Source organism: Schistocerca serialis, chromosome 2 (assembly GCF_023864345.2).
Source record: "Schistocerca serialis cubense isolate TAMUIC-IGC-003099 chromosome 2, iqSchSeri2.2, whole genome shotgun sequence".
Classification (NCBI taxonomy): domain Eukaryota; kingdom Metazoa; phylum Arthropoda; class Insecta; order Orthoptera; family Acrididae; genus Schistocerca; species Schistocerca serialis.
Window position 1 is genome coordinate 815507199 of NC_064639.1, and position 280486 is coordinate 815787684.

At 40.7% G+C, this 280486-nt stretch overlaps 1 protein-coding gene across 1 annotated transcript; it reads left to right on the top strand.

The window, feature by feature from the left end:
• Window positions 1-69105: 69105 nt before the first annotated feature.
• On the top strand, window positions 69106-243441 carry LOC126458055 (klaroid protein-like). Its single transcript, XM_050094852.1, has 15 exons — window positions 69106-69564; window positions 69662-69809; window positions 69961-70184; window positions 150670-150899; window positions 176556-176810; window positions 178421-178636; window positions 212006-212121; window positions 213539-213739; window positions 213949-214140; window positions 216776-217022; window positions 229673-229912; window positions 230016-230134; window positions 230224-230391; window positions 232560-232652; window positions 239628-243441. The coding sequence occupies exons 1-15, from the start codon at window positions 69449-69451 to the stop codon at window positions 239757-239759; spliced, it is 2697 nt and encodes an 898-aa protein (XP_049950809.1). The 5' UTR covers window positions 69106-69448; the 3' UTR covers window positions 239760-243441.
• The last annotated feature ends 37045 nt before the right edge of the window (window positions 243442-280486 follow it).

The window sequence follows — 280486 nt, forward strand, 5'->3', positions numbered from 1 at the left end:
TTGTCCTTTTTCTCCTTTGTTTTAGGAATCAGGTTTTGTCTGTGACTCTGGAAGAGTTCTTTAAAATTGCTATCAACAGCATTAGTGGATTCTTCAAGATTGTTCTTATCCTGGGTTTCATTTACTGGTATGCTAGTACCAGTACCTGGGAGCATTAACAACAGTTTATTGCTCTATGAAGGGACAATCTCAGAATTCCTAAAACCTGCAATAACATTTTTTTCCTTCAAGGAGTCACACAACTTTTTCAAAAACAGAGGAAATTTATCCTTAGGAACTGTTGCCTCATTTCTTCCTGGGTCTTTCTTCCATTCTTCTAATATTTGGTAACAAGTAGTTTTAAGAGGCCGAGAGAATGCCACATCCACTGGTTGTGTCAGGTGTGTTGAGTTTGCTGGTAGGAATATAAATCTTATGTCATTGTCCTGATACAGCTTAACCGATTCTATGGACAGATGCAAAGATATATTTTTTCCAATGAGAAATTTCTTACCTTCCAGCTTTTTCAGGTGTGGGATAGCAACTGTAAGGACCCAATCATCGAAGTAGAATGAATCGAACCAGTCAGGTTTTGTCCAGTTGTATCTTGCATATTTTGGCCCACATTCAGTCTAGCTTAAAAATAAATGCAAAGCCTTATACACAACATAAGGGGGTAGTATAGTGGCATCTGCAGCAGCTGCAAACATTATGGAGATTGATGCCTTTGAAGAGTTCATGACGCTTTTGGGATATTTGGTTCCCCTCTGTGTGAATACCTTTCGTTTTCCTGGATCATCTGTAAGGTTTGTCTCACCATAATTTTTTATATTAGCCAGCAGCACATTCTCCAATTTCTTCATTGAGGTAACTGTTTGTAGTTTCTGGTGTAACACCAGCTCTTGAGCATTTTATGTTTTGGCACATTCGCACTGCTAATTGATCTTTGTGTTGCCTCATAAATGATTCCACAAAATCATGACCAGGGAGATTATTCATAAACCTTCTCACTTCCTTCCCCCTCCTGGCCAGAGAATCCTTTACTAGAAGCCTTAAGGTTGTAAAGTCAACAGGATAGCCCCATTTGCTGCATATTTTCGGTCTGTCTACAAACAGCTTCTCTTCTTCAAAAGACAAGGCAGTTTGTCCACCCTGAGGTTTAATGTTGGCGCCTTGCTTTAGGTGTCCGTCTAGTATGCTAAAATGAATCCCATGTTTTTCAGCTGCTTTCCGCGAGCTAACCCCCAATTTGATGTCAGAGAGGGCATTGTTTATACGGTTAGGTCTGTGTTTTTTGTAACCACCTCCTATGATGGGTTTGTATTTCCGTCGCATATTCGAACAGCAACTCTGAAACAAGGAAGATATGTTAGCTGTGCATGTACCATAACTAGAGAATTATATAGTATTAATGTGGCACACTAATTGATTTTTTTTTTTTTAGATTTTGTTATTGTGGGGTGAACAGAAACACCAGAGTTCATATGTTTCTATTCACCCAACAAAGTTTATAAACATAACCTAAAAAAATTGAAAATTCACAGAGCTGCTTTCAGTGAAACAAAAACCAGCCCTTACTGTTTTACATATTTGTTATACCTAGTACTTACAATGTCATTAACTGTCATATGTAGAATACATGTCTACTTACCAGAGAAGTAGATAGGAAAACAACATAAAAACCATCGACACAGACACGAGGATAAACATCAGCTTACAATGCTGCCAACCCAACAAAACATAATTTCCTTGTTAGTCTGAAGTGTTGCTAACCTAAAAACAATAACAGTTAAAATTAATGTCCAGTGCAACCTTATAGTATTCAAAGAAATTGTGTATATGAAGTTTTGTCTCTACTCACTCTGCTGTTTCAATTCACCCTGCTTTACGGTAGCAATGAAGTGAGGATATTCCTGTATGACCATTTCACGAGTACAGGAATCTGGAAAATATCAAATCTCTGACATTGCTGCAACTGGAAAAACGTCCTGCAAGAACAGGACAAAAGACAACTGAAGAGATTCGTTCAACGTGACAGAAGTGCAACCCTTCTGCAATTTTGCTGCAGATTTCAATGCTGGGCCATCAACAAGTGTCAGTGTGCAATCAGTTCAACGAAACATAATCAATATGGGCCTTTAGAGCCGAAGGCCCACTCGTGTACCCTCGATTACTGCGTGACACAAAGCTTTACGCCTCACCTGGGGCCGTCAACATGGACATTGGACTGCTGGTGACTGGAAACATGTTGTCTGGTCAGACGAGTCTCGTTTCAAATTGTATGGAGCTGATGGACGTGTACAGGTATGGAGACAACATCATGAATCCATGGACTCTGCATGACAGCTGCAGACTGTTGAAGCAGGCTGAGACTTGGTATTGGTGTGGGGTGTGTGCAGTCGTAATGGCATGGGACCCTCTGATACGTCTAGATATGAGTCTGACAGGTGATGCTGAGTCTCAAATAGGCACAACAAAACAACAAAAAGTCTTTCACAATTAGCCATTGGCCTTAGTCAGCAACAAACAAACACACACACACACACACACACACACACACACACACACAGTGTTAGCGTGTGTGCGTGTCTGTGTGTGTGTGTGTGTGTGTGTGTGTGTGTGCGCACCGGTATCTATTGTTGACAAAGACCAATGGCCGAAAGCTTTAATTGTGAAAGTCTTTTTGTTGTGCCTATCTGCGACTCAGTATCTCTGCTATGGTGAGTAGCAACTTTCCTTCTCATAAAGTTGTTACATTCAATCCTGGATTTCCCATTCTTTGACTCTAACACATAACACGTGACATGTGACCAGACTGTATCTGATCATTTCTTGTGGCGCTTTATAAAAGACTCTATGTGCCTCCGTTGCCAACAATAACGAGTGAACTGAGACATCTCATAAAGGCAGCTGTAGAAGCTGTAACTCAAGACATGCTCGCTGCAGTGTGAGACCAATTTCAATACCGCATTGACATATGCCATGCATCTCAAGGGGGGGATACTGAACACCTATGAAAAGGTATAAAAAACAATTGAGTTCCCGTTCGTCAAAAAAAAAAAAAAATCATTGTAGATATAGATGTTCCATATAGGATAACTCCTCTTGATTACATCCTGTACTACCTCCTACACATCGCTTCTATAAGAATCTTGAAGAAGATTAGATTAATTACAGCACCCATACGTGAATGGAAGGGGGAGTAAGTCCAATTACTGGTACAACGCAATGCACTTTACATAGGTTTGCAGAGTACAGATGTAGCGGGGCAGTCTTTCTCGTGGGCCTCGTCATGTAGATGCTTACCGTTACACACTGCCATGTTGCACGCTACAATTCAGAACCCACTCGCGGCAAACGGCGGCAAAAAAGTAGACATGAAGAATGAAGTTGTACAATGTCAATAACGTTTGTTTCATTTAAAAAGTTTCGTAGGTGTTCACATAAAAAATCGTAGGCAATACTTTTCAGTAGGCCCTCGTGTGTAGATGTAACTTCCACTGATGGTAATGAAAATATGTAAAATGTGTGGAATGTCTGGTTACATGTTAAAGAGGACCTAATGACCCTAATCTTGCCAGGTTAAATACGTCAAAATCCTGTACACTGACTCGTTCCATATCATGTCGATTAAAAAAAAAAAAAAAAAAAAACAACAAAGGTTCAAATGACATACCGAACATGCTAACTATGAGCAGTATATACATATAATAACATGACGCATTCGCTCCTCATTATTTGTGAGAGTATTCACAGGCGTATTGCACATGGACAACTAGGTAGAAATAAACCAAGAGCAGGTCGAGATATAATCTTGTACCCGTAACGAATCATAGTAACATGCTTTCGCGTATTCTGCTTCTGTAAATATTCTAAATGTCAGCACTACTACGTATTTGGTCGTCTTTTATGCATTGTTGAATATGAACATCCCAAATTTAGAAAATAACTGCCGAAAGATGTTTCATCGAAAAAAGCAGTTTCTCAGAAATAGTTTTCAGTACATAATGGCTGCAACAGACTAACTTCGTCACAGTTATATATTGTATTTGGGATCATGGAATCACAGTGATGTCACTGCTATGCTTGACCTGGATGTGCAAATAACCAGGACGAGCCATTTATGAAGCTGACGAGAAAGATTAACAATTTCCTTTTATCTTTCATTTGTCGGAGAAAATGGCATTAACAAATAGAGTGCATATTCAAGAGCGATCACACAGGCGTCTTTTTTTCTGCAGAGGACGCAGGACAGTACCATACACGGAATTCAGCGATCACTGATACAATGGCAGTAATCCAGAGACTTTCTAGTAGTGCGTTATTGAGTTTTCGTTGTTTTAACTCGCCTGTTGCTAATCTGACCTTGTATACTTTGTAACGAACTCGAAACGCAGTTACGTAGCGGGGCAATGGGAGAGCTTGGTTTGAACTGATTCTGCAGTGCTACTGAGGAAGGTAAGGCTTGTTACATCATGATATTTGTATTTCTGATGAGCTTTTGGAGCTTCAAATCCATGTGGGAAACAGTGGACGCAAAATGTTGCTTGAAGACATAATGCCTTCATTGTGGAGAGTGCCAAACAACAAAATAACGACCACTAAGACAGCCATCAGGTTTTATCGCTAGGAAAAACGAAAATAGAAGTAAATATTTAGGTACTGACGGTCAACTATGAGGCCCTACAATCGCACACATACATCTGGACTCAATGAGGGCGCAACTCTCTCATCAGTGACAGTTACATTTCTGTCCAATGTTGAACAGGGAAAAGTAGTCAGACTTCTTACATTCAAATAAACGCGGCATTGCAAGCAATTCAGCAAACAGCGGAGCAGAATAAAGCAAAATTGTCAATCCAAAATTAGCCACACGCCTGTGTGATATTTGGGTCTATAGTGCGTTTAAAACAAGTTGCGACTTTTGACAGTTCAGTACGTATCGAGTGGAGGGAAGCGCAGTTGCCAGCGCTTGCTGGGCCAGCACCCCCTAAATTTAGGGGGTGCTGGCTGGGCACATCAGCAGATGCCCACAGTATGTGGAGTGCACATGTGGGTTTTTTAGGTTCGAGAATTCCCTCCCTAGGCCTGACAAGACGCCTCCTGAGACGCGTCAAGGTAGGAATAGGCAAAATGCAACAGGGAATAACAATATTAATGTGCTAATAGTAAACTACAGGAGCGTCTATAGAAAGGTCTCAGAACTGCTCTCATCAATAAAGGTCACAATGCCCACATATTACTAGGGACAGAAAGTTGGCTGAAACCAGAGGTAAACAGTAATGAAATTCTAAACTCAGATTGGAATGTATACCGCAGAGACAGACTGAACAGTGAAGGGGGAGGCGTGTTTATAGCGATAAGAAGTGCAGTAGTATCGAAGGAAATTGACGGAGATCCGAAATGTGAAAAAATTTGGGTGAAGGTCACGGTTAAAGCAGGGTCAGACATGGTAATTGGATGTCTCTATAGGCACCATGGCTCAGCAGCTGTTGTGGCTGAGCACCTGAAGGATAATTTGTAAAATATTTCGAGTAGATTTCCCCACCATGTTATAGTTCTGGGTGGAGAGTTTAATTTGCCGGATGTAGACTGAGAGACTCAAACGTTGATAACGGGTGGGAGGGACAAAGCATCCAGTGAAATTTTTTTAAGTGCTTTATCTGAAAACTACCTTGAGCAGTTAAACAGAGAACCGACTCGTGGCGATAACATATTAGACCTTCTGGTGACAAACAGACCCGAACTATTTGAAACAGTTAACGCAGGACAGGGAATCAGCGATCATAAAGCGGTTACTGCATCGATGATTTCAGCCGTAAATAGAAATATCAAAAAAGGTAGGAAGATTTTTCTGTTTAGCAAAGGTGACAAAAAGCAGATTTCAGAGTACCTGACGGCTCAACACAAAAATTTATCCCAAGTGCAGATAGTGTTGAGGATCAGTGGACAAAGTCCAAAACCAACGTAAATTATGCGTTAGATGAGTATGTGCCAAGCAAGATCGTAAGAGATGGAAAAGAGCCACCGTGGTACAACCACCGAGTTAGAAAACTGCTGCGGAAGCAAAGGGAACTTCACAGTAAACATAAACATAGCCAAAGCCTTGCAGACAAACAAAAATTATGCGAAGGGAAATGTAGTGTGAGGAGGGCTATGCGAGAGGCGTTCAATGAATTCGAAAGTAAAGTTCTATGTACTGACTTGGAAGAAAATCCTAAGAAATTTTGGTCTTATGTCAAAGCGGTAGGTGGATCAAAACAAAATGTCCAGACACTCTGTGACCAAAATGGTACTGAAACAGAGGATGACAGACTAAAGGCCAAAATACTAAATGTCTTTTTCCAAAGCTGTTTCATGGAGGAAGACTGCACTGTAGTTCCTTCTCTAGATTGTCGCACAGATGACAAAATGGTAGATATCGAAATAGACGACAGAGGGATAGAGAAACAATTAAAACCGCTCAAAAGAGGAAAGGCCGCTGGACCTGATGGGATACCAGTTCGATTTTACACAGAGTACGCGAAGGAACTTGCCCCCCTTCTTGCAGCGGTGGACCGTAGGTCTCTAGAAGAGCGTAGCGTTTCAAAGGATTGAAAAAGGGCACAGATCATCCCCGTTTTCAAGAAGAGACGTCGAATAGATGCGCAGGACTGTAGACCTACATCTCTAACGTCGATCAGTTGTAGAATTTTGGAACACGTATTATATTCGAGTATAATGACTTTTCTGGAGACTAGAAATCCACTCTGTAGGAATCAGCATGTGTTTCGAAAAACACGATCGTGTGAAACCCAGCTCGCGCTATTCGTCCACGAGACTCAGAGGGCCATAGACATGGGTTCCCAGGTAGATGCCGTGTTTCTTGACTTCCGCAAGGCGTTCGATACAGTACCCCAAAGTCGTTTTAATGAACAAAGTAAGAGCACATGGACTACCAGACCAATTGTGTGATTGGATTGAAGAGTTCCTAGGTAACAGAACGCGGCATGTCATTCTCAATGGAGAGAAGTCTTCCGAAGTAAGAGTGATTTCAGGTGTGCCGCAGGGGAGTGTCGTAGGACCGTTGCTATTCACAATATACATAAATGACCTTGGGGATGACATCGGAAGTTCACTGAGGCTTTTTGCGGATGATGCTGTGGTGTATCGAGAGGTTGCAACAATGGAAAATTGTATTGAAATGCAGGAGGATCTGCAGCGAATTGACGCATGGTGCAGGGAGTGGCAATTGAATCTCAATGTAGACAAGTGTAATGTGCTGCAAATACACAGAAAGAAAGCTCCCTTATCATTTAGCTACAATATAGCAGGTCAGCAACTGGAAGCAGTTAATTCCATAAATTATCTGGGAGTACGCATTAGGAGTGATTTAAAATGGAATGATCATATAAAGTTGATCGTCGGTAAAGTAGATTCCAGACTGAGATTCATTGGAAGAATCCTAAGGAAACGCAATCTGTAAACAAATGAAGTAGGTTACAGTACGCTTGTTCGCCCACTACTTGAATACTGCTCAGCAGTGTGGGACCTGTACCAGATAGGGTTGATAGAAGAGATAGAGAAGACCCAACAGAGAGCAGCACGCTTCGTTACAGGATCATTTAGTAATCACGAAAGCGTTACGGAGATTATAGATGAACTCCAGTGGAAGACTCTGCAGGAGAGGCGCTCAGTAACTCGGTACGGGCTTTTGTTGAAGTTTCGAGAACATACCTTCATCGAGGAGTCAAGCAGTATATTGCTCCCTCCTATGTATATCTCGCGAAGATACCATGAGGATAAAATCAGAGAGATTAGAGCCCACACCAAAGACCTTGTAAAAAATAACTAGACTCACTGATGGCGCTGCAGTCGCGGGATAATTTGAACCTTCGGCTGGACGCCATTATAGTGGTTGTAATCTGATGTGTTGTGTAGTACTGTTGTTTATGAAGACCCTGATTCAACGTTGTATATTTGTTGGGACGTACATACAGTATTTGTTACTCGTAATTCTGCTGTCTGTACGTTCCAATCAAAAGAAGTACAATGGTGAAGAGTCGTGCAGCGATTAATTGTACCATTAAATTCGAGAAAGGAACGAATATTACATTTCACAGGTAAGTGAATATTTTAAGTTGTTTTGTATGTCAGTGCACTTGGTTAATAAATGTTTTTGTAACACGGTATTAGTATAATGTCTGTGCATCTATTTGCAGGTTTCCTTTCTCAAAACCATAGCTGTTACAAAAATGGTTACACGCTGTCAGGAGGCAACATTTCCGACCGACAGAATACCATTTTATATGTTCTGATCATTTTGAAGAAAGTTGGCCGATCTGTAGTGTTTTCATGGTCTAGGTTAGGTTGAAACTTGATAATTTGGTCGTGAGTTGCCAAAGCACTACGCCATATATAACGCACTTCTCGTCATAAAATCTAAAGCAAGGTAGAGTCAGAAAATATCTATTAATATAGTGGGCAAATCTTCGAGTATTTTGATGCATTTTGCGTACATCTATCGTAAATGAACTACGAAAAATGCTAGAGGTCCAGTACGTAACTTTTAGCTACGGCAGATTCCATGTAGTACGTAAGATAAATTCATAAACAGTGACTAGTTGCTGTTTGTTCATAAATTAAAAAGTATACTGTAGTAACGTATTTAAATGAGGCATTATGTTTGTGACCTAACTCAAGGGAAGGCATTTTATAACCAAAAGCGATGTATAAACATTTGAGCTCCGCGCGTCAGTTTACCACTCTAATGGCCGCCGCCCAGCTATTCAATTTGTCCGCTCTTCACAGTCGACCACTCGTGCGGTTGTGGGGGCCTGGCCCACACAGAGGCATATCGACAATCCTTCTTTCCACGAACAGTACGAGGCTGGAATAGAAGGGAGAACCAATAGAGGTATTCGAGGTTCCCTCCGCCACACACTGTCAGGTGGCTTGCGGAGTATGGATGTAGATGAAGATGTAGATGTATGCGAGGTCTTTACTAAGTGACGAGCAAGTCGGCCGATCTGCGATATTTCTCAAACGATTTTAATGAAACTATTCGGTAATAAACTCTCATTCTCATACATCTTATAGTCTAATTCGTCAGCTTCATAATTCACCGCCTATCATTTCCTTTTATGGTCATAGTTATTGTGATATTTCGATAGTAGGCAAACTAGTGCAAGAAATTCTTAGTTTGCAGTGAAAAATAGGTACCGCTAAGAAATTAAAATGTATGTAAAGCGCTCCGTAATGAATTCGTGTATCAGTGAAAACTACAATGAAATATTCATAAATTCGTCGTATCTCATAAGTAGTTTGAGATATCGAAACACGATTTTGGAAAATGACAGCGCGCAAAGACGAGAGTGTTTTGCGAAATGATTAATAAGCAAAACTTCTATATCTACTGTTTTTTTCTTCAGTGAAATAATGTAATTATTGAGGGCCATCGATAGCTGGTCAAACGAGAACTGCTGTGGGTTTTGTAAGAACATAAGTGAAGAAGTTACAAGTTTGTTTTTATACTGACAATGGACTGTTTCATAAACTACTGACCTGACTTGAACTCAGTTGTTAGTTTAATAGTACACTGTTTCGGGATTCGGTCGCAGTTTTAACTGAATTAGAACGTTAGGGAGAATAACATTTCTAAATTCTGTTGTGTTTTGAGAAAAAAAGCAGATTTTAACATGGCAACAAGAGAAGTAGTGTACGCCTCAAAACTCGTCACAGCCCTTCATGAATCAATGTCTCCTTAACTACCTTCTTGATATGGCTGACAACTCAAGACCAGTCCTGTCGTGTAACATTTACAGTGGCTTCTTCTGTCGGAGGAAGCCTGATTAAACTATTTCCTTTACCGTTAGACAGTTCGTCGACCAGGTAACGTGAAGTTTTGGCTCGTACACCACTTTAGGTTCCATTAACTTCGCCTTATACAGGTTCACCTTTATCTCGTGGTACATTTATTTGTACCCAGAGCAATATATCCGCTTTCCTCTACTGCATTATTGGAGCTTTATGCATCACAACAGAGTGGTATGGCGTTTTGTCCTTTACTATTGTCGAATTCCGAGGAATGTTTTGCAGCAGAACGTTACTTTCGCAGCCGTTAACGTGCTCTTGGACGACATATTTGCTGCATATCTCGTATTCGGAAGTGCTGCACTGTTGTTATTAATGCGGCGCCAACACAAAACACTTGTTCACAGTACCTGACGGAAAAAAAAGAGTTTACGAGGGCTGACGAAGTTGATGCATGACACTGCGTGACACTGCGGTGTACTGTTTATTCATGGTTTGGCAACAGGGGCGCTTTACCAGCGGAACTGCTGACGATGTGGTAGGGAAAACCTGATCTCTATTGGTGTTACCTACGCAATGGCGTCATGTCCCACTCCAGTCAGCCAAATGTCAAGCTTCGCAACTAATTTTAAACACACTATAGTAGGCATAATTATTTAGAGGCAAAATTTCACTGTTGGGGCCTATAGAGGCAATGTCAACACAGATTTGCAGCTTCTGCTGACAAACTAGCCACTTTCTTAATGTAAGTCTACTTCTACATCTCTGTTCTGCAAGTAAAAGTGTGGTGAGTGGTGAAGGAATCAGTGTTGTAGCTTCTTCCCTTCGAGCTTGGGTATTTCTGTGTGGCTGTTGTGAGAGGAAACGGACCATTCACTAACTGCACAGCTTCGTTTGACATGGAACTGATACTGACAAATGTGATGACCAAGCATTTTGTTAGATGCAATTGTCTAGACGTGTTACTCGTCTGGCATAATTTTAACGTCGTACAGTGAAAGTGTGGGTATTTTTTATGTAATACAAAAAGTTGCTTCTGAAAAAAATAAATCATAAAATGAGATATGAACAGCAGAAAGAATGGGGACTGTCGGCACATTCCCATTTCAAATCAGTATTGGCACTGGGGGATATAAGTGAAAATATCACAGACTTGTAATACATACTCAATGTTATATGCGTTTGTAAGTTTTTTTAGTAAGGTCTTTAAAACGTAATTTTGTCGCTAGAGCACATTGCTGTGTTGCTAGAATGTCCTTTTTATTAGAAATATCTGACAATGTTGGTGTTTTAGTAACATTCTTCGTTGTCACTGTTTTAGTAAATTCTTCATTGCCATTTTCAAGGCCTGATTGTATTATAACCATTCTGTTGGGAGTAACAACGTTTTTTCGTTGCCGAACCCTTGAAGTGGTTAATCGTTTTCATCTTTGATTTCCTTTGTATTTATCATGGAGTAAATAGTTTTGATAATCTGTGATCCTGACAATGTGGTGTAGGCTATGTGAATTTCATTTATTACTAAGTTAACTTTATAAGCCCTTAAAGGACTCATTGCAGGCAATATCCAATAGGTTACAGAGTCTAGAAGAGATTAGTGAAGTATCACCATCTACAAAGTATCACCTGTTGAGAAACTTGTAATTCAGGATCGCTGGTATCCACATGACAGAAATTGTCGTCACTTTTGTTTGTTAGTTATTAATTGGCCTCACTATTATTGCATCTGGGAGAGATGGCGCTTCTGTCTACTTATTGTGAGCCAGTGCATGATCCAGGTCGATAGTATATGCAAAACTGACCTGAGACTATTGACACTGCGATTCATTTTCCTTAGTCACTACTGTACTTGTTTACTGTAATCTCACCGCATTTTTCTGATAACAGCAAAAAAAATGGTTCAAATGGCTCTGAGCACTATGGGACTCAACTGCTGAGGTCATTAGTCCCCTAGAACTTAGAAGTAGTTAAACCTAACTAACCTAAGGACATCTCAAGCATCCATGCCCGAGGCAGGAGTCGAACCTGCGACCGTAGCGGTCTTGCGGTTCCAGACTGCAGTGCCTTTAACCGCACGGCCACTTCGGCCGGCTGATAACAGCAAAGTGCAATAATATCGTGGCTGAGTAATTTCGTGTTTCACATATGTTCAATGTGGTGTATCGGAGTTTTGCTAAGAAAAATTCAAGATTTATCTAAGATGGCTCTGAATGGACAATCACTGTGTAATTTTGAAGAGTTGACTCGTATGGCTCAAGGGCATCCATACAATGCTTTCTAAGGGGCACAGGGTGGATGTGGATGTATGGAGTATTTTTAATATTTTGGAGGATGAATAGTGACCAGAGAGTACCCATAAAAGAGCTCTAATTCTGACCCTGTTAGAAACCTGCATAATACCGACTTCCAAATCGTTTTCTTGAAAGAAAAACACCTGGCTGCACTATATGTTTTTCTTTCTTCAGTGAAGAAGCCTTGTGTGGAAACAGCTTTATTACTTGTCATTTTACAGTAAGGATTGTCTTCTCTGACGTGGCAGAAGGTATGCTCAATCGCACACTCAAATGCTACAAGTAATGTGAACGCAGTGCTTCATTGGCTGCAGCTGTTTTGCAACTCAGGACCCAGCTGCAATGTTGTGTAGACCGCTGGAAAAGAAGAGCATAGTTGCAAGCCTTCTGTGGCTTACCTGTACCTAGAGTGGCCCACTCCAACGCTCTTGAAGATGGACATGCACTTATATCGTTGTCAGCAACGTATCACCAACAGCGAGTTTTGTGAAGGTGGAGGCCCAGGGCCCAAATGAGCAACACAGCATACAGCCGGGGAGGTGGTACTCTGGGCAGCTAGAAAGGCGCTGCTCAGGCATCTCGCCCAACAGAGCTTCTCTGCCAGGCTACAAAGTTTTCGTGTTCATGTGTTAGCCGTAAAAATACGGAATGCGTGCATGTAGTTGGAGAAAGGAGAGTGAAATTAATGTGTAATTCGTGTGGCTATGAATTTTCATGTTCCTCCTCCAAAAAGCTGACACTGGTACCTATGAAAGCAATTTTAGGTCAGCATACGCTCTGAGATGCCTTGGACAGGACAGGGAAGGAGGTAATTCATTGTGTGGTTTTGTGATCATGCCTCCGTCTTGTGTAAAGTTTGAAAAAATGAATAAAGAAATGTCTGATGCTGTATGCGATACTGTCAGAGTTTCTATGAAGAAAGCAGTAGAGGAATTGGTGGAAATAAACCAAAAAGAAATAGATCCAGGGGTAGATATTCATGATAGTGAATCTCCTACAAATGTTACTGACCTGTGTGCTTCTGTAGATGGGACCTGGGTGAATAGGGGTCACGCGTCTCTGTATGGATTTGCGTCTGTTATTGGTATTGACGCAGGTCTGCAACAAGAAAAATGTCCAACATTGAAGACAATGAGAAACTGTGGCAAGAAAAGCTTGCAGTAGTATGCTCTAAAAATTGTAGTGGCTCAAATGGGGGCATGGAGACTGCTGCAGTTGTGAGGATGTTCTCCAGATCTGAGAATCAATATGGTGTTAGATATGCTAAATACCTTGGTAATGGGGACTCATCTTCCTTCAAAGCTGTAACAGATAAAAATCCATACAATACAACATTAGAAGAGTTGAATGAGTTGGCCACATCCAAAAGAGGCTTGATGATAGGCTTCGTCGCTTGCTGAAAGAGAAGAAAGGTGAAGTACTTGAGGACAGAAAACCACTAGGAGGAAAAGGCAGGCTTCCTCTGAAAGAAATTGATTTTCTTCAGTTATTTTATGGGAGAGCTATCAGGAAAAACACACATTATTTAAAGGCAATGAGGCGTGCTGTATGGGAAATTTTTTTCCACAAACTATCCACTGACAAACACCAATGCACAATCTGTGTCCGAAAGACGACTGGCGTAAGTTCAGCAACAGAAATGAGACATATTCACATAAATGCTCATTACCAGAAACTGTTATGAATGCAATTAAGCCCACATTCAGGTTTCTTGTAAACCCTGATTTCTTGTGGAAGTGTCTTCATGGAAAGACACAAAATGCAAATGAAAGGCTCAATAATGTAATTTGGATTAGATGCTCAAAAAGGGCATTCTGTGGACTTGAAGTACTCAAAATAGAGACCTATTTTGTGTACTTCAAGTCCACAGAATGTCGTTTTTTAGCAGTTTTATGTTACAATGACGGAAATAATGGTAGAATTGAAGTACTGAAGAGGGTTGGTATAGATCCTGGTGTGTTTGCAACAAAAGCATTTTACACCATCGACGAGAGCAGGGTCAAGAAAGCTAACAGATCAGTGTCTTACCTGCAAATACAGGCCAGACAGATTCGAAGACGAGAGAAGAGAAACCTGGAGAATGAGGAGTATCGGTATGGGGGATTTTAAAATTGAGGTAAGCTTATTACATGTATAAGTATGAGAAGAAAATCTTAACTTCATTTTCTCTGTGTTAACTGTTTGCAACGTGTTGCTGTCTCCTTGGAACCAAAAAATACGAGATCCTGCAATTACATTCTAATTTTTAGATGATGGGATGCAGAAAAATGTTAATGTTGGATGTGCAAAATTAAAGTCTCTGTTAATGAAACAGTTTGTCCCATAAATTAATAACTGTATTTCAGTGGTCTTATAACCTTCACATGACACTACAAGAAAAATTTACAGATTAATCGCATGATTAGAATTTATGTTATGGCTTTTTATAAAAAAGAGAAAAAAATTAAAATGCAGATTTCGGGCAAAATATTAATCCTGCACATTTTTTTATATTTTTTCCCTTAAAACACAGCTCTTTTGCTTTAAGCATGCAAAAATTTATATTTGTACATTAATAAATATGGCTGTAATGATTTTTTAAATAAATGTTTACATTTTCCGTTACATTCCCCCTTCAGTGTTTCGTTATTTGAAGTGTTGAAAATACAGGGACCACTAAAACTAAATGGGGACTGGTTCATAACACTCTTCACTAATAACATTAGACATGCAAGTCACCGAAGTGGCGTAAAATCGTAAGACTTGCACCTGGCGAACGGTCTACCCAACGGGAGGCCCTAGTCACACGACATTTACATTTTACTAATAACATTACTTGAGCTGATGTAAAATTACATTTTTCAATACTTAATGTAAGATTTGCTGGCTATAATCTATTGAATACTTCCCCCATCGTGTTCATTTGTACTGTCCAAAGAAACTATAATATCCTTGAGATATACCACACGTTTTCTAGTTTTTAAGCCGCACAATACCCAGTCTAACAATCTGGAACATGGCTGGTGCATTTGTAAGCATCCTGTGATATTGAAAATGCCCCCATGGGACTGTAAAGGTGTTTTCATCTGTCCTCTGGCACTACCTCTGTCTGCTGGCAACCGCTTCGCAGATCCATTGTGGAGAAATATTTGCATCTCTATAAGTTATGAAGTGCCTTCATGATATTGAGTGTTAGACAGGCATCAGTGTTGGTTCGAGCATTCAAGTATCTATAATCACAAAAAAGCGATATTTTTTAGTGCCATCTGTCGATGTTTACGGGATCAAGGCTCTGATTGCCCCCCACGAGCTAGAGTTGGGTTCTGTGATACCAGCTGTTGGTTGATGAACTCTTCCATGAGTGGTTGCAATTGCTTTGGTATACGATGTTGTTTCTTATGAACCAGAGCATTGTGTCCTGTTGGTGTGTGGTGTCAGGTTACCAGAATCATATGCAATGGACTGCACATTAAACAATTGTGCTTCCAGTAGTGCTTCTATAGCCAGTCACCGCCCTGCAGATGACCCATTTTGTTATATGACGCAGAATCATTTATGATATACTGTACTTGTGGCTGCGGTGATCACATGACCTATCTGTATCCTCTTCATCCAAACCATCCAATGTGGAATCGTTAAGTCCTTTTGAGGGCTCACTTCATCCATACCGAAATTATCTAGGCTAACCAGAACCGTACATTCACCATTCACATTACTTAAGCATGCTAAACTTCTGCATATAAAATAGTGCATTATACCGAATAAACGTTATTTTCAAATGCCTCAACCACATATAACATCTTCTGGGGTAAGTCTGTACCCACAGAGACACAAACTAATTTCCCTTTGCCTTACAGCACATTAACATAAGAACCATCTTTAGTGAGCATGCATGTAGTGCAGTTGGTAACATCTTCATAGTTTGTGTGCTGTGCAACATTGTCTTGCTTGTGGCAGTATCACCATGCAGAAACAAAGACTATTCAAGCTGAACTGTGCGCTGCAAAAGATCGATTTTAGCATCATGTTTAGTAAGGAAATCAATCCTGAGACTTGCATAACATCCTTCACCAACTTGTGGCAACACCTTCATATGCACAGGAAAAGTCTTAACCCCAGTGCTTAACTTGAGCAGTGCTCTCTTCAATGAATTTATATCATTAATACCAATTCCACTTCACTTGTTATGCAGCGACTCTAGTCTCTTTTTACCCACGAGATCTAATACGACGACCCGTACATGTACCCCTGAATCTACTAAAAACCTATGTTACTTGCCGCCAATGAAACTCCACAAGCAGCACTCCATCTCTGCATCAACTCAAACAGTATTACACTTTACTGGGGACCTTTTCTGAATGCTGAAACATTCCCATTCGCATTTAACAAACGCTTTTGCTGATACCGATTTTCCTTTTCCTATTCCTGCATTCCCATGTTTTGTGACCCACTCGTCCCCACTCATAACATTCCAGCTGATGACAATGTTGCTGGACATGCCTCTCACATTCGCACAAGTGACATTTTATTATGGAGACAAATACACCATGCTCACCACACCACCTAGCTTCTAACTCTATCTCTTCCAGTTGCTTGGCGATCCTAATAGCTGCAGCCAGATCAGACACATTCTCCATCCCAATACTATACAGTATTTCAGCGGGAATGCCGTGCAAAAATACGTCGGGAGCACTATTCTCAGCTTCTCGGCATAGCAATTATTAACTTCCTCATTCTGTGTTAGTTAACACGTTTGGCCACTGATCTTTTGGATCCTATCTGAGAATTATTCAGTGAACTTTGCTTACAATACCCCTGTGATAAACCATCAGCTGATTGTTCGAAAGTTTGTCCACGTCAGAAGGTCTCAGTGTAAGTAACGTATTACGTAGCTTCTCCTCTTTTTCTTTTTTTGAGTCATTAGTCTTCTGACTGGTTTGATGTAGCCCACCACGAATTCCTCTCTTGTGCCAAACTCTTCATCTCAGAGTAGCACTTGCAACCTACGTCCTCAATTATTTGCTGCATGTATTCCAATCTCTGTCTTCCTCCACAGGTTTTGCCCTCTAGAGTTCTCTCAAGTACCATGGAAGCTATTCTGTGATGCTTTAACAGATGTCCTATCACCCTGTCCCTTCTCCTTGCCAGCGTTTTACACATATTCCTTTCCGATTCTGTGCAGAACCTCATTATCCCTTACCTTATCAGTCCACCAAATTTTCGACATTTGTCTGTAGCACCACATCTCAAATGCCTCGATTCTCTTCTGTTTCGATTTTTCACGGTGCATGTTTCACTACCATGCAATGCTGTGATCCAAACGTACAGTCTCAGAAATTTCTTCCTCAAATTGAGGCCTATGTTTGATTCTAGTAGGCTTCTCTTGGCCAGGAATGTCCAGTTTGCCAGTGCTAATCTGCTTTTGATGTCCTCCTTGCTCTGCCCATCATTGGTTATTTTGCTACCTAGGTAGAAAAATTCCTTAGCTTCATCTACGTTGTGACCATCAATCCTTATGTTAAGTTTCTCGCTGTTCTCATTTCTGCTACTTGTCATTACTTTCGTATTTCTTTGATTTACTCTCAGTCCATATTCAGTACTCATTAGACTGTTCATTTCATTCGGCGGATCATGGAAATCTTCTTCAGTTCCACTCAGGATAGCGAGGTCACCAGCGCATTTTAACTTTGGTATCCTTTCACCTGGAATTTTAATTCCACTCTGGAACCTTTCTTTTATTTCCATCATTGCTTCTTCGATGTACAGATTGAACAGTAGGGGCGAAAGACTACATCGCTACCTTACATCCTTTTTAATCCGAGCAGTTCGTTCTTGGTCGTCCACTCTTCTTATTCGCTTTTGGTTCTTGTACATATTGTATACTACCCATCTCTCACTATAGGTTACCCCTATTTTCCTCAGAATTTCGAACATTTTGCATCATTTTACTTTGTTGAACGCTTTTTCCTGATGACTAATCTATGAGCGTGTCTTGATTTTTCTTTAGTCTTGCTTCCATTGTCAACCGCAACATCAGAATTGCGTCTCTCGTGTCTTTGCCTTTCTGTAAGTCAAACTGATCGTCATTTAACACATCCTCAGTTTTCTTTTCCATTCTTCTGTATATTATTCTTGCCAGCAACTTGGATGCATGAGCTGATAAGCTGATTGTGCGATAATTCTCGCACTTGTCAGCTATTGCAGTCTTCGGAACTGTGTGAATGATGTTTCTCCGTATCAGATGGTGTGTAGCCAGACTCACACATTCTACACATCAACGTGAGTAGTCGTTTTGTAACCGCTTTTCCCAATCATTTTAGAAATTCTGATGGAATGCTATCTATCCCTAATGCCTTATCTGATCTTAAGTCCTTCAAAGCTCTCTTAAATTTTGATTCTAGTACTGGATCCCCTATGTCTTTTAAATGGACTCTTGCTTCTTCTTCTGGGACATCAGACAAATCTTCCCCCTCATAGAGGCCTTCAGTGTACTCTTTCCATCTATCTGCTGTCTCCTCTGCATTTAACAGTGGAATTTCCATTACACTCTTTATGTTACCACTTTTGCTTTCAGTTTTACCAAGGTTGTTTTGACTTTCTTATATTCTGAGTCAGTTCTTCTGACAATCATTTCTTTTTTGATTTCTTCACATTTCACGTGTAGCCATTTCGTCTTAGCTTGCCTGCACTTCCTGTTTATTGCATTCTTCAGCGACTTGGATTTCTGTATTCCTGAATTTCCCTGAACATTTTTGTACTTCCTTCTTTCATCGATAGACTGAAGTACGAGGTCTATTCGGAAAGTAAGATCCGATCGGTTGCAAAATGGAATCCGCTGTGAAAATCAAAAATGTTTTATTTGCAACAGTTAGCTACACCTTCCAGCTACTTCTTTACATAGTCACCGCTCCGATTTAGACATTTGTCGTAGGGTTGTACCAACTTTCCAATATCTCGTAGTAGAAGCAAGCCGCCTGTACTTCCTGCCAGTTCTCTACGTTGGTCTACAGCTCATTTTCTGTTCCAGAACTTTGTTTTCATAGCTAGCGGTTCATGTGAGCAGAGATGAAACTCAGGGAGAATCAATTACAGGCTCTATTGTGGGTGATCAAACACTTCCCATCGAAAACGCTTCAGGAGCATCTTCATTACCCCTTCAGAGCGCAGCTGAGAAGTGTCATGCAGAAGGAGACTTATGACAGTTATGTTATGTGGGCTGCATGACATCAGGCGAAATTTCTCACCAGGCCCTCGTACTTGGGGGAGACAGTATTGTTCTAAGCATCTCTATGTGCTCTCTGTGCTCTCAGAATTGGGAAGAGCGACGTGACCTGATCAAAGGGCGTACTAGAGACACTACCCAACGTACCTGTGCAAAGCTTTATCAGATTTTCACTGTGACTTCCATTTCGCACCCCATCGGACCTTACTTTCCGAATAGCCCTCGTATTTCTTCTGTTACGTATGGTTTCTTCACTGTTACCTTCTTTCTTCCTCTGTTTTTTATTCCAACTTCTGCGAGTGTCATTTTTAGTGATGTCCATTCCTCTTCAACTGCAATGTCTACTGAGCTATTTCTTATTGCTATGTATATAGCCTTAGAGAATTTCAAGCATATCTCATCATTCTTTACTATTTCCGTATCCCACTTCTTCGCGTATCGATTATTCTTCCTGGCTACTCTTCATCACTACTACATTGTGATCTGAGTCTGTATCTGTTCCTGGGTATGCCTTACAAACCAGTACCTTATTTTGGATTCTCTGTCTGACCATGATCTAATCTAACTGAAATCTTCCTGTATCACCCAGCCTTTTCCAAGTACACTTCTTTTTGTGATTCTTGAACAGAGTATTCGCCATTACTAGCTGAAATTTATCACAGAACTCAATTAATCTTTCTCCTCTCTGATTCCTTGTCGCAAGCCCACATTCTTCTGTAATCTTTTCTTTCACTCATTCCTCTAAAACTGCATTCCAGTCCCACATGACTGTTAGATTTTCATCTCTCTTTACCTACTGTATTACCCTTTCAATATCCTCATATACTTTCTCTATCGTTTCATTTTCAGCTTGTAAAGTCAGCATATATACCTGAACTATCGTTGTCGGTGTTGGTTTGCTGTCGCTTCTGATAAGAACAACCCTATCACTGAACTGTTCACAGTAACACACTTTCTTCTCTACCTTCCTATTTATAACGAATCCTACCCCTGTTATACCATTTTATGCTGCTGTTAGTATTACCCTATACTCATCTGAGCACAAATCGTTATCTACTTTCGATTTCAGTTCACTGACCCCCTGCTATATCTAGATTGAGATTTTTCATTTCCCTTTTCAGATTTTCTAGCTTCCCTACCGTGTTCAAGCTTATGACATTCCGTGCCCTGACTCATAGAACATCATCCTTTCGTTGTTTATTGAAGTTTTTTCTCATTGTCACCTCTCCCTTGGCAGTCCACCCCCGTCCCCCTCTAGTCAATCACAAATCAGTCAAATAAAGGCAAATTTCGTTAGATAAACCATCTAGTTTGGCTGTAGCTAAGAGTTCATCGAGAAATGCGCTTATGTCCCCTGTCGCCTTGCCAGAAAAAGGGATCTTCAAATTTATTATTTCAGGATCGACAAAAGGAGAGGCTACATACAGTATAGTCTAACTTCCTCAAGTAGTCCTAGTACTTGTTGCTTCTCGGCACACACTGCCTCTTCCTGGTCCCTGCAATGTCTTAATTCCCCACCTTTCTGTTCAAGGGCTATTTGTAATCTAATGGTCTGCTCTATCATAGCAGCAAAGAGTCACCTATATTAGTGGTGCATGTTTCTACCAGCTTCTTGTGTACTCTGCTACTGTCAAAACAATAAAGGTATGTACAGTACAAAAGGAAATGACTCCAGATTCACCTATAGAGTACACAATATACAGCAAGTTACTCTAGTTCTTACAGCGTACTGTAGCCCATTCGTGTTCACTACAGTCTCATGCCAGATGTTTCCATTATCGACAAGTAAAGCATATGGCTGGCAGCACCATTGTGCATGGCAATTAGTACCCAACAATATTGCAAAATGTGCAACCTGACAGGAGTTAAATATGACTGACGACACTTAACCTTCAAACCAGGCAAGCCACAAGGTTGACCCATCCCTACGACCCACCACGGTCAATGAATTATACAAAACGGCCAGTTGCAAGGTAAACAACATGCTTCCCACTCACCACCCTGCATTGTGCAAAGCACTGACTGCAAGGTGAGTGAAAATGCTGTGGCGATCACAGCAACATCAGAGACTGGCACTGGTCATGGCTGTGTCACATGTAGCAGTGGCTGTGTGAGGCTCACTTCTGACCAACAGCTGTAGTAATGATCAGCAATTTTGGACTCCAGCTGTAGCTGCTTCAACAACATCATGAGGCCCCCTTCTAGACACCAGTTGTAGTGGTCACCCCTGGGGTCACGAATTTTAGTGGGCATGGGGTTAAGCACGTAAGGTGGTTATACTACAAGTGCAGGAGGCCGTGCTTGCGAGCTGTGTGGGTGGCTGCCATATTCCCTAAGTGTCAATTAAATGGTATTGTCTGGAAACATGTTTATTATTTGTGTTTTTACAGTACAGATTACCTTCTCTGGAGCGGTGAAAGGTATGCTGAATCGCTCACTCGAATGTGACAAGGCATGCTGATACAGCGTTTTATTGGCTACAGGTCTTGTGCAGGTCAGAACTCAACCGCGATGTCATGCAGGTTTCTAGAACAGGAGTCTGTAGGCGTGGGCCTTCTGTGCCTCGCCAGTAACTCATGTGGCCAACCTCTGCGCTCTCAAAGACGGACATGTGCTCAAGCTGATGCCAATAACGTACAACAGGCGGTGATTGTCATAGAGGCACAGAGGTGGAAGCCTGAGACCAAAATCGGCAACACAGCATACAGCTAGGAAGACGATACTACATACAGCCAGGGAGTTGGTACTTAGTTGTCTCACCCAACATTTTGTAGGCAGTAGTTTACAGTCACTAGGTATGGCCCTTCACCAGGCTTTCGTGAACACCTTCTATTAGTCATGGAGGTGCCCAAACAGCAGTGGCAGCGACCAAGTTCCACTACAGTTGGCTGCTGTGGGGTTGGAGGTAAAGTCTTCTCTTCGCAGCAGGCAGCACATGACGATTCCCCAACCAAGTTGTCCTGTAACTAGCGAGACTGTCATTCCCTTGGAATCACAGATGCAGACACTGATACTGAGTCTTCTGAAAGAGGGTCATTGTGACTGGCGATGTGCTCGTTGGCCATCATTATCCTGAAGTGACAGGGGACTTATCCCCATTGTGGTATCTGAATTATGGTCAGTTCCCCTTACCTTCACACTTTTTGTCATTGCTAGGACGCCATGGAAGAGGTGAGGTCGGACGACACATGTTATGGCTCAGTACTGCAAGGCTTGCTGAAGTGATATATCGGGTGTTGTCATACCGCACCATTGCACTCCTTGACTACAGCTTGGCTTGGTGTGGAACTATATTATGAGTAGCAGCTTCCCTTCTGCTACACTGGCGCACTTTGTGACTCCAGATACTAATTTTGTGACACAGAGTATGATCTGGATCTGATTCGTCGTCATGTACTCAAAGTAATAGTTTTAAAACTTTATGCATGCACCCAGGAACTGGATCTGGTGTGCAACTTTAGAAAGGACTTTTGAGGGTATTAGGAAGAACTACGTTCTTTTTTCCTCATCTTGTAGTAGTTGGTTGTCTCCTTCTTTAATTTCTCTTGTATTTATCACTGAATAAGCAACTTTGACAATCCATTTTCCTGACAACATGGTGCATGCGAATTTCATATATTACTAAGTCAACTTTATAATCTCTTTAAAGACTGTTTGGAATCAGTAAACAATACATTCCAGATTTTTGCTCTGTGAAAGCATTAGGACACCATTATTCCTGATAAGTATGCACACATATTTTATTTAGTCCAGTCTTCTGCAGTGACTTACTTAATGGAGTATTGAACTGAACCCTTCCAAGTTTCCAATGAAAGGTTGATATTTTTTGTTTACATTCTGAATCACTTTGAATGGATTTTGGTTGCAGTGGTAGCATTACAAAGCAGAAAAATTCTCATCATTTCAGATTCTGTCCATAGAGTAACAGGCTTAGGTTTATTAGCACAAACAATTTCAGTATATAGCAACACCTTCCTTTTTCTGTTTATAAAACTTGAGTGTGTTATATACCTCTGCCGCATGCTATAAGATTTGTTTATTTATTTATTGTGTCATGTAAGACGTAACACACCTTTTATTATGTGAACAATTTAAAACATTGGAACATGGTCTTCTGCAAGTGATAGTATTTGGGGAGATGTAATTTTGTTGTATGTATATTCCCCTTAACTCTTGTATGAAGTAATATTTGGGAACAATTATAGCTCTCGTTTTAAATTGAACAACATGCTAAATTTTAAACCACTGTGAAGGTCTTCAAAAGATGAGAGGAGTCTGATATACCTCCTACTTGCAGATAAAAATCACGCTGAAAATTGTAATTAATTACATACAATTATTGTAGCATATAATTTCACATCATCATACTTGCTTGGGTAGAGTTCCAAGTACAATTACCACTTAAACAATGAAATATCAGCTTTCTTGTCATGCAATCTTGTATTGTCACATTATAAAATGTAGTGTAGACTGCATTAAACAGCTGGCTCTGACTGGAACCATCATATAAACAGCATTATTTCTTACACACTTTAGTAAAAATCACAGATAAATCATTCATTATTACCGTTCTTACAGTCATAGCTTTACAATGAATTATTAAATATTCGCAAAGTTTTAAGTGTGAGAACATGTTCCACATAAACAAAGAAACCACCTAAAAAGTTACTAGAATTCTCGGATGTCCACTGGGGTCATGTCGTATATTCTCCATGATATTTTGACAAACAGATTTGTAGTCTCCTTCAGGTGATTCCTGGTGACTGCTTCCATGTTCAGATCGTCTTCCTACGTACATTGGCCATTAACCTTTCCGTCATACCGCTCTTGAAACTATCCATGCAGCTGCCTCAGTCTGTGATGGAGGTGGCGACATCTGGCTGTGAACTGCGTCCCCAGCCTCCGCGCTGTATTCATGTTATTTCTCGTGTAACAGTTGGTATGTTCATGCATCTAGATAACAGACTACAAAAAAACAGCAAATAAATAGATAAATAATACGAAACACTTTCCTTTTTCTCAATTCATTACAACAGTAAGGGAGCTCCAGAAGCAAGAAATCGCAGGGCTAGCTGGAATTCAAAACCACAAATCATTGATGCAAATGCCCAAAACAGGTTAATATGGTGCTGAGGCCTTAAAACCTGTATGTTGGACAGTGGTGCATTAACGAAATTTGGAGGGTGGAGGCTATTGCCTAGAAGAGAAAGAAGATCAAGGGGTCCTCCCCTTTAACATTAAGGAAAAATTCTTCATAAACTGTTATTTTAAGCTGTTTTGATACTTAAAAATATCAATGAAGTTCAAAAATTTGCTTTATTTTATACAAAAAGTTTTAAATTTCTAGAAATGTGTAGTATTTACTGCATTCTTCTAAGTAGCTTCATTTATGTAACTGTTAACATGAAGACCCATCTCTGTAGGTCTCTTGTCAACAAAGAGCTGCAAAACAAATGAAAAGCTAATAAACAGAGATCAGAATGAAACACTTTTAAAACTGTAGTTTTTATTTTGTTGGCATTTAAATTTTTTTCAGTTTACATCATAAATATATTATAGACTTATATTTTTAAAATAGTATTTGTAAAGTCTTGAACAGGTACTTAAAATTTTTATCTAACTTTTACTTTCAATACAGTTAATTTACAATGATACTCATTTTGAAATAAATAGAGTTAGAATAAAACAGCAATATCTGTATTAATTATATTAGTAAAACAATGAATTTGAGACTAATACCTCCAAAGAAATACAATTTAAACGGTGAGAACGATATTACACCATGCCCACACTAGTATTGCTGCAGAGCACAGCACTGCTCCATGTACGAACATGCAACACAGAGCAGCACAAAAAGCCACAGAGCAGGGAAAACTGTGCAGAAAGGAGCAGAGTATTTGTAGGTGTGTAGCAATGTTCCAGTGTGTGTGTTTGCACGTGCGTCAGTAAAAGTGGAAAATTAGAAAGACCTTCGAAAGCAAGCATGAAGGAGCCATTTCTTTTGATGCACCAACATAGCACAAAACCTGTTAGTTATTACAGAGTTGCGCAGTTTGACATCCACACCAGATGTGCCACACTGCGCAAAATCACTTCCTAGGTTTTGCACAGCACTCCTGTTGCACTGTCACTTTAAGAAATTGAAGATAAATTTTCGTTTACTTTACATTTGAGGTAAAATTTAAGAGTTTACTATCAAATATTTTTTCTGGCTCCCACAGAGTGACCAAAGCTGTGAAAACTCCTCTGATTATACCTTGGTAAACATATCTTAGCACAATGGTCATCTGAGTTTTCTGACTGATATCAATGATTCCTTCAAACCCAATACCGGTACTGTTTTTTGAACTCCGTGCAACATTTGCGAAATAATTTCATTGCCACAGCATTCACATAAGTCATATGTACAGTTTTACTAAGAAATGAATGTTTTTTTACTGTTGGAGCTGTACTCTGCAGTTAATTTAGTGTCTCTGCATTCTTTGAGCCGAAATTTCATCAGTTCCTTAAAGTTAATTTTATTTGACATGCTGGGTTCTTTTGAGAAAACAGAACCATTATCATCACACTCTCGTAAAGGCACACATGTTCGGTCTCTCAAGAAACATAACGTTTTTCAAAGTAAATGACAGCTTTTTGCGGTTTCCTTTTACTCATTTCATTCTACATCTGTGCACTTGACTTCCAATGGATTTCATTGCGTTTTGTAAGAAACCAGAAAGTACTTAGCATGTACTAAAGCCTGCTGATGATGCACTGTTTTACTGTCACATTCCCAGTGGCTGCTCATGCAAACCTCTTCCAGTGTGCTACAATGTGGTGACCTATAACCTTCCGACGTACAATGGTAGTGATCATAATTAAATTGAATAAATTAATTTTATGTATGTATATTGATCTGTTTAAATATGGTTAAATTTTGCAATTAATTGTTAATTTTGCGAAGAATAAAATAAAATGAAAAATTGTTAGTTGCAATGGGAATTGAACCCCAGCCGACAAATTGACAGTCAATGCACTTGACTATTCTATTGGAGATTTGTATCAAAGACCCTTCCATTACCAGGCTTTATTGCTATCAGTTTTTTGCATCTATCCTTTTTTTCGTCATTTGGTCTGTGCAGATGTCACATGACGCCTCCATAAGTTCATTGCTGAAAATTTCACTCATTTTCTTTTATTAAAGAGGGCAGCCATCCTCTAGGCAGAGCACACTGAGCTAAACTGCAGGCACTGATAGGCTACCACGCCATAACATCAGCTACTGCCCAATAAGCCCACACACTCTAGCATAGATCTTTAGAGGGCATTTTACCTCATCCTACAGTCCACTCAGACGAAATATTCTAGGAACCTGAAAAGAGCATCTACCTGCTTCTAAACACATAGTTTGAACCACATCGGCGAGCCTCGTCCCACACCCTCCTGTTATATTTACATTTGGTGTAGGTAGACCTAATTCTTTAAATCTCACTTTTCCCTCAAAAAATTCTACTGGAAAAGGGCCTCTTTGGCAGATAACCTATAGAAAAAGTTTGCGCTAGATTTGTTACTACACCTGTTTATTTTAGCATCATCCACAGTCTCTTGATTTACAGGGGTAGTAATTTTAATCCAAACTACAATATTTTAATTTGACATACATGAATTGAACTGCTGAAATATGTTTAAATTTTCTAATCAGTAGCTTAATGTTGCGAGCAATAAAATAAAATGAAAAAAAATTTGGTAGGAGCAGGAATTGAACATTCCTTTTTTCTTTTTTTAACATTCATAACACCTTATTCAATTTAGTACATAAATACAAAAATTATTAAGAAATGTTATGTTATTTTTCACTTTAGTTTTTCCTTTTAAAGTGTGCTCTTGTATTGCATTGTCATTGAATATCTTGTCAGTATTTAGAGCTCATTTTGCTTTTGGTTTTAGGATACTTTTCCTTGCTTATGTTTTTGAAAGGCTTTCAGTCTTTTTCTAAAGGTCATGTTTATTGACTTCTTTCCTGAGAGTGTATGAGTTTTTTTATGGTTAATGTCACCAAATAAATGATCTTATGTTACTAGAATACAGTTTTTCTGGAACACAAATGTATGGGAGTAGGTCAATAATCTACACTGTTGGTAGTTTGCGGTGGAATCTTTGATTTTTGGAGAACTTCACTCCGTAAGTTCTGAGGTCCATATTTGACGTGGAAAATGTGACACAGACATTTATCCTAGGGGAAATGCAAGTAAATAACAATTTAAGATTGTAATATGGCTTACAGTTTTAACTTTATTAAGAATTTGATAGAGAGACTGTGATACATAATGAGACATAAATAAAACAAATATAGGGAAACATATGTTGAAGTGTAATTTAATAGCCACCTCATGTTTAGAGTGACTAGACATCATATTTCAGAGTAGAATTTAGCTTTCTCTATGGATGCGTTTTAGCTTAGTAATATTTTTAACACAGGTATAATGTAACCATGTGGAAATTAATAAAGCACCAGATTTTTCGTTGAAAATGTAATGGAACCTGTCACAGTTTTTTGGAAGAGATGGAACACTAATTTTTCCTTTTGCTTTGTCCTTTCTCTGCTATTCACTGTTAACTAGCAATGGTGATGACATTCTAATTGCACTATCACAAAACAAAACTCAGATGACATTAAATCACTGCACTCTTGACGTTTCACAGGGGAGGGGACTGTGCAAGTGGGGCACGGCCAGGCTGCGGCCTTCCCTCGGCTGGGCTCCTATGTGCTAGGGGTGGGGGTATGTGGTGATGTCACACATGTTGTGTGGCTTTCTTGAAGGCCACCTGGAGGGATATTTGTAAGAAGTTCTTGAGTTCTGAGCTGTATCTTTTGGATACTATGGCTTTTTTATTTTCCTTCTCTAAATATGAACTCAAGATGACAAATTGCCAATCTGTGTGCTTGACCATTCACCTATAGCGCCGTTGCAACAACTGCTTCTCTAAAATCTCCCTCACACTTTATGCTTGCACAGTACTTTATGCACAGTTTCAAAGAAAAATTCTGACCTGATGCTGTGAACAACATATAACTCGTAGCACTGGAAAGGATGATATTAGAGCACGTACGATCAAAAACAGACAGTAGCGTCTCTTCTCTGATTTGACTGTTGCGTGACTGACCATTATTTCAGAACTCGACACTAACTTCCAGTTATCACAGAGAGAGTGCTACAAACCCTGCTTTTGTCTACTTCATCTGCATACCATCACGCATTCGAAGAGAAATGGCGTACTTTTAGTGGATTTCCGGCTCATATTTAAGTAGAAATGGTATATCTTTAGTGCGATATTTACAGTGTGCTGCAGCTCTTTAGCACATGATAACAGACTGCCACTATGCATTTCAAGTCATCATCTTTTCTTAACACTTAGAGAATTTTTTAGGCGTATGAACACTACTTGTTTAGCTTCATTCCTCCATGATAATTACCCTTAAAATCAGGCACATAAAGAGGACATACTTCGCAAAATAGGCCTTGTTTCAGTTGTGACAAAACTAATCATGATTTATATTCATCTAAATACTTTTTTTCGAAAATCGTTTTGAAATATTAGAACACAGATATTTGTTTTCAGCAGGAGGTTCCCAGTGGCAGGTACTCTGTCTGAAGGCCTAGTCGCAGTATGTAGACCAGTGCCACTTGCATAACTAATATTTCAAGATGAAGTATAATCTATAGGTAATGAAGCAGAAGAGCAGCTGATGTGACCAACTTAGACCTGTGATGTGATGTGTGTTGAACCTGTTCGCCACACAGGCATACATGTACACATGTCGTTTATGTGAGATATATCAACCTACAGTGTTCATCTTTGGCACACTAGTATAAAAAGGGGTACAAAGTGACGTAATTTGCAAAATCTGAGTAATTCACACGTTTATTTAGTTGTGCATGTAAACCAGTAGCATATATTGTGGGCTATGAAACCTATCACCGAAGCCCATATCTAAAGTAAATTAGAAATTAATAAGTAATATCAATAATAAATGCAATACCAGGCAGTTTTCCTCATGAAGAATTAGAATATAGGGTGGAACACGTCTCATTCTGTACCATTGTACAGAGGGGACAACTGTGCTTTGGATTCTTATTGCAACAGATGCAGAGAAGGAGAGGTAAGGCAAAGGAATGAAGGAATAACATACCGACTTCAGAGTCCCATGTCGCCACACACACATGAGCATCTCCAAAATGTGCTGAACGGACACTACATGCTTTTGGAATTCTGCATAAAACATGTAGGTAAAAGCAACAAAGAGCATGTTTGTGCCGTCGTCCTCAGCAAATTTATTAGTATTAGTATTATTAATTTCATAGGGTGCAGTGTATCAAGACAGTCACTAGCGCTAATTCTTCGAAATGGATTAACAATGTGTAAAAAATCCGATTAGTTAAAGGACGTTTCTCACAGTTGGTATATGAGAATAAGTTAGTGATTGTGAAACATGGAAGCTCTACTCAAGCTCTTTTGCACTTGCAGTGTGAGCAAAGGATAAGAATAATAACCCTTACAAAAGGAATTATAATAATACAAACAAATATGATAAGTATATATGTCCATCTATTTCATGTGAACTAAATAAACTTTATTGCCGGTCATTCTCGTTGTTTGTAACTGATAAAACGCCATGGAATAAGATTTGTTTCATAAATTTACCATTGCTACACCCTGAAAAAGTTTGGCACACGAAATGGAAATTTTTAAAGTTTTATTCTAGCTGCAGTCAGGCATAAGATGCCAGCTCATCAGCGTGCTAATCAAGTAAGCTACTGGGCAGTACTGTTGACATTATGTGAAAACACTCGGGCTGGCTGGGATCTATAACATCAGTCACACATAGAACAGCTAATGCCACAACACAATATGACCAAGAATGAAGTAACATTTCGTAACTCGGAACACTTGCGAGGTATTGAGAAACAGATGTTACAAATTTGACAGGGACTAACAAACGATGATTGGTATGGGGCGAGCTAGGAAGAGCTGACAGGACGAGTAATATTAAGCAACCCCCACCCCTCCTCCCCTCCAGCAGGACTTCATCAGAAGTGCAGCTATAAGGGTATAAATAATCGATTAGGGGCTCAGGAGAATGATGCGCTTTTGAGTTTCAGAGAAACCACGATGAACCCTTGATGAAGAAGACCTGAGGATGCCTGCCTGCTGATTAGCTCATTAAATTCAGGCATGGCACCTGTGATGTGGTGGCTGCAGGACTTGCTAAACTTTACCAAAGTGGAGAACCAGTGTGTGGCGTGCTTTTGTCCTTTGAGGAACTTCGATCGACAGACTGCAAGTGGTCTACGATCTGGCTAGGAGAGGCACACTCTCACAGCCTCCTTTACACCTGCACATCATCGGTTCCTTATCCCAGTCTACGCCTGGCGTGTGACTGGGGCATTACTTCTTGGCATTAAACGTCTAGTGTCAGCAATTACACCCAAGTTCATGATGGGGGGACCATAAGTACATGCAGTGGTGCGTAGCTGGCAAAACTCCGGAGTGCCTGGGTGGGCTGTACTATTTCTCCACCCACTGACAGTGCACTCACCACCATGGTAGCAATCGCCCATGACTCAGGACAGCAGACATCGTAGGCGCCAATGAGGCATCGGCAAATTCAGCAAATGGCTTGATTTGCATATACACTGATCAGTCCCCAGGGACAGTCACTGTCCTTTGCAAGGCTGTTGGAAATAAACACCTGTCAATGCTATCACCGTTTTGTTATACACCCTGGCGTAAATCTACCCTCCCCCTCACCCATTATGAAGGGTAATGGGCCAAACTAGGATTGATCGTTACAGATGCCACCAGTAAGTGGTTGTTACACTTCATAACATAATGTATTGTGTTGTGAAGTGTTTGTCCAACTTGCAAACACTACAGTCGGGTCAGAGAAGTGTTTGCTGGGTAATTCTCGACACTCAAACTCAATGGCTTAGTACTGAATAGTAAGATTGGGTACTTTCGTAATTATGTATGAGCTGTGATGTTGGACATATCTCTTGTCCAGCAGTATTAGCTCAGCATAATAGTGTACGGTGAGTCTCACTTTGTTTATTCTGTGTCTATTCTCAGTTGCTAGATCTAATTTATGCAGGTACTGGATAGATTATGTTTGAGGTCATGTTTGCGAAGCCACATGGACCTCTGGACTTATGACTGTTTTAGGGTAATAGTAGGCCTGATAGTCTGATATCAGTGGCTGTCAGTTTTGCAGTCTTGCGGGGAATGGATTGCAGTGCACTATGGCTGCAGCAGCCACATGATTTATATTTAGGCATATTGGTCATTTAGATAGTCATTGTACAGAGTGTAGATGAAGGATGAAATGCCAGAAAAAGTAATTTATAAGGTTTTTTGAGCATTGAATGCGTTAGTTAGATATTTGCGTTTCTTGAATTAATTACACTAGGAGTAAACTTCACAAAGTGGTAGACACACGTCTCTATACTACTACAGAGACTTTTGCTAGTCTAACAGAGTAAGTGTCGGTATTAACAGAGGAAAATTCTTGCTAGAAGCGGTAGCATGAGAAACTCTCCATAGATTTGAGGCTTTGGAAGCTGTTCGGGTTCAGTCCCAGTCCCAGTTAGAGGAAAATAAGGTGAAGTTAGGGGCAGCTTTTTTTTCTTTTGATCCAGCAGTAGCGGCACTTGTTGTACCTTTTCGGGTAAAATAACAGAAGATGTGTCTATATTCATCAGTGATGCTAAAGATAGTGGTGCAATGAGCAGTAGGCCAGACGAAGTAACCATTATGTGGCTAACTTGCATTTAACAGAGGGAGCCAAGTCGTTCAGCAGTTGGTCACTGGACTACACCAGCATTACCAAAAACAAAATAGCACACAGATTTTTCGTAAGGAGCTCACTACTTTGTGTTTGAAACGTAGTAAGTTGGTGGAAGCATTTTCAGAAAGCATTCGTAAAGCGAATGCACAGGCGTATGTGCCTACCCAGAATGCAGAAGCTACTAAGGTGTTACTGCTGGAAGCAGAAAACAGCGCAGTAGACGTTTTCTTGCACAGACTACCCATATAAATGCCATGAAGAGTTCACATTGAGAATGCCAGTGATCTAACAACAGCTGTTAGAATGGCAGCACAGTTGGAGGAAATAGATTTTGCCATGAAGCAACTGATACACCACCATGTATTCATATTGGAGGTTAAATGTTACAGGTGCTGACTTGAGGACCCATATGCAGAAACAGTGTAGGCAACCAGAGTGTTACTCATGTGGGGAAGTGGGCCACAGAGCATTGGATTGTTGGAAGTGGAGGAAAGAGAAATACTGTCAGGAGAAGCAGCTGTTAAATTCAAAGGGAATGCTTCAACCATCGAGAGCAGTCCTGATAGACCCTAACACTGTAAAAGTTAGTGCATAGGTGGACTATTGAATAGTGGGTTGAGTGAGTAATATGGCAGAGAAGTATCTTGTCCGTTATCATTATGGACCTGATAAGTAGCAGGAGACTTGAGCCACCACGATATAAGTTATGTGAGATTGGTCATAACAGTGTGGAGTCACTGAGGTTGACAGTACTTGATTTTACCAGTGATAAAACTAAGTTTACAGAGCATATGGGAATTTTGGCATACGTTGGTGGAGGCTATTCAGTAAATATTAGGTTAGATTCTCTTGACAAACATCATGCTGGGATTGATCTTCAGCAATTCATGGTTGAGCTCAGTGAAAATATATTTCAGTTGGGTGACACAATTGCAAAAGAATCGATATCACAAGGCTCACTTGTCATAAAGGTGATGCCAACCAAACTGCAGACGAAATCGTTAAACATTGATCAACAGCATAAAATACCAGTAAGTACAGGAAAATTAATTTGGATTTCAGTGAGTATCGATTTGCCTTGTGGGGCTTTGTATGTGGTTGAGCTGCTATCTAGAAAAGTTGAATGGTTCACATTGTTCTGTGCACAGAAGCACAGCACATGCAAATAATGTTGATGGGGATATGTGGTTCCAGTTTGTATAAACTACTTGGGCAGAGGTGAAGTTAACCATCAAAACCTATAGTGATAGCCACACTGGAAGTATTACAGGAAGAAGACTTCGATAGGTGGGGTCTGGATAGAAGCCATAAGCAAACTGTTAATGCAGCAGGATTACACAAGAAGGCGGGTCACTTGGAGGTCAGTGATCACATAGTTGTAGAAGAAATATTGTTGTAGCGACTTGTATTCTACAGGTGGGATATTACCAGTAACTCTGATAACTCAACACCATATATCTACAGGGAACAGTGCACTGATTTATAGGAAGCTGTATCACACAGCAAGACATTTACGGCCATTAATGGGGAAGTTCATTGAACAGCAACTACGATATGGGATCACAGAATCTAGTAACAGCTCCTGGAACACAAAAGTAGTTATTGTGGCTAAGAAATCATTAGATAGCATGCAGACATACAGGTTTTGTTTTGATTATAGGTTTCTGAATGTTCAGAATGTTGGGGATGCTTATCCAATCCTGAATATTGCTGAGACCTTGCATAATTTGGGTCAGTGCCATTACTTTACTACAGTGGGTCTCAAAAGTGGTGACCATCAGTTAGAGGTAGCACCTGAGATTAGGGCAAAGACAGTGTTTATGGCACCATGTGGACATCACCACCATAGCCATTCGGTCTAAAGAATGTACCTGCTACTTTTCAACAGCTACTGGATAGTGTTTTACAACCTGTATTGTTTATCTAGATGACATAATAATTTTTTCAAAAAACATACCACAGCATGTGGGATAATTGGAGGCTGTTTTTAGTGGGTTGTGGACAAAACAGTGCCATTTTGCTCAAACTCAAGTTAACTGTCTGGGACGTGTAATTAGTGAAGTTGGTATGAGACTGATCCTCGTCTTATGGAGGCAATTCAGAATTTTCCAACGCCACGAACAACCAAACAGAACCAGTAATTCATTTGTTTGTATAATTAGTACCATAAATTCATAAAGAATTTTGAAAATACAGCCAAACCTTCGAACAGATTACTCAAGAAGGGTATAAAGTTTCAGTGAACAAAGGGGTGGCAGTTGTCGTTCGAGAAATTGAAAGAGGCATTGTTTTTGGATCCGGTACTGGTCTTCCCGACTTTGAAAAAGAGTTCGTCCTCTCGTGCGAAGCTTCTAACAAAGCAGTCAGCTGTATTTTGGGTCAGATGGTTAATGGACAACAGCATCCAGTAGAGTATGATATGCTTCAAGGCAGTTGAATAAAGCGGAACATAACTACTTGATGACTGAAAAGGAAATATTAGCGCTGATATACAGTATCACACATTTCCACTGTTACTTGTTTGGTAGAAGATTTAAGGTTGTGACTAATCAAATGGGATCGAAATGGTTGCCTGGTCTGAAAGACCCATCTAGTCGTCTAACACACTGGGCTTTCAAGCTTAGTGAGTTTGAATCAGAGGTCATCCATAGCCGATGTAGAAAACACAAGAACACAGACATATTGAGTCGCAAGTAACCATGTTACGTACATTGGCAACAGTATGTTGGATTGACAACAAGCACAGCCAGAGGTTAAAGATCACCATTCTTTTAAGTCACAGCCACACATTATCGTACATGAGGATTTGTTTTACAGTCACCAAATATGGGCTACATGTCTTGGTCCTGGCAGATTTTCAAAAGGATGTGTTACAAAAAGCTCATAACCATGTGTTATCAGGTCACGTTGGCCAACGAGCAAAGATAGGCGTGTTTCAGAACGGTTTTGATGGAGAATTAAGAATCACAACGTGGAGCAGTATGTCAGAGGCCATGTAATGTACACACAGAGAGCAGATACTTTGTATTATAAAATCCATTTACAGATGGCACCAAAGGCATTGAAGCCATTTCAAAAGATTGGGCTTGACGTTTGCAGACCATTCAAGAAAACACCTGCAGGGAGTACGTATGTATTTATGATCATCATTTTTCAGGGTTTCTAGTAATGATAGCAATTCCAGACCAACAGCTCAGTACTGTGGCACAGACATTTGTTAACAGTTGGGTACTGAAGTCTGTAATGCCTGATATCTTAGTCACAGATCCGGATACAGACTATGCTTCAGAAATTATGAAAGAGCTATACTATGTGTTATGCATTCGGGAGTTGTGAACGAACCCATTGCATCCTCAAACCAGTGGTATGGCAGAGTATGATCGTAAGACCATTTTGAAAATGCTAAGCTTCTACGTGAATGCTAGACATGATGATTGGGACATCTATCTTCCATATGTGGTTATGGGTACAACTCAAACGTTCATATAGGAAAAGGCATGTCATCGTTTGAAGTGGTGCACAGAAGGAAGATACCAACCCCTTCAACGTTTTAAATCTTAAGTTGGAACCGGATTGCGAATCAGTAAAGACGTTTGAGAGAAGAATACGGGAGGTATGAAGAAGCAAGCAAAAGGAAAACATAGAGGCTGTGGAATGCCAGAAAAAAACCGAATAGGTGCATGAACAAGCTGCCACAATATCGTGTAGGGCAGTGGGTACTGGTTACTAATCTCTGTACACTGAAGGAAAAGGTGAAGAAGTTCTTGACCAAATATCATAGACCATATCGGATCGTGGAGAGGACCTTATTGACTACTGTAAAGGTATAATTTCCTACTAAAACGTCTATCGTTTGGGTCAGTCGGGTAAATGCATTTAAAGGTATGATGGATGTTATCACAATTTTCTGTGACCGACCCTGTACGCAAAGGTACAGCAGGCAGAAAGAGAGAATGTCTAGTGGTTAGACAGTGCAAGGTACCTGACATGCCTTATATTTTAAGGACAAGTAATTAGGTATGTTGTTAGATTATTTGCAATGTTCGGTTGGGTTAGATTTATTCTTTATACTTGTATTATGGATATGTCTTACATTGTGTTGTGTTCAGATGCATCTAGTCTTTTCATACATCATTGCCACGTGGATTTTCCTTTTTTTTTTCTTGTGGTGTTGTTTCTTGTTTTCTACGTGGCGTTGGTTACTCGATTCAAACGGAAGGAGGGGATGATGGATGGCTCCTTCCCCTGTGTGACGAGTTCAGGGGGACATCCTAGATGATAAGGAAATGGCTACATATAAGGATGCAGGAGGTGTTGCTGATTTCAGATACTAGAGACGCTAATGTAGTTATGTCGTTAGCGGATTCTGAGAAGTGCACTCAAGGGGCTATTGTTGTCTATCCAGGCAGACTGGCACAGCCTAATATGTGGACATCTGATGTATCTTTTCAGGGAAAACGAATGAGACAAGTTGCGAAAAGGAAATCTTGCCCACACAGTCGTACCTCCAAAGATAGGAATTCATTGACTGTACTCAGTCTTCTCGCCAGAAACTGTGTTGACAAATTGCTGTGTAAAAGGGAAACCTGAGGGGTTGAGAAAATTAGAGTTACATGGAAGCAGTGTAAACATTAATGGTATGACATGTGAGTTGGGAAGCATTTCTGTCTTCTGACTATACTCACTGGCGCACTGTCATGACCTTCATGCAGAATCCCTTGTATTGTCCAGAAGGAACATGGAGGGTACTACTTAACCAAAATTTAACTTGCCTTAATGCCACCCTCATTGCCACCTTCATTGGACAAACTTATCAAATTACAGCAGTGAAAAATTTCAGTGGAACAGACAATTTAAAAAGTTCAAATTTATCAAGAAAATCGTCAGCGCAAAATTCTATCGATAAGCCTTTTAGTTACTAGTTGTGTAATATTTGTACTGTGTATTTTTGCATATTTTACTTTGTAATAAATGCAAATGTGCACAGTCTACCAGATCCACTAATACATCCGTTGGCAGTTGAGTGGTTAGCAAACATGCACCAAAGGTACAGTTGATAGAAGTAAAACTAATATAAGCATTGGGTGAAGGATTGTATTGTAAAGAGATTCTAGAGACCGCACTTTAAGAGTAAGCTCGCGCTTTAAGAGTAAGCTCATGTTAGTAGTGGATAAAGAAAACCTATGTGGGTCACCTCATGAGTTCAGCACGTGAATTGTAAATTTTAAATATTTTATTCAGCAATAGCCCAGCAGGGGAGGCCAGCTTGGTGGTGTGCTAATTGAGCAAGCCACTGGCCAGTATTGCTGGCATTATGTCAAAACACTCTGACCATATGGGGTTTGTGACTCTGGTCATGACCAAACTGTGTAGAACAGCTAACGCTGCAAAACAGTGTGACCAGGAATGAAGTAATATTTTGTAACTTGGAGCATTTGCATGCTACTAAGAAACTCACACCTTGCAAATTTAACTTAGCCTAGCAACCCATGTGGAGTGAGCTAGAAAAGCTGACAGGACGAGTAATATGAAGCAAACCAAACCATCCTCCCCTCTGTAGGACTATGTCAGAAGTGTAGCTATGGAATCATGATGTAGATCTGCTGTCTGCCTGCCCGCTGATTAACTCGTTAAGTTATAGCTTAAAATACGCCATATCTGTGGCATGGCAGCTGCCGAACATGGGAAACTTCACCGATATGGTGAGGTGGTGTCTGGCGACCAGGCTCCACCCTCTGATTAACTTGGAAACTTCCTAGTCACTTACACATCATCAGCCACCATTCTGTTCTGTCTCTGGTGAGTGACCAGGGCATTGCTGCACGCCATTGTGATCACAAGTATGCATGGGGGTGCATAGTGAGCAAAACACTGGAGAGCGTGGACAGTCCACACTCGTTCTCTGCCCATTGGTGGCTCACACAATGCTGTGTTAACAGCCACCTCAGACCCAGGACAAAGGACGTCATAGGTGCATATAAGGCTGTTGGAAATAAACATCTTTCAAAGCTATCACTGTTTTGCTATATGATCTGTCGTAAATGTTTCTTCTCCCTCACCATTTCTGTCAGCCATCATGAGGGGCAGTGGCTGCTTGGATTAACATAAGAAATCAACAGTGCATATAATATATTTTTCAGCTTTAAAACTTTCGGTACTCAACAGGTTGGCTGTTTGTTGAGTTTTCAGGAAAAATTGCTGGCGTTTTGCGCATATAATAGGATAAAGAAATGTTTTTAAACGACTGATTGCCACAGTGGTACTTTTTGCAAAACAAGAATGTTCTACCAGAGGGCACAGTGAAAGTCAGGAGTCATTAAATAAAAGCAGTAACATACAACTGATACATTTTCTGGCTGTTTTTGAAGTGGCGCTGTCTCATCATTTGAAGACAGCTACCGTTTCAGATTGACCTCCACTCTTACGCAAAATGACCTAAGTGATGCTGTGGCCATTACTACTAGAGATAAGATTAAATCAAATACTGATAACAAAACGTTCATTGGAGTCATGTTCAACGAGACAACCAATGTCACCAATAAAAGTCAAATATCTACCATTCTACGCTATGTTGACGATGAAGGCAATTGCAAAGAACAATTTCTACACTTCACTGGTGTAAATTCTGACTAAACAGCCAGTGCTCCATTTGAATATGAAAAAAAGAGTGTAAATGACTTACAGTGTTCCAAAAAGTGCTCAAACATATGATGCTACCACAGTAATGGTCAGAATTTTTCTGGATTTAAAACTGTAATTAAAATCGAATATCCTGCTGCTACCTCTGTCCACTGTTGTAATCACATACTTAATCTCATACTTTCCCAGTCTGTGCAATAAGTTTTTTTTGTTTTTATTAACCGTTTACCCTCTTTCTTCTCACATTCTCGTGTACAGATGCTCTTGAAGCCTTTACTGGAAAGAAAATGCTAAGTGTCAGAGCTAAACGGTGGAATTTTGCTTCCAGGCTTGTAAGCGCTGTTCATCACTACGTAAGTCATCTTATCAGTTTCTTTACTTCTATTTAAGTGGAACCTGTGGACTGTCCTAGCTTTCTACAACTTCCCTCAAGGACTCGAACCAACTTCTTGATTCTCTTCAATAAAGCTTTTGCATTTTCAGATTTTATTTTTGAAATTGTACAAAACAAGAGTATGGACATGTGTTACTACACAGAAAAGGTAAATGAATTTTTTACTACACTGCAAAATATCAGAAACACAGGATTTGAAGAAATACTGTCAAAAACTTGAGCATTGCTGATGAAGAGAATGAAGAAAGGCCTAGAAAGAGTAACTGTCATGAAGACGAAACCCATTATTTGTACTTAAGGGTTTTCTGTGAAGTCCTGGACACATTAATAACTAAATTTAGATTTGAATCAAAGAAAGAGTTGAAATTTCTGACATCATTCCATTTACAAAAAATTGTCCAACAAACATATTTTGTGAACTGAGAGAACCATATGTTTCCTATTTCGATCCACTGTTTTTGAAAAATTAACTGAGTGTGTTATATTCACTTAAGAACTTTCTAAAACATCCATTCAAACCATTGCAAATTATATGACATCAAATGGACTTGATGTTGTGTAGAGTGAAGTTTATAAATATGTGAACTGATTTTAACATTTTCTTCTGTTTCTGCAAATGAAGAAAGGAGTTTCTGAGCCTTGAAACGAATAAACGCTTACTTACAGGCAACACAAGAAAAAATTCGTCTGAGCAACTTTGTTCTTCTGTCGGTGGAGAAAGACATATTTGTTTTGTTGAGGAGACACAATAGGGAATTGTTTTTTGATAGTATGGCAATGCAGTTTACCCACAAAGGAAATGTGCCAGGATTGATGTATTCAGGTATGGCAAAATTGTTTATTTTTCTTTTATATTTGTTCTTTAAGTTATATTTTATTGCAGCTTCTGTCGAGAAAAATTGATTAAATCGCACTGATCGATAAGTTAAAATTTAATCAACAATCCCAAATCTGCTAGGCCTAGTGACAGGACAAATGACCTCAGATGTTAAGTCCCCTAGTACTCGGAGCCATTTGAACCTAGTGATAGCCCAAGTCACAATCCTACCATACACCACTCATGTAAGCTGGCTCCCAGCATTTCCTATGTCTTTGAGTAAAATCACAATTCACCATTTAAATTCCTTTGGAATACTAAGGTATCATACAAAAATTTGATATAAAATTTAAACGTGTTTTGCTTGTTGATTTGATCAAAAATCGTGCGCATGCTGTGATACGTTGTGTAGTATTAAAGTGACAGTTGTGGACTTAAGCTGTGCTTTTCAGGACTGTGATACACTGTGTAGTAGTATATCGTCAACTGTAGACTTAAGTGTGCTCCTCAGAAACTTTGGCCACAGTGTCCTCATTCACAACTGACTGTTCCCAAATTTTGCTATCTATTTACGTGAAAAAGATAAATTTTTGAGAAGTTTCGAACGGCTGCAACGATTTTTGTAAATTACGAATGTTTTGTATAACCTATTTTGTAGTAATAGTTACTGTAAAGAAGTAATATATCGAGCCACATTAGTTCTCTCTTTTAATAAGACTTTTTATTGTCTGCATTTATCGTGAATTAATCCTAGTGTCGAGTTTTCTTAGTGATCATATTCTGAAAAACGTTTCAGAGGAACAGTAAATCTTATACCAAGTTTTCAATCGTTGTAATAGATACCTCATTTTTTGTCGTAAATCACTTTAGTTCCAAAACGCTGCTGGTAATACTTGTAGTATATCAGACTCATAAACTAAAAGAGAATCGGCAAACTTAGTATAAAGTTATTTGCTTATTATTCCCTAAATACTGCACCAGGTGTAAGTTATTTGTTCACTACTCTGTAAAATGTTGCACCAGGCATAAAGCAGCCCGCCTGAGAACAGCCGCTGTTCTCAGGTGGGGGACGAGTTGGTTGCTATTCATAAGCACTCGTAAATAGGTGTTGCAAATGGGTGAGTAGCCAGGGCTACCAAGAGTTGCATGTCAGGGATCTCAAGTACTATCCTCTGCTGTGGATATTGGCTCTCTTGCAGAAAATACAAGACTCATCACTACTCGTCCATTTCTTCGAGGTGCTGTCTTCCACTCAAACCGAAACTGAGCCAGTAAGATTTGCACAACATGTGGGAAACATGCTGTGTCCTGTGTCAGAGGGCAGCGAGCACAAAGGGGTAGGGATCTGCTAATCAGCGGATATTCAAATACGCGGTGAATAATGGCACCCCTTAGAGATTAGACAGCATGAAATGGGCAGGAACACTAGGTGCACTCAATCTGCGTGCCTGGAAGCCTCATTCAGCATGCTGAAAAGGCTGTTCTGGCAGCCATTTAGAGAACAAGGCACAATCAGTTGCAGATTGTGATGCACAGGGGAACAAATGATGCCTGTTATCTGCGCTCCAATATCATACTTGGATCACTCCACCGACAAGCACAGAAGGCTCAGAATACCAGCCTTGCTCACAGAGTTTCAACGAAGCTCAGAATCCGCAGAATTGTCCTGAGAACAGATCATGGCCCCCTGGTTCTTAGTTGGAGTAGAAGGCTTGAACCAGAGACTCCAAAGGATCTGTGATGAGTTAGGCTGAGACTTCCTAAGACTTGCGGCATAGGGTTGAGAGTTGTAGCGTCCCCCTAAATGGGTCACATGTGCTCTCCATATCAGAGGCAGCTACACAGGTAGCTGACTGTGTGTAGTGTACAGACAAGAGTTTTTTAGGACTAAGTGACTCTCCGTCCAATCTAAATGACGATAGCTGTAGGAAACCTAGAAGCATCAATGAAAGATCAAAAAGAAAAAAAAGCCTCCTTCAGATGAGAGTATTAAAATCCTATTGATTAACTACCAAAGCACTCGCAACGAAGTGCCAGCTGATACTAGCGCTAAAAAAAAAAGAAAAGAAAAAAAAAACACTGAAGCTCACATAATACTATGCATAGAAAGTTAGTTAAAACCTGACAGTAATGAGATCTTTGGGGAAAACTTAGACATATACTGAAAGGATAGAGAAGTGGGAAATGGAGGTGCTCTATTTGTTGCAATAGGCAAGAAACTCAAATCCACCGAGACGTGTAACGCAGAGGCTGAACATCCTTTGTGCTTTTACAAGTGCTTGTTTCTGCTTCTTGCGAAGGGTAAAGATTTTGTATATAATGTTTGTCATAACAGAGATACAAAAATTACTGCAAAGGTTGCGCTAATATCAAACCTCCATCAAATCTTCTGAAAGCAGCATCAGAGCACAATGTGACTGTGGGAGCTCAGCTGTGTAAAATCTGTTTCCAGGAAAAATGGAGTACTGTTCCTTCCATGCAGACGTATTGCTGCTTCGGTTAAATGTGGACCTACCTTTCGTCATTTTCTTTGTGTCAGAGACTTGTTTTAGCTACAATAAGATCATTTTTGTCGAAGGCAAAGATGTTGTAAGAGACACGATTATTTTATGATGTATTTTTTATATTTTGTTAATACATATTGTGAAGAATGAAGTGTTATCGTTAAAATGCATCCTTTTATTCTTTTTTTCCTACATCAGTCACACTTAGGTCTGCTCTTAATATGTTAGTTGTGATTACACTATGATCTGCGTTGAAGAATCGTAATTTTTTTAGTGTCGAAGCATGGAACTGACATAAAACACCACCATTCTGTCAGTGTATGCAGTCTTGCATGTGGTTAAAAAACATCATTTCGTCACCTTTTAGATCACTACTATGAAGATCTGTGCTACACAGTTCCATATGATCCAGTAAAAAGTTAATTGTGACGTGCACATCCCACTAAGCTAGTAGCTACTAGGTTCTGTATTGGGGTGTACTTCACGGAGATAAATGAATTCTGAGTGCTGCCTGCAGCCAAGTGTCACATTACTTTAATATAAAGCATTACACAGCACATGTAATCCGAATTGAAGGTTGAAGGTGCTTGGTATCTTAATGTATGCGCTACATGTTGGCTGGAAGGATGATGTCATATATCACTACTTTAATAGGGGAACGCCTATGAACTCTAGAAACATCGTGCCACTTTCCATAGTCAAGAGCAAGGCGTATATTAGGAGCAATTGGTATGGATGAAGTGGGAATATAAATACTGTATCTAAAGCAGAACAGTTTGATGTTGAATGGCCCATCAGCTGCCCCTATTGCCAATGGCCTTCTGTATAATACTACTAGCTTTCAGATTCGCATTAAAGGCTAGATTTTTTTTATCAGAATGGATATGTGCGACTACATAACGTTTGGAAGAAACTTTACATCTTCTTCCGCTAAAAAGAACTTGGTTTTTAACCTTTGATTTATAACTATGGAGATGAGCCATTTCACACAAAACACTATGCAGTCAACGAAGATTCTGAATTCTGATAACGTTATACCATCGTATATCTAGCTTAGCGATCACTGGTATATGATAAAGGAGATTATGCCACGCGGAGGGACATGCTTATAGACAATCGTTCCATGTCGATGAACTGCAGATGTATTAGATTTTCTTCACACAGTCCTCATACACTAAAGGTGCAGCAGAATTCTTCCTTCGCCATCAAAATACCTATTCCTGATGTAGCGGTCGTAGAGGAGATTAAGGTATCTACAGAGGCATAAAAACATTCATTTTTATTCGATCATTATGTATGTGACTGGAAAAGGAAAGAAGCAGTCGATAATTAATGCTATGACATAGTCCGCATTGTGCAGTGTTTTGCAGAGTACATATTTAGTTGTAGGCTTCTGTCTATAGTGAGGTTGCAACACCAGTAAGCTATACGCTATTTGGTGAGGATTAAGGATTGATGGGCGTTGGAGCTGAACGTAGATAAATGTAACTATTAAACCTAAAATAGCCAAAGAGACAAGCAATTGTTCTATTACATCACTGACTACAAATCATTAGAAGCAGTACCAATAGTAAGAAATATCTGGATGCGAACGTCGTGCAGGAGGTGAATTCCTCCTTTTGCTGATCTGCATAACCACAGCTAGAAATACCCAAGCGGACTTGCGCTAGTATCAGCTTGCTTTGTTGCTGACTGGCAGCTCTGGGAAGCCTATACACTTACGTGCTGCTGGCCGCTTAAAATACTGGCAAAGAGAGACGCGCTTCCAGTCTCTCTCACAAAGGTGAGGAAGCATATTTCCCAGCGTGAAACAGGTGACCTCTGGCTTGTAGAGACTTGTAGCGGTTGGCTCAAAGATATTACTCAGCTTGTCTAGCAACCTATCCTTCTCAGACGGACTGGGCGATTAAATGTCACTTAAGGAAATACAGGGGCGTTGAACAATATGCATCCTGTCTTCCCAACACAAACCGAAAGCTTCTGATATGTGCTTTCGAGATATGCTGGAAGACCAACCTTGTGAATAATAGCAAAATATCTATCTGCAGGCCACCCCATCACAAACGTGCCTGAGGTTGCAGAGCTGGGTTTTCCCAGGTGCTGCGGAATAGAAGCTCACAATGCCCTCTTAAGTGCCAACTGAAATACTAACAAAGAACGAAGGGATTCCTGGACCACCTGAACACTTGAAAAACACCGCAAAGAGTGAAGGGGTCCATGAATGTTAGTGAGCTATTTCATTACATTTACATGTACGCATCTGTCGGATAAACTATGTGATCAAAGTATTCGGACACCTCGAAAAACATACGTTTATCTTATTAGGTACATTGTGCTGCCACCTACTGCCATGTACTCCATATCAGTGACCTCAGCAGTCGTTAGACATCGTGAGAGAGCAGAATAAGGTGCTGCATGGAACTCACGTACTTCGAACGTGGTCTGGTGATTGGGTGTCTCTTGTGTTACACGTCTGTACGCTAGAGTTCCACACTCCTAAACATCCCTAGGTCCACCGTTTGCGATGTGATAGTGAAGTGGAGACGTGAAGGGACATGTACAGCACAAAAGCGTACAGGCTGACCTCGTCTGTTGACTGACAGAGACCACCGACAATTGAAGACGGTCATTATGTGTAAAAGGCAGACATCTATCCAGACCATCATACAGGAATTCCAAACTGCGTCAGGATACACTGCAAGTACTGTGACAGTTAGGCGGTAGGTGGAAATACTTGGCTTTTGTGGTCGAGCGGCTGCTCATAAGCCACACGTCACACCGATAAATGCCAAACGATGCCACGCTTGGTCTAAGGAGCGTAGACATTGGACGATTGAACAGTGGAAAAACGTTGTGACAAATCACGGTACACAATGTGGCGATCCGATGTCACAGTGTGGGTATGGCGAATGCCTGGTGAACGTCATCTGCCAGAATGTGTAATGCCAACAGTAAAATTCGGTGGTGGTGGTGTTATGGTGTGGACGTGTTTTTCATCCAGGAGACTTGTACCCATTGTTGTTTTGCGTGACACTACCACAGCACAGGCCTAAATTGATGTTTTGGGCACCTTCTTGTTTCCCACTGTTGAAGAGCAATTTGGGGATGGCGATTGCGTCTTTCAACACGATTGAGCATCTGTTCATAATGCACGGCCTATGGCGGAGTGGCTGCACGACAATGACATTCCTGTAATGGACTGGTCTCCACAAAGTCCCGACCTAAATCCTATAGAACACCTTTGGGGTGTTTTGGAACGCCAACTTCGTGCCTGGCCTCACCGACCTACATCGATATCTCTTCTCAGTGCAGCACTCCATTAAGAATGGGCTGCCATTCCCAAGGAAAACCTTCCAGCACATGAATGAACGTATGCCTGCGAGAGTGGAAGCTGTCATCAAGGCTAAGGGTGGGCCAACACCATACTGAATTCCAGCATTACCGATGGAGGGCGCCACGAACTTGTAAGTCATTTTCAGCCAGGTGTCCAGATACTTTTGATCACATAGTGTACTAGAAAATTCTGCTTCACTGAAGGCTGCTGATGATTCATTAAAAACTACAGCACAGGAGATATACACTTCAAAATCAGGATGACATAAGTGGGAGACATATATGTAGTAAGTCATATTAATATCCACTAGTAGGTTTCCATATACTTTTGATAGGATAGTATTATGAGTGCATATGTCGATTTCATCAGCATATTGGAGTTTTATCTACTTGGACGTATGTGTACTCAAGCTCCATACACTAATTTGGTGGAAGCTGGTAGAAGTGCTTCCACAGGGCGGTAACATGGGGAAAGCTCAGTCTGCAGGCTCAGATGCGTTTTGGGGGATGCAGAAGAACATCCCTTGACCTTCCTGGAAATGCATGTTTAGAAGTCCATTCAGGCTATTTTTTCTCAGTGTGATTGCTCTCTTCATAGCCAAGCATGGGTAGATGGCTAGACAGTCTTCTAACTAATGGAGTAGTGCTGTCACAATGTGATGGGATTTTCAGAGAACGAACAGAGGTCTCTGACTTTGTTGGGGATATATATTGCTATAAATTGAAGACTGGAGGTTTTGTGCGAATATGGTTGGTAAGCCATACTCTGTCAAAAGAGAGGCTGAAAGGTGATCTCTTTACCGGTTCTTCTGATTGTTGTAAGCAAACATATTACTCCCTCTCATATACAGCTCGTGAACTGACTGCAATGAGAAAAATAGTGGCTATACCTCAACTGGTCAATCAACTGATCGAGGAAGTATAAAAATGTTCACTATATGGCTATATAAATACCTTAGCAACGAAATAAAAGGAAGTATAGGTAGACAAGGCAATACAGATGCAGAACTAAAATGTGAAGAAATTTTTAAAAAAATGATCACCAAAAGGACTGACTCAGCTTCTAGAAAAGTCAAACAACCCTTCTGTGAAATTTAAAAACGAGAGTAGTAACATCAAGAGTGCAATGGGAATTCCACTGTCAGACACGTAGGAAAGAGCGAATAAGCGGAAAGAGTACAGTGAGGGCCTCGATGAGGGGGAGGAAATGTCTGAGGACATGACAGAAGAAAAAGAATCTGGGATCGAAAAGGGGATCCAGTATTGGAGTCGGAATTTAAACATTCTCTGGAAAACTTGAGATATAAATAAAGCAGGATGGATAGATGGCACTCCAACGGAATTTCTAAAATCATTAATTGGAAAAGACGGCCAAACAACTATTCAGGTTGGTGTGTAGAATACATGAGACTGGCAGAGTACTATCAGACTTTCGGAAAAATATCGACAACACTATTACAATTACAGCAAGGGCAGGCAGGTGCGAAAACTATCCACAATCGAGTTAACATTTCATGCAACTAAACTGCCCACAAGATTAATATAGAGATGAATGGAAAGAGGAAATTGGTGACCTGTGGTGATATGCTTTCGATATCTAGGACAATAAAAGAGTAAGGTACATGGCCTGCTATCAGAGATGGTCCCACCAAAGTGCAAGGACTGCAGAGACAAACACATCGCTAGCTACCATGGCTGTGAGAAGTTTAAGGCCATGGTAGCTTACAAGTGCAGCATGCCAAAAACGAAGACGGCCAACCGCTGTCCCTGATGTCCATGCCCAGGCAAAGGAATAATGGAGTGGCCAACCATCATCAACTGGCTAACATTGTCTCCAACTGCAGAGGCTTTTTGGGCCAAAAAGTGTGCTATAGATGGTGCACCAGAGGAGCAGAAGAGACCAACATAGTGGCAGCCAGCAGGAGACTTTTTGGGCTAAAAAGCGTGCTAGAGATGGCGCACCAGAGAAGCAGAAGAGACCAACACAGTGGCAGGCAGCAGGAATGGAAATGCTCCAACCGCCATCTGCACCAGTGCTCCACCCAGCTTCCCTGAAGGAGCTGCTGTGACCTGTCTGCACTAGTCACCTCATTATCTGCAGTCACTGACAAGATGTCACACCTTGCCAAGATGCTGCAGGAGGTCTCAGATGCAGTGATGTCGTCTGCATCACAGTTAGTGTGATAAACCCACTCCCAGTGCTAACCTCAAGCAGAGTTCTGATGTTAGCCCAACCACTGTCCACCAACAAGCTAGCAGCACAGCTGCTTGCGTGAAGTAGCGACGACATGGATAAGATGTCACAATAAGAAGTGAAGTAGTGAAGAACAATTTGCAGATAAGTCTTTTTGGGGTTTTAAAGCTTTGCCTTCGGCAAATCACAATGTATTCCTTCTTCTATTTATCCAAACATATTTCGATACCTATGTGTCGCTGTTATTCGTGGTTTATTTTTTTGATGCCACAAATTTGCAAATACTGGAGTAAAGCTCAACCATGTTGGTACCTCACACACCATAGAGAGTGAATTGGTCCATCCCTGAAGAAGTCCCGTCTATCTGTCTGTCAGAGCAACAGTCATCAGAAATCACCTGTAGATTGCAATGAGTCTGTTTGTCGAAATATTGCGAAGTGTTTAAATGTAACATGTGTGGACACCAAAAAATTCTTTAAGTTAAAAATAATGCTGAGAAACCATCAATTTGCATATCTGACAGAATACTCTTTGTTGAACATTAACTTATTCTATACATGAATTCACGAAAGCTAGTTTCCAAAAAGTTACTTTTGAAATATTCAGACAGCAAAACAAAAACAAAAACATTTAATTGTACCAGATACCTTCGTTTACACAGTTCTGAATGATGACATACTGTTAATTCACACACAGAGATTTCTTCAGACCATGTTAAAAGTTGTTAATGTTTGTAATGTTTACAATTTGAATGATCAGGCATCTTATTTCACAATGCGTTCTATAAATTCCTGTAGGATAAATCTGTGTAATTTCTGCCAAAATTATGTTATATAAATGAATTTATATCTTCCAGGATTTGTAGATACTAAAATGACTGGACTACGACATACATATACAAACTTTTATCTGAAGAACGTCGTAACCCACATTTGAGTGAAGATGAGAAACTTCGCAATATTCATGTCGTTCAAATATTTTAAATAGTCTATGAGGACAATTAATACATGTGACTGTAAGAAAGATAATCGAAAATTCAGGCTAACACAATGAAAATGAAATGTATTGAATACTAATTTATCTCTGGTATTATGCAGTACATATAAAAATTATCTTGCCTAGTGATACATGAATCCAGCATTGGGTATTTCATTATGTAGCTATCTGAAGTTGACAGTTTCATCTCAAGTGACATGACACTGTTAATATTGGCGGTGATATTTTGCGGAAAAATATCCAAGGGATGTTCTAAAACTGAAAGGTAAGGTGATTGGAATCAGTTCTTCTGTTGTAAATACCGCCGAGTGGGGCTCCCTTAACTGGCTCAGTCGTTCTATCAAGCCTTCTTGTGGTTTACTTTTTCCTGCAAAATGTGTTCTCTTAAACATGAGTACATATGCATCTACCTACATAACCTGCAAACCATTGCAAAGTGCATGATGAAAGGTACAACTGTGTACCTATTATCAGGCCTTTCCCTGTCAAATTCGTGTATATAATGCATGAAGAATGACTGCTTAAATGCCACTGTATGCAGTGTAATTGATCTAATCTTGTCCTCAATATCCCTAATGGGACTGATACGTGGGAGGATGTGGTATATTCCTAGATTCATCATTTAAATCTACTTCCTGAAACTTTGTAAGTAAGCATTTTTGGGATGGTTTGTGTCTATCTTACCTTCAAGTGTCTGCTAGTTCAGTTTATTCAGTACCTCTGTGACACCCACACGTTACACAAATATGTGAGCAATTAAACTGACCTTCTCTGTGTGCCTTTGGGTCACCCGTTTCTCTTATGAGGTATGGGTCCCACCTGATATAGCAACATTCTATGGTGGGTTGCACAAGTGTTTTGTAAGGTATCTCCTTTGTTACCTGACTGCATAACCCTAGCATTCTACTAATGAACCAAAGTCTACCACCTGCTGGGCCTTTGTGATCACTGTATTTCATATCTGTATGAATTGCGGGACCCAGGTATTTGTATGAGTTGACCAATTCCAACTGTAACTCATCAGTAGTGCAGTCATGGGACATTATGTTCTTTCTTTGTGTGAAATACACAATTTCGCATTTCTGAACGCTTAAATCAAGTTGTCAATCTTTGCACCATTTTGAAGTATTATCATGTTCCAGCTGACTATTTGTACAGCTTCTTCAATGCCTTACTTCATAACAGATTACTGCAAAATGTCTGAGGTTACTATTAATATTGTCTGCAAGGTCATCAATATACATTAACAGCAGGTTCCCAAGGGATCACCTTACATTTCTTCTACATCTGTCGATAATATGCCATCCAGAATAGCATTCTGCATTCTTCTTACCAAGAAATCCACAGTCAACTCACAGTTTTCACTTGATACCTCATACAAATGTATATTTGATAATTAACATAGGTCTGGAACTAAGTATGTTAGGAGTGAAATACCTTACAAATATAAAGCTTAAACAAAGATTTACTCAGTCTTCTAGATACACACACTACTCATGGCAGCATAAAGACAACAGCTAACTTAAGAACCTCAAAGAAACATAAACTTACACAGAAACATAACAGTCTTTGCATGAATAATAAATAAACACATTCTACATTGATCTTCTTCTCTCTGGTAACACTGATAATATGTTTAGAATATACACAGAATCCTGTACATTTTATGTATGTAATAGCACTTTGATTATAAACACATAATGTAGGAACTGAATTGTCCTTCAATAAATGGTCCAGTTTACCTTATTTGCGACAGCAAATTCAGTTTCCACTGATGATTTTGCAACACACGTTTGAAGTTTCATTTTCCACATTATGGTCCACCACAATACTTTGTTAAAACGCCAGCTGTTCAATATCTAGCCCGTTTTACACGTTCATAATACGTATCTTTCTCCTAAACTGACTTCCATCTTCACTGTACCTTTCAGATATCAAAGAATTTGTTTAACCAGTTTCAGGTAGGCTCCAATAGGTGAATCTTGGCTCTTGAAGCAATATTTACAGTGTAAGCTAGAGAGGGATGTGTTCCCAATGTTAAATACACTCAGTATCAATAGCTGACGGTGAATCACCATGAATCCATTTGAGTTTAATTGGTAATGATATTACATTTGCATCAATCATACCATACCTTGCCAATAATCTTTGTTTATGATTATTCTTCAAACAATAATCAAATCCTTAGATCTGGAGACCAAAGTAGCAACCCACTTTACTTACCATTATGTCAAAGTCTTCTTGTAATTGTTTTGTGCAACCATGAACCATTTTGTCAGATCCCATTATCCATGTGTATGGATCAGCACTCATCTCCTATGAATTAAATTTCTTAAATTATTTTTCTCAAACACTCATTCCAGTATTTTGCTGTTTGTTTTAGTCTGTACAAACATTGTAGCAATTTGACCTGTACTATCATTGTAACCTTGTGGTTGCCACATGTAAATGTTTTCCTCCAATATACCGTTCAGGAATGCCACTTTAACAGTAAACAGGTTAATATTCTATTTTTGATGAACAGCAATGCACAATATTACTCTCATTATTTGAAACCTTACAAGAGGCCTAATGTTTTGGAAAAATCAGATCCAAGTATATGGCAAAACCCTTTTGCAACTAATCTTCACTTGTAACTGATGATGTCATTGTTATTATTCAGTTTTCTTTCAGACACCTTTACCTTTCGTTCCAACTTGTAAATGAACTAGCTTCCAGGTACAAAATTTTTGATGTGAGTAAATTTCTTTGTCCATTGAAGCTTCCCAGTTTTTTGCATCTGAAGACCTCAATGCTTCATCATTATCCTTCATAACTTCTCTTAGCATCACCACCATAGGTTGCTCTGGTTTTCCTTTTAACATATTGGCCTTCTAATCATTTCCCTGTTCCTCAAAACTCGATGTCTATTTGTGTTTTCTGCAGCATTTAAAAAGATATTACTCACATTTTCCACCACTTCAACATGATCATGATGTTGTTGCATATATAAAATCATCCACAGTCATGACATCACCTAACTTGGTAACATCATTCTTCAGTGGTTGTTGCAGAAAGAACAGAGATAGTGTTTATATAGCATACAATCCTCGCAAAATTCGCCACTGACATTTACATTGGTACTATAAACTGACAAGAAAGTTTGTACATAGCGTTTGCTCTGGTGCCCAAATCTCTGATCTCACATTTGAGGAGCATCAGCAGCTTCCCTTATAACAAAAGACTTTTCTTGTTGAATCACTTTCACTGCCAAATTATAAAGTTCATTATTGCTTTTAGATAAAGTAACAGTAAAGTAAAATAATGATATTTTAGCGTAATTTTTTATACTTGGGTCATTTTTTACAGCCTTTCTACCAGAAAATAGATTACAAGCACTATCTGAACAGTACCACGTATCTTCAAAATATCGTCTGTTCCACCATCTTCCATTAAACTGTTTCAACATCAATACAACCCCTTCCAAATGCTTTGATATGCACTTTGTACTTAGTGCTGTCCCTCTTCTTTGGTTTATGAAAAGGAATGCATGAAATATACCAATCTCTATGCTTTGTTACATGACGTATAGCACTTCTAGCACCATGCCATTCATCATACTCTACCTGTCCAACATTTGCAGATAATCAGAACTCTCAAACAAAGTTATCTGTGGAATTACCTCTGACAATATTTTCATAGTTGAAAAAATTACAGAACCACCAAGGATTTTACAGTTCCTGGGTAGATGACCTTCACCTTTGCATTTAAAACACAAGAAACCTGTTTTGCAAACTTTTCAAAGATTGCTTAAATTGCAGAAAAGATGTCTGAATTACGAGTTGCAAATGCAAAGAAGAGGTGAAACAAAGTAGCAACTGCAGTGTTTTCGGAATCGAAAGGAATTATATGAACACAGCAGTGGACCAAAAAATAAAATGTTTAGTTAGCAAAATGGGCGAAATTCATGCAACCATAATACGAAAAGGGGATACTTGTGTTAAAAATCAGTGCTTTTCGGCAGCCATGATGTTTCTTCTTGTCAACGAGTGTCAACTGAATTACTTTTCTTCTTCTGTGCCATTCTTTTAATTCAAAAACACTTCGAATCTCTTCATAAGAATGTACACAGAAACATGGTATCACGTCACAAGCCATATCTTTAATTCGTCATTTCTTAGAAAATTTTATTGAATTACATTTCTCAACTGCCCTTCTCATCAATGACTAGCAAAAACCTGCCCTGATATCACATCACGAATTAAATACCTATCAAAAATAGCGCTTAAATAATGACTTATTTAGTGTTCTAAATACACACATTACTCATGGCAACACAATGACAACAACTAACCTAAGGACTATAATGAAAGACAAACTTACTCAGTAATTCAGATATCGTTACAATTATAATAAAAATAAGAAATTGTAACTTCCTGGCAGATTAAAACTGTGTGCCGGACCAAGACTCGAACTCAGGACCTTTGCCTTTCGCAGGCAAGTGCTCTACCAACTGAGCTACCCAAGCACGACTCACAGTCTGTCATCACAGCTTTACTTCTGCCAATAATACAGCATCTATCTGCCTTTCTTTATCTATGGCTTTCAGGAGTCCATATGAAAAAAGTGCGAGTTTTCACTTGATTGATATCTTCGGAATTAGTCCTGATTAGCACAGTGGAGGTCAATATGTTATACTTTCTAAGATCCTACGACCAATAGTTGGAAAAGGTAGTGGATAGTAATTTTGTGGATTACTTCAGCTCTTCATCTTGTACACATGTGTCTATGCTTTCCACTGGACAAAGTTTTTCTTTTTTTTTTCTTTTTTTGTTCGAGGGATCTGTGGTAGATTATGGTTAGAAGAGAGGCTAACTTATCTGTAAATTCGGTTAAAGTTTGGTAGGATTCCATTAGGCCCTGGAGCTTTGTTCAACTCTAGCCATTTCAGCTGTTTTTCAATTCCTATATCACTTATCTTTGCAATGGCGCGAGAATTAAATTGTGAGACTACCCCGGATTTTCCTTTATAAAGAAACTTTTGAAAATGGATTTAAGTATTTCTGCTTTTGCTCTGCTGTCCACAGTTTCAGTTCCTTTCTTGTCCTAGAATGTCTGGACACTAACTTTGATGCCGCTGACAGTTATTATGTATGACCAGAATTTCCTTGGGTTTTGTGACACATACTTCGACAGTATTGTGCTATGGTAGTCACTGAAAGCTTCATGCATTCTCTCTTGACAGCTAAATGCATTTCACTTAGTATCTCCTATTCCAAAACCCTGTGCTTAAGTTTCTTCACAGTAACTACATATACAATTTTCCACTTGTTTTAGTTACTATCAGTACTTTGTTTCAATATGGACTGGGTGTAAAGAAGATCAAGTCTGTTTTTTGCTGCTAGATCCAGTATATATCTGCATCATGACTTGGCTTCCAAACAATCCGCTCTAGATAGTTCTCAGAGGAGGTACACCCAAGCAGAATGGGTTGCACTAGTGTTCTGTACGCAGTAATCTTTACAAATGGACCACACTTTCGTAAAATTCGCCTAATAAACTGAAGTCGACTATTCGCCGTCCGTAATATCGTTCATATGTGTCCCATTTCACATCGCCTTGCAATGTTACAACTAGGTACTGTACCGATGTAACTGTGTCAAGTAGCACACTACTAATGCAGTGCTGAAACATGTGGGATTGCTTTTCCTACTAATCTGCATTAACTTACATTTTTCTACATTTAGAGCAAGCTACAATTTATCATACCAACTATAAGTTTTGTCTATGTCATCTAATATCCTCCTACAGTCACTCAACATCGACACCCTCCTGTACAACACAGCATCATCAGCAACAAAACGCATTGCTCCTCACCCTGTAGTTCAGATCATTTATGTCTATGGAAAATAAGAACAGTTCCATCACAGTTCCCTGGGGCATTCCTGTCTCTGATGAACACTCGCTGCCAGGGCAAACATACTGGGTTCTATTTCTTAAGAAGTCTTATAGCCACTCACATATCTGGGAGCCTGAGAATATGCTTACACATTTTTTAACAGTCTGCAGTAGGGAACCATGTCAAATGCTCTCCGGAAATCTAAGAATATCGAATCTGCATGTTGTTCTTCGCCTACAGTTTCAGAATATCATGTGAGAGAAGGGCAAGCTGAGTTTCATATGAGCGATATTTTCTAAATCCTTGCTGGTTTGTGAACAGAATCTTTTCTGTCTCAAGGAACTCAAGATATGTTCAAAATGACTTTGAGCACTATGGGACTCAACTTCTGATGTCATCAGTCCCCTAGAACTTAGAACGACTTAAACCTAACTAACCTAAGGACATCACGCACATCCATGCCCGAGGCAGGATTCCAACCTGCGACCATAGCGGTCGCGCGATTGCAGACTGTACCGCCTAGAACCGCTCGGCCACTCCGGCCGGCAAAGATTCAAGAATTCTGCGGTAACTGATGTCAAGGAGATTGGTTTGTAAATTTGCAGGACTTTTTTTTTTTACACTTCTTACATACAGGAGGCAACTCCATTTTTTTCCAGTCACTTTGAACTTGCGCTGGCTCAGAGATTCGCGATAAATGCAAGCTAAGCAAGGTGCCAATGCCGTAGTGTACTCTCTGCAAAAGTGAATTCGGATTCCATCTGGACCTGCCAATTTATTTGTTTTTATCTTCTTCAGTTGCTTCTCTAAGTTGGAAAGCGTATTACTATGACTTCCATATGAGAGTCTGCGCGTTTGTCAAACTGCGGTATGTTTGTACAGTCGTCCTAAGTGAATGAGTTCTTAAAAGCGAAATTTAAAACTTCAGCTTTACATTTGCAGTCTTCTATTGCCACGCCAGACTGGTCAACGAGTGACTAGATAGCTGCCTTCTAACAGCTTGGCGATTTTATGTATTACCAGTATTTTCCAGGGCTCTCAGCAAAATCTCTTGCTAAAGTATGACGTTGATTGTTGCTGTATACTTCGCTCATCGATCTTTTTACATACTCACGGATTTCTATTGACATTTGTTTGTTGTTGTCTGTAAATTCTTTTTTGAACCGAGAGTGCAACAGTTTCTGTGCCCTCAGCGTTCTCCGAATTTTGATGTTAAACCATGTTAGGTCTTGCTCGTCCTTACTTGGCACATACTTCTCTGGAGCGGCATTTACAATCCGTTTAAATTTTGCTCATTATTACTCAACACGCACTGTATTGTTACTAAATAATAACCATCCATTGTCTAAATGTAACCTGACCCATCATGTCATGTTCTACGGCCTTTTGTAAAACATTACTCACAGTTGCACTGCCTAAACACTTCATCCCACATGAGCAACAATTTTCTGCATAGATACAGCACATTATCTCATGCCAATAATGATCCCACTTTCCAATTCACTGATTTGATAGTTGGTACATTCGTCTGTGACGCATCCTGCACATCTCCTCAAGTAGCACTGATATATTACCTTCGGTTTATAGCGACAACTAGAGCCGCAGGCACATTTTATCAGTAGGTGGTGTTGTGCCACAATATCGATGTTGACCTGAAGCACACAGGGCAATGTGGTTCAAATTCTAATCATTTCAGCAGAACATACTAATGTACATATCCTGTGAAATGCACGTTCTATGTCTAGTCTTTCATGGTGTTCGGTTTTTTCTGAACATGAGTGTATTTCAGAGCTTTCTACTTAGGGTTTCAGACAGCTCTCAGTTATTTGAACAATTTGAACCTGATAACGCTCCTGGAGAGTAGTAAATTCAGGAACTTTTCTCGAATGCTTCCCAATTTACTGTTGAAATTTTGACCATCACAGCGTCTTTACTTTGTATGCAGTCTGGTTTTGCTCTTTATGTATCGACTGGTGAGCATTCATCAGAGGATGCCAAATTCGTTTAGCCTAAAAAACTCCATGTGCACTCTGCAAGTACTCTGCTGCCTAAGAAGCTGCTTCCTTTGTGTAGTGCACCCTGTCCTATCAAGGGGAATCCTACAGTTCTCCACTCCATAATACAGTCCCAGAATTCTGCACCCTGTACCATAACAGAATCGATGGAGCTTCTGGAGTCATTCAGCATCCAACCAATGGACCCTTATCAGTTTTGGAAACAATGCTGCAAATCGAGGGCTTGCAAGAGGCTAGCAGTTAGTCTTCAGGCTACATTATGAATGAGCTCTGAGTGAGAGGTAATTGTAAAATTCCGTGGTGTATAGAAACTGACAGGTAACTAATTACATTATGAAAACGTTACTGGTACTTGTGCATTTGCACTCAGGCACTACCTGCAATGAGGACATACTGTATGGAGGTGCCATACCTATCTGAAAAGATTTTACTGTTCACTTGTTCTCCATATGTTGTGATGTATTTCTTTAAGTTCATGTTGGCGTTTATGTAAGTGTTAATAAATTTATAGTTAGTACTTGCAGTTTATTTTAGTCACAGTTCTTTGTTAATATTGATCTATAATATAATCCACACATCTGAACTATTAGTAGAGATGTCAATGTGCAATGCAGACATTGTCGAGGTATGGCATTTTTCTAATGCTTGTAATTTTTCCCAACATTAATTTCATTTAAGGTTCTCCAAAAATCCTAAGACCAGTCACAAATCATGTTATAAATACTATAATCACATATTTTCATGTAGACAACTCAGATGTCAAGTAGTTCACTTGCGAAGTTAGTGAGAGTCTTGAGTCAAGAGTCTGTTATACACAACTTTGACTAAATACATCAAACTAGTGTAAGAATACAATTATTCATATTAATTTCTGAATTTGTGTGGCCAATTGCTACACTTTCATCCCATTCAATATAATGGCAAGTATCTGGATACCTCACACAATTCAGAATAATTAGGGATCCTCTTTGTTCAAACACTGCTCATAGCACATTATGTCTGGAAGATTGGGGCTGCTTCATGTTAGGACAAGCTCTCTGTATATTTTTTAATTTTAATTTTGATTATTTTCGAGTTCCATGGATCCTTGATCTTAGTCAATCGCTAGGATGTAGAATGTGTCCGATTATTACAGTAATAGCCACATGCAAATGATCATGAGGCTTACAATCTAAATTGTATGTAAACAGATACATAAAAAGTGCAGCCCAAGTTTTCAAACAATAAGAAAGATTATAGTAGAAATAATGGTTATACAAGCATGTTAAATGCTTGCATTATCATTTATATATAAAGCATTCTGCCAACAAGTGATACACCAGTACTAAATAGTCAGTTCTTCTAGTAATGCTTAAAATGAAAGCCATTTCATGAAGTATTACACATTGTTAAAAAATCCTGTTAAGAATAGAGAAAGATATCCAAAAGATACAGTTTTATCTTATTTTGAATTTAGTTATATCCTCAGTGTTTGATCTGTCATGAACTGGAAATTTATTGTATACTTTTATATTTGAATAATGTACTCCTTTCTGCTATGATTTTATATTTTTATGAAGATCATGATTACTTCTCATATAATTACCATGACATGCATTGCTGGTTTTATAAATTGTATGATTGTTGTTCACTAAGCACATTAGTGACAAATGACGCGATATGGCATGGTGAGTACCTCCACTGTTTGAATAAACGTCTACAAGAGCACCTAGGGTACACTCATAGTTTCAGTGGCACTCTTTGTGCAATAAAGACTTTATTTATTTGTGAGTGATTTCACACAGACTATGATGTCATACTTCATAAATAAATGGATATATCTCAGATATGCAAAAGTGCTTGTTTTCAAGTCAACAGGTGCAACTGACCAAATTCAAATGCTCCTGAATTCATACTTTTGTATAGGTCGATGATGTCAACTGACCAGTTTATGTTGTCATTAATACGTTTTTCTAGGAATTTGGAAGACTCAACCCTCAGTCTTTCTTTGCCACTACATTTTAGTTTAAAATTTTCTTGTTGTTTGTTTTTTATTTGAAATTGAATGGACTGAGTCTTTTTGTAACTTTGAGGGACGCACCATTTAAGCCGGACAATCTAGAGCATGTTTCAACATAGTGGTCTCAGTATTCCTAGACTGCAGTTTCGTACTGTGTCAGTCATAACGATTGTGTCGTCTGCAAATAAGATGAAGTTTTTTTGGGTCATTAATCATGGCAGGTCACTGATAAAGACTGATAAAAGTAGGAGACCAAGACTCCATATTTCATCGTTCCCCACTCAGATCAGGCAGATACCACTGCAGGGTTATTCAGTACTACCTTCTGCTTTCTACCATCTACACGTTAATCGAGCCACATCCCTACTATACCATTTAAGCCTTAGTGTTTAGTCTTCTTAATAGAATTTTGTAATCTGCACAGTCAAATGCTTTAGACAGATCACAAAAGATTCTAACAGGTGACATATGATCACTTGTGGATTCAAGGGGTTGGATGACAAATGGGAATATGACCCATTTGGTTGTAATACCAATCTGGAATCCAAAGTGATTTTCATTAAGGATGTTATGTTTATGATTATGATCTGTAATTCACTTGAACAGATGTTTCTCTAGGATTTTAGGAAGACCAGTTAGTAATGAAATCGGCTGATTGCTGAAAATCTCAGCTGTGTCACCTCTTGTGATCAGTGGTCTAATAATTGCACATTTGAGTCTATTAGGGACATTAACTTGATTTGGAACCTCATTAATATGCATTACAAAGAACTTTCAGAACAAATGTTCAGCAGTGCTACGTTACTTTGATATATGTGTAGCCCATACAGGTGGAAATTTTATTTTCCACTTGGTTTATTTATTACCTGTTGTGATAATAGACTTTTGTAGGTTCATAGCCTCAAAACAGACTATTAGCAACCATGTCAAAGTATGTTTCGTGGCTATATTGGCAAGTATTTCACTTCCATCTACCATGTTTCCATTACAACACACTTAGATACAGTCGATAACCTCTGAAACTTTTCCTGTCTCCACTTTTACCATCTTCCACAATCAAAATCAAAATTTTATTACCTCATTATATACACACATAAATCATTGAGCAAAAGAGAGGAGACTTATCAATATGAATAACCTCACTGAGATATGGACAGTGAGCCCAAAAATCAAAACTTAATCTTAATTTGCAAAAAACATTGCAAATTTATTTCATTACTGTACAGAGAAATATTTATCACCATTTAAGTTTTCACACTCATCTATTGAGATGTCTGGGGGGAAAGGTTTAGTCTATAAGATGGTAACATACATATATTGAGAACGGTATTTTATGACGATATTCCAGATTGGTACAGGTAAAGATAAACCATTTGTAAGTGTGAAATGTTTAGATTCCTAATAAAGGTTGGCATGAATCCTTAGATTTAATATAACACATATTTGTAAATATTACACATATTTGTAATAATAGTTTTTTGAAGTAATAATACGCTATTTGCACTACTTGCATTCCACAAAATATTATTCCAAATCTTACAGTAGATAGAAAATGGCTGTTTAGCCTGTTTGTCAAGTGACTTATTTGAGAGCAGGATAATTTTTTTAGAAATATCCCCAAAATTTGTCAGCATCTGCTTCCCTAACTTCCTTATTCTAATGAGTTATTTAAAAGTTGCATGAGTTTCATTGTTTATTTTTAAACTGTGTTACTTTCGTTATTTCCATGTTTAATTTTAACCCATTTACATGAAACCAATGTTCCAAGGTATTTAGGATATCAATGACTCTTTGAGAAATTTGTTTTGTCATCTCACATTCAATCAGTACAGAAGTGTCATCTGCAAATAAAATGGAGTGGGATGTTATATTTAGAGGCAATTCATTTATAGGAAATCAAAATAGCATTTGGACTAAAATGGAATATTGAGGGATTTCTTGTGAAATAATTTTCGATGCTGAGAAACAGTTTACTGCCCCTGATGTTGCAACTACCCTTCGCTCTCTATCTGTTAAATATGATTGAAACTGCTGTTTATTCCATATTTTTCTAGTTTTGGTAGAAGAAGACATTGGTTTACACAGTCAAAAGCTTTCATAATGTTACGTTCACACACACAACTAATGTGATGCCACAGCCTGTATTGATACCATGAGCTAATGTTCACACAAGATGTAACAAATTCCAAGTAGTCGCATAGCTTTCAACACAATGTCAGGAAATCATATGGGCTGATATTAATGTTATAGTCCAGTTTATGGTATTAAATCTGTGACAGGAGTTAAATAAAAGGAAGATGAGTCCCAAATGTCACATCCAAAAATAGATTTCGTGCGGGGCTAAATCACAGGCCATAACTGCATTTACCAAAGAAATCATAGTCAAAGACGAAAATGCAGTCTGCTGTGGCACACTATCCAGTAGATGGTATGTATAAATATTCATTTGCAACCACGCCACTCTTCCAAGATTTTAGAATCTTTTACATTTTTTAATCTAGGAATTTCGACTAATTAATCTGTAATTTAACAGCTACCACATCACACTAAGGGGCTATTTCCCACATATAACTCACAATTTATACTGCGCTTGTTCTCACAACTTACAAAGTCTATGTGACTCGCTTTTTTGGTTACATATTAAGTTTATTTATTCAATTATCAAAAAATCTTTTGACATTGTTTGAAAGGCCTACATCATTAGTTTGCAAATATATTACACACACACACACACACACACACACACACACACACACACACACACACACACAAAATCACACACACTGCTACAAAATATTAAACATATGTAGGTTGTTGTTTCTTGTAGTTCCAGAAGCTGCAAAAGTTTACCTGCCTACCACTTTTTTCAGTACTAACATGAAAACACATTGAAATCGAATGGAATACAGCAGAAATTACTCCACAACTATGACAGAATGCTCATGTTTTGAAATAAAGCCTCCAGGGATCAGTGGTGAGAGTAAAATGGCGTAAGTAAGTAAAACCAAGCTGAAGTTTTTGTGGCATGACAAAAGTTGCACAGCTTAAGTTGAATCACTGAAAACTGGCCGTTCACACATGCAACTTCATTGCAGCTGCAATATGCCCCTCGCTGTGGCGATACTGTCGTTTTGTGTGATACCCAGCTTATGCCACAGAAAATTCCTGTGACTTTTTGTGATTTGTGCAGAGATACGAGCCCTTCAACAACAAATTTTTTGATGCTGCCTATTGTACCATTCTCTTCCTGGAAACCAAACTGAATTAATGTGATTGTATTAGATTTTGCTGGAAAATTTTGGATCTGGATTCCAACAGCTTTTTGGAACACTTTTGAAAATAATATGAGAAGTTTAATGGTCACTACTTTCTTACATTTTCTTTTGACCGTTTCTTGAAAATGGCTTTACTATTGTACACTTCAGAGCATCTTAGGGGCATCCTTCTTCAGATGACTGGTTTATTATTTCAGAAAGGGGTCCCGTATTATACTATAAACTGTTCTAATTACTGTACTGGATATTTCGTCTCATACAGTCAAATTTTTATTTTTAGGGGATAATAATACTTTTTCTACATCTTTATCTGTAATTTACTCAAATTTAGTTAGAACTTGTGTGTTATCCTGATTGAAATCGAAGGGTTGGACGTTATCTAGGTAACCACTTACATCAGCATTTTTTTGAATCATTGAACTATTCTCTTATTTTGAAGGATTTACAAAGATTTGTCACCTATCTTAATTTTGGAGATCTGTGGACTGCCATCTATGACACTTAGTGCAGATTTTATGACTGAACATACTAAATTTGACATTTTTGTATGGTTTAGAATGAATTTTTTTGTGTGCCAGTTCTTTTCTTGCCTTTACCAGCATTATAAATACAATCTCTATAAAATCTAAATTTTTTATTCTTTTTCATTATATTATGTAACTACCTTTTTCCTGTCACTTGACACTTTTATACCAGCAGTTACCCATTTCAGTTTCCTTGTATTTATTTCATGACAGACTGAAGGGGGGAATATTTCATTGAAAATATGCAAAAAACTTTCAAGAATTCTGTCGTAGTCTTAGAATTTGCAGTACACTGATCTACTGCCCAGATTATACTTTGCTTATTGATGCATTGCTTGATGCACGTTTTTCGAATGGCTGGTTCATTTATTTTGGTAGCTCTAAATACAGTGCAGAATGCTCAGAAATCCAAATTATTTTTATATTATTATTTGATGCATCAGTTTTAGAGTTAACGAACATGCTCTTGAATGTTTGCAATCACTTTCTTAAGGATGCTACAGTATAATTTGTAGTGCTCCCTATCCTGTGGTTCATTAGAATTTCTGAATATTTATTTATTTATTTATTTCATGTTCCGTAGATCTCATATTGTGGCTCTGAGCACTATGGGACTCAACTTCTGAGGTCATCAGTTCTCGTATTGTGAGCACGTCACATGAGATGTGGAACGAGTCAAACATACAAAAAGATACAAAGCAGTCTTCATTAAGTATATAAAAAATGTTCTACATAACTGCATATAGTTAATACAAAGTTTAGAGGAAAAACAGATATTGTACATATAACAGCAGATTTCTTTGAGTGTTAATACAAAATTTCATGTCTTAATTTGGAGAAAAATTGCAAGCACATTTCATTGTTAACAAGATGGATTATTATATCTACATGCTATTTCCATTTTTGCATCATAAAACTCTTCTAATGGATAAACAGACATATTTAACAAATATTCCTTTAGTTTTGCTTTAAAAAGAGATTCATTTTCTCTTAAACATTTTATCTGGTCAAGGAGATGGTTAAAAATCTTTTGTTCCTGACCATTTGATACCTCTCTGAACAACTGTCAGGTTCTTAAGTTCACAATGAGGATTTTCTTTCTCTCTTGTATTATATTTGTGATAGTTCTTATTTGATGGAAATTGTGCAGGGTTCTTAATTACAAAACACATCTGCGAATATATGTACTGGGATACAGTGGTCATTATTTGCAGCTTTTTGAAAAGGTTACAGCATGATGTCCTAGGGGGTACTCTGCGCATAATTCTAATAGTCCTTTTGTTTGCCACAAAAATTGTCTTTACCAAAGCAAAATTTCCCCAGAAGATAATTCTGTAAGACATAACAGAGTGAAAATACCCATAGTATGCGGACTTCATAGAATGAAGCATAAAGCATTCTATTTTTTTGCTTGATATTTTTATGCCGTGAGAGGATCATTGTCTAGTGCAGTTACTCAAGTTGGTGCATTTTGATATTCTCTTAGGAAATACAGCTACAAAAAGGTTAACAGACTGAGTCAATTTGTCATTGACATTTTTAAGCTGATATACTGTGTCACATTTTAACTGGTGCAAGCACCTACTGAGGGATTCTGGATTCTTGCTGTTGATTCATCTAAAATACCTGCTGATGAATCCAAAAATAGTTAGGAGAGCTAACATCATGCAGCTGCCCCTCAAGGTCAGAAACACCATTTAAGATTTGTGTTACATGTATGTTATCAATTCTACTATTGTCTACAAAACTAGATCACTCAGACCTGTGCAGTTCTTTGTCACTTTTCTTGGGGAGAGCCAACAACTGTCCTTACTTTAAAAGAACTCATTACATTCTCAAAATCTGTTTACCATTATTAGAGGTTAGAAAATTTACGTTAAAATCACCAAGCATGATTATTATGATGTTCAGTGACAGAGTAGGAAATCGGCTGTGTTCTTTTCCAAGGAACCAACAAACAATTGGCTTGAATGATTACCAAAATCATATTAAAATTAGACTGCTGGGTTGGGATTTGATGTTCACTATTTGCAAACAGAAGTCTTGTGCTTTATCTACTATGGCATTTCACTTGTTACATAAATGAACACTACATTCTAGAAAATCTACAAGCCATGCAGATCGTTTGAAAAGTTGGGTTGTGCGTGGTGATAACTGAAACATGCTTGTTTAAGAAATGTGTTCGAGATTGCACTGGACATAAATGCTGTTTTTTGTCATGTAGCAAGGATAGATAAATTAGAGTCTAGTGTATTATTTAATTCCAGACCTATCTGTTGGTCTTATTAACAATATGATATTGTCAAAGGTCCATGTAGTATCCACATAAATTAGGAGTACTTATATAGCCAACGCCGAGAAAAATTTTACAGTTGAACTTGAATGCAGTTTCATGTATCACAGATCTTCTTTAATTTTGACAGTTATTAATTAATTGATTATAATACCCTATTCCTTCCCACAAGACAATAGTTTGTTCCTGTGTCCATTGGACATAAAACAGGAACCATACGTTGCTTGTGTGTTTATAGATGACAAAACGGGCCAGATTTGAAAGACATCACTGTAATCTGAGCATCTCTGTTGAAATTTTTGAGAGAACAGTATAATTTGTAAGTACTGAACTCTATATTTAAATATAGTTTTGCCAAGGCACATCATAATATGAAAACAAGAAACAATTACTCCAACACACTTTTAGAAAGACATAGCATAATATGAAAAATAAGGAACAAATACCCATGGTGGCTGTGGCGCCCACAAATAAAACACTAATATTTTATATACACTTGCACAAATATTGTATAAAGTTACAATAACACATAATAATGAAAATATTATTTAAATTTGGTTAAACTTTGCTTTAAACACGTCCAGTAATGACATACATGTAATGAAAAAGTAATCAATGTCATAATGGAAGAAAACAGTATCTTTAATAACAATGAATGTATCTGTGAGGACAAAAATCTTATGAGCGTTATGTTTCGTGACCTCTGTCGTACCAATAACATACATAAACAGCCACAAATGCTTTAATAAACAATAACCTGACCTCAGCACAGAAAATAACAGTTAATCTTGTGTGGATTCATTATTGGATCAAGTTACTAAATGGAGTAACATAAACATTAATTTTGCCTTTTTTAATTACTTGCTTAGCTGGATGCTTTTTATAACAACTTTTTACTTAAGTGGCAGTGTTCCTGAACTGGCAGAAAATTAAATAGGTCCACAATTGCAACAGAATGAGAGCCACACAGAGCAGTCGACAACTACATGACATTCATTCAGATGCCTACACCAGAACAGTGAAGACAGAGGATAAAACATCTATAAACCAAATTAAAACATTAGATGATCAAAACTGAAGCTGTGATAAGGCTCTCTCATCTTTGAACTTCAGAGATACTTTATGAGTGAAAATTATATTAATATTTCGTAAAAAAATATTGATAGTAAAGGTTCCTTACGTTACATGGTACGCTAAAGAATAACAGCTTCAAAACAAAAAAACGTAATTACTATATAAAGGCATTTACAAACATAAAGGCCAAATTTGATAAGACTATGACAGGTTGCTGATCATGGCTTTATAATGGGAATCATCCTAACGAATCAGGCATTTCATTGATATGAACCTAAATAAACTAGGTTATTTATGGCAAACCACAAAGTACTAAATTAGGCTTTATGCGAGTTTGAGCTGTACCCTCTTTATTGTCAAACTTCCTACATTATTACACAAAATGAACTTAAAGTAATATCAAATGGTATTTGCGTCAGTAATAAACTACCTCAGTTTGTGAACAACATCTTATTTTGTCCTTACGCAACAAGCATATCGAAATTTTGTACAAACATATTTGTAAAGCACAAAGTAAACAAAATTAGAAACAAAACTTCCAATGGACCACTGACACTTGCAAGAATCATATCTCTCTTTTTCTTAAATATAACGTCTACTTAAACGAATTCGAGACTAACAGTGACTTTCAGCTGCTTGGGTATAATTTCCTTCACATGAATTTTATTCTGATGTCCAAATTTTACAGGACATAACTGAAATAAATTGCCTCAATTTAATGTATTTGATTTAAAGAGAAAATTCTGTCTAACACTTCTCATGGCTAATATAAATAAGCGTCCAAGGCAGTTTGGTACCTCCACTATATTCAAAATGGCGTAAGAAGTTCCCTGAGAGCTCCCATCTTTTAACTGCAAAGCGCTAACGGCTGTAGGCAAAAACGGTTGCTGGTTATAGATCTGTGACAACATTGAGGCGTTGACATAGAGACAGTTATAAAATCATATTATGTTTCAGGTGGAGGTAGGCCCACAAAGCTGCCAGGTCTATCCCACAGCAACTGTCAGGGATCAGCTTACTCTGACTTAGCTAAAGTACAGTATTTGAAACAATTTCACAAAAGAAAATATATTCTGAAAATGTAGATTAATTAAGTGGATTTTTATCCTGTGAAATGAAAACAGAAAATAAGTTTCCCTAAATTTTTGGTTGATATTAAATATCTGCCAATGTTAATTTCAGGAAATTTCCACTTATTGCCCCTTCCATATACAAAATATTTTATATATGGCTTCAAGAAAAGTTCCATCTGTAGTTGTAACAGTATATTCTGACAAAAATAGTTCAAATGTATTAAAGTTTCTTTTGACGTTGGTAATGTGGCTTGTTGCCCCATTCTCCATTTAATTTATTGGAGTCAGAAATCGTGAAAGTCGATGTAACAGAAAGCAACTCCATACTCCATTTCTTACCTGACACATCATCAACTCCAGAACTATAGTTTTTCATTATTTACGTTGGCGTTCGATTTGTTATCTACTTTCAAAATTGTTTGATAACATGTTCTGGTTTTTTGCAGAATTCTGTACGTAATGTAAGTGCCTTTTGAAATGTATAACATTTTTCGCTATTTTACTGAAGCTTTTTGTAAATACAGTTATGTCAGATTACCAATTGTTCTGTCACTTGTAGACAAGAGCATCCAGTTAGATTAGAACGAAACAAATTGTTCTTATATAGTTCACAGAATCTTACAAATTAAAAATAAATTAAGTAATTCACAATAATTCATAGGATCTTTCTTCATTCCTGGTTTTGTACAATTCTACAAAGTCTTCAGTTTAGATATATGGGTAACAATATTATCATGTTTTTTTAAACAAATTTGATGTAAGTAGTATTGAGAAATACCAAAAGACTTACGTGTAAGCTCTCTCAAACTTTTTGAGTGGAAGCAAACTGGTTTGCCTTTTTAAAGGTTCTTTCAGTCATAATTATCGTACAAATATGCAGTGCATTGCTGTAAAGTTTGACAAATAGTTATAAAGCATTGTTATATGTCGAATTCCGCGCTACACTTGCATCTTCTGTAACTGGGTTTTGTTTCTCTAAGCAACATTCAATACTTAATTTATCCATGTTAATAGCGGTTGAGCTTCGTGGGTGTGTAATGAATAACTTGTAGAAGTATATCATCCAGCCACTTTTTCTAAAGCCTGGTTTTATGCTATGACGCATTGCAAGCATTTCTATATCTTCAACTGGACTAAATCATTATTATGTACGTCAGTGTAACTTTTTCCTACTAAATTTTGAATACTGTACCTCCTTTTTCCGCCATTACACGCATAGTATGAACAAATTTTAAGTTAAATGATGTTGCACTTCGTTCACCAAACGGGTTTGTTCATATACAGTATTTTCACTTTACAAGTCAAGAATACTGATCAGAATCCATTACGGATATGGGCCCATATCCTGTTGAGGTGTAAGCACAGAGAACACAAGATTTTGTGAATACATAACATTTTATTCAAACATACTTTTATCAAGGGGCAGCAGAGCATGACATGAAAAATTAAGACAAGGAAAAATAATCGTAGTTTTTTTATTGGATTTCATTAGGAGATTTGTTCAAAACGACCACACAACAGTTATTGCAAACAAAGGAAATTCAAGCATTGGTCGTACAAAATTTGAAACCGTTTTTTATTATTGCACTTCGATTTCATCACAGAGTGATCTTTAGTGCAAGACTCATGCACCATATACAACTTCAAACATAGTTATATGAGTCCACTGGACTCCAGTCTTTCGCTGAAGGTGACTATTCTGTGATTGAAATCAGTATACTATTACAAAAAACGGTTTCAACTTTATGCGACCTTTCTTTGCAGTAATCGTTGTTTAGCACTGAATATGAATTTGTAATAGCGTTATTAAGTAGCTTTGTTGAGTGGCCTTTATAGTTCCACAGTTATCGTATTCAACTTCGATTATACAATCGAGGCTAAGTCGTTCAATCGATTCCGAGTTGTGACTAGTTCTTTTAGTTATTGAGTTCACCGCCTATGGCGCTGCATCTCGCGTTTTATCTTTGCCTTGCAGTGTATAACTCTGGTCAAGTTGCGTTGGGGTAATTACGACATCAGTTTGTAAATAGCTCTGTTAAAGGGTGGTCCGTTCGTTACTGTGGATGCGTCATACAGCGCTAAATCTAACATCAGATACAAAATTTGTAACGTTGTGCAACAACAGAGGAATCGTAATCATTGTTTGACGAGTGTTGCCAATTAACGTTATTGGAGAAAAAGTTTTGTTTATCAGTGATTGTGTGAAGGGGGCGTGTGTGAGCCTTTTACTTAACAGTGCCGCACATTCGACGTGCGTTAAGACGTTTACTCATGCCGCTGTGGAAGTAAATTGGTGTTTAGTAGCAAATAAATGTTAATTGGACATTGACCAATTTTGTAGGACTCTCAAAATGGATGTTGACAATGACATAAATGAACTGATAGAGAGCGGCCAGCTGCGGTCAGGCACGCCGCTGAGGAGATCTGGTGTTGACACTCCAACTCGCAGGAGGAGCTTGCGAACCAGGTTAGTAGTTTGTTTTTATGTTTTATACTTACAGAAATCTTTATTTATGTTGTCCGATGAAACGTTCGCTACAGATTGTTATTTCCCTACGTTGTAGAACTCGAGCTTCAGCTGAAAGAAGTGAACAATCCAGCACTGTTACACGCGTCACTCAAACGCAAACCACAGAGATTCGTTATTCACAAGCTGGCAAAACTTCTAATGACAGCGACGCGTCTGCCGATTACTCTGATACTGATAGGAAGGTAAGTGCAATGTTTGCTGTAAACATTGTTTGGATTTGCTGTTTTTGTTTACTTAAAACTGGGGTCAGATGCATTATACCATGTTGATAAAGCAGGAAATTAAGCTTACTGTTTTAATCTTAGTTCAGTAACATAATTATTTTACATTTAGAAAGAAACATCTTCACGGAAGTCTTATAGCCGAAGAACGGTTGTGAATGGAGCCTCAGTCAGTGAAGAAGATACTGATGTAGTTACTGTGGAAGAGGTGGAGCCACGAAATGTAGTGACTAGCACAGAAACTCCTATTCAAGATGCTGGATATTCAAGTGATGAAGGCGGTAAATCACGTCTGACTGCATACGACATATATAAATCAGTCGAAGATTACTGGGAGTGAGTATTATGTGAAATATCAGTTCTTCAGATATTTGTTATTGGTAGTTTCAGGTTTATCTTGGATGTGAATCTAGTCACTAATTGTTAGCTGCTATTTGTCACTTGGTGGTATCGCCTTGGTGTGTAACTGTTAACAAACAGTGTAAATAGTAATTGTCATTTAGTGAAATGGGTTTTCACCTATTGTTGCTGTTATATAACAACGTCTATTGCTCTAAGTTGAGTGGTGACTGTGTCAGATTTTGGTGTTGACAGCTAAAGTCGATGTATCTTATCCCACTCATTTAAATTTCTACCTGAATGAAATTTGAAGTTTTGCTTTGCTTGACCATCTGTTTTGCATCATATTATTGGTAGTCGTTGACACTGTCCCAATTTTGCTCTAGTGTGTGTTGATATCAGCAGAGTATCGTTATTTTAATTAGGAGAGAGTGGTAGCTTCGTATCAAATGTAATTCCAAATACGATTTGATTTTTCCATGCCCAATTGGGGCATTTACTTCATCTCACTATAATAGACCATAATTCAGTGACAGGAACCATCATCACGATTATTTTTTAATATGTTATTTTGTCTGAGTTAAGTAAATGAGGAGGAACTTGTTAGTGTTGTTTTGTAACATAACTCCCTTAATTTTTAAATGGTAAATTCTGTTTGTATTATGCCTAATCTGTAGAAGAGAATTTATATATATATTGAAATATGCATCCATGTAACTTTCTGGTTTGCTCCCAGTTCTTAGCTAGAGTGCACTGTCAAGTTGTTTTCTTGGAGGTTTCATGATAAAGCCATCCTTCTTTGATCAGAGGTGTCATCATCGGCATTGTTTTTGGCGTTTTTTTGTGTAGGTTGTTGTGACAGACTTAACTACGATCTACGTCAGATCAAGTGGTGATTTTTGGTTGTCAAGGGACACACCCAGTAAATGCCTCATAAAAGCTATATATTTGCTTAAATGAATGTTTCGGCAACAGAATGATGAGTAATATACCTTAAGATCTAGGTTGAGAGTTGGGAAAGCCAACCAAATTTTTGTGCTATGTATATAAAAATCATTTTTGGGGGGGGGGGGTCTCGGCAGTTTTATTTAGCTTTATAATGGTTTATTTATATTATTTCATTTGTTGACATCTTAGAAAGATCCATCCTAATACCTCAGGAGCCTTTTCAGATAGTACTTAATTGTAGGTAGGCCTAAGTGCATCATTTGCGAAAGGTGTAAAGTTTCTGTTAATATTGTCTTTCGGCTCATCACTTTACAACTTGAACAGCAAAGGTTCTTGTTAAGTTCCTTTTGCTTCTTTTCATGACAATCCTTTCGAGGTGACACACTAGATCAGGACCAGTGGTTGTCATGAAGGTGTTTCTATGCTGCTCATAGGTTGGCAATGTGCCAGTTTGGGTAGAGGATGGAATGGCACTTACATGTAAGCAGTGAAAGGTGAGAAAAGAGGCAGTGAATTTGTAGCACAAAATTGAAACCACTCGCTTATTCGCTGGCTGGGTTGGGAACTAGTAGTGCAGCTTGAACTGTTGTGAATTGTAAATGTTTTATAGTTTTTCCAATATCATGAGTTTAGAGGTTTTGGTTAGGTTGTCAAAACACTTGCTCATGTCTTCCAGATGTGCTCGGATTTCAGATATTGTGGACTATTGAGGTGAGAATGTGACAGTATTCCTTTGTCTCTTGTTTTGCAAAACATTGTGTGTCCACTTGTCTCTCATTGGCTGTGTAGGACCATCAGCTGCCAAACCCCATTGCATTCCCATCATAACTTTGGGTGAGTTCTGACAACATCGCTGCCCGAAACATGTTAAGTACGCTATTGGTCCTGATATAGACTTTTACCCATGCTGTATTGTCTTGGTCAAGTAATCTTTAATTCTGTCACATTTATTTGAACCCCTATATGATCATATTATTTTTTAATAAATGTTACTATGATAGTGAATCAAATGCTTTTTGGAAGTCAAAAAATGGCATTCAGGATGTTGTGTGAGAAAAGTGCAAGCTAGGCTTCACATGACCAATGAATTGATGCTGGTTGTCTTGAAGGAGGTTCCTGGTAGCTCAATGTGTTTGAGCTCCAATAACATTGTGCTTGAGATGCTGAATGTACATTACATTTCCTGTCATTTCATAGCTGCTCGCTGAACTAAACTTTAACTTATTCCTAATCATATTCATTTCTACTCTGTTCCCGTAGATTATGCTTTAATGAAAAATTCTCTGTGACGACCCCCCAGTTGCCAGCCTATATAACCAGTAGAAAGAGGACATCAATAAGTGTCCATTCTTTATCATACTTTTGAGCCTTACTCAGACAGGAAGTGTGTCCACAATGATTTCATCAATGGTGCATGGAACTGAAATGGTTTCTAATAGAGCTTTACGTGTGAAGGATATTTGTATGTGTTAAACAGTGAAAATTACAGTACCTGAGGTATTCAGTATGGATAGCCATAATAAGTACTTGGTTCTGCTTGCCTTGTTACATTGATTTTGTCAATTTCTCTGCTGCAGGAAGGAAAAGGTTAGTTGTTGAAGACAGAATTAATACCAAATCTCAATCTGTCATCTACTATACCTTCTGTTCCAAACATATGGTTCTGGCTTAGACCTTTTAAGGCATCCACTCATGCATATAATATCATATTCTGTTATCGCTGTATATGGCTTCTGTTGTGAGAACATTTCTGTAGGTAACTCATCAGAAGCAAAACATAATTTCAATCTCACAATTTTAAACATGGCTGACAGCAGCTACTGTATATGTATTTTCAATAAATAAAATATTCATTTGACCGGTTGCATAAGTTCATTGTAAAAACCTTGACCAGGCTTCAATACCATTAACGGTATCTTCTTCAGAAGGGAAGTCCCATAAATTACATTAGGCCTATGTCAAAACTGTAAATGTACAGGATGAGCTAAGAAGCTGAAGCAAGGCAGCAGAAAATATGGAACATAAAGTGTTCCATTGGGAACAGTAAAAACTGGTACACGGGTGCGGCTTATTAAATGTCTCTACCTTGTAACAGTTTTTACTGCTTCCATGGACGATTTTATTCCCAGTTGGCAGTGTGTTTGCCATAGCTTCTTAGATCAACATGCATGTTTGTGGTGTTAATGTCATGTAATTTATGTGGCTTTCCTTCTAAAGAAGATACTCTTAGATGTATTGAAACCTGGTCAAGGGTTTAACAATAAACGTGTGCAACCTGTTTTGTGTATGCTTTGTTTATTGAAAACGCAATTTTTGTATTTGATATTGTTCTCACATTTTTAGCTTCTTCCTGCATACATAGAGTTACGGCAAGAATCTGTACTCAGACGATGGTAATACTTTCTTCAAACACTCCACAGTGTCTTTGTTGCAAAGCCAAATAACTTAGTGATCATGTTGATAAGGTCAGTAAATGACATGGTGACTCTGCTCCCGTTGTTTGGATACTTCGTGGTATCATTTTTTCAAATTCAGTTCTCTAGGATGGAATTGCAGTGATGCCAATTTTGAGTACCAGTTAAAAGGAGTTTTCGGATGCAGCATTTGGTGCTGAGCAGGGAGCGTTGCTGCAATCTGGTTGGGTCGCTGGGCGGTCCCCAGCCAACCGCGACGTGTCGAATGCTGCCCGAGCCTGTGAAACCGTTGGATCACATCTTGCGTGACCTTGAGATGGTCGTGGGAATCTGCAGCTACACACCGCACAACAATCACGCGTGGAAATATAACCCGTATTTTTGGCCAATGCTATTGACTCACGATGACATGCGGATTATCCGTACATAGTTCGGCGATTTTCGAAGGAAAAAAGTATTCTCAAGTATTGTTTTATAGTTGGAACGAATGTTTTTGTTTATAATAAACTAATACGGATGTGACTCATGTTTTGCCGCGGAAGACGATGTTTACCGCAGTCCCCCGTCGGATGTCCATGAGATATATGTAGGTTTTTCCAGGTTCATCTTCAGGTAAGTGCCCTTGTGACATGTCCAAGAGTGACTTCCTGTCTCTGTTTGTCTAGCTCTTTGTCTAGGAGTTGCTGCTCGTTAATTTCAGACCCGCTGTTTCAGGGAAGTTATGCATAATTGATGCAGTGGGCTCCAGTGTAGCACTGATGGTTGTATGTCAAGACTCCAGAATTATGCCCAAGTTTTCGTGGAACAAATGTTGCTGTAGTAAGTTCGATTTCAGTGAAAATCTCGTTCTGGAAACATCCCCTAGGCTGTGGCTAAGCCATGTCTCCGCAACATCCTTTCTTCCGGGAGTGCTTGTTCTGCAAGGTTCGTAGGAGAGCTTCTGCGAAGTTTGGAAGGTAGGAGATGAGATGCTGGCAGAAGTAAAGCCGTGAGGATGGGGCGTGAGTCGTGCTTGGGTAGCTCAGGTGGTAGAGCACTTGTCCGCGAAAGGCAAAGGTCCCGAGTTCGAGTCTCGGTCCGGCACTCAGTTTTAATCTGTCAAGTAGTTTCAGTTAGAAAGTTGTCTGTATGCTCACTAACTGTTCATTTGCACGTAGTTACACGTATATGTTTCATATCTTGTCATAATTGTTATATTTCGGGGAAATAACCATTTTGCTCCCGCGATGATTTGAAAATGGGTCCCGACCCGAAACTAGTCATCAAGTAAATAAAACTGAAATTTGCAGCTTTGGCTGTTTTACGTTGTATTGATTACAAGTTGCTGCCCTGCAATTACTCCAGCATGTTGGAAGTTCGCAAAAAGCACATAATCAACATACCGAGAAATCTGCTAAAATGAGCTGTATGCTAAATTGAAGTGTTTCGTGCAGCATCACTTGAACACGTGCAAAATTTACCCATAAAAATGCTAATTGGTGTCACTGTCCGTGTGTTGTTAAACCACTGATGAAATGAAATGTCGTGTGGCTAGGGCCTCCCGTCGGGTAGACCGTTCGCCTGACGCCACTTCGGCGATCTGCGCGTCGATGGGGATGAAATGATGATGATTAGGACAACACAGCACCCAGTCCCTGAGCGGAGAAAATCTCCGACCCAGCCGGGAATCGAACCCGGGCCCTTTGGATTGACAGTCTGTCACGCTGACCACTCAGCTACCGGGGCGAACGACGCCTCTCTATTGCAGCGTAAGGGAAGTCCCAACGATGATGAGTCCCGTGTTGAGTGATTGATAGTCTGTGGTACTACAGACATCGCCGCCTTGCCGTTTTGAATATTTGCCTTGGTGCAAACAAGTTAATTTCGCGACTCGAGGCCTGTGACGAATTTACGGTTGTGTGCGGCCGAGTGAACATGTCTCATTTCGTTTCCATATGTAATGGATTGGGAATGTGGTGTGGGCACTAAAGGTCAAACAATTGAGAATCGCATAATGTTGATTTTTGTTATTAACTGCCACTTACACAAGTTTTTCAGTATGAGCACCAGAGACGTCGACGAGATGCTGCACAGCTCCACATATGCACCTGGTGGTCAAAATTGGAACAAATTTTTTCCAGTGTAAGTCTGTTTCGCATTAGCGTATCTACGGAGTTTCGCTGCCGTATGATTAATACAGCCCACACGGGACCTACAAGAGTAGCTGCACATTTAATTGTCTTTACATTATTTTCAGCTCTGGCGCCAATGTTGATTTCAAGAGTTCTATTTTACAACTTCTACATACTCTCATAATTAAGTTAAATTTCTAGATGAAGTCGCTGACTCCAGATGAACTCTCATGACCAAGGAACTGATGACCTCGCTGTTTGGTCCCTTAACCCGCAACCACTTCATAGTACTGCACTTTTAATGTTCAGGAGTGTAGGTGAGCAGCATCCGAGCCACAGTGCTGTGATACGCGGTTAGGTGGGGGGAGATCGATTTCACATTTGGGAGCAGTATCGATGCGTCTTTTGTGAAACGAATACAACTAAAAAACTTAAGTTTCGGAAATGACCTCATTTGTATTTTATGTTAATCCTTGTGCAGTCGAAAGTGATGATTGGTCTGGAGACTACAAAATATCTGCGTCGCTATCGGCAAGGGTATCAGAGGTGATAAGCGCGTGAGAGAGAGTGAGTATATACATACTTTTCTGCGAGTCGCAGAAGGGTATAGATAACAGAGACTTGATAAATTTGACGATTTTTGAGATTGGGGAGGTTTTTGATACGATTCTGCTCATCATTCAGTAAATAAGATACGAGCCAACGAACTATCTGATCAGATATGAGGCTATATCGCGGGTTACTTGTTCGGTACTATGCTGTTATGAAATAGCCTAAGAGACTAGTATACTGTATGATTGCCTTACACAGATAAATGTGTAAATGTACATGTATACTCGACAAGCCAACTTACAATGCAGCAATGAAGTTACATAACATCGGATATCCCCCTGCATAATGAAAGATAGTATTGCATGATATTCTAATTGGCGACTACATATTCTGTAATCTAGATTGCTGAGTGTATCGTCAACGTATAACACGACATCGTCAACTGACACTAGACGGGTCGTTCGTGAGTAGCGGATCAGTTGGAAAGCGTTGGCGAGATGCGGAGTCAGGTTGCGGCCACACCCTCTGGCGACTGCATTCCAGTCTTCGACCGCGTCCCTCCGCCTCTAGCTGCCGGGGACACGCTCAGTTACGCCAACCAGTTATCCATGCAAATCGTGTTCATACTTCAGGTTACGAGATTACGACGCGAACTGGAAGTAAAGAACTTGGCTCTGCGGCTGCGAGTGGGATTTTCCGCCGCCGCCCAAAGCGATGCTCCTGCGCACGCACGCGAGTAGGGCCCGCGCCGCATGTATGTTTGAGTACAGTGTACACCCGTGACTGCTGCGGCTGCGTGGGCGGCTACCGTGTCAGCCAGCGCGCCTTTTCAACGGCCGCGCTTACGTCACCCCTGCAGGGCGGCGTCATAGGGACGCAGTCGGTTGTGTGCGCTGCCCTGGCCCACTGTAGGCGGCGGTGATCCATCGCGATTGCTTTTGCAGTCAGGGACACGGATTCATGCTAGGCGCGTACTGCCTCTCCGATTCCTCTATAGATGAGCTGCAGCCAAGGGGATGGCAACACAACGGAACACGCTGCAGTCTTCGAAAGATTGAAATAGTTCGCAAGCGCTTGTTAGCGACAGGACAACGTTCAGCGGGACTGCGCATGCGCAGTTGCGAATCACGGCGCGGCGACAAGTTCAGAACGATCTGATTTACACAAGCAAGAAGACAAGGAAAATACCGACATAAGGATCTTCTGAGGAATATTCAGAAGGCTTTTATCCTGACAAAGCATATATACTGTTTGAATCTTGATGGAGACATCGTTAGCTCTTTGTTTATTTTGCAGGGGACATTGTTCTTTCAAGCAAATTTCATGGTCATGTGACCAAACTCTTTAAGTACAGCAGTTCCTATCACCGCAATGGATAAGCGGTCGTCACTAATGAAGGTTACTTCAAACAAAGTACCTAAAGTGCAGCTGTATACCCGGCGATTTTCGGCGGACGGTTTTGTTTTGTTTTTTTTTTTTCTTAAAAGGATAATAATAATAATCTTCGTGTTACTCGCGTACATGCGACTTCTTTGGTGACATGTAGGTGTCTTCCTGGCGACGAAGGTAATTCGTTAGCATGTGTAGTTGCGTTGCTCTAAAGCATTGGTAGTCAACCTTTTGGTCCTTACAATCTTCTAATGGGCGTTGCAGCTTTTACGGTGGGTGGTAGGCGCTGTAGAAACATTTGCATTAGGCTTACTCAAAATTATGACAAAATGTTTCGTAAGTAATTACTATTATATGCTTGAACTTGCTGTAACCAGAATGTACCGCTGATAACCTCGGCGTTGAGCGCCCGTAAGCACCAACCAACGATGATTTACAAATTTAGTAAAGTAAAATTACCTCCCTACGTTATAAATTACCATTACTGTGGAACAGTAGGAGGTTAGAAAATTTTATTAATAAAATAGATGAAAAATGGGCGATATGTTAAAAGATTGAGTACCCTAATGTTGAGCGAGTTACCAATCTAAAAGAGAACTGCAGACTGCTCCGCAGAAAATCTTTCTCCTCCTGCGAGCCTCCCTCCCACCATTGTACACAGTAAGCATGCTTTAACGCTGTCTTCGGCGCATCGTTTTCGTCATTCATGACGTGCCCTGTACCATGTACTGCAAGCGGCCGATGCCCTTGAGAGCCCGGGCAGACACGCTAGGACGAAAGCGCTCACCAGTCCCCATTGTTCTGCGGTCATCGGCGAGTTATGACGTAACGTCTTCTGCGTCTCACGTGTCATGTGCAGGTGTGCACTCGGTATGGCCTCTCACACGTGCAGTCGCAAAATCGCTGTCAAAATACACGGGTTGGAGACAAATTCTTCAACGCCTTTAGCTGGTAGGAGAAAAGCCCGTTCGTGTTCTACCCGTATTTCGCATTTGTTTTCCTAGTGTGACTCGTTGTGACGTTTGCTTTTCGAGTCTTACTCATTCTTAACTCATAGCATAGTAGTCAACAGAAAGCATATTGCATGGTACAAGGAACGCCAACCGAAGTACTTTATCGGAACTACCACCGGTTTCGAAGTCGCAAGGCGTTTATATCAGTATCTTAACCTAGTTTAGCGTCCGCTGCATCGCCCGCGCAGACTGTATGGTTTGCACAGTTTGTTTTGTTTTTATTTAATGGAAATATTGTTTACAAATTTCAAAAGCTTGTAAATTTGCACGTTAATTAAGGTCTTGGAAGCATGGTCTTTTCGAATCTAGTTCAGACCAACAAGCGATTCTGGTTGCCAGAGTCCGAGGTCTTTGTTAATCCTGCCTTTCGAGTTCTTGTGATGATGTTTCCATAGAAACTTTCATCCCCCAACATATTTCTTTAGAATTCAAATACCAGTTTTCATAGATTTAACTTTAGATATCTTTTAATGTAACGAAATACTTACATAAAAATTCCGACCCCTATTTCACCCCTTCAGGAGTTTAATTTCCAAAAAACACAGACACATGTATTGTTTTCTTTCTAACGGAGAAGCCCAATACGAATTTTCAGAGTTTTCGTTGCGATGACAGCTCTCTCTGAACCACGGCACACTTCTTAGCATATCGAGTGATTTCTTCAGCGCTGTCTGGTTACTTATTTATCCTAGACTGTAGTGTTCAATATAAATTATTTTATTTACATATTACTAGAATTTTTCCACTCCTGTTGTTGAAATTTTCTACATTCGAACCAGCCGTTGGCCCAATAATTTAAACAATTGAATAATGAAAAAAGACTCATGAGAAAAGCAACGTACGGCTCAGAACGTCATATCTCTTATTTAACTCTCTTTGTGATGTATTGTTCGATAGAAAGAAGGGATATTCACGCCGCCTCCTGTTGGACTGTGCATGGTGAAGCCCTTTGCTGTTCAGTACAGTGAAGCCCTTTGGGTATTTTTCGAATCTTCGTGTTAGCCCCAGCTGCGGCTACAGCATTGGGGGTCGTGAAGCACCCATGTTCTACGACCGGCAGTATTGAATTTCCTGCACACCTGCTAGCTAGTTCCGCTTACGAATTGCCAGCTGCTGTTTTCAGACAGTGCTGTAAAATCCACCAGGCTTCCGGCCCCGTTTTGGAAGTATCTGCTTAGGCAATTTCCAATGCGTTACTAAACATTGTTGAAACTTTTATGGTTCCGACTCACAAGGGGAGGCCGCCAATTGTGAAATTCAGATTCGATTCATACTGCGCATAATAAAAGCTCATGGCCAGAGGTGTAATGTGGCAAAGCACCAAGATGCACTTCTCAGCCGTTGTCGAGAAAATCGACAGTTAAAATAAACCGTTGCGGTGAAATGCCCTCTACGGTTAATAGTTTTTATACAGCGTCGTGGCGCAGCGGTAAGCGCTCGGGTTTGTAATCGGAAGGTCGCCGGATCGAATCTCACGCCATGCAACATTTTTTTGTTATTATTAGTTTTTCGTAATTCAAATATATATATATATATATATATATATATATATATATATATATATATATATATAGTACCGCCTCCATTTTTCCGTTTGTTTAACAGGGTGTACCAAAGCTCTCACGTCCGCACTGATTTTCGACGATGTTATAAGTTGCGCTAGGGACCGCATCTACCTTCTTTCGAAGTTAGCACGCAACTACGTTTTTATGCGGCGGCTCGTTTCGGCCCATTCAACATCTGTCCTTCAAGTGTAACGAGCGAGTAACGGAGCTTATATTTCATACCTGCCACAGCAAATTTGTGTTCGTGGGGTTTCTATTCTAATACGAACGTTTGACTTACGCTATACGTATTCGTTTCGGAATATCGTTTCTACGTCTTCCGTTAACTATACGCGGTTAACATTATGAAGACAATAACATTTGTGAAATACAACTTTGTCTGCGGAAAAGATAATGATGTTCGAAGTCGCCAGTTTTTCCACGACAAAACAACCTTCAACAACTTATTATATGCATAATTGTTGCAACTGATTGCCGGGAATTATATATATATATATATATATATATATATATATATATATATATATGTGTGTGTGTGTGTGTGTGTGTGTGTGTGTAGACACATTTGAATAACAAAAAACAAATACTAAAAAAAAATTGCATGGCGCGAGATTCGACCCGGCGACCTTCGGATTACGAACCCGAGCGCTTACCGCTGCGCCACGACGCTGTCGATAATTATTAATCGTTGAGAGTATTTCACCGCAACGGTTTATTTTAACTGTCGATTTTCTCGACAACGGCTGAGAAGTGCATCTTGGTGCTTTGCCACATTACACCTCTGGCCATGAGCTTTTATCATGCGCAGTATGAATTGAATCTGAATTTCACAATTGGCGGCCTCCCCTTGTCAGATTAATAACTCCCTCGACATTTATTAATACTGCTTCCGTATGGGAGGTTTAATAAAGTGGTAGCTCGCATTCTAAATTTGATTAGAATATGTGTCACATAAAATAGACGATAGAAGAATTTCCCATGTGCGGCTGGCTTTAAAATAGCAAGTGAAAGGTAAATGGTGTAGCTCGTTTCAGAGTTTGTTTCTTACTGTAAAATGGAGCTTTGGAAGTGAAGATGCTTTAACTGTAGATGTCGACAGTTCTGGTTTCATGGTGTAAATTGATGGGTGGCAGCCAGCCTATTCACTGTGTCGTGCGTTAACGGTTTCCCACCGCAACGCGGGTGCGTGGACTGTGATGCCGTTGGTACCAGACCACGCCCTGTCACGTCCAGTCTCCCCCAGCACAGAAAAAATCGATAAAGGTGCGTGTAATCTACCTGATGCGCTTCCTAGGGTGTAAAGCCGTAGACAAAGCTCCTCACCAAATATACTCTTGTGTTGTACGGGTTTCGCTCTTCATAACAAGACTGCGGACGATCCCATGCCGTTGACCAGTGGTTGTAAAATGATGATTGTTCTAAATTTATCACAATAGATGCGTGGCGCGAAAGACAAATGAGCGTTGGTCAAAATTGTGTCGTAATTGAAGTAACAATTTATTTGACCCCACTTTAAATTTTTGAGGAAAAATGTTAATTCCGCGTGTTTTTTTTTTAGTAAATAGTGCGTCGTATTCTTTTTTATTATAAGAACGAACTGTCAACGCTTGCGTGAAAGTCTTCCCTCATATGCAGCCAAAGTAACTGAATGCAAGTCACTGCTGCAGGCACATGTACTCGCTTGATGTGTATCATCTGGTAACAAAATACTGAGCTACAGTAATAGGCTCTGACAACTCTACGAAGCCAGTGGATGACAAAGAGAAATGCTGCCAGTTAAATTGCGTTGGGACTTACAATGTGTATTGGGAACTACTGTTGCTGGAGAGCAACATTGACAGTTACTGAGTTAAAAACGATTTTCTGGACGTAAGCTCTTTTCACGATAACTAATTTATAATTTAGTGAAGGAATTTTCATTAAAAATATTGTTTTGTAGCAGTTTGTGTGCGTCCTGCAAAAGGACCATGGAAAAAAGTATTACATCAATTGTAAGATATGGCGAATCTAGTCAGAACTTCCGGATAATAGAGTGTTCAAGGTTTGCTAGTACCTGTCATACTGTACAATGGATATACGTCGGATATTTACGAAGAGCCGATGCAGATATCCGCTTTGTGAAGAACACACCGTACAGAACGTTACCTGACTTTTCAAAGCTAATTGGAAGGTCAGATGTCAGTCATTGGTAATGCAGAAAGTAAAGGTGGGAACACATGCTTTGAGACTTTGACATGGCAGACACACCAGGCGACAATTTACAGATTTCAGATTACCTGAGCAGCCAACACCAGACTTTAATCACCAGGAGATAACATCCAAAATTATTACACTGCGTTTTTGACGTGTCTGTACTACGTAAGGTTGTGAGGGATTAGAAAGCTCATTCCCCATCCAATAGCTGTGTCAGAAAATTTACACAAAAACTGAGAGAGCTTCATGACAGAAAAGATGGAATAACGAATTTCGTCTGTAGAGATTTGTTTATTTAGAAAGATATTCTTTTCCACCTTCTTCACGAATTCCGATGTGACTGATATTGCGATAAGCGATCACGAAAAGAATAACTAAAATCGTTCAGCAGAAGAAAGGCGACTGAACCAGATGAGATAAATAATGATTCTTTAAAGACTATGCAAAGGTACTTGCTTTCCTTCTGTCTATAGTCTATCGTAAACAGCCGGAGCAGTGAAGTGTTCAAAGCTATTGTAAAAAGTGCATGTAATCCTCGTTTCCAAGGAGGGTCGTAGGGTTCATGTGCCTAACTGTAGACCCATATCGCAGACGTCAATCTGTTGTAGAATTTAGTCATTTTATATCATTTTTGATATTAGAAATCTCTGTAGGAATCAACGTGGATTGAGCAAAAGCTGATTTTCTATAATCCAGTTCATGGTCCTCGTCTGAGAAGACAACAGGATTTAAGGCTCTCTTGCAGATAGAATTCACATGGTAGCTCTTAACGGGAGTACGTTCCATGTCATACAAAGTTGTCCGAAATGAAGCGTTTTTCAAAAATTTCTTTCTTTGCAAAGTGCTGAAGTCCAGAGTACTTGGACGGAGTAGGAACAGCTTTCAAGGTTCAAATGGTTGTACATTCAACGTGGACACCAAGTGTTACACGACAAGCATAAAAAATAATGCTCATATTTTTGTCACATACTAGCCAGCTAGTCTCTTATTATCGAATACACAGCTTCGACATTGTGATGTGATAGATCGTGAATAGTACCAAGCGTAGGTGAGACAAAAATACGATCTTTTATGTACATCCATCAATAAAAACCGGGGAGGTCACCGACGATGAAATTGATTCTTCTGCTCCTCGTCTTTCAGTCCAACATCCTGGAATGATGTCTGTCTAGTAACGTCAGGCACGGTTGGAAAAGTGAGGCTGAGTGACTTCATGCACGAAGTCGTGAGTTACTTCGAAGTTAGGGAAACAGCCAGTTTTCTAGCATACTTGATTCCCGTGACAGTGTTAGCAATAAGAAGAACGCTCCATAAACTTTTACAGCAATGTCGCAGGAGGTTTTAACTCACGGCGAGTCTCTTCCGCGTTGAATAACGAGCATAGGATTTTCAGTCGCTCAAAATTTACATTATGGTGATTAAATTTAGCAGAAATGTGAAAAAAGCCTTCAACTGAAAAATTAATCGTTAAGAAAAATTGTTCGCTTCCTTGTCTAAAATTGCCTATAATGCTGATGTTGTTTCAGAACTCGTCGTAGCGTTGGTTGAGGGAATTTTTAAATTCATTGCTTGCTCATTTTGGGCTCCATTTTCGTACAAAAAATCAACGACGCCATTACGGCCTTGAATTGAACTTTGAAATGCGACCATTCAAAACTTCCATCTTTTCTATGTGTAGAAGCGTTGGAGTTGTGTTTCTGTCTTTTGTGGTTTGTGAGACGCAAATTCTTGAAATTTGCTCCATCATTTGGAGTAACCCTGTAAATCGTGATTGGAACACTGACTCTGCGGGCGTTCTGTCATAGATGGCTCCTGTATAACCACCAGATACGGCGGGGGTGCCACCACATCATTCACGTCTGCGGAATTCTGTCACCTGTTTGACATCAGACGAATATATTGTGTGTATTGTCGAAAGCTCGGAATTTTTTACTGGTTTAACGCCACAAATTTATCGAAGTATTATACAACGAATCCGTCCAAAGCTCGTGGTTACATTTGGCAACCACGTCGTAATTAATTAGCATCGTGTGAAGTGACCATTTTCTGCTTAGGATGATCCAGAGAAATGAAGTGGGGTCTGCTAATTAGAAGTTGGCTGTTATGCTCCTGTACACAAGAGGGCCTCAGACGGGACTGTAAAAGCGGCGGCATTCGTCATCGGTTGGGACAGTGCCTTTTGAAATGGTTTCGCAGTTTCCTACGCGGAAGTATCAGCCATTGTACCTGCGGAGCCACGATATCCTATTGGAATGGGGCAACCAGCCACAGTTGTCCTCTGGGCAGAAAAATCATCCACTTTACGCCTTGTTTACATCCCTATGACTCCACAAACAAGTTTCCCGCAAAAGCTAGTACATAATCTATAACTACCTCAAAATCGACACGGTGTTAATTCTGATCAAGAAAACGAGCATATGCACGTCTTTCTAGAATGTTATGGCCCGGCATCACGGATAATGGAACTGTGCTGCTCTTCAAACTGCCGAATTCGTAATTTGTTTTCATTTGGGAACAGGTTTTGATTATACAACCACGCTTTGACCAATTTAATGTCCTAATCGAGTTTGTATTTTTCCATACTGCACTACGACACTCTGGGAGGCAACAGTGCCGGCCGGTTTTCATGTCAGTACGGGCGAAACATTCTCCTCATACACATGAGTTAGAAATTTTGTGGATGCTGTTATCTGCCGATTATATAAACTTCCGAGATCTTTGCGACTGATGTCCAGATCACGACATGGGGAACCAATTTTGCTAGAGACAGCATGTTCGCTGACGCTTTCCAGTGACGCCGGACGTCCTTTATATTCGCCGGGCCCTGGGACGATGTGATTTCACATATATTTTTTATTTTACTTCATTTTTATCAATATTTTCTATTTCCGGATCATTTTAATAATAATTTTCCAGTATTTTAGATCATAAAAACCCGGAGCTTGTGGTTGTAGGGCCTTTTTTTGTATTCATAAATTGAATGAATTCTCACCAGGGCTAACTGCTCTCATAGCCTTCCGCACAACCCCCTTTGCGGGTGCCCCTGCTAGGAGGTGATACTTTGTCTGTGCTGTTGCTTCAGTGTGAATATTAAATTGGTGTGACAACGGCTGTGCAGCCGGAACAGGTCACCAAATGCAAATAAATCAGTTTTCATTGTTGCTGCTCCTTGGACATCGTGGCTGAATTTGTAGTAGAGCTACAGTTTGTTGCGGCAAATTGTGCTGCCTCGTGCGTACCACACCCTTCCCCAATTTTAAAGAATTTGAGATCTCGCCGTGGTCAAGATTCTGCATTCGAATTCCGGAGAGACTGGGTTCAAATTACAGTCTGACCATCGTGGTAGTCGCTTGGGACGAATGCTGTCAAGTTTCCTTAAATACGTGTGCGGCGGAATCTTCCCCAATCCGAGCCCAATCCCTAGATGTTGGACGTTACACTGTAGCCTTCCTTCCTTAATTTTTCATCAAACAATTATATCACTGTACACATTTCGTCAATTTCAAAAATTAAAAACGAAAAATTATTGTGATCATCGCGTAAGTTTTTGGGTGAGTTGCTTCTTAGCTTTCTAGTCCAACCGCTGGCAGATCGATGTCTGTTTGGTTTAGCAGATATCAGTTACTTTAAAGTCTAGCAAAATGATACGAGGGCGTGGAACTTCGCAGATAACACACTAAAGTGTAGATTTTTAAAATGTTTTAATTATCTTATGGACTGGTCGCACGGAGGAGGAATAAACAGGGCCACAAACGATCCTCAAAAGATATGTGTTCGTAGTTGAGCCCTGCGGTGTTCAAAGTTGTCTCTCGCCCGTAACTACTTCGGTTTCTTATTAGTTGCTTTTTACAGGTCATAGACTCTTGATTGATGTGTGTGGTGTGTGTGTATTCATTCTATGCAGTACTTAATTTTTGTCTCAGCATACTTCCTAAGGAACTTAAACTACGTAGTAGAATGTCGCATAGTAAATTGAGTATTCATTGTTCGTTGGGTTACCTAGTTATGGAAACTATACAGCGTATGTTAATTCGGCACCAACCTGTTCACTCATCTGGTAAATGTTCCTATTAAACCATACGGCGAAAGGAGGCTGTAACGTTTCATCGACCTCGTGGTGCCGTACTCGTTAATCATACTGTAGTTGTATTGGAGTGATTTAATAAAAAATGGGGAAAACGTAAGCTAGGGTAGTCAGTCAGAGTTCAATTCTGGTCTTTCCAAGTAGACAACTGGTCATAGACGTCAGTTATTCGTAATCACTTTTTGTCAAATACCTTCTTACACTCTGCAGAATTCCGGCAATGAGCTCACAGTTCTATTCTGAGATTGGCGAACACAAGACCATAGTCTTTCCAGTAATGCTTCACTTTCTAGGCTGCACTTATTGCTCTCTGAGCGTCAGCTGGCCACCTCAGGGGTCGCTCCTGCACCTCAGTTGTAAGAGCCTTACACAGGCAAGCGGGGCTCTTGCCTGGAATGACGTATATTTCCCGAACAAAATGGTTCTTACTGATCAAGTTCAAACTTCCGACGGAAAGGGTGAACTGTCGGGAGGTACTCACACTGGAGCAACAAGGAAAGTTCGAGTGGAAATTCCTCCTGGGAGTGTTTAGTTGGTTAGTTACATGTTCCAATATATCATTTGAACGATTCTTTTATCGAAATAACAGGTAACGAGTCAGTTTACAGGATATGCATACGTGTAACTGTTACAATTAACAACACATTTGTGTAGTCCTATTCATGCAACTACACTTTAAAACAGGTGTTTTTTCCCTACAGGCTACCAGCTTTTAAATAGAAATTCGTCCGTATAATACGAGGAGTCGTCCAGAAGAAATGATTTAACGTTAAGACTTAAATCTTGATGCGCGGGGTAGCCGAGCGGTCTCAGGCGCCTAGTCACGGTCCGCGCCGTTTGCCCCCGTCAGAGGTTCGAATCCTCCCTCGGGCATGGGTGTGTGTGCTGTCCTTAGTAAGTTCGTTTGTTAGCTTAAGTAGTGTGTAAGCTTAGGGACCGATGACCTAAGCAGTTTGGTCGCATAAGACCTTACCACAAATTTTTAGTTAAATCTTACTTTCCTACTCGTAAGACGTTTTATGTTCCAGGGCAAATGATCAAACATTTTTGTTGCTGCATATTGAACGCCTTTCTGAGACACTGAAAGCTTTAATAATGGATAATAAAGGTCATTTTTTTGCTTCAGTGTTGCAGGTGTGTACACCACTGATTTTCTCAAGTTGTGATACATTGTTTATGACGAATTTAATTCGCGAATATACGGGAAGAGGACAAAAAACATTACCATGCTTAATACGGTGTATGAAATCCGTTGGCATCAAAAACAACTTCCAGTCGTCTCAGAAATGATTAATACGGGTCGTGCATGGTTTCAAAGGGAATTTTGTGCCCCTCTTCCTGTAAAACAGTGGCAAGTTTAGGTAACGGTGATGGAGGTGGATAGCGATCATGCACCCTCCCCCCAAAGTAGATCACAAACGTTCAGTAATATTGAGATCTGGGAGGTGGCGATAGTTCATCCTCGTACTCAAAAAAAGCAGTACGGGCCGATGCGAGCGCCCTGTCTTCTTGGAATAAAGCATCATCACTGGGGAACAAATATGGTATCGTAGGGTCAGTCATGCAACCTTGTAGAGTAACCACGAGGCGCTTGGAATACCCCGGTATGGCTGCCGAAATCATCACCGAAAGTGCAAAGTTCTACTCTGAAGGAAGCTGGTCTCTAGTCACGTTATTAATAAAGATACATTCAAACATAGTGTCTGTAACTTACAGAATACGTGCAGAATAGTTATGTATCTGTTTAATAGGAGTTAATTTCCGGGAAGAGTTTCAAGTGGAATTTTATTTTTTCCCTAGAGCGACAGTGAAGGAGAGGAGTAAAAGCAATTACAGTTTTAACTTCTCGTTAAACCTGATAGGCAGGGAGGATGAATAGGGATGGCAAAGGAAAGTGGCAGTGGGTTTCGGAATTCTCACAGTGATGAAGAGCTGTAGCAGACCAGACTTCGGACTGAAGACAACAACAACATATATGATCTACTAGGTTTATGTTGTAGATAACTATTCCAGTTGCAACCATTCCAGATTACATCTGATCCTCTTAGATAACTAAGTATAACAAGAGCAGAACAGATTCTTACAGGGTGACTACTAAAACATGAAAAAATACCCTAATAAATGAAAAGTGAGTGGTGGGGGCGAGTACGGGTGGGGGAGGGGGAACTCATAACAAGAACTTTTCTTTTCTCTCAGTTTTCAAACATCGATAACATATGGAACAATATTCATATGATTAAGACACTTTCAAATAATAAGTACATTAAACTTTGCGATTTATAAAGCTCAGTAAAATTCCAGCGCGCCTTGCAGTTCTCTGTGTAGGGAATTCCCTTCGCATTGCTTTTCTGCTGACGAGGTTCGCGAATGCGACATTCAGTTCCTCTTATTATTCGTCACGATCCTCTTCAATAACCTCCGTCACGATCAATCTACACACACCAAACACTTTGGCTCGCTCGAATTCACTGAGCTCCGACGTTATGCACATACAACTACAAGTAACGGTTTTGACCACGACCACGGCTGACACTTGCAACGTATTGAGGGCATTGCACAGGTGTCGTTGGTGTCAAATAAACAATGCAACCTGCAGGCTTGGCTAGCATCTGTATTTATATTGAAGCATGCACTTCTCGCGGTGTTTCCATATTTTCTTCCAACCCCTGTATGTATTGTAATGAGCAGTTAAAATGCGTTAACTCCTTGATGGGTTACGTACGTTTGTGCAATCAGTATTTTCTTTACCCCAGATTATAGAGTGGAAATATGCAAAATATGTAAGAAGATAGATTGTTTGTGTTCCAAGACTAGCAACTTTACGAAGAGCAAAAGTAGCTGAACTTTGCTGTTTGACGAGCTCGGTCATATGTTTCTTCCAGTTCAGGTTTTCATCAGTATGTGCACTCAAACATTTCGAGCAATGTGCCTTATTTGTTAACTCCTCTTCATGTGCTACATCAGTTGCTGATGTGAGAACAAATCGAAAGACTTTAGATAAACAGAGTAACAGGGCAGAAGTTTGCCATAATTTATTTGTGGTTCGTAGTTAAGAGAGAGGAGGGATCCTTTGGAAGTTCTCCCATATCTGTATTTCCAGTTGCTGCGTCTTTCAGGGTCAAGTCAAACGAATTCGAAACATGCTTTGCTGGTCAATAAAGTTACTTCATAACAAGTGTCTGAGCTTTCACGTGCAAGAAACTTAGTGACTACTTTATAATCACTGAAATGAAAGGCTTGGCTTGCTTAAATGGAATCACCTACCACGATGTAATGAAAATTGACCCCAAAGGCTTGGAGGAAGACCGGTGAAATATGGGAGTCAGAGAGTTGATGTACATAAAGAAAAAAGTAAACGAGTCACTAGAAAAGCCTGTGTAATTCATTTTAAGGGTATATGGAATGAGTTTTTCGATGAAAAAATCGATTTTTGGGTAAATGCATTTTCGAAAAATTTAGACTCTCCCATTTAATACCATGTATAAAATATTTGTATGACGTGAATAGAACTATTTCAAATAATTTTTTAAAATAATTTCGACACACGATGTTCCGCACCTTGTATATGAGACGCGAAATATACCTGATATAGGCAGCCTTGCCAGAGATATAATTGAGCACAAGAGTGTTAGCTTTTCTGTTGGCTACACTGCTAGACAGTTGACAATAGATTCTGCACCATTTGTATTGTTTCCTTTGTGAGTACATCCATGTCATTGTTGTGAAAGTCGTATGTGGAGAAGTCATTGAGTTTTCTTTCCTTCATCGTGCCAAGACCTAGTCTGAAGGTATTTAGAAAGCGTGTACATTGGCGCAAGAAAGCGAAGTGCACTAAAAATTCGTCTGATTCATCTTCATCAGTATCTGATGTCCCAGTAGCGACTAACCTCAACACTGGTAGTGATACATTGAGTGATGCTGCTGCCACTACACCGAAATGTGCCTCAAGAAGAAAACTAGCTGGAATTGAAGAAGAATACAAGAAACTAAATGCCGGGACTACAGAATATGAGGTAATTAACGTCTCTTTATTATCAGACGTTTTGGAGAACAATGTGTGCTGCAAACAATCTGGAAGATGTGGTGTTTCATTGAAAACAAACTTACATGTAGGACTTGCTCGTGAGTTAGAGTTGATGTGCAGTTATTGCAAACACGGTGTTACTTTCTTCAGTTCCTCACATGTTACTGCAGATACAGGTAAACTATACGATATAAACATTAGACTGGTTTATGGATTACGGTGTATAGGAAAGGGCAGGGCTGCAGGTGCCATGTTGTGTGGTGTGATGAACCTCCCTCCTCCACCTTCACACTTTAACACACACATAATTGCAATAGGCTCTGCTGTAGAAGATGTGGCACAGGAAAACATGAAAGATGGTGTTGAGGAAGCAGTTGTTGAAAACAATAATAGCAGAGACTTGTCCGTAGCTTTTGATGGAAGCTGGCAGAAGAGAGGCCAAACATCTCTGAATGGTGCAGTAACAGCTACAAGTGTGGACACTGGTAAGGTAGTTGACGTGGCAATACTTTCCAAGCATCGCAGATGCAAGGAGAAAATGAAAACTAAACATGAAGAGGAGTGCATGGCAAATTACTTTAGGTTAGGTTAGGTTAGGTTAGTGCATGGCAAATTACTATGGGTCAAGTGGTGACATGGAAGTTGCTGGTGTAAGAAGTATTTATCAACGCTCAGTAAAATGGTACAACGTTAGATACATAAATTATCTTGGAGATGGTGACTCAAAGGCTTTCAAAGAAATTGAGGAACTGAGACCCTATGGTAACTATGTGAAAATTTCCAAACTGGAGTGTGTTGGCCATGTTCAGAAAAGGATGGGATCAAGACTTCGACGGCTCAAGGCTAGCATGAAAGGCAAAAAATTGAGCGATGGAAAAACTTTAGATGGGAAAAATAGACTGACAGATGCTACAATAGATCATATTCACAAGTGCTATGGTCTAGCAATAAGACAGAATACAGCAGATGCAGAATTAATGGGAAGAGCAGTCTGGGTTCTGTTTTTTCATACAGCTTCAAACAATGAGAATCCCCAACATGGGCTATGTCCAAAAGGAGACAATAGTTGGTGCAAGTACAACAGAGGCAAGGTAACTAAGAAACAATACAATCACCCTCATCACCTGCCACCTGCCATATTGGATGAAATAAAACCGATATTCCGAGACCTCGCAGATATTAGTCTATTAAAGAAATGTCTTCATGGCCGGACTCAAAATCCAAATGAGTGTGTGAACCATGTGATATGGAATAGACTACCTAAAACTGTGTTTGTGGGTATAAACACACTTCACTTTGGCGTTTATGATGCTGTTTCATCATTCAATCAGGGCAATTTAACAAAGTGCAAAGTTCTGCAGAAGTTGGGGCTCTGTGTAGGACTACGAACTGCCGCAGCTATGCTTTGTTTGGACAAGGAACGGCTCAGATCTTCAGATAATGCCATAAAAGTATATTCAAAGATGGCTAGACAGCATAGCAGAGCCATCAAGAGGAAGCTGTTGGACTATTCTGATGATACAAGCTATGGAGCAGGCTTGTACTGAAGTAAAAACTTTGAAGCTAATTTCCCGTAACTTTAGTTTCTTTGTGTATAAGGTACATTTTCTTAGGGCCTATTTATAGTAGAAAGATGAAATTTTCTTTAGTTGTTCCTTAAGACCCAATATATCTGAATTAAAAGATGTGTGGAATTATTTTGTATTAATGGATGTAAATTTTAAAATACTTGTTAAAATGTATAACTCTTTTTATCATTTACAAAAAATAAAATATCTGAAAAACTATACATTATTTTTTCAAAATTAATAATTCGGCATAAAAGCAGAACATATCTCTGCGTTCTGTGAAAAAATCAAGAGTATCGTCCAAATAACAAATGAGAAAATGTTCCTAACTTTTAGCTCAATTTAACATTGTAGCCGGCCGTGGTGGTGTAGTGGTTCTAGGCGCGCAGTCCGGGACTTCGGGACTGCTACGGTCGCAGGTTCGAATCCTGCCTCGGGCATGAATGTGTGTGATGTCCTTAGGTTAGTTAGGTTTAAGTAGTTCTAAGTACTAGGGGACTGATGACCACAGAAGTTAAGTTCCATAGTGCTCAGAGCCATTTGAACCATTTTTTTAACATTGTAAGCATAGGGCGTTCCGTATACCCTTAAGCATTAAACTCCCTTAATCTACCGGAATACGACACCTGCGATTATCTGTCTTAAAAGTTCGAACTTGTATACCCAGTCCTGTTCGATATCTTTACTTGACAGTAGTACGGACATGTAATTATTGCTTGTGAAGATGAAAATGTGTGGCAGATGCTGATCAAACCCATATGAAACAGTGACTTAATCAGTAAACTGGCGTACAGGGCAAACATCGATGTTGTTACTTTGTGATAAGATTCAAGCCGGGCTCTCAGTTCTAGGTCTATATGGCCCTAGAGTTCCTAATAAAATACGTCGTACCACTTACAATACTATTTGCGATCCCAGCGTTTAAAAGAAGATGCTGTTGCTCGCAATAAAATGGAGATGACGTACCACTCTGGTGTACAGAGCTGGCTCTGACGTTACTGTTGGGATTTGTATTTATAACTGATGACGAAGCACAAAACAGTGTAAGTTTCGCACACTGACTCTTCGAGACGTCAGCGTTTACTCAGCAGTTTCCTGTCGCGGTTTGAGGAGTGGTTGTTTAAAGTCTCGTGTGGTGTCATTACGCAACAGTCGTGCCACTCAGCCCTGACCGCCTCAAGCGCGTAGACTAGTCCTCCGCAGCTCGTAGCCTTTACGTAAGCGCCATTTTACTAGCCACAGAAGTCATTGACTTTGAAACACGACGTTGCTGGTTCCATCACAAAACCTACAATTAAATTAACTGCAAGAGGACCAGTGAGCGGGCGGTGTACGGGGGTGAATTTATAAATTGGACAAAAACTTGTGTCTGAGTTTTTCGCTAAGGCACCGACGAATAAAATTTAATCGTCGTTCTGTCTTCGTCATGCTTGAGCTAAAACTCGAACTTTGTTGACAACCACCATATTCACCGTGAGGATCTGCTTGCTGGGACCGATGTCTCTCTCTTTGCCACTTACACACGAGCAACTTTCTTACCTCAAGGACTGCTTCCTGGATACCTGTGGTGGGACTCGTCAGCCAAGCAGGGTCGTTATTGCTTGCGCACTGGGGGCGCTGATTGGCACATGAACGATGAAAGTGATTATAAAGGATCACCTTTCGTACAAGAGGTCGAAATGTAACAACAGAATTAGGGAACTAGCAATTATAACAGTCTTTTAACGGCCAAAAATAAATTCCAAAATGCTTAACTGAAAGAATGCGAAAACTGGCATCCCAACATTTCAGAACATCACTGTTTTGCTGGCGAAATTATATAACTACAAACAAAACAAACAATATTAATGCAGCTTCCATAGTACCTTTTTAATTTTGTCCTTTCTGTCAGTCTCTCTGCTTCACTAGAGCTGAATTTACCACTGTAGAGACGTTTTCAGTACCAGTGTATGCTTTTCCTTTGTCCAGGTATTATAAAACCTAAATATTTTGTTGCATTCAGATATCTGGCATCTCTTACGGGAAAGCACTCTGAATAAGTCTAGTCCTCGTGCAACTTTTGCAGTGTATTACGAAAACACACAATAAAATAAAGATTAAGAAGACGCAAAAGCACAAAATTCCTGACAGTAGTCTAAGGTTGTGAGGCGAGACTAGATTAACTTCCGATGTTAGCGGGCGACACCATCCAGACTTCTGGTGTGGTGACATCTGTGATAGTCAGAGTGGCGATTGTTCTAAAGAACCTGGAATTCTCAGGGAATTACATTTTATCCAGAAAAGTTAGGTTAAATCAGGGAATGTCAGGAATTTAATAAAATCTTGAGGAAATTTTTGTGTTTAACTCAGCATTAGAATTTAATTTTATCGAGCTTTATAAATCGCAAGGCTTAATGTACTTAGTATTTGAAAGTGTCTTAATTATATGAATATTGACGAACTGCCTATTGGCTTCTATCTCGGGTTCTTCGGCCGACGTTCATCTAATGATTTTTCTGACGTTTCGCCAGTACAAGTGGCTGGCATTGTCAAAGCTTCACCCTCCATTGCCGGTACCACCGGCAACTGGAATAGTTATCTATAACATAAAGCTAGTAGATCATATATGTTGTTGTAGTCTTCAGTCCGAAGTCTGGTCTGCTACAGCTCTTCATCACTGTGAGAATTCCTAAACCCACTGCCACTTTTCTTTGCCATCCCTATTCATCCTCCCTGTCTATCAGGTTTAACGAGAAGTTAAAACTGTAATCGCTTTTACTCCTCTCCTTCACTGTCTCTCTAGGGAAAAAAATAAAATTCCACTTGAAACACTCTGCGGTTCGTGCAAAGTTCTACTCTGAAGGAAGCTGGTCTCTAGAGTCACGTTATTAATAAAGATGCATTCAAACATTGTGTCTGTAAATTACAGAATACGTGCCGAATAGTTATATATCTGTTGAATAGGAGTTAATTTCCGGGAAGTTACAGTTCGCTTGCTTGAGAAACAGAAGTTTTAAAAATTGTATTTTGTTTCCCGAGTTCTGCAGAATGAAATAGACACAGTAGTTCATTGTGACTTTCCTAATTACTGAATTTCTTACCAACCGATTGATGTACTAACGACACCCGCTGAACGCCGGAATAGAATACGGACCATCAGTGGGAAGAGAGAACCCGAGTTTGTAGCGTGACACATATTGCCCTATTTTGCGCAGGACGAGGCAGCTAACCCCTACTGGACATCCCGTCCTCGCGAGACAACACGGTCGCCACACGGGACAAACTAGTTAACGTGACTTGCGCTCTCGAACGGCAGGTGTCGTCGGTATTTGGCTCTCACATCACACAGTCGGTTTAAGCGTTAGCACCATTAAGACGTGCATTTCCTCCGATGTCCATATGCTAGTCGTGTTGTTCCGTCTGTAGTATATAGGCCTATAAATAAAAACTTCAATTGTCAGGAACATTTTATAAGACAAAGAGAAAAATTCCATGTCCAGCCAAGAACGACATGAGCTAATAAAGCTTTAGAAAATGGAACAAACTTACTCCTGAGAGACAGCGCACTTACATTTACATAGCATTGAGCATTACAGAAATTATTTCTATTAATTTAATAGTAAAGTCCGACAACCTTTTTAGGAAAGGCGAAAGTGAAAAAAAGTCTGAATGTAATGGGACGCGAACCCACTTCGCATTGTTTTGTATCTCGGCGCTTCTACCAATTAAAATGTTCAAATGTGTGTGAAATATTATGGGACTTAACTGCTAAGGTCATCAGTCCCTAAGCTTACGCACTACTTAACCTAAATTACCCTAAGGACAAACACACACATCCATGCCCGAGGGAGGACTCAAACCTCCGCCGGGACCAGCCGCACAGTCCATGACTGCAGCGCCTGAGACCGCTCGGCTAATCCCGCGCGGCTCTACCAACTAAGCTAGCTGAAGTTCTGCAATGAACGACGTATTTTATGTTATGTCTTCCGAAGGTTTTAGTTGCCGATATGTTATTAGTTGGCACCTAATTAAAACAAATGTTACCAAGAAACTCAAGTTTTTGACGAATCTTCAGTATGCCTTTACTTTAAAACGGCGTACTTTCATAACACGCAAGTTATAACACTAAATTGACTACATACGAAAATTCCTTAACCACTAATATGACGTCTCCCGTCACTGTCACAACAAATCGTACCATTAACCATGCGTCTTCGAGATATCTGAGCGTACTGGTGCTTAGAAACAGCATATTGTTTGTAGGGTGAAAATTGTATAACCCCCCCCCCCCAAATACAATATGGCGTCTTGCAAGTTCTGCTTGTTACGTGACTTTGGGCAATCTCGTACAGCTTCCCGCGTGATAGCAGCTTTACCCGTTAACGCCGGTCATTGCTAGGAAGCTACTTCGTTGACTGCAAATGTATAATTTTCCAGAGAGACAATGAATCACCAACGCACTTTCACCCACCAGACACGCTAGAATAGAACACGTTTTACTTACGTGGTCATTCATGAAACACAAAAATTGTGCGTTCACGGACGACCACGTGTTCGTATTGAAACCGTTGCTCACTAAACGTCCTTGGCTCTTGTAAGGGGAGTACAGATATACCCTATGTACTATATTGAATTGTTTTTGTCATTTTAACAACCCCCAGTAGTTGTCCCGGCGGAGGACGCCGGAAGGAATGGATCGGTGCGTCGCTGGGTGGCTGCAGTGTTTATAAATACTGGAGGGGCGGTGTGGGATCGAAACTCCGTGGAACGGAAGTGCGCGCGTCGTTCCGGTAAGTGTGTCAGGGCGACGAGGGAAGGGGGTCAGGCGCTGCGCTCCGTGGCGCGACCTCGACCCAGTCCTCGCGTGTGCCGCGAGCTCCTGGAACACACACCTGACCGCAGTGTCGAAATCTGGACACAGCCGCCCGGGAAGCAGGCCACAGCCACAGCTCGTATTTATGTCGTTCGCGGCCGAAAGACGGCTTCCCGATAGTGGATGGCGAATGTTGCTCCACAGAGACGACATTAATAACGGATGTGCCGCAAGGGGTGCGTTATGGGACGTCTAATGCTTTCAGTATGCGTAAACAATTTATGTCTATATCTGTAGTATCGAATTAAGTCGGGTTATGCTGCGGGAATTACACTAGGAAATGAGACACTTACGTAGTAAAGGAGTGTTGCTATTTGGGAAGCAAAATAACTGATGATGGTCGAAGTAGAGAGGATATAAAATGTAGACTGGCAATGGCGAGGAAAACGTTTCTGAAGAAGGGAAATTAGTTAACTTCGAGTATAGATTTAAATGTCAGGAAGTCGTTTATGGAAGTATTTGTATGGAAGTAAAACGTGGACGATAAATAGTTTAGACAAGAAGAGAATAGAAGCTTTCGAAATGTGGTGCTACAGAAAATGCTGAAGATTAGATGGGTAGATCATATAACTAATGAGGAGGTATTGAATAGAATTGGGGAGAAGAGGAGCTTGTGGCACAACTTGACTAGAAGAAGGGATCGGTTGGTAGGACATGTTCTGAGACATCGAGGGATCACCAATTTAGTATTGGAGGGCAGCGTGGAGGGTAAAAATCGTAGAGGGAGACCAAGTGATGAATACACTAAGGAGATTCAGAAGGATGTAGGCTGCAGTAGGTACTGGGAGATGAAGAAGCTTGCACAGGATAGAGTAGCATGAAGAGCTGCATCAAACCAGTCTCAAGACTGAAGACCACAACAACAACAACAACAACAACAATCTGTAATATTATGTTAATGGCTGCAGGATCTTAAGAAAATGCAGACTGATTTGTCCAAAATTTACGCTCGGTCTAAGGAACTCAGCTCCCTTTAAACTGATCACTATCAGATAATACTTAGGACAAAGAAGGTTATCCGTCAGCATCTTCAGTCGGCCATGTAGTGTAGGTGAATGGCGTCCACATGAAACCTAGCTGATGACCAAATGCAGTTAAAAAAAACTGTGATACTTACCGTTAGCGGCATCATGAAAAGCACTCAAACAGTTTCCTACAAAAAATTTTATGTAATTCAACATGGTCCCCATTCGTAACACGTCAGATGTCTAGACGATACTCTATCTCAACCCGTGTGCTCACAAGCACGCATGGGGCTAGTTACGCTGTTGCATTCAGTGTTCTTCTGCGTAGATCGCCAAAATAACCTATCTTTGTACGTGTAACCAACTAATACTAACCGAAACGGCTTATAACCTAAAATAAAGTATAAAATAGTCACTTACACAGTCATTGAGCCTTAGGCGACCACTTGGTGGCGTGTTTGATGTCGACGCTAGTCTCCGGGATAATCGGTCGACGATCGTTTCTTAGTGGTCTTTTTCTGATACCTTTGACAACGCTAGCGACACGTGCTGCCGAAACTTCAGAAAAATAAACCAATAAACTTCTGTCGGCAGTAGATTTCGAGGAGAGCGTCAACAGGCTACACGTCAAAATAGTAACAGTTGTTGCTTACCTGTCATCACGATTATACCTGCATGACATCCTCGATTTTCCTAACGCGAAAAAGAAAAGAAAATGTCAAAAGTTGTAGACCATCTCGACACTCGGCGATGTGAATCAGTGGCCAAGACACTGCACTCGTATTTTTTGAAGAATGAGCTTGAATTCCGGTCGGACCATTCAGACTTGGATTTCTCGTAAAGTCAGGTAAACATTATTCGCCGAACGAGACGATGCAGTAGGAAGATACTGAATTCTCATTCGAGAGGGCGTAATTTGCAGTCTTAGTCCGGCCATACAGATTTACGTTTTCCTTAGCTCATTTAAACTGGTCAAGGCAAATGCCGGAATGGTTCGTAAGGAAAGGTACGACCAAATTCTTTTCCAGCCTTCCACAATCCGAGCTTGCGCTCCGCTGCTGCTCTCACCGTCTTCGCCGTCTGCTTGAGGTTACTGTTGCTGTGATAGTGTTTTATTGTGACCTAACAGAATCGGAAAAAATATCAGTTTTACCGGAGATTAAGTCTATGTAAATAATCCGGGAATTTTGTCCGTAGCCTCACAGTATGGAGCAAGATCCACTGCAGGTGTAACCACTGTCCCGATTGAAGTTCTTGATACGCAGAATTTCAGAGAAGATATTGTACAGCGGTGATTGCCAATGGAAAAGCATGGGTAACGCATATTGTCATTTGAAGTATCCTATATCAAAACAGGGCATTATGATTTAAAAGGGTAATCTTTGTGAGTTGTAGCTTGCGTGACGTTCATCTGTTAGAGCAGTTTAACGTGCCATGCAAACAGAATACCTAAAAGAACTGTCGGGTGAGAAAAAAAAAAGAGTAAAGAAATTATCAGTTTAAAGGCACTGATTGCGTCTCTAAAACTAATAACATAGGTTCGCCAGACTATTCGTATAAAAGATTAGAGCATGTCACAGTTTTTCATGAGAATTCAACAAAAATCGAGGAGCACTGCAAGTCACGAACTTTAAACTCCGCAGCCAGCAACACGGAAAATTTTCATTTCTTGTATTACGTTTCAGACTTACCATTTGCATCCGTTGCAGTAGTGAAAGCCTGAAGATTATGGCTGACGAGGGAGATACTGTATAAAATTCTGTAGCAATTCCAGGACTGTATTCAAACTTCACACATAACTTACATACGTGTGGTGTGATTTCTGTATTCCGATAGCTGTATAATTAGAACTCGAGGGTTGTGGAACGAATGAGATATTGGCGACAAAGCAAAAATCCATTTATCGGTGGAGGTGACTCGCTGCAATGAGAGAGCAAACGAGACTGAATCGCCCGATGCAACTTGAGCAGGATTTGCCAAAGTTATACGAGGCATTCGTTTACACTGAGATAACTTGGAGGAGTCATTGGTATCTATATTAGTTGCACTTACTGTAATGTTTTCCACGAATGAATGCTAGTTGACCGGCCAGTGTGGCCTAGCGGTTCTAGGCGCTTCAGTCTGGAACCGCGTGACCGCTCTGGTCGCAGGTTCGAATCCTGCCTCGGCCACGGATGTCCTTAGGTTAGTTAGGTTTAAGTAGTTCTAAGTTCTCGGGGACTGATGATCTCAGATGTTAAGTCCCATAGTGCTCAGAGGCATTTGAACCATTTGAATGCTAGTTTCAGAAATTCCTTTTACGAACCACGTACAGGTCAGGGACGTTCTTCACTGTGAAGCACGGCCTTATCGGTGATTTGGATTTGTTGATGACGATTACGTCTTTCTGTTTACGTGCAGTCAAGCTTGGCCCTCGCATGTATACCACTGCCCAGTATTTTACTCTGGTCAACTCTTGTGTGATGTCTGTCAGGTTTTTTTTTTTTTTTTTTTTTTTGTTTATGGAACACCGGAGGACACGCATTGATGATAGTTATTACATCAAACCCCTCCCCCCACCTTTCCTTCAAACACTAGGCGTACTAAGGGAACGCATCAGTGATAATGTGCTGAGCTGTTGCTTCATGTTGTCGTCTTCATTCCGAAGACTGGTTTGATGCAACTCTATACTATGCAAGGCTCATCATCTCCGTGTAACTACTGGACCCATATACATCTGAATCCGCTTACCGCAACCGGGCCTCTGTCTCCATATACTATTTTTACGCCTACAGTTCTCACCAGTACCAAATTAAGTATTTCCTTGCGTCGCTCATCGTGAGCTCTTCTTTCAGTCAAGCAATGCCGCAAGTTTCTTTTTTCCCCGGTTCGGTTGGATCAATACTTCCTCGTTAGATGCACGAGGTAGGGTCTAAACTTCGTCACTTATTAGTAGCCGGCCGGAGTGGCCGAGCGGTTCTAGGCGCTACAGTCTGAAACTGCGCGACCGCTACGGTCGCAGGTTCGAATCCTGCCTCGGGCATGGATGTGTGTGACCTTAGGTTAGTTAGTTTAAGTAGTTCTAGGGGACTGATGACCTGAGAAGTTAAGTCCCATAGTGCTCAGAGCCATTTGAACTTATTAGTAGCACTACATTTTAAAAACTTATTATTGCCCAGTTTCAGTGGTTTCTTGCCTTTTCCCTTGCATACACTACTACCCTCCAGACATACAGACCCAGAAAAGACTTCCTAACATTTTACCTTATATTCGATGGTGACAAATTTCTCATCTCCAGAAATGTTTAAATTGAAAACTGCCAGTCTGCATTTTGTTCCATCTCTATTTCGGCTGTCATCAGTTACTTAGTTATCCAGCTAGGAATCGCAACTATTTCTACTGTGTCGTATCCTAAACAATTTCCCTCAGCATCCGCTGATTTAAAAGGCGTTCGATAAGTACGGCAACACATTTTTTTCTCGACCTATTTCGGTTGAAAAAGCGTGGTATTTGTTGTGGGACATCGTGGAATATTCCCGCTTGAGCCCCGATAGGTCCATGAAGCTCCGATAGGTGGCGACGCCATAAGAAGCCTTCAAATTGGCACTTATAACGGAGTTGTGTTCCAAGCAGAGAGCTGTCATTGAGGTTATTTTGCCGGAAAACCAGAGCATCGCAGCTATTCATAGGCGCTTGCGAATATCTCGACGGAGATCTGGCAGTGACAAAAGCACGGGGAGTCGTTGGGTCAGGCTTCCGTTGTCATCGCAACAAGGTCGCGCAAACCTGTTGGATATCCGGCGTGCCGATCGGCGCACACAGCTGTGACTCCTGCAGTGTTGAAACGTGTGGATACTCTCATTCGAGGTGATCGAAACCTAGGTGCAGAACTGGATCTCTCAGTTGGTAGTGCTGACACACTCGTCCTTCAGTTGGGGTACTTAAAGGAGTGTGTGCTTGCTCGGTTCCTCGCCTCCTAACAGAAGACCATAAAGAGCAACGAAGGACCATCTGTGCGGAATTGCTTGCGCGTTACGAGGCCGATGGTGAAAAATTTTTGTCCAACTTGTCACAGGCGACGAAACATGGGTTCATCCCAAACAAAACGGCGATCCAGGTAGTGGAGCCAAACCATCTCTCCTCCGAAGGAAAAGCTCAGAGCCGCAGCCTCGGACGGTAAAGTCATGGCGACGGTCTTCTGGGATTCTGGAGGGGTTATTCTATTGATGTCCTCCCTCATGATGCAACTATCAACTCTGAAATGTATTGCGCTACCCTAGGAAATTGAAGAAACGACTTCACTGTGTTCGTCGCCGCAAAAATGCAACCGAACTTCTTCTCTGTGACAACGTAAGGCCCCACACAAGCGTGCGCACCCGAGAGGACTGACAAAACTTCATTGGAGTGTTGTTCCTCATTCTCCCAATAGCCCGATCTCGCACCTTCCGTCTTCAATCTGTGTTTAGCCCAATCAAGGATGCACTGCGCGGGAAGCAGTACGGGTATAATGGGGAAGTTATTGATGTAGCAAGACGTTGGCTCCGACACCGCTCAGTGGAGTAGTACCATGTGGGCATAAAGCCCCTCCCAGAAGCGAAAGGCCGTCGCAGTGAACGGAGATTATGTTGAAAAGTAGTATTTAGTAGCTGAAAGAGTGGAGAATAACATGGTGTATTGGAATCCTGAATAAAACCAATCTACTTTCACAAAGTTTTGCATTACTTATAGAACGCTTTCGTAATTAGATACAGTCCCATCATCCTTATTTTGATTTGATTGATTTTCACTTTATAATGCCTTTTGAAGATGCTATCCGTTCTGTTAAACTGCTCTTCCAGTTTCTGTGCTATCTCTGAAAGAATTACTATGCTATCGATATACAAGTTTTTTGTATCTTCTCCATGAACTTCAATTCCATTTCCAGTGTTCACATTGGTTTCCTTCATATCTTGCTCGATGTACAGATTGAATAACTTTGGTGTTAGGCTACAACACTGCCTCATTCTCTTCTAAATTCCTACTTCTGTTTCATGTCCTTTGGCTCTTAGACTGTAGTCTGGTGTTTGTACAAATCGCAGAAAACTTCACATTCTCTTTATTTTATTCCTGCCAGCTTCAGAGTCTGAAAGAATGTGTTTCACTTACGACGGTCAAACAATTTCTCTAAATATGTAAGTGCGGTGAAATAAGTTTTCCTTTTCAAAAAATATATTTTCTAAGATAGTCAAAGCGTTAGTATTGCCTCCCGTGTTCCTACATATCTCCGGAACCCAGACTAATCCTACTTGTTTTTCCATTGTTCTGTTCATAAATCGTGTCATAATTTTGCAGCCATGACTGATCGTTAGGTAACGTTCACACCTGTGAACACCTGCGTTCTGTGCAATTAGAATTTTGTTATTGAAGTCTGAGGACATTTCAGGTGTTTCAGAAGTCAGGCATACCCAGTGGAATAGTATCTTCTGGGAAAACGCAAAACTGTATAGGCTTAATTTTGGACCGCTTATCGGCCTTCCAGATTTAGATTCCCCATATTTTTCCCGAATCACTTAAGGCAGGTGCTGGGATAGGTTCATTGGTAAGGAAGCGACCGATTTTCATCCACATCTCTGTTTCAGTGTTTGTGCCCTATTTCTAACGATCCCGTTATCGACGTGTTGATAAACTTTACCTCATTCGTCGACCGCTTGAACGTGTGTCGTGTGAAGACGACTTATTAAACATGTTGTGGCAACTGATAACTTCTATTGTACGTTTCTTTTCGTACATTAATATGAAGTATGTATGAAGTATTTCTGAACAGTAGCGGGTCAGTATGACTGCTTGTATCCTGTTCATAGAAATAATGTGAATTCTTGCAGGATTTTAATTCAAACAAAAATATATATGGAACTTGAAAAAGAAGTCTCCAGCAGATACCAAATGATGTAGCATTGGGCAGCTGTATAAATGCCATGTTAGTGCAAAACTAGGGTGAATATCCGTACTACCACTGTCGATGTGCCGTCATTTGCCATTTCTTTCCGCCGTTGGAGTACATAGCAGTTACTGTTGGATGGAAGAGCGTATCCAGCATATGAGGAAGGAGGGGGCAACTCATATTAAAGGACAGGCGAAGAGATGGCGGAATCAAAGCACAATCTCTTAAAAGATAAACCTCGAAAAACTATATTTCTTAATTTCCAAACATACTAATGGACCATTCTCTAATTGGTACCTGCTACCAACAGTGTGCTCGAGTGACAATAATGTGTGTGAGATTTCTACGTATTTAGTTTGCTGTCAAGAAAGAAAAACATCGCGACTCCAAAGTTCAACGGCATTGGCGTTTCTATTTACAAAAGAATAGTGGCGAAGAGCGAAGTAGTTTTTGAGATTTCCCGACACGTGACTGTATATACTTCTGATACCGAGTTGGGGGCGGCAGCTGTACCTGCTGAGTCTGCCGTTGGTTGGAGGTGGTGCAGTTGAATAGACCAGTTAACTAGGTTGCAATCTAAATGGGCGAGACAAGGAACAGGTTTAAAAGAACTGTTACACAGGAATGGAAGATACTGCCTACCGAATACTCGGCCACACACTTCATATGCGTCCCTTAGAATTTGATGAGATGTCAAACTGATGAGAAGATTCGAACAACACTGCGCATTTTGTTCTGTCAAGCTGATCGAGAAGATTCGAACAACACTTCTTTTTAAACTTAATATTAAAACTATTGTTGTCTTGGACAACTTAAAACTGCAATAAATGCTCGCTGATAGGCACGAACAATTTCTAAAATAAATGCTCTCTCATAGGCACCGCTGTTATGTGCAGAGAGCGGTATCTTTGTAAGTTATTACGAAATGCAGAGGAGAGGCAGATAATCAACGCTGTACGCAAATAGTAGCCGCCGACTTAGCGTTATCGGTGAGAGGCAATGCACATACACAGGCAAAGAAATCAGCCTGTGTTTGGGTACAACCTCGGTAATAAATCACGTCTGTTGCCGGATGTACTTGTGATATTCAAACCAGGCAACGTACGGTGTACTGACCATCGTTTGTAGATCACACACCGGGTTTATTGCAATGATTATGAAAAAATAAATGGGTCACGTATAAGCTTTGCCCTGGGCAGTTTTTATTATTATTGCTCCAAACGAAACATGAATCTAGGGTGGGAAAATCGAGATTGGACGGGGAGTTAATCGGTAACTTTGGTATGCACGAGACGGATGCTCGAGTCGGATTTACTTCGAGACGAACATTTTACATCAGGAAACGGCTTAATCTACAAATATCGGTACTTGCTTTCCAGTACGAATCAATGCAAATGTTACCTGCCCCCTCCCCACTATGTGTCGTCTGTAGACCCCGAGTTATAACTGCGACGTTTGTCTCTGGCAAGAGGTATGGGTGCAAGCTACTGTGGCGTTTAGAATTTCCTGCGGTGGTAGCACGCTTCAGCGAGCCGTCAATTGAGAGTCTTAAACTGCAGTCTGTAACAGAGTGAGGCTGGTTCAGCTAGGATATTGAGAAATAAAAGGGTCTTGCAATAGCTTTGATTGGCTTGTGGCAGAAAGCTTGCAACAAATTTAATTAAACATGTAAAAAAATTATACACTCATAACAAACAGCTAAACCTGACCGTAAGGTGGCCGAAAGCCTTACTGCACCTTGAGTTGCTTGCTCCGATGTGAGATTGCTACATCCGACAGAAGTCATTTTTTGTCACCGTCATCTAATTTGCCGTTATTAATGTTGTATTTTTGTACATGTCGTTAATAATTTTTAATGCACAGTTCTGGTAATCATTTAGCCGCAAAGTTTCCCACTATCCACCATGGAGAAATGCTTCCTCCATGGGATGTTCCCATCCGATGTATTCCATATGTGCGGCCATGCGCAGTTTCGGTTCCGTTCCTGTTGAAAGTTTGCTTGATCGTCTGTAGGGCAGGAGGTCTGTTCATGTTACCCGAGGCTTGCTAAATTTTTATTTATGCAAATTTATATAAACAAAGTTCATTTGTTAAGAAATCTCCGTAGCGACACTGTCGAGCGATGTGAAGCAAATTTATGGCAATTTGCTTTAAAAGTGTTTTAGAGTACACGAAATTCAAACTTCAGAAGCATGAAATCGAAAGCGTACCACGATAAAGGCAAAGAAAGATGTTTCGTCCTTTATTCTTTCACCAAAGTGTAAATCATACGTTTCATTATTAAAAAGATAATTTCTCCCAGAACCAGTTAATGGGGGGGGGGGGGGGGGATGGAAGACCTGTAGTAATTTGGAACAGGAAGAGATGAGATGCAGAAGTAAGGCATTCTTGTATTACAAATATCTGTAAATGCTAAGACAAAAGACAATATTGCTGTATGTGTCTGGTGTAGCATTATAGCTTTATCTTGCTTTTAGTCAGTAATGTTAAGAAAGATAGAGAGGCTCACATTTATTCCTTCATTGATCATGAAATCATCATATCCGGTGGATATTTCTTCAACTGAGAATAACTTAATGCTCGAATAAGTTTCTCATTTCATTAATCCGTCCTTACACATCACGCCACGTTTGTGTTATAAGTTTTTTCCTCGTCATAGCGGCTGATGGGACCAAAACGAGCAAATCGGCCTCGTGCTAGTTCAACATATTTGAAGCACAAACTAAAACGTGTTGCAGAAGCACACTTGTATTGTGTGAGTTAGAAAGGGATATTTGCATGTTTATCAAACTTTCAGTTACGTATTCACCCGCCATTGCACACAGCAGCAGGTGAGATAGCGTATGCTTAGTCCTATCTGCTGCTATAGCCGCACCTGTTACGACAGGTGCGCGCTTACCATCACTTTGTTTACGGTTGCATAGTTGAATCGGTTGTAGCTGTTGATCGCAATCGCAAACTTATTCGTGTGACCGGAGAACACATACCTGAATAAAAAGAAAACACTGTTAACAGGCCCTGTCACAAACGCATGTTCCATCTTTTCATATCACGTTTCCGAAGCGGTGATGGTGTTAGGCGTCCGATATCCTGAGACAAATGGCGGTTTATTTAACACTTTCGTTAATTTCAACAAGAACACGAACTTGTCGGAGTTAACTTTGCGAAAAGGTTGATATTTCAGTCCATGGGTAGTCGAGGTAACATTTTTGTATGTCTTAACATGAGCTCCAAATTAGGGTTTGCAAAATGGTTCAAATGGCACTGAGCACTATGGGACTTAACATCTGTGGTCATCAGTCCCCTAGAACTTAGAACTAATTAAACCTAGCTAACCTAAGGACATCACACACATCCATGCCCGAGGCAGGATTCGAACCTGCGACCGTAGCGGCCACGCGGTTCCAGACTGAAGCGCCTTTAACCGCACGGCCACACCGGCCGGCTAGGGTTTGCAGCTTACATCTCGCTGTCGGCCAGACTTTGGCGCTTACTAGGAGAGTATGTGTCCAACTGGTCAACGAATTGCTTACTTTTGCACGATTCTAGTACATGTTTGTGTGTAACAAATTCTGCTTTTTGTTATGAGAAATGAAGACTGTAACACACAAGGTCTAACCGAAGACAACATAAGACTGCCCTTGAGGATGGGACCTCTACCCGTCACTTGAAAGCCGATTGTGAAGTGCGTCCTGTTTCCTCAGCGCGAATAGTAATCTCTGTTACAGAAAGTACCACAAGTCCTCCCCACCGGACATATGTGAAGAGATCTATGAACTGCAGCATTCCTTTATGATGTTGCGACGTTGTCTGGGAGACCGACGCCCACGGACCGTCTGGGATATACGTTGCTATTTGATGTTTTGATTTCTTGAAGTTTATAACCCAACTTGAAGACCTTACCTTCCGTAAAACATCCATCTGCAAAACTGAGTCGGATTTGCAATTTGAAATGGAAGTTCCACCCTTTCCGAGCCTGAGCACGTTCCTCCTCGTATTTACCACTTTCAGGAAAAGTAATTTACGATTTTCGAATCATGTCGCTTACAGTAATGGAAATTACCGCCTCGCTCTCGCAAGCTTTGTGCCCACTTTAAGGGACGTTACTCTCGAGGCTAGCCGCGGCAGGCGGTGGACGCCTGACGCGGGGTATTCAGGAGAAGGGCCGCAGAGCGTCGTCTCCCCCCTCCCACTCAACGACTCGGCGTCGCACACAAAGCAGCCTGTGTTTAGCGTGAAGGCACGAGCTGTGCGGGCCAGCCTACCAGCCGGGCGCGGGTGCAGCGACGAGCCCCCAACATAACTTGGCAGACAGTGCTGCTACGCTGGGTGCTGGCTGCATGTTACGCCGCAACGTTCATTACTTTCCCTTTCTTTTTCCGTTCACCGGTGATTTATCGGAACATTGCCACTCTCTACTGAAGTGAAGTAGGTACTCACTACGTCACCAAGACGTTGCACTCCACAAACCTTGCTGTGACAGCGTTCCTTTCCGTACTCTTTGTTGTCAGTGTTTAGCTGTTCTGACAGTAATATCAATAAAATGTTGGTGCAGATCGTCAGCCAGTGGAATGTTTTTTATCGTAAAGTTATTTCTTGGTGTGTTAGGTTTTTTATACTAAAAGAAACCACGCGTTAACCGACATAGACTGAGGTGACCATCTAATTTCGAGTCTGATCTCCTTTCGCCCAGCGTAGTGTAGCATGGAAGTTCCCTGAAGAAGTGTTGAGCCATGTTGCGTCTATAGCTGTCCATAATTGCGAAAATGTTGCAGGTGCAGTATTTCCTCCACGAACTGACCTCTTGATAATATCCCATACATGTCCGATGGCATTCATGTCGGGCGATCTGTTCGGCCAAATCATTCGCTCGAATTTTCCGGAATGTTTTCAGACCACTCCCGAACAATTGTGGCCCAGTGAAATGCCGAATTGTCATCCATAAAAATCCATCCTTGTTTGGGAACATGAAGTTGGTGAATGGCTGCTTATGGTCTCAAGAGTCACCGAACATAACCATTTCCAGGCAGTGGTCGGTTCATTTGCATCAGAGGTCCCAGTTCAGACCATGTAAATACAACCACACTTATTATGGAGCTGCCAACAGTTTGCACAGTGCTTTGTTGACAACTTGGGTCCATGACTTCGTAGGGACAGCGTCACACTCTAACGCTACCATCATCTCATATCAACTGAAATAGGGACTCATCTGACCAGGCCACTGTTGTCCAGTCGTCTAGGGTCCAACCGATATGGTCACGAGCCCAGGCTGCAGTAGACAGCTGCAAGTAATCTGTCGACTTAAAAATCAGCGTGTAATATTATTTGCATTTTTTAACATCAGAAACGCTCTGTAGATTGGATAGCTTTCGTCCTATACGTTATAGTTACACGCGGTCCTATAAACAGCTGGAAAATTAAGTTTTATTGGAACCCTTTGCAAGCTAATCACCTTTAATCAGAAGAGAAAGAGGGTATTTCACGCACATCAAAATATCATGATTATGGCATTGTATTGTTTATAATGCACAGAATGCCGATATGAATATTGTAGGGGAAGACAAAGGCTTGACTGCAGTAAGCAGGTTAGGATAAAAGTAGGCTGCAATAATTACGCAGAGATGATGCTTGCACAAGACAGGCTGACATAGAGTGTGACATCAAACTAGTGTTTGCGCTAAAGTGAAGGGCTGCAGCAGCAACAAGATGCATTTTACGCAGCTTCTACACTGATCAGCCAGAACAGTATGACCACGTACCTAATAGCTGGTATGTCCAACTTTGGCACGGATAACAGCGGCGACGCTTCGTGGCATGGAGGCAATAAGACCTTGGTACGTCGTTGGAGGGAGTTGCCACCACATATGTACATACAAGTCACCTAATTTCCGTAAATTCCAGAGAGTGGGCGATGAGTGCAGACGTCTCGTTCAGTTACATCCCAGATGTGTTCAATCGGGTTCAGATCTGGTCGGTTGGGGGACCAACACATCAATTGGAACTCTCCACTGTTTTCCTCAAACCACTCCATCATGCTCGTGGCCTTGTGACTTGGAGCATTACCTTTTTGAAAAAATGCCACTGCCGTTGGGAAACGTGATCATCATGAAAGGGTGTTCGTGGTCTGCAACCAGTGTACGATACTCCTTGGCTGTTATGGTGCCTTGCACGAACTCCAGTGGACCCATGGATACCCCCGTGAATGTTCCCTAGAGCATAATGGAGCCGCCGCCATCCTATCGCCGTCTCACAGTACAGGTGTCAAGGTGATGTTCGCCTGGAAGACGGATTCGCACCCTCCCATCGGCATGATGAAGATGGTATCGGAATTGATCAGACCATGCAATGATGTGCCACTGCACGTACGTCCAGCAGCGATGATCACGTGCCCATGTCGAGGTGTTAACATTGGCACATGCATGGCTTGTCAACTGCAGAAGCGTATCGTTAGGATTGTTCGGTGCACTACGTGTTCAGACACACTTGTACTCTTCCCAGCATTAAAGGACTGCTGTTAGTTCCGCCAAGTTCGCCGCCTGTCTTTTTTTACCAGTATGCCAGGCTACGACGTCCGACATCTGTAATGAAGCGTGGCCTCCGAACCTCATGACGTCTGAACGTGGGTTCACTTTGACGTCTGAACGTGGGTTCACTTTCGTTTCGCCACGTGGTGAAGACATCACAGCGCTCCTCGAACACCCGACAAGTCGTTTAGTTTCCGAAACGCTCGTGCCGAGCCTCCGGACCGTCACAACCTACCCTCGGTCAAACTCAGCTAGATCGCGCGCCTTCCCCATTCTACACTCGGATCGCACACTCACTGATACTAACTGCACCACACTCACTGATACTAGCTAGACCGTGCGTGTGTATTGGGAGTCATTCCTCGCCAGATGACGCTGCTATCGTGTGGGCGGGTATATGTCGATAGTAGGTCGGTGGTCATAATGATCTGGCTGATCACTGTATATGGAACTTACTGCTTATATCATTTTTTGTGTTACCTTTCGTTTGTTTCACAGTATTCGTTTCATTTTTTGAGACGTGTAAGGAAAAAAAATGAACTCTGCCCCAGTGTAAGAGAGTGCCGAAGGTGCTAATGTGATCAGGTTAAATAAATAGTCAACTGACGACATAAAGCCGACCGTTATTTCACTTTGCAGCGGTAAATTCTCGGGGCGTTAAAAATTTTTTGTTAGATATCAGTGACTGGGACTGCAACACAGACGTTCACCTTATGCACACAGTGGCTGTATTCTGAAGTCGAAAGAGGCATTGGCAGCATAAAACTTTTGGATCGAGCCATGAGGTACATTCAACCACTGGTATTGTATGTGTGTGTAAAATTTATCTCGAGTGCCTCAAAAGAGTGCAACTTATCAGAGTCAAAGGGTATTCCGCAGTAATAGACAACGAAACCTCTGACGGTGAGCCATATAAGGCAGTTATCAAACCGGAAGTTTCGCTACTTACGAATGTCAGGAGCCTAATCCACCAACCAGAAATCTGTGTGTACATCGCACTGTATTTTCATCAAAGAGAAAATGGTCTCTAAATTGTTCAAAAATGACTGAGCACTATGGGACTCAACATCTGAGGTCATCAGTCCCCTAGAACTTAGAACTACTTAAACCTAACTAACCTAAGTACATCACACACATCCATGCCCGAGGCAGGATTCGAACCTGCGACCGTGGCGGTCGCGCGGTTCCAGCCTGAAGCATTTCGTGATCGGCTCTGCAGGTGCACACAAGTCAACTGCTGCTATTAGGAGGAGCAGTCTGCACTCATTGATAACTGGTTATTATTTCACAGTGTTAATACCTAGCACTATTAGTTACGTACCTCCAAATATGTACCCAACGCAAGTCTTAAATAACGGTCGACAAGGAAAATATAAGGACAGGCTAGTAAGGAAATTTATCCATTGGTGTTACTTGGAATGAGAATAATAGTCCGATTATGGCAATCGCTGAGTTCTTTCCTTTGATAGTACGACCGTTTTCCTTCTGTATCCTTAGAGCGAGCGAGCGAGAGAGAGAGAGAGAGAGAGAGGGGGGGGGGGGTGGGGGGGGGGTGGAGTTCAGGATTGCCAAACAAGTAAAATCAGGGAAGACCCACAAAGTTGCGACCGTTTAATTGACTCGCTGGCCCTTGGGAGTTGGGTGGCGTCTCGGCGAAGACCTTCATTCACTGCAAAGGCTTGTCCTGCTGCAGGCCGCTCCATCCGTGCTGGGGAAAGTTTCCGCGCATGCCATGATCCGGCACAGCTTTGCGCTTCAGTGGCACTTTCCAATCGTTCGGTCGCTCCAGACTCCGATGCGATGGCTCCACTCACGCTACTGGGTTATATTAAGTGTTTGGGGAGCTCCTTTACTGCTGTCTGTAATTCGTCTAACCGTGACATCCAACTTTTCCAGCATTTCTGGGAAATTTATTAACATTTATTTTCCATTCGCATAAGCGCTCTCACGAAAAATACCATCGCCGGTGATTTAGGATACACAATTTAATGTCGTGCCTTGCTCACTTTGTCTACCTGTTGGATATAATTCATGAATGTGCGAAAATCAAGTTAAATGTGGAAGCTGTCTACGAGCGCCTGCTGAATTGTAATGCCTCCGAAGTTTTTGTGTGAAACCTCGTTAAAGATGTTTGAATAAAACGAACGTTACACCATTGTACATCTTTATTCTTCATTTCTGCATGTTTATTTTATGTCGTAATCCCCCTGGCGAGGAACACATCGTTCCCAAAGAGAGATCTGTCGGTTCATATTTGCAGCGCTCTGCCGCTAGAGGATATCAAATTATAGTGTGTTCTATGGCGGAGTATGACATAACTATGCCGGCGCAAAAAAAATAAATAAAAAAACAGTGCTGTAATCGAGTTACGAATTCGAAGGACTCGTCCACACATGGATAACTCCCTGCTTCAGCATGACAATGCCAGAACACACACGGGCACTGTGGCATCTGCAGCTATCCGACGCCTCGAGTTCCCTGTCATCGATCATCCGCCATACAGTCCCGACTTGGCCCCATCCGTTTCTCATCTGTTTCGAAAACTTAAAGAAAACCTTCGAGGACTTCACTTTGATATGATTCCGTGGTGCAATCAGAGCTGAGGTTGTTGTTCCGTCAACAAACATACTATACTGATGGTGGCAACAAACTGATGTCTCATAGGGAGCAATGTGTTCGTCGCCAGGGTGACTATGTTGAGAAAAATATATATGGGCATGAAGAACAAAGTTGTTGTTGTTGTGGTCTTCAGTCCAGAGACTGGTTTGCTGCAGCTCTCCATGCTACTCTATCCTGTGCAGGCGTCTTCATCTACAAGTAGCTAATGCACCCTACATCCTTCTGAATCCGTTTTGTGTATCCATCTCTTGGTATCCCTCTACGATTTTTACCGTCCACGCTGCCCTCCAGTACTAAATTGGTGATCCCTTGATGCCTCAGAACATGTCCTACCAACCGATCCCTTCTCCTAGTCAAGTTGTGCCACAAACTCCTCTTCTCCCCAATTCTATTCAGTACCTCCTCATTAGTGATCTGCCCTTCTAATCTTCAGCATTCTTCTGTAGCACCACATTTCGAAAGCTACTATTCTTTTCTTGTCCAAACTATTTATCGTCCATGTTTCACTTCCATACATGGCTACACTCCATACAAATACTTTCAGAAACGACTTCCTGACACTTAAATCTATACTCGATGTTAACAAATTTCTCTTCTTCAGAAACGCTTTTTTTGCCATTGCCAGTGTACATTTTATATCCTCTCTACTTCGACCGTCAACAGTTATTTTGCTCCCCAAGTAGCAAAACTCATCTATTACTTTAAGTGTCTCATTTCCTAATCTGATTCCCTCAGCATCACCTGATTTAACTCGGCTACATTCCATTATCCTCGATTTGCTTTTGTTGTTCATTTTATATCCTCCTTTGAAGGCACTGTCCATTCCGTTCAACTGCTTATCCAGGTCCTTTGCTGTCTCTGACAGAATTACAATGTCTGACAGAATTACAATGTCATCGGCAAACCTCAAAGTTTTTATTTCTTCTCCATGGACTTTAATTCCTACTCCAAATTTTTCTTTTGTTTCCTTTACTGCTCCCTCAGTACATTGATTGGATAACATCGGGGATAGGCTAAAACCGTGTCTCACTCCCTTCCCAACCACTGCTTCCCTTTCATGCCCCTCGACTCTTCGAAATGCTATCTGGTTTCTGTACAAATTGTAAATAGCCTTTCGCTCTCACTGTTTCACCCCTGCCACCTTTAGAATTTGAAAGTGTGTGTTCCAGTCAACATTGTCAAAAGCTTTCTCCAAGTCTACAAATGCTAGAAACGTGGGTTTGCCTTTCCTTTATCTTCTAAGATAAGTCGTAGGGTCACGTGTTCCAACATTTCTTCGGGATCCAAACTGATCTTCACCTAGGTTGACTTCTACAAGCTTTTCCATTCGTCTGTAAAGAATTCGTGTCAGTATTTTGCAGCCCTGACTTATTAAACTGATAGTTTGGTAATTTTTACACTTGTCGACATGTGCTTTCTTTAGGATGTAGAATGTTAATTATGCTCGTTTTATTTAAGAAGGTTTGAGAATTTCCACATAAAAAATTCGGAGACTTTACTTTGTAGCATGCCCTCGTAAAATTCACTCTGGCCTGCCGCAGTACCAGTGGAATTGCTGCTCGTTAAACCTTGCTCGAGAAATTCAATCTTTATTTCTCATATTTTGGGTTCTATTTCCTATGGTTAGAGACAGTGTTTCAACGTTTTCTGCGCTGAAACAGGGCATTAACCTAAACGCTGGTTTGAACTGACGTGCTCTTGCCATTTCCTGCCATTTAGAGCTGCTCACTGAGACCTGTGGGAGGATGTAACAGCAGAATGTGGAATTCAGAGATGGTCAGGGTGGCCGAGCGGTTCTAGGCGCTACAGTCTGGAACCGCGCGACCGCTACGGTCGCAGGTTCGAATCCTGCCTCGGACATGGATGTGTGTGATGTCCTTAGGTTAGTTAGGTTTAAGTAGTTCTAAGTTCTAGGGGTCTGATGACCTCATATGTTAAGTGCAATAGTGCTCAGAGCCATTTGAACATTTTTTTTTTTTTTAATTCAGTCCAGTGTGCCACATTTGTTTTCAATGGCTCGTGTTTCTAACTCAGTGGCAAGTCCCATTAAAAACAAAAAAAAAAAAAAAAAAAAAAATTACCAATATCCAGAGACTAATTGGGGAAACATACGCCGTATGGTTTGCAGTGCTGTTGAGACACACATTGTCCAGCGTATGACTAGCGACAACTTCCTCTCATATCGAGAACGTTCTGGCACTGAACACTATGGGACTTAACATCTGAGGGTATCAGTCCCATGGAACTTAGAACTACTTAAACCTAACTAACCTAAGGACACCACACACATCCATGCCCGAGGCAGGATTCGAACCTGCGATCGTAGCGGTCGTGCGGTTCCAGACTGAAGCGCCTAGAACCTCTCGGCCACATCGGCCTGCGAGAACTTTTTGGATGAAGCACAAAGCTGAAGATACCTAATAAGTCAACCATCATTCGCCCGATGTAATAACAGTTGTCTTCTTGCCATCGATATACTACAGCGATAAGCCTGGTAGAAAGAAGCTCCTGGAAATAAAATATACAGTCGCCATTTGGTTTCGTCATCTGTTTACTGTGGTCGAACCTTATTCTCCCCTTGCTGTTTTGATAAATATCTTCAGCAGGTTGGTAGCGAGGGTGTCTTTCGTTGCAAAGAGATGAAACAACACAATCTTGTTACGTTTTTTAATCAATTGCGTATACTAAGTGGTGGTATTGATGTTGGACAAGTGACTTGACAACATATGGAATTTATTTAGAAACTGAGGGAACGTATTCAACAATCCGAAGATTGGTCTGAATACAGCAATGCTTTGGTAGGTATGGCTGTCAAGTTATTGTCGGGTCCAGAGTCGACTCATACAGGCATGTTGATACAGTATTTAGCGGTCCATCTGGCTGCTATTTTCAGCCGAGAATGGCTGCTAAATCTCGCCAGAACCGTCTTCTTCCGTGAACGAAGATCATTTTCTAAGCCACGGAGAACCAAAGCGCGTGCCTTAGTGGGCGGCAGTGACATTTCTCTTGCAGGCGCTCGGACGTGGGAGGAGATTTTCAATGGTTGTTCGATAAATACTCGAAACTGGTAAACGTTTATCGTTTATTTCTAATTGAGAGTCCCCTACGTTCCACTGTCTGCTCGCTTGGTATTTGTTGAAAAAGAACCATGATTCTGTAATGGGCTGGATCTAAAACAGTCCGCTCTACAGATAGAGAAAGAAAAGTGGAAAAAGGGTAGGAATCAGTTAAGACTAGATTTAGCAAACGTTCTCATCTGGCGAAGGCGACCAGATGGGTCACCGAAATATTGGGCCAAGATTATTATAATTCTGTTGCTGCCCCGAAAGAAATATAATCGTTAATGCAAAAGGAAAGCTTAAGCGGTCGCAGTAGGTGTGGTCTCGTAGGAGGCGGTATGTCCTTGCCCTCCTCAGGCATTTGAACTGACTAACCCAGGCAGTTGTAGGAGGACCTCCAGTTTAAGATGGAGTCCGAACCACGGGGGAACTTCGCATTTTCCGTATTAACGAACATTGCCAGTGGTGTAAAATGAGTAAAGCGACACATGAAAATCCTAGAACTAGTCGGCGATCGAAGTGTAGACCATTGGATCCATAGTATCCATAGTCTGGCGCTTCACCACTGAACCACTGAGTCAGAGACTTTAAATTCCATATAGTTGTTCCATTTCGCTTTCATTATTTCATTTTGTACCAAGGAGGTACAATTCCTCCGGTGGGTTGTTTATCCCAGTTGACAGTAATGAAACTTGAAAATCCAGAAAAGTAAAGTACCCATAAGACATGGTCGGATGTGAGTGTAACTTTGTACTCATGCACGCCATCAGGGTGATTAAAGTTGCAGTTGGCTGTAACAGGTAAAACGGCCACCAGAGTGCATTAGTGTTGAACGTGTTAAGTGTTCTTATCACGTCTAGTACTGTATATAAGGGGCGTGAACAGCTTCAGCTATTGAGTGATCTCTGTGAAAGACACGGAGAACCCTTTCACGTCTGCGCCTCCCACCTGAATACAGGCAATGGAATCCCTCCAACATTCTGTGTCAGCCGGACCATTGGTGGGAACTAGCATCAGTTGGACTAAGGGATTACTATCCCATGCGTAGATTGGCGTTAACACCGCAACACAAATGGCCGCGTATGGAATTGTGCCCTGATTGAGGAGCATGGTTTGCTTATGAATGATGTCCCATTGTGCTCAGCGGTGAATCGCTATTTTGGACTATACCGGATGACCATCGTCAGCGAATATTGTGGCGATCTGGGAAGAGGTCACTTGTTTCCAGTGTTCTGGGGAGGCTCAGTGTCGTTACTCTCGGTGTCATGGTGTGGGGAGCCATCGGGTATGTCCTCAGGTCACGGCAGGTAGTGTTTGATGGAACTCTTGACAACATAATGGTGCGACACAGACGACTTGCGCCATGTGTTACCTCTCATGAGAGGGTATCTCGGTGCCATATTTCAACAGGACAGTGATCGTCCATACATGGCATGTGTCTGTTTGAACTGTTCGCGTATGTTGAGGTTCTCCTGTATCCAGCAAGATTTCCATATGTCCCTGATAGAACACGTGTGGGACCAGCTCGGACGTCAACTCTGTCCCAGTGCCAGTATCCAGGATATCAACAACCAGTTACAACAGGAGAGGCATCACGATAGCCTTCCCAGCCGAATCGGTAAATGACTGTCGTGTGACTAGGGCCTCCCGTCGGTAAGACCGTTCGCCGGGTGCAAGTCTTTCGATTTGACGCCACTTTGGCGACTTGAGCGTCGATGGGGATGAAATGATGAGGCTTAGGACAACACTCAGTTCCTGAGCGGAGAAAATCTTCGACCCAGTCGCAAATCGAACTCGGACCCTTAGGACTGACATTCTGTCGCGCTGACCATTCAGCTGCCGGGGGCGGACAGCCGAATCGGTACACGTATCCAACTCTTACATTTATAGGTGGGTTCATACTACTGAGTTCTTTGTAAATTGGACCCGTTTTTGTAAACACTAAAATAACATCACATATCGTATCAACTTGTAAGAGTTTCGTTTCCTCCTCCCCTTATGGGTGCTTAAATTTTTTGACAGTTATTGTAGTTTAATGCATGCTTAAATAATGTGGAAAGGAAGGTTTCATTGGAGCTCTTGCCAGAGTGATTTAAAGCATTGCATGAAAAAATGGCTCAAAATCAGTCGAAAAAATTTTCTGCGGTCTCTGCGTACTTACAGCTTTTTTACTACAATTTTTCTATCTTGGGTTTCTACTTCTTGCAAGACAAGATTGTTTGATGAGTCTCGTAGTGTCTATTCGATTGTGTTTAGAGACATCAGTTATTCTTCCGTTAATACACCTTTCATCAGCAGCTTGCGAGAATGACAGCCATATTCCTAGCCGAAGGGAACGCTGTCACTTGGAACTGTCACTGTGTTGACAACATTTAGAGTTCTATAAAGCGTTGTTTAAACATAGACAGTCTTTGGACTTGGCACCAGTGTTACACATACTTCTGAAGTTCTGGCCTTGATTTACTTGACTTTGAACTTCTGCCCCACGCATGGTTTTGTACACAAGAGACGAAACTGTTGTGAGTCGCCAGCTAATACAAATAACGGTTCCATTCGGAAAGTTAATATTTATCGTCGTCCGTCCATCAGCCCCTGTGCATTTAGCTCAGATGTTGCTGTTGCTCTGCTTTCGTCAGTGCGTCTCTCTGCTGTTCCTTTCTAACCCGGAACGAATAAAAGAAAGGTTTTGTTCAGCCTTTGTTTTTATCGTAGATCAAGTTACATGTAGGCTTTGGAAATGCCAATTCGATTGGAAATACGTAAGCGCACTCTCAGTGCAGGTTATAGCTCCTTACCCGTTAAGGCAGTTTTAGTTCCGATTTTTTTTCTTTGACACATATTCCTGCGAAAACTATTTCCGTACAGTAGGAAACCTAATGTCGGGAGAGACACGGAACTTGTAATGGCAGAGGACTATATACAAGAGGAAGTAGCAGACATTACAGCGTCTTATGGGATACTCGCTGTCTATCGATTGTACCATACCGTTCGAGAATAGTAACACTGTCCCCTCTTACCACCACCGTCACGTTCGAGGAACATTAGATGATCGTTTATTCGAAGTCAGCGGTTGTTGTACCAAATGGTATTCCTTTTACAGTTGTAGTTAGGTAAAGCTAACAATTACCCCAAGCGGGCCATGTTACACCACTGCAATGTTTGACCAGGCGTGGGGTGATGGAGATGGTGTGCTGTGCCTCGGCCTTGTCCGATTAATTATTTTTGAACAAGTATATACGTCTGTTGTAAAAAAATCAGATAACTGAAAGCTATAAGGCAGTCATGTACGTGGGCTGTAACAGGCGCAAAACAAGAGTGGAGGTTTTTTAACTGAAGCATCCGACTTTCTCCTTATGATGTTCCCCATGACGTCTTGATTGATATGACATTTGTGTTGCCAACTTCAGGTGTTTCAGCTTACGGTTTTCGTATTTCACTACTTACTACTTTGGTTAGTCCTGCTGCCATTGCATGTCACATCCCATTCTGCAGTGTTTTTGCTTCGTTCTTGACGGGATTGGCGATGTTTTAATAGCACAGTTGCCGACAAGCCACTAGATCCGGGTTCGAACCCAGCGTAGCAGCTCGGAATTTTTAACAGAGCGAGATGTCGCGGTACTAAAAGATAGTAATAGCATTCCTAAAACAAACACTTGGATGGTTGCTTTGGAAACGACACGACCGATTTCCTTCTCGTATCGAAGCTTGTGCTCCTTCTCTAATGATATCGTTGTCAACAGGGCTTCAGAACCTAATTTTTCATTCGTTCTTGAAAGCGTACTAAATACGATAAGTAGAGTTAATAATATAAAAAGGGTGATAAAGACGGTTGTGTTTTTGAAAACCTTTTGAGTCCAATTTTAGTGACTCTGATACCTTATTTCTCGTTCGCGGGTGATTTATCTGCTCCGAGACCTATTGTGTAAGAGGAAATCTTTATAACAGCACACGTGTGGAACAGCCCAACGTAGCAGGTGTGGATGCCGTTACTAATGGGCGTTACTTTTGGCCGGATGTAGCTCTGGTTAAAGTCCTCGTGGACGGCCACATTTTCACCCCAGGGAACCAGTTAGAGTTAAGCGGAGGCTTACGTCATTGTGTAGTCCACTGTTCAATTCGTCTTCCTCGGCAGCTGCGCGATCAGAGCGGCGGATTGGTGACAGAAGGGGCCAGGCTTCGATTCCCGGCCGTGTTGGAGATATTCTCCGCACTGGGACTAGGTGTTGGGTTGTCCTCTCGTTCGTGTTGTCATAATTAACATTCCACTAGTGAAATGGCTACATGGGCCGTCCGAAAGACAGTAAACTGAAAAAAAGGTTCAATTATTAGCGTAACTACGGGCGGTTCGTTTCGACTGCTTAATATCGCAACAGAATCTCTGTCGCTTCTTTGTACTAAGTCCTTTAAACGTCACTGCATTATACCTTAGAGTTTAAAACTATACTTGCACGATTTCGTTGCTTAATGTGAAAGCATTTCTCATTACTTTGCAACACCGACGACAGCAACTACTGAATTGTGCACACGTACTGCCCAGCAGTGTCCAGACAGCTTTAGTCGCTATGGAGGTGTACGACACCTGGATAGGCTGATCCATGAATTTTTAAAAGTGCTTAACACGATTTGAAATTCGCTGAGATTGAATGACATGCAGGATGATAAACGACCACACTGTGATTTCAGTACATTTCCTCATGCCTGAATTTTGTTGTTGTTCCTGCCCTTGTTGTTTACGCGTGTTCCGAGTGTCATTATTTCCCTGAGAATGATGAAAGAATTTTCTCGTCTGATTTGATTTCGTAAATGGCAGACTATCAGGAAAATCAAGCTGACGAAGGGTCTTCAGTATGGGCATCATATGCTCGAACTGCAGGGGAAGGAAGTATCATTCTGCTGCTTACCGGGACACGTGGGGTTCCATGGAAATGATGCTTGCTGTGAACAAACTGTTACGTGCTGGCCCGTTGTGTGCTGCTGAGAAGCAGGGCAGGGTTTCGGGCTGAGAATAATGGCTTGGGGTGCAAACTGTCATAAATTCCGTGGTTGACAACCACTCACTCGTGTGTCTAACACAATTAAGAACATGTCCTTGCCCTCTCATACATGACAGCTTCCTGTTGCGGGAGGTTTCCCACTATTGTGATTTTTATAGCGTGTCATTTTGGTACGCCATCGTTTATTCATTGTTTTACCTTCTGCTAAGAGAGCAAGCTTAGCTTTAGGTGATACCAGAGAGAGAGAGAGAGAGAGAGAGAGAGAGAGAGAGAGAGAGAGAGAGAGAAGGGGGTGGGGGGGGGGGGGAGGAGGATGACTTCTAGGCCACTTTCACACGTGAATGATGTAGGTTATTAGGATACAGAACGCTTAAACCGAACTGTAGATTACATTGGCGATGTAGCATAGCTGCCATGTGTGGCATGTTTATTATAGGACTGGTTTGCCACAGTCTTATTTTTCATAGAGGGAGGAGCTAGTGTTACCACGTGTGTTGTAATTGTGCAGAAACTCTAATTGCGGAAAAGAGAATCAATGCTACTCAGTACCTGTTTTCAGTTAAGTTCAGGAGCTTCACACTACCGTCATTTCGGGCAGATCCTGAGGCCTTTCTAAATTTCTGTGGCAACTGATTGGCGTCCTCTGGCGAACTCTTTATAATATTGAAACCGTTCTTTCAAGTGGCTGTCACTAGCGAAAAGAAACATGTAACTGCGAAAGTTCTGTCTCTTCAGGGTTTCCAGAAAAGAAATTTGTTGGTAAAAAATGAAAATTTTCCTTTAATAGTGGTTATTATTTATTATTTTTACAAGAATTTGCGCAACAGGTTATGTCAAAACTTTTTCGAATTTTGTAAGAAACTAGTTGTATCTTGTTAAGCACGTAGAAAAATCATAATTTTTGCAAGGGCTTATGAGTTGAAGAATAATGTGGTCCATTGTTGATTTTTGGAATGGGACGAGATGAAGTGTTGCGTCCTGTGCCACTCGTGTTAATTCCTGACTTCCGATTTTTTTTTAAATATAATGCGTCTCTTAATACTACAGTACTGATACAACTACTACATAGTGAAACGACAAACGTTCTGTAAGCAATCTCAGACGAGGTTTACTACTTCTGATCATCCCTGTGCAGAGGATAGAGAAAATAGCTACTGACTACACAGAGTGTACAGAAAGTTCCCACGAAGGGCGATAACAGTGATGCGCACTTGGGGCGGCAAGCAGCTGCCTGCGTTCCTCTGAAGGCTCCCCCTTTGACCCGCTGTAAGAGGGTAGCTCTTATGGCGGCTGCAGTGATCCGATGATGAACATTTGGGCCTCTCATATGGAAGTTCGTTTGAGTTTCAGTGTAAAGCGACATTACTTCAGCCCTGTATACAGGGTGTACATAAAGTTCGGGTACACTTTCAATTATTTATTTCACAAGAACTAAACATTGTACAGATGTTATACATATTGCATTTTGAAGAGAAACTCTGAAAGATTTTTTTTTACAACATTCGACATGCGAACCATGAGTGACCCGGCAGACGTCAGTAAGGTAATCTAGTTCTTGCCATACTCGTCCCAGCGTGGCATCGTCGACTGTGGCAGTCGCTTCTTGTATTCTCTCCCGGAGCGCTGCTACATCACGTGGTAGAGGCCGTACAGACACCAGATCTTTAATGTGTCCCCACAGAAAAAAATCACACGGATTGAAATCAGGTGATCGGGGAGAACTTTTCATGAAACAGGTATCCCGTTCTGTAGCACGCCCGATCCATCGATGCGGTAGCTCCGTGTTCAGGTACCCACAAACTTCACGATGAAAATGCGGTGCAGCCCCATCCTGCTGCAAGATGAACGGAGAGTCCGATTGCATTTGAGGCATCAGTCGTTGCTGCAACATGCCCAAGTAGGAATGTCCAGTGAGTGCTCTCGGCGAAGAAGAATGGCCCGTACAATTTTCGACGTGATCCAATTTGAATGAATTCATAGACAGCGTCTGTCGCAGGACTTTTCCTCACTGTCATAGGAGCTATTTCGAGTTCACGTGATGCACGACGCACTGATTTTTTTGGACTCCTTATGAATGTCTCTCGTACGCGCTCCACATTCCCTTCACTCTCACTAGGACGTCCGCTTCTCTTTGCCGGGCACAAGCAACCCGTCATAACGAATTTGTTGTGCCAGTGGTAAATGGCCTTCCTTGTTGATGGCTTCCTACCGTACTTGGTTCTAAACATCCGTTGAACAGCTGTAGCACACTTGTTTTTCTCGAACTCCAACACACAGAAAGCTCGCTCCGCACCTGAACTCGCCTCCGTGTCAAAAGCGGTGATGCAGCTGTATATGTTAATCCGTAATCGAGTTTGGGTATTATAGCATTCTTTTGTAATATATTGTAGACCATTTATTTTATTATTTAACCACAAAACACGATTGATAATCCGCTTTATGCTTCATTCCGATTTTGCAACAGATTTCCGGTTTCGATTAACTTAATGAAGTCTGTTTCAACTTAATGCACAATGTGCGATGTTACGTACTCCAGGAAATAGAGACGAGGAAATGCGGTAGAAAACTACATTCGTGACTATCTGCCTCGTTTTTTGAATTTTCCTAAGCATGAAATTGACGTACTAAAGCGTTCCTAGTTCGTACATCTCTCTGTTCTGTGGTTTGTTAACTGATTATTGTATGACAGATCCCCCTTGGTTTGCCCGTTATGACCTCTCCTCGACCTGCCTGTCTTGCTTGTAGATATTTAAGAACTGGCTTTAACGTCCCATAGACAAAAAGTCATTCGAGACAGAGTAGAGAGAAGGATAGTGAATGAAGTAGCCGTAGCAATTTCATCGAAACCTTCCCAACATTTGCCTTAAGTTATTTCGAAAACATGATTATCAACAGCAATTGGAAATGAAGTTATAATTCAAGGCGAAGAAATAGAACTTGAAGTTTGTGGATTAGTCTAATTCAGTCAGAGAGAGAACTTGGATGAATGGTTGAACGGAGTGGACAATATCTTGGAAAGAGGTCTTATGATGAATGAATGTCAACAAAAATAAAGAAACGGAAATGGAATGTCGTCCAATTAAATGAGGGGATGTAATGTGAATTAGATTATGAAACGAGACACTGAAAGTAATAGAGCAGTTTTGCTATTAGTGTAGCTCGTAACTAGCAGTGGCTGAAGTGTAGAGGATATAAAATGCAGGGTTGCTATAGCAGGAAAACCTTTCCAGAAAAGGATAAAGGAGTTATATTCTAATGTAAATTTAAGTGTTAGGAAGCCTTTTCTGAAAGTACATATATGTGTGGAGTGTAGCTTTGTGGGCAAGTGAGACTTGTACGATATCCAGAATTGAATGCTTTGGGAATGTGGTACTACAGAAGAATTCTGAAGATCAGATTATTGATCGCATTGGTTAACTAGTGAGAGGTATTCAGTCAAATCGGGGAGAAAAGACTTATCCCACTACGTGACTAAAAGAAGCGATAATTTGAAAGGGTTCGTTCTGAGACTTTTGGTAATGCTGGTAATGGAGTGAAGCGTGCGGGTAGAGGGAGATAAAGGATTGACTATATATAGTAAGTATTTTAGTGGATATATCGTGCACATGAAGGGACTTTCGCACGTTAGACAAGCGCTAAGAGTTGCCTCAAACTAGTTTTTGCACTGAGGGCAACAACAAGAACAAAACAAAAGATAATGGCCCGTTACTCATAAATGCGAGTCCAGTCCGTTAACAGCAGCGCCACATCGCTCGGTACATGCCGAAGTATTCACATTCGTATTTCAGTGATATTCGACAGGAAAGCCATTCCTCGTTAGTAAATGAGAAGCTCCACGAAATTTTCAGCATCCGATGGCAGCAGCCTAATGTCAAAGCCGTCGACTCTTGTCCTCTGCTGAGTTATCAGTATTTGCGTTCGTGGGCAAACACTCGAAACAAATATTTGAGTTTAGTCCTACGGCACTGTTATCAGAAGTGACTAGTCTGTTAGTCGTCGTCACAGAACACTCACCGTATTCCAGAGTATTTCCGTGTGTTAACAGCTGATAGCGAAGCTGCCTTTTTCCTTGCGCTGCCCATTTAGAACCATATTGGCCCTGGCGCTTGCACCACTATCCCCCCGCCGCATGGCTCTAGGTTTTGCCATGGTCTACCATCTTGACTGCTTCTTTCTCTGACCATTTCCGCTGAATCTTCTCTACTTAGAGAAGAGCGGCTAAGCCATCCGTAAAATGACGTTCCCTGCTCTCCCACGAACTTTTTCTCACTTTATCCAATAAGTCATCGAGCATACTCAAAAAAAGGAAGGTGAAAGTGGTAATTTTACGCGACTTCTTTAATTTTTGTTTTTCTTCTACGCTAGATCTTACGACTGTTGCCATTTTTATCTAGACTCCATCCTCTTTCTACTCCATTTAAGCCCTTCAATATCGTTACGTTACCCAGCGATTGCAATGTTATGGCTATTCATTAATCTGCAGCTGGTCAGCATGCAACCGCAGTGAAATACGAATTGAATTAAATAACCTGTCCGCTGACTTGATCCACGTCATTACAGATGTACGATTCAGTAAATTACACAATCGGTAGTTATGCGATTGTTTACGTTTCCGCGCAATGCTCTTAATGACGACAATACACGGGGTGGAGAAGGGTAGATAAATAGAAGCTCTGGTCCGCAGCTCGTGGTCGTGCGGTAGCGTTCTCGCTTCCCGCGCCCGGGTTCCCGGGTTCGATTCCCGGCGGGGTCAGAGATTTTCTCTGCCTCGTGATGACTGGGTGTTGTGTGATGTCCTTAGGTTAGTTAGGTTTAAGTAGTTCTAAGTTCTAGGGGACTGATGACCATAGATGTTAAGTCCCATAGTGCTCAGAGCCATTTGAACCATTTTTGAAATAGAAGCTCTGGGAAGAAAAAAAGTTACAGCTCCTTCAAAGAGCAACGGAAAGGTGTACTCAGTGAACAAACGGACCTGAGTAATAGGTGATTTTAGGATTTTCAGGCATTTTCTCTAATGTGCTACAGTAAGTATTCGCTGTTAGCTTTGTAAACCCTCGTTGTGATGTACATGGTCCACTCAAGATTACACCACATGGAGTGGAGTATCATGATCGATAATTTACTGCTGACTAGTTACTCTTATGTTGTTATCTACGTATCATATTACTCGTGCCACTGATAAAAGCCGTTGCCGATGTTAGCCTAAAGGATGACGCAAGGACGTTGTATATGAAGACTACGGATTCTTGTAAGTGATGGGGTCAATGTTAATGTTGTGCCTGAGCACGACTCGCACTGTTCGACCAGTTGACGTAACAGCTCGAGAAACCTCGATCTTTGCTTTAACTTTTGATCCCCTGACGATCTAGCGACTTGTGCTGGTATTACAACTATGAGGCTTCAAAGCGTTATAATATTTATGTGATACGTAATCATAAAATGACTATGAAACACGGCCTGCAGTACCTTATAGAATGTAGGTGATACGTAAAGACAGCCACTAATAAATTAATAAATAAACCAGGTCACGATTCAGTCTCATTTATCTAGCTTTATCTCGTCCTGCGATCTGCTGAAGTTTAGGCGCTGCAGTCCTGGACTGTGCGGCTGGTCCCGGCGGAGGTTCGAGTCCTCCCTCGGGCATGGGTGTGTGTTTGTCCTTACGATAATTTAGGTTAAGTAGTGTGTAAGCTTAGGGACTGATGACCTTAGCAGTTGAGTCCCATAAGATTTCACACACACACCTGCTGAAGTTTGTTGGTACTGTCTCCACTACAGGTCTCTCCGCTTGTTTATTCTCGTGATCGCAATTTGTCAGTCAGTTTAATGTGGCTTATTTCATCTATTAGGCATTTATTCCCAATTTATTTTCTTTCTTGTTGCATCTGAACGTTACCGTCTTGTTTTAAAGCTGGTTATAAACTAGTAACTTTTTACGTATTTTTCTGATACGTGAACAGGGTTCGAAACGCACTTCTGCAACTCACTTGGCAAATTACAATTTCTAATAACCAAATAAAATATTATGTTTCAAACGAAGAATTGATAGCCAGTGTTGACAACTATTTTGCAGGCCTGGAGGAAACTCATTTTCGAGATGTGTTCAGAATCGAGTGTTACTTAGGTTGACCATACTTTCGACTTTGATTGTTAGTTTTATATAAAAAATCACCACAAAGATTATATACAGTATTGATAAATACTGTACTATAACTCTTACTGTAAATTAGTTAAAATACTACAGAAATTTCTAATGCGGTAGGATTTATTACCATTTCCACCTTTTTTTTTCGGTGAAGAGCCCTACTCCAGCCGCAATCGGGCACCGGAATAATTAGATGGTGAAAGTTGAAAATTTTTGCTGGACCGGGGCTCTAAACCGGACCTCCCGCTTAATGCGAGCGGTTGCCTTAACCACATCAGCCATCCGACACGCTTCCAGTCTGACCCAAATTAGCAGCTTGTCAAACGCTGTAGTAGCGTCCGCTGTCCACTTACTTGCTCGCAGCGTGTCCTGTCTTCGCGCAAAAGGCACGAACCTTATTGTGCATTCGCATTGACGTTACCAAGATAGTAATGCCTTAGATATACTACAGAGTGACTCAAAAGAATGGGAAATGTCGATACGTGTTGTGGCAACGTTGCTAAGTGGCGCCGAATGACACATACGAGGGTGGTTTGAAAAGTTCTCCGAACGGAAAAAAGTTCATATTTTTGAATGTAGTCTCCTTGTAGATCGATGTACTTGGTCCAACGATGTTCCAGTGCCTTGATCCCATGTCGAAAATGAGTTTCCTCCAGGCCTGCAAAATAGTTGTCTACACTGGCTATCAATTCTTCGTTTGAAATGAATCTTCTTCCAGCAAGAAAAATTTTCAGATCTGGGAAGAGATGGCCGTCTGATGGAGCCATATCAGGTGAATGAGGCGGGTGTTGCAACAATTCATACCTTAGTTCGTGTAATTTTGCCATGGCGACGGCACATGTGAGCGGACGCGCATTGTCTTGATCCTTGCTAAACCTGGCCTTTTTTTCGCGTATCTTCTGTTGCAATTTTTCCAGGAGGTTAGCGTAGTATTCTCCAGTAATTGTTTGCCCAGTGGGGAGATAATCTACAAATAGAATCCTATTCGCATCCAAGAACACTGACACCATGACCTTTCCCACCGAAGGAATTGTCTTTGCTTTCTTTGGTGGCGCAGAATCAGCATGTTTCCACTGCTTTGACTGTTGTTTTGTGTCTGGGGTGTAGTAGTGCACCCAAGTTTCATCTTTGGTCACAAACCGGCGCAAAAAGTCTTGTACGTTTCTCCTAAAACGGGCCAAACATTGTTCTGATATGTCCATTCTCAAGTGTTTTTTGATCCAGCGTCAACAGTCGCGGCACCTATCTTGCAGATAATTTTTTCATTTACAATTCTTCAGTTAAAATGTGATATACCCTTCCAGATGACATCTGGCAAGCGTGAGCAGTTTTACGCACTTTCAATCGGCGATCCTCCATGACCATTTTGTGCACTTTTGCAATGATTTCTGGAGCAGTGACACATCTTGGCCGACCACTGCGCGGATCATCTGAGCTCACCCTAACAAATTTAAATTCATTTGTCCACTTGGCAACAATTGAATATGAAGGAGCAGAGTCTCCAGTATATTCTGGAAATCCACTGGACTCGCATTCGGGAGGACGACGGTTCAATCCCGTCTCCAGCCATCCTGATTTAGGTTTTCCGTGATTTCCCTAAATCGTTTCAGGCAAATGCCGGGATGGTTCCTTTGATTAAGGGCACGGTCGATTTCCTTCCCAATCCTTTCCTAACCCGAGCTTGCGCTCCGTCTCTAATGACCTCGTTGTCGACGGGACGTTAAACACTAACCACCACCACCTATTCTGGAAATCGGCATGAATGTCATTTGCTCTCATACCTTCCTTTATGAAGTACTTTATTACTGCTCGGATCTCGATTTTTTTTTTTTTTTTTCCATCTTCGCAAAGCCGGCCGGAGTGGTTCTAGGCGCTTCAGTCTGGAACCGCGCGACCGCTGCGGTCGCAGGTTCGAATCCTGCCTCGGGCATGGATGTGTGTGATGTCCTTAGGTTAGTTAGGTTTAAGTAGTTCTAAGTTCTAGGGGAGTGATGACCTCAGATGTTAAGTCCCGTAGTGCTCAGAGCCATTTGAACCATCTTCGCAAATCACTAAGCGGGAACAACAACAGAGCCACGTCACCGCTGCAGCTCTCTTCCAAGAGCACTGACGTGGCACGTGTTTACAGGCAACAGTCCTCTGAACATCACATGAACAACTCTTTGCGCTAGCGCTGACCTCTCGTAGTGATTCCGAGAACTTGTCAAACCACTCTCTTAGAATACTGCTCGCACTGTCTTGCCATTTAGTAAACAGTAAAAACGGAGTAATGAAACGGTGTGCAGCTGGCCTTTGCGGCAAAAGCCTGCTACTAGAATGGAAATGGGTGGTGAGGGTGGGGGGCGGGGGGGGCGAGCTTCGAGAATTTCGGCATCGGACGGGCATGGTCGTATTCTCTCAGCGCATGCGTTCAGCACCTGGATTTACTATTTTGAAGCAACAGGTTCTCTATTGAAGAAGCAGTCTGCAGGGAGACCCGGAACGGCTCGGATGGGAGACGATATAGACTGTGCGAACTGCTTTCGCAAGAAGCCCACAGCACTCTGTTAGACGTCACGCAGAGTCCTTACAGTTGCAGCGGTCTCAGACGCTGAACACATTTTAGCAAAAGCCAACGACGTCCACAGTTCCATTAACAATCTGTGGATGTCAGACGAAGTCCACTTCCATCTCAGTGGCTTTGTCAAGAGAGAATTTTCGCTACTGGTATGAGTGAAATACATGTCGGCTACATGAGCGACCATTGCACAGCAGTAAAGTTGCAGTATGGTGTGCCAACTTTTTTGAAGACGGTTATGGGTCCGCAGTCACTGTAACGTCTGTTCGTTATGTTGTCATGATGAAAAAGTTATGTAGCAAATTAATTGCCCCATTTTCCTGCCAACAGTTGGTCTCAACATGAGTGAGCATCGGCACATACAGCACAGATATCGATGGGAACTGTGCGACGATTTTTTGGCAGACGTATCATTTCAAAGTACGGTGACATTGCATGGCCCCCTAACATCGCCTGACCTGACAGCGTGTGATATTTTTTCTTGTGGGGGGGGGGGGGGGGGACGTTAAGAGCGTATTCGACCTGCTACTGCTGAAGAACTTAAAAGCAAGAATACGAGATGAAATCTTCACGATACCTACTGAAATGTTAGGTCGAGCCGTGCATCACGTCCGTATCAGGCTGCAGGAATGTGTGCACGGAAAAAGAACTCATCTATCGGATTCGGGTGTGATGCTTAAGAAATAAAAATGCTAGTGACATTGAGTAAAGACGTTCTCTGTATTACACATCGACATAGATATGTGTAAAGTAGTTGTGCTCATTCGTTAATCTCAATTCTAAAATTTTTCTTTTTCCGTGAAACAGTCAAATTTATTTCAAGTTGAGCAATGGCTTGTTCCTGTGGCTGCTTTTTAGCTTCTCGTCATCGGTTGCTTTCGTGCCGCTTTAGTGAAATGTCACTTCGATCGAGTAGCACTCGATACTGCATCGAGCTGTGCGCCGTATCTGGAAATCCCGATCTCGTTCGAACGCGAGTACCGTTTGCCCAGCCCTAGTAAGTAGTTTGAAAAATATGGTCTGAGAAGGCCGTTTAGTAAACATGGTGACCAGTGTTGCGTGTGAGTGACGTTATTGGGCCTCTGTGGGAGGTGGGCAAGTTTGATTGTTGGCGCACGCAGACGGGCCGTTATCGGCGTGGGCCCGCACTTCCGGCGTTTAGTCACGAGGGCCAGGGATTGGCCTAAGTCTCACGCGTCGCGCAGCGTCGTCCCACAGCCGTTATATAAGGCGGCCTATTTATACTGGGCAGGGGACGCAGCCGCAGCCACGGCCACGCGTGCCGCAGCCGGCTGGGCGGCGCGGTGCGTGTCTATTCGCGGTGGACGGCCGCCGGAGAGGGAAGGTCTCGTTCCAGGGGAGCCTCCCCTCTGCGACTCGCCTTTGGGAGTAGGAACAGTTTTACGCGACCCAGGAGGGACCGAAAGAGCGACGCAGCTACAGCGTCGCCTTGTAACAACCGCGCGTCTCAGCTGCCAAATACTGGGCAGTATAGTTGGAATTCTCATCTTATGAGGGATAAGATACAGGGAGCTAATTAGGCTATCTACGACTTGTACGCTAACCAGTCTGTATTTGTACAGTCCTAAGAACATGGAAAAGAAAGCAGCAACTGAGAGGGCAATGAAGTGGGCTTGTAGCCTATCACCATTTTTTTCAGACGTTACATTTAGCAAATGATAAAGGCAACCAAAGAAAACTTTGAAATTAGTTATAAAGTACAGGGAGAAAAAATAAAAAAAAGTATTCGTCGATGGCATTGTAATTCCGTCAGAGATGGCAAAGGAGCTGGAAGTTGTACACCTACAGGCACTGAGGTGACAAAAGTCACGGGATGCGTCTAATATCGTGTCGTGCCTCAGAATATGCCCTACCAACCGATCCCTTCTTCTTGTCAAGTTGCGCCACAAACTTCTTTCCCCAATCTTATTCAATACCTCCTCATTAGTTATATGATCTACCCTTCTAATCTTCAGCATTCTTCTGTAGCACCACATTTCGAAAGCTTCTATTCTCTTCTTGTCTAAACTATTTATCGTCCACGTTTCACTTCCATACATGGCTACACTCCATACAAATACTTTCAGAAACGACTTCCTGACATTTAAATCTATACTCGATGTTAACACATTTTTCTTCTTGAGAAACGCTTTCCATGCCATTGCCAGTCTACATTTTATACCCTCTCTACTTTGACCATCATCAGTTATTTTGCTCCCCAAATAGCAAAACACATCTACTATTTTAAATGTCTCATTTCCTAATCTAATTCCTTGAGCATCACCCGACTTAATTCGACTACATTCCATTATCCTCGTTTTGCTTTTGTTGATGTTCATCTTATATCCTCCTTTCAAGACACTGTCCATTCCGTTCAACTGTTCTTCCAAGTCCTTTGCTGTCTCTGACAGAATTACAATGTCATCGGCGAACCTCGAAGTTTTTTTTTTTTTCTCCATGGATTTTAATACCTACTCCGAATTTTTCTTTTGTTTTCCATAACTGCTTGCTCAATATACAGATTGAATAACATCGGGGAGAGGCTACAACCCTGTCTCACTCCCTTCCCAACTACTGCTTCCCTTTCATGCCCCTCGACTCTTATAACTGCCATCTGGTTTCTGTACAAATTGTAAATAGCCTTTAGCTCCCTGTATTCTACCCCTGCCACCTTCAGAATTTGAAAGAGAGTATTCCAGTCAACATTGTCAAAAGCTTTCTCTAAGTCTACAAATGCTAGAAACGTAGGTTTGCCTTTCCTTAATCTAGCTTCTAAGATAAGTCGTAGGGTCAGTATTGCCTCACGTGTTCCATCATTTCTACGGAATCCAAACTGATCTTCCCCGAGGTCTGCTTCTATTAGTTTTTCCATTCGTCTGTAAAGAATTCGCGTTAGTATTTTGCAGCCGTGACTTATTAAACTGATAGTTCGGTAATTTTCACATCTGTCAACACCTGCTTTCTTTGGAATTGGAATTATTATATTCTTCTTGAAGTCTGAGGGAATTTCGCCTGTCTCATACATCTTGCTCACCAGATGGTAGAGTTTTGTCAGGACTGGCTCTCCCAAGGCTCTCAGTAGTTCTAATGGAATGTTGTCTACTCCGGAGGCCTTGTTTCGACTCAGGTCTTTCAGTGCTCTGTCAAACTCTTCACGCAGTATCGTATCTCCCATTTCATCTTCATCTTCTTCTATTTCCATAATATTGTCCTCAAGTACATCGCCCTTGTATATAACCTCTATATACTCCTTCCACCTTTCTCCTTTCCCTTCTTTGCTTAGAACTGGGTTTCCATCAAAGCTCTTGATATTCAAGCAAGTGGTTCTCCTTTCTCCAAAGGTTTCTTTAATTTTCGTGTACGCAGTATCTGCTTCCTTGGTCGTCTATAATTGCGTAAGCGATGTCGGTGTAGGATGTGCCCAAACTGACCTCTCGACTATGTCCCACAAATGTTCGATGCGATTCACGTAGGGAGATCTGGAGGGTAAAATCATTCGCTCGAATTGTCCACAATGTTCTTCAAACCAACCACGAACAGTTCTGGCCCGGCGACATGTTTGCGAACATGAAGTTCATAAATGGCTGCACATGGTCTCCAAGTAGCCGAACATAACCGTTTCCAGTCAGTGATCGGTTCAGTTGGATCAGAGGACTCAGTCAGTTCCATGTAAACACAGTTCACATCACTATGGACCCACCACCAGCTTGCACAGTACCTTGTTGACAATTTGGGTCATCCTCGGAGCGTGATGGGGCTACACTAATTAGAAAATATGCCTTTGTTCCTTCTAGGCACGTATGGTTTAGATGGTTGAATCATAGAATCGATTCCAAACAAACGAGATCCACATTTATTTACATCAGTTGTCCGTTGTTGTGTGCCTATCTCGATAAATCCAGTGTGTGATTGAAATGCCGGTTAATTCCCGTAGCATTAAGAAAACATCCGGAAGTACAGGCAACATTCTGGTTCAGGAAGAGAAGCGTTTCAGGAAGATAATGTACGCTAATCACTTGGTTAAAGTTTAACGATGGCTGTTTTGGGAAACACTTTTACACACGTGGTGGTATAAACTCTGAGTTGACAGAAGCCATGGGATACCCCCAAATATTGTGTCGGACCTCCTGTCACCCGGCATAATACAGCAACTCAAGTTGGAAGTTTCTTGCAGAAATATTGAGCCATGCTGCCTCCATAGCAGCGGAGGTATTCTCGGTGCAGGATTTTGTGCACGAACTGATATCTCGATTATGTCCCATATATGGTCGATGTGACTCATGTCAGGCGATCTGGGTGGCCAAATCATTCGCTCGAATTGTCTTTTATGTTCTTCAAACTAGTCACGAACAACTGTGCCCCTGTGACATGATGCATTTTCAGCCACAAAAACTCCATCTTTGTTTGGGAACATAAAGTCCATGAATGGCTGCAGATGGTCTCCCAAGTTGCTGAACATAACCGTTTCCCGTCAATGATTGTTCATTTGGACCAGAGGACCCAGTCCGTTCCATGTAAGCACAGCCCACACCATTATGAAGCCACCACCAGCTTGTACAGTGCCTTGTTGACAACTTGGGTCTATGACTTTGTAGGTTCAAAATGGTTCTGAGCACTATGGGACTCAACTGCTGAGGTCATTAGCCCCCTAGAACTTAGAACTAGTTAAACCTAACTAACCTAAGGACATCACATACATCCATGCCCGAGGCAGGATTCGAACCTGCGACCGTAGCGGTCTTGCGGTTCCAGACTGCAGCGCCTTTAACCGCACGGCTACTTCGGCCGGCCATATGACTTTGTAGGCTCTGGGCCACACGCTAACCCCTATCATCAGCTCTTACCAGGCCTCAGTTTTCCAGTCGTCCTAGACCCAACCGATACGGCCACTAGCCCGGGAGAGGCGCGGCAGGCGAAATTGTGCTCTTAACAAAGGCACTCGCGTCAGTCGTCTACTGCTAAACCCCATTAATGCGAAATTTCGCCATACTGCCCTTACGGATACGTTCGTCGTACGTACCACATTGATTTCTGCGGTTATTTCACTCAGCATTGCTAGCCTGTTAGCATTGACAACTCTACGCATATGCTGCTGCTCTCGGTCGTTAAGTGTAGGCCGTCGGCCACTGTTTTGTCCTTGGTCAGAGGTAATGCCTGAATTTGGTATTCTCTGCACAACCTTTACACTGTGGATAGCGGAATATTGAATTCCCTAACGATTTCCGAAATTGATTGTTCCATGCGTCTAGCTCCAACTAGACATCCGCGTCCAATGTCTATTAACTCCCGTCGTGCGGCCATAATCACGCCGGAAACCATCTCACCCGAATCACCTGAGTACAATTGACAGCTACGCTTATGTAATATCCTTTTATACCTTCTGTTCGCGGTACTAACTTCATCTGTGTGTATGCATATCTCTATCCCATGACTTTTCTCATCTCAGTGCAAACCGCCGATTGTGAAAGCGGAGTCATGGAGAACATTAATGACATTGTTGTTAGGCACTCGCGGAAGAAAACAAAGACAAAAAACTGAAACATCTGTACAACTTAGGCCAGTCCATTAACGGTCACCTCTGTTATAACAGCGGAAGATTTAACTGTGCTGTAACTCAACGATGTATCTCAGTGGGTGTGTAACAGGCCAGTTTCATGAGAGACCGTGAGCGGTTAGGCAAACGGACCTCTAAGGAGTCAGTGAACGAATTCCATGTTGACTTTTGGTAGGCTAGAACCCACAACTCCTGAATATGGAACGTGTACAACAAACTGCTTGTAGGTACTCTTGTCTGAATGAGTAGACAGTGGTACCGTGTAGAATATTTATATATCTTAAAATAAGTTTATTCGTGATTTTGAAAACTGACGAGGGAGAAGGAATTCGTATTTGTTGATGGCTATATGGTTAATAAACGGAAGGCTAAATAACTACTTTAAATAAATAGACGAGTTTAATAGACAAATGTTAATAGGACTAGCGAACCGAGAATTGTGTACCCAGATAAAGAAGAGAATCTCTGACACCGTCATGGAAGAGTAGTATGTTCTGTGGACACATTCTTACATTAGAAGGAAAGGGGAGTTTGACACTTCATATAATGCAGTTTCTTTTGAACAAGAGAACGAAACTGTTCTGGAACCAAGAGGCACAAGGGCATCTGGAAAAAACGAGAATACGGGAAACAAGAGGTTTATTGCAGTCTTCCTTTCAAAAAACTCAGGGTGATATAGGTTTCCAGGGACAGAATAAGACCCTGGACGAAACCATCAGGCATAGAAGAGTATAAGAGGGTAGGAGGTTGCAAAGGCATGAGAAAGAAATAATATTAGACAAGAATAGAGGTTAAAAGAAACGTAGTCGATCCGAAGTAACGTGATCCTCAGATGACCTAAACGAAAAGTGCAGGAAATTTTGATATCATTTATTCCGTCATGTACGTAATTGAAATTCAGATAACAAAGCCGAGTGGGTTAATGACATTGCTAGTATTAGTACGGAGCTTATTACACTCAGCTGTCGAAAATGTGTGATTTACTTAACACAACATGTTTCGGGACCACATTATCTCATTATCAAGTTTTAAACAAGGGAACACAAATTTTTACTTCTCTTAACTACACAAACTAAAACAGTGAAAAAAGAATCTTAATTGATTCGCTGCAGTCTGTTCTCTCTACATTTGAAAGCAACGCTTCGAAGGGTCTGCTGTCACAGTGGTTGCCAGTTAATGCATCATTGGTTATAGACGGCGAGTGAAGCACCATGTCTCATAAGAATGCCACTGCAGTATAACCAACATTAGTTTTGTCTCATATCTAGCAAGCGGTGCCGTCACAAGAAAAGGTGCTTATGGCGACTGGATATGTGTGTGTGTGTGTGTGTGTGTGTGTGTGTGTGTGTGTGTGTGTGTGCGCGCGCGTGTATACCTGTCCTTTTTTCCCCCTAAGGTAAGTCTTTCCGCTCTCGGGATTGGAATGACTCTTTACCCTCTCCCTTAAAACCCACATCCTTTCGTCTTTCCCTCACCTTCCCTCTTTCCTGATGAAGCAACCATGGGTTGCGAAAGCTTGAATTTTGTGTGTGTGTTTGTGTGTCTATCAACATACCAACGCTTTCATTTGGTAAGTTACATCATCTTTGTTTTTAGATATATTTTTCCCACGTCGAATGTTTCCCTCTATATGTGTGCTGTACACTACCACTACCTCAGAGCATAATTATGCGCCATAACCTATGCCACTGGTTCTTGCTGCCGGTTCGCAGCCGCATGTGGTGACGTAGTGTGCGATATGCTTAGTCGGACGGTTGGTTAATATGGGTTGCCGTGTCGCGGCATTCCTGTTGCCCTCGAAACGGGTCAGTTATAAATAACGCTTTCTGCCTCTCCATGTGATGCAACGTGCGCTCCTCTGATCTGTAAAGAAACTGTTTTCACTGTTCTTCGGACTTTCAGAACGCTACTGTCCGTACTTAAATGCGAAGTGCTATGAAACCAGCGAAGCGGCGTACCTTTTTTTTCCATTACTACATTACTGACTGAAAGATACAGTTTAACAATTGCACCATAACATTTTCTGGTAACTATGTTTTTATAGATGTCAGATAACCAAATGCAGTGAGATCTGTACTTCTTGCCGTGGCGATTCAGGAAACACAGATCAGCCATGGCCAGTAAATACAACATTAAGAAGTTCGCGTTGTTCTTAGCGTAACGGATGCGTGTATTGCCAACTTCTGTCACAATATATTGAAATAAAAAATGGCCCAAAATAACGCCTGCTCTGTTCACAACGACCTGTATCATTACATGATTTGGGTTATTTTACAAATCTTCATAAAACATCAGTAGTTTCCTCTCACCCAGAAGAATGCGTTCCACGTTCACTCGTTCTTAAAAAACTTTTTTAAGCCGCTATTTATCTGTAAATGAAGAGTGGAAACGACAAGACACTTCTAAGTACCATTTTTTTACAAAATACGTTTTGACTGCTTTTGTGTTCTGTTGCATGTTCTTTGACTTGTTCCAAATGCCAAATCATGGAAAAATTGTTTCAAAAATTAATTGCTGGTTGACGCATGACCTTTTGTGTCAAGCAGTGCTTCCCTCCGAAGTTGGAAGTGCCTTTCGCTAAGTTCTCCTCCATTTAGTTGCTGAACAGTTTGTGTGTTAACAAGAGTGCAAATAAACTTCTGTTAGTATCAATGAGACACATTTGTAATGGATTTACACAAGTGTATTGAGTCAGCTAAAGCTACAGGTATGAACTCATTCCATGTAATTCCAGTGCATGTTACTGGAGCATTGTTGTCGGTGCAGGCGTCTTAAGATCTCCAAATGCAGTACCATCAAAGTGTCTCATACTCATCCATCTCAAATACCTATTAAAAAGTCTTACTCAGAAACAAAAGAATGGAAAAGTGTCAGTGTATTCAATAGAGGACAGGTCATGGCCGATGTACAACATTCTGTGCTTCGTATTAAAACTTGTCGATGATGTTACCGTTTCTACAATGTGACACAGAATAGCGGGAATGTTTGAAATGGGCCATGTGCAGGTGACAGCACTGCGGGTTCGTGACAGTGTGAGTAAACAGTCTGCCATTTCTGCCATTTCAGTAATCATGGATCAGTGGAACGAACAACAGCGTGCATTAGCCATAAAAATGTTTTATAAAACCAATGATAGTTTGCTAGCGGTGCTGAGAGAGTTACGACACATTTTTATAATTTAGGACGTCATGATGCCGTCGAAACAGGCGGTAAAATGTTGCATTAATAGTTTTGAAGAGACTGGATTTGCCCTCAAGAAGAAACCAACAGGACGACCAAGAACTGTGCGTTCTCCAGCGAACATCGATGTTGTACGCGAATCCGTCTTACGAAGCCCACGGCGTTCAATTCGTAAGTAAGGAGAAGTGGTTGGAATGTCGAGAGAGAGTGTTCGCAGAATTCATCTTGATTTCATCCGATCAAACTACAGATGGTACAACAATTGAAGAACGATTACCGATTGCGATTAGGATTCTGTCAGCAAGGGATAACAAAAATAAACAGTGACGATGAATGTTGTGGATGTTGACCATGAAAGTTGTGGATGTCAGATGAGGCACATTTTCATCTCACAGGTTATGTGAATAAACAGAACTACCGTTACTGGACAAACACAAATCCTAATGACGTTCATGAGACCCCATTACGCGCTAGTAAAGTGACAGTATGATATGCTGTTTCATCACATGGGATTATAGGACCGTATTTTCTCGCAAATGAACAGGACAACTCTATAACTGTCAGCGCAGATCGTTATGTGGATATGTTACGAACTTTCTTTACACGTGCATTGAACAACTTTCCAAACGTTCAAGGAGGCTGGTTTCAACAGGCAGTCAGTGGTATATGTGCGAGAATTGTTTGACAACCGTGTGATATGATTCGGTAACATTCCCTGGCCCCCTAGATTGCCAGATTTATCCGTTTGTGATTTTTTTTGTTAGGGTGCTTACCTCAAGAGCAAAGTCTACACGACTCGACCAAGAACCGTGGGTGAGTTAATACCGAGAATTCGGGATGCAGTTCACAGTATCGCACCTGAGATGTTGCAGCCGTCAATGGGGAATCTCAACAGCAGATTTCACGAATGTATTCGTGCAGGACGCCATCTAAAGGACGTAATGTTTAAAAAATGATGAATGCGTATCAGTATTTAGTAAATGGCAAAGTTGTAAGGTTTCAGTTACCATGAGTGCAATTTCTTTCCTTCTTTACTTCTAGTTTTATTGTTTTGTGGAGATGTTCCCGTTTTCAGTGTCACCATGTACGTCAACACTACAGGGAGTTCAACAGTAAACTTAACAATGTCTTATTCCAATAATGCAGTTGTTTAAGAAATAGTCAATGCTGAGAAATTTTTTCGTGAATTTAATTTTGTTGTTCTCTTGTTAAAGAGAAATGGTTTAATGCTCTTGTTAAAGAGAGATGAGAAATGGTTTAGTGTTGACTACAGTTAGAACATTACGGCTAGTTAAAAAATTGCTACAGTATTTCTGTACTTGTATTATGATAAATAAATGCAGTTCATCAATATTAATGGCACTTGAAACAAAAACTTTCTTATTGGCACTTTGAACCAGTCAGTTTCCTGGTGTGGTACCTAGAACGTTTTTAATAAAATATTTATTTTCTATCCAAAATGAATTTTCACTCTGCGGAAGAGTGTGCGACGATTTGAAACTTCCCAGATTGGAGCCCCGGTCCAACATTGTTTTAATCTGCGAGGAAGTTCAGATCAGCGCACACTCCGGCACATGGTAAAAATTCATTCCGAAAAAGTTGACGAGGCTGTGGCTAAACCATATCTCCTCAGTCTCTTAGCTTGTAGAGTGTGCTAGTCGCGTAAGGTAGGCGGGAGACTTCTGTGAAATTTGGATGGTAGAAGATGATGTATTGATGGGAGGACAGCTGAGAGTCGTACTTGCATATTTCAGACGGTAAAGTATTTATTTTATAGTTTCTCACTTTTACAGTGATAAATGTGCACCGTAATTCTATTGTATCAGAATACCGTCTCAGTTTTTTGGACATAAATAAGTTACGTACAAAAAGAGATTAATCCTTTTTGTATCCTCTTGACACATGAAATTTTTCATGCAGAACGTTTGACAATCCACTCTTCAAATACTGTTTCATATTATTCTATATGTTGATCGGGGTTTGTAGCTCCGCTGTGGTGGGCACTGTCATGCCATGTATCGATCTTAACTGTATTCTGGGAAAGGAGTCCTTTTAAACAGCGTCTAGGAATCAGCACAATTCAGTAAACTTCCTAGTTTGGGTTAGGCCTACTCACCCAGCAATTGGAAATGGTGTCTTATCCAAAAATATACGAAGACGTATCAGCCAGTTTATTGATATGAAAATGTTTTCTGAGAACCTGTAGTGCTGCTGTGTGAGGTACGAATAGATAGAAGAAACTCAAGTGACTATTGAGATGGAATTCAAGACACAAAATCAGGCTAGTTTTAACAAACATCACACGAACCAATACCTTATATTCGCTACTGACGGATTCATTTCCGGGAGTACGCTACAGGGCAGTTTAATTTTCCACTGCAGATTGTTGTTGTTAGCTGTAGGTGGCCATTCAGTTTTATTCGGCTGCTGCTTGTAATTAGCCAAGTAGATAAATGTTCACATCTCTTGAGCTGGGTAAAATAACGCAAGTGGCATGACTTAGAATTTTTGCTCATAAGTGCACCGGTTTCCTCTGGTGCCACATCTTTTTGTTCTTTGCCTGCTGCATGTGTAGGAATGATCGCCGTGGATTAATCATTCAGCTGGTAGTACACGCAGTATACATTTCGTTCGAGCCTCCCGATTCCCAAGGATTGATTTTACAGCCTTTTGGCGAGTACAAGTGCACTGTAATTTGAATGTAACCAAAATTTTAAGTAACCCACCGTTGCCATGTCATAACTTAAATTTTAGTGTTTTCTTCACATAACCATGCAGCCAACACTGTTTCGTAATTGGTACGTATGATGAATAACACAAATTTGTCGTACCCCATATCGACTCAGTGAGAACCACGCCTTCTAGTTACACGTCGACTTCTGTAAGATAATGATTAGTCAGTAAGTAAATGCAGCACTGTCGTCCAACAGTCCGTGCTATGGTACAGAACAGTGATCGTCAAACTGCTTCCCAAATAAAGTATTCGTGCAACCCGCGGCTCTCACTTCTCAACAGTGTTTCTGATAGGAGGGCGCTACGGTCGCAGGTTCGAATCCTGCCTCGGGCATGGATGTGTGTGTTGTCCTTAGGTTAGTTAGGTTTAAGTAGTTCTAAGTTCTAGGGGACTTGTGACCTCAGCAGTTGAGTCCCATAGTGCTCAGAGCCATTTAGGAGGGCGCGCTGAAAAGTACTGTCTCCGAATTCATGTGAAAATTCTTAAAGCATTTTAAATAAAATACACATTAACATTCTGTATTTTCATTCTTCATGTCTACATATTTATTCCTCCACGTAGTCACTCTACCGGCGAACACATTTCTCTCAAAAGAGGTACCGGTTTGTTGATATCATCACTGTCGAATTTTTTATTTTGTTGACGGGGCTACATCACCACCTCTTGATTGCACCAGTTCATCACTATCAAAGTGAAGTCCGCGAAGGTGTACTTTAAGTTTTGGAAACCGATGAAAATCGGATGGGGCTAAGTCGGGACTGTATGCAGGAAATGTGTGGAGCGCCCGCATCTCGTGGTCGTGCGGTAGCGTTCTCGCTTCCCACGCCCGGGTTCCCTGGTTCGATTCCCGGCGGGGTCAGGGATTTTCTCTGCCTCGTGATGGCTGGGTGTTGTGTGCTGTCCTTAGGTTAGTTAGGTTTAGGTAGTTCTAAGTTCTAGGGGACTGATGACAATAGCTGTTAAGTCCCATAGTGCTCAGAGCCAAATGTGTGGAGCCAAGGGTTGCAAGGAATCCGGTGTTTACGGTCGTGCACGGCCACATCTGCCACTTTTTAGCTACGAAACAGAGAACGCATAACTAAGGCCCCTTCCAAGCTAATAACCTAATCGAGGGCTAAGTGTAAAGAAGGATAAACAATTTCATTCGGAGTTATTGAAATTGGCAAAATATTACAATTCCAGGATGGTTCATTTCATAAACGCCCGAAGGACAAAAGAAGGCAATAAATTGAAAACCGACACAATTATAAAGATGACGATTTGTAATTTTAAATTACCCTACCTAGAATTCCACAAAATTATTTCCAAGGAACATAGCGCTCTTGATAGTAATTTCAGTTGAGAAATATTAATACTTAGCTATAGAAAATTGTTATTTCTTCATAAATATAATTGAAATGGCCAAAGCTATTGATCTTTTATTTTCCATGCAAGAGGAATACATAATTCCTAATTATGTTTAATGAATATATTTTAGTTTATTTTGACACAAGGTTATCCTAGGAAGAAGACTGATCCGTAAAGAAGACTGAGTACTGAATTCATAATTGTCAAATTATAAGGCTGTTTCCAGATTTCTTCCACAGTCTAAGCACTTTTAAGGCTGTTGTCGCAGAAAACTGACCATAATTGATTATTAATAACGATAGAAAGTACCCAGTAAACTCTATTTCTAAGACTATTTCTATGTAGTTAGGTAGTCCGTCCTTTAGGGCAAAATATCCTGCTAAATATAACGCAGGACCTGGCTTTTCAGTTTTTGGACCTGTCAACCCTAGTGGAGGTGCACGTCTTAGGCATGCACTCCCACGGTTTCAGTGGGGAGGATGTTGAGTCATATTTTGGGCCTGTATGAATTACGGATATCTGATGAATTTCATCACTATCGACGGTACTTTGAGGGCTGTGTGGTATCTGAAAAGAGTCCGCCAACCTGTTGTCCAGCCCCACAGTTAACATTCTCGCTTTGGGTTCGTCTTTAAGTCCGTTATGCAAGAGCGTGTTGCACCACCACTTGGAAACCTATTTGCAGAATGCAGGAATAAATCGAATTTAATAGCCTGCGGTATCTGCTATGTGCTTGGGACAAGTTTAAACTTGTAGACCGCCGTCGCAGGAATCATCGGGATGATCTGAGGATGGCCGCCATCGAAGAATTGGACTACCTTGAACAGCAGCTTATCTATCACCCTGTGGACACAGTGCCAAGGAGTATCAAAGTATGTTCCAGTGCGTAGGGTGGAGTAGCGTTGTTGTTGTTGTGGTCTTCAGTCCAGAGACTAGTTTGATGCAGCTCTCCATGCTACTCCATCATGTGCAAGCTTCTTCATCTCCCACTACCTACTGCAACCTACATCCTTCTGAATCTGTTTAGTATACTCAACCCTTGGTCTCCCTCTACAATTTTTACTCTCCACGCTGCCCTCCAGTACTAAATTGGTGATCCCTTGATGCCTCAGGACATGTCCTACCAACCGATCCCTTCTTCTAGTCAAGTTGTGCCACAAACTCCTCCCCAATTCTATTCAGTACCACCTCATTAGTTATGTGATCTACCCATCTAATCTTCAGCATTCTTCTGTAGCACCACATTTCGAAAGCTTCTATTCTCTTTCTGTCTAAACTATTTATCGTCCATTTTTCACTTCCATACAAGGCTACACTCCATACAAATACTTTCAGAAACGACTTCCTGACACTTAAATCAATACTCGATGTTAACAAATTTCTCTTCTTCAGAAACGCTTTCCTTGCCATTGCCAGTCTACATTTTATATCCTCTCTACTTCGACCATCATCAGTTATTTTGCTCCCCAAATAGCAACACTTATTTATTACTTTAAGCGCCTCAATTCCTGATCTAATTCCGGCAGCGTCACCCGATTTAGTTCGACTACATTCCATTATCCTCGTTTTGCTTTTGTTGATGTTCATCTTACATCCTCCTTTCAAGACACTGTCCATTCGGTTCAGCTCCTCTTCCAGGTCCTTTGCTGTCTCTGACAGAATTGCAATGTCATCGGCGAAGTTTTTATTTCTTCTCCATTGATTTTAATTCCTACTCCAAATTTTTCTTTTGCTTCCTTTACTGCTTGCTCAATATACAGATTGGATAACATCGGGGAGGCTACAACCCTGTCTCACTCCCTTCCCAAAGTTTTTCCATTCGTCTGTAAAGAATTCGTGTTAATATTTTGCAGCCGTGGCTTATTAAACTGATAGTTCGGTAATTTTCACATCTGTCGAACACCTGCTTTCTTTGGGATTGGAATTATTATGTATGAATTTTGATTTCACGGTTGTACTGCTGGAAAGCTTCACGGGCGTTGCATTGGCTGGTATCTTTTTACGCCCATGAATCTTTCAGGCATTTATTACGTCGAGTAAGCCCCAAATTGCAAACTGCTTTTAATTTGGGCTCTGCTTTATTTCGGTAAAGTTAGTTTTTAGTTTAATAAGTTTGCTTCTTTAAATTCCAGCCCATGCACGGTCACAGATTTGCAGCAGGTGCAAAATTCTTTTAACCAATTTGTCTCCAGGCTAAGATATTTTAAAATGCCCATGATTGTTAGACGAGTTGTTGTTATTTCCCGTTTTGAGGGCGCTTGTGATATTAGTGAGTCACCTCTTATCGGACGGAAGAGTGCGTTACTACGTGAATAACAGAATATTGTTGATACCTCCGACCGCCCAAGATTGAACGACAAATTTCGTGTGAATAAGATCAAGACATTCCACTCGTATCTTTAGCCAGGATTCTTACTGAAAATGAATTTCATGCTATCAATGAATGGAAACAATATTGGCAACAAAAAAGCCCTCTACAACGTCTGAAACTGCCATGCATTCCGGAGAAACTCCTGGGTTTGCCCAACATCGGGCTGTTGGACCGCACCCGAGCTGGCCACGGAAGACGTGCGGACAGTAGACAAGCGGGTTAAATCTTCATAATCATTTTGTTACTCTAGTGCAGGAGTGTCCAACCTTTTAGCTTACCCGGGCCACGTAGGAAGAAGACCGTCCTATACTTAACATTAAAAACACACACACACACACACACACACACACACACACACACACACACACACACACACAGAGAGAGAGAGAGAGAGAGAGAGAGAGAGAGAGAGAGAGAGAGAGAGAGATTTTTTTTTGGGGGGGGGGGGGGGGGTACAGATCGAGCATCGTACGGCGGGAGTTTCAAATTGAAAATATTCAATTTATCGTTTACCGAACGGGTGATATGTGCTCACTTCCGTGGCCGCATTGATACTTGCTTTGGGCATGTATGGGGCGCCTGCCGACATCGCTACTCCATAGCGTGAAACGACACGACAGTCGCGCATGTTGTGCAACATGTCCCGCATGTGCCTGCAAGGGTCCTTCCGAAGATTTCCTGACAGTGACGAGTAGTGCCATAAACTATATAAAAGACCTTGATATTTATCTATAATATTGTAATTTGTGTTATTTTGGAGAGCGGTGTTGAAATGTTTTTATGTAGTAGTTTGGTAATCTTTGTGTATGTATAGCTAATCTTGTGATTCAAAAACACCTAATTTATGCCATACAATAAATGTATAAGAATAAAAATCGTTCCCGCATGTATGAAAGGTCACCACCTGAGAACGGCGTGACAGATTTGGTTGATCGTTTGTTGTTGCGTTCGTTGTTGTCAGGACAAGGTTCGTATGAAAGAAAATGTTTTGGAAAATTCAACGCGAAAGTCGGAAATTAACATCAATTGCCGCTTGTATGAAATATCATCAGTTTAAGAAGCCTCGACAGATTTGGTTCAGTTTTGACTTTGAGGTGTTTGCAATTGTCAGGACAAGGTTTTTATGAAAGAAATTTTTTTGGAAAATCAACCGGAAGAATCAGAAATTAAAATCAATTGTGAAAACTCATTTAAGAACGGTAAGAGCGATTTGGTTGATTTTATTTTTGTTGTGTTTTAATAAGGGAAAGCGTTGTTACCAAAATCTTGAAAAGATCTTGGATTTACTTCAGTCTTTTACACGATACTCTACTGAACCTGTAGACAGAAATGGAAGTAGAGAGGGAGGGGGAAAGAGGGTATGCACAGAGAGATGGTGGGAGAAGAGATGTATGGAGAGAATGGGGGGAAGGTGAGAAGAGGGGGACAAGGTATTTAGGATGTATATGCAATTCCCATATATATTTGGCAATTGCTAAGTTTTGTCGGGTCCGCTATTAAGTAAATAAATTTCAGTGTGCATAATTTCTTTATCAAAGTCAGTCACTAATCGCGATATCTCTCACAATAGGGTTATTTCAATCCCTTTCTGATGAACCACACCAGCGACTGACGCCTATCTTGTGGGAATAAGTGAGAAAAGTTGCTTGTTTGAAGTTCATCCTTACCATGAACGTTTGTTAGGTGGTACCTGCTGCGCGTCAAAACTGTGATCATGATCGGAACCTGTAGTTGAATAAAACAATTAAGCATTTGTGGTGTACAATATCATGTTTATGGATTACTCAACAATGCAGCACAATATGCACAAAACCTATCACTTATTCGCTGTTCATTCCCATCGCTAGGTGCTGCTTGTTTCCGTACACAGTCTGTGATAAGGTTCTCCAGGTACAAGTCTTGCGGAAAAACGCGGTATTCACGACTTATTTTTCGTGGCTGTTCCAGGTGTTCAAAGTTGAATTCGGTGGCTTTCCACAACACATCGTGTGTGCATTCGAAAGTTATTCCGAGAAGCGCATTGGGACTGCAACTGAAATAGTTCACCGTATTAACGACCGAGAGGCCTCGCTCGTGCTGTGTGTCCTAGCTATGTGACTCTTTTTGGATGGAGAGATCAGTCCTTGACAAAAAAAAAAGTGCCAGAAATGAAAACAGGTTCGCCTGAAATCGTACACCACGGCAGCTTGTGTCTAGAAACGATACGACCGTCCTTTGGCCGTGCGAACTTTCCTAGTGGGCAGAGGCTTACGTAAAGCAACAGGTTACTGACATACATGTGCTCAGAGCAGTCAACGCTTCAAACCTGACGCTCATCTCACCACACAGTCGAACTGGCTAAATCGTAGCGAAACAAGGTGGTGGTTTGCAAAACGTTCAAATTTGCTTCTTGGATCCATAAGTGAGGTAGACTTAAGACGGCCCTTTTCTTTTTATCCAGTATATTCATGAAGATCCCTTATTACCCAAAACAAAGTGCCATAGAAATGACAGTGGCAGCGAACTCGATCGATGTGGTATCGTTCACGACACCTGACCAGTGGTACGTGATGGTTTGCTGGTCGTGGTGGACAAGCGAGGCGGCTGTAGCCAGTAGTGCCTTCGTTGCCCCATTCGAATCCATTCAACGACGGCAAGTCTGCGCCTGTTGGTGCGTTGCAGCTGTCCACTGTTCGGCAGATGGGACCCTTCCCACAGGGTGAGTCTGAAGGAAGGTACGCTGGGGTAAGAGTGCGCCGCCTAACACTGCGAGACGCATGCTGTTAGCGAGCGACTGCTGTGCTGCCGTATTACTGTGGGAAACTGCGGACGCTGTTGCACCGTGGTTTAATTAGTAGTGCTGAGTACTGTTTCATGCGTCAACGCTGGGCATGTGGAAAACTATTAAACACTAATTATACAGCCGTTTTGTGTAAACATTGCGGTATGTACTATTCTCCTACACGCACCAGTTTAATTATATTTTTCATGTACGCCAATCGACTTGTTGATGTAAGAGAGAAAGAAGATATTTGCATAACTTTTTGTTTCTGTGCGATGTATGTAAAAAGCTGTATCTTGGTACAGTGCTCAGTGTGACTGAAGCCACTACTTTACTCCATGAATTATGAGTAACTAATGAAAGTGGGTTTTTATTGTCAGCTTGCTTGATTTTAAGAATAAGGTACGATAAATTCGAATGTTACAGCGTTCTCTGATTTACACTTTGTATTGTTGGTGAGAAAAAAAAGCAGCAAGATTTTTGGATCGTATGCTAAATAATAAAATAAGTTATTTATACAACAGTTTGTTCGATACATGAAAATATCCAATTCCTTCCATGCTCTCACCGTAAACGCAACTCGTATCAGATGAAAGTGCACACATTGATATTGGCCCTTATTTTAAATAGAGTTCTCATCGCACAAGAGGCCTTGCTCTATATTTTTGCAACGCTCTTTTATTATGTAAAATGTTCATTAGTGGTCCTTATAATCGTCAGTCTAGATTAGATCATAGTTTGGATGTGAGTTGAAGCCAACATAGGTATCTTGATAGTCTTTCGTTTTATCATACTAGCGATCCTGACGATGTTTAACGGTTGTTAAATGTGTGTGGGGACTGGATATGCGTCCTAATCTGGGATATCTCGGGTATTTTTTTTTGTTTTAAGGTTTTTAATTTTTTGTACACAATTACTTACTTCAGAATATACAGTGATATTTTGGGTGCTGTGAAAGAGCAACATAAAACTGACCATGTGAATAACTCTGACCATAAATCAATTCCAACATTCTTGAATGTCTGACCTTGAGACTTTATTGCAAATGAAACCTTGGTAGGGAAGTGAAGTCACTTAAAATGAATAGGTCAATGGGTTAAAATGAATAGGTCAATGGGTTGGAGTCATTGCTATGAGAGTGTTGTCCAGATGCTGAATCTGATATAGTAGCTTCAGTGACATTACTTTTCTTAATTTTACCCTGCAAACAGGTACCATTACAAAGTTTCATTGAAAGGAGACGGTGTAGTAGTTGCCCATTACAGGAACACGAATTTAAGCCCCAAACTGTGTGCCGAAAAGCAAGCTGGATTCATTGAATTTATATACTTATTGATACCAAACCTAATCTTCAGTGGTGGCTACAGTTCCAATTGATCACTATTCCTTAAGTTTGTTACTTGCTCCAAAACAGTATTGTCAGATACATTTCAAAGTTTCGTGCAACGTATGGTGCTTGGTAGTATCCTAATCATAATTTGGAACTAGAACTTTCCTTACATACAGATTTTATGTTAAAACTGACTGCGTGTACAATATACAATCTTTGTTTAAAGTTGTGTGTGCTGAGAAACAGTGTGTACGGGAAAAACAGTATCCTTAATGGTGTAAATACACTGCTGTTTTAGTTAAAAGTATCATCAAGAAAGAAAGGGAAATAGTAATTTTCACGGCACAGTATTTTCTTTCTCATGGTCCATTTCAACAGAAAACCTCTGCAGTCCATTGTTTGAATATATGTCTCAGGCCCGTCTGAAAGTGTAGATTGTAGAAGTGTGTAAAAATTTGAAGTTAAATTGGTCGAGAACTTTCCATGATTTTTAGTGGCAATGTTTCCCTTTTTATATTAGTTAAGATAAAACAAAATGCATGTGCTTTTTGTAGTTATATTTACATTTATTTTCTTGTGTTGATCTGATCTTTCCATGCAATTACAGTTTCCAAAGGTGGCAATGAGTATGTAAATGCATTTTCCAGATCTCGTCTGCCTATTCAAGTACTGTTTAACTGAGGCTAAATCACATCATTATTTTAAGTTCCTGCTAATGGTTTTGTGGTTTGGTTCTAACTGTACCTTTACTTCTATTACCCATACTAATTTTAAAATGAAAAATTATTCTGTTAGAGCTGTCTTGAGGGCTGTTGCCAGCATGAAAGTGTTCCACCGAGTACATGGGAACAACAGCACACCCTTCATGTAATGATTACTCTTAAAAGTCTGAGCACTTCCTCACAAGCAAAATCAAGTAACATTTAGGATTGAATAATATGTGAGTGTGCCGATAGTTGCACTTCTGCACTCTGAAGTGATTTGAGAGCTATGTGTGAGGAGGGAGGGGGGAGTAGTTACGTTTGTCACTCTGTGTGTAGCAGAATAGATACATACAGGAAGAGGTTTCATAGAAATATGAGAATTGTTACACGTTCTTCCCTTGGTGACTTAACGAACAGCTTATAGTCTGTGGGATGAATTGTAACTAACGACACTGGGTATCTACTTCATACAGTAACACAATGATGTTGCGTGTGATATCATACATGCATGAACAGAACACTGGACAATTCATTTTGGTGCTGTATTAGTTTTTGGTGAGTCTAATCTGTAGCATAGCTCAAGGTCTAGGTTAGGTTGGAAGGTGACAGTTAGGCTGTGAGTTGGTGAAGCCAATGAATTTGGATAAGAAATCTTAGCAGCCGTGACATGCTGACCTGTAGGTCTATTTTATGTTGAATTCGCTTGAGAGTTGGAAAAGTGGTGCCATACGCTTAAGCTACCCCAATCTGTGTGTTTGGCACCATGCATTAGCATCCGAAACTCTCAATCAGTTGTATAGTTTCTTCAATATGTAATTGGCTCTATCAACATACAATAGTTGTTTTAAGTAGTTTAAAAATATTGGAAAAAGTCACCATGTTAATACCACATAAAACTAGCTGCCAAGAATCCTTTGATTTCTTGATTTTTTAATGATTGAGAGATTTTATGTTTTTAACAAAGTTATTTCCAGAAAATGTTGCACACCATCAGTTGAAAATTTCATTTCCCATGGTCTTCAACAGGGTTTTCCCAAAGACAGACTATACATATTCACGTTCGTCAACTGACAGGAAGGAAATTTCACCAGGTGTAATCAATCCACCAAACATGTCACGACGAAGCTTACACCCTCGTACAATACCATCAGTTAGTGATCTTCGCAGGAAGTCTCCCACAAAGCTACATATTATGAAACATGAAGTTGTGAAAAATGATGCAGCATCGAGATACTTCACTGAAACAAAATCTGATGGTGAGTATGTGATTCAGACTTATTATTTCCTTGGATATATTGTATGGATTAATTACTTGTACTGTTGATAACCATCACCAACTTTTCAATGAACGTGGCACGGAAAAAATTTTCTTGCTGATAGATTAATATCATCATTAAATTTTGCTTTTCTTTTGCTGGAAAATGTTACACCCTGATGTAAATGATGTAGTGTCTTGATACACACAATTGAAGCAACTGTATTGTTATTTATTTTTAAAGTAACTCTGTTTTAAGTGAATAAATTGGAATACTTTTTGTTGGACAGTTTCTCATCATCATTTATACCAAGCAGCCCTTACTGAAGGCCGAAGTCTGCTCCATTTTTTTGCATTGATAAACAGGCAGCTAAATTCAAGTGTTGGTTGCTTTTGATTCTTTTCTAATAAAGTATTCCCAAAAGTTCATTTGATAAAAACTGGTAGCTGAAGTATATTGTATTGAATGAAGTGTGAATGGAGATGTTACAAATAACTAATGCTATTTTAATACTTGATGAAAATGTTGGTCTAAAACATATATCCAAAACACAATTAAGGTATTAAAGCTGTCAGAAAAGGATGGCAAGTGTTTTCTGGAATTCAAGGAGGACTGTTTATTGTATGGGCTATAAAATTTAAATTTATAATTGGCAAATACCAATCAAATATTATCTTAGCTGTGTGAGGACAGATGTGGATAACATATGAGTTGTATCATGATGGTAATGTACCTACCCACACAGATGCTTTGGCAGTGGAGCACATGAGGTGTTAGAAGTAAAACCTTTATCCACCTATTCCTACATGTAAAGATATTAGACCTGAGGTTAATCTAGAGATGGCATGTTACTTCTACACAAATATTTTACAAACCTCTGAAGAACACATGTTACATTCAGTTCTCCATTGTTCAACTTACATGAACACTGGTATAAAGTTCACTGCTGAGATGGAGAGAGAAGGAAAATTACCATTATTAGATGATTTGCTTGAATGAAAATCATGTGGGCGGGCTCCCTGCGGGCCCGGGGATTAGAATAGGCCTGAGGTATTCCTGCCTGTCGTAAGAGGCGACTAAAAGGAGTCTCACACCTTTCGCCCTTTATGTGATGGTCCCCTGTAGGGATTGGCCTCCATTTTTCAAAACTTTCCCAAAGAGTGAGCCAATTGGGGAGGGGTGCCTTACGTGGTACATCATGTCCATCGTGCATTGAGATCATCTTTAGCGCACTTTCGTCGAGGCATTGCAGTCCCGCTCATCCTCCATCTCTTGGGTGAGGATACTTTGCTGGGTCTCTTTTCCTCCACCCACTTCGTTTTCTGCACTGACGATGATCATGGAATTCTTTGCACCTCATATCCAGCTCGGTAACCAATCCGTTGCGGTGGGGCTGCCATGTACCCTGTTGTTTGTAGCCCCCTTACTACACAGGGTTCGCTCTGCTGATGCCTGCACCGTTAACTCCCAACATATGCCAAATATGCCAAGGAGTAGATGCCCGTCACTCTGGGGCATTGGGGGACTCCTGGCATTGGGACTCCTGGCACATGGCCTTTGCTGCGGCTGGGTGGTGCCCATGGGGAGGGTCCCTGGTCGGAGTGGGTGGCATCAGGGCAGATGACACACCATGAAGCGTAGTACATCATCTCTTGCTAGTGGTCTGCCGCCAGCAGTCTGTAAGTGGGCAAAGTCTAACTTCAGTGCTAAGAAATATGACCTCAAATCATTCCCCTCCCTGGCCACACCATGGGGGAATGCCAGGCTAAGGATGGCAGTGAAGCTTATCTGCCCCGGTACCTTGTATGTACAAGAGTTGGTGGGGAATCTTTCATGTCCATGAATCCTCTGTTTTTTTGTGGAGCACTTGGAGGACAGGTTTTGGGAGGTGGAGGGCTTGTCCAAAATGCTCTCTGGGTCAGTCTTGATAAAAACAGCAACCTCTGCCCAGTCACGGCCCCCCCCTGCGGGTTCGGGGGTTAGAATAGGCCCGCGGTATTCCTGCCTGTCGTAAGAGGCGACTAAAAGGAGTCTCAAACGTTTCGGCCTTATGTGATGGTCCCCTGTCGGGTTTGACCTCCATATCTCAAAATTTTTCCGAAGAGCGAGCCGATTGGGGAAGGGCGCCTTACTTGGTGCATTGTGTCCGTGTTGTGTTGAGAACTTTCGCCATCTTATTCGTCGTTGCATTGCAGTCTTGCCCACTCTCCATCTCTTGGGCATCGATGCGCCCCTGCGTGCACTTTCTGCCAAGCACTGTGCAGGGCCATTTTCTGCACTGACGACGCCCATGGACCACATTTCACCTAACATCCAGCATGGTAGCCAGTCCGTTGTGGTGGGGCCGCCATGTACCCTCTTGGTTGTAGCCCCCTGACAACACAGGGATCGCTCTACTGATGCCTGCGCCGTTCACTCCCCACGTATGCCAAGGAGTAGATGCCCATCTCCCTGGGGCATCAGGACTCCCAGCAATGGCCATCCTGCCAGGTGGCTATTGCTGTGGCTGGGTGGCGCCCGTGGGGAGGGCCCTTGGTCGGAGTAGGTGGCATCAGGGCGGATGACCCGCAATGAAGCGTGGTACATCATCTCTCGCTGGCGGCCAGCCGCCAGCAGTCTCTAAGCGTTCTCGGGCTCAATTTAATGCTCAGAAGTACGATCCGAAAACGTTCCCCTCCCTGGCCACGCCGTGGGAAGAGCGTAAGTCTCAGGATGGAGGTAACAGTTATTCGCCCCGATTCTTAGTTTGCACGAGAGCTGATGGGGAGTCTTTTCTCTCCACAAAGCCTCAGTTCTTCGTCGAGCATTTAGAGGACAAGTTTGGGGAGGTGGAGGGCTTGTCTAAAATGCGCTCTGGGTCAGTACTGATACAAACGGCATCCTCCGCCCAGTCCCGCAGGTTACTTGCTTGTGACAAGTTGGGGGATGTTAACGTTTCTATTACACCACATAAGAGTTTAAATATGGTCCAGGGTGTTATTTTCCATAGGGATCTCCTTTTGCAGTCTGATGACGAGCTGCGTGCAAACTTAGAACGTAGAGGTGTTCATTTCGTCCGGCGCGTTCATCGGGGTCCGAGGGACAATCAGGTTGCTACCGGTGCCTTCATCTTGGCCTTCGAGGGTGATACGTTACCGGAAAAGGTCAAGGTGATGGTCTACCGATGTGACGTCAAGCCCTATATCCCTCCCCCGATGCGGTGCTTCAAGTGCTGGAAGTTCGGCCATATGTCTTCCCGCTGCACTTCCAGCCTCACATGTCGCGATTGCGGACGCCCATCTCATCCCGATACTCCATGTGCCCCGCCTCCCATCTGCGTCAACTGCGGGGAGCACCATTCACCTTGCTCGCCTGACTGCAAAGTCTTTCAGAAAGAGCGCAAAATCATGGAATATAAGACCCTGGACCGGCTGACCTATACTGAGGCCAAACGGAAATATGACAGACTCCATCCTGTGAGAATGACATCTTCTTATGCAGCTGCTACAACAACTGTGCTAGCTCCATCAGTTTCGAGACTTCCAGCCAGCTCGATAAGCAGTAAGACTCCTCCTGCCCCCTTGCCCGTGGGGGGCTCTACCCAACAGGTTGCTCCTGCACCACCTACCTCAGGGGCAACCTCCTCCCACCCGTCGGGGATGTCCGTCCCCGCTTCTCAGCCGGAGAAGCGTCTAACTTCTTCGACTACTCTCGCCCGTAAGAGTTCCCTTGGGACCCTCCCTTCCCAGGGTTCCACCAGCGGGAAGGATGACGGCCACCAGTGGCATAAGTCCTCCCCAGCGGCCGGGCGTAGGGCTTCACGATCCTCCTCTGTCCCGGAGACTGAATCGGTGAAGCCTTCCCAGCCGGTGAAACCCAAGGTTCAGCGAGAGAAGTCCAAGAGAAAGACCTCTAAGGCCAAAGAACTTGCGGTGGCACCAACCCCACCGCACCTTTCGCGCTCTGCGTCTGAGGATGAAGTCGAGATTCTAGCGCCCGCTGAGGACCTTGATCTCGCTGGTCCCTCAGACGCCATGGATGCCTCTCGTACGGGTACTGAATCGGTGGCAGTGAGTGAACAAGCGGCGTAAATTGCCTTCCCAGTCCTTTCACGCCTTTCTCAGCCATGGACAGTACCATCCTCCAGTGGAACTGCGGCGGTTTTTTCCACCATTTAGCTGAGCTCCGCCAACTTCTCAGCCTTCGCCCTTTCTTCTGCATTGCTCTCCAGGAAACTTGGTTTCCAGCGATGCGAACCCCCGCCCTTCGTGGCTATCGGGGTTATTACAAGAACCGAGCAGCTTATGAAAGGGTGTCTGGTGGCGTCTGCATATATGTCCTTCACACTCTGCACAGCGAGTCTGTCCCTCTCCAGACGCCTTTAGAGGCTGTCGCTGTACGCGTATGGACGCCACAGGCTGTTACCGTCTGCAGTCTTTACATTCCACCGGATGGTGATGTCTCGCAGCATGTCCTGGCTGCACTGGTCGCCCAATTGCCGCCACCTTTCTTGCTATTGGGCGACTTCAACGCCCATAACCCTCTTTGGGGTGGGTCAGTGGCCACAGGTCGAGGCGCCATCGTTGAACATTTGTTGTCGCAGCTCGATCTCTCGCTGTTAAATGATGGCACCTTCACACACTTCAGTGTGGCGCATGGCACCTACTCCGCCATTGACCTTTCCATCTGTAGCCATAGCCTCTTACCGTCTGTCCAATGGAGTGTGCATGACGACCTGTGTGGTAGTGACCACTTTCCGCTCTTTTTGTCACTACCACAGCGTCACTCTTCTGGGCGCCCTAGCAGATGGGCTATGAATAAGGCTGACTGGGATTTGTTCTCCTCCACTGCCGCTTTTGAGCCTCTCTCTACTGATGACATTGATGCGGTGGTTCAATCTGTCACCACCGGCATCGTTACTGCCGCCGAATCTGCCATTCCCCGTTCTTCTGGGTCCGCTCGGCAGAAGGCTGTGCCTTGGTGGTCGCCTGAGATCGCTGAAGCGATTAAAGATCGCCGGCGGGCGCTCCAGCGTCACAAGCGACATCCCTCCTTAGCCCACCTTATCGCCTTCAAACGGCTGCGTGCGCGGGCCCGCCTCCTTATCTGCCAAGGCAAGAAGGAGTGCTGGGAGCGGTATGTGTCCACCATTGGCCTCCATGTCACTCCCTCGTAGGTCTGGGCCAAGATTCGACGCGTCTACGGCTATCGGACCCCTGCCAGCGTCCCTGCGCTCTCACTGAATGGAGCCGTTTGTACCGACTCCGACGTCATTGCAAATCGCTTAGCAGAGCATTTTGCTATGAGTTCCGCTTCTGCGAATTACCCCCAGGCCTTCCGCTCCATTAAAGAGCGGCTGGAACGTCGGAGCCTTTCGTTTCGCAGCAACCACCCGGAATCTTACAATGCTCCATTCAGTGAGTGGGAATTTCGCAGTGCCCTAGCTGCTTGCCCTGATACCGCTCCTGGGCCAGATGGCATCCACTGTCAGATGCTGAAACACCTTTCAGTGGACTGCCAGCGGCGCCTTCTCGATCTTTACAACCGTCTTTGGGTCGAGGGGGAGTTTCCGTCGCAATGGCGGGAAGGCATTGTCATCCCCGTTTTGAAACCTGGGAAGACCCCTCTGGAGGTGGACAGCTACCGTCCCATTAGCCTCACCAACGTTCTTTGTAAGTTGCTTGAACGGATGGTGAGCCGGCGCTTGCATTGGGTACTGGAGTCTCGGGGCCTTCTGGCTCCGTCTCGGGGTGGGTTCCGTAAAGGCCGCTCCGCCACCGACAATCTGGTGAGTCTGGAGTCGGCCATCCATACTGCTTTTGCCCGCCGTCAGCACCTGGTCGCTGTCTTTTTCGACATGCGGAAGGCGTACGATACGACATGGCGTCATCACATTCTTTCTACGCTTCATGGATGGGGTCTTCTGGGTCCTCTGCCGATTTTTATCCGCAATTTTCTGTCGTGTCGTACCTTCCGCGTGCAAGTCGCGGCCTCGTATAGTTCCTCCCACGTCCAGGAGAACGGTGTGCCACAGGGCTCTGTTTTAAGTGTCTGTCTGTTTTTAATAGCCATTAACGGGCTTGCTGCGGCCGTGGGAAATTCTGTCTCCGCTTCCCTGTATGCTGACGACTTCTGCCTTTATTACAGCTCTACTGGCATTGCAGCTGTTGAACGTCAGCTACAGGGCGCTATCCGTAAGGCGCAGTCTTGGGCTGTAGCGCATGGGTTTCAGTTTTCGGCAGCCAAAACCTGCGTTATGCATTTCTGCCGGCGCCGAACAGTCCATCCTGAGCCGCGGCTTTATCTTGCCGACGAACTCTTTGCTGTGGTGGAGACCCACAGGTTTTTGGGGGTGGTTTTCGATGCCCGGTTGACTTGGCTGCCTCATATCCGGCAGCTGAAACAGACGTGTTGGCGGCATCTAAACGCTCTGAGATGCTTGAGCAACACCCGCTGGGGCGCCGACCGCTCTACACTGTTGCGGCTCTACCAGGCGTTAATCCAGTCCCGTCTGGATTATGGGAGCCTGGCTTATGGCTCAGCATCCCCATCTGCGTTACGGGTGCTGGACCCGATTCTCCACAGCGGGATACACCTTGCCACTGGTGCTTTCCGCACCAGCCCTGTGGACAGCGTACTAGTGGAGGCAGGTGTACCTCCACTGCGGTTCCGACGCCAACGTTTGCTGGCCGCTTATGCTGCCCATGTTCTAAGCTCGCCCGGGCATCCAAACTATCGCCTCCTGTTCTCGCGGTTGGTCGTCCGTATGCCAGAACGTCGGCCCCGGTCTGGTTGTACAATAGCGGTCCGCGTCAAAGAGCTTCTCTCTGGGCTCCAGGGTTTCACTGTTCCACCTCCTTTCCGGGCTACTTTGCATACACCCCCATGGTGTGTTCGTCGCCCTAGCCTTCGGCTCGATTTGGCACAGGGCCCTAAGGACTCAGTCCCTCCAGAGGCCTTCCGCCGCCGCTTTTATTCCATCCTGGCCACGTATCAGGGCTCTGGTATTGTCTACACTGACGGTTCGATGGTTGCTGGTCGTGTCGGGTATGCGCTCACTCTAGGGGACCGTTCCGAACAACGTTCCTTGCAGGATGGCTGCAGCGTTTACACTGCTGAATTGGTCGCCATCCTTCGTGCCCTGGAGTATATCCGCTCCTGCTCAGGTGAGTCCTTCGTTATCTGTAGCGATTCCCTGAGCGGTTTACGAGCTCTCGACCAGTGTTTCCCTCGTTCTCGTCTGGTGATGGCTATCCACGAGTCTCTGCATACTCTTGCCTGTTGCGGCCGCTCTGTGGTCTTTGTGTGGACCCCCGTTCATGTCGGTATCCCGGGTAACGAACATGTTGACCGCCTGGCGAAAGAGGCCACCAGCAAGCCATCTCTGGACCTTGGCCTCCCTGAGACTGATTTGCGGGCAGTCTTCCGCCGCAAAGTCTTGGCGCTATGGGACGATGAATGGCGCGAACTGACAATGTCCAATAAACTCCGTGCTGTCAAGGAGACGACGGCTGTGTGGCGGTCATCCCTGCGAGCCACTCGCAGGGACTCGGTCGTTCTTTGCCGGCTCCGCATTGGCCACTCCCGGCTGACACACAGTTATTTACTGCGCAGGGAGGACCCTCCTGTATGTCGCTGCGGGGCGGCTTTGACAGTGGCCCACATTCTGTTGGCCTGCCCCCTTTTAGCTGTGGTCAGGCAGACATTTGCGCTGCCTGCTACGCTCCCTGCCCTTTTAACAGACGACTCCGCTATGGCTGACTTAGTTTTACGTTTTATTCGGGCAGGGGGATTTTATCATTTAATCTGAGTGTTTCTGTTTTATTTTATTGTTTTGTGTTGATTCTGGCCTTTGGCCTATGATTTTACACTGATTTTTTAATGTGTTTCTAAGTGGTTGGCTTTTCCTTTTTTATTTCTATGGTCGGCCAACCACCGTCAATCTCTATGTGGTTTTCGTTCGTTTTGTCTTGTCTTTGTCTCAGTCTCTCCTGTTCTGTATCGTCTGTGATCTCTTCTGTTCCTCGTTTTTATTCTCTGTGGGTGTTCTTTGTCTTTGGAAAAAGGGACCGATGACCATAGTAGTCTGGTCCCTTTAATCCCCCAACCAACCAACCAACCAACCAACCAGTCACGGCCATAACTCACTTGTGACAAGTTAGGGGATGTTTCTGTTACCATCACACCCCATAAGAGTTTAAATATGGTCCAGGGTATTAAATTCCACAGGGACCTTCTTTTGCAGTCTGACGGCGAGCTGCACACCAATTTAGAGCAGCGAGATGTTCATTTAGTCTGGTGCGTCCATTGGAGTCTGAGGAATAACTAGGTCGCCACCGGTGCCTCCATCTTGGGCCTTCGAGGGTGGCACATTGGCCGAGAAGTTAAAGGTGATGGTCTTCTGCTGTGATGTCAAGCCATATATCCCTCCCCTGATGCAGTGCATTAAGTGCTGGAAGTTTGGCAATGTCCTCTCACTGTACATCCAGTGTCACGTGTCGAGATTGTTGACGTCCATCGCATCCCAATACTCAGTGTGCCCCACCTCCCATCTGTGTCAACTGTAGAGAGCATCATTCACTTTGCTCGCCAGACTGCAGGATTTTACAGAAAGAGAGGAAATTCGTGGAATATAAGACCCTGGACTGACTGACCTACACTGAGGCCAAGAGGAAATTCGAGGGCCTACGTTCTATGGCTATGATCTCCTTTCCACCGCAGCGAGAACAGTTGTCGCCCCATCAGCTCCTCGGATTCCTGTTGCCTCTCAGAACCAGAAGACTACACCTGCCCACTTGATGGTGGGGCGCACTTCCCTCCCTGTTGCTCCTGCACCATCTACTTCAGGAGCAACACGCCCCCTCCTCTCCCCAACCGATATCAGTCACCACTTCTGAGCCGGAGAAGCGTAAGTCTTCTTCGGTTCCCCTCACTAGGAAGGGGTCCCTTGGGTCACACCCTTCCCAGGTTTCTGCTAGTAGGAAAGATGACACCCGCCAGTGGTGGTAGAGCCCAAAAGCAGCTGGTCGTAGGGCTTCATGCTCATCCTCAGTCCCGGAGATTGAATCAGTGAAGTCCTCCCAGCCAGGGAAACCCAAGGAGGAATGAGAGAAATCCAAAAAGAAGGTCCCCAAGACGAAGGGAATTATGGTGGCACCCACACCACTGCTACTTACAAGCTCTGTGGATGAGGTGGAGATTCTGGCATCCGCTGAAGACCTAGATCTCTCTCGTCCCTCAGACACAATGGATATAGACTGCTCAGGCAAAAAATCGGTGGCAGCAGGTGACCCTGAGGGGTAAACTGCCTCATTGAATGTTCCATGTCTTCCCAGTCTCACAATGGCATCCTCGAGTGGAATGGCGGTGTTTTTTCCACTGCTTGGCTGAGATACAGCAACTGTAAAGCTTTACACGTGCTTTCTGCATTGCCCTCCAGGAAACCTGGTTCCCCGAAATGCGGGCCCCTGCCCTCTGCGACTATAAGGGATACTACAGGAACTGTAGTGACTGTAAATGAGTGTCAGGTGGAGTTTGCGTCTATCTCCTAAACTCCGTCTGTAGTGAACCTGTGCCCCTTCAAATCCCTCTAGAAGCTGTGGCTGTCAGAATAGGGAGAAAGCAGGAAATAACTGTCTGCAATGTATATCTTCCTCCAGACGGTGCAGCATCCCTGAATGTATTAATTGCATTGATTGATCAATTCCCTAAACCTTTCGTACTTTTGGAAGATTTTAACACTCATAACCAACGTTGTTTGTAAGTTGCTGGAATGTGTGGTGTGTCTGTGGTTGGGTTGGGTCCTGGAGTCACGTGGCCTACTGGCTCCATGTCAGGGTGGCTTCCACCAGGGTCACTCTACCACTTGTATCCCTCGAGTCTGCCATCCAGACAGCCTTTTATAGGTGCCAACATCTGGTTGCAGTCTTTTTTGATTCATGAAAAGCATATGACATCACATCCTTGCCACGTTACACAAGTGGGACCTTGGAGGCCCGCTCCTGATTTTTATCCAAAATTCTCTGTCGCTTCGTACTTTCCATATCCAAGTTGGTGCCTCCCAAAGTTCCCCCATATCCAGGAGAATGGGGTCCCACAGGGCTCTCTATTGAGTGTCCTCTACCTTTAGTGGCCATTAATGGTCTAGCAGCAGCGGTAAGTCTGTCTGTGTCACCTTCTCTGTATGCAGACGATTTCCGCATTCTGTACTGCTCCACCAGTACTCATGTTGCTGAGTGTCACCTGCAGGGAGCCATTCACAAGGCACAGTCATGGACTGTAGCCCACGGTTTCCAGTTTTCGCCTGCAAAGTCTTGTATGCACTTCTGTCAGCATTGTGGTGTTCATCCAGAACCAGAACTTTACCTTAATGACGATCCACTCACTGTAGTGGAGACATATCGATTCTTAGGACTGGTTTTCAACGCCCGATTAACTTGGCTTCCTCACCTTTGTCAGCTTAAGCGGAAGTGCTGGCAGCACTTCAATGCTCTCCACTGCCTGAGCAACACCAATTGTGGTGCAGATCGCTCTACGCTGCTGCAGCTCTACAGAGCCCTTGTTCAATTCCGCCTTGACTATGGGAGTCTGGTTTATGTTTCGGCGGCACCCTCAGTGTTGCATTTACTCGATCCAGTGCACCACTTTGGTGTTCGCCTAGTGACAGGAGCTTTTAGGACAAGTCCGGTGACCAGTGTCCTAGTGGAGGCCGGAGTCCCTCCATTGTAGGTTAGGCATGCACAACTGCTGGCCAGTTACGTTGTGCACGTTTATAGTTCTGCTGTGCTTCCGAATTACCATCTCCTTTTCCCACCCGCGGCAGCCCGTCTCCCGCATCGGCGGCCCAGGTCAGGGCTAACAATAGCAGTTCGCTTGTGATCCCTTCTGTCTGAACTGGAGTCCTTCCCTTTACCACCTATACATCAGGTCCATTCATGTACATATCCATGCTGTACACCTTGGCTGCAGCTTCGCCTGGACCTTTCACTTGGCCCTAAGGACTCAGTTAACCCTGTGACTCTCCATTGTCACTTCCTCTCAGTTCTCGACATGTACCGGGGCCATGAAGTGGTTTACACTGATGGCTCGATAGAAGATGGTCACGTTGGCTTTGCCTATGTTCATGGAGGACATGTAGAATAGCACTCCTTGCTCGATGGCTGCAGTGTTTTCACTGCAGAACTAGCGGCCATATTTTGTCATTTTGTCCTCGTGAACACATTCGGTCACTCCCAGGAGAGTCATTTCTCCTGTGTGCTGACTCCTTGAGCAACCTACAAGCTATCAACCAGTGCTACCCTCATCATCCTTTAGTAGCAACCATCCAGGAGTCCATCTATGCTCTGGAACGGTCCAGTTGTTCAGTGGTGTTTGTCTGGACCCCAGGTCATGTCTGAATCCCAGGCAACGAACTTACCGACAGGCTGGCCAAACAGGCTTCGCGGAAACCGCATCTGGAGATAGGCATCTCTGAACCTGACCTGCGTTCTGATTTACGCCACAGGGTTTTTTGGCTTTGGGAGACGGAATGGCATAACAGTACGCATAACAAACTGTGTGTCATTAAGGAGACTGCGAATGTGTGTAAGTCTTCCATGCGGGTCTCTCACAGGGAATGAGTTGTCCTCTGCCGGCTCCAGATTGGCCACGCTTGGGGCAACCCAAGGTTACCTCCTGCGCCATGAAGACCTGCCTCAGTGTCAGTGCGGCACCCGGTTGACAATGGCCCAGATATTGGTGAACTGTCCTCCTTTGGCTGCCCTGTGACAGATTCTTCAGTTACTGGACTCGTTGCCATTAATTTTAGCTGACAACGCCTCATCAGCTAATTTAGTCTTACGTTTTATACGTGATGTGTTAGGGTTTTATCATTCTATAAAGTTTTAGCGTATGTCTTGTCCCTTTGTGTGCTCTAATACTTTTAGGTTGGATGTTTTAATGTGTAGCAGATTGGCTGGCTTTTCCTTTGTATTCTCGTGGTCGGCCAGCCACGGTCATCTGCTCTCGTTTTTACCCCTTCTACCTGTTTCTTGCTTCTTTCTGTGGCTTTCTTTTCGTGTTTTGTCCATAGTAGTGTTGGTTGTCGTACTGTCGTTCTTCTGGTCCTTCCTTTCTCCTGTACGTCTCCTTGTTTTCTCCTCTTCTTTCCCTTATGTAATTATTTTACTGGGAACAAGGGTCCGATGACCTCACAGTTTGGTCCCTTCCCCCCCCTCTCCCCCCTTTCTTTTAAACCAACCAGCCAACCAATCTTATGGGTGGCTCACCAGCTCAATTTACTACAAGTATCTCAGTGCTGAAAACTTTCATAAATTCAGTCCAAAAGGGATCAGGTTTTAACAGGCCGATGAAAGCTCTTTCTAACAAGGACCAGCTGGACTTTGGGAAGAACAGCTGTAGTAAACAGGATATTAAGTTAGCCATCATTAATAAATGAAAACATGGAAATACTCCATCTGATCAGCCTGTCACATTTCTTTCTTTCTTTCTTTCTTCATAACTGCATAAAAGAAAAAAGTTCTTGTCAAAGATGGATACAGTCTGTTTTCAGGCAACCCAAGAAAATTATAGGTGCTGTGCCCACTGAAAGACAGCCTTGGCCTCCATTTTTCTGGGATTGTAATGTTTTTTGTGAATGCAGTAGAAGCTACATTGGTTAGTCAGTACGTAAGATTTCTGAATGCTACACAGACCACTGATGTCACATTAATTTCATAGTTCTGACAAATCTGTTGTTGCTGAACACAGCCTTACAAGCATATGCTGCTACCATAGGTGAGAATGTTTAGTTAAACACAATTGTTTAATGAGATGAATGGGATGAGAATCTTTATCGCGTGCTGCTACATACTGGATCTCAGTCATCAACGAAGTTCTTGAGATCGGATTGTGCAATAACAGCTTTTAGTTAGTTCAGAAGTGCATGGAATCAGGCACTCTGTGCTGAGAGCTACAGAGAAATAAGCTGAGTTATCTAATAGTCCAGCATTCTGACAGAATCAGCATTGCTACAGTTGTACTTCCTTCATAGAGATTGAGATAATCTCCGGAAGCACACAGAAGTTCAGTGGTGTCTGCATGACAAGTATTTGTTTGACAGTTAAGTGGTGGTGGTGGTGACAGAGGAAGTCGTTGAAAGCTTTAGTAGACAAACAAATCTGAAACAACAAGAAAACTGGGAAATATTTATTTAGAAATCTACTCATTGGAAAAATGTTTCAGAAGTGCATTGAACTGAGTAGAATAAATGCATGTTTTTTACTGAAAATCACCCATTTCACTGTAATGTGGAGAAATTTTTCCATTTCTCGTTCTGGTACAATCCAATATACCTTGGGCATTTTTAATTTTTTCTCCCTGCCATTGGAGAAACGTAAGATGGAAAAATGTCATGTAGCTCCCCTCCCTCCCTCCACTATGGTTTTGAAGCACATTCATATGCAGAAAGTTTGTACAAATTTTAAGTCTTCAGTATCATTGTGTTCTTATGAATTTGAATTGAAAACCTGTGATTTATTGTATTAGAAAATAAAGCACTATAATATACTCTACCCACAATGATACTACAGCAGTTGCAAAATGTATTTAGATGAGAAGAAACTGGAACTGTAATCATTTATACTTCTGCAGCTACTTCTTGTTGCTGAAGTTGGTATCGTGGATTGCCTACATTCCCACTTGTTACCTGTGCTTGTCTGTAAAATAGGACCTCAGAAATGACTTCGGACAAATCTTTTAAGAGTACATATTACCTTGACCCATGTGCTTAATTTCTGCTAACCACGTGCAGTGGGTAGTAATCATTTGAGAATGACCGTCACGTGTGCTGTCAAACTGCTACTAGCAACAGAACCAGAAACAGATAGCTCCATGCAGTGTGTTGAATAAAACTAGTTTTGTAAAAGTGAAGTGTTATGTGCCATTTAGGCAAATAACATTTCACATGCCTTGCATAGTACAAGGAAAGATGATGGTAACAGAATAACATTAAGTAGGGAGTAAGTCACAGAACATATACTGTGCATGGGTGTTTAATTTCATATGTGCAAGCATTAAACAGAAGGTGTAGAATATGAGAAAAAAGGTGTGATGATAAGTAAGATTTCATGTGCTGTGGACGGGGTATTTTTTGGCGTCACGGGTTGGCTGTGGCTTGACCATCAAGGACGAACCACTCTCCCCTAGAATGAAAACAAGAGGCAAGAGTGTTTTGTGACAAAATATATAGTAATCTTTGAGGTCATCTTGAGCCTTCGAGGCATATGTCATTTGAAAAGTTGTCCTGCTCTTAATTCATAGATCACTCAAATGATCTGTACACTCATTCAAGGAAATATTGGTTTGTAAAAGGAAAGTAGTGGACATGGTTTCTTTTGTGATATGAGAAGAAGTTATCTTATTTTCTTCAGTGACAGCTGGAGAATGTGAAGAAGTAAAACCTTTCCTTGGCTACACACTGGATTTTAGAGCTGCTGATAAGCAGGAACTCTACTTTAAGACAATCAAATAAGGTGACTGGAAGAAAAAAGTAAATACATCAGATATTACATCAGGTAATAGATCTCATGAAGTGCTCTGACTCGGCTTCAACTACAAGGAACGAGCCAGAAGCTACGTTAACCATAAACTAACAAGAAAATAGGCAGACCATATAGTCAAAAATGTGAGTGACTTATAGTTACAGCTATAAAAAATGAATTGGTTATATTCCACAGTGAAGGGAAACCTACAGAGATGTGGAATGAGTAAAGTTACATACTAACAAGCAGGTGTTGGACACTGTATTAATATTGGACTGTTGTGAACCACGTGTACTTAACAAAGTACAGTTAATGGGTAAGTAACTAATTTGTTCAGGCTGCTGCTTACTCAGCTATATTAAACAGCTGTTGATTATTTTCTTCCGTCAGCTTAATATCAACCTGAAGACACTAATATCTACTGTAGAATACCAATTATGTGCCATGAGAAGTAGTACCTGTTAACAATCAGCACTGAGACTTTGTATGCAGCTGATAGGAATTTTAAATCCTTTAATATAGATTAGCAGATAATTGTATTGGTGAGTAGGTATTTTAATTTTCATAATTTATAGGTTTCAAAATTTCCCTTTTTTTTCTGATTGGAACAGGCTGACATCTTTGTCTGTGCTATAGACACAGGCAACACCCAAATGGAAATTATTTTGTGATGTATTTTGATCATGGAAATCATTTTGGTGAAAAAAATTTTTAGAACCATCGTGCAGCATGGTGTCGGAACGTTGTGTGTCACAGGCAACTGGGATATTGGCTTGATTGGCCGTATCGCAATGATGGTAGTAACATCTCAAAAAAGCCAGCCACAAGATGTGCTGCACACTGATAAGGTGCTTGGCCATTGAGGTGGAACAGTCAGTAGTGGACAACCTGTGGGTAACCTGCTGCACCTCAGTTGTATAAGGCTTACTCAGGCATGTGGGCTCTGTCTAAATGGACCCTTATTTCCGTAACTGCTTGTGGGACCAAGATGGAACCCTAGAAGTCTTCTCCTCTTAGTGTGATGGGTATATTGCCCGGGAGTACTCGCACCCTCTCATCCAAAAGAATGAGAGAGGATAGCCCTCTGATAATAAGAAAAAGTCAGCTGTGAATAACAGGGCTCATGGAGTCATAAAGCAACATGTTTCTGGTGATCAAGAGGAGGGAGGGGACGTTTGAGAAAGTGTCCACCTTTTATGCCCATAAAGGGTTGAAATGACTTGCTGCCACTTTAGCGTATTTTAAACGCTTACGTAATACTATCTTGCTAGTCAAAACTAATTGGTGAAAGCAAGTTGAACTTCTCAAGAAATTGCACAAATTGGGTGAATATGATGTTGTTGAGATGCAAATCTCTCAACTGAAGCAAGGGTGTGGTCATATGCCATGATATCATGGATATGGACATAGCGGAGCTGAAACGAGAATGGACATTCCAGAGTATAGTCGATCTGGTGCAATGAATGTGAAGGAGTAACGGAGAAACGGAAAAGACTGCCACTTTGTTTGTCACCTTCATTTCTCCAACAGTGCCTGAACATAATATAGCAGGATTCTATCAACTTACAGTTCGACGTTGCACACCAAACCCTATGTGGTGCTATAAATGCCAGTGTTTTGGCTGTACTACCATGAGTTGTGGAGGTGAAGCGACCTTTGAGAATTGTGGAAAAGCAGCCTACGATGCTGGGACTGATTGCTCATCTCCGGTGATCATCAGTTGCGCCAGAAACTACCTAGTCTGGAGCTGAGACTGCCCTTCTTTTGCTGAGGAACATAAGGTATAGGAATTAATGTGTTCTAGCGGATCCCCTATGCTGAAGCCCAAAAAGAATATAAGACAACGAAACCCCCTATCTTTCCACGCCATATTCTTCCATGGTGCAGAACTCTGTTCCCAAGGTGGACACTTTGACACAGATGACAGCCACGTGCCAAAATCCACCATAAGCACCTGTACTTGCATGTGAACATGCCAAGGCAAAGCGAGTAAGGAAAAATCAATCCAAGCAGCTGCAACAAAAAGGACAAGCAGCAGTTCCAGGGTGAGCATCCAGAAGGCACACGGATAGCAGTGCCCCCCAACAACCACTTCTCCCCTCATCTTCAAAGAGACAGTACATGGGAAAGGATCACAACGTTTGGGTCAAAAGCTGTCCTGAGCATCATCAGATGTCATTCTGGCATGCCTGATTGATGAGGAGGGCTTTACAGAGTTCGATGCCTCAGATCCGGGCAGTCGCTCAACTCCCTCTCTCTAAAAGTACTTCACCTCCCTTGTGCAAAGCTAGGGGTAAATTAAAATCACATCAATGGAAATAGCTCCCAAACTACAGTGGAACATCAGTGGGTTTAGGACTCGTGTGGTGGAACTGAAACTTGTAGAGCAGGAACAGTCCTTGTGCTTTTGTTGAGAAAAAATGCATTTTAAAGATACTGATGTCCCTGTGCTGAAGGGCTGTATGCTATATTGCAAGGATTGCCTGACTGGGGAAGGAGCCAAGGCAGGGGTTGCTGTGCTTGTCACTAACGTGCACTACTCCTCTACTCTCCTCCTGGCTATTGACCTGCAAGCAGTTGCTGTTGAAATTGGTGTCAGAGGATCACTGTTTTCTCACTGTATTTACCTCAGCCATATGAAATACTCAGACTCTCACAGATCTCATAGAACAACTCCTCTGCCCATTTCTTTAATGCCCATTATATCTTGTGTGGCTCGACCTTTACTTGCCCACCGGGTCATGATGACTCATGAGCTTTGCATCCTCAAAGTGGGTACAATAATGTGCTGCTACTGGATAATTCTTAGCCATCAACCTCTCTTTCTGCTCTCCTGCCCTCATGAAAAGTTATTGACTACCTTCATTCCAGTGACCACTCCCCATTTCGCATTCAACTAGTGGGTGGAGCATTACCCAAATGAAAGCCACCATAATGGTTGGTTAGCAGGTCTAACTGGTCACTGTTCAGCCAACTGGCTGTGTTTGAACACCAAAACAGTGTCCAGGAATGGGTGGACCACTTCACATGAATGATCCATCATGCTGCTGACTTTTCCATCTGAGTCATCAGGTCATATTTAGAGGCAACCATACTATGGTGGATTGGTAAATATCACTCAGCAATCTGGGAAAGGCATGCAGCTTTGTGACATTTAACATGCCTTCCAACAGGAGAAAACCTTAAGAGTCTTTCGGGTCGTAGGAGCCAAAGCTCGAGTGTAATTAAGGAGACCAAGAGCTGGTCATGACAAGCATACGTGAACTCTGTCAACCATTGCATTTGTGCTTCGAAAATATGGGAAGTTATCAGGGGATTTCCAGTAAACACAGTTGTATACCAATGGCAAGAGTGCTGAAACAGGGGTGTCTCCAAACAATGCCTGCAGACATCATTCAGTGGCAGAGCATCTTGGAAAGACTACTGCTAATTCCAGCCAGGATCCAGCATCTTGCCACTGCCGTGAGACTCTAGAGGGGTATGCTGGACTACAGATCCACCAATTCTGAGTCTGACAACTGATCTTTCTCTATGTGAGAGCTGGAATCGGCACTGTCTGATACTCTTGATACTGATACTCCACCCGGTCATGATCAAATCAGGTACTGCATGCTTCGACATCTACCAGCAGCGTAAAAGGAAATCTTCCCTGAGTGTTTTAATCTTATAGGGCCGGTAGGCTACTGCCCCAACTCATGGAGGGAAGCAATTCTGATACCTTTCCTCAACCAGGAAAGGACTGCACATCTCCCGGTAGTTACAGGAGTTGTGTATTAACAAGCTGTGTAGGAAAGTCCGTCGTGTGGCCTGGTTGTTAGAGATCAGGCAATTCCTTAGCTGCTCTTGTGTGGAGTAAGGAGATTTCGGTTCACTGTCGACAACTTGACCCTGCTAGAGGTGATTACTGAGCAGTCTTTTCTACATAAACATCACTATTTGCATATTCTTTGATACCACTAACGCATATGACACTACTTGGAGATACAGTATTCTCGTACAATTGCATCGGTGGGGCTTTCATGGCCACTTCTTCATCTTCTTATGGTCTTTCCTGTCTTGTCGATTTTTTAGGACCTGAGTTAGTGGTGCGCTATTAGAATGTTTTGAGCAGGAGAATGCTGTCCCTCAGGGCAGTGATTTAAGTGTTTCCCTCTTTGCCATAGCATATCCATAAGCAGTATCAGGACTACGGTAAGGAGTCCTATAAAATGCTCCTTATTTGTGGACAATTTTGGTATTTTCTTCTCTTCCAGTGTTACAACAGTGAGCTGTCAGTTGCAGCTTACAGTGCGAAGGTTGGACAAATGGGCTGCAAAGATGAGTTTTCAGTCTTCTGCAGATAAGTGTGTGTGCGCACGCTTATTTTAATCACTCTCATCATATTTTTTAGTTACCTGCCTAGCTTATGAGAGACACCATTCTACGGTTTGGAGACTCGGTGAGGTTTCTGAGCCAAATTTTTGATTTCAAATTATCATTATTAGCACACCTGAAAGACCAGAAAGCTCGAGCGAAGGTGTGCTGAAGATCATAAAATGGCTGAACCACAGACCTTGGGGAGCAGACAGGGCAGTGTCTGCTCCAGTTTCATGGGGCTTTTGTGTGTTCACGGTTAGACTATGGATGCACAGTATATGGGTCAGTGAGAGGCCTTCCTTACCTGAAGATCGTTGATGCTCTCCACCACGAGGGGATTAGGCTCTAGCCCCATACCAAATCTCTGTGCGTAGGCCTGGGAGCAGCCATCTGGCGGCAGTTCCATTGTTAGTCAGGTGTGTAAGTTCCTCACAGCTCCAACTTCACCCACATACCATACTGTTGCTCATCTGCCTCTGGGATGCCTTTCCTCCAGTTGTCCATGAGTAGCGATGTTGTTTTGGGATCCACATGCAGCGTATGCTGGAGTCACTCGGTGTGGTGTGAGTATAATCACAAATCCAGGGTTTTAACTGTCTGCTGTCCTGGTTATTGCAGAGTCCCAGAGTAATTTCAGACTTGCTGCAGTACATTAGAGATTTCACTCCTGCTTCTGTTTTTCATGGGATATTTTCTGACATTTTAAATGTGCACCATGACTATGTAGCTGTCTTTACAGATGGATCAAAACAGGGGGACTCGGTTGTTTGCTCTGTTTTCCTGAATTTTGTCCTAAATGTCTGATTGCCTCAAGAGTTCACTGTGTTCAATGCAGAACTATATGTGATCCTATGGGCACTGCAGCAGATAACATGTTCTCCCAGTCCTAAATTTATCGTCTGTTCCAATTCCCTGAGTGCTCTGCAATACTTGTACCCAGCAGGCAAAAGTGGTCCAGAGCATCCTCAATTCCCTCCTCCAACTAAAACGCCTGAAGGAGGTGTATATCTGCAGGGTATCAGGGCATGAAAGGGCAGATCTAGCAGCCAAGGAGGCATGTTGTGATCCTCAATTATTTCACTGTGCTATTCCCCTGCATGCTATAGCCTAGCTGTTAAGGTACAGAGTCATGCATTGATGGGAAAATGAGTGGCTGGAAGGGACGGGCAATAAGCTCTGACCAGTAAAGCCCACAATGTGGCCGTGGGAGATCCTGCACACACATCGACAGGACAAGGTTCTCCTTACTCGTTTTCACATAGACCACAGCCCTACAGTGCATGGCTTCCTATTCCGGTGAGAGGACCCTCCAGTGTGTGCTGCTTGTGGTGTACAGATCACACATCACATTTTATTGGACTGTTTTATTTTATGACCAGTGTGCCAAGGAAGATTTTCTGATGGATCTGCCCTCTTCTTAAGTAACATTCAAATGAATTTTGTTTGAATTTTAAAGTTTTGTGAATTTTCCAATATTTTTCTCAAGGTTTTAGGGAGATGGTTCTCATGTGTTAACAGGGTGACTGGCTTACCCATGTTTTTTGGAAGTGGTGAGCCAGTTACATTTCTCTTTGCCTTTCTTGTTGCTCCATTATCATTTTACTTGTGATGTACTTCCATGTATACCTTCATTCACTGTTGTCTTAGTGTGTATGATCACATTATTGTAATTTTATCCACACTCATTTATTTTAATGTATGTTAGGGCGCTGATAACATTGCTGTTAATCACTGTTGAGTCGTTGAGTGCCCGTAAACTGATAACCAACCGGTTGTGTTTGTTTTGAAATTGCATTTTAGGAGTCTTCACAGAGTAAAGCACCCTATACTACATGATCAAACTATTTGTCAAACTTCTCCAAGTTAGTCAAATATTTGATCATGCACAGCAGTTTCATTTGTTTGTCAAACTTGGAAGGTGTTTGAGAGAAATTTTGATTGACAGCATAGTTAACAAGATCGGCGGATGTTATTTGTGTCGATATTTTGCCCCACATTATTAGCGAAAGTCTTACTACAATTTATCTCACTGTGTCGTGAGTTCCCATAACTATGGAAACATGGTAAAGGATAAAAACAAAATAGCTCTGGTGAGTACCAAAATGGTAGAAGTGTTGTCCTCCTCAGCCACATATTGTGCAAGAGGAGGTGAAGAAGGAAAATCCAGAATGAGATTTTCACTTTGCTGCAGAGTGTGCGCTGATATGAAACTTCCTGGCAGATTAAAACTGTGTGCGGACCGAGACTCGAACTCGGGACCTTTGCCTTTTGCGGGCAAGTGCTCTACCAACTGAGTTACCCAAGCACAACTCGTGCCCTGTCCTCACAGCTTTACTTCCGCCAGTACCTCGTCTCCTACCTTCCAAACTTAACAGAAGCTCTCCTGCGAACCAACAAGGCAAAGGACCCGAGTTCGAGTCTCGGTCCGGCACGCAGTTTTAATCTGCCAGGAAGTTTCAAGAAGAAAATTGTCTACCCACGACATAAAAGTGATAGGGCAATAAAATAAAAAGAATCTTAAGTTCTCCGATACTTTCATGGGTGATACAGATGTCCCACATTGTGTGGTATTTTAGTGAACTGACATTAGAGGACCAAGTAAAAGAGCATAAATTTTACTTGTATTTTTCAATACGAGGGCAAAGGTCTTGGTTATTAACTTATTCACCTTCATTCAGAAAAAGGCTCTGAGAGTAATGTTTCCTTTAACAGACGTTCATCAGTATATTTCTGTCTCAATTTCAAATCATTTCCTGGACCAATTTTTGGTTTTGTTTTGTTATTTAGCTGTTGTCGGTGGTCTGAAGATTGGTTTGATGCAGCTGTCCATGCTACTCTGTCCTTTGCAAGCCTCATCATCTCCAAATAACTACAGTGACCTACATCCTTTTGAACCTACTTACTGTGTTCATCTCTTGGTCACCCTCTACTACTTTTACCACCTCCTCCCCCACTTCGTTCCAATACTAAATCAATGGTCTTTTGCTGTTTCGCAAAGTGTCCTACTAGCCATTGTCTTCTTGTAGTCAAGATGTGCGATAAATTTTTTTCCCAGTGCCATTCAGTACCACCTCAATAGTTACATGGTATATCCATCTAATCTTCAGCATTCTTCTGTACTACCACATTACAAAAACTTTTATTTTCTTCGTGTCGTAACTGTTTATCACCCATGTTCCCCTTTCATACAAGGATATGCTCCAGACCAAAACCTTCAGAAAAGAGTTCCCAACACGTACATATATATTCAGTGTTAACAAATTTTGCTTCGGAAACATTTTCCTTATCATTGCCAGTCTATATTTTGTATACCACTGTACTTCGGCCATCATTTATTTTACATCCCAAATAGCAAAAAACGTGTACTGCCAGATGGCTATACATTGAGGTAAATCATGGGATGACGTTATGCACATATACAGATGGGGGTAGAATCGTGTGCACAAGGTGTAAAAATGCAGTGCATTATTGGAGTTGTAATTTCTAATCAGATGATTTATGTGAAAAGCTGTCCGATTTAATTATGGCCGCAGGATGGAAATTAACGCTTTGCATGCAGAATGGTAGTTGGAGCTAGATGCATGGAACATTCCACCTCGAAACTCATTAGGGAAATAAATATTCTGAGATCCAAGAATACCAAATTTCATGCATTACTTCTCACCACATGCAACGCAGTGGTTGATGGCCTTTATTTAATGACTGAGAACTGCAGCATTTGCTTATGAGTTGTCAGTACTGATGGACAAACAACACTGGTTGAAGTAACCGTAGAAATCTATGTGAGACATTTGACTGTTAGGACAGTGTAGTGAAATTTGGCTTTATTGGTCTATGGAATCAGATGAGTGACATAAGTGCCTTTGCTAATGGCACCACGTCAGCTGCGGCACCTCTCCTGGGTTCGTGACCATATCATCAACGAGGCACTGTGCAACCTGGTGGTGGCTCCATAATTGTGTGGGCTGTTTTTACATGGAATGGACTGTGTCATCTGCTCCAGTTGAACCAATCATTGCGTGGATGTGGTTATGTTCGGCTACTTGGAGACAATTGGCAACCATTCAACAATGGAATTTTTATGAATGACAATGCCCCATGTCACAAAGCCACAATTTTTCATGGTTGGTTTTTAAGAACGTTCTGGACACTTCGAGCAAATGATTTTGGCCAACCAGATCTACCAATGTGAATCCCATTGAACATGTATGGGACATGATTGAGAGGTTGATTCATGCATAAAATCCTGGACTGGCAACATTTTTGCAATTATGAGTGGCTATAGAAGCAGCAGGGCTCAGTATTTCTGCAGGGGATATTTGACGACTTATTGAGTCCATGTCATGTTAAGTTGATGCACTATGCCAGGCAGAATGGTCCTACATGACATTAGAACATAACCCACGACTTTCGTCACCTCAGTGTAATTATAGTGCAGCTATTCATGGAAATCCAGTTTGGGCTCGAAGTTCTGTGGCAGCGAAACTTGGTAGACGCATAATGCGTTGATATGTAACTGATTTACGCTGGAAAAAATTATATCTTATTTTGGCCTCCAGGTGGTACACACCGTATGACAGTGTGACACCGAAACTGTCATTGGACAAGCTGTAATGGTGAATAATACATCATCATTATTCCTTTCCCACTTGTTTGATATATCGTGCCCACATCCCATTCCTAATTCATCACATCAGGAAACATTTCTATATGTCTTTGTTGCATTCACTGTGCCAGATTTTACACCTGGTGGGCACATTTGAACTACTTTTTTCCAGTGTAAATAGGTTCTGCATTAAAGCATTACTGTATGTACCAAATTTTGCTGCCACACTGGTCCTCTGTGAATAGCTTTACTTTATTTCCAACCACCTGATACTTGGTGTTTGTGCTGATCTAATTCTCTCAGCATCACCGGATTTAATTCAGGTATATTCCATTATCCTAGTTTTTCTTTTGTTGGTATACATCTTATATCCTGCTTTCAAGACACTATTCGTTCAGACCGACGCATCTTCCTTATAGTGTGCTGTTTCTGACAGAACTATGTCATTGACTAACCTCGAAGTTCTTATTTCTTTTCCCAGAACTTTAATTCATCTTTCAAATTTTTGCTATGGGCTTTCTTTCCCCTCACGCAACCTAGGAAACACATCACTGAATGTGAGTGAATAATGTTTCCTTGCTCTTGCAGCACTGATTTGTGTACCCTGAATTTTTCCCCTTTCAATCACACATATTTGTGGGTTGTTTTTGTGATTTTCGTAGTACGTTTTCTGGAGTAAATATGCCTTTAAGCCTGGAACAAGCTGCGAAAGCTGTTGCTTTGGTGGAAGATAGCTGCAGCGTGCGTTACGTTACAGAGCGTTGAAGACTACACTTCCATGATTTCCAGAACTGTACGAAGGTACAGGGGAAACTGGGGGCTTTGCAAGGAGACCAGGAACAGGCCCGAGAAGAGCATCGGAGAGAGATGTACGCTTCTCACAATTTAAAGTTCTCCACAACAGTCACACTGTCACTATTGAAGCATGAAATCAACTCCACCAGGTTCGAGGGGTCAATTTTAGTGAGAGACCCATTTGAAGAAGGCTGGGAGAAGCCATCTTCAGTCCAGAAGACCTGCTATAGGTCATGAACTCACCAGAGACTGTTGCACAGCTTGACTATGTTTCACAAGGGAGGATCTTGACTGAACGGTGCAACAGTGGGATCAAGTGTTGTTCACAGATGAATCGTGATTTGGCCTCCGATAATCTGACACAAGAAAGAGGATCTGGAAAAGACCAGAGAAACGCATTTCCCTTGCACATTGTCATCCAGGACGCCCTCATGGTGGTTCTGTGATAGTGTGGGCAGGAATCAGTACAGCTGCAAGAATGGATTTGGTCTTTGTGTAGCATGGGAGCTTTACCGCTCATCCTTCTAGAGCATGTTGTGCCTTTTGCTTCATTTATTGATTATTATTTTACACTAATGCACAACAATGCATGCCCACATGTGGGAGTTTTGCAAGAGTCATTGGATGAAACAGGGATTCATACTATGGGTTGGCCTGCTCAAAACCAATATTTGAATCTGGTTGAACACGTTTGGGACCGGCTGGTGAGAAGGGCACGTCAGCATTATCCAGAGACTCTACAATCCCTTTGAACACCCCCCTTGGAAGAATGGGATATGATTAATCAACAGGAAATTACCATTACCGCGTTAATCAGGAGCATGCCTGAAAGGTTGAATGCCGTCATTGGTGCAACAGGTGCCAATAGACGCTTTTGAAGATGCTAACAGAGGTCTCAGAGGTCTGTGATGTGAAATGTGAAGTGTATAACATCAAAACAGATGTGCATTACCTTTATGAGCTTACTCAAAATTTCCATGAAGTGTGCGTCTCTCGCTGAATTTTCTAAATTTGTTTATAATCATGTTTCTTTTTCATTTTTGGGCATTTAAGATGGGACCATACCCAATATTCCATCATAATATAATGGATTAGTGTCATAAATTTAAAATAAATTTCAGTTTTTTAAAGAAATTGGAATGTAGCTTTTTGCATGCCAGTCAGTGTAATTCAGCCAAAACCAATAATTACATTAAAATTAGAGATATACATTATATTGTTTTATTTAATAAAATGTTATTTGTTACTATCAAAATGGAATTAGGCTTAAGTATCACTTCTATCTATGAGAGTTTTGTAGTTATTGTCTTCTCATTTAAAGTAAGTGTTTTTTATTTTTATTTGTGATTGTTTACTTATTGCCAGTTGTGTTGTGAAAATTATAATAAAATTTGATTACAGGGTATGTGTCAGAAAAGCTGAAGCGCTGGTCTGCAGTTGATTCCGATGTAGATGAAGTTGATGAAAAATTCTCAGCCCATAAAGCCAGCACATCTGCTTCAGCTGAGAAGAAGTCTGTAATTGTTACGAAGCTGATTACAATATGGACATATATAACAACAATTTTGACATCTGCAAGAAAACGTTTGACAACTGCAAGTCAAAGAGTTAACAGTGTTTTCAGAAGGGAGAGATATGTGGAAGAAGCTCATTTCTGTAAGCTACTTGTATAACGAACAATGACAATAACAGAATAACTTTAACAAAAATGTGATTGGAAGAATACTATTCCAAAATATAGGTTTCCAGTTGATGGATATAAAAGCTGTGGGCAATAAATATAGCACATCAAATGCAGTTGATGGTCTCCTTAAATTTTGGATTAATATACTTCTTGAAGTTTTAATGGTGGTGATCATAATGTGTGCACTATTTCAAAACTTGGCTGTTAATCTCTGCTTTGACGTGACGATTTTATATATGTGGCGATGAAACTATTCTCTCTCTCTCTCTCTCTCTCTCTCTCTCTCTGTTCTTTTACTGGATGCCAAGTGAATTCTGAGTAAGATGGAGTGGGTGAGCATTCCAAGGCTAATTATCACACCAATACAATGAAGTAAGTCTGTACTTCCAGCACAGTGGTATGATTTACATTGATACACTTCAGTAAAGAAAGGTTATACCGATTGCCAGTCTGATGGACCACAATTGCGGGTAGATATTTGAAGGAAACAACGGTTTTTCCAGTGTGAATGTGGTATAATGGAGAGGGCAGTGGCGGATGGCCTAAGGCACGTGCCCTGGAGTAGAGGTATACTAAGAGAGCAAGAATCTCAAGTGTGTCTGTAGGCAGGTGTCAGAGTTGGTTACAAGACATCTCTTATGCTTCCTTACATATCATTGCAGAAATACTGAGGTATGCATTGTCTCTGGAGACTCTATGCTGCCCGTGGAATTTGGTCCTTCAGTTGTTGCAGCATGTGTAACTGTCTTAGAACAGTAGGCTGTGCAGTCTGAAATCTTGAGGAGAAATGTAAAAAATAATTAAAATTATTAACTAATGAGGTCTCCTTTGGGACCAATAGGGTTGTGCATAGTTTCCCATGCTGTAAATGTAGACCTGTCACTGTGAGAATGTTGAGAGTGAGTGGTTACTCTTGTTTCATCAGAAACTATCAGCCAACATCTCTTACTCATTCCTGTGTGATACGTGTGCTTATCTAAGTAGTTAAACATTGCTTACTAGCTTCAATATAATGAACAATAATTGTGTTGGACTGTAAAGATGTACAAAATAAGATTGTTTTTTGGGACATGTAGACCTGTCTGGACCCATAACATCAAAGGGAGCACAGAAATTATTCTGTCAAATACTGCACATGGTGACTGCAGAGCTTGTATGTAAATGCAATAATTTGACATGTGCTAAAATTTTAGCATAGGCAGTTACTGTGTAACATGAACTGTAATGGTTTTCGACATTGATCATTCAGTCACAAAAATGTAGAACGTGACTATCTTACTAGACATTTACCCTCTAGCTGTTTTTTGTGGGTATATAATATACCTAATCTTTATGTTGGAGCTTGCGATCATTTGACTGTGTTTTTTTATTCCTAGTCAATTGTTTTTATTAAAAATATGGAAAAATTATATCTTAAAACAATGGTAAAAATTAACAACAGAATGACCTCCACTTTTTAGCTATAAGAAACTTTAACAACATGATCATGACTTGGCAAGGGTAAATTAACTTCTTTTATTTGTTCCATATGTCGCCTGTAAATTCTGAAATTGCAACTAATAGAAAAGTTTTTCCATTACAGCATCAATACAGTTGGAATCAGAGCAGCAGCCATCTGCATGGCTGAGGTTCCAAGGACTTATGTTGTACTGGGCTACCTGCTTCCAGACATGGGTTGTTGCCTGGTTGCTGTATTGGTTACATGGTGGACAAGATCACGTAACTTCAGAGCGTAGGCAACGCAAGAAATATCTGCAGTTGTTCCTTCTGGGCTTGCTGCCTCTGCTTATCCTGCTCGGTGAGTGGTTGTATGCTTCTCTTTGTAATTAGGATGGGACTTAAATGTGTAATTGCTGATGTCTGCTTTCACAGGCATGTTGTGTGTCTGTAAATGTTATTACCTTAGCATTTGGTTATGCATTGCAAATTGGGCTTCTTTGTTACTGCCTACATTCTAATTTGTAGTAGTTCTAGTTAACAGATTAATTTCATGAAAGATTATAAACTTATGACATTGTATCAGCAGAGAGATGTGCAAGCCCTCAGACTTGTATACCAAAAGTTTATAGTTACATTAAATTGGAAAGGAACATACAGTAATGGGAAAGCTACTTGAAATCTACCTTATTTACTCGAATCCAAGCCGCACTTGAATCTAAGCTGCAGCTGAAAAATGAGACTCGAAATCAACGAAAAAATTTTTTTCCCGAATCTTAAGCTGCACCTGAAATTTGAGACTCGAAATTCAACGGGGGAGAGAAGTTTCAGGCCGCACCTCCAAATCGAAACAAAGTGAGACACAGTTTAGGTTGAATGAATGACGATTCAGCTACAGTAGTTTGGTTAGAGTCGTAAGCCTAGCAGTTAAGCTTTACCAAGTTGCCATTGCTATGCGTCAGGCGCTCCGTCCGTATTTATATGGGTACCCTTACTTTTTCACGTGCTTCGTCTGGTTTGAATTGATTGATTATCTTTCTTTAATCTGATAAGTGGCGTCTCTTTGTTATAGGTGTTTACGTCACTCTAAGCTGAAAATGCATTACTGCATGCATTGTCACATTCTGATAATGAGTTTTACGGCCTATCGCCGCTTGCGGCATGGCTTGCTTCTGTGCACGCTACCGCCGCTTACAATTTAAAAAAAAAAGTTTGTTTAGCGAAAATATTTCTCCGTTTGAAAATCTTTGCAGACGCCTCTTTAGTACATTACATTTTGCACAGAAATTAGTCATTGTAGATTTAAAAATCTAGTCAGTTGCCGTGCTTCCTTTTTGACTGTGTCACTATTAGGCATAAGAATAATATGAATATAAACATGACATGATATGTATATTCTCTTCCTCGTTTGCTGTTGTCTCACTCTAGTTTCGTAGTTTATTAGGCAGACAGGATTTAAATGAGATAGCAGCAAACACGAAAGAATACATGGCAAAATGTTTATATTCGTATTATACTTCCGGTGAAGAGAATACTGCATGTGATTCACAATTCATAAAAGTTCCTATTAGCAACCATCTCTTCTCACAGGTAGGAAAAAATTCAGAGCGTAGAGCGTAGAGTGGCCATATTGACAAACATCCCAAACAGTCTTGCCAGTCGGATTTTCGTAGTACATTGAAATGCTGCGCCATTCGAAGATGAACAATATGGAATTTGTATTTACTTCGTTGGATATGAAAATGCAGTGGTCGAAACTCGAGGCAGAGAAAAAAAGCTCGTCTTCCACCCCCCCTTTATTTTTATTAAAAAAACTGGCACGGGGGTTTTGGCACCAGTATTTATATTTGTGCCTGCAAAGCATGCCTGTGTAGCGCTACATATATTCGATGGCAGAAGTTAGTTGTGGCGGCACCTACCAACATTTTTTCAGACCTTCCGCTTACTTTGCACTCGATTCTAAGCCGCAGGCGGTTTTTTGGATTACAAAAACCGGAAAAAAAGTGCTTAGATTCGAGTAAATACGGTATGTTGTTGCACACTGCAGTTTGAAGTGGATGAAAAAGAGGTGCAAGTTTAAATAATGTTCTTGTTCGTAAAACTTAATTTATAGCAACAAGAGGTAAACTGTTAAGAAGATAGTTAAAAGTTTCTACAGTTTATCTTGCTTCATGATTCCTACTATCTCATTTTATTAACAAGTAGTAGGATATTGAAAAATATGAGAAAGAAGATATCAGAATTACAATGAGTAAAAGCAGTGTTGTTGGCTACTTATTGAAGGCATGTTACAGATAAGAATATTACATAAACATTAAATGTGTGCCACAAATTTTATAAAACCATTTCACACAGCATATTTTCTATTGAGTGACCAAAATAATAAGACAACACGTGAATTTTGAGGATGCACATTTCACCCCCCCCCCCCCCCCCCTTCCCTCCCCAACACACACACACACACACACACACACACACACACACACACACACAAAACCTCTCGGAAAGTGCTTCATTGATGATTAGAGCAGTACTTTCCTAATTACGTCAGTAGTCTGCCAACCTTTAAATCATCTCGTATGTAATTAGGTCAAAAAAAAAAAAAGTAATGTTACAGGATCCTTAGTGTTTCAGATAAATCCTGTTATGTGTATTGTTCTAGTTTTGAACACTTTCCGTGTATCTGTGAAATAAGTCTGTAAATATCTTTTCTAACAGCTTATTTCATCTTTTACAATGTTTGCTTATAATTTGTCTATATACTGTTCATGACATTAACAAAGATAGGTCTGTCTTGGTAAAGATATCATAATCTTCCTATGTTTTTTGTTTTAGTACCAATATGTTAGATTTAGTTTCAGCTTCTGAAAAAGACTTGAGTTCATTGCTTCCATCTGTGCATTGTAATTGCATGACGAGTCTGTAGTAGTCATGTGCATAGACATTGGTCTTGGGGAATGCACTTCTGGTAATTGCACAACAGTGCACTGCAACACTGTCCATGCGATGTTAGCAGTGTTCCTGCTCCAGCACGTGGGTACTATACAGCTCCAGTAAGCAGTACCGCAGTATGGTGCTCCTTATTGGGCAGTGCGAAATTGTGCAAACATCATTGCTGAGCAATTCCTGCCAGAGGAGTGGGTTATGTAAGCAGAAAGTCAGCTCCCTGGTAGGCATGCGGCCATTATCTTTTTCAGATAATTGTGCATCAGTTCATTACAAAAACATCTGCTGACACTCAAATGAGTTATGGCACTGATATGCTCCAGATACATCACTTTAACATATACTGCTCCATTGCAGAAAATTGGAATGAAAAATGAAGAAGAACTTTCCAGTTAAATTGAATCAAACAGTAACTAAACATTTTTGAAATTTATCATAAAAATGATCAAAGCAAAATATTTAGTCTTTTTCGTGTGCCCCAGTTTAAGAAGTTAGGAGCTGTTGATTTCTCCCCTTCAGTATTATGTAACGATATTATAAACTGCCAAAAATGGTCTATAGATTTGTACGGCATGGTTCACTAATTTCACCCCTAATATGTAAGCACCAGCTCCACTTTCTTCTATTCAGTTCCTTTTATCTGAGTAAATTCCGAGCTGTTAGATTTTAAACATTTTCCAAGCTGTTAGATTTTAAACATTGGCAGTGACAATATTAAAAGTGGGGTTTATGTGACGCAACAAAATTACAAATAGTTCCACATGCAGGGTGAGTTGTGTAGGATGCAAATGCAGGGTGAGTTTTGTAGGGCATAACACCCATTTTATTTTGTGAATGGTTCCAGATATTGAAATGAGGTTTTCAGCAAGTAATATCACATTAAGGACCGCGTACTTTGGTAAGTAATAATGTGCTTCAACTCTAGTATCCATCAAGTTGTTGAAGCAAGTATAATTGCATCTGAAAGAGCTTGAAAAAATGAGTACAATGATGTAATGATTAATGTTGAGGTTGAGACTCTTCGCAAAAGCACCCAAGAAATTTACCAAAATTGGAAAGCAGTGTGGCCATTCAGCTGTTGTTATGTAAACACTGCCAAGCAGAGCTCTCATGTGAGGCTTCGTCATTACATGCAGCAACACAGCCCTATGTTACTACAATGAAAACTCATTTCCTGTCTGACATAAATACAGGGTCAGTTATTGTTTCTGTATGTGGAACTACGATTTATCCTAACTTCTGGCGCATTGAATGGGGCTTAGGAAAACCATTTCTAATGTGTGTTGTACATTTCTAGTTTTTTGTGGAAACAGCTAGTTTTGTCAGACAGTTTTCCATTTAAACTCTCCCTATTGCTGCTTACATGTAAAAGCCAAACCAGAGATGTTGGTCATTCACACTTCATAATGAGAAACAGTCCTATTCAAGGGAAAAATGAAACTGCTGTTAATTCCATAGACGACCTGTCTTTGCCTGTAGACACTGAAATGCTTGTTAAAGGAAACCACCTGCTATTGTACAAATGTGTCTATAAATACTATTCAAAATTGTAGGTCAACGGAATACACTTGAGATAAACTGAACAGTTTATTGAGAGTGATTGGAGGCATATCACCCACAAAATAAATACTTTCATTTATGAAATGTAACTTTACACTTTACTTAAATATGTGCCCAAATTGTTTACAAGTGACTGAAGGGCACATTTGTAATCATCTTTCAAGAGTCAGATGAACAGATTAAAGTACATTCGTTTTGCCATTGCATACTGTGGTGGCTACAAAGCATTTACTGTCTGGCGTAGTTGGGGCTTCATGATTGACTGTATCTTTCAGTGTTTCCCATAGAAAGGAATGAGGAGGAGTCAAATAAAGAGACCTGTCCAGCCAGTGTCCTGCAGTATTAGCCAGTGTCCTGCAGTATTCTGCTCTACCTGATGACCAGGAATCTTTTCTTCACTATTTTCATAGCAACATGGGAAGTAGGAGCTGGGCAGCTGTTGTGTTGAAACCACATCTTTTGTCATTTATCCAGTGCCACTTATTCTAGAAGAAAACAGAGACCTTTCGTAAGACAGTGAGAATATGTATTTCTGTTTAATATCCCAGGAATGTAGTAATGTCTCCCAGTGGGTGCCACACCATGAGTTTATGCTCCACAGTTGTTATACCTGATGAAGCCAGCATGAATTTTTAGCTGGCCGGTAGTGCATGTTACTTAAAATTACATTTCTGTGGTTCGTAAACATTCCTTTGTGTAAATAAATTATGTCTCGCAAGCAATGCACATCAGAGAAACAAAATTCTACATGGGTTTTTGATATCGTGTCCTCAGTGTGCCCGATATAAAGTTGCTTCATCTGAAATCGTGTTCTCAGTGTGCCTAGTACAGTGATAGATGAGAAGGGTGAAATTTATATCGAAGCAAGGTGCGAATGACACTCCCCTGGCTGATCCCACATTCCTTGGGAATATGTCTTGTGCCACCATTTGCATTGAAGTAGCTTGTCTTAACTCACCATTGGTGTCTGTGTGCAAGGAATGTTGTCGCAGATATTACCTGTCTATGGATGATGCAATTCCTTCTAGTTCTGCAGTGGAGAGAAGTAAATAGTTGAAAGGCTTGATGTGGTAATGTAGCCTAGCATGAGCGTGTTTACAACACAGTAGCCGGTTCTGGCCAACTCTTATTTTAATTTTAGAATATTTCTCAGATTATTTTGCACAGAGTTTAAACCTCAGTAGTAACAAGCATTACATAACTGTTCTTGTCTTTTCAAGCGCTTTTGGATGCCATTAAAAAGTATATCTTTCTGCTTAAAAATTATACTTGCTTCAGTAACTCAATATCTTGATCTACATAAGTTACGATATTTTTTCATCTACCTGGTACATAGCCCTTAGTGTAGTATCATTTGCCAAAAACCTTGTTTCTGTATGTGGAAACATCTATGAAATAAAAGGGGTGTTACATCTTATGTGAGTTTCTGTGTAAAAAGATTGTATAAAGGCAGTAACATATAAGATGATGAAAAACACTGCTCTGGCTGTAGAAAGTGTTTTAAAAACCAATACTGGTTTCATGCTAATTTTAAGTGCATCTTCAAGTGATATAAATTGTCTACAATATTATTTTACACTGTCCTGAAGCCTTATGCTATTGAATAATAATGTTGTGTATACTTACATGCATATTATTTGTGCCTGAAACCATTAGTGGTTTTCTGCATCTGCCAGCTAAATGAGTTCATGTGGGGTGATCAGTCAGTCAGTTTGATAGCATTTGACAGCTTGAGGAGTTCTGAAATAATTTTCAAATGACCATTACCCTTCTTTATAGAGTAATAACTCAGTTGTACTGATCGGGCCTTTGTGCAAGTAATTTCATTGTGAAATTTATTTTCAGTGATGTATATGGATTTTGTATGCCTTTAATGATTGTTTTATTTCATTCCTTTCCAAATTTTTGGTCCATTCAGGCAGTGCACTATAGCAATTGGGTTGATTTTTTTCAACACTGTCTGAGCTCTCATGATCTTCAAACGACTGCATTTAAGACACATGCACAACCTTGCTGACATCTTTCAATTACCTGCCTGAGGGGAGAGGGATCAGTTCTTCAGATAATGTCACTAGTGTCACCCAAGATGTGCTTAATGCCAAAATCTTCTCTGCCTATTCCTAAAGAAAAATGTTCTTATTGCACTGTATTGTGTGTCACTTATTCTTGTAGTTCGCATCTACTTGCATTAAGTGGGGAAGGAATTGTTTAACCATTTCTGAAGGTAATTTTTATAACAAGAGACACCATCCTTTTTAAAGTGATGGTCTTTTTTGTTCCTCACAGCAGTTACTGGCTCACAAGACATAAAAGGATTATAGACGTCCTTCATAAATGAATTTCATGAGAAGTAGGATAGGTATAACAAGGAAACATAGGATGAAGAATGAAAGGGTATGGGAAATAGTGAAAGAGGAACCCTTGCTGAATGAGGAACCCTTGCTGAGCAGGATAGAAATGTCAAAGGTAAGATAATATGGGCACATGAAGAGTGGAAAACAAGAGGATTTCTAAGAAGGTACCTGGAATAGAGATGTGAAGGAAACAACGAAGAGGAAGCTTGAGTGAATTGATGACTGAAAGATGTGGATGAACACCGAAAAAATAGCTGAGTACTGGACCAGGGTGAACACAGAAAGGTGGTGGGAAAACAGGAGCAGATGGTGAGGCTTATATTCCAAACAGACCAACCTGGGGCTAGAAACTATTCAAGATGATTATAGCTGCCATAGTGTGGGAAAGGAAAGGAAGGGAAGACATGTAATACTGCATTAATGTTACCTTGGCATATCCCTGCATCTTTTCAGCAGACATATGAATGATCGCTGAATAATTGCTGTTAAACCTTTAGACAACACTGGGAACATAATATGTAGCCCATCTGACTAGTACACCATGTCAAATGAATCTAGCAATTCGTGGTGTCAGCTCAAAATGATTTCTTCTGACCTGTTTTATGTTTTTAAGTACAATTCTAAGTGTATAAACTGATGTAACACTTTCATGACATTTTTGATACAAAGTAATTGCCTGTGTTCTTAACCTTTTGAACTAAACGGTTGGTGACAAGTAATATCAACCATTTGTGGAAAACCAGAGAAAGATACATAACCAATTTATGTTGTCACTTGTATCTATATATGTAGTATTCAAGTTCAAAATTTTCTTTACATACAAGCTACTGGATAAATTTGGAAATTTGTCAGACTACAGACCCAAGCACTATTAAATTTGCAATTTTTAAATCTTACAGGGGCATGGTTTCTTTTATAATGTTGTTTTTATTGTTGTTCCCAAAGGAAGTGTTAAAATTGGGTATGCAGCTATAAAGCTCAGAAGTATGCATCAGGTTTAGAAAGGTTGTAAGCTGTCAAATGGAGAAGTACCGATGTGTCATAAATGGATCCCTCAGATTTCTGTGGGAACCTTTTAGTATACAGCAGTCATATACCTTTCTGAAACTAAGTGAACTGTGGCCTCGTCTACCCTGTGCAACTTTTGATGTGTACTTTGTGTCCTTGTAACATATTGGACACCATAACTTGGTAGCTTTGGCTCAGTTGGTCCCATGTATCCTGATAAATAACGTGTGCAGAAGGTTTTTTTATTCATAAATTAGCTGAACTTCAAAGATATCATTGACAAAGATTGGATGCTGTAATATTTCTACCAATAAATCAGATACCTGAAGCTGTGATATCTGTTATGTTCTTTGAATGTTGTTCAACTCTTAGAATTTAATATTAATGCACAATTTTTTGCACGCTGCTCTAGTTCATTGCAAATTTTATAAGGATTTTCTCAATTTTAGTTACCTCCTATATTGGCTTTTGTGGGTGTAAATATTAAATTATACTTACACACTGAACTTCTTTTATGTACATAAACTTTTAAAAAATGTTATTGTATTGAACAGTCTGTGTGAAATCAAATATTCAAATTCATAGTTGCATTGCTACTCCCCCAATCCTTGCTACACTGCACGAATGGGGCTTAAGGGGACCACTTCCAATTTTTCTATGGAATTTTCTCTCAAATCGCTCCTTTCAGGTTAGAGTTGGCACTTATTTTAGCTCTGCTCATATTCAGGAGAACAGTGTCCCGCAGGGCTCAGTTCTCAGTGTTCCCCTCTTTTTGGTGGTAATTAATGGTCTTGCGGCTGCAGTGGGCTCATTGGTCTGTTCCTCTCTATATGCCGATGACTTCTGTCTTTATTACAGTTCCCCAAGCATCAGTGTAGCTGAACGGCGGCTGCAGGGAGCTATCCGTAAGGCACATTTTTGGGCGCCCAACCATGGTATTCAGTTCTCAGCCACTAAGACCCGAGTGACGCATTTCTGTCGTCGTCGAACGGTCCACCTCCATCCAGAGCTCTACCTTGCCAATGAACTCCTTCGAATTGAGGAGACGCATCGCTTTCTTGGCATGCTGTTTGATGCTCAGCTCACTTGGACACCTCATCTTCCCGAGCTTAAACAATGGTGCTGGTGGCACCTCGACATCCTTTGCTGCCTCAGCCATACTATCTGGGGGGGGGCTGCACGAACAACCCTCCTACTGCTACAGAAGGCCTTAGTCCAGTCCCGTCTCGACTACGGGAGCGTAGTGTACGACTCGGCAGCACCTTCAACGTTGCAGATCCTCGACCCGATTCTTCATTGTAGTGTCAGACTGGTGACAGGTGCCTTCTGCAGTCGTGTGACTAGCCTTCTTGTAGAAGCTGGAATCCCTCCCCTACGATTCCATCGACAACAGTTCTCGCATCGTACATCACCCGCATCCATGCCTCGCCCAACCACCCAAACCACAGGCTCCTTTTTCCATCTTCTACCCTCCCCTCCCACGACGGCGGCCTAGGTCAGGTTTCCAGATTGCGGTCACAGCTATCTCCTTCACCATGAGAACCCGCCCAAGTGTCGCTGTGATGCAGGCCTGGCAGTGGTTCATCTTATGATGGACTGCCCCATTTTAGCCCCCTTGCGGCAGTCCTTTAATTTACCAGCTGCACTTCCTTTAATTCTAGGTGGTGATGCGTCTATAGCTGACTCAGTTTTACGTTTTATCCGTGCAGCTGGATTGTATCACTCACTCTAGTGTGGGCGCTCTTGCATGATTTCTCAGGCTACATCTACTCCAGTGACTTTTGTGACGTGGATACCAAAATAGTGTCTTTTATGGTAACAAGTTGTGTTCGTACCTCTATCAACGCTTTCCAGCTTGAGGGGCTTAGTTTGTAGTTGAGTGGTTGACCTTTTACCTGATCCATCAACCACTGTAGTCTGTTTTACTCTAGTCAACTATTTGCTATGCTCCTTTTAAGTGTCCTCTACTGTTGTGTTATTGCGGTGTTCATTTTAGTTCTGTACCCCTTGGTGTTCCCTCCCTCGGGTGCAGAGGTTAGCTTTTATTGTATAGGCCTTTTACAAGTATGTCTGTTTTGAACAGGGGACTGATGACCTCGGTGTTTAGCCCCCATCAAACCCCAAAACAAACCAACCAACCAACCTTATTTTGTTTCCTTTACCATACAGTACGGGCTGTGAAGTAATGTACAAATATGTTTGTTTGCATGGCCACCTTCCGTTGCATCTGTTGTGATCAGTTGTGATGGGTTTTTCATGTCAAGCTTACTGAATTTCAAGATTATTCTTTACTAGATACATTTGCTTTTACACTGATCATTTTTAAAACAGCTGCAACTGATCCACTGCAAACCGGGTGAGTATGTTGCACTGCACCCCATGAAGTATGCCGATGTTGTATACATCATCTGCTGAGCACCAAGGAAGCATGAATGGAGTCATGACATTACACCCATCGCATTAGTTGATACAAAGAGGTCTCCAAACAGCCATGCTGGCCAGTATGATAGCGCATAGTGTCACTGGAGCACCACCTGTATGTGTAATATTCCCAAGCAACATGTAAGGCAGCATGTTCTTTAGCTCAATGAGTCGGAGGAGGGGTACTATGTGGGGTTGCAACCGTTGGCTGGTCCTATTGTGTTCTGCACTACACCAGTTGTTTGGATACCACCATTGCCCTTTTTTGGCAGCAATAGATACAGAAAGCCACACATGCACAACATGTAGGATCTGGATATCTGACATGCACCACAAGGAGGGAGGACTGACAAATTGCCCACAAAGTGCAAACACTTTGAACAATAACATAAGGACCATTAATCAGGCTTTCCTACTTTCTATGCAACATTCTCTAAGTGCTAGTACTGTTGGCAGGGTTGCATGGTGCAGGACTTGCTGACCACTTACCATACAGGTGCCTAACACTTACACCTACACAGCATAGCATCGTATCATGTCCTACTCACCCTGATGTGGGCAGTGACAGACAGCAGACTGACAGTGGGTCATCTTCACTGCCCCACCAGGAGGATAAAAAATCTTTTGTGAGTATGTGCTTGGCTATCTCTGGTCCCCAGCCTTTGCAGCATTACTTCCTTTCCATGCTGCAAGCTTATACATCTCTTTCCCCCTCTGCCACTCCATCGGATGGTTTTGTTGGAGCAGACCCTGCTTGGTTGTGGTTCACGATTTGGGACTAGAGTTTCCACTTCCAGAGATTTCCACAATTTTTCATTAAATACACACATGATCCCATTATTGGGTTTGACCTGGCACCAGTTTTCAAAATTCTCTAGAACAGCGGATCGTGCAGGGAAGGCAGCCCAATGTGGTGTACGCTCCTTGTTTGTGCCTTTCCATTTTAGCAGTCTTCTCTTCAATAATGCAGTAAACCCCAAACCAAGCATGGCAACCATCCTGTGTGTGTGTGTGTGTGTGTGTGTGTGTGTGTGTGTGTGTGTGTGGAGGGGGGGGGGGGGTGCTGAAGTGCCTGCACGGAGGTAGCCCCCCTGATGAAGCAGGGATCACACTAAACCAAGCATGGTAACCATCCCGTGTGTGTGTGTGTGTGTGTGTGTGTGTGTGTGTGTGTGTGTGTGTGTGTGTGTGTGTGTGTGTGTCTAGGGGGGGGGGGGTGCTGAAGTGCCTGCACGGAGGTAGCCCCCCCCCCCCCTGATGAAGCAGGGATCACACTGTTGGTGCCTGAGCTGGAAACTCCCCATGTTTACCAAGCAGTGTGTGACCATCGTAACTGGGGTACGAGGACTATGAGCAATGGATTACTGGTTACGTAGCCATTGCTGAGGCTGGATGTTCATGGGGAGAACCCCAGTTCATTGTGGGTGGTACCGTGTCAGATGAGCTGCAAATGAAGTGGATGAAGTTATCTCCTGCTTGTGGCCGCACAGCCCCAGCAGTCTGTATGGAAGGAAAGGCCCCTTTCAACGCAGAGAGATATGAACGTAAAATGTTCCTGTCCCTGGCTACACCATTATGCCATGATAGGAACACCCTCCAGTTCTTGGTTTCCACAAGGACTTGGGGAGATTCCTTCTCGGCTACAAAGCCCTTACTATTTGTGGAGAACAAAGAAGCCTAGTTTTGTGAAATGACAGCCATCTCTAAAATGAAAAGTGGGTCAGTTTTGATCAAAACAGCATCCCCTGCCCAGTCATGGGCACTGCTAGCTTTTTAACAAGCTGGGTGACATACCTGTGACTGTCACCCTCCATAATAATCTAAATATGGTTCAGGGCATCATTTTCCACTGAGACCTGCTCGTGCAATCTGGTGTTGAGCTATGTGCCAACTTGGAGTGATGGGGTGTAAACTTCGTTGTGTCCATAGGTGGCCAAAGGACAATGAGGGTGCTATCAGTGCCTTCATCTTGGTCTTTGAGGGCTATTCATTGCCTTCGAAGGTCATGCTAGTATACTGATGTGATATGAATCTCCCCATCCACTGGAGAGGCTGTGATGACCTGTGTGGTAGTGAACACTTCCTGATATTCCTGTCCCACAATCAGCGTCACTCCCCTGGATGCCTGCACAGATGGGCTCTCAGCAGTATGTACAGGGGTGCTCTTCCCTCTGCTGTCACCCTTGGCTCCCCGCTGCACGTAGATACCAGTGAGGCAGTCCAGAATACTACTACAGGCAATCTTTTGGCAGCTGATGTAGTGATCCCTGTTTTCCTCAGGACTGTCCCAATGGGAGACAGTACTTTGGTGGTCATCAGAAATAGAAGAGGCCATTGGAGATTGTTGGCACTCTCCCCAACACCATAAGCGGCACTCCTCTATGCAGCACCCCATTGCCTTTAAGCAGTTTCATGTCCAGTTCCACCACCTAATAAAACAAAACAAGAAAGAATGCTGGAAACAGTACGTTTCAATCATCAGGCCATTAACTCTGCTTCATAGGTTTGGGGGAAATCAGTCTTCTCTATGGATGCCAGACACCTGCAGGTGTACCTTGTATTACCTTGAATGGCACTATTTACTTTGACCCAGACATGTCGCCAAGCGTTTTGCTCTGCATTATGCATGAGCCTCTGCATGTGAGAATTATCACACTGCCTTTTGTGTCCTGGAACAGTGGGTGGAGCAAAAGCAATTATCTCCTTCTACATGCGATCTGGAGTCATGTAATACTTCATTCAACAAGTGGGAATTTGGAAGTGTCCCAGCCCACAGCCCCGATACAGCCCCATGGTCAGACCACATCCACAACCAAATGCGCGAGCACCTATCAGTGGATTGTCAGTGTCATACCCTTGAACAGCTTACTTGTGTAGGCAGGGGTCCCTTCATTGTAGATAAGGTTACAACAGCAGCTTGTCAATTACACTACATATGTCGGCAGCTCCCCAAATCATCCAAACTATCATCTCCTCTTTGCAAACACTGAAATCCATCCCCTGCAATGGTAGTTAAGATCAGGAATTACGATATGGTACAATCCATGCCTGGTCTGTCCTCTCTGAACTCCAGTTGTTTCCTCTATGACCTCTCCTCTGGGCCCATTCACGTACACCTCTGTGGTGCATTCCTCGGCCACTTATCACAAGGTCTGAAAGACTCAGTTCATCCCAAGGCCCCCACCACAAAGTGGCCTCCATCCTTGGCACATTACGGGGTTCAGACATAGTCTATACTGATGGCTCGATGGTTGCTGGTCACATGGGCTTCGCTTATACACTAGACACTCCCTAATCTGGCCCTCAGTAGTCCGGCCGCTCAGTAATATGGCGCACATCCAAAAACGTGCACAATGAATTATTTTGCGCAACAATGCTTAGTCAAACAATGCTTTATATACTGTATTTGAAATTTTAGTTTTCTTCACAGTTTGGAATCATATCTTCTAAAGGGAAACGGTTACACTAGACCTCAAACAGAAACTCGAAATTTTAGATAAGTAAATTGAGGTTCTTTGCAAAAAGCCATTGCTGCTGAGTTCAGTGTTGGACGAGCAGCTATTTATGACATCAAAAAGAAAGATATTTGACAATACTCAGCACAAATGAATAGTGAAACACAAATGGATAGTGAGTTGGGAAACAGAAGATTATGCGAAAGAGTGAGAATGAAGAACTGGACGTAGCTGTTTATAGATGGTTCATACAACAACATAGTAAAGGAATTCCAGTCAGTGGCCCAATTATAAAGGTAGAAGCAGTTACATTTAACAAACAACTTGGTGGTAGTAACTTGTTTTGTAGCGAGCGAAGGTTGGCTATCAAACTGGAAAAAACAGCATGACATTCGGCATCTGACAGTCACCGGGGAAAGTTGCTCAGCTAACAATTACGATGCTGATGAGTTTGAAAGTAAGATATGGAGGATAATAGAGGAAGAATAATTAACTGCTGATGCTTTGTATAATGCTGATGAAATATGACATCTTTTACAAGATGCTTCCTTCAAAAACATTAGCTACCAAGAATGAGAAGGAAGCTTGTGGTTACAAGCAACAGAAAGCGTGTAACATTAATGGCATGTTGTAATGCAAATGGGAGACATAAACTACTGCTTATGGTCATTGGAAAATCCCAACATCCATGTTGTTTTCAACACACGACACAAATACTCTACTAGTACAGTATTGTGCTCAGAAGAAAGCGTGGATGGACAGACAAATATTCTGCTGGTGGTTCCATGAAACGTATGTACCAACATTGAGAAAAGAGCTAAAGAAGAAAAAGCTTCCATGAAAGCTGTTCTTATAATTCACAATGCTTCTAGTCATCCTGCAGATGTTTCTCTAAAGTCCAATGGTATACAAGCACTCTTTCTCCCACTCAATGTGGCAGCCCTAATTCAGCCCATGGACCAGGGAATTTTGGAATCAGTTAAACGTCATTATCGACATTCACTTCTCGTCTCCTTGCTGAACAAAAGTGATATTGACTGTCAAGACTATGCTGAAGGAGTGGAAAGCAATTAACATATTGATGTTTTCCAAGCAGCCAAAGCATGGGATAAAGTGGAGAGCACTACCATAATGAAGAGATGGAGAAAATTGTGACTATTTATTGATGCCGAGTTGGATCCAGTGTGAGTTTGGGTGTTAGAATAGGCCCGAGGTATCCCTGCCTGTCTTAGGAGTATCTCACTTTTCAGCCCTATAAGTTCAGGTCCCATTTTATGGCTTGACCTGCCACTTTCTCAATTCTACAGAAGTGTGGGACATATGGGGAAGGATGCCTTGTGTGGTGCATGAGTTGTCCATAGTGCCCTTAGATTTGAATTCCTGCACCTCTTGCCATGGCTTTGCATCTCCACCTGCAATTCAACTATTTGGGCGAGGACATTTCCTGGCGTGTGTCATCTTCTTACATTGTCTCTGTTCCCATGACAATATTGAATTTCTCTGTGCCCAATATCCAGCACGGTAGCCAGTCCATTGGGGTGGGGCTGTCGTGTACCTATTTGATGGTAGCCCCCTGACAACACAGGGATCTCACTGCTGGTGCCTGTGTTGTAAACTCCTCACGTATGCCAATGATCAGATACCTGTCTTCTTGGGGGCATCAAGACTCCCGGCAGTGGCCATCATGCCAGGTGGCCTTCGCTGTGGCTGGTTAGTGCCGGTGGGGAGAGCCCCTGATGGGAGTGGGTGGCATCAGGGCGGTTGACCCGCAATGAAGCAGAGTAAGTCATCTATTGCTGGTGACGGTACAGTGCCGGCAGTCTCTAAGAAGGGCAAGATTGAGTACAATGCTGACAGATATGACCCTAAATCGTTTCCCTCCCTCGCTACACAAGGGAGGAACGTAGTGCTACAGAAACAACAGCCATATTTGCCTCGGTACTTACTCTGTAGCAGAATAGACGGGTAGCAGAATGGACATACTCCTTTCTACCTACGAAGCCTCACTTTTTTGTTTAACAAGTTTCGGGAAGTGACAGCGCTGTCCAAGATGAGAAGTGGTGCAGTCTTGATTCAGACAGCATCCTCAGCCCAATCCCACGTGTTACTCGCCAGTGATTGGCTGGGTGCTATTCCTGTTTCTGTCACTCCGCATAAAAGCCTCAACATGGTCCAGGGGATTATTTTCCATTATGACCACCTCTTGCAGTCTGACGACGAGCTCCGCGCCAATCTAGAATGGCGGGGTGTTCATTTCATCCGTCTCGTTTACAGGGGACCCAAAGACAACAGGGTTGCTAATGGAGCCTTCATCTTGACCTTTGACAGTGATTCATTGCCTGAAAGATCACATTGACGGTTTACCGCTGTGACATTAAACCACACATCCCTCCCCCTATGAGGTGCTTTAAGTGCTGGAAATTCAGGCATGTCTTCCTGCTGCACTTCCAGTGCCACATATCGAGACTGGATTTCCACTGTATCCAAATACTCCATGTGTGCCTTCTCCCACTTGTATCAACTGTGGAGAGCAGCAGTCTCCCTGATCGCCAGGCTGCACAGTACTCCAAAAGGAGCGGAAAATCATGGAGTAAAGGACCCTGGACTAGTTGACTTACAAAGAGGCTAAATGTAAATTTGAACAATTACTCCCAGTTTGGTGTACCTACTTCGGGAGCAAGGATCCCCCCCCCCCAAACGCCCTCAGCCAGAGAAGCAACAGCCTCCTCCGACTCACTGTGGAATGGGTCCCTTGGGATCCTCTCTCCCAAGGTTTCCACTAATGCCACAGCGGACACTCGCCAGTGGCTAAAGGAGCCAAAACCTTCTGGACGAAGAGCTTCACAGTCTCCCTCCTGAAGCTACTTCGGAGAAATCCTCCCAGCAAGCCTCTAAAGAGAAGTGAGAGGGCGAGAAAACAAAACAAAGAAGTCTCCTAAGAAAAAGGACCCTCCGGTGGCCCCAACACTACCACTCCCTACCAGTTCTGCACCTGAGGATGAGAATGATATCGTAGTGTCCCCTGAGGATCCGCATCTCACTGTTGCCTCATCCACAATAGGAATGGATACAAATACTCAGTCGGTGGCAGCAGGTGACCCCGAGGTGTAAGCTGCCTTCTTGTATGCTTCATGCCTTCCCAGCCTCAAGATAACGTCACCTTCCAGTGGAATTGTTGCGGTTTTTTCCACTACCTGGCTGAGCTACGGCAAATGTTAAGCTTTACATCTGCTTTCTGCGTTGCCCTCGAGGAAACCTGATTCCCTGCAATGCGACCACTGCTCTCCGCGGCTGTAGGAGATATTACAAGAACTATAGCTACTGTTATGAAGTGGAGTTTGTGTCTATGTCCAGAACTCAGTATGCAGTGAACCTGTGCCCATTCAAACCCCCTCTTGAAGCTGTGGCTATCAGGATAAGCAGGATAAGTATGAGGCAGGAAATGACTGTCTGCAACATGTATTTTCCTCCAGATGGTGCAGAACCCCTGAATGCATTGGCTGCACTGATTCATCAACTCCCTAGACCTTTCCTACTTTAGGGAGATTTTAATGCCCATAACCCCTTATGGGGTGGCACCGCACTTACTAGCTGAGGTAGAGATGTCGAAAGTTCCCATTTGAACTCAACCTCAACCTCTGCATGTTAAATACTGGGACTCCCACACATTTCAGTGTGGCTCATGGCACTTACTCGGCCATTGATTTATCCCTCTACAGACCAGGACTTCTCTCATCTGTCCACTGGAGAGCCCACGAGGACTTTTGCAGTAGTGACCACTTTCCCATCTTCTTGTCACTCCCCCAGTACCATTCCCCCAGATGTCTACAAAAATGGGCTTTAAACAAGGCAGACTGGGAAGCTTTCACTTCTGCTGTCACTGATGTTAGAAAGCACAGGGCTATTACAAATGATTGAAGCGATTTCATAAATTCACTCTAGCTCCATTCATTGACATATGGTCACGACACACTACAGATACGTAGAAAAACTCATAAAGTTTTATTCGGCTGAAGCCGCACTTCAGGTTTCTGCCGCTAGAGCGCTCGAGAGCGCAGTGAGACAGAATGGGGACAGGAGCCGAGAAAGCGTATGTCGTGCTTGAAATGCACTCACATCAGTCAGTCATAACAGTGCAATGACACTTCAGGACGAAGTTCAACAAAGATCCACCAACTGCTAACTCCATTCGGCGATGGTATGCGCAGTTTAAAGCTTCTGGATGCCTCTGTAAGGGGAAATCAATGGGTCGGCCTGCAGTGAGCGAAGAAACGGTTGAATGCGTGCGGGCAAGTTTCACGCGTAGCCCGCGGAAGTCGACGAATAAAGCAAGCAGGGAGCTAAACGTACCACAGCCGACGGTTTGGAAAATCTTACGGAAAAGGCTAAAGCAGAAGCCTTACCGTTTACAATTGCTACAAGCCCTGACACCCGATGACAAAGTCAAACACTTTGAATTTTCGGCGCGGTTGCAACAGCTCATGGAAGATGATGCGTTCAGTGCGAAACTTGTTTTCAGTGATGAAGCAACATTTTTTCTTAATGGTGAAGTGAACAGACACAGTGTGCGAATCTGGGCAGTAGAGAATCCTCACGCATTCGTGCAGCAAATTCGCAATTCACCAAAAGTTAACGTGTTTTGTGCAATCTCACGGTTTAAAGTTTACAGCCCCTTTTTCTTCTGCGAAAAAAACGTTACAGGACACGTGTATCTGGACATGCTGGAAAATTGGCTCATGCCACAACTGGAGACTGACAGCGCCGACTTCATCTTTCAACAGGATGGTGCTCCACCGCACTTCCATCATGATGTTCGGCATTTCTTAAACAGGAGATTGGAAAACCGATGGATCGGTCGTGGTGGAGATCATGATCAGCAATTCATGTCATGGCCTCCACGCTCTCCCGACTTAACCCCATGCGATTTCTTTCTGTGGGGTTATGTGAAAAATTCAGTGTTTAAACCTCCTCTACCAAGAAACGTGCCAGAACTGCGAGCTCGCATCAATGATGCTTTCGAACTCGTTGATGGGGACATGCTGCGCCGAGTGTGGTAGGAACTTGATTATCGGCCTGATGTCTGCCGAATCACTAAAGGGGCACATATCGAACATTTGTGAATGCCTAAAAAAACTTTTTGGGTTTTTGTATGTGTGTGCAAAGCATTGTGAAAATATCTCAAATAATAAAGTTATTGTAGAGCTGTGAAATTGCTTCAATCATTTGTAATAATCCTGTATGGTAAGTCAGCGGTTGTGTTGGGTCTTGGAGTCACGTGGCCTGCTGGCTCCATACCAGGGCGGTTTCTGTCAGTCACTCTGCCACTGATAATCTAGTTTCCCTTGAGTCTGCCATCCAAACAGCTTTTTCCAGACACCAACATCTGGTTGCCATCTTTTTTGATTTATGAAAAGCTTAAGACATGACTTGGCGACATCATATCCATGCCACATTAGAAGAGTGGGGTGTCTGGGGCCCGCTCCCAGTTTTTATCCAAAGTTTCCAATTGCTCATAATTTCCATGTGGAAGTTGGTGCGTCCCATAGTTCCTCCCCATATCCAGGAGAATTGGGTCCCACAGGGCTCTCTATTGAGTGTGTGTCTGTATTTAGTGGCCATTAACAGTCTAGCAGCAGCTGTAGGGCCATCCATCTCCTTCTTTGTATGCAGACGACTTCTTCATTTTGTACTGCTCCTCCAGTACTGGTGTTGCTGAGTGGTGCCTACAGGGAGCCATTCACAAGGTGCAGTTATGGGCTCTAACCCGCGGCTTCATTTTCTGCCGCAAAGTCGTGTGTATTGCACTTCGGTCGGCGTTGTACCGTTCATGCAGAACCAGAGCTTTACCTTAATGGCAATCCACTCACTGTAGTGGAGATATATTGATTATTAGGACTGGTTTTCGATGCCCAATTGATGTGGATTCCTCATCTTCATAAGCTGAATCGGAAGTTCTTTTGGTAGCACCTCAATGCTCTCTGCTGCCTGAGCAACTCTAACTGGGGTGCAGATCACTCTACGCTGCTACAGCTCTACAGAGCCCTTGTTCAATTCTGCCTTGACTGGGAGTCTGGTTTATGGTTCGGCGGCGCCTCAGCGTTGCGTTTACTCGACTCGGTGCACCACGTGGTGTTCGACTGGCAACAGGAGCTTTTAGGATGAGACCGGTGTCCAGCGCCCTGGTGGAGGCCAGAGTCCCTCCATTGAAGGTTAGATGTGCACAACTGCTCGCCAGTTACGTTTGACACATTCATAGTTCTTCTGAGCATCTGAATTCCCGTCTCCTTTTCCCACCCATGGTGGTTCATCTCCCGCATCGGAGGCCCCGGTCAGGGCTTATGATTGCATTTCACGTCTGACCTCTTCTGTCTGAAGTGAAGTCCTTGCATTTACCACCTATACTCGAGGTCCATTCACATACACCTCCATGGTGTACACGTAGGCCGAAGCTTCGCCTGGACCTTACTCATGGTCCTAAGGACTCGGTTAAACCCGCAGCTCTCTGCTGTAATTTCCTCTCGATTCTTGACATGTACTGGGACCATGAAGTGGTTTACATTGACGGCTTGATGGCTGATGGTCATGTTGGCTTTGCGTTTGCTCATAGAGGGCATATTGAACAGCACTCTTTGCGAGATGGCTGCAGTTTTTTCACTACAGAGCTGCTCTTGAGCGCATCTACTCATTCCCTGGTGAGTCATTTCTTCTCTGCACTGACTCCTTGAGCAGCCTGCAGCCTACAAGCTATCGACCAATGCCCCCCCCCCCCCCCCCTCCCCACCCATCCTTCGGTAGCAACCATCCAGGAGTCCATATACGCCCTGGAACGGTTCAGTCGTTTTGTGGTGTTTGTGTTAAACCCAGGCCATGTCGGAATCCCAGGAAATGAACTTGCTGACAGGCTGGCCAAACAGGCTACATGGAAACTGCTTCTGGAGATTGACATCCCGTAAGTGACCTGCGATCATTATTACGACACAGGGTTTTTCAGCTTTGCAAGACGGAATGACATAATCTCAGCATGCACAAGAAGCTGTGTGCCATTAAGGAGACTAAGAGTGTGTGTAAGTCCTCCATGCGGGCCTCTCGCAGAGACTCTGCGGTCCTCTGCCAGCTCCGCATTGGCCATATGTGGCTAACACATGGCTACATCCTCCACCGCGAGGACCCACCTCGGTGTCACTGTGTTTCACATATGATTGTTGTCCACATCTTGCTGGACTGCCCACTTTCCGCCCCTCTGTGGCGGACTTTTAACCTTCCCAGCACCCTACCTTCAGTGTTGGCAACAATGCCTCAACAGCAGACTTAGTTTTACGTTCTATTCATGAGGAGGGTTTTTCTTGTACCATGTAAGGGTGGGCATTTAGCCTTCTCTCTGAGGCCGCCACCCTCCCTCCATTTTAACTCCGTCACACTTTCTTTGCATTTGTTTGCCTTGGTGGTCATCTTTTCCCTACATATGTGTTCATCTCACCTTGTCTTTTTGGGGTGGACATTTTAAAGTGTTGTAGAGTGGCTTGGTCATCCTCTTTTGTTATGTGATCAGCCAGCTCAGACCATCTGCTCTGTGGTTTTAATACCTTCTTCTACTTTTCCTTGTGGTGTATGTTTTCCCCATTTTTTGTCCATTCCATTCATTTTCTTTTTAGGTGTGGTTCTCCATTCCTTTTCCCCCTCTTACTTTCTCAAACGTACTTGGGTGATTTTGTACCTTGAGCCCTGCCTGCATCTAGAAAAAGGGACTGATAACCCTGTAGTTTGATCCCTTTATACCACCAACCAACCTCTCTCAGGACATCTTGCTGCTGAGGTTTGCATCCTTTTGCTCTTCGACCCTGCCGGATATTGCCATGACATAATGTTGAGGGCTACTTGCCTCCTTATTGGCTGTCATTGTGCACTATTCTTCAGTGGTTCTTCAGAGGATGGGTGGAGGGGTAGACACACCTCTCTTAATATCGTCACACACTGCGTCCTAAACCCTGTATTAGCTTCTCATGACATAGTGCTGTTCCCACCAGAAGGCCCTCTCTCTTTCTCCCTCTCATCCCACACTCCCTCTCTAACTAGAAGTGCTGATTGCTTGTTAACTTTAATTACAAGCCTTATCGTGGACCCCATTCTCAAAAGTACACAGAGCCCTCTTTGTGTCTTTAGGGCTTATTGCTTTTAGCTCATTATCAAGCACAGCTATCTGGTATCAGCCACTCAGCCCGCTTCCGGGTCTGTGGCTCCTCTCGCCATGCCCAAATAAATTACTGTTGTCTCTTTTTAAAGTTTCCCCCTTTTATTATTAAAATGCCTTAACAATTCCCTGTTCATTATGAATAATGCAATTCAGATTTAGCTTTACTCATGGATATAACAGTACTGGAAACAGAATTTCTCTTTGATACCATTTGTTTAAATTGTGTTCTTGGTAACACACAGCTAAATGTGCCATATATTGTTTCTTGACTAACTTATGCTATAATGAATGACTAATTACTTTTAAGCCCAAGGTAGTCCATTTCTTCTCAAAGCTAGAAGTATCCTTTTTATTGCATTAATCATTTCTGACTCCTGTTCTCATTTTTCTCCATCAAGTTAATTATTATTCTTACAGTTGTTATACTGTATGAACTTGCCCTCTCTTAATTGAATTATATTGAGAGGGTGTGTAGGGCATGACCAGAACTTCATCTGTAAACAGAAATATGTAACTTGCAGCTATTTTTGAGAAAATAGAGTTCCATAATTTTTGTCATGCTCATATGCTTTGTCTGGTCATTAGTATTCAAGGAGGCTGCAACTGAGCGTGTAAACACTTTGTTTCATAAGCATGACATCTACATCAAATCTTGTTACAGGTACTTTCTTTCATTCATATATGATTCTAATGATAGATTTGTAATGGTTCAGCAAATATCAATATTTAATGTTTTATTTATTATATTCAAAAATGTCATGCTGAAAAAAGGAGAAAAAGAATTTTGGTTTGCAAGGAGATTTAAAATAAAAAGGATACAAGAAAACTGACTCCTTTTTATTCATACTGTGGATAATATGTGTAACCTGTAGAGCTGCACGAGTCAGGATGCTATTGATCATGTAAACGTGGAAAACAAAAGTTATTGTGACAAGCAGCACATGTAAAGAGAAAAACTTGGTTTACATTTGTAAATACTTCTCGATCATAACACAGTTTTGTGGCATATCGTGCATATTGAACTATATAATCGGATATTGTTGCACACAACTGATGATATAAGATTGATTGAATTTTTACGCAATTTTCTCTGGAAGCTCTCTAGCATGTTCATGATGTGATTTTCAGTCATTTTAGATGGTTGTTCACTTGCCTGTAGAAATAAACATTGCAAGGCTGCACCATCGGAATACATTATGGAGGAATTACTTTAAATCCGCACATTGACAGGCCCTCTCCATTCTGAAGTTCTGCCGTGCAGACCTTGTTCATTTGTTCTCCCCCTGAATCGAAGAGCAAAAGAAATTGTTCTACTCTAAAACATGGTTTTTAAATTTTGGTTAGAAAATTCTTGTATATTGCTGTTGTGAGTGTTTCTGCACTTTAAAGGTGTTATCTTACTGTTTTCATATTTGCATGGATGTTCATAAATTGGTTTTTTCACCCTTTGGCCTTATGAGCCAGTGGTCTCTTGAAAGCAAACAAAGAATATTGGTAGTAATTTTCCAAATAAGCTGACAGAATATTGAGCAGTGTACGAATTTGTCACCTTATGCGTATCCTTTCACTGCCCAAGAAGCTCCATTGTTTTTCGTATGGTGAGAGTTCGCTTATAAGTTGATTGACATTGGCACCCTAAAACAAAAAAAGCTTGTCATATTGTAGTATGAGGTCTTGAGTCTGGATTCAAAAATTTGATGCTGCATCAAGGATTTTATGCAGTGAAGCACTTCCACTCTGACACAGATCCGGTGATTTTCTCTGAAAGATCTGATATCTTCTTGTGAAGAGCACTACCCAAAAGTCGGAAGCTTGAAAAGTAAAACTATGAAATTGGCAAGCAACAGCAAGAGCCCATTGTTGGTAGTTTTGTCACCACCTGCTTATTACATTCTTGAGCTTCTGTTAAGTGGTCATAGACCACGATAATTTGTTTCAAGTTGTTAATTCTTCATCCCATGTTGTCTTATATGTTCTATTCAAATTTTCCTTGCTTTTTAGATGTCACTCCCCTTCTACGAAGAGTGGCCAAACTCCATCCAGGATGCTTTCACTAGAAGCTGACACTAATCTTGTAATCCAGAAGAACCAAATTGGTGTCCATTTTCACCTGCTTCTCTTTGAGCTTTTAATTATCTGAAGATACGACTTTTTTGGTTTCTTGTCCTGTGTTGACTTCTTGGTGGACAATAAGTTTATCTTGTATCCTGAGTTGCTTTTCCTCTACCATTCCAAAAGTATTGCAAAAAATTTCTTCTCCGGGTTTGTGTGTTCTTGTAGTACTACTGCGGGATGATTGATTGTTTTGGAACAAGAGCTGGGCACTGTAAAAGAATACTGTATTTATTCATACTGTTGAAACTTCTCTGCAAATTAATTGGGCTTCACAAATAGATTCATATTCTTTTGCTGTTGAAGTACTAGGCACATCACTACATATACTTATAAAACATCTTGGGGTCTGTACCTACAGGGCTAACATAGAAATGAAGTATTCTCCGGGTTCGTGAATGCTGTTCCCTTTCTCCCTCCACTTATTGAAAGTTGTTTGTAGAGATGCAGCTTTCTCTAGTGCTTCAAATACACCTGCAGGAATACATACAGTGAGTCTTACCGTACGTGGATGTGTACCAGGAAGCCAGGCTCATGCTTGGTCGAAACCTTTCTGGAACATACCTGCAGCAGTACAGTAGTAATGGGAAACTACTTCCAAAAGTTCACATATAGATTAGAGTTTTGGCATAGAGATTATGAAAATAAATGAGATTAATTAGATACACACAATTTAGTCATAATAAATTATTGTTATGGATATAATAGAGGAAAACATTCCACGTGGGAAAAATATATCTAAAAACAAAGATGATGTGACTTACCAAATGAAAGCACTGGCAGGTCGATAGACACACAAACACACACACAAAATTCAAGCTTTCGCAACCAACGGTTGCTTCATCAGGAAAGAGGGAAGGAGAGGGAAAGACGAAAGGATGTGGGTTTTAAGGGAGAGGGTAAGCTGTTATTCACTTGGCTGCAAACTCCTTGAGTGCCATTGACCATCCAAAGGAAATAAGCATGCCTAAAATTTTCAAACTTGATTTTCTCAAATGTTAGAGAGTTGATTTTTCCCTTTAAGATAACAGTCCTAGTCATTCCATACCCACATTGTAAATATGAATCAAATCAGTGAGGGGAGGTTCATATTGTCCCCTTCTCAGTATCCATTGAAGTGAAAGTTAATGATACAGTAATTTTCATGGTCTCCTGTGTCCCCCCTCCTTTGCCCCCTCCATCCAACAAAATTCTCTTCGTGTACCCTTAGTTCTTTCTCACATCATCACAAATTGTCCCCCACCCCCCTCTGAAGTCCTCATCTGTAGCTTATTTATTAATCTAATCACATTTTGTGTATCTGTTCTTCACTCCTTTGCGTCCTCTCTTTATTTGCATATTTTCAGCAGGTATGCCATTTTTGAAAACGGGATTTTAGTAAGATTCTTCTTTAGACGAGCCATATCTTCTTGAAGGTGATAAAAATCATACTTCAGCTTCTTTCCAAATGAAATCCACAATATTCATCCTACATCTCATTCCACTTAAAATCAGTGCTCATTGCATTTGGTACCCTTCAGAACTCTTTGAGTACAGACTTTTGTTATAAATTTCCCCAAGGATTTGGTTTAAGGATAAATTCCCCAAACAGCCACATTTGAGGTTAGGGTTGCTTTCTTCAGTCACTAATACCTTCCTCTTTTTTGTTGAATAAAATGTTAAAGGTAACTTAGGATATTCTGTTTCCTTGAAGTTAAGTGACACGTTGAACAAGAAGCATACGCCTCCCTGAACATGGTTACTTTTTGTTGTGTGCGCGGTTTTCTAGAACAAATTGCTTTAAGTAGGTGAATTATGCGTATGTGAGTGATGGGCAGTATCAAGTCTCTTGGGATGTTGAGTCTCAGTTTGATGGCTTTGAAATTTAATTAGTTCTATCTATATCTCATGTTCCATTAGACATTAGCAGGCAACTATTCTAACCTAAGGTAATGTATACTAAAATGTTTTTCATTTCCATTGTTTTTTTTTCTTGTAGTCATGAATTGTCTACAGTATCTGGCAATTGAATGGATGAACGTAATGCTTTATATGTGCATTTTCTAAAGATTGCTGTTCCCTTTAGTTGTGATGTTAACTTTTCACAATGGTTATGTTTTTAATTTCAGTGGCATTGAATTAAAATGCTTTCTGCTTATAGAATCATTGCTTTTGAAATTTGGTGCTTTTGGTGTCATGTCTCATAGCACACTTAAATTTTCAAAGCATTCTGCTCTTGTTAAGATACAACAATCTTTAATCATTGTTCCTTGTGTTATACGTTTTTCACAAACTTTGGAAAGTCTTTCTGTCTCCTTTCTTGTAATGCTTATCTATAATTAATAACGTATCTTTCTGTCTAATGTAAGTTCACGTTTGAATATTCTTGTTTTTAGTAATATGCAGCAAAATTTATTGCTGGTTCTTTGTGTTTGTTTAATGTAACAAACTTGGTAATCATAATTTCAGTGATATGTTAGCTAACTAATATTTCATTTTAAATGTATTTTCAGGGTTACACATAGCACAGGATTCAACAGTCACATACCAAGAAATAAAATCTACAGTTCTTGAATATTTTTACCAGATTCCAGTATTTATCTCACTTATTCCAGCCACTCTTTATAATCTTCTGAATTATGTTGGTAAAATCCCTCCATTCCTCTACCAGCTCTGGTTATCTCTCTTGGATATGACTTACCAGTTGCCGAACCTCTTTGATATTACTGCAGACATTCTTTCCAAAGTGTTAAACTTCTTCATAGGAATTCTAGAAATTCTTTCCAAAACTCCAAGTATGGTTGCCAGTATACCTGAAAAACTTGTTAATTTAAAGGAATTTATTTTTTCTTTATTTTAATACCTCCTTTCTTTATTCTTCTCATCACCTGTGAATACAAATATTTTTAACACCTGCTTGCTTTCTGCTTGAAATGTTATGCACTGTTTTTCAACACACATTGCATGCTTTTTATACTGAATATGTTATGTAAAGATGCTTACACACTGCCCCGTGCATATATACACTAACTTTTTTTCAGCTTCAAGCATAATTTTTTGTAATGAGATAAGCAGCACATAACTTCTAAACAAGCGTTCAGAGGAAATTATTAAAAAATTGAAATTTTGAGGAATTCACCTACACCTTATTGATGCAGGTAGCATGGACATAAAGCAATACAGAAAGATTTGCTACCATTATCTTTCAAGTTATATATATTTTTCTATTGGTATCTCTGGGTTTGGGTGTGTGTGTGTGCTTGTGCGTGTTAAAGCGTGTACACGCGTGCACTTAAACTGAAAGAATAATGGTAGTTTATGAAAGTTAATGTGATTCTATGTTGCATTAGTGTGTCTATGTACTATATGTCAATTAGTTGCAGGTGAATAATTTCCTTTTCTCATTTTGCTTGGTTTCCTTCCCAGAATTTCCATTGACATATTAATTTTGCAGAAGTTATATTTTAATGATGTGTTTAGCTGTTTGCTGTCAATGCTGCTTTAAGGCCTTAGCTGTTCTTTAACAAATTTAATGCTGTGGACATGGGGAGATGAAGATTGAAAGTTCTGTCACCTGGCATAGGAAAAATGTTTCCGAAACTTTTGGATTAGAAACATGATACTGTTAAAGGGGGGGAGGTACATTACTGTTCACCTATAACCAACATCAATGTAGAGTGCACACAAATTATGTTGAACATTTCAAATTCAAGACCTAGAACACTAATCAGTCTCCCATTTAAGATTGGGTGAAATAGATATGTATACTGATCTGTCTGTATAAATGCCATGTACCAAAATATGGTTTGAGCTTAAATCTATATATTCTACTTCAACTCTTCAATTGAATCATAGACCAGCTGTAAGTTTCACTCTACTGCCACTTTTGTGCTGCAATTCTAGCTATAGTTTGTACACCAGGTTCGTTTCAGTTGAAGCAGTGTTGCACCATGGATGATGAAGTTATGTCATCACCAACATTCAAGCAAGTATAAACTGATCTGATGAGGAAAACAGACCATCCAGAAATGTATGAATTATGCAGTGATCAAGGGAAAATAGTTGATTATAATGACAACTGTTAGCGGAATTAAAACTGTAAGGGCAGACAGGCTGAGCGTCATGTGGGCAGCTCACTTGGTAATAGCAGTGACTGTGAAAGACAAAATTGTGTGTTTCAATCCCTCTGTCGGCCCAGTTTCAATCAGTCAACAAGTTTCAAATTTGTAATTTTGTCTTAGATTGACCAGCTGCACAGGAATGTGTGTCTGGGTCAAATTTTACTCTTTCAACAGTTGCCATCTTCCATATATTGTGCGACTACATATTTAAAAGTTACCAGGAAAGTGACTTAAAAGTTTTGCCTGGCATGGTTAACAAGATAAGTTTCAAACTGGACACCTGGATTAAGAATCCCATTTTTATTCAAATTTTTAATCCTTTGTGACCTGCTCTATCTTAATTACAGAAAAAAAGTGACAGTGTTGAAGCCATTTAAGAAAATACTTGGAGAACTACAATGGGATAAGATAAACCATTGAGATCATTGGCTGGCAGATAAATAATGTTAAAATTTGTGTATTCTGTTAACTTAGTGTCAGGTTGTTGTATTCAGTTATTTATTTCTTCATAAAGCAGGACAGTAATATTTGTATTTTAATATGAGCTTTATGCTTGTAAATTCATCTTTTTTTTCTCCATCAGTGCATTGTTTCAAACTGATTTTGCACGATTGTGGTCAGTTAATGGGTTGGTCAGTCTAACAGTCAGTTTCTTAGTACTTCATTGCATTCTTCAATAATGCAGTAGAAAGTACTGATGTTGACAATTCTTTTCTGTTATTGAACTGTTGTGTGTATTGACTTCAGAAATGAGTTCCCAGATGTGGCTGCCATATTACAGTAGTGAGAGTGATTTAAGAAATAAAATGAAAGTAAGGTGGTCAGTTTTTTGTTGTGTAGTGTTTGTATGTGCACACTATTTTTCTGCGGAGGTACTTCCAAATGAGGCTCACCTGTTCTTATACACTTGCATCCTTCAGCAATGAGAGTTAAGAAATGAGAACACATGTCTCAAGACACAAAAAACTACTAGCTGCCTTAGTAGTGAAGCATGCTCCATGAGACTCTTGTAAATGAAAAAACACTTATGTTACGATACAAGAAGTCTATACTCAGACGCTTATGGAATGGGGCAATACGCTGAGTCACTAATGGAAGTGTGGCTTCTGCATGTGTGCAGTCTTCTAGGACCAAAACGCCAACCATGTATTTCAAAAAGTCGATCTTTTCACTTGAGCCCTATAACTTGTTTGGTGTGAGCAGAAGAGGTTCAATACTTGCAGTGCATATTTACAACAGGAAATAACAGATCATGGGTTTGACAGTATTTCAGGTAAATCCCAGAAAATAAAGTGGAACATAGTATTTGTTCCCAGTAGATTAGTTCTGAAAGACAAAATACAGTAGATGCGATTTATTATTTGAAGAATGCTGAAATATTTCTAGGCAGTCAGGCATCAACTAATAGCTCTCCTTTGCGGGCAGTACTACGGAGATGACTAGTACAACATTTTTTATTGTAAAGGTCTTGTTTTTTGTACATCATGGAAAAAACTCTGATATTGTCACTCTAAGTATGGTGCCTATGCATTTGATTAGTTTTCTTCATAGGAGTAGCCTTATGTAATTACTTCCATACTTACCTATCTATGTACTATTGTCACATAAAATGTCAAGTTTATTTGGATACCTATATACTTGAGCTTTGGAATTTAACCATGAAACAGGATTTAGAGTAACATTATGTAGGCATCTGAATACATTTTACACTGATGGTTGTGAAGATAGAAACAGATAAGGAAGGAAGTAACCCTTCACTATGTTTACAAGAATGTGTGCCACAAATTATTGATCCTGTAACAATTGTTCTACCTGTATGAGCAAAACTAGAAACAGCTCTGTGTTTTGGAACCGCAACAAGTATTCATGCTGCTTATTTATCATTCGTTCTTTTTAATAGTTCCTGTAGTCAAATTCTTGTGCAAAAGTGGACTGAATGTATTTGGAAGCCTAAAATAGTGTCCTGATATGAAAGCAAATTGTTCATTTTTCTGTGTTGATGAATCACTGCAACAGTATCAGAATCCGGAAAGTTGTGACTTATTTACAAAAATGAGCCAAAAAAGCCTGACGACATAGCGTACATTGCTGTAAGAAGTGCTGTTGTAAAAAAGCTTTTTCTTTCTGTATAAGTGCATATGTACGTTAATAGTTACCTTAAGTGGAGGTATCTAAAATATTACACAATTTTTCAACATGTATACATCGGGATACTGAGAGTCTTAAGCCGTTTTAGTGTGTTGTAGAGGAACCATCTTGTAGTAATTGTGGCAGTGTTCTCAGTCAAATATGCTGTGTTACCCACAATTCTTTAAATTAAATTAAAGTCTCCAATTCCAGACCAAATTATGTTCACCCAGACCAGCACTCCTCCCCCCCCCCCCCCTCCCCCCCCCCAGGCCTTTTTAGTTGGTATTATAGTACATGTATGAGTGGCAGCTCTGGATGTGCTTGCTTTCATTAAGAACTGAATAAACTTTTTATATTTTTTAAACTTAGCATTTATGATTTTAAATACAAAGTTTGGAATGGACAGATTATAGAATAATTAAATTGAAGTAGCAATGTAAATTATTCAGTGGTGTCTGAAATGTGTTTAGAAATACACCACAAAACTGGGTTTAATTCTGTCATTTCTTTTTGTAATAATGTTATTCCATATTAACTTAGGACAAATGTTCTGGCAATCAACAACAAAAGCAACCATTAAAAGCCACCTATCAATATGCTCAACTGTTGCAGGTGACTATACTTTTGTACATCTAATGCTCGCATTGCGGGATGGACAGTGAGACTAGTCAATAAACAGCTTATATAAAGAACTGTGTGCAGGGCTTCTGTAGGCAGCAGCTATGTTACTGAAAAAATGTGGAACAGTTTTTAAAAGTATGTGGGGTAAATTTTTCCGTTAAGTTGTATTATGTTAACCCTGAAATACTCCAATTTTTAAAATAAGTAATGAATAGCATGATAGGCCAGTCTTGGGTCAAAAAATAAAGCTAAACAGGAATTTAAATTCTTTGCATTCCACTATTTTGCATTTATTTGTGATAAGGGGCAGTTGACAGTTCTCACAATGAAATTTCATGAATCACAATAAAACATTAGTCTCATTAGTCGTCTAGTTCTTAGTAGCATTGTAAAGAAAATTGTCAGTAGCAGAGATATACTTAATGTTAATTCTTATAACAATTTTACTGTGGAACAGGGGGAACTGAGATAGCATTGGTCATGTAACGTTATCATCAGCCTAAAACTTTAACAGTGATACCGGTATTTCAAATACTAAATCACTTTGACTACAGTTCTGGAGTTCTGGTAATGTGCCATACATATGTGAAACTTTGTGTGTGATAATAGTGGTGGGTGCCCAAGGAAAGAGGTTGCATCATATTGCTTCTGAAGTACAAACTTCGTCCAGCCTAAGGGACTGATCATCAAGCCAATGAAGAGGGGCATTTGTCGTTTAATCAGGAACTGGAACTGAGTTGCCACCCCCCCCTCTCTCTCTCTCTCTCTCTCTCTCTCTCTCTCTCTCTCTCTCTCTCTCTCGTCTCTGTGTGGTGTGTGTGTACTTTCAAAAGGGCATGTCCTTCTGTAATCTAAGCTAGCTCTCTGTGACTGATCATCTCATCATTAATGGGCATCAAATCCTAGTTTACTTCATTCTTCACCTCAGTTCATTTTCTTTTGTCTCCACTCCCCACCCCATTTTTTTTTTTTTTTTTTCACTGTACTTAATTTCACACTTACCACTTGGCACTATTTCTACAGTCAGTCTGGTAGCCACAGTAGAAGACTGACATTATTAAGTCTTCCTGCTAAAGATCTTAAATAGATTTAGTTTCTTCTTGGTTTCCATGCGTCTCCTGACCCCGAAAGACAAAAGAGCTAAATTAATAACATTCCAGTTTTCAAAGTTTATACTCATTCCAACTTGCTGAATTGTTATGCTGCCTTTGCTTTTCTAGCTCTGATCTTTAAAGTCCTTAAACTGAAGCAAAACTGCATATTCTATTCAAGGAAGACAGTTACTTGCTGCAGACATTTAAAATAATTTTAAAGTTCCGTAAAGATGCATGAAGATATTTCGTATGCTTTGCTGTCAACAGTCGCAAATAGCAGACATTTGAAGTTTCCATACAACAGTTATGCTTAGAATTATTACCATACACTTAACTGTAGAAAGGAGATTGCTTTGGGCAAAGCTTTGTAAACTTTCCATCTGCTGATTACCACAGCAAAATTACTTGCAGTATACCAAGTATTTTCTGAATTTGGTTCTCCAATGAAATGGATAGCTCCCTTGTCTCAAGTTTGTATTTCTCATAATATGGTTTTCCATTTAGTCTTGCAGCATGTTTCTCTCATATATTACACACAAAATTTGGGCACTCTTTATCTCCTAGTTCCTAACTAATGAAGTGGGTTAAGTACCATGTTAAAGCCTTAAAACAGATGGCAGCTGATTTCACATGTAAAAATCAAGAATTAGCCAGTATTTGTGTGTGTGTGTGTGTGTGTGTGTGTGTGTGTGTGTGTGTGTGTGTGTGTGCGTGCACTGCTTTTCAACTTTACTAATTTTATAGTAAAAACAGCCACTTAGTTAATTATACTCCTTGCATGTATACCTTTTCTTTCTTCTGTAAGGATTGTGCATTGATTTCCTGTTGTACATAGTTTCTTTGCATGATAGTGATTTCATAGCTTTGTCTTCGTTTGGTTTGGTTACTGTAGAAATTTGTAGCTGGGATTTTGTAATTTTTTTTTTCTTCTTGTAATTGTGTGAAGAATTTGTATTCAGAGCACGGTAATAGTTTGCCCTGAAACCGCAATTAATTTCATAATTTTGTTTTATAACTACGCTTCACTCTTATACAATGCATGCTTGATGCACAAGCTTATCAGCCCCAAAAGAGTAAATATAGGCTTTGCTAACCTTCCTCTTGCATTATAGTGGAGGAGGGAGAAGGATAGAGGAAGGAGAGTAAGACACATACTATATTTTTATTATGTACATAGTTCTGTCACTTATATCCTTGATCCTTCCCAATTCTCATCATTCTGGAAAGTGCCAAATGAATATCCTTGAATGTGGAGCCACAGAAGTGTGCTGGTGACTCAGCGGATGAAGCAGAATACTTGGTAAGTGACACCTCTATCCTTCTCACCTCACTTTCAGTAAGCTTTCCTTTAATTCCTACAAGATAGACTGGAATTCAGATTACAAACTATTACATACAGTTTTTCATAAATATGCCTCTATTGAAAATCCATCACTTGTTAGGTTAACATTTTTTGGTAGTTCAGAAACTGGGAAATTTTGTTGAAAGTAATTTTTTGTTTTAGAATTCCTTCACTGATGTGTGACTAACATGTTTATTGTAGCAGTATTGTTGGTTAACATTCAGTTTGGTGCTGTTGGTTATAATTGTTGGGGCAAAGTAAGTAAATAGTTGCATATGTATTGCGTTGTGTGGTGTATGATGGCAATAGATATGAAGAATGCACTAATTGATATATATAAGTTGTAACTGTAAGTTAATCTGTATGACATGTTGAGCATTTCATTATTGCTTGCAGGTGGAGGACTTGTTTCTTACATCAGGAGGTCACCAGTTGAAAATTTCAGTTCAATTCTGGAGAGGGTTGGAGCTGTTACTGAAAGCTGGCTACATTTTCCTCAAATTGATTTTAGGGTAAATTGTTCACTACTTTAGATAGAGATTCTGAAGTCATGCTTAAATCATTGATCTCATTCAGTAAAGTTGCATGGATGAAATTGAAGTTTGTTATTTTATTACTCAAGATATGTCAGTGCTGCAGAATGAATGTTAAGAACATAGTGGGCCGTTCACTTTTAGGTTTTCCTTTAGAAATGTTTGCTTTGTTGTTGAAGTCTTCAGTTGTCAATAGACTGAGAATTAGTCTGAATGCTCTGGGCCAAATGCATTGTATCCAACCATATTTTACTTATGTTGACAAGTTACAGCTCAACTTGTAGATGCAGAGGACAAGCCAAGCATCAGAAAACACTGTTATTAGAGGCATTGACAGCTGAGTGCTGCACAGAAATTGCATAACAGTTTGATACTTCAAACGATAGACCTAATGCCAACCAAAAGAAGTAGCACTTTCACAAGACAGCTGCACTGCGCAGTGTGTTCATCGACATATCAACTCGAAGGAGGTCTAAGTTTTTGGCATCTGTACCTTTTGAATATTATCTTTAGGCAGAAAATGCTTTCTTGAACTGCAGTAACACTAAATGTTAATAAATGACTCAAAATGGTAATAAATATAAATCCCCCATTAGATCACATAAACAACAAAAACTGAAGCTATGCTGTCCATGGGTGACCACGAAATTCATTCAAAAACGGAAATGTAATGTGGCAAAGTAAACTCCAACCAGGGTTTTGGGACAAAATGTGGGGTGCATAAACTTGTTGAAAGAAGTAACAGAAATTTGAAATTTTGATAATTTAAAATGAAAGGGGATTAATAAAATTATCATGAATGGCAGTTGAAAACTGGAGAAACAAGTGGGAAAAGTGAGAAAAATTTAGAAGTGGAGAAAGAAATTACGTTGTGCGTAAATATGGGAAAGGGTGATAATCATGATACGGGTTGGGGATTTGGATGTGGGTAGGAAATAGGCTTAAGAGAAGAATTGAGGCATTTTATGATAATGGAAGTTGGTATTGAGTAGATGAAAGTAGGATGCTCTTTCTGAAAATTTATTATTGCCTGTGTTGGTGATTGTGTTACGCAAAGGCTAACAAAAATTTGTATCTGCCATAGTGTTGCAGACCATTTTTAGCAACAGGCTTTGTTTTTACAAATTGTGCAAGTTTGCCTGTGCTCATTTATGATGTAGTGATGACTTGTACTTCTAACATTGGCTATTCTAGCAGGTTAATTTGCCATGCCAATGTATGGTTTTCTGTTGCCTCTGGGTAAATAGTTACAGCATTTGTGTATATAACTTACCACTGTAATACAATTATAAACATTTCACTTCCACATTTAATCTGTTGGCCTTCTTTTCTCATAATATGAAATTCATCACACAATCTTCACTAAAACTCAAGCAGATGTTATTGTTTCATGCAGGATAATGATGAACATAAAATCCAGAAAGAAAATGTTAAAGGTTATTCCTTTGCACCTTTTGATGAAAAACTTATTGTGAAGAAGGTTCTATCCAGTTCTGAGTTCCAAAAACTAATTCAGTCTCAGAATCATCTGGAATCACAGCAGGCAGAACTGGAAACTCAGCTCAATGGACTGGAAGCAGATGACGCCAGACACAAGGTAAGATTGTTGGAGTTACTTCATTGTACCAGTAATGTGTTGCTCCGTTTGAATCTTCTATGAACATTGCATATTAGGGAAACAATGTCTCTTGATACATTTTCGATGATTTGAGCAAATAATAGATAACATTAGAAACTTTTAGCAGACAAGACTAAATTCATATACTTGCTGTATTCAGAATTTAGATGCTCTATTTTTCTGTGCAGGCTGCACTTAATGATGAACAAATGGAACAACAGAAAAGACTTATGGTGGAAGTGGACAGGATTAAAATGCAGGTAGACAATTTGTTCAATGAACAGCAAAGGATAAAGAATACACAGCATTCTGTCCATGCAGAATTTAATATATGGCAGAAGAAAATTAGAGATCTAAGCTCTCGCCTAAGGCTTTTACAGGTTAGTTCATAAAAACCTGCTGACAAACTGCTATGGTGTTATTTATGCAGTAAATCAGAAATATTTGGTGTCTAGGTCATTCATGTGTATGCTAGTCTTCTGCTTATAATGCTACTGAAGTCAGCTTTTTCCCACATGTTCACTCTGATTACATTGTCTGTGTTTTTCCATGCAATTTTTTCTTGTGTATATTTGTAAATTTAAACGATTGAATTGTCTTACATTAAATAGCTGGCTAACTCAGTTCTTTGTGGAGGTATTACATATGAATGGATGATTGTGCCCAGGCCATTTGTATCAAATGATAACAGTATAATCAGCTATGGAGAAAAGACCCTGAAGTGCATGACTGCAAAAGGGTTTTTACCAGAATTCAGAGTGCAAGATTGTTAGACACAAACAGAGTAAGGACAGAACATGAAGGGAACCCAATGTAAATGGGTAATTCTTTATGTTCTCAATGTAATGTAAATCGAAATTTGAGGAGACATGTCCTAAAGCAGCTTCATTGCACGCAGTGTCCCTTAAAAACAAATTGATATCAACAGGTACCATATTAGAAAGTCCTCCCAGACCATTAAGTATCTTAGTTCCTTGAATAGTCCTTAAATATCTAGGTGGAAGAACAGTCTTCGAATGACTAGGTACAAAAAGATTTGAAGGATGGTGTTAATTACTGCAGAAAAGTCGTTAAACAACAGAATAATGTACAATGCAGAGAGTAAATAATAAAACAGCCTGGGAATCATTAAAACATGAAGCACACACACAATTGAAAGCACAACTTAATTAGGGGAGCTGATGCAGCAAACGATCCACATCACCTAGCAACTATGTGAATGAGCATTTTTGAATGTTGCAGAGTAATAACAAAAATCTGAGAAACACACATGATATCTGTAAATAATTTTGCACTGAGAACATTGATACTATTACTGACCATAGAGCATGAGGCAGTAATACTGTAGGAAGAAACAGTCAGCAGGCTTACATGAACTATCAGGATATGTGCTGAAACAATGCATACAAGAATACAAAATCCCTCAATGAACATAAAAATAAGTCATTTGTATTATGGATTTTGACAGATTATTTACAGCAGGCAAGAGTTGTGCCATTGCTAAAGGTAATGCAGGAGACATTGAAAACTTCAGGCAAATTTCCCTGCAGTCATCTTCCTCAAAAGTAACAGAATCTATTATGAATGATAGATCAGTGCTTTAATTCAATAAAACGTAAGTGAATTACGGTTCGATTTCTGCAGTGGTAGTTCGGAATCGCGCCTTTGCAAAACTAACAAAATTGATACTTGATGTTCAGATTTTACTAAACGAGCTAGAATTATTAGAAATAAGGGGTGTAGCTAATGGCCTAGTGTCGATTATGCTTAGAAAGTAAAATACCAAAAGTAAAGATAACACAAATTTCATATGAGGCTCAACTGTTAGTGATGTGGTATGGAAAGTTCTGGCAAAACGTAAATAATGTAGGAATAAAAGTAACAACTGGCCAGATAATAATAATTTTGTGTTGCTTACTAATCTAGTGCAAGTGTTTCAATCGCATGACAGTTTGGCGACTTGGGTGGCCCTAACATACCCCAGTTATCCAACCAGGAAAAGGAATGTACACTTTAACGTGGAGTCTGAATATGTCATTCCTGGTGACTCCTCGTACTGCTGAGATGAGAAGGGTGCGTTAAAATGCAGACTGAAAAATCTGATGGTCAGACGAAGGATTTGATCACACGATGTGACCTCCCTCCCGTGTGCGCGCGCGCGTGCGCACGTACATTACACTAGTGGACTACACAATTTTTATTTGGTGGGTTGTTAACTTTACTCCTAAATTAGTGTGACAGGCTCAACAGAACCAAAGTACATTAATATTAGAGTTTTGTCGGGGTAGGATGTGATGACCAGTACTGTTCCTCACAAACATAAATTGCTTTCCCAGAATTGTTTCCTGTGCCTAATGTGGCTAGATGGTGGATTTCAAAGATAGATTATCACTTGTGCCATTGTAATGACCTTCTCTTGTGAAAGTATGCAAAGATTTTCCAAATGTTGGGCAATGAGAGTGATTGATTATTGGTGGTGGTGGTAAATTGTTCCTACAATGACTAGGTTTCCAGGTTAAATGCATGTACAAAGATTCTGTGGTGGAGTAGCATAATCAAATGACTGATGTTAATTGCTTTCTAGTTGCTACCAATATTAATTACCAGGTGATATAGGGTGATGTAAATAGCAGAAATATTAAGTATGATTTGACGTGAAATGGTGTTGGTAGACATGTTTGATGATGCTAACATTATGTTGTCGACTAGCTGAAGTTGACAACGGAGAGAATGCATTCATTACTGGCAAACAGATTCATATTTCTAGTACGTACTCCCTATGAGTCACCGCACCAAGAGTCACAATAAAGTGCAGTTACAGTACTGATTATGCGTAATACTCAGGGACTTTGTGCTGATTCATATTTTCTATGTAAAACAATTTTGTTACCCTGTTTTAATATAAGGATATTGATTGAATAAAAACTATTTCCATAGGTAATGTGTTGTCCTCACCCTTTTGCACAGTATTCTACATGGAAATACTGACTTCTTACAATGTTTCACTTTTTGCAGGAAGCACGCATCCATACTATTAAGAAAATGGAACAGTGTTGTAAGAAACAGCTTCCTGCTGTTACACCATTAGATATAGAGAATCATGTGATAAAATTTTTGTCAGGATTATTTAGCTCTGAAGAAGAAGTCATTAACAACGTTCCAGAGATTCATAACTGGGTTCACAAACTATTTGTTGCAAGAGATGAATTAGAAACAAGGCTTGCCAATTTAACAGTCAAACTTTCCGATGGTGCCAAAGAAGGTATGCTTTGCAATAAATATGCTTGTTTCTTGTGATATGTACGGTTTTGAATGGTTTGTTCCCTTGGTGATCGCTAAAGATTTTCAAAAGCCAATGGCCTACATTTTAATAAATGTACTATCCATAATTTTAGTGAACAAGTCTACGGAAATATGTTGAGAGATGCCAAAGTGAAGAACTGTAATTGTTGCATGGTAGTGAGTATCCCTTTTGGGCTAATAGCTTATTCCAGACAATGTTGGTGCAAAGATCTTGGTTCTTAGCAGTAGCAAGTTTGAGCTTTCACAGACACAGCACTCATTACCAAGTGACCAGACTAAACAGAATTGTTAATACCAAATGTTGGTGAAGCAACAACGTAACAAACTACTGGACATTGTCAATGAGGTTGCTGAAAAAATTCTTAGAGATGACTTATATGAATACTTAATTTGCAAGGAATAAATAACCGCACACAAATTTTTGTTGTTCAGTGAAGTTTGTGATTATCGAGAGACAAAACAATTTTTGTAACCTTTCTGCTGTTTGCATTGTCATTGAATTTTTTGGGCTACAGCTTCTGGCTATTGTTTGGTTATAGCTCTCTCTCTCTCTCTCTCTCTCTCTCTCTCTCTCTCTCTCTCACACACACACACACACACACACACACACACACACACACACAGGGATCAGTTCACAAATGTTGTTAATGTGTAACGTGAAGCCGTGTTGGAAGGGGCTGATACGAGGTATGTCGGAAACAAGAGGTTCTCTGTCAACAACTGATTTTAGATAACCAGTGACTGAACTCTGACAGATGATGTGTTTTGTAGGCCAGAGTATTAATTTGTGTCCTAAGCTACCACATCCCCATGATGTGGAATGTAGCTGAGAAAACAGTGGTCAACAATTTGTGAACTAAAATCACAATCACTTTGTTCATAGCGATTAAAACTAACCTCTACGAGCAAACTGAAGACCGAAAAAATTTAGTTTAGGCCTTAAAAGCAGACTGTAATTTCTTGCTATCTTTGGTTACATGGAACTATCCTCACTCTAGGTACACAAGCTGCTGCATTTCCAGTCGATGAGCAGTCCTTGTTGGTATGTGGTTAGGGATTATATTGTGATGTGGATTCCAAAAGAAGAAAAAATTATAGGAAGAAAAATAGTCAATATGGTGATGAAGATGACAAGGCAAATAATTAGAAATTAAAAAGAAAATGAGATATAAACCTATTAAATGAATAAAAATAATGATCAAACTCTTTTGATTAGATTTGGAAATAAGAAAAATTCATTACAATTGACGAGATTCGAAACTACAACCTTGTGCATGTAAAGTTAATGCACTAACCGTTGCACTAAGCCACAAGGCTGCACTGAGGAGCTCCAGTATTTATGTTTATGACTGTGGTGCTCCAGTTGCAATGCTGCTTGCAAAAATTTGGCTTTCCGCAGTGTCATGCGAAGCTTATCTAATGTAAGCCAGTCTCTCCAATTGTGATAACTGTATATGTGTTGTTGAGTTGCATCTTTTGCAGAAGTATGCAGTAGTGTTTGGTTAGTGTATGAAACGTGTGTTTCAGTAGGATCGTTCTGTGTGTGCACTGGTTTTGGTGTGGTTATCATGTATGAAATATGAAATTAAAATGCCAGATCTGTGAGTCATGATCCAAACAAATCAAGAAAGAATGGTAAACAATGCATTGGAAGTGAACCGACCAGTTCTGACGGCGGTTTGGCAATGGTTAGCTGGTCAGGCATGACGTTGAGTGCTCTGATAGAAGGAAATCACCTCCCAACGTGTGGTCTCTCTACTATCAAGTAATTTTAATTAGAAAACAGGCAAAATTATTTGGTTTTTACGAAGCATCTCTTTAATCAAGAGGTCATCCCTGTTTCCACTTGGTTGTGTGTGGGCTATCTACTTTGCTCTGTGCTTCTCTATTTTTAGTGGTCCCCATTTCCTATGGTGGTTCTGGATTTCAGTTAACCGAGAGAGCAGAATTATTCAGGGCAAAATAAAGGAAACACCAAAATACAGATCAAAAGATAGTAAAAGAATAGGAAACAACCATTTAAGAATGCAAACTTCAAGTGAGAATGTAATTGTAATATTTCATTACAAAATAAAAGCAATAAATTTAGAACAGATCTATGCACAATCTGATCTGAAATATCTGGACATTAATTAGAATTTACCAGTAAATGCCAAGAGGTGGATCTGCCAGTATGAAAGTTTGGGAATATTGTGTTATCAGTAGATAAGCATGAACAGCAGAATGGGTTGGTCAAGAGAGCTCAGCAACTTCAAACATGGAGACTAGTTATTTGATGTCACCTGAGTAAAAAATCCATCAGGAACAAGACTGGAAACATTTCCAAAATGGCTGAGTTTGTAAACTGTTTGTATCCCTTTATGGTTGAAGTATACTGTGCATCCTGAAGAGGCGCTATCCAAAATAAGTGCCAAGGCAACTGAGGTGCACCACAGGCCGTAGGTGATGGGGGAGAATGACGGCTGCAGATATGTGTACAAGCGAATAGATGTGCAACTGTTGAGTAGCTGAGCACCCACGTGAACCAAGGTGCCACCAACAGTGTCTCCTCAACAGCTGTTCAGGAAATGTAGCTGTATATGGGCCTCCACAGCAGGTGCATGGTTCACACACCCATGCTGACAGATGATCATTGGTGATGAAGACTGGAATTTCCACGCTAATGTCGCAACTGGACATTCACTGAATGATGATAGGTGGCCTTTTTGTATGAATCGAGCTTTTTATGCTCCATCGGACAGCTGACTGTTGGCATGTATGGAGTAAAACATCTGAAAGCAAACACCTTGCAACAGTCTTCAGAAGGGTCCAAGCAGGAGAAGGGCGAGTTACAATCTGGGGAATGTTTTCATGGAATTCCCTTGGTAATCTCGTCTTTCTTGAAGGCACACTGCAACAGCAAAAGTATGCATCTATCCTTGTAATCATGTCATCCCCTACCAGCAAGACAACGTAACGTGTCACAGAGCCCACAGGGTATGTACGTGACTCGAGGAGCTCCAGGATGAGTTCACATATTCCCCTGACCCTGGATTTAAACCCAATTGACAATCTGTGGGACCACCTTGACTGGGCTGTTCCCATCATGGATCCTCAACTGGCTGTGGCACTGGAGTTGACAAGGCTCCACATTCCTGAAGGTATCATCCAGAACCTCATCAGCTAACCTCCTGCACGTCTTGCAGCTGTCATGTACTGCAAAGTGGGGTTATTAGGGTGGTTGTTAAAGCCATTGACAAGTGGTCATGCTGTCTGAACAGTACATCTGTAATTTGTGGTAGTAAATCTAATTATTGAATGTGTGACAATAAGGATGTTTGAGTTTTGATATTTAGTGATACATTGTTTACTGTTCAATCTCATAACTATTTGACATACATAGAAAAGAATCACAGGAGATCATTACACTGAAATGAAAAGGATAGCTGCCAAGTGATGGGAATGAAAAGCTGTATCGAACCTACCAAAGGGTTAGAAACATTTTAGGTTGTGCTTCAATATACTAATTCATTGCATTGCAGTCAAGGATGTTGGGTGTCCAGATTTCTTTAGACCTAAAGATGACAAAGTTATCAGAATCCAGTTTGTACCAAATGGCTTTTGTGGATTGCTACATTGGTACGCTGTCCAGTTGAAAACATACGGAGTTCAACACCAACGTTTCCATCCAGGTGTTTGTAGCGCTCAAATAAGTCCATATAAATTTCTTTTAGTGACAGTTCCTTTGTTTTTAAAAGAATTAGAGTGCCTGGCATGTCCCTCACTGGGTGGAACAATTTACACTTGAAGACTGGTGGGGAATTTAGTTCTGACAATAACTGTGATGTTCTTGGATCGTGTGCAAACCAGCAGTCATTTCTACAGTTGATTTTGTGTATCTACAGTGAAAATCTTATCAACAGTAAAGAATCAAATTTGCACTGCATCAACTGACTTGATTTGCCCTAGCAGTATCAGAAAACCATTTTTTGTGAAAAGCTTGTGGGCTTCCAGCCAGGTTGCAGTGTTAACGCGATACTTCAACAAGTCATACTTGTCAGCTTCTGGTGAAGTGCTGAGGTAGGTAGATGCTGTGGTATTTATATTAGTGGAATGCCCACTGCACCTTTCAATGCGTGGCTGTCCTTGCAGCCTTTCTAAATAAGCACGGTGTTTGCCTAGTGTACTGTTGGCCACCTTTACAGGTGATTCTATGTATTCCCGATACATGAATTTTGAGTGGATATTACGTAGAGGAAAGCCAATCTATCCCATTCAGTATTTGTTGGAAGAAGAATTTTATGTTGGTTTTTTCGTTTAGCCTCACAATTTTGGCTGAGAGCAGTCATGGGCACGGAAAGGAAGTGAATCTCATCTTGTTCTTCTTTCTCTTTCGGTTTCCAGCATCTTGTCTTTCCTTGAATGCCCTACTGATTTGTGCTTCACTGTACCCCTTTTTTCAGAATACTTCCTTCAAGTGTTTTACCCCATCTGGGAGGCTTTGTTTGTTGCAGATGGCATGCTGTATCAGAGTGATCAGCACAGTGGGTCACTGTGCTGAATGGTGGCAACTTTTTGCATGCAGGTACAGGTCTTTGTGTGTCCTCTTCCTGTATACTGAGTGGCCTTAGTGTACCTTCTGCTTTCTTCTTCATCAATACGTCCAAGAAAAGGAGACAACCATTCTCCTCTGTTCGTGCAGTGAAAAGAAATGTTATGATGGATGCTTTGAATGTGATTGAGAAACTTGTCCTATACCTGTCTGCTATGCTCTTATACCAAAAAAGTATCAACAACATAGTTTGCAATCCGTGAAGCCACTGGCGTACCCACGACCACTCCATCCATCTGTTCATAAAACACATTGCCTTACTTGAAGTCAGTGTTCTTCAGTGCATATTCAAAGAGTTCAGTTATTTGCAGCTCTAATGTTGAGATAGGTGCATCAAGGAGTCTTGCTGAGGTACTTTCATGAATAGCGATAGAACATTGAAACTCACAAACATATAATTTTCTTGTTATCACATATCTTAAAGTATTTTCATGATGGCCATGTTTTTAACATCATGACTACAGTGTCCCACAAGGGGTGTTAGAAGTGTGTCTAGGCATTTGGCCAGTGTGTAATTATGAGTAGTGATTCTCCAACAGAAAGAGGTTCCTACTCAATGGATGGTCTGAAGATGACCACAGTAGTGGTCGAAACCGGTCACCTTGTTAAATAAATCGTGATCAAGACTGTTTTTAATAGTAATTATTTATAAGACATTGATCACTGCTGTTCCCATAATGCATTCAAAAGTAATGTAATTATGTGAATTAATGGTGTCAAGTATTGACAGCAGAGGCAGCCCTCCTTGTGGATTATCTGTAGTCCTTACAGGCATGGTGTTGCTGGCAGCCTGGGGTACAGCAACTACTTCACAGCCTGTGGTAGATCTGAGTTTGTCAGCAGAGCCACGGTTTTGCTGGTCATCATTGAGGTTTAATCATTGTTGAATTTACTGTAGGCTGGGTCCTGCAGCAGCAAACCAATCGGTAATCGACACCGTTGCATTCTCTTTATCTGCTGGAAGAACCGTTGTCAGCATCACCTCTTGATCAGATAGCCTCCTATTCTGCCGCATCACATTCGTTTTCAGAAGTGGCTTGTCGATTACCCTGCAGGTTTCTTGCCATATATCGTCTCTTTCTTTCATTGTCAGACCTTGGATTTGTTCCTCCACACCACTGCAGTCCCGACTTCTAAGAGCAAACATAATGTTGGCAGAATGGGAGGCTACCTGATCACTGAGAAATGATGTTGACATTATACTTCTTTCAGCAGACAATGGGAACGCAACGGTGTTGACTTGCACCAATGACTGGCATCATAAAATTGGCTTGCTGCTACAGGACCCAGCCTACAAGAATCTCAAGAAGGATCCAACCTTCCTTTATGATGACCAGCAGAACTGTGGCTCTACTGAAGCACTTGGATCTATCAGAGGCAGTGAAAAGCAGCTGTATCCCAGGGTGCCAGTGACACCCCACCTGTACGGACTTATGAAATTCCACAAGAAAGGAGGACCTTCATGGTTAATACTAGACACCATCAATTTACCCAATTATGGTCTGGTCAGATATCTGGCGACACTTCTAACACACCTTATGGGGCACTGTAGTCGTCACGTTAAAAAGTGGTCAATTTTGTGAAAATACTGAAGGATATGTGATTTCAAGGAGATGATCTTCATGCAAGTGTTGAAATCGTCACTGTTCATGGAAGTACCTCTGCAAGACTAGTTGGTACTGCTGTTTGAATATTTAGAGCAGTTGACCTCTTTGAACATGAACATGCACTGTGACAGAAGGCTACCTAAGTGTCTGTGAACATTTTGTCTCCAAGTTGTTGCCTAAGAATTCACTTAAAATAGCCCAAATTCCGTAAAACATTCTTTTAAATGTTCAAGCCATTTTTACTAAGTGAAGTACATTGTATTTGATCTGCTATCATTGGGAATTTGATATAAGGGAGTGGTGAGATGTGAATGCTGACTCAATTCGTGTCAGTTATCTGCTGAAGTATTCGGCCAAGTAAGCGTATACAAGATAGTTATATGTACCTCTTTTACAATTATAAGAGGACACACACCACAGAATTAAAACACTTCCTTTCACTGAATTTTTATGTTATGGGCCCCGTTGCTGTGTGGGTGGCCTGATCTGCAGCTTAGAGAGCTTGTGCTTAAATACAGCTCTGCTGATAATCATCACAGTAATTGCCTTAGCTACTCCTAATGGGTTTTTGTGCTCTTTCAGCGATTGCAGGGTTTTTCCATAGAACACTGGATTTGCTGCCAGGTCTGCCTGATATCACCTGTGATAGAAAGGATCAATGACCTTTGCACAGCTTGGCAGAAATTGCCGAAGATAACCATACCACCTAATGACAACCACTTGCATGTGTTATGTAGGTACGTGGAAATAGATTGGATGTGCACAGGCTGTGAAGATGTAGTGTTTGCAGACTCGGAGCTCTGCCATAGGTCCGCTCTGTGTTGTGACGTAGCTAACAGCCATCTTTTACATAGCCACATGGAAGGGGCCATACATTTGTTCCACACTTATCAAGCTCGCTCACTTGAGAGAGAGAGAGAGAGAGAGAGAGAGAGAGAGAGAGAGAGAGAGAGAGACCAATCAAATTGTGTGGACAGCAAGTAATAGGGAACAACTGTTACTCAGTTGGTCTCGCCATATGTGCTTTGATAGTCATAGTCATGTTAGAGAGGGTACTTCCTACACAGTAAAATTCCTTTTTAACTCTCAAGTGGATGCCCCTGTATATAAAGTGCGCCACTCACAAATAGCAGTGCTTTGTGCTGTTTCATGGTTGTTTTACAATTGTGAGCCCCTACCTATTCCTTCATTATTCTGCAGTGAACACAGTAATAAGTTGTGTTGTCACACGAACAAGTGAGCAGCAGTACTATAAAATAAGCAGTGAGCTGGGTGAGAAAAAATTCTTGATTGGCAAGAAGAAAATGTTGATTCTGAAATAGCGCCACAGTCCTACAATGAGGCAGTTAACTACTAGATAATTAGTAAACAAATAAGCAGCTGACAGAAATCTGATGCAAATGCACTGTTTAATGCTTTGAGTGGGTCATTACTGTGGGATAACACTTTATTGCAGCAACAGTGTGATACAATGAAAGGTTTATTTTATTACTGTGTGATCAAACAGGTCATATAATGGTAGTTTATATTAATTAAACTAAGATTAAACTGTAATTTTCTTCAATCACATTTCCGTTGGTAATATTAAACAAATATCCTTTACATATGTACAAAGTGCACCTCGTGCCCACACGTTACGAGAACTGGTGCACCCACTTGAGAGTTAATGACTCTGTAGGGACCCAAATATCTTTTCCTTAAAATAGGGGTTTTGTCAATATTAGATTAGCATGCTGACTTTTCATCAGGGTGCTGATGATCATGATGCCATGCGCCCCTCAACCCAAATCATCTTCATTATTTTCCGTAAATGGGTGTTTAGCCTAGGTGCATAGAAGCGACCCAGATTTGGAACTCAAGCTTGTTAAGGTGGTGTAAGTACTATTTAATTACACACTCTCCAACAGTGTACAACAAATTCAAATGCAGTGCACATACTAGTACATGAACACACTTTTCGCAGACTACATTCTTTATTGAAAAAGAAATCAAGAACAGTTGTTTGTTTTGACCTTACTGCTCATTGCAGTGATAGTAGCTGTTGCTCTAGTTAGTTGAAGTTTGTTAGAATTGACTCGTCTGTATTAAATAGGAATGATAGTTTGTGGCAGTATCTGTTCATTGTACTGCAGTTGCAAAACATAGTGCAGTGGCTTCCTCCCTCTTTTTTGTCATCGACACCACCACCATCACCACCACCACCACCACCATCTACAACACATTGTTCCTTCACTAGCTTTCCACACATCTCTTAGTCATCTTTGGTGTGGAATTCAAAACACCTTCATCACAAGAAAGTCCTAGAATGTCACATTTTTAGGAACATCTGTGATTATACTCCATTATTCTTCTCCTGGAACAGTGCAATCAACAACAGCAACGAGTGATCTCAACCAGCCTTTTCAAAACTGTTTAACACAAAAAGTTGTGTTGCACAGTTCCAGGTAGCAACAAATGAGTAGTCTGTAAAACGTTGAATCTTATCTCTATCTTCCATTCAAAGAATGTAATTAACATCTGTACAACTTCTACTATTTAATTGGCTTTGTTGTATCTGGGCCTAGAGGCTGCTGATGCTGTGCTGTTCGGTGGAAGGAACACAACTTTTGCATTTTTCAGAAATGATGTTTTGATGTGATGTACAGGGATTTTGGTCAATAGTGAGCACTATTTTCCTACCTGCTGCACCCATCTTGGCATCAAAATGCCTGAGACATCTTTTAAATATTTCCGATGTCATCCAGGAATTGCTGTTGAGTTTGTTCATAAAAGGAAGGGCTTTTATGTTCTTATATCACCTAAGAGATTTAAATTTCCATATTATATGGGCAGTCTCGCTTCCATTGCTAGTTACACACAATAGTGCAATCATTCTTTCTTTACTTTTTTTACCTCCATGGCATTTTTCTCCCTAAACAAAACGTGTTTTCGCAGGAAGCAAATTGTAAAAGATGCCAGTTTCATCTGCTTTAAAAATGTGTTTGCACCCACAACCCTGTATTTAATGATTTCAGGTTTAAATTTGCTACTTCGACAGAGGCTCCCCACCTCCTCCTCCCCAACTCCACTTATGCTCTGAAATGAGAGATTATGGTGGTTTTTAAAACAGACTAACTGACCATTTGAAGCACTTAAATTTTCAACACTGATCTTGAGGGTGATTTCCTGAGCATTCTGTTGCAGTATGTTTCTGCATATAGGAATGCTTTCCATTTATAAACATTGACATACAAATGTTCTTCCATTTACACCCAGAGAAACCACAAGCTTTGACATTTAACAATGCATTGCTTGTTGTTGAGAATGCATCATGATCAAGACGGTACAAGATTGTACCATTTTGCTGTACCAGAACGTTGTATGTTGTGATTGTCTTTGACATTGTGGATGATCGTCAGCTTTTACTGAATCATAAGCTTTCTACATTTGCAGGTCATAACTAGACAAAAGGAAAACTGATAAATTCAACAATGAAATCATGTCTACGGCTTCCTTAATTAGTGAGTGTGACTGATATTAGATCATGTGATCAGGGTTGTGTTGTAGGCTGTGTGGAAATAGATTTCCGGTTCGCTTGATGCTTTATCTGATGTCGCCACAATAGAATTCTGTTATGGATATGTGTCTACCCAAAGAACCAATTACCTTACGTTGCCATCACATGAAATGAAAGACGTGTGAAACCAAAAGAAATCGAAAACTTATTGGAACATGTTAGGAATTGCATAAAACCGAATTTTAATTTACAGAATACTTCATCTTTATTCCTTAAGAGCAGACTACTACTTAGAGTGGGTTTCATTGAAAGTGGGGAGGAATAACATTGTTTTTAAGGAAATTTTACCAGGATCGAGGGAAATATTTGTTAAAAGTGGGATTTCCTTAGCAGCAGTTTCATTAATTTGGGACTTTACTGTACAACTCTTGTTCCTTCAACCATTCCTGTTCCATTCACAGATGATGTGTGTGAAAAATAGCTTTAGTAAGCCTATGATGAATTTGAGCCTTTAATTTTTACCTTCAAGGTTTTTGTGAGATACATGGAGGAGGAGGCAATATATTGGCTTACTCAACTTGAAACATACGCCCGAGGAATATTAGACATAAGCCACACCATGATACACAAAACTTCTCTTGTTGCATGTGGCACTTAAGTTTATTGAGTATCTCTGTCATTTTCATGTTTAATAAATGAACTGAGGCTAAAAACACTGTTCTTCTTCATCTTTTCTATCAGATAAGGGACCTAGACTCGGGAATGATAGTTTTGGACGCTACCTTACTCATGGATTGACTAAGATGTCCTGAGCATTGTTCCAGTGATGTTATCTGGCATCTGCCTTTCCTAATATTAGTTTTATTAATTTAAAGGGTCGTTCCACTTCAAATTGCTCTGTGTGCATATTTCCAGATATTAATGGATATTGTTTTAGGTTTCATATCCCTTCTACCAAGCTACTATATATTATTTGTTTTTAAAGTTCTATATTTTGCAAAGTATTACATGCCCAAATTGATGCATGAATAGAAGTGGAAACTCATCAAGTTTTCATGTTCTATGAGTACTCCTTTGGTTACATGACCCACATCCAGATGGTAGTGAAGTTCAGTCTGCAGCTTATGTAGCAACATCCTGTTAATGGTCATCACAGCAGCATAAATGAATATTCAGCTGTTTGTGTTCTTGCAGTGGAGGTATGTAAACATGGTCTTTAATATGCCCCCAAAGGAGAAAATAACAGGGCGTTAGGTCAGGGGGTCTGGCGGGTGCTGAGGAAACAGGAGCATATGATCTTCACCCTACACCCCATCCAGTGATGTGGAAGTTTGTCGGCCAGGTGTGAGGTATCAGTCACAGTCTTTTCACAGAAGGAAGAGACCCATGTAGCTTTGTATGTTGACATTACACAGAAAACAACCTGTGACAAATATCAGTAATGCGCCACAATTTCATGAGGATGTTCAGTGCTCCACACATTCACATTGTGGTGATTAACTTTCCCAGGTAAAGGTTGAACGTTCCTCCATTGCGGAATGTCAACTTGGAGGTGAAATGTTCATCCATAAGTGCTTCATGCATTGTGATGTAAAACACAAGGCACTGGCCTAAACTTTCAGCTTTAACTGTTACATGAGTTGTAGACAATGTGGTTTGTAATGTAACTGCCATCACAAAATCTTCCACACAGTTTGCTGCGGCATTCTCAGTTCGTGGCTTGCATGGGCGATTGATTATTTTTGGGCTGTGTATGAAACTTTCCCTAACCTACTCTACGGCTACATGGGGCATACTTGGTCACCCATACCTTTTCTCTACAGAGGCAGTGTCCATGAACTGTCGATACCATTGCACACTACACTGTCATAACAAGTAAACACCTCACATATTCCAACACATGCACTCTCCTCCCTTGCTTTGTCGCCATTTTGTTAATGCACTGCACTCGTAATGCCTTCTGGCGTGCACTACCAAACTTGGTGAGTTTACATTTCTATTCGTGCATGTCACATTGTTACATGTAATACTTGGGAAAAAATAGAACTTTGAAAATGAATGAATGAATGAATGATTTGTAGTAGCGCTCTGTATATCTTCCATCTTTCAGCATTGTTTGCTTAATACTGGCTTCCCATCTGAGCATCTGATGGTTCATCTAGCTGCTACTCTTTCAAACCAAGTTTCAACAATGACAAAATTGAAGGGCCTTATTAAAGAAGTAGGCAAGTCAATTTTTATGAAACTCTAGAAAAAGCAATTTTAATGTTTGGCAGTACCCAGTAATCCTAATTTTAAGGGAAAGAAAAAGTAGTAGCATCGGCTTTAATTTTTTTCCAAAAAAATTATTCTATCATAATCATTCTATTCATCATCACTATTGTAAGTGGAAGCAGCACTGTTGTTGCCATCTTCCCGTAGTGTGTCATCCTTGGTTTTATCCAGTGAATTTGTGATACCACATTTTTTAAAGGATTTTTCCAGCAGTGGTGGAGGGTTGGATTCCCATGCCCATTCTGCCCACTCGCATATCAGCTACAAATCTAGCTGCTTGACTTGTCCATGTGGTGTAAATTTGTGGGTTTCATTGGCTATCCAGTGCGTACATCATTTGAATATGGTTGCAGGATGGATGTTAGACCCCCAGGGATAATGACCAAATCAGTTTAAGCACGTTCGTGAGTGTGTGTGCGCGCGCGCCCCCACACACACACACACACACACACACACACACACACACACACACAGTTGTGTATAATTTATTTCAGATGTATAATTTGTACCTTTTTGCTCATGATAATAGTTAATGTAAGAAATAGAATTAATTTTTTAAATTGTTCCAATATTTTTTCATTTTGTTTCTTTAGTCATTTTGTTGAAGTGTGTTTATAGAAATTAAACTTTGATTCTTGCAGCTGCAAATTACTCAGCTGATATTATTATGACCTCTGTGTCAGAAAAAATTAGAGAAGAATTTGTTCGACAACACCAGGATCCCATCATTGGTAGTTACTTTTCCAAGGTAACAGAGCATACAGAGTGCGACAGCAGTGATGGTTTATCATATTCTGATGTCCAGAAAATTGTTGATCGAGCTCTTGCGAAGTATGATGCTGATAAAACAGGAATGGTGGATTATGCATTAGAATCATCAGGTATTTCTGCATTGTACACATTTAACACTGGCTTGTAAATTACTCTGTTTTAAACAAAAAGTGACTGTCTTTCTCTCAATCTGTTTCTCACTTTTGTGCTTAGGAGGGAGTATTTTAAGCACAAGGTGCACGGAAAACTATCAAGCAAAGACTGCTATGCTAACAATAATGGGGTGGTTTCATTGGTACCCATCTGGTGTTTCCCCAAGAACTGTTATTCAGGTAAGCAGAGATTGTTGTTAGAGACAACTTACAAACTTGATTTCGTGCTGAAAGCAACAAAAAATTAGTTTCCTTCATATCATTAACAGCCTGGTGTTGTACCTGGTAACTGTTGGGCCTTCACAGGAGGGCAGGGATTTCTGGTAATACAACTTTCTGCATGGATTAAAATTACTGCGTTCAGCATTGAGCACATCCCACGCTCATTGTCACCAACTGGAAAACTGGACTCAGCGCCTAGAGATTTTCGTGTTTTGGTGAGTTCCATGTATATATTTTATCATGCCTATACAATAATGAAGCTTAACTGAAATGAGTTAAGTAGACTAATATTGAAGGAAAGTAGGTGTGGATACTGCAGTTTATGGTTACAGACCCACACGTTAAATAAGTTTTTATTTTTTTAATCCCAAATGGAGTTAATGATACATCATTGACATCCATCATATGTAGACATATAGGGTTCGCTCCTTAGACATCAGGTACATTTTCCTGGTGTTTCGGCATGTATTTGCAGTTTTATTTTTGCAGTGTGTAGCTTCAGTCAGCAGAAAGAAATACTGCTAATCACACCTTTCGTGTAGCATTCTGTGTTGATGGAAAGCATCAGTTCGTTTTCCATTACAAACTAAATGATTTCTGAAGCGGAATTTTATGTCCCAAATTATTAGAGTGCAATATTTTGTTTTATTGATCTATATTATCAGGGTTACTAAATAAAAAGAATAACCAGCACCCCAACAGTGGCTGCGCAGCACTGCTGCAGGGAAGTAAGTCACCATGGTCCAGGGCAATGCTGTCACTGCGGGAGAAGTAATTATTTTCAGTGTTTCACTGTTCCTTTTAATACGTATCAATAAAACAAATATCACACTATAGTAGTTTTGGATTGCTTTATCAAATGGGAATGTAAAATTATGCTTTAACTTAATTTCGTGTATAACAGGAAACAGTCTTCCCATCGATGCTGGGCTTCTCATGGAAGAGGTGATGGGCAGTATTTGTTTGTGCTGACTCCAGCCACAGCCTTCCCTACAGCCTAGACCTTCGTGGCAAACGAATCTGCTCCATTCCTGAATCCCTGAACCATTACACCAACAACCTGAAAACAGCTTTTGCTTCCCGCAACTACCCTCCCGACCTGGTACAGAAGCAAATAACCAGAGCCACTTCCTCATCCCCTCAAACCCAGAACCTCTCACAGAAGAACCCCAAAAGTGCCCCACTTGTAACAGGATACTTCCCGGGACTGGATCAGACTCTGAATGTGGCTCTCCAGCAGGGATACGAATTCCTGAAATCCTGCCCCGAAGTGAGATCCATCCTTCATGAAATCCTCCCCATTCCACCAAGAGTGTCTTTCCGCCATCCACCTAACCTTCTTAACCTCTTGGTTCATCCCTATGAAATCCCCAAACCACCTTCCCTACCCTCTGGCTCCTACCCCTGTAACTGCCCCCGGTGTAAAACCTGTCCCATGCACCCTCCCACCACCACCTACTCCAGTCCTGTAAGCCGAAAGGTGTACACGATCAAAGGCAGAGCCACGTGTGAAAGCACCCACGTGATTTACCAACTGACCTACCTACACTGTGACGCTTTCTATGTGGGAATGACCAGCAACAAACTGTCCATTCGCATGAATGGACACAGGCAGACAGTGTTTGTTGGTAATGAGGATCACCCTGTGGCTAAACATGCCTTGGTGCACGGCCAGCACATCTTGGCACAATGTTACACCGTCCGGGTTATCTGGATACTTCCCACTTAACACCAACCTATCAGAACTCCGGAGATGGGAACTTGCCCTTCAATATATCCTCTCTTCCCATTATCCACCAGGCCTCAATCTCCGCTAATTTCAAGTTGCCGCCACTCATACCTCACCTGTCATTCAACAACATCTTTGCCTCTGCACTTCTGCCTCGACTGACATCTCTGCCCAAACTCGTTGCCTTTAAATATGTCTGCTTGTGTCTGTATATGTGTGGATGGATATGTGTGTGTGTGTGTGTGTGTGTGTGTGTGTGTGTGTGTGTGTGTACCTGTCCTTTTTTCCCCCTAAGGTAAGTCTTTCCGCTCTCGGGATTGGAATGACTCCTTACCCTCTCCCTTAAAACCCACATCCTTTCATCTTTCCCTCTCCTTCCCTCTTCCTGACGAAGCAACCGTGGGTTGCGAAAGCTTGAAATTTTGTGTGTATGTGTTTGTGTGTTTTTTTTATTGTGCCTATCTACCAGCGCTTTCCCGTTTGGTAAGTCATGGAATCTTTGTTTTTAATATATTTTTCCCATGTGGAATGTTTCTTTCTATTTTATATATATTTTGTAGTTTTGGAGGATTGTTTGAAATGCAACTGTACTAACAGAAATGAAATGAACACGTATCCTTGTTGAGTAAAGGTTTATTTATTTTGTTCCTTCAGGGTCTGAAGCATGAAAATGATGAATTCCCAATGGAAATCGGGAAGTACCAGTTCCAGGAAAATGGGACTAGTCTTCAATATTTTAAAGTTCAGGTACTGTGAAATATATTTATTATTTATTTTAGAGAGAGATGATGATTTTTGTGTGTGCCATAAATGTATTACTTGATAATTTTAGTGGAGAGTGAAGAGGGCTTCTAGACTGTGAGGAGTGGGGAGGGACTCGGTACTGTGAGGAGTGGGGAGGGATTTGGGATAGCTCTTTGAATTCACATCAGATTAGGTTTCCTGTGCTTTGCTTTCATAATTTGGATCATACCTTTCATTAGGGCACAGCTGATTTCCATCCTCATCTTTGCTCTGTCCTAATTGGGGCTCTAAAACTTGTCTATATCACATTGTTATTGTTTTTCCATTGACTTAAATGTACTTTGTCTTTTTGTTAAATCATCTAACAAAAATTTAAATTACCTTTTGTATATCTCGGTTAAGTGTCCTACTATAGTCTCCCACCGTATTGATATTCCAGTACCAGTGTACAAATTTTTGAAATGTAGAGTCAACAATCGTCTTTAAATTTCACTTCTGCCATGTGAGGAAACTTCTAAAATCCACTAAAATCCATTCAACATAAGAATAAACCTGCTGTAAACAAACACAAACGTTATGATTGGTCAGAAGGTGTAGCACATACATGTACACTGGTGGTGTTATGCTCTTGGAAGTAGGTCCTACTTGTGTAGTATGTATATTATTACTAAGTTACGTTAAATGAAACTTTAAGATATTTAAATGTATTAACATCCATCAATGTTTTTCTTGATCACGTTTTAGCTACGTAGTTTTTATTTAAAAAATTGTGTATAGTCACAGCCTCTGCAGCGTTGTGCTCTGATTGTCATGCTGTTAATGTGCAGTATGAAAATGGCTGAGGCTGCTTTCTGTTCTGTAGTGAATCACGTTTGGAGTACAGTTAAAAAGTGCCGAGAAATAGGCTGTTCTTAATGTTTTTCATAAATTTATGAGGATAATTGGCTTTGAAGTGTTGCACTGACTGTATGTAAAAAAGTTGATTTATAAACCCAAATCGTATGTGTAGCACAGTCTGTAGTGTAATGGAATAATAACCAAACATAGTGAGTGGTTTGTTGGTTCAAATCTCCCCAGTATATTTTTTTCCCTTCCTCGTTCAATTTGAAATACCTACATCTCGTAATTATAAAACTCATCATCATTTTTTTATGAATAATGCATGTTGCTTTGTTTCTAATTACATATTGAACACTAAATTCCTGCTTTCATTTCAAATACAAATTCTTAATTATCGGTGTTTTATGAAAGACTGTTCATAAAAGATGCTTAAATTAAGAAAACATAAAAATTAAATTTTGAGGGCATATTTGGACAATGTCCATCGTTTTATACCACAGAGGTAGATAAGTATCGTAGAAACATGAAAAACAATATGTAAGAACACAACAGAACTAATCTGGAGCCAAGTTGCAGGATTTGGCCCAAGAATAACAAGACTGTCAAGCTGCCAGATGTACTGGCTGTACGCAGCTTTTTCACATGTCACTGCCGAACACTGGTGGGATATAGAACGGCTCATCATAAAAGAACAAAAGAAGATGTGGCACATGGCAGGCTTTGTGGATTCTGTAGTTGATAGGCTAGTTACCAACACAACAGGTGGCACTTCCAGAACTGAAATGTATTTCTGGGCTTCTTGTAAGGAAGGAGCTAAGAGATTATCAGATGACTGACTGTAATTAATACCTTCAGTGGTTTTAATATTCAACAGTACGGTGGATACGCATAGCTCACACAGAAAAATTAGCCTTTGTTTAAGTTAGAAATTTTCATCACTCCTGTTTGTAATTGGAATGCTATGTCAGGTGAGAACGAGTTCATTTCATGCTTTCCGTCTAGTCACCAAGGAAGTGCGCGGTAGTGCTGGAGTTTCTCCAAATATCATTTCATTCTCTTTACAAAATTAAATGATATTTGAAGCTATATTGTATCATTGCTCGTCTCTTTTTAATTCTGAACTGCAGCTGCCCACATCATTGTAGGTTAGTTGGACCGCAGGCTGGCCAGTGCTGTCAAAGTTTAATGCGCCAGAAAAGCTGTTGTCCCACATTATCGCTGAGTCTGTGTGCATGTAACATAGCATGAGCTGTATCCTTATGGTTGCACTCAACTGTCCAATGAGATTCAAGCAAACATGGAAGAAGACATGGCATAATGTTAACATCAGGTTTATTCTTATGATGAACAATATAGCAGAGATACTAAAAACATTCTCCATCTTTGGGTAACACTTTCATGAACTGCTTCATTAAGCTCAATCTGTAGAGTTGGTGACAGATATTTTTTTCTTCCTGTATCCATTTTGTTATTGAGCGGGAGGAGTCAGTGGGTCACATTAGTTAATATTCACATTAGTTAATATTATTGAATGGGATGGAAATTGGTAGATGTGAGATATGTGTACAAACAAATAAATAATTGTAGTTAGGAAAATTGAATGAATTATTCAAGAGAAAGAGCTTCACAAATTGAGCAAGTCAAATTACATGTTGGTGCACTTTTGGCCCTTGCACAAGCAGTTACGTGGCTTGGCATTACTCTGTAGAGTTGTTGAATATTGTGGCAAATTCTGTCCAGTTTGCACGTTGGATTATCAAAACCTTGAGATGGTTGGAGGGCCTTACCCGTAATGTTCCAAATGTTATCCACTGGGGAGAGATCTAGTGACCTTGCTGGCCAAGGTGGGGTTTGGCAGACATGAAGAGCGGTATAAGCTCTCGCCATGTGTGGGTGGGCATTATCTTACTGTAATGTAAGCCCATGATGGATTGCCATGGTGAGCAACACAACAGGGTGTAGAATATTTTTGACATATTGCTGTGCCACAGAGGCCTCACTGATGACAACCAAAGAAAAAGAATGGCACCCCACCATCATTCCTGATTGTTGGGTCGTATGACAGGCAGCAACCACTTCAGTACTCAACCGCTTTCTAAGGTGTCTTTAGACACATCTTCAGCCTGGAATCTCATTGACTGGAGTAAAATTGTCTTGGCTTACATGTCGTGCTTAGAATAGTTCCGATGACCAGCAAAGATGAGTCTGGAGACACCCCTTACAGCGATGGGATACAAACTTGACTGTCGCCTGTCAGAAGATCCGACAAACAAGAGTGATGGTATTGGTTGCCACTTTTCATAGCAGGACTCCTTTGGTTGTTATTCTTGGCACCCATGCAGCACAGCAGTACTTAGAGGCTATTCTATGCCCTTTTATGTTACCCTCCATTGCAAGTCATCCTGGGCTTACACTTCAGGAAGGTAATGCCCACCCACACATGGCGAGAATTGCTAGTGCTTTTCTTCATGCCGTACCAAACTATACCTTGGGCTGCAAGGTCATGTATCTCGCCCCAGTTGAGAAGGTTTGGAGCATTATAAACAGAACCCACCAACCATCTCAGTTAATGCACTAGTTACACAGAATTGGGCACGATGTCCTCTAGGGGATATCCAACAACTATGCCAGTCAATAACAAGCTGAAAAACTTAAGCTGAAAAACTTCTTGTGTAAGGGCTACAGGTAGCCCATCGTGTTATTCACTTGCTTAGTTTGTGATGCTTGCTCTCTCTCTCTCTCTCTCTCTCTCTCTCTCTCTCTCTCTCTCTTTCTTTCTCTCTCTCTCCTTTTTTTTCTGAAATTCTAATCATCTGTTTGCCTGCACATGTACATCACATTTCACATTTACCAGTTTCCATCCCATTCAGATAATTCCTTTGCGTTCTGCTTTTTTATAATTCCTTCACAGTGCTTTCTTTTAATTGTACATCACAACCAATTGCACCACAGACACCCAGATATCAATTTGGTATTATTGTTAAGTGATATGGTTTATCATTAAAATCACTAAAACTGCATTATTTTATATGTTGAGTGAATTTTGTCTTGGTACAGTGTGGAAGTGCTGCAACAAATGTCTGAAAAGGCCACATGCAGAATCATTATTCAGGGGGTGTCTTGGTGCTTGGTTCATATTTGAGTTAGGACAAGGGGTAAAAAGTTTTTGGTTTAGCCCTAATCAGCAGGCATTTTTATAGCAATTAGAACATCTGGATAACTGTAGGTATGTTACAGTCTATTAAACAAATTTTGAATGTCAAACCGGAGCTGTTACCCAGGAAAATTGATTTCCTTTAATGAATATTTTAAATGAACTGAAATGAGTGCTCAGTTAATGACTTGTATTTGTATGTTTACCACTCAGATTTTACGTGCAGAAACATTCACCCATAAATAACTCCAGACTAAAGTTAGGCTGATGCTTCAAATTTGCTCCACCAGTGTTAACAGATCTTTGTCTGAGAATTTTTAACTGTTTGAAAAAAAAATATGCTTTGTTTGGATTTTACATGCAAAATCACACTGTATTCTGGGAGGGGGGTGGGGGGGGGGGGGGGGGGGGAGTGGTTTGAAGTGCCCAACTTCTATAGTTTAAACTTGTACGAATTGCTTCAAACTTTTCATGAAGGTTAGTCAAAACAAATTTTTTTGTCCAGTTATCTTTATCTGCTGACAAGATTTTATGGTTTAAAACAGAGTTTTAATACAACATGTAAAATTTGTTCGGGTGTGATTGAATGTGTGAAAATGACCTAATTTAGATAAATAAAAAAATTACTTCTTATGATCAAATTGAAAACTTGCCTTAAAAAATCATGCTTCATTTGAATTTTGTGTGCAAAAACACATTTCTTAGTGAGCTTTAATGCACACCACTTCATGTTTTAGACTTCTGCAAATCTGTTCAGGTTTTTTTAAGAAGGTAGACAAATATGTGTAAGTAATGGTCATCTTGTTTTGGGGAAGTATTGTCTGTTGCCACAATATAAGCAGCCTGGTTTAAATGTCAATAAAGAAACCTATACTATATCAGTCATCACCATAGTCAACTAAAATCCATGTTGGTTGCCAAGCTATGGCAGTCTAATTTCAAAATTATGGTTGAGCAAAAGTTGTGAACCAGATTGAAACATGCTCATATTGTAGCACAGGAAAAGGCGATTTCTCCTGGACAGAGTTAGAATTGAAAAAGAATGAAACCAGCTTTCTTACTTTTGTGGCAGATTCAAAGACATTTAAATCAAAATGTCTGCAAGTATTTGAATTTGTTTCTGACTTAATGGTACATCCCCAGTACAGTGAGCTCTTCAACCCACCCCATGTTAAGTGTATGATGAAGGGTGTAAGAGTAAATATAGATCGCATTGGCAGCCGAGAGATAGTGGTTTTGTGTGCGTGCGCGCGTGTTTCAGCAGAACGCTTTCTGGCTAGAAGCTTACGTGTTTAGTAGCCCTTTCGTTCTAGCTGTCTAAGACTCGACTTCTCCGTTGTATGGTGAGTAACAGTCTATAATTTTCATAATATTGCCATATACAAATATATGTGCCTCTAGAGAATGGCATGCCTCTACAAAAAGAAATACCAGAGGGTGAGGAAGTATCCCAGAGTGGGGATGCCTGCGCCATGAACTTAAAGGCACATTATGCTGCGCAACATGACATGATATGTTACTTTACCTGATGTGATGCATAATATTGTGCGCCATGGGTACTAACACTAACAAGTAAGAAGTGCAAATGTGTCAAGATGTTTTGATTCAAATGTGTCTGAAGCTGACATCTACGTCAAATAGTTCATTCCCTTCTTTTACATCACAAATTCTGCCCAGAACATAATTTCCTTTTTTTGTGCGTCAGTAGGAGCATTTTTCAGTATGGTAAAATAGTGTGATGTAGCTTCATTGTGGTATTAGGTTTCAGCACACTAAAAATCACCTGAGTCCCTTCTGGTAAGGCTTTTTCGTCATTGGTCTGTTGTTAGCAATAGCAAGGGAACACATGAAAATCATCCAGTCAGGATTTTATTTTATTTTATCGTCTTTTTTTCATAAAAAGTACACTGTCTCATGCATTTACATTATTTTTAATTCATTTTTACCGGCTCTTGTGTCATCTATTTATTTATCCGATTCCATCGAGCTGCAGCCAGGGTTGTTTTGTTCTGCCTATCACATATCTTTCCAGTTAATTGGAAGAAAAATATGTAAGTGATAAATGAAAACTGAAAGCAATAAAGAAAGATGGAGCAGAAATGATGTTCAGGTATCTCAATTTAGTCTATGCTCTGTACAAACTATTTGACACCTCGAGTAGACAGTGATCTCATTGCTGTCATCTGTTAACCGAATAGGTTTTCTGTTGTGCATCTTCTAGTAATTTCAGTATAAATTGTGCATTTCCAATTTTGTATTGCTCACTATTTTTACTCATCTTATTTCTGCATGTTAAAACTAGAAAATTTTACAGCATTACATATCAATAAGATTCTAAAGTTGGACAGTGTGTATTGATTGTGGGTGGATTTAAGGAGTAAGGTACTTACTAGAGGTTGACACTGATTTTTAGAAGAAAAACGTCATTTCTTTGTATTGGACATTGTACACCATATTGCTTATTCCAGATCAATGGTGTCATTTGTTGTGATGATTGTGATCATTGACCATAGCTGTTTAATTTTTGTGTTGCCAATGAAATTTGATGGAAGGGTGGCACCCTTGTGCAGCATCCATTTTCAAACCACCGAATTGCAAATAAAAGATCTGTAATGTAAACTCATATCAAAACTTGTTAAATAAGTCATCCTACTGCTATATTTTCAGAATATGCATTACACTGAAAAATAAATTGGGGAAGTTCCATCCCCCAGATCCTAATGTTCTGAGCACACCTTACCAACAAACACTTTCCATCAGATTAATACAGTATGATACACTCCTGCCTCCCTCTTAAATTGATCTTTAGCAACTACTATTAGTTTCTGTGTTTGTGGATAAATTTTACATTGTTATATCTAACAACTTCTCCCTCGTTTGAAGAGTTGTTATGTGGATCAAAACTCCCATGTACTAGTAAACAAAACACATTTTGTAATTCCAGTGTCCAGAACTGTTAATCATTGAGAATCTTTCTTTTTCAGCGACCTGACTTGCCACCTTTCAATATAGTAGAGCTTCAAATACAAACCAACCATGGAAATATGGAGTATACATGCCTTTATAGGTTTAGAGTTCATGGAATTAGAGTATCAGAAAAAGACGTGAGAAGATAACATTGATGCCTCAAACTTCATTGCAAAACATTGTTCTTCACACCACATGGTGTAAATGTACCTGTACATTATATGTGATGATTGTTTCATACATGTGATGTTTTAGATGTTAATTTTTATTTATTTTTGTTAATGTGTTCAGCAGCAGAGGAAAATATTTGGCTATTTATATTTTATTATTATTTCCAAGTTTTGCATTTGTTTCCTATGATTGTAATGATGGCTGTATTGCAAATATTTAAAATTGTAAACATACTTTCAGTAGCTTGGCTTTAAGAACAACTGCAATAAAATGTGGAGAGGGTGCCTTCTGTTCCTGTTATTAACTGATGTCACTTTGTGTGCATGAGATAACAAATTATATGTTTTGTTAATTTTGTGTCTTACAGAAGCAGTATTTTGATTCTGATCTGTTTTTACTGGTAACTTTTTGTGCATTTTATGTGGAAGAATCCATTGGATGTATATACATATATGGTAACTTAAGTTCATTGTTGTATGTAAAGCTTTAATATGGCTGTGAGTTTCATGAGAGTCATACTATTTGTGCATGAAGGATACTTAAATATCTAACTGGACCTTTTAGATATATGAATTAAAATGTTTTTCAGTGCCTTTATTGCAGCAAAATTTTTTATCTATTCTTCAGGAGGTTCAGTAATAATGAAAATAAGTGTCAAGATGTTTCTTTTTGTGGGTGCAAGATTTTATGTTTTTCAATTAAGCTATAAAAATAATTGTCACAAACCCTTAACTTGTTCTTTATAGTTTAATTCTTGTAGAGGCTCTAGTAAACTTTTAAGTTATTGGTCTAAGCTGCATATGTTTTCACTTGATAGATTAGGAATGTTCCTTCATGTTAAGGTTTTAGAACAGTGCAGGAACAAGGTGTTTGCAGAGGGCATTTCTTCACACTAAATGATCTCCATTGCAAGACATTTATGTATTATAGTTTTATAGGGCCTATTAGATTGGGGGAAAAATCTGTCAGAGTAATAGATATTGATCATGAATAAATAACAATGACGTCTAATATTTTTCCGTCCCATTGCAAGATATAATGCCTATACTGACCAATGTACACCAACCTTGGCTATTGATGAATCACATTCTTCAGATATAAATACTAATTTCCAACTGTCATATGTTTGACATTTTTACCTTCATATCAATTTTTTGCTTGGAAAGCTCCAGATGCAGTGAATCAAGTGTTCAAATATTGACTATAGTTTGAAAGTATGATTATTATATACTAGAGAGCTATAATCAAATTTTTTAATAGTGTATTGTATGATCTTTGTAATGAAGTCTGAGGTTAAATGTTAGTCAAATAATTATTATTTCATTGGGAAGTGTAAGCCGAAGTAGTCCAGAACCTTCTTGGATGGGAATTGCAGCTTATAATAGTAGTAGTGCAGTGTAGAAATACCAGTCTGTAGTGAGTGAAGAATGAACCAACCTTCCTGTGCCTTAGGTAACTTTTTGTATTAAATCTAAATGGTAATTTTGTAAATGATAGTCTTTATAAAGATGATCGTATTTTAAGTTCTCACAAAAGATCCCATTGTATCAATATTTATTACATTATTCATTAAACATTTACATGAAAGTACAAAGTATAAGAAAATATTATGCACAATGACTATTTTTTAAATGTGTGTACTTTAAAGTTGTGTGTGTGTGTGTGTTTGTTTTAGGATGGGTCACATTTCAGTTTAGCATGCTTTCAGTATGAATTTATTTTTACATGCATTGTAGATGAAAACACCAATCTAAAAAAGCACAAAGAAATGGTCATGATCACAAATTTAGATGTTAGAGTGTCATTCATTTTGTGTTTACAAGTTGCATATTACCTTTTTCATGTGAAGTATTAAAGGGAAATGAAGGAGGCCCATTTATTTTGAGCCTGTGCTGTTAGTAGTCCATACACATTTGGTGATATATGAATGAGTGTGGTTACGTTGGGGGAAACATTGCCAGTCATCTGTTTAAACTGAAGTGCTTTCTTATACATGCATGCGTAAGATGTGCTTGCCTGTAAACAAGCAAAATGGAGATGAGTCTTTGAAAGAGAGTTAGAAACTTACAAAGTGAAAGTGTAATGATCATTGTGCAGAAACTGCATTGAAATCGGAGTACAATTAAAATTACTGCCGTGTTATGAGTTTCTCCATTGTTTGGTGAGGGTTTTAGTCTGTGATTATTGGCTTTGTCTGTTCCACAATAACAGAAAATTTGTGGTTGCCTTTTGCTGGACTGTAGCACATGGAGTAAGAATTGTTGTGCATGTGCCCCAAAATTTTTGTTTTCTAAGATGTTCTGTAGAAGTATTCTCCAATTACAAGTGCCAAAATTCACTGCTAAAGAGTTTGGTCATACTGTCGTGTACTTTCTTTAGTATCCAAAAATTCTCAGGTGGATACTTTTTTATGTGATTCAAGATGTTACAAGTGTTGAACTAATGTAGTTTAACATTGTGAACAGATGACTGACAACATTTGTTAAAGGCCAAAATATAATGAGAGAGAGAGAGAGAGAGAGAGAGAGAGAGAGAGAGAGAGAGAGAGAGAGAGAGAATACAATGCGATAAATGTTCAGTACTACATATGTCACACTATTTTATGATTTGTAGAAACTACCAGATTACATTATGGATCAGAGTTTAATTTTTTATTCTTTCAGATGTGTTAAAGAATATAAGAAATTTCTTAACCTCCTACAAGTTCGATACTTATTTTGTAACCAGAAATTATTTTAATATTGCGTAACTGCTAGTCTGTAGATCTTTTAGCTGATAGTCATCTTTTTGTCAACAAAGTTGGTATTGCTCTGAGAACTGGGGCATTAATTACCTGCTGTTGCTTCTACACTTTTTATGTGTGTGTTTATAATTATTGGCATATTTTCTTCTATCAAACAAATTTATGGATAATATATTATTTGTAAAGTGCGTGAATTCGACAACCATAATTTTAAAAGTTTTCTTACTTAAGTTTTAATAACTTTTTTCATAATGACATTAAAGTATTTGGTAGACAAAGGACCATACACTTGAGAAATTTAAGTACATATCTGCCTCATTGGGGTTGCTGAGATTTTTGTTGGGTTTTTAATTAAATTTGTAGTTGTTAGTGGTGGTAAATTCAGGCTCATCTTAAGTATATTAATATTAACTTCTCTCTTTGGCTTTGCTACCTGATGTTATTTGAAGTGTTAAAATGTTAAAATTTCTTAGTGACTAGTACTACTCTCATTAGCATAATCTGTTATTAACTCTTTGTTTAAAGATCATAGTCTTGCAATGATTATTTTTGGAAATGCTTCTATCTTATTGATTAAAATTTGTTTACTGTGTGTGGATAAGGCTAAAATTTGAGATTCCTTGACTATGTTCTTATTAGAATGCTGCTCGAGTAATTTCTGGGGTGATAAGTAATGAAAGTAAATTTCAGTGTTCAGTGGTAAGTAAATGTTAATTCATGGTAGCTCATGGAGAATACAGATTGGTAACCATTATGGCAATAAGCAGCTAATTGGTGCTCCATTATTTTTGTGAAACTGGTATTTAATACCACGTTTATTTTTGTAGAATTAAATTATAATGCATGTATTGTTATTTTGAACAATTTACTGTACCACACTTGTCATTTCAAATAAATTATCTTTTGCACCAATCAAATTGCAAGTTTTATTAAAATATTCTTTTGTAAAGCCACACACTAAACAGTGCAAATTTAATCAAACATTTTGACACCTGAATTCAGTGTGCTTTGATAATGTTTGATTGTACTAATTTCTTTAAATTTTTAATCTGACAAGAAAATTTTGGGTGTTAAGTCAGTCAGTTCTATGTGTGATTCGGGCCCTGAAAAATTTGCATTTGCAGTAAGTGTGAATATAAATTTGAATTACACCTCAGTGTAAATCTACCTAGTAAATGTTATTTCATAGCTAATTGTTTCTGGATGAATTATCTTATCAGAAATTGCTTGAAATGGGTTTATTTTCAGCATAGAAATATAAAAAAATTTGGTTGTGGCTATTGCACATCTGGCAAAGCCCAGTTTGGGTAGAGGATGTGTACGAGAATGCATTTGCAAAATAGAATGCAACTTCACATAAATGCAACAACAAATCAGTGTACTGCTAACTTACACACAGACAGGAGAGGGCAGAGAGCAGTCTCTGGAATAATGTCACTATGGGGATGTTAGTTGTGGGACCAAAAATCTTAGAACAAAGAAATGTGTACATTTGTCCGTTAGCTAAAGAACATTTCCGTCTATGATTCTACTGACCTCGGCAAGCAGTTGCACAGCAGCAGTTAAGAAATGTTCTGTCCACGCTGCTTTGGTTTGGGTTGGGTGTTGCTTCATTATTTCATTCCTTATTTTGAAATGAGTGACGAGTTAAATCCAGATTTATCGTGGGGTAGAGTATGACTTCCTGTACACAAGATAGGATCAATAATCCCTATGGTTGTAGACTTACTGCCCTGCAGGAGTGAGGGGAATGGGGGATTGTTTCCTCTTCCCTCAAATTTCTAAGTTCTCATTTGTTTACGACTGAGGCTAACTGCCACATTAGTAAGCATGTGAACAGAAAATAAAACCAGTCCACTTATTTTGACTGTGCTGAGTGTCTTCCTGTAAAGTGCAAATAGAGCTATTTTCCATTCTTTTCTGTCTGTAGTGTTGACAAGTATGGGTTGGATAGTTGTGAATGCTTGTAAAAAGGTTCTGTAATATGCTAATCCGGGCTGCAGATTTTGTATTTTTGGAATTGGGTTGGAAAAGAACGATAATGTAAAGAAACATCTTGAATTGGAGCAGCACACCATTTACTGGTGAAAAATTGCCACTCCTTGTCAACAAACATGAGTATTTGAAAGCCTATAGAGGGCAGAAGATAAACAAGCTATGACTGTTTTGGAAAATAAAGCTTGAAATATTTGCAGAAGGAAAGTCCTCATAGAAACAAAAACTCCTGTGCGTTCTCTTTTATTATCATTATTTCGTGTGTGTGTGTGTGTGTGTGTGTGTGTGTGTGTGTGTGTGTGTGTGTGTGTGTCCTGGCAGGAAAACATGCATCACCATGCATGCTGCAGTCAGCTTGTGAAAATTGGCAGTGGCTGTGTACATTATTGGGATTTTGTAAGCATTATGAAAATTGGATTCCAGAAGACTGACTACTGCACTGTTTTAAGTTGAGTGACATTTCCCCAGGTAGGCTTAATCTCAATAGTTCCCTATGAAGCTTCTGATAACATGCTAACTTCACATTGTCCTGCCCTCATTGATAGTTTTTCAGATCTCTCTGTCAAACACACATGACAAAGAATCATTTAAGTGTAATAATGTATATTACAAAAATTAGTGATATAATCTCTGCAGTAATGTCACTAGTATAGCATTAATTGTTTGTGGACAATTTTGCTATTTTTTGCTCCTGCTCCATCCTTGTAGCAACAGTGTGACAGTTGCAACTGGCACTGTTATTGGAAATGTGGAAGGATAAAGTAGGTTTTCAGTTCTTGTAAGAAGTCTGGATATTTTAACACTGTGCCCTCCAGTGTCACCACAGTGGTGTCATGTGCGAAATAGCAGTCAACAGCTGGCGACAGCACATGGTGTTGTGCATAATTTCTCTCAGTGCCTGGCAACACCAAAGTGGTGTCATGAGCATGGTATCGCGCAATGGCAGGTGACAGCACTTTAGTATCTTTTGCATTCTGTTGCTGTTTTGTTTGTACTTTTACCCTTTCATCATGGCAGACAAAAGAGACGATACGATTATTTACAATGAATGTGCGGATGTCTTGTCTGACATTCCAGACAACTTGGCTGACTGGGAAGAAGACATTGGATATCCAAAAAATGTGTGAAGCAGAATTGTTGGAAGATAGTGAAATACATCCAAGAAGAATTCAGCGAACACTATGGTTGCCAACTGATTCGAATGAATCAGACAAAGAAGACATTGCACATTGGTCAGACTTGGATTTACTGAGGACCAATAATAAATTTGAAGGTTCTCAAAGTCCAAACGTATTTCCCAAACATACACAGTGTGTCGTAGATATCTTGTAGAATTATATATGAGGCATTGAAGCCTGTAAACGAAGAATTGAATTATTTAAAAGAGCAACAGAAAAATTCTTGGTTGTTTCTACTAATTTGATGTTAGACCTTTGTGAAAAGCATGTTTTTGTGCCTAATGTTTGGTCTCCTAATGCTGGAGAAATTGAGAGGCTGCAAAGACTCAGACCTAATGTTAGGCACAGAAACTTGCCTTGTACCATGGCCTAACGCTCATATAACAAAAATCACCGAAGATTGAAAGCCTATGTTTATGAGCACAGAAGTTACATTGGCAGCTGAGTAATATAAGAAAAGATTAAACGATATTAAGGATTGTTGATGTGAAAAGTGCTATTAGAAATAGAAATCAACAGATCAAAATTATACTCGAAGACAATATTGCAAGAACAAAAGGAGCAGCAATGAATACATTAAATCCATATAACTTTTAAATGAACTGGCAACAAGAAAGGTTGAAGAAACATTACTGCAATTGAAATATTACTTTGAACTGTAAATAAATTGAACATCTAGAGGATGATAATCCCCAAATTTCATTAAAATGAAAAGAAATATCTGCAGTTAATTCAGTGTAGATGTGATGGAAGGAAAACACCCCGTAGGAAGACCCCGAACCCATTGGTTGCACATGATCAAGAAAGACTTTGCTCTCGTAGGAAGGATAGTGACAATTATACATGAACAGAAGTGGAACAGGACCATTAAAAGGGTGTGAAAAACTAGAACTCGTAGATTCCTTGGAAAAGGGCAGAACTATAACTGGATCCTATTATGCTTTATTGTTGGACCAATTGAAACTTGTGTTGGCTGGAAAAAGACCAAGGTTGGCAGGCAAAAAAGTGCTCTTTCACCAGGATAACACACCATCCTACACACCAGTGATAACAATGGTGAAAGTACATGAACTGGGCTTTAAACTGATTACTCATCCACCCTATTCCCATAGGCTGAGCCCCAAGTGCTTTCTTTCTGTTCCATAACTTGAAACTTGCTGGAGAAAATTGTTGTCAAATGAGGAAGTGATAATTGCAGCCAGTGCATAATTTGCAGAGTCTGATGGAGCCAAGTTTTCCAACAGGATGAAAAAGTAGGATGATTGTTGGACCAAGTGTAAACCCCTGAAAAGGAGACTATTTTGAGAAATAAGATGAGCTGTTTACAAACTAAACATTTTTTCTCGATTTTTTACCAGGCCAGTCAAACCCCCCTTGTATTATTAAGTATGGTATTGTTGTATTCGAAAATCAGCTAACATCGTTTGAATACTGAAGATACAGAAAAAATAATTGACAGTCCCATTCCTATATGTTTGTGAAATTAATATCTCTTTGCACATTTGACAAGAAATATGTGAGGTGTTGTGGTAATCAGTTATAGATGTTACGCTTTGTTTGTTTATCTGCTATTGCTATATTTGCACATTTGTATTTGGTGCACTTCTCATTTGCGTATATTCTGCTGCCACCTGGCTCTTACACAGTGAATGCACTGTAAGGTACTTTTCATATGCCTGTACTGCTGCAGTATTAATGTCATTATTACACACTAGTTAATGAAATCAATTGGTCTTTGACACTATCCCAAGCCCTCTTGGCACTTGAAATTTCCAGAAGCTCCAGGTGGCTACGTAAGTCCCAGATGGCAGCACAAGGTGTACACAACTGGAAAGAGCTGCGCAAAAAATTATCAGGTCAACTGAGGAAAATCCAGTGTCCTTGTTATTAATTTCGAAGCTTCAAATGCCATGTGGACCAAAGTGCTTATAATTTATTCCAGAAGTAATGGTAAAAAATAAATGTTTTAAATGACATGGCTACATAAATTTCACAATTAAAGGACCTGGTACATTGCTTGAGGAATTGACGTGAAAATATTTCAATCTCTGTGATGATCACAAAAGTGTTAATGATGATACCAACAAATTGCAACCAATTTCTGAGTGCGCTGAAATTAACTCAGGCTGATCGACAAACACTAGCAGATTCTATCTCAATATAGTTGAGGGAAGAAAAACACCTAAACCTACAGGAAGATATGAAGAGAGATCTGACAGGTAAACAACAGAGAAACACTTGAAAAATAGCCCTTCTCAGTAAAATAAGAATTCGAGAAAATCAGGTAAATGCTTCAAATGCAAAATAAACCTGATCATTGTGCAGAAGAGTGCAGAAATTCTATGTTGAGAGGTTCAAGGTCAGAATCAATATTTGAGAGTGGATGCCCAGATAAGCAAAATTCTTTCATCAATAGCAGGCAAGCATGTTGGTGTTTGACCACATCTGCAATCAAACTGAGTTGTTTACAAATGAGCCTTTGATGGAGAAAGATGGAAAAGAAAATCTTCAAAATTTTTGTATTTGCCAGCAATTCAGTTCAGTGTTTTCTGACTTGGACCAGCTCTTTACAAAGGTATAAAATTTAAATGTGTTAAGACAACATGCAGACTTTCCAGGGGAGAAAAATTGTTGAAGAAGGATAAGTGAGGAAAAGTTGTATAGGATGAACTTTACGATTTCCCTGAATAAAAATGAGATTCTTCGTGCAGATGTAGCTACATAAGTCGATTTTAAAATGTGGCACAAAAGTCTTGTACACCAAAACTTTCCACATGTGAGAAAGATTTTGAAAGACAGACAAATTCAATTTAAGGAAGAAGACTAAAAAGCTTATATGATGATTGCATTGTGGGCAGAATTCATAAGTTGCGCTCCCGCAAAAGTGACTTAAAGTCAACACAGACATGTGATGTGATTCACAGTGATTTGTGTGGCCATATACAAGTTATTTAGTTGGCAGTTCATGGTACTTTCTTCTGTTAAAAGATGACTCTTCCCACCTGGCAAACTGTGTGTTTCTTATAAGAAGTCTGAAGAGGTCAAACACCTGGGAGATTCATAAAAACCAGTGACAGGCAAACTGAGCATGGAATTAAAGTGTTCCAAATGGATAATAGACTAAAATTTATTAATAAAGAGGTACATAAAATAATGCAGAATCAGAATTGGGAGCCTGTAGACCCCAACAGAATGGTGCTGCTGAACATGGGAACAGAACTCTGCTGGAGATTGCAAGGACAATGCTTCACACAAGGGCCTGCCAATACAGCTTTGGGCCAAAGCCATAAACATGGCAAATTATATTTTGAAAGAACAGGCACGAGCATTAACGGGAAACCACCTTGCAAATTATGGATTGGATTGGACTTGATATGGTGAAACTCAGGATATTTGGAGAGATGATTTACACTCACATCCCAAAGGAGAAATGGGATTCAAAAGCTGTAAAGGTTCTTCTGTTTTGATCTGATATAGAGGTAAAAGAGTATCATGTTTTGTTTCCACATAAAGATCAAGTTAAAATACACTGTTATGTTGTTTTCATGGACACCTTATCCAAAGGATTGTCAATCTAAGAATATTGTCATAATATTTGAGAGCATCGAATGAACATTCCATTCAAGAAAAAAACCTGAATCATGTAGAAGAAGAATAAATTAAATCACCTGGAGAAGAACCACATTTTGAAGTCAGCTGTACTAAATGCAATAATGTCAATAAAGATGGCACGGAGTCTGTCAACCAAATAGGAAGAGGCTTTTGAAACGGCACAAATCAAAATGCTTATTAGATCTGTCAACTGTAATGTAGCAATGGAAACTCCAGGTTGGAGTGTTAACAATATAAGGATAAGATATATTTCCACTCACCATAAAGGTGACACATTGAATTTGAGACAGGCGCAATGAAAAGACAGTTACACATTAGCTTTTGGCCAAAGCTTTCTTCAGAAAAGGAAACACCCACACACTTCCATTCAGACAAGTAAGCACACATCATGCAAACATGACTTGTCATGTGTCATGGTGGACAGCTTTTGCTGAAAGCTAGTGTGTAATTCTCTTTTCATTGTTTCCGTCTGCAACTCAACGTGTCGCCTTTATGGTGAATAGCAATTTATCTTTTCCTTACATTGTCAACCTTAATGAAAACAATGCTTGTGTGACTCAGTATTATGAACTCATCTTATACCAAGATTCAATGGTCTGTAAAAATTCAGAAAATTGGAAAGAGATCATGCAAGAAGAAGTGCGTCCACTTAACCTTAATGAAACTTGGATCATGACTGAAGCCCAAGAAAAACAAGAAATATGTGGCAATAGATGAATATTCCAAGTGAAGAAAACACGGATGGAACTGTGGATAGATTTAGAGCTCAGCTTGTTGCTGTATAGATCGGACTATACTAAAATCTTCAGTCAAGTCATAAGATTTGAATTCATACGAATAACCTTATTGATTGCAGTATTGAAAGCCGTGGACACGAGGCAGTTCGATGGTGATGCTGCATTTTTATACAATGAAATTGATACCCCCCTACACACACACACACACACACACACACACACACACACACACACACACACACACACAAAAAAACAACAACCAGAGGGCAGAGGAACAAAGCAGTCATTAACGGACAGAGGGATGAGAAAGGACTGCAATCAAGTGGAAATTGGACACTTTTCAACACAAGACACACAGAATCCCACATCCAGTGAACCAACAAACCAAAAGTCAAACAGCAAGAATCCATCCCCCCCCCCCCCCCAAAAAAAAGGGATTTGTTTTCCACTGCAGACAAGTGCAAAAGGTAAGGTATGCAGCCAAGCAAGAAATGCTATATTCCCTGTGCCTAATTTTAAATTGCTCCGTCAGAATGTTCAATCGCTGTCCAATAAATGTAATGAAATAGAAATGATGTTAATCATCTGAGTGTTATTTCTGCTCTATGCTTTGCTGAACACTGCCTAACCAAGATATGTTAGAGCTGACATACCTCTCTCAGTTCAAACTTGCTTGGGGGTACCTGTGTATATGTTGAAGAAAATATTGAATTCAACAACATAACTGAATATCATAATCTGTCCAGTGAAGTTATAGAACCCTCTATAGTTGAGCTACCAAGACAAAATACAACTATTATTTGGAGGTACTGGTCACCAGATGGATATAACAAAGTATTTCATAATCTCATGGAGAAACATTTTGCTCCTGCAAGAAAAATATGTGGTGACTTCAATACTGATTTTCCAAAATCCAATAAATTCAAAGATGATATTATAAATTTACTACAGCCATTAAACATCAGCTCAACTGTAACTGAGGCGGTTAATTGCAGTAATATAGAGCTGATTATGAATAACAATAAACTAATTCACCCCAGACAAGTGGCTAGTGCTTTCAACCATTATTTCTCACATTTGGCACATGATAACAAACAGCCAGAGAGTCCAGTCATATCATAGAATTCAAGCAAATTCATTATTTGTGTATCCAGCAACACCTGAGGAATTATCTGAAATTATATTCGGATTACCTAATAAATATTTAGTGGATCCTGTTGAGTTACTAGATGCTTCCATCAAAGCTAGTGCAACATCCATTATAGAACCGCTAGCAGACATAGTAAATTCATCATCTGAGATTGGTGTATTTCAAAACAGACTAAAAACTGTAAAAGTAGCAACTTTACATAAAAGGGTGCAAAGTGTCAAATTATAGGCCAGTTTCAATTTTGTCAGGTTTCAGCAAAATCTTGGAAAAGAGGCTCCTGGAAAGATTAACAGTCTTCTTAAATAAATAAAGACTTATAAATGACTAACAACATGGGTTTATAGCTGGAAAGTCAGTTAGTCAGCAATTATTCCTTTTTTAAATGAAATGCTGACAGCAATGGATAATAAGCAACATGTATCTGGAGTATTTCTCAGTCTTAGTAAAGCCTTTGATATTATTGATCATGATATTCTCTTCCACAAATTAAGTAATTGTAAGCTGGTCTGAAAGGTGGATCCAATCTTACCTCAGAAACCATTAGCAGGCTACAGAAATAAAATACAAAGATAAAAAATCTAGTTTTTGCAGTAATTAGAAAGGAAAAAAGATATCCCCACTAGGGTCAGTTTTGGTACATGTCTTATTTGTATTGCATTGTATTGTATTGTATTTTTATTGATCCAGGCAATCATAGTATTGTACAAGCGAGTAACTGCGTGTGAGATCGCTCTCTTAAGTTTTTATATATTTTTAGGTTTCAGATACATATTTTAACGGTTTTTGTGATAATATTTACTATATTAGTGACTTATTAGTGGTTTCTTCATTCACCTCTGCCTTTCTTGTGGTGTGACCTGATATTTGTGAGTGTTTCGTATCGAGCAACGTAACCTCTTACCTGTGTTTACATTCCGCGCTGACCAGTTGCAGCTGTATCGCCACATCGAAAGCTAAGTACTAATTAATTGTTTGTGTATAGTGGTTTATTTAGGAACTTTAGTAGTCTTCAACCCGTGTTTTTTGTGTTTTCTTCAGAAGAACCTTTTGGGAACTGTTTCCAGCTTCGTTACTGTGTCATTAGACGTTTGATTCTCTTTCTGTATTAGTCTTTTGTTATATTCACATTTGTTGTGTATTAGTACTGTTAGTAGTAGTAGTTACTTCCCTTGTAGAGTAAGTTTGTGATTATTGTAGTCAGGTTTTTAACATCTTCTTATTGTAGTAGCGGAACTTAGAAAAAGTAAAATTTTACCATGAGTGAGAAGTGTGGGCTTTCCCGCAGGTTCGTGAGTAGTGGATTGTGGTGTGAGACATGTTCGAAGTATTTTCACTGGGGGGAATGCAGTGGGGAAGCCAGTGGGCATTCTGGTCAGATTCTCTCCTGGAACTGCAAGTTATGTAGCAAGAGTAAGTTGATAGAGGAGCAGGAGCGTAAGATCTGTGCCCTTCAGGTGCAGTTGAAAAACACATAGGAGGAGCTAGATAGGATGAGGAGGGAGAAGGGGGTTGGGGAATGGGAGCTGGCTGTTGGCAAGAGATCTGCTAGGAGAAGAAGATTTTCAGATAGTTTTACTATTGGTGTTTACAATAGATATGACCAACTGTCAGAGTCTAGTGGAGAGGAATCTCTAGTTGCTGTAGTTGTAGGAAGTATGCAGCAGACCTCAGTAGTTACTGTGCCTAGAATAGTTGCAAAGTCGAAGAAGAAGAAGAAGGTTCTGCTGTTAGGTAGTTCTCACAGCAGAGGTGTAGGCCAGAAGTTGCAGGCAGTGCTGGGGAGTGAGTGCCAGGTCACCAGCATTGTGAAGCCTAATGCAGGATTGGCTCAGGTGACTGTTAACATAGGGGGGTTATGTACGGATTTTCCTAAAGACGATCAGGTAGTGATTGTGGGTGGGGCTGGTAATAGTATTGACAGGGATGGGGAGTATGACATAGATGGTGACCTGGAAAAGATAGCCACTCAGACTGGCAACTCTAATGTGCATTTCATGGAACTGTTTCAGCGTCACAATCGGCCTCATCTTAATACAGCCGTCAGGCGTAATAACATGAGACTTGGGGGTGCGCCGATGACAGAAAGCATGGGTCACATTTCAGTGGTGTCGGTGGAGTCTATCAGCAGGACGGGTTTCACTAGACGTGGCCTGCACCTCAACAGGTATGGGAAGGGGAGGTTGGCAAAGCTTATAGGTGACAGCATAGGTGGGGTTGGTGGGATCACTCATGGGAAAATTCCTGCAGTAGTGGGTGTTAGAGCTGCACCTTTTTTAGATTGAAGTCAGCTGTTAGGTATTCCTGCTTAAGGGAAGTCTCTCTAACAAAGCAACCACTTTTGACAAAGCTTAGGTATCCGAGTAATGAGGGAATTAGTGTATTTCATCAAAATATACAAGGTATTAGAGATAAAGTTAGTGAACTGCTTATAGATGTTAACTCTGAAATTATTGGTATATCCGAACACTTCTTAAATAAGGAGATAATTCAGAGGCTTCCTTTACCAGGATACAGGTTGGCTGGCAGCTTTTCGAGGAGCTCTTTGCGGTGTGGGGGAGTAGCCATGTATGTGAAAAACGGCATCCCATTTGAGTCAATTGAGGTTTCAAAGTATTGCACTGACTGAAAAGGTGTTTGAATGTTGTGCAGGTGTGGTTAAATTTAATGGAGCTAAGCTTCTAACTGTTGTTATTTATAGATCCCCAGACTCCGATTTCACAACATTTTTGCGAAAGCTAGAGGAGGTTCTTGGTTCGCTTTATAGGAAATACAAAAAGTTAGTTATATGTGGTGACTTCAATATTAATTGTATAAGTGATTGTGCAAGGAAGAGGATGCTGGTAGACCTCCTTAATTCATATAGTCTTATACAAACCGTATTCTTTCCAACGAGAGTGCAAGGGAACAGTAGGACAACCATAGACAACATTTTCGTTCATTCCTCACTACTAGAAGGGCATTCTGTTAGCAAAAAGGTGAATGGCCTTTCAAATCATGATGCACAAATTTTAACTCTAAAAGATTTTTGTGCTGCAACACCTGTTAAATATAGTCATCAGCTGTTTAGGAAAGCTGATCCAGTTGCTGTAGAGACCTTTGTAAACATTATCAAGGAACAAGAGTGGCAAGATGTTTATAGCGCTGATACAGTAGACGATAAATATAATGCTTTTCTCAAGACTTCTCTCGTGCTCTTTGGAAGTTGCTTTCCGTTAGAACGTTCAAAACAGGGTACTGGCACAAACAGGCAGCCTGGATGGCTGACTAGAGAGATAAGAATATCTTGTAGAACAAAGTGGCAATTATATCAAAATGTTAGAAACAGTCAAAATCTAAATGCAGCAGCCCATTACAAACAGTATTGTAAGGTGCTTAAAAATGTTATTAGGAAAGCAAAAAGTATGTGGTATGCAGATAGAATAGCTAAGTCTCAGGATAAAATTAAAACCATACGGTCCGTCGTAAAGGAAGTGGCTGGTCTGCAGAGACAGGTCGAGGATATAGAATCAGTGCTTAGTGGGAATGTCCGTGTTACTGATAAGTCGCATATATGTACAGTATTTAATAATCACTTTCTGAATACAGCAGGTGAACTAAATAGAAACCTAGTCTCAACAGGGAATCATATAGCACTCTTAGAAAACAGTGTTCCGAGACTGTTATCTGAAATGCTCCTCCATGATACTGACAAGAGGGAGATTGAGTTAATAATTAAATCACTAAAGACCAAGAACTCTCATGGATATGACGGGGTATCTAGCAGAATACTGAAGTATTGTTCTATGTATGTTAGCCCAGTTCTCAGCCATATCTGTAACTTTTCCTTTAGGAGTGGTCGGTTTCCTGACCGATTAAAGCACTCGGTAGTGAAGCCACTTTATAAAAAGGGAGACATTGATAATTTTGACAATTTTAGACATATTTCTATGCCATCGGTGTTTGCTTAAGTTATCGAGAAGGTTGTATATACAAGGTTACTGGAGCATTTAAATTCACTTAATCTGCTGTCAAATGGTCAGTTTGGTTTCAGAAATGGTTCAACAACTGAAAATGCTATATTCTCTTTTATCTGTGAGGTCTTGGATGGATTAAAAAAAAGGTTGCGAATGCTAGGTGTTTTCTTTGATTTAACGAAGGCTTTTGACTGTGTTGACCGCAAAATATTACTGCAGAAGTTGGACCATTATGGAGTAAGGGGAGTTGCTTACAATTGGTTCGCCTCTCACTTTAAGAACAGAAAGCAGAAGGTAATTCTCCACAATATTGAGAGTGGTAGTGATGTTCAGTCCCAATGGGGCACTGTTAAGTGGGGTGTTCCCCAAGGGTCGGTGCTGGGGCCACTGCTGTTTCTTATTTATATAAATGATATGCCTTCTAGTATTACAGGTGATTCAAAAATATTTCTGTTTGCTGACGACACCAGCTTGGTAGTGAAGGATCTTGTGTGTAATATTGAAACAGTATCAAATAATGTAGTTCATGAAATAAGTTCGTGGCTTGTGGAACATAATTTGATGCTAAATCAGAGTAAGACTCAGTTTTTACAGTTTCTAACTCACAATTCAACAAGAACCGATATTTTGATCAAACAGAATGGGCGTATTATAAGCAAGACGGAACAGTTCAAGTTCCTAGGCGTTCGGATAGATAGTAAGCTGTTGTGGAAAGCCCATGTCCAGGATCTTGTTCAGAAACTAAATGCTGCTTTATTTACCATTAGAACAGTATCTGAAATAAGTGACACTTCAACACGAAAAGTAGTCTACTTCACATATTTTCATACGCTTATGTCATATGGTATTATTTTTTGGGGCAATTCTTCTGATTCAAAAAGGGTACTTTTGGCTCAAAAACGGGCTGTTCAAGCTATATGTGGTGTAAGTTCGAGAACCTCTTGTCGACCCCTATTCAGTAGTCTGGGAATTCTGACATTGCCCTCACAGTATATATTTTCTTTAATGTCATTTGTTGTTAGCAATATTAGCCTATTCCCAAGAGTTAGCAGCTTTCACTCAGTTAATACTAGGCAGAAATCCAATCTGCATGTGGAATGCACTTCCTTGACTCTTGCGCAGAAAGGAGTGCAGTTTTCTGCTGCATCCATTTTCAATAAGCTACCACAAGAACTCAAAAATCTTAGCTGTAGCCCAAACTCTCTTAAGTCTAAACTGAAGAGTTTCCTCATGGCTCACTCCTTCTATTCTGTCGAGGAGCTCCTGGAAGAGATAAAAAATTGAGCAAATTCCAGTGTTACATTGTTGATTTTCTTTATTTAAACTTACGACTTGTCACCTGAATATGCTTTTTTATATTTCATTTTATCTGTTTCTAATATTGTGTTATAATTTCATGTATTGACTCGTTCCATGACTATGGAGATTTCTCCTTAATTTGGTCCCACAGAACAATAAATAAATAAATAAATACAGCTGTACATATGATATTGGACAGGTCAAGAGAGCTATTTACAAGTAATTTTTACAAATTGATTTTTACATTATTTTGTAGCAAGGAAATTATCTATCTTAAACAAAACGGTTAATATAAATCATAGAATTGTAAGGTTGTACATACGATATTGGACAGGTCAAGAGAATATATTTACAAGTAATTTTTAATAAATTGATTTTACATTATTTTGCAATGAGGAAGTTAGCTATCTTTAACAAAACAGTAAATACAAATGTTGTATGGTAAAATACAAACAGCCAATACAAATTTAATAGAAAAGTAGTCCAGTGTATTTCATAGACATGCACAGTATATAATAATCCAGTATATTTCATAGAAATGCACAGTATATAATTTTCAGACCTAATTGAACATTTATTATATTGTTTACATTTTTAACCCCTTTCAAAAAAATGATCAACTGCATAAAAGCAATGGTCCAAGAGATATTTTTTTAACTTATGTGTGAAGGCTCTTGGGTTCTTTGTTGCTTTGATTTCATTGGGTAAATTATTATACATTTGTATCCCAACATTTAAAACACTTTTTTGGTAGCAGGTAGTTCTGGAATGAATCATATGTAGGTCAGATTGCTGCCTTGTTGCATAGTTATGAATATCTCCATTGGATTTTAGTGTGCAGTCATTGTTTAACAGGTATGACTTGACAAATGAGACAGTATTATAAATGTAAGCAGAGGGCAGTGTCATAATGCCATTTGTTTTGAAATATTGTCTGCATGATTCGTTATGTCTTAGATTGCATATTATGCGTATTGCTTTTTTTTGCATTTTGAAAATGTATCTACCTCCAGGTGAGTTCCCTCAAAATATGATTCCATACTGTAATGTAGAATGGAAGTAAGCATAATATACATGTATGAGAACAGATTTTGTGACTGATTTTTTGAGTATCCTTGAAATGTAACACACAGTTGAGAGCTTTTTTGAGATATAATTTGTGTGTCTCCCACTTAAGATTTTCTTCAAGCCATATGCCAAGAAACTTGACAGAGTCCACACACATAAGCTCTTGGTTATTTAGAATCACATCAGGCGTTTCTTGTTTTTGGGATGAGAGTCTGAAGTTGATGTACGTTGTTTTCTGTATGTTTATAATCAGTTTGTTCTCGTTGAACCATTTGCTGAGTGAAAACATAAGCGGTTTAATTTTTTTGTTGTGGTCCTCTGTATCAGTACCTGTTATTAGTATACTTGTGTCATCGGCAAATGGTGTGGTATGTCCTGTAGCAAGCTTCGTGCTTATATCATCAATGTATAGCAGAAACAGTATGGGTCCCAGGATTGAGCCTTGTGGCACACCATATCTAATAGACATTGTGTCGGAGGAGTGGACAGTAGATTGATGGGTGGTTGTATTCTTTTTTTTCAAAATTAATTTCAACTTTTTGAAATCTGTTTGACAGGTAAGATTCTAACCATTTGTTTGCAATTCCTCTTATGCCTTTATTTGCTAACTTCTTAAGGAGTATGGTATGGTCAATTGCATCAAAGGCTTTGGATAAATCTAAAAAGATACCAGTAGTGATTTCCTTATTATCCAGTGCTTTTAAGGTTTTTTTGAGATACTCATAAATAGCTGTGGTAGTTGTCTTTTGCTTTCTAAAACCATGCTGGTGTTTTTTTTAATAAGGATAGTTTATTAGTAAAGTCTTCCAATCTGGTGTAAAATAATTTTTCAAATATTTTTGAGAATGAGCTGAGTTGTGCTATGGGCCTGTAATTGGCTACATCATTTTTAGATCCCTTTTTGTGAAGTGGGGTAATTTTAGAAGTCTTTAGTAGGTCAGGGAAAACTCCATTTGTAAAGGATGCATTTATTATGTGGGTTAGGAGTTCTACAATGGATTCTGCACATTTCTTTACAATTAAATCAGGAATGTTGTCACTACCACTGGAGTACTTATTCTTTAGTCCTTTTATAGCTGTAAGTACTTCAGTATTGGAGATTTTGTGAAGAAACATTGATGCCTGTACTGGTATGGTTTCTATTAATGTTTGGTGTTGAGTATTTGGTCTGTGGCAGTTGTTCTTTATCAGGTTTTCTGCTATTTTGCTAAAATAGTCATTAAAACCATTTACTATTTTTGGGGATCTGATGTGACTTCATCATTTAGGTTTAGTTTTAATGCTTTGTTTATAACATGCTGCTTACTGTATGTTTCATTTTTTACAACTGTCCACAAGCCTTTCATTTTATTGTTAGATTCCTTTATAAATTTATCATTGTATAATTTTTTTGCTTGTTGGATAACTTTTCTGTAGATTGGAAAATAGGTCTTACAATATGACCTAAACTGATCATCGACGTCATGGTGTTTCATGTGATTTTGTAAGTCACGCTTGTTTTGGCTGGAAATCCTTATTCCTTTTGTTACCCATGAGTTTGTGTGTTTGTTTCCGATTTTCCTGGATTTCAGTGGAAATGCAGTATTGGAGTGGTGGAGAAATGTTTCATGGAAGGAATTAAATATGTAGTTTACATCATTTTCTTTATAGACCTCTGCCCAGTTTTCAGCCCTTAACAGATAGTTAAAAAGCCTTATATTATCATCATTAAATTGCCTTTGCATTTTAGTTATTGTGGGATATTGTCCTATGAAATTTAAATTCACTGTTAGTATTTGGGCTTCATGGTCACTGTAAGCTGTGCTGATGACTTAGATTGAGTGGTGTAGTTTTTCTGCGTTTATGAAAATCTGATCTAGAGCTGTTTTTGAATTTTTTGTGATCCTGGTTGGTGTGTTTACAGTTGGGGATAGGTTGAATGAATTTGTAATATTCAACAATTCATCTTTGTTTTTTTCCGGGTGTGAGGAAGTCAATATTAAAATCTCCACTTATTAAAAGATTTTTGTTTAGTGAGTGAATTTTTGTGAGTAGTGCTTCGAGGGAGTGTTTGAAGGTTTGGATGTTCCCATCAGGGGCTCTATATACATTCAGTATCAATAGGTTATAGTCTGTTAAGATAATTAAGGAGAATTCGAAGTCTGTTTCTATTTGCATATTATTGTACTTTGTGAGGCTTTTGTATCTCAAATTTTTTTTTGACATAGATTGCTGTACCACCTCCCTTACTTTTGTTCCGACAAGAATAACCAGCTAGAGTAAATTCTCCAAGTGGCATTTTTTTAATTTTGTCTTCTGTTAACCAGTGTTCAGTAATACAGAGAACATCTAAGTGTGACTTTGTTTTTAGGAAGAGATCTATTTCTAGTAACTTATTAAACGTTGACTGCACATGATGGTGTAATATTTTAAAGGATAATTGTGACTGTTTTCCAATGGAATGATTTTTGACACCACTCACTGGGTTTTCTTGTGGTTTTGGTTCATGAAGATTTTGCTCTGCATCTGTTTTCCTTTGGTTTGCTGCTAGCAGGGAGCTACTGGTGTTCTTGCCCATAAAAAATCCTGGCTGTAGGCTGGAGGTCTGCGTTTTTGTGTTGAAGGCCTTGTCACAGTTTCCAGTGGTACTGATTTGGAGTGTGGCTGCACATTTTTTGCTGTTTCCACTTGGATGCCATGGGCTGACTGATTTGTGGCACTTGACGAGATATTTGCATAGGATGTTGGTGGTGACTTGGTGCTGACAGTGGATGCATTCTTCTTTTCTAAAACTGTTTATGATGTTTTCCTTGATGACCCTGACTGCATATTCACTTTTGTTGTTGTTACTGATGGCTCTTCAGCTCCTGGTGTTGCTGTTGGTTCAGCTGCAGTATTGCTCATTCTTCTGAGATTGTCCACCAAATTAGCTTCATTGGAGCATAAATATGTTTGATGTCCTGGTGTAACACGTTTTATGGCACTTCTTGTTACCAGTGGACTTTTGATGGCATTCAGCAGATTAACACACAGTTTCTTTTTCCCATTTTTATGTAAGTGAAGCCCATGCCTGGTGAAGTCTTTCTGTTGGAGGAAGCTATTTACATCTAAAACTCTGATGTGTTCACTGTAAGATGCCTTCTGCATCAAGTAACTGTTCATTTGGTAGATTTTGCAGTTTTAATTTGGCATGTCATATCTATACGGTATTGTGCATAGAATTAGTTGTGTGTACCTAGTTTTTGTGATCGTTTCATCTAGTGATGTCATAAAACCACATTTTGATCCATTAATATCGTTTGCACCAGCTAAGACGACAACATAATAATTTTGTCCTAGACTAGACATTTTGTTTTGTATATTGCATGTTGTTTCTTTGAATATAGCATTTGGCTTTATCAAAGATGTAAATTTATAGCTGGTTGTTGAAATTTCGTTCAGTACTTTTGCACAGTTCCTACCATGACTATCTGAAAGTAACAGTACCTTTTTTTTGTTATTTGTAAGCTGACTCATGTTCGTATTTGTTTTCAACTTACTGCAGTCATTTTTCTTAACCATTTTCAAATTACACGAGAAGTGTTCAGAAGCACTTTGTAGGTTACCTTTGTTTACTGTTTCACATTTTTCATGTTCACTCTTCTTCAATGGAGCGTCATTTCTTTTGTTAGTACAAATATTTAAAACATCACTATACAAATTTCGAAGTTTTTCCGTATGTGGCGGTTCAGAAAGGTTTTTTGATCATGCTTTCCAGTAGCAGAGCATGTTGTCTTGTGGCTTGGAGTTCTTTCTGCAGTGTTTCTAATACATTGGTTTTGCGAGTTTCACGATACATTCCAGTCGCATCTAGATAACTGTTGCACTTTCTGCTGCTTGCGAATGATGCGGCTGATAAAATACATGATCCAAGTATGGTACTCTTTGCAGATGATACTAATGTTCTAATTAAATCACACAATGACAAAAATCTGCGGGAAACTGCAAAATCAGTTATACATAGTGTAGATCAGTGGTTCAGGACCAATAGGCTCATTAAGAATTCTGAAAAACTATGGCAGTCAACTTTCACACCACATGAAACCTCCATCCTGCAGATCCTGTTTTCACCATTGAAGGAAAAAATTCCTGAGATATGAGTCTTACAAGATTTTTAGGCATACATATTCAAGAGGATTTGAAGTAAAAGTTGTGTCTTAACAATCTAAACAAAAAAACTTGACTCATGTATGCTGTTAGGATTCTCACTTAAAATATGAGCTACTCATTGACGAGCTAGCCATTGGTGGTGACAGTGAGGGGGGGAGGGGGGGGGTTTATCAGAGTGATAAAGAAAGCTCTAAATGCATGGATTTCTGTAGACTCCTATTTAAAATTCTGAAAATACCATCTCTCCTTTGTTTGTGCAAGGTAGAAGCTTATCCTAACGTAAACACAGTACGTCTGAACTAATGCAAAAGACTAGAATAGAATATTTTTATTTGCCTTTCAGTATTTTTCATACAGTTGACTTCTTCAAAGTTTACAATGGAGTATGTAGTACAGTTAAGCACAATAAACACTTACATACACAGAATTATTTAGATTATTTAAGAATTGAAAACATTTCTTTATCACTTATTAAAAGCTTATATTACAATGAGTATTTCCTAGGAATTCTTCTATTGTATAGAATTCACTGCATTTTAACCAATTTTGCAATTCAGTCCTGAATTTATTAAATGGGGCTGTACGAGCTGAGTAAGGTAACTTATTAAAAAATTTTATGCCCAAATGTTTATAGTTATATGGACAACAGCTAGCCTTGAGAAAGGAGAATCCAACAAGTGACTATTTCTGGTATTGTGTGTGTGTGTACATTACATCTCGTACTGAATTTGTCCAGATTTTCTTTAGCATACATTAAACAGTTATATATGTACATGTTCGGTACTTTCATTACACTGAGATATTTAAAGTGGTTTCTGCAGGAATCTCTGGGTGCTAATCCTAGTATACATCTGATGGCCTTTTGCTATCTGAAAATACATTTAGCCCCTGAGGAATTACCCCAGAGCATAATTCCATTCTCCAGATGGGAATGGAAGAAAGCAAAATATGAGTGGAGTAACAGCTGTTTGTTCACACTGTTTCTCAATTTGTACAGTAAAAAAAGTACACGCGCTAGTTTGCTGCACAGGTGATTGGTGTGTTCTTCCCAGGACAGCTTTTGGTCTATGTGCAATACAAGTATTTTCACTGCTTTATTTTTACTTTTTGTAGCTTTTAGATTAAAAATTATTTTTTCTGTTTTTGTATTGTTTATGCATAGTTGATTGGCCTGACACTAGTGACTAGTCATTTGCATTATTTCTCTGTTGTTATCCAGCACAGTTTGTAAATTGTCACCTAAGATTATTAGTGTTATATCATCAGTGTACAGTTTATTCTTACATGGTATATAATTTGAGAAATCATTAATATAGACAATGAACAGGAAAGGCCCAAGAACCGAGCCTTGGGGTATTCCTCTTTTTATAGGGAGTATTGCTGATCTCTGTTTATTTGCATATACAGGCTGTAACCTATTGCTTAAATAAGATTTGAATAAGGTGGGTGGTATATCTTCAATGCCATAGTATTCTAACTTTTTAATGATTATGTCATGAGACACTGAATCAAATGCTTTGCTTAAATCAATAAGTGTTCCAGATATATGCAGCCTCTTTTCATATGCTTCATATACATTGTTCACCAAGACTTCAATTGCTTTTACAGTTGATAGGTGAGACCTGAATCTGAATTGCTGTTCATTTAATAGTCTGTTGCTTTCAAAATAGCTGTATTGCTGCATATGCATGCAATTTTCTATATTTTGGATATGATTGGTACTATTGATATGGGTATGTAGTTGTTTGGGAGGTTTTTATCACCTTTTTTATACATATGTAGTGTAACTGTGAGGTTAAGACATTCTGGAAAAAAATCCTTCATCTAGTACTCTGTTTGACAGTGAGAGAAGTGGCATTTTGATTTCCTTTGCTATACGCCTTAATGATGAAATTACTGAGTTCATAATAGTCTTCTGTTTTGGAATTGCTTGGTTTGTTTTTCGATTTGCAAATGTCATTTAGTGTGATAGGGGTCCAAGTAAATTTCTCACTAGTCTGTTTTGTATGGATGGTAGAATTATTGAGTGGAGTGGTAGTGGCACTATTTACAAAATAATCATTGAGTGTATCACAGTCTATAGGGATGTTGTTTCCTTTATTGATGTTATTAATTTTCTGTTTTATGACATTCCAGGCTGCTTTACATTTATTTTTGGAATTCAAAATGTATTCATCATTTGTATTGCACGTAGCCCCTTTTATTTCATATTTGTAAAGTTTTCTTATATTTATGTAATTTTCCTTGTCTTGATCTCTTTTATTAGACTTATCCTTCAGAATTAGAAGTAGTATCCTAAGTTTGTTAAGTTTTGGAGTGTACCACTTGTTAGTAGGACATTGCTTATGTGTATTATTGGGATGTTGTCTTTTGGTTACAGTGGGGCACGTCTTTTCTACAATGTGCTTAATTTCTGTGAGGAAAATAGTAAAGCATTTATCAGTTGCCTTATTATTATTAATTTTATGAGATCAATCAATTTCCTGTAACTCATTAAACATGTTGTTTACATTGGATTCTCCTAGAAGTCTGTATGTCACTTGTCTTTCTTTAGTGTTGAGTTTTGAATTTTCTATTCGAAGCCATAGTCCTGCATGATCTGATATTCCTAATTCTATTACGTCACATTCAAGAGCATCTTTATATACATTACTAATTACGTTATCAAGACATGCATTCTGTCTGGTGGGCTTTTCATTAAGGCAATAATAGTTTGAGGGAATATAGTATAGTTGTAGGTAAACAACTAGAATTCTCTCATTTACAGATTTATTCGCACTTAGCGTCTACACAGATACAAGTCCAGAGACTAACTGCCGTTAGCGTCCAACATGCTCTCCAAAGCCCTCTCCTCAAAGATATGGCGCTCTACGCCACATAGCCCCCCCCCCCCCCCCATGCAGTATGGAGTACGTCCCTGTGAATGGGGGGGGGGGGTGAGAAGTTAGGAAGGTAACGCACAGTTCTTCTGCGTCAGGCAGAAGCGGTCGACTGGTAGGAGACCGGGAGGTGAAGCCCGGTACGTCGACGGTGAAGTCAGCAAGCGACGCCGGCGGCTGAAGACGACGTCCCGTCCTGGAGTGAAGGTGTAGCACTTCGTCAGCCGGCAGGCGGAGAATCACCTTGCCAGAAGGCCTAACAAGGGCACGCAAATTGCCACACGCAGCACTTCTGCTCAATTTAAAGTGGTGCACCACATGAGAGTCTGCACTTCCTCCCTCAATATTGTCACACGTGAGTACCACACACGCTGTATCGCCATCTACGACAACAGATAATTTATGTATGTCATCAGGGTGCACATGTGTTGTGAATTCTTGGATGGCACCTATACGAGCAATGGTAGGGAGGCAGGGAGGTGTTGGAAAGCCATGGCAGGGGGAAGCATCTGCTAAGAGGGGGGTGGCAGATGCACTAGACTGTGCAGGAGACAAACTCGGGCAATCAGCTGACAGACGAGGGAGCGTGACCGAAGGCAACGAGGAGCCAGCATGGGTTGAACGACGTGACAAAGAGCTGTCACACGAAGATGGTAACACAATGGTAGAATCCGAGTGATTGGCAGTTCGACTGCGAGGGCTGTGAGGAGTGAAGCCCCGAAAAGATTGGCCACTCGAATTAGATGAATGCGTAGAAGGAGCAGTGCTCGGCAGAGAAACACACTGTGGAAAATCAATACCCAAATGCATGGTGTGGGAAGATGGATGGCCGCTTGAAGCAGGAGTGGGAGAAATAGGGGCAGAATCAGGGAGGTTCACCTGAGGCTCAATGATAGCTGGTTTTACTCGGTTGAGTGAGACCGTGGTTACAGAGTCTTTTATGAGGAGATCCATGTTATTCTCAGAGCGTTTGACGACCTTGTAAGGACCTGTGTAAGGCGACTGAGTCGTCTCTGAGAAACATGTACTCACAAGAGTCTAGCGTGCGCGGTACGTACACGTGCGGAGGTGTATGAGCAGCCAGAGGTGGCGGCTGAATTTTGCTGCAGTGCAAGCGCACCCGCTCAAGAAGTGAAGGGAGTTCAGAGGGCCGTGGAAGTGGGGTCGGAGTGACTAATTCTCCAGGCAAAACCAGAGGTTGGCCATATACAAACTCGGCTACGGACCCCTTGAGGTCTTCCTTGAAAGCCGCACGAAGGCCAAGAAGCACGAAGGGCAGTGCCTCTGTCCATAGTGAGTCATGGCAACACAGGGCAGACTTCAGGGTGCGATGCCATCGCTTGACAAGCCCATTGCTTTGGGGGTGGTATGCAGAAGTATTAATTTTGACAATACCACACATTTTACATAAGTCAGAGAAAACTGAAGACTCGAATTGTCGCCCCTGGTCAGTGGTGAGGTAAACAGGTGAGCCAAATCTAGAGATCCACGAATCTAAGAACGCTCGACTTACTGTCTCAGAGGTAATGTTCGGAATAGGCACAGCCTCAGCCCACCGAGTCATCCTGTCAATAGCTGTAAACAAGTAACGGAAACCCTCGGAGGGGGGCAAAGGGCCTACGAGGTCGACATGAACATGGTGAAACTGGCCTGGAGATTGGGCAAAACAGCCAAGGGGTGGAGAAGTGTGCCTGGAAACTTTGTTCTGTTGACACACCATGCATGCCCTTGCCCAAGACTGACAGTCATGGCGCATGTTTCTCCAGACAAACCGTTCAGCTACCAGATGGGTGGAGGCTTTGACACCAGGGTGTGCTAATGTGTGTAGTTTGTCAAAGACCTGGCGTTGAAGGGGCTTAGGAATGAATGGCCGCAACGTACCAGTCTATTCATCACACCACACTAAGTCAGATATGCCAGGGAAAGTAGAGCGTACCGGTTGGAGAGAGGAGCTGTGGTCTGAAATTAACTGCATGGTATCGGGGTCTGCCGATTGCAACCGAGGTAGGTCCGTTAAGTCAATTAAGGTTGTGACAGCACCAACACGCAAGAGAAAATCAGCGACCACATTGTCCGCTCCTCGGATGTAGCGAATGTCATTTGTAAATTGCAAGATGTAATCGATGTGACGAAAGCGTCTTGGGGGCGGATCAGCCGCAGGATTTTTTATGGCAGGAACCAATGGCTTGTGATCAGTGAGCACATAGAAATCTCGTCCCTCAACATCAGTTCTGAAGTGTCTTATGGCCTCATAAACTGCAAGTAGTTCTCTGTCAAATGCTGAGTATTTCTTCTGCGTGTTGTTTAGCTTTTTTGAGAAAAACTGCAGGGGGGTCGTAACATTGTTGTATGTCTGACTCAGTACTGCGCCGATAGCATTGTCACTAGTGTCAGTAGTGATAAACATTGTGGCGTCCGCCCGTGGGTGAGCAATAGTGACAGCGGAGGCCAACAGCTGTTTGAGTTCATTAAATGCCTTGTCCATGTCTGGTGTCCATGGTACCTGGCGGGTGCCAGAGGTTTGTGGGCCAGTGAGAGCATCTGTGAGAGGAGACTGCACTGCAGAAGCAGCTGGCAAATGTTTCCGGTAGTAATTAACTGTTCCGATGAACCTGCGTAATTCCCTGTAGGTCTGAGGGCATAGCATCTCGAGAACAGGCTTGATCTTGTCCTATGGTGGTGTCAGACCGTCCGATGACACAACATAACTTAGGAATGTGACAGATGACTGGTGCAATTGAGTCTTTTTATTGTTCAGTTCAATACCAGCGGCTGCTAAAATATCTGTCACGACTTGAACACACTTCTCACTCTGTTCTAAAGTAGAAGAAAAAACCAATATGTCGTCCATATATACGACTCAAAAGTCTAGATGGGATAAAGTTTGATTGATGAAACGCTGCCACGTTTGGGGTGCATTTTTCAACCCAAACGGCATAAATTTGTATTGGAACAGCCCGAAGAGAGTGGTTATGGCAGTCTTTTCAATGTCCTCCGGAGCCATAGGAATCTGATGAAATGCGTGCTTACAGTCCAAAACAGAGAATTACTTTGCACCTGCGAGCGCATGATTGAAGTCTGCAATGTGTGGGACCAGATATTTATCAATGATGGTGCGGGCATTTAAACGCCTATAGTCTCTGACCATACGCCAAGTACCGTCTTTCTTTTGGTCAAACAGGATAGGGCTAGCCCAGAAACCGGAAGAAGGTTCAATTATTCCCTTTTGTAACAGATTGTCCAATTGTTCTTTTGCAATTTTCATAAATTCCGGCTTGAGGCGGCGTGGACGTTGCGATATGGGCGGTCCATCGGTTAGACGTAACCGATGAACTGTGCCGTTAGTGACTACTGCAATACGTGGCGCGGCACGATAGTCAGATGTCCGTGAAGCGGAGCAGGCTGTGGCGGACGGGCCAAGCTGTGGCGCTGAGGGCACGGAAGTACAGGTGTGCCACCCACTCGTAGGCTGCGTAAAGGCCGCACACGTGTTAACATGGGCGAGGTTAGTACACTGGTTCTTGGTAGCGGGCCGTGCCGCTACGAGCGCTGTAGGCATGAGTGGGTGTGGCTGGACAGCAGATGGCCGTAGTTCATTGCCACAAGCTTGGCAAGTTAATTTTCCATTCGGAACGCAAGGAGCATGAGCACTCGGGCATACCCTATCATTACAAAAGGTGGTGCTGACACAGTTTACAGAGTTCACAACACTGTCGTTAACGTGCGCGGGCACAGGAACACCAGATTGGCACGGACTGACCTTGTCTGTAGCCGACGAGTCGTCTGCTTGTAGTGCCGCGAGGCGTTGTTGTGTGGAGGCCAACTTGTGGTGTATGTCGCCGAGATGCAGCAGCATTTCCATACGTTCCATCCGCAACTTAAAAGACTTGGCGCACTCCGCTAGCCACTTGTTTGTCCAAGATTGCAGCTCCAAGGATAGGTTTACACACATCTTAGCACAGCACACATGTTTGGTGTTAGCCGAACTGTCACTCAGCGAAGCGAAAGGAATATGTTTGTTAAGGGAGGGGTAAAACACAGTATTTTGCACAAAATCTAGTGACAACTGATAGTGCTTGAGGAAATCAATTCCAAGAATAGGTTCTTCAATTGTTGACACTAGAAACGTCCACTCCAGCTTGCACTCGGGCGAAAGTTTCACTGTATACAAAGTGGAACCCGAACACTGTAGGGTAGACAAGTTCACTGCACGTAGTACTGTTTTGTGTGGTTGCACTTTATTGGTTGCTAGGCGAACCGGCAGGAAAGAGACGTCTGCGCCAGTGTCTACCAGAAAGCATACACCTGATCGTAAATCGCGAACATAGACTCGACCACACTTACGAAGTGCAACGTGGGATGGTGCCCGTTGTTTACATCGCAGGAGGTGGCACCGTAGCCTACCTGCAGTTGGAGTTTGGGTAAGAACACGGTGACTGGCATTTGCAAGCTTGCTCCCCGAATCTCACGTGGAAGAAACAGTAAGGTTGGGCGGGCCTGTGCCCTTGTGGGTAGTTGCTAGGTGATGGAGTATGTGCCCCAGAGTCTTCCACAAAGGCCAATGCACTGTCGTTGCGAGGAGTTGAAGGTGCAGGCAGGGCGGCTAGTTTAAAGAACTTGTTATCAGCAGCACCAGACAAGGGCGTGGCGTCAGAAAGCGTCTTAGTGCAGTCACGTCCAGAATGCAGTGCACGGAGCTCACGCTGCCTGGCGGAGTATGCTCTGTCGGCGGCGCGTAAACGTTCATTTACTGGCCTATCTTCATACAAAGAGATTGCAGTCTGGACAGGCAAAGGCAGCTTTTCAGTCCAGATTTCTGCAAGCGTGTCATCAGGCATAACTTGCTCATCGACAAGAAGACGGATGCACCGCCACAGCTGGGACGGAGACCTGTCGCCGAGACGCTCTTCGTAGATGAGCTGTCGCACATTTTCTCTCCTGGTTTTTGAGACGCGCTCCAGTATCGTTTGTTTCACCACAGCATACTTCCCTGCTAGGGGGGGTGCTTTGACCAGATCATAAATTAAATCGACTCGGTCATGAAGATGGTTCATGAGGCAGGCGAAGCGTGCATTGTCGTCCAAAGCAGAGACATTGAATGTTTGCTCAACCAGGTTAAACCAGAACTCTGGGTGAGCGAGTTTGAAGTATGGCAATTTCAGCAGATTCGGCACTGCAATCACTGCGGAGGTGCGCCTATTACTTCGGATGGAAGTAGAGCATGCAGAAGATTGTGAGTCCAGATTATTGGCGTCCCGTAATGCGGGAATCGCGAAATTCACTTGACGCCGGGGGGGCGGCTGAGAAGCGACGGACGCTCGAACGGTGTGAGGATCGTAGTCAAAATGTGCATTCTCATTGACATGGTAGCTCGGAGAGAAGCCACAAGTGCTTAAGTACGCCGGTGAATGTCCGTTATGCACACAGTATTCACTCGACCGTGAGTGGTGGGGCTGGTTGTAGATGTCGGAGTAATTACTATCCAGCACAGAATTGTTGACCTGATTAGATGCAACACAAGGATCCCACACACGTCCACTAGGATGCACACTCGGTGTGATATTTGCTGTTTGGCGAGCATTGAACACCTGTTGACTAGCCGGCGCGGAAGGATACACACGTGGCGGGAACTGATTCGAGTTTGAATTTACTACTGGATTTTCCAAAGTAGCAAAACCTCGCTCGACACCACGAACTGTATTGAATTGTGTGTTCGACACAGGAGTAGAAATGTTCCGACCAACACTCTGTGGAGAACACGTGGGAAGGTCCAAGCTAACAAAGCCACAGTCCACGACCGTTGGCGGTTGGAAGAAACTGGCGGCACTCGATGAATTCCACTGCATGTTCTGGCTGAAGGATTCCGAAGATTCTTGCGGCATGTCCACTACGACAGCAGGAGTGCTGGAGAGATGTTGCTGGAATCCGGGCGGTGGTGAATGCTGAAAGGCCATTGTCTGGAGCTGAACAAAGGCCCTCGTGATCGCAGAGAAACCCGATGCGGTAGGCGCGTAAATAACCTTCAGGCGGTAACTCGGACGCGTATTACACAAAAACGGGGTCACCAGTGAGGGAATATAGTATAGTTGTAGGTAAACAACTAGAATTCTCTCATATACAGATTTATTCACCCTTAGCGTCTACACAGATACAAGTCCGGAGGCTAACTGCCGTTAGCGTCCAACATGCTCTCCAAAGCCCTCTCCTCAAAAATAGTACACTTACGCACAGAACAAATATCGATTTTTATGGCGCTCTACGCCACAAGTTCAATGACTTCAAAGAATTAAGAATATAGATAACATTTTTCTAATTTTCCCTTATATCTATGTGAATATAACCTACAATTATAATTTTATGTTGTTAATATTTGGACAACTGCAAAATTAGTGTGTTAATTTTTCTATAAATATTATTTCATCAGATCATGGAGTTATTCTGAGGTTATGTTATATAAGGATATGCTTTCTTGTTTAAAATGCATGCCTTCATTTAATACATTTAAAATAAACCTTTAACAGTTCTTGTATGACCACTGCTTCTACCCTATCTCTGAATTTTGGGAGCTTCATAATAAGTGAAACTCATTTATCAAATATTGTTAATTATGTACTGTGTCACTTTATGCTATAATTTGGTTGTATTAAAGTGCAGAGAATTCCTCAATCTGTTGCTGAATGATATGGAACTGGAATTTGATGTAACAATGAGCAGAGCTAGTTATTATCTCAATTTGCAACTGGAGCTCTTTCAAGATGCTGTTATTCAAAAATGAACCACAGATTTTGTTGTTAATCTTGATGAAGCCACCATGGCCTGGAGCCCTCAGCAGCAGAAAGTAATAGTCTTGTCAATAACAGAAGCAGAATATCTATCTTTCTGTCAAGCTGTAAAAGAAATTGTGTAGATCCAGTCAGGTTTGCAAAATATCATGATGCTAAAAGAAATAACTACCCCAGCAGGGGTCATCCTTCTATATCTACTTCAGATGACAGTTTGACCCAAATGCCCATGTTAGCGGTTCTGGTGCAGAAATTTCAGTCCACCTACCTTGAAAAGGTTTTCAGTAATCACTCCCTGCACTCTGCATTAAAAGTTAGCAGTTCAGCCAACAAAAAGCAGTGATAAAGAAAGGTCAACTAAATACCTACCAAGCTAAGACTGCATAACTCAAGCTCAACGACAGCATTTGTTACGTAAGAAAGTACCAGGCATTCGGGATTTTAATAACTTTAAAAAAAAATGTTTATAGTTTAGTTAATTAGATACTAGCTCAGCTGACAAAAAGCAATGTTTAAGAAATATCGACGAAATACCACTGATCTGAGACTGCATAACTCAAGCGCGAAGGCAGCATTTGTTAAGTTCATGAGAAAATATCAGGCATTCAGGGTTTTAATAACGTGTATAAAAGTTTTAATGTTCAGTTAATTAGGCTTTATTGCCTCTGAGCCAAGTTTGAAATGTCTATCAGATGTGTGAATACTGCCAAAACTTTTATCACTGCAAGATGGTTACTGTTTTAGTACAAGTCTTCACACAAAAGCAGCCAGGCATCTACCAGTCCAACCTGAATAAATTCTATGTTCTCAACAGTCAATGATCCATGTTCTTATTTACAAGTTAATACCTCAATTCATTGAGTTGTCTTCTTAAAAAGAAGTTCTTGCCATGTTCCTGAAACACACCATGCGGAGTTGTTGTATGACCAGAAAGTTCACACACAAGTTACTTCCAAACAGAATCACTTAATTTTTTGTATATAGACTGAAGCAGTGAACAACAATTTGTGCCAAGGCTGGGAATCTACCCTGGGTCTCCTGCTTACTAGGTAGGTGCACTTGTCACTCAGCCACCTTGGCACACTGGTTCACACAACTGCATGAATTACCCTTGCACACCTCCCTCCTCATTCCAAATTCACACTGCTGAGGTCCGATTCCTGGCTTTGGTACAAACTTTAACTCCCTGCTTCAGTCAATACACATAAAGTCATATGTGTATGAGACCAATAACGTCTCTGAAATTGTGTCATTTTTATAAAAATCGCTTAATGTTCACAGATCTTCACTAGAAGGTTTAATAATTCAGTTGCTTCATAATAATGGCGAAAGAACTGAAAGAATATATGATTTTCATTTTAGCTGAAATTTGTGTGGCATGATTCCATATGTGTTGCAAAGTGACATGGCTCCCAAGTGAATCTTAGGGGACAAAACTGCAATATGAAATGCTACAATAACAAGGGAACATTAGCAAGTGTAAAGTAGATGCCGTGTTTCTTGACTTCCGCAAGGCGTTTGATACAGTTCCCCACAGTCGTTTAATGAACAAAGTAAGAACATATGGACTATCAGACCAATTATGTGATTGGATTGAAGAGTTCCTAGATAACAGAACGCAGCATGTCACTCTCAACGAAGAGAAGTATTCCGAAGTAAGAGTGATTTCAGGTGTGCCGCAGGGGAGTGTCGTAGGACCGTTGCTATTCACAATATACATAAATGGCCTTGTGGGTGACATTGGAAGTTCACTGAGGCTTTTTGCAGATGATGCTGTGGTATATCGAGAGGTTGTAACAATGGAAAATTGTACTGAAATGCAGGAGGATCTGCAGCGAATTGACGCATGATGCAGGGAATGGCAATTGAATGTCAATGTAGACAAGTGTAATGTGCTGCGAATACATAGAAAGAAAGATCCCATATCATTTAGCTACAATATAGCAGGTCAGCAACTGGAAGCAGTTAATTCCATAAATTATCTGGGAGTACGCATTAGGAGTGATTTAAAATGGAATGATCATGTAACATTAATCGTCAGTAAAGCAGATGCCAGACTAAGATTCATTGGAAGAATCCTAAGGAAATGCAATCTGAAAACAAAGGAAGTAGGTTACAGTACGCTTGTTCGCCAACTGCTTGAATACTGTGCAGCAGTGTGGAATCTGTACCAGGTAGGGTTGATAGAAGAGATAGAGAAGATCCAACAGAGAGCAGCGCGCTTCGTTACAGGATCATTTAGTAATCGTGAAAGTGTTATGGAGATGATAGATAAACTCCAGTGGAAGACTCTGCAGGAGAACACTCAGTAGCTCGGTATGGGCTTATGTTGAAGCTTCGAAAATATACCTTCACCGAGGAGTCAAGCAGTATATTGCTCCCTCCTACGTATACCTTGTGAAGAGACCATGAGGATAAAATCAGAGAGATCAGAGCCCACACAGAGGCATACTGACAATCCTTCTTTCCACGAACAATATGAGACTGCAATAGAAGGGAGAACCGATAGAGGTACTCAAGGTACCCTCCGCCACACACCATCAGGTGGCTTGCAGAGTATGGATGTAGATGTAGAAAGGATGCCGATGAAACTTGATGGGTATGTAGAGAGGGCAAAATAGTGCAACAAGTATTTTTTGTCTGTGGCTAATTTCACTTTTAATGGGGAAAACGCACACTGAAAGATATTTTGGCATTTTTGGGTAAGAGGGAATATCTTCTAAATGATGTATATAAGATATGTTTTTCATATAAAAATTTATATGTGAATAATGTTCTTGAAAACTCTATAATTAATGTTTGTAATAATCTGAAACTTTGCAAAATACCCTACCATCAACTTTGAAAAACGAAAACTTTTGTTACAACATAAATTAAAGAAGCTTTTAAGCCACATACCTCCCTGTGTAATAATGTCGGTTGCTGAAATGAGATTTTTGAAAAATAAGCTGTACACATTGTGTTGTCAGAGTATTTTCAGCATAACTAATTAAAATATCTAAACACTCATTACTGTTATAATTTTGTTTATATTTGCTTTATGATTTAAATTATCATTTTGTGTTCTATATTTTTGTTTTTTTCTTTACTGTTTCACGTACATGCATTTTTTTTTATTGAAAATAATAATTACACCATGCTCTTAAAGTGAACAAATATACTTGACACAGAAGCCAACGTAAAACAAAATTCAGCAGGATTTCAAATTGTCATGGGTGATTCTCTAAATACAGGGTGTATCAAAAAGAATCATCTGATTTGGCCTGAATATATTTCTGAAACTAATGAACATGTAGAATGAATTTTGTTTTTTAATGAACTGGAAACTCAAGAAGGGTTTTTTTCCTGCCTTTTCATAGGTGTTCAATATATGTCCCTTGAGATGGATGGCATATGTCAATGTGGTATTCAAATTGTTCTCACACTGCAGCGAGCATGTCTTGAGTTACTGCTTACACAATTGCCTTTATACGATGTCTTAGTTCATTCGTTATTGTTGGTAATGGAGGCACTTAAACAGAGTCTTTTATGAACCCCCACAAGAAACAATCACATACAGTCTGGTCCAGTAACCTTGGAGGCCAGTAATGTAAGACTGAGTCATTTGGTCCAGTATGACCGATCCATCATTCAGTTATCCTTTGATTTAAAAATCCCCGCACTTCCAGATGAGAGGGTGGTGGTGCCCCATCCTGTTGGTAAATGAAGTTGTTCGAATCAGCCTCCAACTGTGGGAAAAGAAAGTTCTGAAGCATATTGAGATACATGCTTCCTTTAACAGTGTTTGCAGCAAAGAAAAATGGATCGTACACCTTTTCCTGTGAAACTGCACAAAAAATATTAAATTTTGGAGAGTCCCTCTCATGTTGTATAACTTCATGTGGTTGTCTCGTATCACCTATTCTCACATTATGATGCTCACCTATCTGTTTAAATGAAATGTTGCTTTGTCACTAAACTTAAAGTGTGGAAAAAGTTGTCATCCTACATCTTGCCATAAACAAAAGTACAGAACGCCACACATTGTTGTTCGTCACCTTCATGAAGTCAACGCAACACACACCAGATGGTCATCAGGGACATGTTAAGCTGTGGAGGTGCTCAGCGACCAGATTTCTGTAAATTCCTTATAAAACTGTGGTGGATGCATTCGATGTCTGTGTCAGACACTCGGGGCCGGCACAGCGATTTGCCTTTACACAAACAACCTTTTCTTGGAATTATTTATGCCATCATCTAATGCTCTGTGCTGTTGGAGGATCCTGTGAGCGTACAAGCCTTGGTGGGAGTTTAGAATGGCAGTTTTCCATCGCAGAGCACGTGGCTAGCAATTACACAGCCTTGGAAAAACCCTAGCAGAAACTTGTCAGGGGTGCATATGGCCATGTTTGCATGCTTGGAGAAATTTATTTGCCCAAGGAAAATTGATAAAAACAGAACTAAGAGTGACACGGAGGTGCACATTGGCACTCATGGACAGAAAAATATGTAAAGCTAAATTATCTAGACGTGCCACAAAAATATATAATAGTTTAAAAGTTATTGTCGTCTTAAAAATTGTAAATTTGTGTAAGTTCAAAAGCTAATATCTCAGCAATGCTTTGGCCAATTAATATGTGTTTATGTATTTGGCTAGTAGAGCTGCAGCAAGCAGTCATAGCTGATTTATCAGAATATGTACCGATTTTGAATGAGAGGCCAGAATATGGGATTCGACTGAGAGAAACTATGTTTTTGGTAATAAATGAATTTAAAGAGACAAAACTAGCAGCAGTATTCCAAAGTTTAAAGAAATAAATGAGTAAATAAGTATGTATTTTTATGTTTATTTATGTTTAGTATCAAAAAATCCAGGAAAAGCAAAATCTTGCCACAAGAACATTATTTGTGAAAAAATGGTGGCAGATACAGAAAATTGGTCTTATATTGTTATTGCCTGGAAATTTTCCATATTTTTCAATGTGTCATAAGTGTTTTTGTATTTAGTTTTAGAATATTTATAATTTTTTTTGTCAAACATTGTTTTGAGTTAGGCAGTCGTTTCAAGGGTGGATAGGGCAGCCATCTTTGAGGACAGTGGAGAGTCAGTGATGCTAAGAGCCGGAAGTGCTGCCCATCTGGGGATAGTAGTAGGTTGGTAGCCACTTTCGGGGACAAGTATGTATGTACTGATGTTCAAAAATGCTCAAGTTGAGTGCAGTATAGTGGTTTAGGACAGCAAACAACAGTATATTTTGTGAAATGTGAACAGACTGTTGAGTGCCGTGATTGCGACATATGACTCTTATAGTGGTGTTATAGCATCAGCTATTAATGGCTGCCCTTGTGTAAAAGTCCCTTAGTCTGCATTTTATGTGTTTGGTCGATATACTGAAGACTGTTCGTGGAAAAATAGAAATAAACTACTTGTTCAAGTTATAAATCAACATGAGTGACTCAATATTTTTTTAAATTTCATCGCAATGCCTGCCTGCATTTTTTTTATTATTTTTTTATGTATATTTTATTCCAGCTTGAAAATTGAGTTTACGAGAGGTGAGAGCTGGCACCGTATAATGAAAAATGTAGCCAAACACTGAGACCAGCCACATCTCTGGGCTGCTGAGTGGTGAGTGTAAGAAATATATATTTTTTTTGTAACAAAGCACGTGGGGGCTAGAGCCAAACAATTCAATCTTCAATGCATAGTGCCCAGTACTATCGTAATCTACTTCATACATTGGTCGAAAGTCATGCTGAATAGTTATTACTAACTGCACTGCACAAAATGTAGAGCACAAAATACTTTCTGTTGTCCTGACACCATTTTTACAAGAACTGAATTGGGCAATACACACTGCTGCTGCCTAGCGGGAACCATATAAAACTCAAGAGTTTGCTCTTTCCAACAGTACATTGTTCCCTCACTATATCTCAAATAACATAATAGTTATGATTTTTTAAATATCTGATGATTCTTTTTGATAAACCCTGTATTATGATTTGTGTCAGGAATTATTCAGTACATTGGTAAGCCTTGTTGAAGAGAATTAATTTTTTTTCACAATGAACACCCATTCTTTACATAACTTTAAAAGAAACTAATGGTGAGTTTGGACCAAATCTCTTTTGGAAGCCCCAAATGCTCCTTTGACAGCATCAAAATCTGGTAAAAAAACATTCAGGTCAAAAGGTATTTGAAAGACGTTTTCTTTCCCAGTGAGGAACTAATATCTGTATTATTGTTAGATTCCAGCAGTGGTCAATGTGAAAGAACTGTTCAGAACATCATACACGAGGACAAGGAATTTGTTCAACTGGTGACCTCAAAGTACTCGATGGCACAGGTATAGCAATGGGATGCAAACAGCTTTCAATGTTGGATAAACTTTGTGAGAAGACTTTCATGTCTAGTTCTGTTGTATGATTATAATGTCAATCTCCACTTGAGAAACAATACAATCAAGCAGCAGTCACTAGTACTTAATCATTTCTGTTTGCCAAGGCTTACCAATGTACTGAAATATACCTGGCACAAACCAGGATATTTACAGGATCACCTGTGACAATTTGAAATGCTGCTGAATTTTGTTTTATATTGTCTTCTCTGTCATGTATATTACATGAGGAAATTTTGTTCATTTTATGTACATGGTGTAGTAAATATTATGTTTTAAGCATTTCCTTACAGAGTATCATTATTTTAATTATTTTCTATCATAATAATGAGGTACTTATATCTTCAATTAACAAAATACACATTTATGAAATGGCAAACTAAAAAAAATAAAGCAATGAATGTTACACATAAAATAACCATTTAAAACATAAAACAAATAGAGGAAAAATAAATACTTGGAATAGTAATGAATGTATAGATATTTTAATTGCATACGATGAAAATTCTCCAACAGCACAATGTGTACAGCTTTTTTCCAAAAATGGTATTTCAGAAACTAGCTTTATTACACATGATTGTATGTGGCTTGAAAGCTTCTTTAATTTGTGTTGTAACAAGAGTTTCCATTTTTCAAAATTAATTAATGGTGGTAGGGTATTTTGCAAAATTTTAAATTATTTCAAACATTAATTATATAGTTTTCAAGAACATTAATTACATATAAACTTTTATATGAAAAACATTTTTATATATCATCATTTAGAAGATATTTTCTCTAAACCTAAAATACCAAATTACCTTTTGGGATGTGTTTCACCCCTCAAACGTGAAACTGGGCACAAACAAAACATACATAATACATATTGCACTATTTTGCCCCCACTTTATCACTCACTAAGTTTGATCAAAATTGTTTATTGATACTTGGAAATGTTCCCTTGTAAGTGTGGGAAATGCTTTACTCCTATTGGCTGATGATTTAGATAGCCAATCAGAAAAGCCCTAGCCCTTAAATACTTTTGGCAATCTCTGTAATCCATAACTCATTCAATACGATTACAAAAGGCAGTTAATAAAAGAACATCAAAATTCACAAAACTAAATTTAAGTAATATAAAACACATTTTGACTTATTCCCACAATTAAATACTAGCTGATTTAACACCTAAAACTTTTCTTCTGGCTGTTTTTATACAAAAGCATGCACACTGGAGATATATCATGTAACTCATAATTGCACAAGAATTTTTCCATATAACCATTTACGTGATGTCCATAATTAAAGTTCCAGTTTCAAAACACTAGAAAGAGAACCACTGCTCAGAATGAATAAAATCTGAACAGTGTATTATTGATGCAGGGGGAAATGTGATGGAACAAAAACAAATTTAATGGAAATTTGATCAGTAGCTTCAGAATATGCACACCAACAGATTGGCGCATCTGTTCTTCAGTTTGTGTTTGAGATGCCCAACATGATTGTATCCATGAAAGGACACACCTGCAGGTAAAACTAATTTACAAGAACAGTGACTGTGTGCCAGTAGCCATGCAGAAGTTCTGGGTACTCAGGGTATGAAAAATGGTGTTGCTCCCATGTCTGCTAAGGGTCTGCAGAAAATGATTACAAAATTCAAAAAGATCGTGTCTTTTGAAGTGCATTGTGACAGAGTAAGGAAAGCAGTTTATCTGATGTCTATGAAAGTTGTGGCCATTGCACTGCAGGAGCGGTCGAATCGTGGTGTGCAAAAATGCAGTTCATGGGGAACTGGACATGTCTGTGAGCATGGTGCATAAAATCCTATGAAACATCCTGCATTGCTACCCACACAAAACCACCCATGGTCAGGAGCTGCTCCCTGCTGATCAGCCAGCAAGACAAATGTTCTAGTATGAATGTGGACAGTGAATGGCCATGGAACATTCTGTGGATAGACTAAGCCATTCCCCATCTCCAAGGAATGTCAATATGCAGAATTGCAGAGTATGGGCAACATAAAATCCGCACACACATCAACCAGCACACTTTCATTGTGCAAAGGTGACTGTGTGGGGTGGGTTGATGGCCTTATTTTTCATGGGGCCATATTTTTTTGGGGAGCTGAGTCTTGTGGGTGCTGTAACCTGAATCATCAATGGTAAATGCTATGAGAGTCTTCTGTGCACCAGTGTCATTCCAACCTTTCGACATCGAGGATGTCATAAGAACATTTTTATGCAAGATAGCACTCCTCTGTACCTTGTACAGTCAGTGAAGTGGCTGCTGCAGAGGCATTTTGGAAACACTAGAATTATCAGCTGTCATTTCCATATGGCAAGGCAGTCCAGATCACCTGATCTTAGTCCCTGTGACTTCTGGCTGTGGGGTTAACTGAAGATGTGCTGTTCAGTGCTCCAGTTATGAATGTAGCTGAATTGAAGGTACACACTCTGAACATTACCCTCCAAGACACTCTGATCTGTTGTGGGATATGCTGTTTCTCAGTTTCAGCTTGTGGCACAAAACAATGGAAAGCATATTGAAAAAGTCTGTGCCAGTCTCACGACTGTTAGAAACATTTTGTTTTTATGTTATTTTTGGCCTAAGGATAATTAAAAACCAATGTCATTTTGCTTTTCATGTGGTTTTGGCCTCAGAACAATTAAAAAACAATGTAATTCTGCTTTTTATGTGTTTTTTTGGCCTCAGGACAATTAAAAGCCAATTTTTCTCACCCAGTATGGTATGATCTTACCCTGGTTGATGGGTTTATCTAACAAACAGTGACACAATTGTTGACTGCCGAATTTATACCATCATGC

Coding starts and splice junctions, on each gene's coding strand:
- LOC126458055 (XM_050094852.1), top strand. CDS start 69,449: ATGGATGTTGACAATGACATAAATGAACTGATAGAGAGCGGCCAGCTG. Junction 212,122..213,538: donor TTCCTCAAATTGATTTTAGG/GTAAATTGTTCA, acceptor TGTTTCATGCAG/GATAATGATGAACATAAAAT. Junction 217,023..229,672: donor TTCCGATGGTGCCAAAGAAG/GTATGCTTTGCA, acceptor TGATTCTTGCAG/CTGCAAATTACTCAGCTGAT.